Here is a 288,358-nt window from a genome sequence, read left to right as displayed (position 1 = left end):
ATTAAAATTAGAAAGCGTAAATCTCACAACCATTATACTTATAGATCCTTCGATTAAATAAATAGTAAGTAATTTTTTCGCGATTTAAGGATACCTGGATACTAAAGATAGAATTATTGCAGAGGGAAAGTAGAAAAGCTTAATTTTTAGTAATTTCTTGATCTTCCTTAAACTTTACTTTCACCACGACATATCAAAAATGACAGCCCGCATCAGCACTGGAATGTCATTGTGACAACGCGTGTCATGCGCGCGCAGCACTTATCTGCCAACGTGAGTGTTTTATTGACGCCTCTGCCGTTTGAATAATTATAGCCTATAATAGTGTAACGAATGGTATTGTTTTGGTAAATAATAGTTATGGTATGGGGGGTACCCAAGTATAAGGCTTGGAAGTGGAAATATGCCTATTGTATGGTAAGTGGTGTGGGTTTTTTATGATGAGGTAACTCTTATATGGCTATCATTTTGATAAATTAATTATGTTTTAAAACACTTTTCCGTTCTCAATTCATAGTTACATAGGTATATTAGTTGCATAGGTAAGTTTCACCCTAAAAATTATCCTTTATAACTAACAAAAGGTTCTTATTTCAAAGTCCACCACATAATCCTAAATTAACCACACAATTAATTTAAAGCATCACTCTTCATCAAACAAGACAATAAACCCACACTCCCATAAATTAAGTACACCAAATCCCCTAAACTGAGTCAACATCGGCGTACGCGCAGGCGTGTGTTGTCCACACTTCACGCACACATGCAAACAATATACCGCCGTAGAGCAATAAGGGCGTATGTAGTCAGTATCATATGTGTAGTTACGTCTTTTTAATTCTGGAGGGTCTCATAAATACCATTATACCCCTACAGTTGATACGCACAGAATACAAAGTTCCATTTTGTAACCCTACCCCAAGGGAGAAGGGGCAAAAAGTGAACACTTTTTTCTAAAAGCAATCGTTGCACGTGGTCGGGTTGTGGTCGAGAGATTTTTTTTCCTTTTAACGAAAGTATTACGTTGTGAAATTCTTCAGTTGAGTATCGGTTACCTTTTAGGCTTTGTGAGGTGGACTGTCTCTAGTTTGAGTATCGAATGTTTTATGTCAAGTTCGACGAAGCTTTATTTATGTCGCGTAGGGGTAATACATACAGGAGTTTTGACTAGAGCTTTTCTTTTGCTAAAAAAATTTACCTCAGTAAATGATTTTTTGATTTTGTTTAGGTGATGTAGGTATTAAATTTAGTTCTGTGTAAGGTTATATGTAGAATTAGTTCCTGGTAATTGTTCCCAATATGAAAATGGAAAAAAATCGCATTGGAAAAATAAGTGTCTTATTAGGAATAACATTCGAACTCTCTTTCAATGTGCATATGTATTTTTTTATAAAGTTCATTAGAAATAGCGATTGGCCAATTTGTACAGTAAGATGAGTCGTTAATTTTAAATTAACGATTATAAAATTGCTATAACAATAAATTGCAAGTACCACAAAAATTTGATGACTTAGCTCATTAGGCCTTACAGACTTAGAGGACGTCTTAATTAGGAAAATGAAGTATAAAAATAATTACATGTTTATGGCCCTATAAAAGCGTGATCTTCAAATACTTATCGACACTATAAATTTTGTTATTTACAATGTAACAAACTTATTCTTATCAGTCATTTAGTATTATTGCAGTCATTAAAGACAATTGGATTTTTACAGATTTTGTCTAATGAAAATTAGAATACTTCCGTTTACTTTCAAAAATAAAATTGAATCCACTCCGTATCCATTACAACAAATCCTCTTTCTTGACTCGTTTTCAAACCAGAGAAGGTAAATAAAATAGAGTTGGACTATTTATTAGGCAACTTTAAGAAAAACAACATTTAAGTTACACATAAATACGAAAGCGAATTAAAATCTATATCTCATCTCATGTTTATCAGTTAAAAATAAACGTTATCAGAACTTAATAAACTTTAACATTTTAGTGTCTATTAAATAACCTGTTTTTTATAAACTTCTACAATAAACACTTTGATATTCTTCTAAATGTTAATATCAAAATATCAATAAATATATTTAGTACTTTATATTAAATGTATATTATTTTATTTTTTAATATTAAGTGTTCGATTAAGTGCAAAACGTTGCACTTTTCTGAGTGTTAATTAAAGAAGTCAATGACAATAAAATGCGATAGTGTTTATTACTTATTTATTGTTTGTTTACTGTTAAGTTAGTAATTATATAAATGGAAATATCCTTTACGGCATAAATGATATGCTAGGTCTGGTTAAGATAAAAAGCGTGAACTCATTATTATATTTCTCAGAACTTTAAATCGATATTAAGAAGTAAAAAATATATTTGTTCTGATTAGAACGTGCTCATAGTCAGTCTAATTGGACAGACATATATTCGTACCAGATAATCAATAGAAAAGAAAATTTGTTACATAAGAGGAAAATTCGATCTACAATCAGTTGACCTTATATATTTTTTATATGTATTGTAAATATCTATGTCAATATCTTTGTAAATAAAGCTTTTGTTGTTTAAAAATACATGTTTTATCTAAATACACACACACTTGTTGTGGATATATGTTTACAACACAAATATAAAATAAGTTTATGCAATACCACTAAAAAAATAAGTAAATCCATCCGCCGAGCCTTTTCCCAAACTATGTTGGGGTCGGCTTCCAGTCTAACCGGATTCAGCTGAGTACCAGTGCTTTACAAGAAGCGACTGCCTATCTGACCTCCTCAACCCAGTTACCCGGGCAACCCGATAGCCCTTGGTTAGACTGGTGTCAGACTTACTGGCTTCTGACTACCCGTAACGACTGCCAAGGATGATCAATGACAGCCGGGACCTACAGTTTAACGTGCCATCCGAAACACAGTCATTGGTGTCTAAGATATACTTAGAAAGTACATACAAACTTAGAAAAGTTGCATTGGTACTTGCCTGACCTAGAATCGAACCCGCGCCCTCATACTCGAGAGGTTGGTTCTTTGCCCACTAGGCCACCACGACTTTTAAATAAAAAAAACTAAAAGTAAAAATAAGTAAATAATGAAAATAAAAGAAAATACCGAACAACGGAATCCGTCAAAAAATTTCAAACTCTCGGAAAATATCGTGTTTACAAAAACGTATCTTATTACAAGTATGTTAAGTGTGGTAATTGAATTGCCATATTTTTTGCATTACATCCGGGAAATTGGTCTCATGATAATATCATATTAATTAATAAAATTACTAATGCTTATTAACTACCATCTTTTATGTGAAAATACTATTTAAATAGATGATTATCTTGTCAAAAATATTTTCGGTATCTTGTGAAGAAATTGCTTGTAATTTAATAGTGAGACTATGGGTATATAATTTTGTCATAATCATGTAAAACTAATGCAGTGTTTAACAACGGTATTTATTTTACTTCTTATATTTCTTTGAGTTTTGCCGAATATCGCCGAACATCATAAAACTTTGAGCCGTACCTAAATATAATTATAATTTAGTAAGAAGTTACTTGAAATACAATTTAAAATAAACAAAGGAATAAATGGCACGGCACTAAATAACAATGATTTCTTACATTTCAAACTAAAACTGACGGTTAGATAACATTCATTTCAAACTAAAACACTATTATCATTTCGGTAGGCCTACACAAAATTCGTGCTACGAAAGTGCTACGCCTCGTAGCGCGTAGTCTAATGAGTTTTTATGAAGCTTCTAAATCATTGATGATTTATTCATCTGAGGTCCGTATAATTATTTTTACGGCCCATATTTATGTTACTTTTTATGTTACTTGCATATAAAATTCATATTTCCTTGTCAACATTTAACTATTAAGTACATTATATTTATATAATATAGCGCATTGCCAAAGTAAAAGTTTTGTATCGCCAAAAATCCCACTTTTTAAAACTTCCAAGTATCTGCTTGCTTCTTCGCCGTAACAATATCGAACGTGCCCATTTAACCGTCACACACAATAAACGCTACCTTTAACGGTCGTTCCATTCACACGGCACAAACTTGGTTCAACTGCAAACTTGACATGCGTCCATAGAAACATTGTGAATTGTACCGAGAATTACCTACATATAAGTATGTACCTACATAACAAAAAAACATAAAACGTATAATACTTCAAAGTTCTCCAAAACAAATGAACATCGACATCTCCAGCAAAAGTATGAAAAACTATTGAAAATCCATTGTTCGAATTTCATGTCCTGTACCTACTTACTCTTTCTTTTGTTTTAACCAAAATTGCTCAGGCAGGTCGAAGGTATGCAATTACCTTATATCCTGTATCCGGACTCGGAAGTCCAATGACAGTTGGTAGCAAAATACCAATGTGTTAAGGCATGACAAGTTGAGTTTTAGTGTAATGTTTGAGAAAGATGAGAGCCAAATATATTTCTGAAAACGAGTAACCGATTCGTGCAAAAAACAGAACGACTCTGATCAATTTGAAATCTGTAGGTATGTACTTGAAAATTTGCAGTGCTACTGTTCCATCTAGGGCCGGATCAATTTAGTCAGATAGGTACACAAAAATATTATAATAAATCTAACATTATTATAATTTAGCCGTCGCTCGCTCAACTGACCGGAGGAAATGATTTATCAGTGCTGTGTACGTGATTTGCGACGGCGGCCGCATGCGATTTAATCACAGGAAGCAACACCGGCGTGCCGTGATAAATCTGCGCAGGAACTTATCTATCCGATGGCCAGCTGCAGCCAGTGATTCATAATGCAGCGATACCGCTGTTTATTTTGCTAGGAACCGCCTTAGGTGACGCCAGCCTAGATCAGAACCTACGCGAGACATCGGCCCCTTTGTACCTCGCATTTTATTGTTTCTAAAGCTACAAAACTAATGTCAAATTAATTCAATGACCATTTTAATTTCTGTCGCGCTGACACCGTATCTCTTAACTTCCTTATATGGATCAATTTACACAGCCATAACTTATGGAAATGGCCCGACAGTCACAGCCAAGATGAGCAGAATACTGATTTATTCAAAGCGTTATCAGACACGGAATCTAAAATAACTACAAGTCATTATTAGTAGAGAAAAACAAAATATATGAAACTCATCTCCAAGGGCCCCATATGAGCAAGTTAGTCATCAATAAAGCTTTACGAGCACAATCTTGTGGTACTCTGTAACTATTCCAAGTCGCGGCACGTCAAAGCCTCTATTCGTAGAAGTTGTTCGTAAAAACCAGTCTGTAGGCGCGCGCTACCGCTCGCGTGCTGCGCGCGCGTCGCCCCGCTCCCGGCACACGCTCACGCGCGCGCGCTCGGCACGGCCCTACTATATAAACCCCGCGCCCTTCCTGATTCAATCATTCCCTGCTGACGCATCGTGCGCGCATGACGCTCTGTATCTTATCGCAGTAGCCCCTGTACATACGTAGTCGTAACTTGTTTAGTATAAGTTCGTAGTATAACAGTAGTAAATAACTAGTTAAAATGTGTTTGGCTAAGGATGACACGCAATCCCCGCAGAAGGAGGTGCCCTCACCTCGCTCGCCTTGGGCGAAGCTTTTGAGTCGTCAGGTAAGTTTCCAGATTCATCCATTTCAGACTTGTTTCTTCAGCACAACTATTCCCTCCCTCAAATCACAACTTGTAGTCCAGTGACATGTGTACTTATTATGTTTTGTTGTTTGTTTACAGAGCTCAAAGCCTCGGCTTCCCCGCAAGGTGACAACTTCGACGCGGGTTAATCTTAATAAGTGCTGGTCCAAGCTAGGAGAGTTGATTTCCAACGCGGGCCCGCGTACTGACCTACCATCGCAAAAGACTGCTTACCCCGAGGAACCTGTTCTCATACCTTTCTCGGACTTCTTCTACCCGGTGGACCCGGTGAAACCGGTGCCCGTCGAGGAGAACGACAACGCTGAAAACCAGAATATCGCCAACAACCGCTTCGAACTCATCAACGAGGACTCGGAGATCAGCGACAACATGGCCAACGAAGTGCGAGAGATCTGCTACTCGGCCTCTAAAACTTGCTTCGTATGTAAGATTTGTTATTAGTTTACTTTACAAACCTTCGCTTCAGTTCTTCCTTCGGTACTAAAATGCAGTGAAAACAAAATCGCGTCTTCCATCATTAGTTGTAAACGTGCTCGGTAGCACAGATCCATGTCTTCCATTAGACTTAGTGTTGTGTCGGTGCGGCGCCTCCCTGTGATGTAGCCTAGTTGTGATCTCCAGTAGATGTACTGAGGCGCTGTCCACATATAAATTAGTGTAACAGTAAATTGTCGCAAGTTTTGGTAGACAGCTTTAATGAACTGCACTGTAATTATCATTGCACCATCTCCGGCTATCGACTGAACTTCTAATGCGTAACGATTCTGCTTTGTTTCTCTTTCCGAATCCAACGTCTTCCACTAGTGTTAAGTTTTGTCTGTGATACCAGAGTTTATATAACGATCGAAAGCTTTAACTAGACCTAAGTAAAGTGTATTAGTTCGTAAGCAGAGTATATTAGTGTTTAAGTTTGAGATATGTTCGCTAAGTGTTTTTGAGCGTCACTTAATTTTGTGTTAGTAACTTAAGTTTATCTTTCATGTGATATTTGCAACACTAAGTGAACTTTATTAGATTGTAGACACCTCGATATGAATTTAACATATCAGTAAACGAAGCTTTAATAGTTTGTAAGGTTCTTAGTTTAAGTGAAATCATTGAACTTCCATTCTTTATTATCATTGTGTAACGTTTAGATCATTGTGTTGCTAAATTCTGTTTCATTTGTAAGTTTTGCAGAAGTGGGCCGAACGTGCCAATCTTAATTAATGTAGTTTTAGCTATAACTAAGTACAATTAACGTGTTAAGTTTTAGTTAAGTTACTTTTCTGTATTTTTGATGAATTCTTCCATTTGTGTCAATTGTTTAAGGTGACTTGTTTTTCTCTTACGATTACTTTTTAATGTAACTCTTACTTATGTTGTTAAGTTAGCACCTAAGTTAGATAAGCACTCGTATCTTAGACTGATAATGTTAAGAATTCAAGACTTTCGTTTGATCTCCGATTCTTAATAAACATTAATGTATAATTTAAACATTTATTTTATTTGATTACCCGACAACCGTTAAAACGCACACAGACAAACTGGCATCGTAAAAACATGTTTTACAACCAAACATTTATACACAATTATACACATTAATGAGTGCGAAACACGTGCTTAAGAAAGCCATTCATACTGTAATGGTAGTTATAAATAAAAGCAGAACAGAATAATAAAACAATTTGAACAACACTTCGAGAGTTCTCTGAATTTTAAAGGCACTTCAAAATAAACTAAAGGCAACAACAACTGTTCTTAGCTTTTTCAACAACTAGTTAGGGTCGGTTCATATCTGACGGAAAATGCGTCGAGCGTATCGTAAATGTATGATTGACGTACTAACGCATCATCGGTTAGGTGTGAATGATTGAATGTTTTATCGTATATTTGTCTGTTTTGGCGTTACGCGACCGAAAATACGCGACGTATGTTCCGTCAGATATGAACCTACCCTTATCATCTACCGTTGATGCGTTTGCGCGGGAAACTTACTTACGAGGCAATTCCCGCTATTTGTTACAAACAATAGCAAAAGCGAAATCGCAGTATGCAGATTATGAGCACACTTAGAATCAGAAGAATTGCCTGGAAATAGGTAATGTATACTTGTGCACATTTATTGACCTCTTCAAATCAAATTATGTTGTTTTTTTTCCATTTACTTTTATGTAAATTCATACATTTGTTTTCTTTTGCTAGGTTTAGGCTATCTTTCCTTTCTCTGCAGGTTTGTAAAAATCCTTATTTAGTTAGACATCTCCTAGAAAGTAAGCAGCTGAGTTTGATTAATAGTTTTTGTAATTGTTTCTGTTTTTGCACTCTCCACGTGAAAACTTAGAAGCTTTTTTTTCAGTCCATAATTTGATACATGAACTTAAATAATAAGGATCAGACTAAAATCAAGTCTTCAGATTTCAAATCTACCATACCATAACAGTTCTAAACTTAACTCAACATCAAACAAAATCGTACTCAATAAAAAACTCATAGGTATCATTTCATTACACACAACCTTATCATTATTAATACTTGTACAATCCAGAGCCTTTATTCGATACACGTAGGGACTCGGTCGGACATGTCGCGACAAGTTCTGAAGCATACACGACATAATACCTGCCAGTGAGGCTGAAAAAAGAAACATAAAGACGCCTGACACACACAGTGTACAATATACCTTTTTATAAAGCCAATTACGACTATGAAACTAGTTTTTAGAGATGTCGTAGAAGGAAAAGATAGCGAAGGGAGTAAGATTGATATATGTGGTGAAACAAATGACTGCGAAAAATTGAAGTACATAGCTACATTGATTCTGACATGTTAGCAACTTCTTAAAATTACAATTATTTCAGTGTATATTCAGTGTCTCCGAGTAACGTCAACTTATTTTGGGCGATACTTCAATAAATAATGAAGACTACAGCTTTATGAAGATTTTGAGAGAAATAAGGTGTATTGTGAGGTTCTACGTTACTTGAATAAAACACACTAGATATTAACTCAGAAAATACTGATGTGACTTGAAAAATCATTCAGTGGCATTGAGCTCAAGCCATTTATTCAGTTACGCGAAGTGCGAATTAGGTAGGTAATTCCTCAGGAAATTAGAGAAACTTCTAAAAATAACCAGACAACAATAATTAATACGAACTACGAGCGCTTTTACAGAAACAGTAGCTTTATCATTTACATCCGCAATTTGAAACAGTATTCTATTCAGTATTAAACAAGGAGAAACTGGGTAATGTTAATATTATTCACTACAACTTCTATACCGATGTAGACTAGGCTCACTTAACTAGACAGAGGTAACTTAGGTACAGGTAATGTAAACGCCATTGTAGGTCTCGTTTATATTCCTTGGTTTACAAACATAGTTTAGCAATTTCATTCCTAGGCATTATTAACAAACCTCTTTTGTACTCGTGTTTAGATAAAAGACAATGAATAAATAGGTAAGTTCTGTAGACGTAAGACAAAAAGAAACACCATTTAATTTTTTTTTTTTTTTGTTGAGATAAAACGGTATCAAAAGCCCAAAATCTATTTTAAAACAATAACAATGAACAAAACTATCTAAGTAAACACATTTGTATAGAAATCACGCTGAAGACGAAAACTTTTATCTTCACGCACACCTATAGGTATACGTTCAATAATCATAAAAAACAATGGCGGTCATCAAGTTTTACAACCAAATAATTATGTTATTTAATGCCCATTTGCTTATCTTTTACAAGAAAATTTCATTTTATAGGTACTCGTTAATTTTAATAAAGATGAAATAAGCCAATCTCGAAATATTCTGGAGCAGAGATTTTGTAGAAAAACGTTCTAAATTGTCGCATAATTTTACATAAAAACCTAATAAATGTAATAATTATTACACCAGATTTTCTTAATTAATATAATATCGCGATCATTTCAAAGCGAGAGCTAGCCATTTTGATTCGGATTTCATCCATATTACACTCTCAATAGATTCTCAAAAAATAATTCCCTTATGTCTTGGTACGAGTATATGCCCATGATCGTTAATTTAAACACAGGATAATTTGATTACCAAAAGGACGTTTGACCAATATTACACCCGTTCCCACAATCCAAAAATAAACATTAAAATCAAACTTTTTAACATAAATCGGTTCTCACCAACATCGGGAAAAACAGGCTGAACCACCCCAACCTGTTAAAAGATTTGTAATTGTACTAATGTGATTCTGAACTAAACAAGGGGAGAACGATTGTAGTACAACAGCTGTGGTGTTCATTCATTCACTCATTCACTCAGTGGGAAAGTTCGTGACCTTTCGACTCGTGGCACATGCGTGGCAAAGGGTTAGAAACTTAATAATGCATTGTTGTATTGTTAGCTATTGTAAATAGAAGTTATTAGTTTAATGGAGTCATGAATATAAAATCTTTACACATTATTTCAAAGAGTACGTTTAATTGAGAACTGAAAATAATTACACTGGTATTTATAGACATCGATCAAATAAATTACATACATAGGTTTCATTTGAAAATGAAATTACAATTTTCCGAAATAAGTTTGTAAATTGTGTGATTCAGACTTCTATAGGTAATAATTATATTCTCAACCGTCTATAAAAACAAAATAACTTCATCTCTTCTCGAAGTAGGCAGTTATAATTACCACGAAATCAAACCTACCACTTTAACAATATTGTCAATCAGTCATAACATCTGTTGTTGTCCCGATATGGATACCATCGATGATTATGCACGATTAACGAAACTTTCGAGTACAATAATTGCAAAAAAAGAATAATTAATAAGGTACCTCAACTTGTACAAACAAGCATTTAATCAACGTGACATCACCATCGAAATTCGATATCCATACTTATCAGTTATCTTAATTAGGCATATATTTTTAAAACAACGACTTTTTCTTTGTTATCTCGCATCAAGTATTTATCAATTAATAAGCACTACTTTTAAAAAACAATAATTATAAAAATAATGAATGTTTCGTAATAAAATAAAATGCGTTTTCTGGTACACAATACCGTTATACATTATTTAAAATATTAAACAATAATAATGATCAAAAGGTTTTCATCATAAAGTTTTGGAGTTGCATGTAAATGGTGTATTTCAGAAATAAATTGGTTTTGCTCGCTAATTTGTTTGTTAATTATTTGGCTTTACGAGTGCTTATTAACTCTCTTATAATGGTCGATGGAGTTTACTCTCTGCTTATCCCCATTAATATTTAAGACGATTTCATTTGTGTATTTTAAATGATAACCAGCTCGTGGCTATAGTATTGTAGGAAAACCAATTATTACTTGCAATCATGCAGAAAGAACAACATGTTGTCATTTAAAGTAATACGTAAATTCTGTTAATCATTTATTCAGTAGGTTACTACGTAACTTTTCATTTTATTTATTAAAAATGTATGAAAATGGATGTAGAAAGATTAACTTAAAGCACAACTGAAGCACATAGATAGACTGTCTAATCTACAGTATAATTTTCTAACATTATTTACTAGACCTATACAAATCACGGGGGTCACACAATCACCACTCTTTATTTATCACGTATTGAATAAAAAAATAACCTACGTGTCAAGAAAAACAGGGATATAGGTACGTGACATTTACTAGGGACGAGGGATGTCCATTCGATTGACAAAGACGACCAGCACATCGGTTAAGAATGATAAATCGCTCGCTTTTCTATTCGCGATTCGTTCCGATTCGTTTCGATTCGTCGGTGCTCACAAAAGTGCGACACCTTAGTTTGGGCAGGGGTTGTAAACCTGTTGTGTGGGTGGTGTATTGTAGAGGTATATTGTTGAGGGTACCTTTGCCTGGTAAGTCTTTGAAATGTTATGTAGTAAATATGTTAGGGAGTCGGGTGGGTACAAAGTATGGGCACTTGTTTTACTACCTATCTTTAAAATATGAATTTATTTAGGTAACGGGTTTTAATAGTGCAAATTTATTTACCTTACAGACTACAAATATAATTAATGTACTTAGGATTCATACCCTGGAACAAAATTTACAGAATAGCGCTTAACTTTTGTAATGAAACTGTTATTTTCATTTTGCGGATATTACCTTAACTTTAGAAGAACTATCTAAGAACCGAAATATGAAGCAACGAAAAATGTTGACGTTCCCTACCACAACTCGAAGGTTTTATAGAACGCAGGATACAGTAATAGGGCACCGTGAAATCGCTCGCGGAACGAATCGCTGAAAAATTTCGGTTTTTCGGTTATTTCTTAGAGATTTGTACGGGCTTTCTTCGTCGATTCGTCATAGCACGGGTGTCAGTATTACAAACACATGGCTTTTGATTCAGCGTTCGTAAGCCATTGAAAGATGTGTCATGGCTTTTAGATTTTCGCGCGATTTCACGGATCGAATTCCGTTACATTGATGTTGACTTACCTTCGGTCACAGCTGCTAGTTATGAATCTCTGTGATGGCAGGTTTACAGAATTCTGTAAGTAATCCCCACAATAGGGAACTGTCATTATTCTTTGTGTTAACTATGTGCATGTGTCCCATAAAATGTTAATGGTAACTAAGCTTATGTGGCTTATCATCTCCAGTCCATTATAGTCTTCTTCCTAGATATATACAAAACCTCCAAGGTATCGCCGCCATAATTATTGGATGTACAGAATTTTGACAAAATTGACCGATAGTAAATGCACGATATGCAGATTTTAGGGAAATATTGCCATCAATTTACTAATTTACTTAATTTTGAATTAAATACGTATAAGTAAATAGTATCAGTTAAAAGAAACTGCGGTTCTTAAAATTATTAGATGCCTAAGTATCTTATCTCCTGTTTCCTATCTGCCTCTCCGATGTCCATTTTAGAAAATGAGCTTATCTATATCTTGGAACTTTAATATTATTCATAATAAACTCTGCCCGTCTGTCGCACTTTCATAAAAAAATAATGAATTGGAATCTATAGAATCTACTTTTATCCGGATGCGAGAAGTGGTTCTCTCCGTATATAGGTGGAACTGCGGGTAACAGCTAGTTAAAAATATTACATGGAATCCTCATGCAAATCCTTATTAAGAACGATCTGCGATAGATAGGCTGAATAAGGATTTATTTTAAATACTAGCTTCTGCCCGCGACTTCGTACGCGGATCCTGTCCCTTATGCCAGCGACTACGGGGTCAGCAAAATCAAAGATCTGAATTGTCTGATATTGAATTTTAAGGGCCCGTGGACTTGAAAACAACGGAATACGCATAACCATTAGAAACGTTCCATATATTTAATTTTTGTACTTTAACGACAAAAGCACAGCAGACTAAACAAAACGCTGAGAACTGAACCGCAATAGACGTGACCATAGGGATAAAAGTAGTGATTCTAATTAGTCCGCATTTAAGTTGTGTGTGGCAAAAATATTACACGTATTATTACGTAAAAAAACATTAAATAGATGACAAAGTCGTGGTGACTTAATGGAAGTCGTGGTGGTTTAGTGGGTAGAGAACCAATCTCTCAAATATGAGCGTGCGTCTTTGATTCCAGGTCTGGCAAGTGCCTGCCAATGTAACTTTTCTAAGTTCGTATGTACTTTCTACGTATATTTTGGATACCAATGACCGTTATTTGGAGGGGATGTTAAACTGTAGGTTCCGGCTGTCATTAAACATTCTTGGCAGTCGTTATGGATAGTCAGAAGCCAGTAAGTCTTACCAAGGGGTGTTGGGATGAGCGGGTAACCGGGTTGTGGAGGTCAGATAGGCAGTCGCTCCTTGTAAAACACTGGTACTCAGCTGCATCGTGACTGGAAGTCGACCCTAACTTAATTGGGACAAAGGCTCTTGAGATAATAACGACAATAATAATGAGATATACCCAACAAACAAACTACTCTTATAAAATTATATGTTTAAGGTCTAATTTCTTATAGTTGCTTTAAAATCGCTTTCATTATGTCAATATTCCTTATTATGGCACAATATAAGAAGATTTGGCTAATATTACCTTTACTCTTATAATTTGGTTGGGTTAACCATAACAAGTCCAAATTACATGATTATAATAAGGATTGAAAATGTGTTATTCTCATAAGCGCATTTACAATGCTTTTAAGCCTTATAATATTCAAAACCTTATAAAAGCTTTTCATTTGGCTAACTGTTCTTATAATAGTAATGCATAAGCTAACTATGATACTTTTAAACTCATAGGAGAATTTCATAAGATGTCTACCCAACAAACAATATTCTGCATTTTATATGGTCTTTACAAGAATGAACGCAATCCATAATCTCTTACATAGTCATTAAAAAGGTCTTATTCTCTAGATGGTCATATTAAAATATTCTTATACCACTTCTACTGCTTCGAGAATAATACTACAAAATGACAACCCGATGCCAACAAATCACTTGAGGGTTCCGTCAATGATTATATGGAAGATGACAATGAAGTACAGGAAACCAATCAAGAAGAATATAACGGTAGTGGTAGTGAAGAAGACATACATTTTCAACTAAATTTGAGTTGAATACGATGGATATCGGTGGTGATGTCAAAAACTGGGCAGTAAAAAATAATATTTCACAATGGCTTTGAGTGATCTATTAAAAATATTACAATCTATTTATTAATCTATTTATTAAAATATCTATTTATTTACATTTACCTAGTAATAATTATTTTCCATTGCTTGGTATTGAAATTTTTTATTACTACTGAGAAATGTGTAATAAAATTATGGATTACAATTTTCACATTCATCTTCAATAAAGATCATAAATCAAATACTCTTTACAATTTTGACAAAACAAGAAGGTGAATAGTAGCAAAACTTCTATTTTTTCACGACCAATCACAAAGTTTAGTGTGAAGGTATGTTTGACAAAGTCTGATATTTGCAATGAAAACATTTTCTTCGTACGATAAAATGTGTCAAATTCCATGGCCATCTCTTGTTTTGAACAGTGAAATCTCCGTAAATACGACCATTGTGAACAATTTGTGATAATACCTAAAATGTAATATAGCTAATATTAATACAGCTACGGAATGATGAAAGGAACCCTAACGGTAGATAAAATGGCGATAGCAGATGGAATAAATGTTGCCATTACAGAGCTTATAACCTTATAGACTTCTAATAGACGTTGTGAGAATGATATTACCCTTGTAAAAGCGTTATAAAAAACATGCCGTAATAATTATTCCCATTTTTACGTCAAAACTACTCAAATTCAAGGGCGCGTTGATATAATTACACTTTTTGTACCACATTTTATCATACGTTTGAATTCCCACAAAGTTTTCTCAATAAACAAGCACAATATACTCTCGGATTCAGGTACACTAAGAAAAATAAATGAAATTAATCATGGTTCTTGTTTTCTTTAAAATATTCGTTGACGCTGCCAAACTGTGAAAAATCACTCAACAAAACACTTGTTGCAGAATCCAAACACTGATTTTAAGGCGAATAGCTTTAAAATAGAATTTGTCTTGCTGCTATAAGTTTTACCCCCTTGTTGCTCGCCATTATAAAACATGTATAAGGTTGGTTGGCTTTTTAAGAGCAAATCCTTTAGCTTTTATTAGTTTGACTCCCTTATCGCTTGCTATAATAAAGTATATATAAGAAAAATAAGCTGACAATAAAGCAAATATAAGGGGGGTTTGAGGTTATTGTTCTTGTAATTTGTGCCCAAACGCACCCTTATTAGCGTTAATACGGCTCTTATAAGAAATTTATTTTTGGCATTTTTAGCCACTATGAGAGGATTTTTTGTTTGTTGGGTAGGCACCGCAGGACATCTGAGGCTGATGACGGGGAATAGCGACCCCGCGGGGCTATATATACTGAGTTCTCCAGGGAGAGTATACTGCCCCCATCTCCGGCCGGTCGGAGTGAACCATGACGGGGGTAGGTCTCACGCCTCTGGCTTGGCTTGGCCGTCCAGAGTGGAGTCGCTAGAACACTATTAGTAGCCCTGCTCGGAGGGTGGGTGCCTCATGGTAAGCACAGGGAGCGCGTAATCTGCGTTTAAAGTCCGCCGAGGTATCCTCATCCTTCAGCCGCTCATGTCCCTGTTGCCCTCTTGTTGCTATTCAGTGACTGGTTCCCGGGGGCCCAGTAAGTGAGGTGGCGAGTCTCCACCTGCCATTTTTACATGTACCTAATACATTGTCATCCACTAAAATCCCATCACAATAGCCCAAGTAGTTTCCTCCATAGTTAGCAATAGTTTAGCACAGAACCGGGGATTGTCTTTTTTTTAACGACGTCCACCGGGGATTGTCCTTGGGTTCATTTCTATAGTGTATAAAGGGATAATCGTCGGTTTTGTGTCACCATTTCATTAAAGTTGTCTCAAAAGGGCTTCAGCGTGTTGGCTTCGGCCCCACATTTGCCTCCCAAAAATTCGGAACTCTGTAGTCCCGAGGTATGGAAGAGACATACAAAATAATAATGAGATATAACGCAACAAAGTCGGAGAGTGGGGGCTCGTGACGCCACGTCTAGATATGTAAAATTTGTACTAAGCAGTGACTTAACACAAAATTCAAGCGTTGTTGCATCTTCGTTATTAATTGTTTGTGAGAGAGAGAAAAGAAAAATACGTGTCCATTATTTTAGGGTTATCTAAAAACGGACTAATTACTTTTTTTGATTCACCATACCTATTTCATAACATTCATTTCTATACATTTCAAGTGAGGTATTGCTCTTGAAGATCCACATCAGGTGTTCCAGATCTTCGATGTTTATACGTCAATAGAGAGTGCTTATCAAATTGAACCACTTTTGCTAAAACTTCATGTCTTCATATGCTATAGTCTAGCTGGGCTCCTGGAGTTCCACATCAGGTGTTTTAGAGAGTGCTTATCAGATTGAATAACTTTTGCTAAAACGTCATAGTTCTATATGCTATAGTCGAGCTGGGCCCCTGGAGTTCCACATCAGGTATTTTAGATCTTCAATTTGTATAAGTCAATAGAAAGTGCTTATCAAATTGAACAACTTTTGCTAAAACGTCATACCTGTATATGGTACAGAGAAGCTGGGCTCTTGGGGTTCCACATCAGGTGTTCCAGATCTTAAAATTTATTATCTCAGCTGAAAATGCTCATCACATGAAACAATTTTTGCCATGGCATCATTTTTGTATCTCTTATAGTTTTGTTGGTCTGTTGGTGTCCTGCATCAGGTCTTCAAGTTTCGAAGATACATTATAGCCTATATGTTGACCATGCTTAATACTGATACAACAAAGAAAAAATCATTGAAATCCGTCCAGTAGTTCCGAAGATTAGCGTGTACAAACAAACAGACATACAGACATACAGACATACAGACAGAATTTTTTTTTTGGATTTGTGCTCCATTACTGTTTCTAAACCCCACCCAATTATTATTTTTTTAATATATTCAATGTACAGACACAGTTTTTTTACAGATTTATTATATGTATAGATAATGTTTAACCATTAACCTTATATGCTTACTTATCGCATCTTTGGCGGACTAAATATAAATAAATAATAATATAATGTCTTATTTTCTCTTAGACACAGAGATTAGCATAGATAAAGAACATGTTTATAACATTTAACTGAATATAATTATGGAATAAACCGTAGTCTAAGTAGTTTTATTTAAATATCTAATATTCGCGTAAGTGTCAGAAATCATCTGAAACCTTTCTATCCTCTCTTAGTATATTAAAAGTGTGAAAGTAAGTGTGTTTGTTACGCCTGCACAAAAACTGCCACTGAATCCGGTGGTACTATGGAGACTCAGGTAAGCTAGTTTTAGTCACTATATTGAAAAGAAAGTAAGAATAATTCTAGCCTAAATTTATTGCAGATGGACGAATTCGCTTGCAAAATCTATTTCACAAATAAAAAGGTAAAAACAACACACCCTACAAAGGTTCAATGTCACAAGGATTTGTCAAAGTTAAATCATTTTATTTCATTTGGGTCTTTACAAGCACTTACGAACATTAAAACTAAATGAGTTTGATTCTAGACGCCCATTCTAAAAGTAGCTTCCTATGAAGAAGAACGAGCAAGAAACTTTATGTCATACATGTAAAGCAAATCCTAACATACCTCATATAGAAACCACTATTACATAAGTAAGTCTCAGATAAGCCGCGTAAGGATCAAACGTCCATGTGTGGTAAGTATTTGTGAACACTGTGTGAGATCGCCTATTACAGAAAGTTACCATAATTCTGGCCAAAAGTACCTATCTCATATAGACGAATTTGCAAACAAAATCTAGATTACATATGAAAAAATAATAAACAAGACCATACAAGGTATAAATATATCAAAGATTATAATACATACGAAGCAAGACCTAACATGTCTCATATAGAAACCACTATTACATAAGCCTTAGACACAGAATAAAGATGTACAGTTATGAAGGTACCTACTAATGTTCATAAAAATGTCACTCACACACATATGTACATCGATGAGCTTTTATCGGTGCTATCAGTGCTGTCAGTACTGAGTGTCATACATCGAACACATGCGTGTGTGAGTGACGTTGTTACGAATATTAGTACGTAGCTTCACAACTGTTAACAAGAGAACATATTTAAACTGTGTCTCAGATAAGCCGCGTAAGGATCAAACGTCCATGTGTGGCAAGTATTTGTGACCACTGTGTGAGATCGCCGACGCCTTTGTCGGTGCGTTTATGTCGTCCGACTGATAGCCGGCTATTTGGAGCGGCTCCATTGTAGGGTGCGACAAAAAATTGCTTGTGATTGTTATGTAATATTGTTGTTGGTGCTAAGAAATATTGTGGAAATATGGTTGTGATTTTCTCGTAAGAAAATATGGAAAAGTTATGAACTAAATATATTTTGGAGGCACTTGCAATTTTCAATTTTCATTATACTTTCTGTACCTAAGTTAGTTTTAATAAATACCCCCGATACATGCATCAATTATTATATAATAAAACAAACATTAAATAGATTTGCTACTAGCTGAACTAGGAATCTACACTGCTATTTCAGTAGTCGATTCAAACAAAAAATGCATAAGTGTGTACTTTTAATGATACTTCGTAAATACCTCAATGAATATGATCTATCTATGTAATTTTAATACGACTTATTAAGTACTAGTACAATATCTTGCTACCACTACCATACAAGGACGCAACTAATTCAGATCCAAACAGCATCAAAATGAGCCGGAATACTTGTTCGGAATCACAAACCTGTGAAGGTTGCTATCGACACTTGGCTTGTTAAAATTCACGGCCCAACAATACCTTTGGAAATAGCCTCATAGCGTCTAAAACAAATAAGTCTTGCGTGAAATCCTGATAGTGATGTTGGTAACATTTTTGAAATACCAACTTAGGATTTGCGGTCGGTTAACTTGGTAACATTCGAATTTGTTACTTATACCATTGAGATAAGGGCGAGGTGTTGATTCTTGTGGTTTTTGAAGGTGTATGTTACAAGTTTGTGATAGCTGTTCACGCTTGAATATGCCAACAAGGGAAGCCAGCCGAAGTGCTGCATTTAACAACTCCTCAACTTTGAGGGTGCGAATGATAAGTTCACGGGGCTTTAGTTTCTTAAGAAATAACGCAAATATTGATTCATGGTCAAGGCGTGAAGTTTTCCAAAGGAAACCGGTGGTTATCGGAATAATTCCGTCAATACAGCTTTTACTTTGTTTGAGGACAAAAGAGATTAGATAAAGCTGAATAAAGATATGCTATTAATATATTAAGGTGTTTCAGATAGTGTGGATTAGTTCCCTTTGTGCTGTTAATCAAACTTGCCTACAATATCTGGACACAATTGAGTTACATGTGCATAATCTTAACATGAATTATTACAATAGTAAATAACATCATCTGGACATGGCTTTACTGCTTTAATTTATAATATTCTTTGAAATAATAAATAACTCATAACGCTATATCATTTTAAGAGTAGGAAACACGTGGGCCTTCCCTTTAAGGACTCAAATAAAATGAAAATGATAACTAAAAAAAAGGATTGATGAATTCAATTTTCTAGGGTCACTATTCACAAATCCCAATATTACTTGAACTAACATCCTTCAGTGCCTTGACTTGAGTTAACCTCTTGAATGTCTTATGTTACACAGTGCGACATAAGAAAAAAATGCTCCAAATGTCTTAAGTCGGACAGTTACACTTAAGGGCTTGGTCAGGATTGGTCGCTAAATATCTGTAGTTGTGTTGCAAGTAGCAATATGTTCTGTATTTATACGAAAGAAATGGTTCATTCACTCTTAATTTTTATAGTTTTCAATAGCAGCAACATAATTTTGAACGAACTAAAAAATAAATAAATTCATCTGACATTCCAGTCACGGCCGACGTCAAAGAGTGTCAATTTGTGCGAATCAAACAGCGAAATAAACAATGAATAGAGGCAGTAGACGCTAAGTTTTCTTATAAAAATCTATATAGAATTACTGAAAATTAAGTGTAGATTACGTATTTAGTAATTGTTTTTCAAAAAGTGATGATTATATAGGCGAAAAAAGTAACGAAAGTTTAGACTTAACATTTTTTTTCCATAATGGCCGTCGTGTTATGACATGTTTTGCTACAAATTCCCGTAAATAGTTTGAAATACATTTAAGTAGTTAGCATATTTACCTATAAAAAAAATAAAAGCAATATATACTTAAACCATCACGTATTGACATCATAATTGTGTGTCAAAGAGAAAAAGTCGTAAAAACGTTAACGTTACTCGCCAGGCGTATGGCCGCCGGCGCACGCCGCGTTCGCAGAATTTTTATCGGTTGACAGAATAAGTTGTTGTGTCGTGCAAATAGTGTATTTAGTAGTGATATTTAGTATGTTATGAATGTGTTAACATATGTGCCATCGTATTATAGTGTAATTTTAGTGTGTAATATTTGTGGATTCGACGTATTGTGATAAAGTGCGAAGGTTATGTGAATAAATATTATTAAAATGAAAACATATCACGTCACAGGAATGTCAGGTCAGTTTTATTTCACTACGTTTACGTTTTGTTAGATAGAAAAACTAATGAGGATTCCGGGAAGGTATCATTTATAATTTCTTATTATCGATTTAATGGTATAATCTTCCTTTTTCTGAAGGCCTACCTAACGTTATTGCCCTACTCATAAAAGCGTTGACATTTCTGGTAACAGCACATTACGGAGGTCGACAACTAAAGGGTTAAAAACTTACACTGAACATTATTTTAAAATAACATCAGAAAACTATCAAATCTTGCACTTTACACTAAAAAAAAACAGGCCACAAAAATCAAGTGTGAAAAGCTCTCAAAATTCACTTAAACCATTAGCACTCGACATAATTGTATGAAACAAAAACGCGTCGAATCCATCACTTATACTACTCATATACTTCTCTTTACAAGTGGTTCCCACTACCTCTATATAGACAATGGTTACCATGGTAGGTGACATGGAACTCGCATTAGCGAAGGTTTCGCAAAGTACAGGAAACTGTTACTGAACGCACATAATTAGGTGCCTTTGGTAACACTTAGGTGCTTCCGATTTTAGTAGCGTGACCATGGGGTTATAAAAATATGAAGATGCTTTTCAATTTTAAAATTGTTTCGTTATCTTCAATCAAAAATCAAAACATAAGAATAAAAACTATAATACTTTTTAGTAGCTATATAATAGTAAGATGTAGGCTATATGGTAGTAGATCTTTACATACCTAATAGAATTTTTTTTTTTGTATTTTTGCAGTAGGTATACGTATGTATCATACTCTATTTATTAATTTCAATATTAACAAAATGTCTTCATCATCCTCCGAGCCTTTTCCCAATCATGTTGGGGTCGGCTTCCAGTCTAACCGGATTCAGCTGAGTACCAGTGCTTTACAAGAAGCGACTGCCTATCTGACCTCCTTAACCCATTTACCCGGGCAACCCGATACCCCTTGGTTAGACTGGTGTCAGACTTAGTGGCTTCTGACTACCCGTAACGACTGCCAAGGATGTTCAATGACAGCTGGGACCTACAGTTTAACGTGTCATCCGAAACACAGTCATTGGTGTCTAAGATATACTTAGAAAGTACATACAAACTTAGAAAAGTAGCATTGGTACTTGCCTGACCTGGGATCGAACCCGCGCCCTCATACTTGAGAGGTTGGTCCTTTACCCACTAGGCCACCACGACTTTTATTAACAAAATGTCTTCATGAAAAATAATAAATTATCTAAAATTCCTAATCCAACCAAACTTCTGGTCATACTATAAAGCAACACTTGAGACGCCTAAGCCGCAATATTTGACGCAATCAACGAGAGGAAATGTGGCGACAACACGCACCCATTAGCCGAATACACAAATAGCTCACAAATCAGAAACACGTGACACAAAACAAGAAAAAAACAAAAAACTACCAATTCCTGATCATTTCCTTTTTGTAACTTTCGCAGTATTTTTTGTTACTGAAGTCACTAAAAGATTTTTTAAACTAGCAAACGTAACAAGTGGCATTTTTATCTGCACGTGTGTGTAACGGCGGCAATTTCGTGCGGTTTCAAATTACTTGGCATTCCATTTTTTTACCGGAAACCGCGGATTTTTGGGCGTTCGAAAAAGTGGCGAAATTTTTAACGTGCACTGTTATTGCATGTAATATAAGTATTGAGAAATAAGATGTAACCTAATTTGGTTACCGCTATTCATATTATTGTGATTGCGGATTGCCTTTTTTAATATTTTGGTACAGTTATAAGTAAATGGTTCCCATCAATTTTAATATTACTGAAAAGGATTTTTTTTATTTTGTATTAAAAACGAATGGTCCATTTCTCTGTATTTATTACATTTTATGAGGTTGTCATTCCATAAAGTAGAGGTGACTTCTTATTCTGTCTTGCTAGAACTTAGGATTAACCATGGTTAATTTCATTTTCAGTTTTATGTGCAAGCTATCATATCTCTATTCTATCATCAAATGTTGCTGAAGTAATTTGTGGACTATAGCTATGTGTCGTGCTTTTTTCTATGTAAAAAAAATAGTATATAAAGGGCAGCTGCAAACGTTACCTATAACTGAGACGTCCAATAAAAACCGTGGCTACTTATCTCTCACAAAACGTGGCCATTCGAAAAGATAAAATTTTTACAAAAAAATCGCCAAAGAAACCCCAAAAACTCACGTACACTGCAAACGGTTTTTTCTCAAAAAACCTATTTTATCTAAGATTCGGTAACTTAATACTTACCGACTGACCGAAAAAACGAAAAAAACTCGAAAAAAGTTTAATTGTTCTCGCAAAAATTTGGTCGAAATCCTGGCCTCGGGCACAGGAAATGACGGGGCGGCAAAAAGCTCAATAGAAGCCTTCGAAATGTCTTCGATTTGATGGATCGCCGTAACACAATCATTTTACGAGAGAATTTAGAAGAGCCTTAAAGTGCCCCTTAAAAATCAAGAGATATTCTTCACTTCAACAGACATACAAAATCCGTATGTAGCTGCTCTAAACACAACCTAAAATAAACTTCAACTGCCTTTACTTAAAGTTCACATTCCACTGCATTCTCACTGTTACTTACATCACTTCTCCACAACACCTGTTACCAAGTACACCAATTGTACTCAAGGCAATATGTGCTCTATAACCACCACACCAAGGTTGAATATCCTTTGAAGGTAAAAACGATATTGTGTCACTTCAGTACAGTAACAAAGCATTTTGAACACGTGTTAGATGGCCACTAGAACCCACTGGAGATGTTTTGGTGTATCGAAGAGATAATGGCAGTCGTTATCGCGAAGAACGGATGCTACTGACAATGAAAGTGACCTATGGATAAATTGTTTATTGTTATAGTAGGATTTTTCGATTTAAATGTGTGGAACTGTTGCGTTTAATTGTTGTGCTTTCTCTGAAACTGTTATTAGAAAGATACTGAAAAAAAATTACAAACATGTTCAAAAGAGTGAAATAAACAGTCAATGACTATTTTACCTAAGTAGGTTATATCATATCTGAGACTATTATTTCAGGACCTAAAAGTTATGTTTGGAAATTAGCTAGCTTTCAGGTAACTTTGTATTTGGTAATTTTGGATTTCTAAGTAGGCTTTTCTGCTAAAGTGTAAGGTATTTAATATAAAAATAATGTAATACATATAGACTTCTACATTACCTGCATGACAATGATATATAACACGAGCATACCTTTCATATCATCAAAACCTTAGCACACGATACTGCCACAAAAACGGTAACCATAAACTTATTCTATAATCTTTAAAAACTTTTGAAGACTGCACAAAAAGGATCTAAAAAGTGGGCGTAACTTTTACTGTCATTTCTTCGCTAGCATAATAGGCGAAGGCCTTAGCTCGCGCCGGCCTATTATCTCCGAACAAAAAATATACCCCGCCTTATACAATCGAAAAATTCAAAATGAAGCGTAGCCTTCGCGAATCTGGGCAATAAATTCCTATTGATTGAATTTCGGACCCATGCTGAGTATAGGGGCTCATTATAGTCCCAATAATTTTCGTAATTTTTTATTGGGTTATTTTTTATTTCGTTTAATTTTATTGCCAACGACCACGTCTTGGTCATCCTACTTAGAGCGCGTTGAAGTCTTTTGTATTAGTGATTTTGGTTTGCAACTGTTTGGAAATATTTACAAGATTTTCGTTGCTTTGTTTGTAGAAAGTTCACTCCTTTCAAGTATTTAAACCAATATCCTTTGTTTGTTTAAGCGTCTGTTTGAAATTGTTGATAATTTCAGTCAGCTTGTACCGACTTCTATGTTTGTTTTTCTTTAGGCTGATAATTTACTGATAGGTATCGAGGGAGCAATATTTGTAGACTATGTGGACATTCCCATATGATAAAGATAATAATGCGAGTGTAAATATAACTCTCACTGTTATTTAACACATCGACCGTTAAGGTAAACCTCTTTTAACCGCATTCAAGCGCGGCTATTCATGTTTTCATTTCGCTAAATAATTTTCAATTTGCCTAAGGTGATATTAACTTTCTTGTAAAAAGTAAACGCATTATACACATGTAAGCCACAGTTCTGTTGTTTCAAGATTTTTTTTATAACCTACTTGCTGCTTATTTGCAAATACGATTGGATAATTCTGTTCCCTAACCTTCTTTCAGGAAAACTGTAGTTTAACTTATACTTAGTTGAAATAAGATGATTAGCCCAACTTATGTTTATTTTAAAGCTATATTTCTAGTCACGAAATATCTTAACCAGGAGGCCGACCTGTACAGTGTCGTCGCAAGAGTACCTGTCTCATATTTTACTCGACTTTAAAATTACCCATAGTCACATTAACAGAAAGACTTCTACAATAAGAGACAGTACTTAGAAGACTTCACTCATTCAAATTACAACAATACAACTTACACCCCCCCTCCGCCCCCCTCCATTACGTAACACCATTTAAACGACTCGTTCATTCAATCTTAAGGATCTTAGCATCGTCATGAATGGTCGGCGCGCGCGCAATCGATTTCACAACGGTCACTCTAGTGAATGGCGGATACAGCCTTAAAAAGGCTTCTCTCGTGTGAACCATGTGAAATCGCTTCTTCATCATTCCATGTATTTTAAGCGTGTAATCGGCATTTCCTTATTATGTGTCCAGTTTGGAGCAATATAAGTAAGTAAGCTTGAAGTGCTTTGTGATAGTTGTGAATGAACTAAAGTTAAAGTATTGATTGGATACGCACGCATTTTATTGCGTTGTATTGTATTTTGATTTTGGTGCACTTTGTTGTTAGGGTTTACCCGCCAAAAACATCCCTTACTCGAAACTCACTTTCTAAACTGTACAGTTTCTAACTATATGAAGATAAAATTTCAGGATTGGCTGAGATTATTCGCGTGTAGTAAATATATTTCGTTCCACTTAACCATCAAAGAATGATAAGCCAATCCACTTTTGAGAATTTTAAAACCTATGTTTTAAATTTTTTACTTTGAAAGAAGACTTTTTTTCTACATGGAAAAAAAAATATCAAGTAAACTTGTAGCAACAGAGTTTGTATAAAAATATAAGTCAATCTCAGCATACCTTTTAGTTATTTAAGTAACCAGGAATATCCACACTACTCCTTACTTCAACCTACCTAGGTTCACAGATTTAAAAATATACCAACTTAAGTAAATCTGTCGCATCACCATATAAGGTTAAAGAAATGTGTAACCGATACATTCCGACCACTCTTGTAGCAGGATGTTCAAATACATGACATACCATCATCATCATCATCCTCCGAGCCTTTTTCCCTAACTATGTTGGGGTCGGCTTCCAGTCTAACCGGATTCAGCTGAGTACCAGTGCTTTACAAGAAGCGACTGCCTATCTGACCTCCTCAACCCAGTTACCCGGGCAACCCGATACCCCTTGGTTAGACTGGTGTCTGACTTACTGGCTTCTGACTACCCGTAACGACTGCCAAGGATGTTCAATGACAGCCGGGACCTACAGTTTAACGTGCCATCCGAAACACAGTCATTGGTATCTAAGATATACTTAGAAAGTACATACAAACTTTTAGAAAAGTTGCATTGGTACTTGCCTGACCTGGAATCGAACCCGCGCCCTCACACTCGAGAGGTTGGTTCTTTGCCCACTAGGCCACCACGACTTCATACATGACATACCAATGTGTTAAATATGTGGCAGCCCACATAGCTAGTAATTTATATAAAATAGCCTCACATTACTAAACGTTCATTTCTAGGGATCTGCCTAATTTAGGATTGGTGTTTTTCTCTTTAATGTCGTTCCCTCTTGATCGTGGTCATCGCTGAATGTTCTGTATTGTTCAGTGTGATAGTGTGTCGTCACCGTTTCAGTCTATCGCTTGTTTTCACAGTTGAGTAGTACTTAGTAGAAACTGAGTTCCTGGTCTGAGGTGTCCATCAGGTTGAACGGCGATGACTGCTTACCACTATTGCTGTTATATTTTATTTATTTAGTTTAAGCTTGTTGAGTTCCACTGTAAAGCGAAAGCACCCCTTGTTCTGCTTTTACAGAACTCAACTCTCCTGATGCCAGTCTGTTAGATGGCACACCTTCTTCACGCTATCCTTTTGATCTTGCCACAATTTAGAACTACTTGGAATTTGAATGATGCCTTCCAAAAAAGGTGACTTCGAGCTGTCAAATCAAAAATATTATCTCTACAAGCCTTATTTACACAACAAATGCATACCATTTGCACAAACATCTATCACTGAACTTCTCTAACCCCGACCAAAAAAATCTAAAGCACTCCTACTACAAAAATAACTTCGAAACTTTTCCCATAACCTACGCAAACATTTGGTAACCCTACTGCCGCCATTTTGGTCGACCGAGCCCCCGCACTTATTTGCAAAGATAACACAAGTCAATCCTGAGACCAAAACAAATATATGCCTAGCTCTCACGTGCGACCGTGTTTGGACTTGTATGACCAGTGTAAGATGACCTATGAGATTCATGCTTGATGTAGGGAAAAGGAGATATTTGTGGGTCTTGTAATAATGGTCGTGCCCGTGTTCAGACTGATAGGAGCCAGTCTAAGTTGACTTATGAGCTTAATACTTTCTGTATCGTAAATGTTGAAGTTAGTGGGTCTTGTAATAATGGTGATATCTGTGCCTAGACACATCCAGTATAGGTGGACCTTTGAGTTTCGTACTTCTTGTAGAGTAAATGTAGAAGTTGGTGGGTCTTATAATAATGGTCTAGCTGGTGTTTAGACTTGTAAGAACCAGAATAACTTGACCTACCAGTTCAGTACTTTGAGTATAATAAAGGTGGATGTTTGTTTATAAATCTTGATACATTGATCTTTGTGAGATATGTTTATAATTATGAAGCTAGATATGTAGTGAAGGTTTGTTAACGCGAATTTTAGTTTAAGTGGTGCGTGGGTGTCCTTAGTATTGTTATGCGTTTGCAGGTTTATTCTAAAATTCTAAGCTGCTCATGAGACTTGTTTATTCTCAATCGCATAAGGTTTTCCTCTTGAAAGTAGGATTTCTTTTCGAGTCGGAGGGTGGACCAGATTGAAATTTCAGTTGATACCATTAAAATTGCATATATTATATTCTTACAAATTAAGCTCTAAGTGCACCCCAAAATGTCCTTACATTGTAATGTCTACTTAAATCACACACATTACAAAACCAAATCACAGACATACGCAAACCCAAACTAATCAAGTTCCCAGCCCGTATACAGCACTATTTCCCCACAACACAACCGCATTCAAACACAACACTAATTACAAAATCGGATCACTATCGCCCTCATAAGTCCGCGCCCTATAATTCAATTAGGGCTCCAAACATAAATAGGCTTGTCAAATCTAAGATACCTTCTAAGGGCCCATTGAATGCGCACGTGTGCCCACAATGGCGGGTTAACCCGACAAACGCTGCGGGTCGCCAAGACCGAAGTGAGAAATTTCACAATAGTGTCAAAGTATTGAAGTTCGGCGTGACGGTTGTAGCATAATGGCCCAGTGTGGGCCTATTGGTCTCGTCTTGATTTGTGCTCTGATTGCTAAACGCTTTGTACGCGGTGAATCTATTTGTGCACAATAGGGTTTGTGAGGAATTTGGCTTGTTTGAGTTTTGATACTTCTTGAAAACGATCTTTCCTTGGAGAGTTCAATTTTTTTTTAAGTGGCTATAATCAATTTCTTACATGTCATTCCCTTCCAAACTTGAACATATAGTGGTTTAAAAGACCCCTATTATCATATCAATCCAATATCTATACTTTACCGCGAGCATCTTAAAAATAATTTCCCTCTTAAAATCCCTCCCTATCTAAAGTATCAAACAGTTTCTCACTGTTAGTCGTTACATAATCAACCATTCATTCACTTAACGCAATCAGGTACTTTAAATATCGGTCCCTTAACACCAATATTGGGCGACAACTCTTCAGTAACGGGTTAAGACTTATCTGACCACCGGCTTTGACTTTCAACCTTATGTAGAACGGAATAGAGTTGTAAATTGATTGTTGGATATACAAATTAAGATGGAATTCCTAACCTAAGTCAAGTATTGTTAAAGTAAACCGACGGTATCTACACAGGATGCAAGGCTGTTAACAGGTTTTATCACTTCCTTCTAAGTATTCAAATGTAGTGTTCGTTCTTATTATAAACAATTATGTGCATATGTGATAGGGTCGTGTTATGTACCTGCGAGGTAGTCACGATGTCTGTATGTGTTTTGTCATGTTTTAGATAAGTTTGTACTGTTGTTAGTATGTATTGTTTAGTCTGAGGTATTCGAAGATTGCTGATATTGTATGCAGCATCAAAATAATACAAGTTGTTGATTTGCATCCGTGCCATATTCAAGGACGTAATTATGCTAATGATTCTCAACCCAAATCAATAAAAAAATTGGTACGTATTTTTTTTTTTTTCGGAATTCCGTCAATGTCTTCTAGCCGAATTTAAACTTGGGGCATGTGTCACTGGCCTTAAAACCGTGCTGCGCCCTCACACAAACGCAAACACAAAGCATAAGCAACGATTATTCATAAATTTAATTCATAAAATTGGATCACTTCTGAGGTACCACGACATTACAATGACAAAAAAAGGAGTGCATATTAGCTATTTCCCGTCTACTGTAATTCCAATCGATTATTTACGTATTTTATGTCCTCCTGAAGTATGGCACAAATGCGAATCAACAGCTTGTATAAAAAAGACCATATTTTCAGCAATCATTAGGTATTATCGTGTGTATCCGGAATAAGTATTACGCCACAATATAATGGAATTGTCAGGGATATTAATTTAATTCATAATTTTCAAATCATCGTGATAACATTTTTTCATTAAGTGATACAATGAACAACCGAAACGACAGAAGATTTTAATCTGCAGTCACAAGAAAAAATACACTCATTCGCAGAAATAAATGGCCCACTTTACTCCGAAATTGGCCATTTAACCCACCAGACTGCAAGTCAATTGCCACGAACTATAAATAAAACATGTTACAAGAACTTCTATTAAAATGCATCCACGTCTCGAAACAATTAATTCTAATTCACGTGCGATTGAAAAAACTAACAAAAGACGACTTAAGAACTTAAGAAAATAAAATGCTCGACATTTTGGTGCAAATCACGCTCGTGCTGTATTGCAACGACTTTGTTAAGAGCATTTAAAAGTAAGATGGGTAAATAGAGGCACAATAAATACTCGGTGGTCGAACCTCCCGCGGCGAGCGTCGCGGACGTGCAAACATAGTCGCCAAAATTTCTGTTAAGGTACGGTTTCGATGCTGCGGATTTTAGTGTACGGATTGAGGTTGGATACATTTTGGTCGTTGTATAGGTGAATTTGTAGTAAAAGAGTTTTAGGACATAAATAAATATTATATGTGGTACTAAAGTGTATACACAGATACTGAAAAATTATACAGATAATTATGTCATATTCACCGTTTAATTAATTTTTAAATCTTGAAATATTTTTCAAAAATATTCTCAATATAAAAAAGGAAAACGATTCTGAGACAAAATTTTATTTTACATGAATTTTATTTTTCGACCACGACAACCATCATGTCAATTATACATTTAACGATAGTTGCCTCAGTCGCAGCAGTGAAACCACACCTTAACATTGTCCCGTGACTCACAAGAAAACGCTAACTGTCCCACCGGAGGCATTGTTTCTTTCATTCCTAAGGCAAATATTGGTCGAGGCTTATTCAGTCCGTTTGCAAACATTGCCCTACTGGGTGGCGACTAACAAAGAACTTCTTAGAAACTGCGTGACAACACTTCAAATATAGTGATTATACACTAATTGTGAACTAACACCTGGACTTTTATATAGTTTTTAGCGTGAACGACATATTTTGTGTAGTTAAATGGAGCTGTCGTTTCTAATTGATGGCTAGTTATTGTCGATGTAGTACAAGTCGCGAACACCGGGAAATTCGTGTTGTTGTAAGAAAACATCTGCGGGTAAGGAGTTAGGAGTGAGTTATGATGGAACTCTATGGATTCAAAGAGTGAAGTGTCAAAATATTTCTATACTATCTTCCGCTCGCGGTATCACCTGTCATCGAGGAACTACTCCAAACACCCGGATAGATAGTCGCCCGTATATTTTCGCAGGGTTTAAACCTGTTCCTTTATTCATAATTTCATTCAAATCACTTAACGCAATCAGAAAAACAGACAGTGCTCCTTCCATATTTATAATATTAGTAAAAATAAAATTGGGAACAAGGTAGGAAGAAGAAGAAGTGAGGAGAAGCAGAAAGAAGGCTAAAAGAAAAGTACCTACTTCTTCCTTTTGTAAATTCGTTCAATCAACTCTAATAGGTCATTTAGGAATAAATAATCAATCGAAAAGTATCTTTAACTCAAGCGATGTAGTATTTATAGCTGTGATCTAGACATTAAGGCAAAGTATAGAACACATAACACTCATATTAATTTTCTCTTATAAATGAGAAGATTATCGAGTTGGCTGCAGGTTTAATCACCTAGCGAGCTCTAGTGTCAGAGTTTTCTCAAATCTGCCTAACGGCCTCTGACAATAAAACGATAAACCACCAGTGAAGGTGCCCAAATACCGGTCATATGTCAAGTATTTCAATAATCACGAATGAACAAAATCCTTCCGCCTACTACATAAATATACAGAGATTAAAAAACCTACAGTAGTCATAAACTGAAAATTAGTAATATGGGGCATTCATTGCCGCATACCGAATTCATTTTAATTAAATCAATATAATAATGGTCTTTCTTAATTAAATAAATGACATAACATTCTCCATTCCTCGTAATTATCGTCAAAATCATTTCTTTAGAAGGATCAAAAAGTTCCCCGCAATTATCGTCAAAATAATTTATATTGAAGTATGAAAAAAAAACACTTGTCATTTTTCCTCGCGACTTCTAAATAAGACAAGTGTTTATTTACTGACAACAGCAAAATAGGTAGGTATGCTAAACTAGCTTATTTATTTATCTAAAACTACCCAATAACATAAACAGCATACAGACGTACATACATAATATTTGTTACATTACCAACAATGAATACAAACCTTTTGTGATACACTTTTCATATTTCTACAAAGTCTTGACAATGACAACGGACGATCCTTTTTCGGCCAATGTTTGGTTAGCTGCATCTACATTGTCGACTCCGAAATCAATTTACGATAATTGTCATTTATTATGAAATAAATATGATGCTTTATCCTCTAAGCTATTGTACTCAAAAATTTGGGCTATTGAGCATTTTATTTTGCGAAGAAATTCATTGAGGCGCAAGAATATGCGCCCGCGCCATGCATTTGACAATAATTATATTAAAGGAGACCATAACTTGGAAGATATTAGGCGGAACGCGAAAGGTTTTGACGGGAGCCATGTCAAAGGATGTTTTCTCAGCTTATAAGCAGATGTTGAGAATATTTGTATTGATATTAAATGAAGTGAGGTCTTGTAATGTTTGTGAATCCAATTGAATTAATTTACGTCGATTAGCTTGTAAACATGATTAAGAGCTTGCTATAGAATGCCAAACGGTGGGATTGTTCTCTGAAGCACATATTATTTTGCTTGTGTCCCTTGCTCATATATATGTACTTAGATCAATATTTTTTTCTTTATTTATATACTAGCCGTTTTCCCGCGGGTTTACCCGCGTCCCGTGGTAACTACTGCCCGTACCGGGATAAAATATAGCCTATGTTACTCGTGGATAATGTAGCTTTCGAACGGTGAAAGAATTTTTAAAAGCTGTCCAGTAGTTTTTGAGCCTATTCATTACAACCAAACAAACAAAGTTTTCCTCTTTATAATATTAGTATAGATAAGACCAGTGACAGGCTACAGGTTAAGACTTAAGACAATCAACACATTTAAGTTATCATACATAAATCTGAAGTCCAATTATTCCTGTACACAAAATTCAAAGATCAATATATGCTTCGGTAATATCAAGAATGTTATCATAGTTTAATATTTTGTAATTATCAAAATTACGAGTTCGTTTCATGGAATTCATAAAGCATGTCAAGGGGTAATTTTCATACCAAACATAATTTATTAACCACGCAAATGATTCGTAAATCGTTATTTATTATGAATCGAACACCCACAATGTAACAGTAAAATATTACACTCCTATAGGTAATATAGTTTCTTCAAATCATCATCATCATCATCATCATCATCAGCCTATCGCAGTCCACTGCTGGACATAGGCCTCTCCAAGTGCACGCCACTGAGATCGATTTTCGGCTTCTCGCATCCAGCTCCTGCCAACTTTCTTCAAATAAAATTCATAAATTAATGCCATATTATTAAATCGATTTCTATAAACAGCTGATAAATAATCAAAAAAAAAACAATTTTACAAATAAATAAAAACATTAATAACCATCACACAATAAAATCTAAACGAACGTCAAAATATATCAACATTTATGTTCATTATTACCAATTAATTTTCATCTTTAATAGCGCGGCGACTATCTTTTATAAAAAGATATATTTGATTGTGACAAAGAATGTTTTCTTTTTGGAATCGCGTGATATTTATCACTATTCGGGACACGATAGAATTGGCTTTTAAAGTAAATTTGTCTCGTCTTTAACTACTAAGAGGTCCATTAAATAGCCTTTTGTTGACTATTGATTTGTTGTTCAATGGTGGACAAACCGTGAAATAGATATAGGATGCTTCATTTTGGAGTCGACTTACAGAAAGTTGTAATCATAGGTAAGGTACATAAAATAACATAGAACGATAGTATTATATATGCCAAATTTGGCTACAAAACTATTTATAAGGAATATTTTTGCATTGGACCCTAAGCACCTAAAACCTAACCTCAGTTATTTGCCAAGATAAAGAACCACAACGTGCAGACACAGCCCACCGCTTCTAAATGCCCAAATCAACACCAAGTGTATAATAAAATACGAAACTCATTCAAATCTAAATCTACAGCTTTCATTTAAACAGTGGCGGATTTACCAATAGGCCAAGTAGGCCAGTGCCTAGGGCGGCAGATTTAGAGGGGCGGCAAATTTAGCATTTTTTTACAGATTTTTTAAATATAATATGAGTACACAATAAATAAACGATTAATAAACGCACTGTAACATATACCTAGGCTTATGTGATCATGAATTTTAAAATATTCCAATAGCGTTTCAATAAAAATAAATTAAAAAAATCCGCTCGCTTCGCTCGCGGTTTTTTCATTATTACTGGTTTATTCTGCGCACTTTGAGTCCTCAATCTAACAAAAAGTTAAAGCACCGAAGTAGCAAACTCTACGCTGACGATTTCTAAGCTGTTTAGGAGGTGGAGGACTTTCGTGTACTAAAACTCAAAAATTTTCGCGCTCGCTGCGCTCGCAGCTATTTCACTTTACACTGGTTTTTTTCAAACTTGTTTGAGTATTTTTGAGTTCCAAGACTCAAAAATTTCGCGCTCGCTACGCTCGCTTGACAGTGACTTTTTTCTAATTTCTTTAAGTATCATTGCGTCCCAAAAATCACAAATTTCGCGCTGGCTACGCTCGCGGCTTCTTGTCTTTGCAGTGGTTTTTTTTCACATTTGTTTGGGTACTTTTGTTTCCCAAAACTAAAAAATTTCGCGCTCGCTACGCTCGCGACTTTTTTACTTTACGGCGATTTTTTTAAACTTGTTTTGGTACTTTACTGTTCCAAAACTCAACAATAACGCGCTCGCGCTCGCGGCTTTTTCACTTGATACTGGTTCTTATAAAAATAGCTAGAGCTTTATAAGTTTGCAGTGATCTGTCTCCGGTTTGTTTATGTTAAACCCAGCGAAAACCACCATTAATGATTTCTACACGTTTTTTAAGTAAGTACTTCAATTACAATTTTAGTCCGTGATTATATTTTGTCGTTTTTTTTCGGGTGCCACCTGATGTTACGCCGTCACTGATCATAGCACCCGAACGAATGAACCGATTTCAATTTAGTTTTTTTTATTACAGGTTTTTTACGGGCGAATGTTCTTGGACATATTTGATGAAAATCGATTGAGCCGTTTAAAAGTTACAGAAGTTTTCCGCTTTAAAGTCGCTGTCAAATAAACTTGTTAGGTCAACATTAAACTCTTTGGTACATAGCGGGTTGCAAAAATAATCTAGTAAGAGTAACTGACAGAAATATCATTAAGTTCACAATCATTAGGGGCGGCAAAAATTGAATGGCCTACTAGCGGCAAATTTCTAAATCCGCCACTGCATTTAAATGTAAACTTTTAACATCAACCTGTATATCCAAAATCGTTTAGCAAAAACACGAATCATGGAAACGACAAAAGAACTAATAACATCAATAACTGACTCGTATAACGACTTCAATTCTCTCGCCTGGTCGAATCCTTTGACTTCAAGGCTTTCAGCGACTTCCAATGAGTATTAATAAATTCTAAAACACCTTTAAACGGTTCACAATGATGAAGAAATTTGACGACAATGAAGACGAATGTCTTGATTTCCAGTTCATTTGAGTGAAGAATCGAAGTCATTCACGAAGTGTGTCAGTGTATGCATATAAGTAAATTATTATGAATGTAAGTATTGTTAGAAGTTATGTTATTCAGTCTCTTGTACATGGAAGTTTATTTTCTTGGAATGAATATTAAGACACGTGTTCGACGAACGACGAATCTGTTACTTATACTTCAGCAAAATATTATAGTACAAGTATACCTTTATTAGACTACTAGATTTAACAGATTGAGGTAGGAACACAAATAGGTATTGAGCGCAATATAAGTACATATAAGGAAATGAAAGCATCATCATACTAGTCCAGCATTTTCCCAACTATGTTTTATGGGCATCGGCTTATCAGTCTTACTGAATTCTTTCAAGTTAACCATAAGTGAGCATTCATGCATTTTTAACCAGTTAAAGGTTTACTAAAATTGACGTTAAATACATACAAGAACACTACAATAGTTTACTTAAATCTTAAATCAACGCTGCATCCGTCATATTATAATCAACCATTCCATCAAAACAAACACTTTTCAACTTCGAAAACCACATCCTAAAAATGAGAACAAAACGGTCCCAATACATCACTGTCTCAAAAACAATACTTATTTTATAATACACATGATAACAATAAAAAAAACATGATCATAAAGCCCAATTTGTCCCCGGCCACGTGTCGCGTTGATTCGACCTATTGTTTGGGTCCGAACTCGGATTAAGCCCGAAACGCCGATAACATCTCGGTCCTTTCATACGAAAGACGTAGATGCTGAGATAAGAACACTGAGCACTTATTGTTTGGGACAAAGAATGGATGCACTGAAAAAATGAGCCACTGATGGTTTTGTCGTCTTTTTTGCTTAACTGTACTTTGGAGATGTCAGGGATTTTTCCTGAGTTTCGGTGAAATTATGGCGCCTTGGTGTAGGCTGAAAAAAGTGCGTGGTCATCTAATACGTGACGTTGACAAGCAATTTTTGCTACTGTTTTTATGGAACCATGATTTGTAGTTCTTATTAACTTTTCTGTCCTCAATTTTTACGAATAAGAGGTACAAACTTTCTTGAGCTCATAATTTCTCTTGTTATTTATACTCATATATAATATAAGCTTATTTAGCAGATGATAACATGTCCACTTAGGACCAAGTTCTGTAAGGAGTTCATGTAGGTACACATAACAATATTGCGTGGTTTATAAAGACGTTCAGGACAGGAGTCACAAAGATCCTATCAAGTGTCCACGTTAAGTAAGGCCAGTTTTCAATTAAACCGACTGACAATAAAGGACCGTTCGAAAGCGGCGACATTACACTTCAGACACAAAGCGTACGCGCATAGAAACATTTAACAATAGATGCAATCTTGACCAAACAATTTACATGTCAACTTGTAAGTGAAGAACCGCCTTAAAATACTTAGAAAGGTGTGTATACCCAGCCTTGTTGAACAACCTCTAGTGTTGGGTGAAGCTCGAAGGTTCGCGCTCTAGGCGTGATAGGGCGGGGCAGTCAATCCTAGGGCGGGGCACTCGATCCTAGGGCGGGGTACTACTAATATATTTGAACACGAAACTACTTCTTAGAATTTCGCCAATTTGTGAAATTAATTTCTTAGCAAACGCGCCGACGCAAGCTGCAATCTTAGGATTGTGCTGAGTCATCCAAGAAATAAATATTTTAGATTTATAATCGGCAATGGTAAAATATGACAGCATGCAATTTGTAATTTAGTTGAAGATGGGATATCTCTTAGTATAGTTTTGGGCTTCGATTTTTTTTATTGCGATACAAATAAAAACAGTGTTGAGACAAATTGGCGTTATTTTTCAGAAATTCAAGAATTGTGTTTGGTATAAAATATTGGAGACTTCAAGAATAACGAACAGTTATCAATAACAATCGAGAGCTTTAAATTTTTCTTGTTGATAATCCTGCCTATTTTAGGTGTATAGTAGTAAACTCGAAGTACAATATTTTGCTTAATAGTATATGCTCTGAAATAAATATAGAAAGAAAATATAAAATAACAGCAACCTCAGCAACCATTATCAAAAAAAACTATACACAATTTAACATAATAGGTTGAAATTAATATCGTCTCTAACAAACAGGCCAGCCTATTTCGCGGGAAACTTGTTATATCAGGCTAGTGGGCGTTCTGGGCGGAGAGCCGTCCTAGGGCGGGCACTTATCACTGACCCACTTATTGCCCCTTATTGCCCCTTAGTGCCTTTAGAGCGTGCGCATACTGGGCCGACTGGCGGCATGTTGGTAGCAAAAATTTTAAAAATATATTAAAAACATAGTTCAACATGAACGAATACAAATAGCTCAGTTATAGCAGTAAATAAATGTTAAAAATAATAATCATAGGAGTTCACTTAATCTAGACTAATATATAATATATACGAGAAATACGGTCTAAAACTAATATATATGGACCACCCGAACTAGGTTTATTTTAGACCTGTGTTTCGGGTTGTCATATAAGTGTGTACTTCAATTCATCTTCGTACTGATTTGTGAGCAAAAATCAACTATCGGCCGACTAAAAGTTTGCAGTATGCGCGCGTTCTTCACGCGTTTCTTCACTCATTCAAACACGCAGATGATACAAGCTATTCTTATAATTAATTTCAGTAGGCGTGGTTACGAAGCAGCTGAACATTTTTAATCAGGATTGTTTAACTAGGTTCGCTTAAAGAGGTTTGCTTAGTAAGCAATATAGTCTTTTATATAGTTTCCAAATTGATATTGGATTTGATACGGATCGAATATTTTAATCGAGTTTTATTTTTAATCGGGGTTATTGTAAAAAGCGGTTGAAGAAATAAATTGATGTTGCATAGCACTTAAAATTAATCTACAATTTTTTTTTTCTTCCTTAATTTTATTTTGATGATGATGTAGAAGAATCAAAGTGCTATTGAGCTATTGTGCTATTTTATGCTAGTTGAGAAAGGAATCTTGTATCCTGTCATGATTCTTCTAATGTCCCACGCATACAGGAATTCGTATAAAATCCAAGCAAACCTAACCAAACTATACACAATCAATATAAATATTTGCAATCACTTCCAGATTAGCCAATAAGTCCCAGAAAGGTCTCCATCGACCCAATTAAAGTTCCGCAAATATTGAAATCACTAAACCTTTAATACCTATTACAAAAATTATCCAAGCATCCTCGAGACATCGTCTAAATATTGAAATAGTATTAAAAGCATTATTTTCATACAATATGATCTGAACAAAATAGAAATCTCCACACAATGCAACCGTATTTACCGTAACTCATATTATAAATGTGTAAAACCATTTAAATAGCAAAGTATCAATAGATGAATGTTTCTTTGTATGGTGAACCAACTTGGTCGTGATATACACGCACATTTTATTTGAAGATTGTATTGAAATTTTCTTAGAAAACCTTCACCATAAAATTGAACTTTAACTCAAGTATTTAAAGCTGAAATCGGCTCAAACACTACTAGGATGCAAATCAGGAAAAGCCAGTCAAAATTGAACTTTAACATAAAAACCATACGACAGAAATTCGAAAAGCAACCCAACATCAAATTTACTTTTATTGGAAGGCTTTCTGAGGCAGCTAAAGGTATACGTATTGTCGATAATCACTGAAGCAAACACTTGTTATTTTAAGAGATCATCCACCCTTAAAGCTTTTCCTTTGAGTTTGTTAACAAAGAGGTGTATAATGTATTATTTATAGGACACAGTCGGTAGGCACACTCGGCCCATGAATGTGTATTGAGAGAGCCTCGACATTGCTAAATTGTACGTCCAATGTATCATCAATCAGGGGGTTTTATTTCTTGACAATTGATCTACAATATTGTTGGGGATGTTATAAGTTAGGTTTAGTCATTCTTGAGTAGAATAGAGTGCGATTTGTGATGGTTTTCTTTCATGATTTTGCAGTATCAGATCATGTTAGTACCTACAGTAACTTCTTTGAGAACAAGTACGTGTTAAACTTTGAGGACCGTAAACTAAGCAATCTTGTAGGCCAATTTAGTCAGAATTTGTGTTAAAGGGTCCTTTGTTATAAATATTAAGCGCTTTAAAATTGTCTATTATTATACTGCATTTCTGATTCCTCACAGATGACACTTCAAAATCAAACGGCCTTTAAATGCCAAAACCGTTTTTCTACCCAACATCAATATCGGTGAACGACAAAAAACCCCGTCGCCATTATAAAAATATTAATATACAGAAACTTTTTGGACCTTCTATTTGTTATTTATTAATGTCGCTTTCACGACTCGTATAAAAAAGTTTGGACCAAAAAATGAGTCACAATGCAGGCACTAATCTGTTGGAATCACGAACGGAGCATGTCAAACCGAAAAGGGTCCAATTCTAAAACTTAGTAACCATTAAATAAATTCAGTTTACATAAAAAGTCGAGAGAAAAAATTGTCCGTAGGCAAACCACTTTTAAATATTTGTGCGCATATGGCTTCCGGTTATTTGGAGTGGGTTATGCTAAAAAATGCATTAGACCCCCTGGTTTTGTAACCCAAGTTGAATTGAAAATGTCCTATGATATATTGGCCTTTTGAATTGACCACGCGAGTGGGATGGCCATTAGGCTCGGTTCAAAATTCTGAATAGTCCTGTAATCCAGATATATGACTGGACTCCAAATTACAAAGTTTTTTATTTTGTAAAAAGAAGTTTGAAAATGTGTGACAAATGGCTTACGCGTTGAATACAATTTCACGTTTTACTTTTAAGGGCCAGCTTAAGCTATAAAGTTATTTTAGGATTACCTGTGTCGTGGCTATCTAAAGAGGAGCTACTAAAATATTTTTAGTGCGGATAAAAAGTTCGGGGCATTTTTGGTGGCAATGTTTAAAAAACGAAAAGGGTGACAAAATAAAAAACCTGCAAAATTATTTATCTACCTGAACAAAAAGGCCAACTCAAGGAAACCGCTTGACACAGAATATACTCTAAAACATAATATTATTTGCATAAACTTATCAGCATTAGAGGTAGCTTTGCCAGTGCAGTGTGAAATACCGTGCGCCCACTCTAATAGACCACTGCGGTTCGTAACACGGTGAAAATTGTTACGTAGTACTGCCAAAATACGTAGTAGCGCTGTATATAACATTGATATGATATATTGTATGTACAGAATGCTACTTTTATGTGAAACATTTGGCCCCCTATACTGTGTCGATCGATTTTTTGATTGATTTTTTCTCCTTTATGTTGTTATGTTCTGATTTTCAACCTCAAGTGATTATCATATTATTATCATCTTGATTCTATTACTTATTTCAATAGCAATTATTCCATCTTGATATCTAAATAAAGTTTCAATTATGCAAACGACCTCTCCTACTAAAGAAGCTAAAACCAAAAGAAAAGATTAAATCATTACAGCTTTCTTCGTAAATATTCATAAAGGCGCTTCTAACGAGTATTCTCTTGACCTATGGTGTTGAACCATCGTCGCACGCGCATATTACACGAGATAATCATCGTAACAGCTACCTGCTACGTGACGCATATTTAGATGCTATCTCGCATCTGATAAAGTTCTACAGAATGCGTTATAAATGTATGAGGAAAAAGTAAATTGCCTATAAGTTGATTCTGCTTAAAATTATGAGAAAACTGCAGAGGAAGGAAATTGTTTGCTTGTAAGTTTATCCTCATTTACTTATTAATTAATTGAGATAAGGTTAGGAATTGCTGGTTAGTTAAAGAGAGTGTTTAATATTAATTTATTTTTCCCCTAGCATCTTCTTTACATGGATATGCCTATAAATTATGTTCTTTCTTTTTACAAAATTACTTGTTCCGAAGAGCTACATTGTGCAGTGTACATGATACATAATTAATTCTACTCTACCATCGGCATGATCCTTGGCTGCCAATTCTCAATGGACGTTAAACGAATGCCGAGTTACAAGGAACTACAGATACTTAAATTTAAAAAAAAACACAGCTCTAATACTCAAGGAGCCAACAAAGAGGTTGGCAGCGGAACTTGAAAGCGCTTTCAGTCTATTGAATACTCAAGGCATGAAACAGAAACAAGCCCATTCACCATCACGTAGGAACGCGTCAAAGGATACGAGGACCATAGAGGCCCATTCAACAACCGTAAAATGGGTGCTTCTATCCCACATAACACCGTACCATGTTATAATATAATTCCGCAAACCGACAAAGGGGTTTGAAGCTGTAAAAACAATCTCTGAATCCCCCGAACTTAATCCTTCTCAAAGTGTACCGACTATTTCCAAAACAGTAGAAAATCCCTTTCGGTACTAATTTGCCGCTTGAGCTACTCCGTTCTTATTTTAAAAACATTCCCTTTTTGAACAGTTTTTTTCTCATTTCCTTTTCGTATTGTTGGCGAAAAATATGGCGGTAAATCGTTTAGCGTTGTTTTTTATCTATTTGTGCTGTAATGCCTTTGATAAGGTAAATATTGTACAATGAGGATCACAATATTATTGACACGGTATGTACTAGTAAACTAAGAATAAAAAGGAAGACTAGTTTTACATATTTGGTTTTGGATTTTATTAATGTCATACGCTATTGCTAGATTTGCCGACTAGAGATGGAATTTTACCCAAGATTTATATGTCCTGCTCTGTTCTGTTACAGCCTTTTTATCGTCCCACTGCTGGGCACAGGCCTCCTCTCACACGGAGAAGGATTGAGCATTAATCACCACGCTTGCTCAATGCGGGTTGGTGATTTCAGACTTTATAGTCCAGGTTTTCCTCAAGATGTTTTCCGTCGCCTTTTTATCAGACATTGGTGTCTAAGATTACTTAAAAAGTACATATAAACTTAGAAAAGTTGCATTGGTACTTGCCTGTCCTGGAATTGAACCCACACCCTCATACTCGAGAGGTTGGTTCTTTACCCACTGGGCCACCACGATTTATAAGAATAATATTGAAATCCAATCTTCAGTAAAAAACACAGTAGTCACCGATAACGAAGTAAGGAAAGACGAGTCATTTAATTCTACATAGTACCGAAGATTCCGCCATTTTTTCAGCCAGTATCCTCATATTTCCTACTTAAGTTCCTAAAGGAGCACAGTTATCCGCCCCCAAAGTTTTTACCGACGCAATATTTATTGCGGAACCGTTCAGAAATTCCGAAAACATTGTTCCGAAGAGCCGTAACGTTAGATAGGACCTGAGTACAATCGGCCACGCCCACAAGTGCACTATTATTGTAGTATTATTGTACATTGTGCTTGTGTACGAAGGTATTTCGCATCTGTTCGCACAATGGTCTTCCTGTTCGGATTACTAGATCGGTATCTTAGCCTTAGGCCACGGTGCCTTTATACAATTTACTTTATCGGACCGTCAGTTCGCAAGTGCGATTTGATTGATGATGTTCCGCTACTGACGTTATTGTATTGAAGTACAATTGTCATATTGAAATTATTACTGAGTATGTTTTGAAGATACATACAAAAACTTTTTCAGTGACAAGCATAGTTGTCACTATCCGCATTTGTAGAAAGTTCTCATCAATACGAATAATATAAGCCCAAACACGAGGTAGTTTACATATTCAGTTGTCGAGTTCCCTCGACCTTCTCCGGTCTCCATCATCAGGTCAGCTCCAAACCTTCACAGTTGCAAAGGTCTCTTCAATACAAATAATATAAGCCCAAACACGAGGTAGTTTACATATTTAGTTGTCGAGTTCCCTCGACCTTCTCTCGTTGCCATCATCAGGTCAGCTCCAAACCTTCACTGTTGCATAGTGTTATCAGACGTACACCTTATTGTCAAGTTTTTAATCTATGCACGCCTACAATTTTCGAAAGTTACCCTCGATTTCTCAGGGTTTCCATCATCAGATCCTGACCTGGTGATTATGGGACCACCTGGAAGGTATACCCTATCAAACAAAAAAAAATTGCAAATCGGTCCAGGCGTCTTCGAGTAATCGGTGAACAGACATAAAAAAAAAGATCCCGACGAATTGAGAACCTCCTCCTTTTTGGGAAGTCGGTTAATAAGTAAATAACTACATACTTAGATGTCTATTTTGCCGTTGATATGCTGGAATAAGAGCAACCAGCGTTATTAAATTAATTGATAAAGATTGAACCTTTAAATACGCATGTTTGTCATCTCTCCGTTGAATTCGTTAAAGCTGGCTGCAGACAAAATATAACGAATTAATTTCAATTCTTATCCAACATCAAGCAATTTTAACCAATTTGACAGCTACACAATCCTCAAAAAAAAATATTCATAATAACACCTTAGTCCATCAAAATTCCAATTTCAAAACAAAATTACTAATTAATTATCGAAAAATTAAAAGCGCAAAAGGTATTCTGTCCGAATTTTGGCAGTTCCTCCAAAAGACCGACCACCCCGATTCGTTCCGCACTCGAAATAGATCCTGCCAAGAACTTCACAGCCTAATTAAGAAAAATAAGACATAGTTTACAATTCTCGAGCCTTTAGTTAACACGTGCTCTCAATTTTTTTCACACGAAATTCCTTTAAAAATTAATTTCGGACGAAATAGTCGCGCAAAAAATACTAATTGCTTTTTGTATCGGCGTAGGTTTTTGTGTCTGTCTGTCTGTATGTCTCGCAAATGTGGGCTTTGTCAGTGGAAAGTGTCAAATTACGTGGCACGAGATGGAAGATACATGGTAGGGCTGGCGCGTAAATTTGATTATTCTGTTTTACGATAATTCTTCTTTAATTAGGAAAAGTAGGTAGGTATATGAAAAAGTTGTTACAAAAGAAAATCATCTCTTTAGCACTAAAATATTTTTACCCACGCTCATTCCTTGAAGCTATTCCTATGGTCCCGTCAAAAATCGAATTCAGTCTCAAAATATGAAAAACATACGCAACCAATACCAAAGCAACTTTAAAAAAAAAAAACAAAACGGAAAACAATAAATTCACCCATATAATATTTTAACAAACTAAACCCATTAATTTATTAATATTAACGATATAATTAAATTAAATTTATTTCACAACCCTGCATCCCTAAACTGGCATCGCGCTTTTTGCGCGCATCCATTTTAGTTTTTCGTGAAGATTTTGCTGCAGATAATAATTTCTTGTCGCTTCTTAAACGTCTTAACTACCAGCTAACTTCCAAACGAAATTGCACCATATGCATAACTACTTAAAGTTGAAATTAGAATGTAGTGATGTGACAGTTATGTGGTGTTGTTTTTAAAAGGTAGTCACGATGCAATAGTCAGCTAAACGGAAAGGAGCGGTAGATAAAACGGCGACAAGTTGGAGAAATATTTTGGAAATATTTGTAAGTGAATCCGGGGGACCGCCCGGGGGCGGGTAGACGCACCACGTACCGGAATTCATCCGCTGAATATGAACTTGAAACCGCTTTTTTGGGAGCAGGAAAAAATGTTGTGCTATTTTAAATTGGTGGAATGAGTAACTCATAATTTAATTGATTACGGGTGTGTTACTGATTGGGTAGTTTTGCTTGAATAACGTAATTTTGAAAAATTATTACTTTGTACAATCAGTACCAACAAAATTGATCCTACAAACCTTTGTGAAATTACATGAGGCTATGTTTTTCGCATTGAAATATTTTTCAAAAGTAACCGCAGAAAACCTTGAAACTATGCCAAATACCAGATGTATGTCTAAATAAAAAAACTCATAACTACGACGATATGAACGAGAGAAAACTAACCAACCATCGCATGACATCTTAAACTTATAAGCAAATAATTACTACCACGCACATAGCAACAAAAAAGTTCACAAAATACAAAAAAAAGATATAAAACATTTTACAACAAACCTTTTTGATTATTACATCTAAAAACCTGGCAGCTTATAAAAGACATGTTATTCTTATTTCAAATTAATTCAGGCGTGAATTTTGCATTGGTCGTACAAAATAGGTTGGTATTCTTAAGGTTTACATTGAATTGGCAGTAGGCAGAATGTCTCATTGTAACGTGACACCGAATAAAGATGGTGTCCGCGAGATAAGGAAGGATTTAGGACTGTACCGGCTGCGGCAGATTTACACCGCGTTTCTATAAACTATTATTTGCAAGATTTTAATGGTGGTGTTACATATTCTGGTAAATGGATGGACTATGTATTGGGAGCTGGGACTTGAACATTTAGGAACGTGTCAAAAATTAAAACTGGGGTGGATTTTCTTAAATTTTCACAAAAATATAGCCAGCAACAGAATTTTAATTCAATCAAAACTTTTATAAATCATCTTGCTATAACATAAGTATAGCAGATAGCTAATATTATTTCATGTGGAAATTACTCACGAAAAACAGCTAATCTTTAATAATTCTGATTTGATGACAGGCGTCATGTTGTAGCCTTCGTTGTTCTTATACCTTCGATTTCCAAGATCACCTCCTTATTTTTCAAAAAAAATTAATGTACTCTACGTATATACGCGTATCCAGAATATAATACATAGCGGTACAAACCTAGACGCACAAACCTTCGCCCACACCACACACACATTACCTCCACATATTTGCACAATACAATAATCTCGTCACGCTACACTTGACACCAATAACGTCTCCATTCAGCCAGGATTACCACCTAGATGTTTATCAATATTTCTCTAACAAATATTTAGAGATACCTCTGTAAACCCATGTGTCGAACATCTGACGACAATGACATAATATTTGTATACCGACCTTAATCTGCAGCATTGTGTAACGAAATTTTATTACAAAAGAAAATTTTGCATGACGTTCCATTTTTGAAGTACAAAAAAATGAGATACAAATATTAAGATTTTCATATCTGTTGCATCTTGAATTTCGAAGAAAAATTATTGGTATTCATATTTTTTTGTATTGAGAAATGTTGATATGCGAGTACATTTAATGGTACATTTAAAACTACTTCGATGAGTTTACATTTAATGGAATAAAACTCTACGGGGTGCCTGATATGAATATATTTATTATGAGTAAGCACTAAAATGTTTCATCTCATAACTATTATTATTTTAGTAATTGCTCAAAAAGAGAACAATCATTGAGATGGCATTACACAGTAGTATCGTTTATTGCAGCAACATTGTACAATTTGCCGACATTTAATATTTCTGCGGAATTTACAACAGTAAATAAACCATTAAACAACAAGTAAACGTAAAATGAAATGGTTGTCAATCTCATAAAATCAACTATAATTACATGCAGTATAAACTCAATCAATATTTTTTATTCACCGACCCCATAAACGGAGCAAAACAGCCGAAACAACAAATACAATTAAACAGCATCAAATAAAAACTGGTCCTGTCATTATACCGTCTTCAGACCAGTTTTAATGTAATCAAACCGAATCCGGGGCTCAGTGAGCTCGTTGGAGCAGAAATCGGTCCGTCCACGGATATCTGATAAGCCGTCTTTACCGATAAGTTGTCGACATATAGACTTGTGATCAGATAACGTAACATCATCAAAGATCTCCTTATTGCCTCGCCTTCTCCGCGTAACCAACACCACAGATCCAAAGATCTGAGATAATTGAAAAAAGTTTACCAAGGAGGTCTCATTTGTTTGAGTTTTTGTGGCATTTGAAGCTATTTTTGGATGGTTTCGAGTAGGATAAGTGGCTGAAATAATTTTGGCTATTTAACCAAAACGTGACGATAAACATTGGCTATTAGTGGTGTTGTGAAAATGTATCATTTAAAGACTACTAATATCCTTGCAGCATTCAACTTTGACAATATTTTATAAGCCTTAAAAATATACACATCTCATCAGAAAACGTGTTAAAAAATTTAGATGACTTTTCTAGCCAGTCAATTAAAAACTACTCCTCCTCAATAAATTCAAACTAAACAAAAGCAACACGCAATTATATATTATTAATAGTTCACAAAAACAAAAGACATCTACAAAAACAAAGCGTGTTCTCTCAGGGGAACGCAGAAGTAATCAAATTAGAATTAAGTAAGTTGGGCCTATCTGTCATCGTCGTGCTCTCGAGCCCCCGCGTCGGTGATATATCATGAGTAATGACGGGAAGCAAAGGTTATAACGTCGAAATATGGTGTCAAAGATACACTGACATATGGCAGAGATGTACGTAAGTTGTCACTTGTTTGGAACTAATTTAGAATCAATATTGTGTTTAGTTCGTGGAAGTGAGGCAACTTTGAAGCTTGGCCGCAGTAGGTTTATTCATATGGCGTATAAGATACGCCGCCGTCGCGTCGTACGTATTGTCTCCACTAAAACTACAATTTTCGATACAAGGAAATTGGTTTAACTTTTCAAACTGAAGGTTTTTTCAAGGTAACTGTATTTGACCACTTACTCAACCAATCAAGTCAAACTAAGTAGCTTTCAGTGCTAAATAGCTCACATGTAGTTATTCCCGAATTGGAATAGAGATATCAGATCTAACGCGAGCTTTGCATACACTAGGTAATGTCCTAATGATATCACAATCCGATATCCATACTCAAAAGGTCAATTAAGTAACCCATAAGTGTAAGCCCTTATCATAAAGGGCCACACCTCGCCACGTGCAAGTACAAACGGTAACGTACGCCAATGAGATTGCTATCAATTAACTAAGTGAGTGGGACAATTGTGTGGTCGGTGTCGTTCTAGGAATTAATGCTTGTACAACCTACATTTCAATTGTTTTAAAAGGTACCTTTTAAAGTCAATTGTATTTATTCAGAAGCTAGAGTTAGTAGTAGTTCAATAGTATTTTTATTTTGGCTGTGTGTTATCAGTCAGAGTGCATAAGCTTACAAGCTGACGAGCTCATTGAAAAATACTTCCACAAAAGAAGTGTAAACTTAAAACATCAGACCATTTATGAAATATAGACAAAATTCATCCTCTTAAATATCACTTTGGGCTATCTTTGGCATATAATCGTACCTTTATCCTTTAACAGCGATGATGGCATATACCATAAGGTTAATTTACCCACCACTCACGAACCTGCCAAAAATTTAAATACTTGTAAATTATCAAGAAAACAGCTTTAATTTCTTGATAATAGGATCACGAAGTCGTAAGTACATGTGTATCTATTTGTCACAAGCCACGACTTGTGTCTGTGACATGACAATAGTCACGACTGAGTCGAGGCCATTTGAGGTCGCGAGCTTATTACTAAATTGCGTTAATTTTCTGTGTATTAGAATAGATAGGTACTACAGTGTTATTTTCGTATATCTAATATTCTATGTACGAAAGAGTAGATGCTCTACGATTGGGTATTATGACAACAGATTTATATTTAATGGGGCTACTTACGTGTTATCATAATGCCCTTGTGTTTTTCAACCAGAAAAATCAGTAGTAGGTTTTCTTACGACATATGTACCGACATAAATATGAGCCTTCTTAGGAGATGTAAATATGGCGGTTCCCTAAATTGAAAAAAAAAACAAGCACTGAAAATCTTTGAGCTAAGCCTTAGGTGGGCACACAGTCAGTTTGACGTAGGGGTATTGGGAGATTGGCCTTCCTTACATAGCACCCCAAAAGGAATATGCTTACGGTACACTAGTACGGAAGGGCATGTTACGCAACAATAAATAACATAAAACAATCGGCCACAAACAACCCTATTGTCTAAGAAATCTTTACCATTATCTCAACAAAAAATCACGTAGGAATTCATAAGCAAAAACAAATTACTGCTCGCCACGTGCCGATCGTGGTGAGATAACATTGTCCCGTGGCGTTGCTCGCATCACCATAAGACCTTTTTACTGAACGCTATAATCACTCGAGTGATATGAATTTCAGAACAATGGAGTTTTTAACGCGCTTATTATATTTTTGTGCCTCCAAACGACGATGAATGGAGGCTCAAATTGTACGTGTTTACGAGTCATTGTGGCATTAATTAAATGTTTTTTTTTTTAATTAACATTCATTTGCACTACTGTTGAAAAAAGTTAAGTGATGAACTGAAAACTCTTGAAAACATACAATCGGAAAGTAGGCACATTCGAACTATCAACGTATCTTTAAAAGGCCTTATCTACTTTTATATGTATGCCTAAATAGATTCGATAATCTCAAGACAAAGATAACATGTATTATCTTCTAAAACCGTTGAAACATAATCACGCATTTCCTTAACGACGCGCTCTTGAAATCAAAGTATTCTAACACACAACATCTAAAAGCATTATCGACGCAAGTCTTAAAAAATCTGGTAAAAAAAGGGTGCTGAAGAACCCTGGACCCGGCTATTATCTCTGAACACCGAAGTCATTTTAGCTATAATAAGATAACATTAAGGGAAGACGAGGGCAGAGGCTCTCAAACTTTTGTAGCACATTTTAAAATGTTCGTCAAAAATTCAGATTTGTGATCTGAAAAGCGATTTTATGTCCTTTAACAATTAACCTAAACAGCAGTAAACTATTAGATTCGTTTCCAAAAACTTTAGACATGATAATAATTATTTATTATCATGTATAAAGTTTTTACTCTTATGAGTACATATTAGCAATCTAGAATATTAAATAGGTATACCCATTCAATCACAACTTTACAATTTCCACCTTTAAAGAACCCAACTCTACCTCTTTACAATCATTTACTTAAGGCTCCACGTATTAATTCACTAACCAACAAGTGGCCAAACTTTGAGAGCTAACCCTCAAAAGATCGTGTCAGCGGACCTGTCGCTCTCAACTCCGGAGAAACAGGTATTAGTTTTTTCTTTTACGTTTTTGCCAGCGCGCACGTGTGCGCGCAGCCCCTTAATTACCGACGCATACCATAAACAGATCTTTACGCTCCCTTAAATAAATCTTCGGGAATTTTTTTCTTGTTTTCTTAGGCCCGTAATTTCGGAGCACAGTTTTCGGTTTACCAAACGAATTGGACAACGCTAACGCGATGCGGAGTGGTTCTAGAAAATGATCGATGATGACTCTTTGTTTTTACAGGTTAATCGGTAAATCGATTTTGGTGTTTATAGAGCTTTGCCAGTTGACGGATGTTTGGATGAGATTACGAGTTGATTTTGTAGGGTCATGAATTTGAAATTTGACGATGTAGGGTTGCAGATAGATATTGGAGGCAGGCCTATTTCTTTAAGGTTTATGTTACGCATTTAAAGCAGTTGAGAAAAAAACTTCGTAAGAAGAAAATAAATAAATGTCGCGTCTCACGGATGGAACATTTAATATGTTAGCAGATTACAGACACGACCTTAGAACCCTCGATAAGGGTATATTTTGTGGCCTCCCTCGATCCGAGATAACTCGGCCCTTTCCCTTTCTGGTTTTATTGTAGTGTTAAACGATATTTTATTATCAGCACGATAAAATTCCTCCACGGGGACACGACGTATTTATCTTTAGAAATCTTTTTTTATTCGGCACTTTATCACTATTATTTAGGGGCGTGATAAAATGCTAAAATACTTCCAAGGTTTATATTTTATTACGGTGATGTAAAAGGATTAGGATATTAAAATGACTAAGCTTAATTATGGAGGAACTTAATCTGATTAACATAAATTAGGGAAATTAAGTAAGGGTTCATAATTTTACTTTATAAGCTTAGATGTGCAGTAGTTAACTTCATACTGTGACGAAGTGATTCGTTTCACCTGACTAAAAAACCCAGTACACTGAAACCCACAATCTTGTCAATATGTACTTCATTCGAAGTAATATCTATGTATTTACCATAAAGTTCAGCACAAGAACTATGTCATGTGACAACCAGACGAAAGCGCCAAAACGAAATTTATAATGTTTTACATATTAAAAAACCCTTAACTGCACATTTCTTGAAGAATATCTAAATTAGATCTTTTGCCAACGATTTCCATTTAGAACGACTAAGAGCTTAAAATGCTTGCTTTGCCGCATAACCATCTCCAATTACGGTAGGGACATACTCATAAAATTCAATAAATAGTGCCTTAACCTAATGATCGGCAATACGTTACATTCCCCGTGAATGTTTGAGGCACAATTTTCGAGCTGGGCGCACGGGCGGCTCACATTTTACTGCTGTAATTTACCATCATTAAGACAAATCAAGCCGAACGACGCCAATCATCGTAAATTAGCTGTTCCGGGCTTGCATTAGCGCAAAAAGGTGTTATACTCGAGGCTTTTAAACTCGTTTGTATATTAAAAACTCATATCAGAGTCGAAGGGTTAAGTGTATCATTAACACTAAAAATATCGTTTAAGGACACGTAATTGCAGTCCTTGGTAACAAGAACTGTTCGGGAGAAATTCGGAGTGAGTGCAAATCGTGGTTCGGACACATTTTGTAAGGCAATTACATATTTACTGGTAACGATCTGCCAATGCGTGTAATCTTTTATGTGTCATTATCACACGGGAGCAGATGTCTCAAACGCAAGGTTGATAATGAGGTAATTTACGAATAAAGTGTCTTAAAAGCTGGCAAAATGAGCGCAAATGATAAAATTAGTGGTATTGGTCATCCGTTAAAATTGCTTAGGTCTCATCTCACTTTCCAGATCGACAATTTTAACGGATGCTTAATTTTTACGACTACTGTGAAATCCAGAAGAGAGTCAATAATTGTATGCAATCAACGTAGGACGAAATACCTACTTCCAACTGTCTAATGGATTGACGTTGGATCCATGTTTTCACTTTAAACACCTACCAAATGATATTTTCTTATTTTCAACTTACAAGTACATGAATCAGTATTCTATTCATAGACCTAAGGAGGACGTATAAGAAATAGGCAGTCAGTTTGTATGTCGATTTTTATCTAAGTAGTAAATTAATTATTAAAATAGTTTCCATCATTAAGTTACTCTCAAAGTCGACTCCAATATTTAAGGCAAGCAAACCTCGTAATTAACTTAACTGCACCATTTTACCTCCATAACCTGACAAATTGTTTCTTAATTTCAGTAATCGTTAACTTTAACCGATTGATTGCACGTTAACTGGATCGTGAGCGCGCGTAGGGTTAAATTGCCGTCCCTTCACAACAAAGGGGTTAATTTGTTACAAATCAGGAACAACCCTTCATTGACGTGTTAATATCGTAATAAATAACAATATTAAGGTGAGGGTTTGATCTCCCCCATCATTTTAATGAACCATTGAAAAGAATTATGCTTGAAAGCCTTTTAAACTGGAGAAGGCTCTGAATTCTTAAGAATCAAAGACTATTTGGAAATAGAATCGTTAGCATACATTTTTAAAATGTAGGAGTAATTTTGTAATCTTCTTCCTCCTGCCCTGTTCCCAATTTTATTTAGAGTCGGCGCAATATGTCATTCTCTTCCATTTTCCACTGTCACACATGGATATTCCACGGTTCCACTCGCTGGATGCCTCTGTTTAATGAAAAACATCGAAGAAATTGTAGGTAATGTTATTAAATCAGTGACAGAAAAAAGATTACTATCACGCAATGTCTGATGAAGACGGCCAAGACAAAGCAGTGCCCACTACGTACGTACGTATCATACACCTAGACATGATAAACTTTTTATGACAATCTGAGCAATGTGATAAAAAATGTAATCGATACTACTTTGTTTTATCTGGCGTTAATTTATTACTGGCTACATAAGAAAACACTGTTTTTCTATAAACTTCTCGATAGACCACCAAAGTGGTAAGATAAATCTATCATAATAAGACCTCCAATAATAATTTAAAAAGCTACACTTCTTCGCAGTCGGGTAAAAAGCCGATGCTAATTTAATCAATTTTATAAAGAAACTTGAGGTAATCGCTTTAGATTCTCTCAGTCGCTAACGATAGTAATTACTTCTAATTTTATTGAACGTCAGCCTTTGATAAAAAGAAGGCGCCTTCTACTCTTTATCCTGTTAACAGCGATCATTTTTTTGTGAGAATATCGCTTAGTTGCATATACATTGACAGTTTAATTCGATAGACTAGATTTCAACCTCAAACCCAGCGTTCAATGAACTGCAAAATACAAATGTGATTGTTTTGTTCAACCTGTGTTTTTCTTTAATGCATTGCAATAACAAGTTAATGAACGTACGTTTAGATTGGTATAATATACGATTATTTGTTGCTTTGCTTTGCTTTGTGATGTAAGTGCGAACATTAAGTCTTCACGATTTGTCTTCACCGGTGGACAAGAATTTTCTGTTCTTGATTGCCAATTTCGCTAAGTATTGTACTGTGCTCGGAAAATTGAATGGCAGCAACTAAATTCCCAGATTAAGAATATTTTTCTATTTAGAAAACGTTTTGTAGTTCTAAGAGTGACGTGTGATCTTCAGAAGTAAAATAACTTGACAAGTCGAATTCCAACAGATACCGCTAAAAGAAATGGGTGACTTAACCTAATCTACCGAAAAGCTTTAATTAAAAACGAAAAATAAAATGCTTGAATGGCCATTCATACATTACAAGATACTGCCAAACTTAGGTGGATCACACACTGCCATGCTACCGAACTAGTGTATTTTGCATTTACCTACCTTGTTGGTGATGTTTTAAAACACATTTATCGTTGACCTAACTTCAAATTAGCACGATTATGACCAGCATTTGAAAGTCATGAGCACCCAGTTTCATGGGATATTATTCATATAAAGTCTTGCGTCATGGAATATATTAAAAGACATATATGCATTGTTTCAGGTACGAAGTATGCAGTATTGCCTCCATACGCTCCCTGCACCGGAGTTTTGCACCTAGCAGTGTGTGATCCGCCTACAAGACTTAGGTAACTCGATTAGATTAATATGGTAAGGTGCATATTTATGTACCTACCTGATATCATTGTGCAACTTAACCCTTTTTGGTGATAAAGGAATTTGAATTGTCGAGTTCGGTCAACCATTAGTTTTAGGTGCAATCGTTAATTAAACGTAATGTTTGCTTTATTTTGTTGTTGAAACCTAATCTGGTGATTTGGTTGTTTATTGTGTTGTGTTTGTAAATAATTAATTTATTGTTGTTACAAAATGGGCAGCCTAAATTCCATTGTTTTGGAGTCAATAGTCTTGAACGCAATCTAGCACAGAATAAATTAGTTACGATATTGTTTTGTATATTTACCCTTACTTTTTATAAAAAAAATGTATAATCTCTGAAGTCTCTCAGGATCTTGAGATTATAACTAATACTAAGAACAAGTAACCACAGATCTCATTAATATCGCATCAACGACTCAAAGAAATCAATTCCAATTAAATAATTTCACCGACGCGACGCCTTATAGGTAAGTTTTTTATAATTTCTCCCAACGTAGTAGGATTGTTCCTTTTATGAGCACCCTGTACGTCATTAGTCAGTTTTTTTATGGAAACTAGTAAGTAGTGAACTAATAATGCGTTGCCTTCAATCTGTCTACCAGGATTTGCTTTTTTTTTACTTTTTAACGAGCTCCGTAGGTAATGATGAAATTGATTGATACTGCTACAAGGAATGGTACTTGTAGGTATAATGTATTGGTAGTAAGAAGTATCTAATACTGAATAAACTGTGTAGTGATACATTTTTCAGTGTCACTATAAATAATTGGCGCTCAATTTAAAATAAGGTCATTACTAGGTACTAAACTCAGAACCTCATTAATTATTACATAAATAACATAGAAGTCGATATTCGATTAATTCATATAAGTAAAGGTGTAAACTACAAGGTTTTACTGTATCCATCCTAAGATTTGCAGGAATGTACCTAAGAATTTGATTTTGAAATTTCGCTATATTATTTTGTGCTACATCTATGTTCAGTACCTGCCACTGCAAAAAAACGTGCACTTTAATTCACACTACACGTAATTATACCACGAACTAAATAAAAAAGTTCGCAATTGCCACACATTCGTCCTACGAAGACCATTAAAGGCGCAGTTTTTCCAACCAAAGAAAATTGCGAACAAGAAATCAAAGAGTCACCGGCAGTTTTTCCATTTATTAATCTGATTCAATCAGCGAGATTGGCGATGTTTCCTGCTATTTTATGATGTAAGATAAACCGCATACTGGAGACTAAACAATCGGCCGACAGTGCCTCGACGGTAGGCATTTTTTTTTAAGAAAATCTTACTTCTAATCAGTTTTCAGTCAGTCTGATACCGGCTAAATACCTGATCTTCGTAATGTGCGTACTTGTATTATACTACATCCCCTAAATCAGTATAAATACTGATTTAGGAGACCAAACTTTTCTATTGGATACGGCATCTAGCAGTTCAGCCTAGGAAGTCATGTACTGCTTTACCGGACTCCTCCTTGCGTTATCCTAGAATTTAGGCCTCCAGCCAGGGGCTGAGTCCAAACAAACTATTGGCCGACTAAAAGTCTGCAGCTTGTAGGTACTATAAGTGCGCAGGCGACTCCAATCCGCGGAGGTCGGTCTAATGGCGCGGCTCGCGACATCTATTACAGACAATTACCTAGTACGTGCGAGGTGCGGCGCAGGGTATAAGCGCAAGCGATTTTCCCAATAATTCCAAAAACATGCTTTTAGCGAATTAAAGTTGGAGTTTTCAATTTTTTTTTAATTGTTACATGATAAAATAATATGTAGAATGCTTTCGACAAAACGTATAAATTCTCTAGTTACCCAGGACAAAAATAAACTATTGACGCACAAGTAGGTATTTATTTTATTGTTAAAGTGTAGGTTACCTTATAGATAAATTCCCCACTTATTTGTCTTAGGACTGAATAGGTAGTTCTTAATGTAGCTACCATACTTCATCTGAAAAGAAAACGCAAGTATGTATCTTAGTATACGTTCAAAGACATAAATACTAGACTAATCACAGTGTCCCGGTCCAATAGCCCAGGTTGCGACAATTTATAAAACACATTTATCTGCTACGTGTGGTCGTGGGAGGAATTTATATCCAGCCACCGACATTAGCGATTATATTTTATGGCTAAATAAATTCAGACAGACTGAACCACTGGAAAAATATATCTAAGTAGTAAGTGCCAATTTAAATGGATATTAACGAAAGATCTTCACAGCTTGTTATATAGTTTGTCTCTTAATGACGTCAAATCAATTAAAGGCAAAAAACAAATAGATATGTAAATTATTCTTTACTTTTTCTAATAAAGACATGTAAATAAGACAGATGATGTTTGAAAATAGAACTTGTGTTGTATTTTTTAATTATTTATAAGCTACTGCGCAAATATATTATCACTACACAGTATTAGACACAGTCGCTTTCTCGGTCGGTCCTATAATATGGATGCTTAAATCTTTAAAACGACGCAACGGATTTCGATGCAGTTTTTTTAGTAGATAGAGTGATTGAAGAGGAAGGTTTTTATGTATAATAACAACCATTAAATAGTATTGCACCTTTGCGAAGCCGGGGTGGGTCGCTAGTTTTAAAATAATTAAAATAATCCTCTTCGCCTTACATAAGTAGAGAGCGGTCATCGGCGCTTATCCCAGTCGGGCGGTGTAATGGCCGGTCTGCGACAACTATTAGCCACAATTACAGGCCCCTGCGTGTGCGCAGAGTAAGTAAGTCATAAGCAATCAGCGATTAAGTTTATAATGTAATCAATTGCGAAAGAAAAGTTTTTAGCTTATACCATACCACATCCTATACTTATAGAACTTTATTTGAAATGTCATGTTGATGTTTTTTTCTGGCTTCCAGTTGACCCACTTTAAACTAATATTTTGTATACTGAAAATAAACTCTCAATTAAAAACTTGCTTTTAACTGACAAAATAATAATGTATTATTGAATTTGACTTAGTGCTAACTTACCAGCAATACTAATGGCGATTTTATCGTAGCTTTTATTTGGCCCAACGATCAATCTTCGCCATTTAATGTGGCAATATTGTCAGCCTATCGGGATTTTTAACGCCCTTGGTTAGTTTTGTGTTCTCTGTAGGCATAGAAAATTGCGACCATCGAAATCGCACTTCGCTAACTCCTTGCACCGTATTATTTGTACCAACAACAAATTGCTAGAATTAACCGTCCGTTGCACTTAACTAGTTATTTATAGCCGGTTCCATTGCTACTTGTAGCCGCTGGTTAATGGTAGCAAATGATTTGACTCGAACAATCGGGGCCGGCCTTACACCCAATTCTGGATAATGGAGCAATTTACAATGTTCATGAGAGGTAATTAGAACTGTTGTGGTGATTAGTGACGCTTATGGATTGATGATGCACAAGACATAAGGTATTATGTAACATCAGGGCCCGATTCTCTTTAGTCTACAGCAGCGGTTCCCGAATTCTTTTGGCTTCGGAACCCTTTTCGTTTCACCATTTTTCGGCGGAACCTTAGCAGTAAACTAAAGACGTACGGCTCGTAGCGTATGGCTCGTAGCGTATGGTAGCGCACCAAATGGTTATATGGTTAGAGGCATACTCAGTATACTCAGGCGTAGCATGGCTATCTGCCACACCGGCCAGAAACTTTGTGTATTATGTGAATAGTTTTCAGTTTGAAGACAGACAAACTAAACGCAAAAAGAAATAGATTGGGTTTGTACAGGTGCGAGGCGAGCGAGCGAGATTTTTTTTTAGTAAAAGAAGAAGTTCCAAGCACCCGCTAGCATTGAAAGACATTTAGTGGTAGCCGGTACCGCGAGCGAAGCGAGCGCGATTTTTTTTTTAAGTTTAATTACCTACACAAAATAAACACTGTAAATTAATAAGGTCTCAAAAAGTACAATATCCACACAAAAAAGCAAATGCAAATGAATAAGAAGCAAGCTAGCGAAGAAAGCGCTATTGCTTTTTTTGAATCAGAGGGATAAAAAATAAACATCAAAGGAAACCTCGACGGAAGAGCGCGAAATTTTTTCGGTGTTGGATACCTGAGCAATTAAACGAAGATAAAACCATCACTTGTACCATGGAGTCGCGAGCGAAGCGAGCGCGAAATTTTCGGATTCGCGGAGGTGCAAAAATTAGAAATAATGTCACACTTTGATTCATGGTAAAAATAGACACTGCAAATCCTCGTATGCCGTGTCATTTCACGTCCTAACAAATGTATGAAAACGTATAATCCTGGCGATGAAATAAGACCAAAAAAATTTGGTGATTTTTGGCCGACTCGCTACCTACTTTACCGATTGCCAAAGACCTGGAGGTATTAAGTTAATCTACAATTTGTAAAAAACTGAATCAAATTATCTGCTGCCGTGGCCTTCCCCCGCCACTTGTCGCGAACTTACACTCCCGAGTGGTACCCACCTACATGGTGCCTAAATGGAATTTTGGAATGAAATATTTAAACAATTTAATTGAAAATGAATAATAATTTAATATTGTCAAAAGTGAAACGATTTACCATTTGGAAATCTTGAATTTTCCACGGAACCCCTGAGGGCCTGTCACGGAACCTCAGGGTTCCGCGGAACCCCATTTGGGAACCGCTGGTCTACAGTATAGTCTAGGCAGGCCAACGTGTATAAAACAAAAACTTTTTTTTTAAAGTAAGCTGTCAACCTCTTTGATCACAGAAAAGTTTGTTTATTCTCGTTATGAATATTCAAACGACAAACAAACGATTTCGCACATCAACCATTGACTTGTAATTGTATGTAGAACGTGAGTGGGATCGGCTGGCTGCCATTCTACCTAAAACCTATTAAAAAATAACGCTCTTAATATCTTCTATTGCTATTAACTTGCTAATATAAAATTTGGTAATGATCAACCATAACAATTTTATAAGGTGTATTTCCCAAAATAAAGGCCACGTAAATGAAACCTTTTAATTTTCAATAAGTGACAGGTGAAAATATTACACTTAACGAACATAGATTTTACGTCTGGAGAAATGTAATGAACCATTTTATGACACCAATATAAGTTAATTGCCTCTAACAATAAAAAAATCGTGTAATATACGTATATATCTTCATAATACTTGGCAGTCATTTCTAGAATAAAATAGAAAAAGGCGCGTACAATTTTGATTTTTATTGTGCCGTCAAAACGGAGCGCGTCCAATCTGTAATTAATACTTTAAAGTAATAACGATCCTTTTTTACCGAATATCGTTATTAAACATAATATCAGAGTACAACTCCCAAGCTATTAAATAGTACTCCCGAACTCATCTTCTAAAGTATTCAAAATAAAATACGAATGTAAGGCTGTGTCTCACTGTAAGCGATCTTACTGTGAGTACCTACTGCTTGTAGCCATGGCTGCGGGATTGTACTTAAGGGGCTTAAGAAGGAACATGGTGGACTTTAGTGCATAAGAATCTGACACTCCCTCATGCTGCACCCACTACGGGAGGAGTAATTTGAATATAATGATATTCCATAAAAAAGGACTCGTAAGTGAGGTTTGCGAAGTTATATAAAACTGCCCAATATCAAAGTTTGAGCAAGCCATGTAATAATACTCTTAAAGTCTAAGTATGTATTCGTGATATATGACTACGAATTTCTTTATTATTTTTATGACACTTAAATATTCAAGATTAACAATTATGTTCTCACATAATTTCGTCAATGTCAACTGGTATTTTTTCTCTTTAATGTATTCTTTTACGCAGTATATTAGCCTAAAGACATTTAAATCGGTATTTAATAAAGCTCGTGTTGGTATTTAAGAACTTCTACGAGTTTAGCTTCATACTTAGCTAATGTGTATACCACGCCTTGTATACATTGGTAAGTTAGGTGCTTATATGAAAATAGTCCCTGTAAAAATCACTGTCAACACAGATTATACAAAGGTAACAATTCTTAGATAATTTCGACCTACTTTTGCACTATCATCAATAACATAAAAAATTGTAACGACGTACTTTGATAAGCTTAACACAAACCGCTCACAGTCATACCGTAGCCCTAACGAGAATATCCAAAATCGGAGCCTTATTATCACTTCCCACCTCCTTTCGCTCCTTTAATGATGGCCTCCTCCTCATTAGACAGAGATTCTGACGTTTACAATAAAAACATAACTTGTAAAGGAGTTTACCTTTTTTCTTTTTCGTTATCTGTTACTATGAAGGCAGTAACAATCAACTAGGATAAATCTTAAAATGTTGTGTTGTATTTTTATTTTAGCCCTTCTAATTTAACGAAAACGAAAGTACGTGGCTGTCTAATTGGTTTTTTAGTTTTATTAAATAAAACCGCTCATTAGTTACTAATAATTTAAATTGAAATTCATAGATTAGTAGAACCGTGAGAAATACCTAGAGTTTTATAGAAATATCATCAAGCTCTTAAAATAGCAACGTCTGTAAAAAAGTAGAAAAAAAGCTTTCGAACAAAACTGAATAATCAATTATGCAAAATTAATAAATATCTCCTTAATTCAAGGTAATAAAGGAAAACATAAACTTCGAATACAACATTTATTGATAAAACATATAACACATTTACATTTGATTAATTCGACAACCTATAATATTAATAAATACGTTATCCATTATTCATAAAGGTTTGGGTTCACGCAAATCTTTATAATTTTTTCATCCAATTTAAAATAAGTTTACCTGCGATTCACTTTATTGTTCAGCAACCCCTAAAATTTACCGCCCCCATATACACCGTTGAGAAACCAATTTTTACATGCAGTTTATTTCAAATGGTCAGTCAACGTCGAACTCTATTACAACCCAATAAGAGTGGTTTTCTTGAGGATCATTTTCAGGGCTGGTAAATTAAAGTTGGTAAAAAACCTCATACAGTATGATGCAACAAGTGCAAAGCTAACAAAAGAAGCGATTAGGGGTGATTTATACATTCTTTTATTTTCCACCCCCTCGTTCAGTTCAAGTGATACCGTAACTGAAATTCCCACGCAAGCAATACTAGGGGACGACGTGATTTTTTTTGCTCTTTTTGACAGTTGGTAAAAGTTTTTTTTAGGTATAGAACAATCCAGTTTTTGTGTCACATAAATTAGAATTCGAGTGATGTCACTTACATAAGATAAAGAAATAATTGATTAATAACATCTATCAAATAAATAAATATTAAAACCAAATAAACACGTAATTTCAAATCTCCAAATTAATTTTAATTGAACTTACAACACATTTGCAGAAAAAATATGTTAACAAAGAATATAATTTATAATTATAAAAACTTAAGCCCAATATTTATAATATTTCGCAAAAAGTAAACTTCAACAACATTATAATTCAAAATAACATAAGTTAGAGAGCTATTTGTTAAATCATAAGAAGCAAAAAATTATGAACACTGTCTTAACTTGAAAAACACATAAATAATTATAACTACGCAATAATATCACAGATTCTTATTAGATAATAATCCATTAACATTTTAACTACTCATTAAAAAGGCACTTTAGAAATTATAATTTTAATCCGAAGTTTAAAGCTATTTAAATCTAACTAGACTGATACAGCAACTTTAAAAAAAATATACAAAAAAAATGTTGTCTCCAAAAATAAACATGAATTAATAACATGTAAATCACTACTACTGAAGCACTTTAATAATAATCAGATAATAATAATTTCATTAAAGTTGTCTCAAAAGGGCTTCAGCGTGTTGGCTTCGGCCCCACGTTCGCCTCCCAAAAATCCGGGACTCTATAGTCCCGAGGTCTGGAAGAGACATACATATAATAGTTTCAGATACAAATAATCAGGTAATTTTGCACTTTTTTCAAGTTTATTCACCTTGAAATGAGTTTAAACTGCAAATACGATTTAATTTCAGTCTTATATTTACATTAATTATAAACTCTTTAATAAATTACAAATATATTAGTTACCATCTTATTTTACAGTCTTCTTGATGCCTGTATTTTTTACTCCGCTTTCGCAATTTACTAAAATAATTTTGATTTTGTAACACCTAACATACATCATAGATACAATGAAAAGCTTTTCAGTTTATAAATATTCAACATAAGTAATTTTATAGAATTATCAACGCGATAGATATTGAATAAACTACTAAAAATACAAATAAATAGACCTATTTACATTAAAGCTTTTCTTACAACTATTGAATATCTTCTATCTTCCATACTACCAGGCTCCGGCCATATCATACCATTACCCAATCACCCAAAAAAAATCAAATACAATTTGACCTTCCCCTAAACGCAACAAGTGGAATCACAAACAACTGACAATAGAAGGGAACGTCATTATGCACCCCACGACCCCAGGACCGTGACGTCACACACACTTGTCACGCCGCAGGGCACAAAGCATCGCCTTTTTACTATCAAATGACGCAAACTATCTTCCCTCTATCTATTCTTTCTTTTGTCGAGGTTTTTGCATCTTCAGAACGTGGGAAACTGGACTCGCAAGGCCTGAAAAAAGTGACAAATAACCAGGTAAGCATGGGAATGTGTTTTATTTCATGCTAGATTCGTCATGTGTATCTAGCACGGTTGAGTAAGTATTTACGCAAAAGGTGAGTAAGTGAGGTCTTATTAATGCTGGTCTACAAGTCTTCGTTTCAAAGATATGTAATTAGTGAGCCAAATAAAACTATTCAAACCATTAATAAGATTCCAACTCATCCCAATTTGCATCATAAATCTCCCACCGATATCATTTAAAGACGATCTTTTGATCGCCATCATTATAATGATAATTTCAACCCCTAACAATATCTCCTAATAATCTCAAAATGCTCCTAATAGACATTTAATTATAGAGTCGGTCGAGTTCCACTGACCCCTTTTACACTTGTTTACATCTTCATCCCCTCAAACCCCGCAAACGCGCTGAGCCATCAAAATGGTATGTTTAATTCCAATACCCCATACGATTTATTATAAGTATAACAAAGCTGAACGGGAACGATCGACCGCTTGCCATCTGTCGTCGTTCCGAATCTCGAATCACCGAAAAAAACTCAATGTGCGAGCAACCCTGGGAACCTAGGAACGAGGAGCATTCCCACGAACAACCCCTCAATTTTCAATAACCAAATTAGCCTTTGCGTTACCCTATTTCGGATATGAGGGAGTCGTGAATCTATTCATATCGATAAAAAATATCACGCGTCTCGCTCGCTTTCCCCGTGAATGCATATATTCATCCTGTTCGAATGCACGTGTTCAGCGATCGTATATTTAAACTGCGAGAGTATGTGTGCGAGAGCCTTCGGATCGTAGCACCTGCCGGCGCGCGCGCACCCCATTGGCTGAGCAACCACTATCACCGCTACACTGATTTCTTTTAAACTTAATTTTTTTGTAATACTCTCTTCGGACATGTTAAGAAAAAATCCTACATGTTTGGACCGGTACGAGCCGAATATTTTGTGTGTAGGTGGCATCCTACTTTAATCATTCTTTTTGTAAACAAAATGCTAATGAACTTTGACTTGGATGATTCAAATTCCCCATCTAAGATAGGGATACGTGTAAGAATTACAAATGGAAACACTTGAATTTATTGCACCCTATTTTTGTATGGCATGATATTATCATGATGGACTCAGAACTTAATGATAGGATAGACAAGAATGCATCAATTAATAACTGAGGTTACCCTAAATCTGAGGTTTATTAGGGTCTCGTGACGTGCGCGTGAGTAGCGCGTGAGCTGGCCGGTCGGCAGCGAGGGGTCGTCCCCCTGACTTGGTGACCCCGGTAAAGGGATAACAATCGCATTGTCGCGGCCAGGGGGGCAATCAACATGTGTTGTGTTTGCCCATACTGGGGCGTGTGGACGGCACGTGACCGAATTTCCCATGAAACCCTTCCCGCACTTGTTTGATATGATAATAAGAATCAAATAGACACATGTGAAAATTGCCGACAAGTGCTTCATTATAAATTCATAGATAAATGTTAACAATATGTAGATACCCCAATAGGCTCAAGAGTGTCATTGGTATGAAGAGATCCTACAAATACTTAATATTTTCTAGTAAACTTACGTTCCAATAGCATTATAATATGAATTTTATCCAGACATTGCAAATTACTCTTCTCAGGTTTTAAACAAGACGGCACTAATTTACTCATCCCCAAAAATATGATGTCCAAAAAACTTGTCTTAACTCTACCAAAATTATGAAGACCTGTCACGAAATACGAAATGCATATCGGGGTATCGAATAAACCACTTGACTCACCCACACATACAAAGGGCGCTTTTCATGTACGTGGGGCCTTTTATGCCGGGGGCGGCGCGCACGGTATAAAAGGCCGACCGGCCCAACCAGCCCCACATTCCCGCCTGTGATCTCACTAGCGACACACGCTCTCTACTATTACTTTTCTATCAAATCTTTAAACATGTCTTACTACGCCAACAACGAATACATCATCGCGACAAACAACTCAATCAACGAGAACAAATACAACAGTGAAAAGATGAAGAACAGCGGCATCAAGGCGCTGCTCAGACCTTTGATGAAGATGATCAAAAAGTCGACCAAGCGCGCTCCCGCCAAAACCTGCGACACGTGCTACGAGGAGGAGCAGAACTCGGCTAACGAGATGCTGGAGCGCAAGATCTGCGAGGAGGTGCAGGCGTGCCAGTCCGGCGCCGCCTTCCTCGTGTACAACGACAACGAGACGTGCGACCTTGTGCCAGTGACCCCCGACAACTTCTACGTACCCGTGCACTTCGCGCGCACCGACGCCGGCACCTTCTTCTGGACCACCGTCTCCAAGGCCGAAGCTGACTTCGCAGCGGCGCACTGCTACACCGAGTGCCAGACCGCCGAGCAGCAGTACCCAGTGCTGCAGGACCGCTGGGTGCAAGCCTAAGCTGCAACAACTCGACAACTATCAGTGTCTTCCGTGAAACCAGTGCCTGCTCCGTTGGTTTCTGCAACCGTCTGTGATGTTAGCTTTAGTTTAGTTCAAGGTGCCATATAGGGATAAGTTAGGTTAGGCCTGCTCAATACTCGTGATAACTCCTCGAAAGCTTTAATTGTAATTTCGATAGTGTTGTGATATTTTTTGAAAATATTTTGTATTGTATAAATTAATGTTAGGGACTTAGTGAGCTTAGAATTGTGATCTTCCTTATCGAGCTTTAATTGTTTTAGGGATTATTTATTAACCTTTACCTGTGTTATAATTTGGTATGAAAATACAAGAATTGAAATGAATTTGCTATCTTTTACTACAAATATTACCCTAACCCTTACACACACATAGCAATTAAGAAAAACACAGAAACATAATGAATACAGTAGCGAAATAAACCGCAAGGTTCGGTACTAATAAGACGAGACAGAATCGATAAAATGTTCTTACTTGGAGCTTATTCTTGGTTTGTATGGAACCAAAAAGTGGTCAGACGAGGTCGGCGCGGGCGACGGCGCGAGCCACCACTCCCGCCTCGCCATACTCGGAGAGCAACATTTTGTGCGCGCGCGCACGTGCACGCCTCGAGGCAAAGCTACCGGACTTTTAATGGTCTCTTTTTAAAGTCGCCGCTTAACTCTCTTGTTGTGGACTGTTATTTATTTTATACAATTAGGCACGTACTGTGAATGTTACGTAGGTAAATGACGGTCATAAGATTTAATGCGCTAATCCGGCTCAGATTTACGTTGTTTATAATTAATATTGTTAATAGATGTTAGACAAATGATTCGATCGCGATATTTATGCTTTTATGATTTAGAAGATTAGCATTCTTAATTAAATTAAATTATACTAAACAACATATGTTTTCCGATAATGATGAGGCATGAATTAACATCAATAAAAGTTCGATTAATAAATAGAAAAAACGAAACAAGTTTTCAAAAAACTAATTTAATTATAAATACCCGTAGTAAAATTGGAAATTCTCTCTCCTACATTCGCGATCATTAGCTACGAAGCCAAAACAAGTCTCGGCACTGCGTCCATAATAAACACCCACACCATACATGCACAATGTATGCACATCGTACACTTTCATTATTCATATAAAACCTTCAATTTAATGCCAGCAGCCTTCCCTACATACTTTGTAAGACGATAATAACAGTGTCAAGATTCTGCTATAAGCTTCTCTGAAAAAAAACACGTTAAAAAGCTAAAGTTAAAATATCCAACCACCCTGGTCATGTTTCAACCTGTTGCAGAAATCGAACCTCCGACAAGTTCGAAAACGTCCAAAAACGCACTATTTAAAACTCAGATGCATTGTGCAATCAAAAAATAGGAGACAGAACAATCCTAAAATCACAATGAGAAGAAATTTATTTATTCATAAAGCACGTGCAATTTTGTATGGAAATACTATAGACAGCATTCATTTATTGTTAGTTAACTTTAGTATTGTTAGTAGTGATAAAAGAAAACTGTGATACAAGCTACTGTTATACGCTTTTATTGTTATCAGATTAAAAGAAGCACAATCGACTAAAACTTATGCAATGGGACAAACCAGACAATATAAGCATACAAAAGAAAATTAATCATGCTGTTAAAATGAAAAATGTTAGTGGAAATCATGGAAAACATGATCTTCCTTTAGTGAGGAAAAACTGTACATGCAATATCTCCTACATGCTTCATTGATCAGATCATGCAAAACAGTAAAGGTATCATCATACAAAAGCTTTTAAGTCATGAATAGGACTTAAAGCTTTTTAAACAAACATATTTAAATTGGACCAAACAATAACAACCTTGTTCTAGATTAGTTTGTTAGTAGAAAACAATGTTAGTATATTAGGTCATGCACCAATTTAGTAAAACTACATAACTTATGTCTTAATCATATGATACATCCACAAATCTAATTCTACACCAATGTTAGTGTTATTAAGAAATGTTAATTTTCATGCTGTTAGTGTGAATATAAAATATGCTCATAAGAACCACACATGAGTTAGTGTCAATCCTTCAACGAAGTCATTATTTTCGTCTAATCCATCCAAAAGAAAAAAACATCAATCATAGTACATTCCAGTGACCAATCAATACTCAAAAGACAGACTACTCCAATTAAAATACATACCATTTTAACAGATCCGGGATCTCTATAAGTAAACAGGAATTTCCAAAACTTCCATAAACAGGTCCAGCCGGGGCTTTTATGACGTAAGTAGGAAATACTGATAGGACGTTACACGACTGTGGAACCCGGCGCCACTGGTATTGAAAACCCGCTCATTTACCGGGATAACCCTAAATGGATGTCAGGAAATACTACTTTCGATAACATGCAAAATCAACATGAATATGTAAGTTACGGCAAAAAGATATTCAAATCTCTCGGGCAATAAAAAAATCAGCGTCTAAAAGACATAAAAATTATAGAAAAAAAAAATACTAAAACAAAATCGTTATATCCTCATGGCTATAAAGATCCAACTCGCAATTTCGCAATTAAAATATATTTTCATCTCTTAAGCCCATTCAATATCAATAACAACCCAACTGTAATAATTTGCATCCCAAGCTTTGCATAATTCCGTTCAGGCTCGCTAAATGCCTCAAACCAGATATGCTAATTGCTACTATTGATTAAAAAGTACCAGCGTGAGGTACCGCTAGGCCAGTCGTCATAATTACCAGAACACACATCTACAAGATCTATAATACGCGGGTACGGACCGTAGAGATAGCGAAGTGGTCCGGTATAATAATACCATACGAAGCGCTCGAGCGACGGATCCGTGAGAAATTTCGGCAGATGTACAATTCCTTGACGCGGTACGACGAGTGAGCGCTTATCTTTTTTTTTCCAGTTTAATAATACGGCGTTCTGTATCGACGTTTCGAGGCTCGTTCGTGAGTCATCGACGCATTGTTACCTCATGCACGTGTTCAATGCGTCGGACGCTCGGGTTAGAAAGGATTTTTTGCAACCCTTATTTCGAATTCCGCAACTCTTGCAAAATTTGGGTTAACAATTTTTTTTCGAGTTCTAATTTCGAATGCGGAATTTTTGTACACGTGCAATGGCATTGTTACGTTGAAAAGAAATTGGCGATTTCTTATGTACACACGTGCAGAGATTTGGGATTGAAGAAAAGGGTCAGTTGGTAATTGGATGGCGTGTTATAAAGTCTGTAATCATTATGATCTATAGCTAATTGAAGATTGTGCTCGGCGGCTGAGTTAATGAGTTTTCAATTACAATTAAATTGCTAGTAGGGTGCTGCCGATGATATAAATGCGATAAAAGTAATTAGAGGCTATACGACTATTTCACGGAGCTTATCATTTGTGATATTAGAGGAGATATTTCTGGTTCTTTTATGGATATCTCAAGGAAGATTATTCTAGGTTATACGTTTCTCACGTTATTTTTTATCTTCATGCTGCAAGATATTTAAACTCTTAATTGCGTGCTATGAAAAAACATACAATAGTTAGCCAACAAGAAAATGCAGAACGCAAAACAAATGCATGCAGATGCGATATATGTATTTAGAACACCTCAAAATTTGGCAAAGGCAAGATCACACAGCCAACTACTACTCAAGAAGTCACATGCTCAACCGTGGAACATGAACGTGGAACTCCAGACACCTGTGTAACTTCAGTGGGTCTAACTGTCGATGATATCATCCAGTTGGCTGTTTGTTCAGATGATGGCGCGTGTCAACAACTGCTTGCGTCAACGATGAGCTGGCTCGCGCTTCGTTAAGGCGATGCTTTTGAAGGTTGTATACTGTGCCAGTATTAAATCATGATCATCTTACTCGCATTGATAAATTAAAAACAGAACATGCAATTTAAAATTGCGGGGGGGGCGACACCACCAATGAAAAGTTACTTAAGTTACTTCTAACATAAAGCTATTTTTGAAGCTACTACCTGATCAATGTCTCTACTTCTTTTCATAATGATGAAAATCAAAAACATGAATTCACTTTTGAGAATGGAGTTACATACCGTCAATCAATTGACATATTTTTTGTGAGCTGTTGAAATCCTTTTCCAGCGTTCGCGTTACTTGGTACGTTGAAGGCAATTTTGCACAAAAATAATGATATTACAGTTTTGCAGACAGGGTCATTTTTAAACATGATGAATAAGACATAGCTTTTAGTGGCAATATGATTTTTTAAAAACAAATGAACACCGTAATTGTTAGTTCCATTTTCAAATGTGTTCTAAGGGCTAAGCTTCTATTAACTCCAAGACAAAGTTAACACGCAATAGGGCTTGCTGTCGTTCTTAATTAAAGGGAATCGTTGGCAAAGCCCTCTAGTTAAAACTCATTGCGTTGATGATGACAAATATCGACTTTTGACCTTTTGAGGAAAGTTCTCGGTACTAGTGATGTACTAGTTTTGTTTACATCTTTAATAGGTTCGTGACCGATATTTTATGCATAGGTACGAATATTTTTTGGATGAACATGATTTGTACTATAAAAATGTAAGCTGCAAGCAGAGTATAATATGTCCTTCATTTGCTGATTATTTAATCGTTTTTACAACAGAGAGTGATTCAGCTTATATGGCTCATATTGATGTTTTTCTTGTCATCATATACCTAAAACTTAAAAAAAAAAAAAAACTGCCTCGTTGGTCTAGCTGTCGCAAGTGCGGCTGCTAAGCACGAGGTCTCGGGTTCGATTCCCGAGTCGGGCCGAAATCGCCTTGTGGGTTTTAGAAGACTTTCACAAAGCAGCCCGGAGCCTGGAAGCTGGTGATTGATACACCCGTGCATCGGAGAGCACGTAAATGTCGGTCCTGCGCCTGATCTCTCTCCGGTCGTGTCGGATTACCGTCCCATCGGGCTATGAGAGTTAAGGAATAGTGAGTGCACCTGTGTCTGCGCAAATGCTCGTGCACTATAATATGTCCTGCGTAGTTGGCTAATCTCCTTACATGAGAACAGCCGCCGCAGCCGATAATCGGCTAGGAGGACATCATCATCATCATCAAAACTTAAAAGTAAGCGATGTCCATGTCCTGAAACTTATCTTATGTTAAACTTTAAAACCATGTGACTAGCTGATAAGATTACTATTGCCTGAAAGGAGCTAGAAAATCGATTACAGGGCATGGAATCACATTTGCTTCACAATCGTTAATTACTTTTAAAAAATGATTACTATACTTTTGTTTATAAACAATACTGATACCCCTTAACAGTAGCAAACACGATGAGTCATAAACCGTACTTACACTACGAGTCCATTCATTGCACAACTGATACTATTCATTATAAACTGCTTGAACTTAAATAATTTGTCAATGCGTTGTAAACATATGCATAACTATGAATATGACTCATGAAACAATGTATCTTCTTTTAGATTGCCTAATTTGTTAGCCCTAAAAATATTCGTAGACTTCAGCCATTTTTTCCCAATCTTCAAATAAATAGCGGAACTTATATGATATACATTTTTGCATATAAAAGACATTTATGGTACACCATTATCTTAGTGTCATAAGGTACCCGAATGAAAAACAAAACACTATCACTTTTCAACTTTAGCACATCACTGAAACCACTACAACATTTCACTCACTAAAACCACACTACACTTTTGCCAACACTAGGACTTATTTTTTTATCTAAAACCACTAAAATCACAGCACTCAAATTAGATCACCGGTACCGTTACTTCCTGGTCGATGACACTCAAATAACTGAAGATAAAATTGTAACGTGTACTATATATACAGGAATCACCCTCCAATATTGCAATATTTCCCACGGAATGAATGCACTTTGACCTGAAGACATTGTCTGCGAATCTATTGTCTTGCAAATACTTCCGAATTCCGACACCCCTGTCTGTTTGAAAGGGAATCTGGCCTTAGTGCAGCGATGGCAAGATAGATGGCTCTGAGGTGCAAGCTTTAAATCTCTACAGCAAAACTGGCTTCAATCTTTTTAATTTACAAAAATAAAATAAAAATTATTGGAGATTAATCTGTAAAAAAAATGAAAATAATTTTACATAATATTCATAAAAACTTTACCTAGTTGTACATAAAAATCTTATTTCAAAAATGAATTGAAAAACAAAAATACCTGACTACATATTCACAAAATAAAACCAAAAACAATACAAAGTCACACTAGGAAAACACAAACAGCTCAATAAAATTATGATATCATGATCAAAGTATGTGTAAGTACAATAACAAGCGAGACCCGTGCGGCGCACGCGCTGACATTTACTTAACAATTAGACTAACAATGCCCTAATAGTGTATTGTTTCGTTGTTGCTACACAACCGCATCTAGACTGCTGGCAATCAAATTGTACTTTGTTTTTTGAGTGTTGCTATCGTAGGACAATGGAGGTTAGATTTTGGTGGTAAACCTCCTTGGCGTTTTGATTTACAAAATTTATATTCGCAAATTAAATGATAGTTTTCTATTTAATAATTTGTTCTTATTTAAGGAGACCTGTTGCTAAAATAATATTTTTAAAGTACATTAGATTTGAAGATTTGTGTAGGTACAAGATTATCCGCAATGCCATTTCATACGTGCCAGACAATTATGTCAACCAAAACACCCAAATTAGTGTCAATTAAACCGGTCACGCTCTAAAAATCATCATGCGATACAACAACTAGAACATTCGCGATATGTAATTCAATAATTTTGTTAATTGGCAATCATGACACGCTCTCACATGGCAAAGTAGACGCCCGGTGTTCGGGCTCCGAACCGTGGGAACAACGACAGTTGCGCGCGCAACCACCTGCCCCCCGCCTTAAAAAACATACTATTCCGAAATTCAAATTCGGAATCGCTCGACCTTGGTGTTTTGAACTTTTTTTTCTTATTATTTTATTTTGATGGAATGTGTTTTGTAATTTGATTTTAGAACTGGGATCGGGTTGATTGTGTTTTTTTAAATGACAAGACGCATGCGAAAAATCAATCAAATGTAATAAATTCTTTATTTTAAAGAAAAACATTGTCCAGAATAAATTGTGTTGTAGGTAAAACACAGTTTACCTGACCTGGACCAGAAATTAAATGCCTAAATAATTCCTAAATACATATACGAATAAACATTAATCTATCTCGAAAGTGACATGTCAAAAAATAGATTGCTATAAAGCAGAAAATTCAATAAGTGCAGTTATTCGCCAATGTGTCAAATCACCAGTCTAGCAACCTAACAATCGCATCATCAAAAGCAACAAACAGCGTTATCACCAAAAAAAAAGCTAGTAAGTAAACGACGTCGCATTATACCGGTTTCTTATCTCTATTTACGGGAGAGCATCATCCTATAGATCCGCTAAGTCCGAGTGAGTTTTTTGTGCACGCGTCACCGTTGATCACGCGTAAGTGCAGCCAGCGCGCGCCATATGTCGTGTGGATCGTGGGAACGGATCCTCGCGTAAAACGCAATGTGTGCTAGAGACTCAACTGTCGTCACCCGGCCCCGACCCACGCGTTCCAAACACGAATTTGAAAACAGGGCCATAGAGCTCCATTTTCGAATTTGTTTGGACCCCTTTCTTCAACGCTACTGCAATCAAAAATAAACTTTAAAAGAAGGTTGCTTGAATACAATTTTGATTGCACTTCTGTAATCTGATGTAAGAAACTTTTTATGCACATGCCCCTTATTGATTGAATGTGTATTATGATTACACACAGGCCAACTACGCGTGAAAACATTATTTGGATAATAAAGTGTTTACTTTTAATTACGTTACGTTCTCATAGAACAAAAATAAGCCTCTCGAGTTTTCATGAAATCTTGAAAAGTGAGGCTGCCAACTTTTAAAAAAGCAAGTGCCTGTACGTTTTTTCGAGCTCTTTGCCCGTGGAAAAACCATATATAAAATTCGCATATCTATATTTTATACGAGTTATTCTTGTCTCATAATAAAAAGAAGACAACAGAAAAAAACATATAATACCGTTCCTATTCGCTTGTCACACAAAATATCGCCATAATAATAGAGAAAAAAAAAGATCAGGGGAAGACGCGAGCAACTGGCGCGAGCGATCGTGGGAACGCGACCAGTTTTCAAATATAGAACGCCTTAGAAAAGGTGCAATTCCTTTTTTGTTTGCGTTTTTATATCTGCCTATAATAGTGGCCATGCAACGCGAATGGATTTTGAAATTAGAACCCGTATGTTTAGAAGTATAAAATTGGGACTACATTTGAAAAAAAAATAAGCATGTTAAGATTGATTAGGTGCTACTTTTGCGTGATGTCAACGGTGTAAGTGAATTTTGCTGTTTTACATTGTTTGTACAATTACACTTTTTATTACAAGACATTTTTACATTATTAGATTAAATCAAAATATTTCAAAAATGTTCTTTATTTTCAATTTCCTTAAGATTTGCAAAAAAAAATTTCACTATCTGTCTGTGTATGTCTTAGAATGCTTCTAAGACATCGCTTACATTTATCTTAAAACCTTGCACGCTTAATAAACCAACATGCGCGTGTCCATGTCCAAAACAAAAAAGTATCCAATAAGATTCCCAAGCCGTATGACGTCAATCAATTCACTTTTCAAACGAGTCCACACTTAACCCTAGAAATGGCGCGCATCTGCCGTCACAATAGCGTACCCCCACATTATGGCGGCACGTATTTTTTCTTGACCTCGATCGGCCTTTATGCCCAAGGGGCGAACCGTGGGAACGATCTTGCACAATCCCTTTCCTTGGCCATATGCGACAGAAAAAAGTGCAATTATTTATTCCCCCTCGAAGAAAAGGGGAGTTGTGAGAACGTGACCTAACAATGCGCTTCCTGGCTTACGATACATTCTGTTCATGAAAAGGACATGTAATTCTAGTTCTTAATGCGTATCAGAAACGGGCCAAGTTGCGATAACACACGTACACATTTTGATGTTTTACAAATAGTCTCAAATAGTTACTTTGGATACATTTTTTGACGGAATATCTACTCTATATCGTGAAGGATTCAGATTGATTTTCGCTGTACAAAATGTGTTGTTACGTTGTTTTCTCTGTAATTTATGGATGGTTTCTTCAGTATAGAGTAATGTAAGCTGTGTGTACACTGAATAGCATTACGCGTGACCTTTAGATAGTCGATTGTATGAAAATGATAATCGATCTCGCTCCGTTAGTTGTTCGATTCTTTTGTGATTTTCTCGCGCACACGCGTAGGAAGCGTATTGTTGTGTTATTTTCTCATCGGCTGAATGTGTTTTTTTTTTCAATTATTTTATGTTAAATTATAGAAGCGATGTTAAATCATGGAGAAGCGAGTTCGTGCGTTAATTAAAGTGTGATTGTGGTACAGATAGCCGCGTGCACACGTAGATAAGGTACCGTATTGTGAGTGCGGTGTAAGGTGACGCTATCGTACTCGCTATTAGTACAGTATAGTAAGAGTACTACCAGCTACTTATAAGGTAGGACGCGAACCGTTGGCTAATCTTAACAAATGGGATGTCTCCTATTACGTTCTAGAATTTATCTGATAATCTCTAAAGGGTTAGTACTGAGAATAAATAGTTATATAGCGATAATACACACTTGCTAGCACATAATGGTGCAAAAAGGCAAGTGCAGATATTTACTACTACATAGCAGGAACTAAATACTTCAGCAGTTAAGTCTTATACCAATTAATGTAAGCAACAAACCAAAAGACACATTAGACATGAAGACACGAAGACATTCATGACGCATACAAAAACTTAAAAAAAAAACATTCAAGAGAACAATGAAGCATTAAATTAACGTACTTTGCATTGCTTCCGCTGATAGCGGCGCCTGCGACGCACGCTACACGAGGTCGTTAAAGTTACAAAAGACGTATATTTACATACATACCGAAAATATGGAATTAATTTAAGGAAATAAGTTCTTCAATGAGAAGGGAATATTAAGAAAGCATACTTCCACCCTTCTTGACAGCTTATAAGAAATATGGTGCTGGAAAATCTAGCAACATTTTGCCCAACGTCGAGTATGTTATCGAGGATCTTATGTTAGCAAAAATATACTGACGCAGTTATTCTATTCGCCATAGAGGAATCTTACTTAATTCATTCAAATCTTTGCATATTTAGGAGGACCTCATAAATTTGCCGTTCCACGAAAAACGCTTCTACAATTTACATGCAAATATGTTAAAACATCTTACATAAATGTCTAGAATGCACTTTAATACATCCGTGTGTGAATTATCTTAATGATATTCCATGAAATAGCTGGCAAGTGTTGCAGTATTCATGACGTATGCGCCGGAGTCGCGTTGAGGTCAAACAGCACGAGCGCGCTATGTATGCGCAGAACTTTAAGATTCCTATCTCTTTTACATAATCATGACTATTTACTGCAATATTTATATCGATATTGAATCGATTACTGTTTTAATTTGATCGGAATACTATATTTATGAGTTGGTCCTGTGGTTACAAAGTCGCTGCGTATTAAGGTCTAGATTCGATTTTGTCTCAGACAGTGCTGATCTGCTTCACTTGACTTTCATACTAGTAATATTCACATACTCGTGCATGACAGCTATAGTCTCCGTCTTTAATGTCTACACGAGTCTTAACTATCAGTTCTCCAAGGTCCGAAGAATTGTACAAGGCCGTTTCGCCTAACAATCAACACCACAGGCACACCCTAAAAACTAAAACATAGGGATTAATACCCTGAACTTAACCCAACTCTGTCATGTAAAATCCATAACCTCTGCCATCACCAATCCATAACAGCTATGACAGCTAGAAGGCAAGGTTCGCTGTTTACGGCGACTGTGTCATGCGCGGCGCCCGCGTACGACACGCGCGGTCGCGGGTCGCGGGTCGCGCGCGAACAATGTCACGAGTATAGCGATCACGCGACCACGCGCACTGCAAGGGTTAACTTTTAGAAACCCATTATGGAGCTTGGTATTGTGGCTGAAGAGCTATGACAGCTTGAAGGCAAGTTTCGCTGTTTACGGCGACATAGTGTCATGCGCGGCGCCCGCGTACGACACGCGCGGTCGCGGGGTCGCGGGTCGCACGCGAACAATGTCACGAGTATAGCGATCACGCGACCACGCGCACTGCAAGGGTTAACTTTTAGAAATGTATTATGGAGCTTGGTATTGTGGTTGAAGAGCTATGACAGCTTGAAGGCAAGTTTCGCTGTTTACGGCGACATAGTGTCATGCGCGGCGCCCGCGTTCGACACACGCGGTCGCGGGTCGCGGGTCGCACGCGAACAATGTCACGAGTATGACGATCACGCGACCACGAGCATTGCAAGGGTTAACTTTTAGAAATGTATTATGGAGTTCGGTATTGTGGTGAAAATTCGAGTTGATCTTGTTGACATTTCGAGGATAAATTGAAAAATCAAATCGAAGAGACAACTGAATGATGATAGGCTTTAAAAATGCGGTATTTTTATCTTTTGGTACTAAATTGACATATTAAAATTCATTAGGCTTTTATATTCTTTTTTTTTCTTAATAATACTTTATCAACGGTTGTGATTGTACAGGTTTTGTTACAGCCTTTTTATCGTCCCACTGCTGGGCACAGGCCTCCTCTCACATGGAGAAGGATTGAGCATTAATCACCACGCTTGCTCAATGCGGGTTGGTGATTTCAGACTTTTTTTTTTTATAGTCCAGGTTTCCTCAAGATGTTTTCCTTCACCTTTTTATCAGCCATTGGTGTCTAAGTATACTTAGAAAGTACATACAAACTTAGAAAAGTTGCATTGGTACTTGCCTGACCCTGGAATCGAACCCACACCCTCATACTCGAAAGGTTGGTTCTTTACCCACTAGGCCACCACGACTCTCTGTACAGGTTTTATGAATTTAAAATGTTTCTAACGTTTTTCCTATATTTTTTATTACGTGTTATGTTATTTTAACAGTCGTATTATTATTCATGTAACAGTCTACAATTTGGAAACAAACTGGTTTCCGCGTAACAATAGAAATAGTTTAGAGGAAGTTATAAATCGCCCGTATATTCTGGTTACATAAATCACCAAATAGAGATAACTAAATTGAATCTAATCTCGGAGCAATCTATCGGTCCGTTTGCATTTGTATCAAGGACTGAGGAGAACTGTACTATAGAATATTCTAGAAACAACAATGCAAAAACTATGAGGAAAGATTCAACATTTCCTTTGTACAAAAGACACCAAGGATACAAAAACAGCCGTCAGTTAAAAGCTACCAGTGTCTCTGGTAATGGCCTTCCGCGTTTAAAAGCGGGTCTTGTTAAACCTGCCAATTTGTTTAAGGAAGCCGCGGTCAGTTGGAACTAACAGCACTAGAAATGTTCCCATAAATGGAGAAACTGGTGCTCTCAGATAAGCTCGGCAACAAAACACGAGAAAGTTGGGAACAACGACATTCTAACACTGGACTACATAAGTTAACAACGATTGCCTGACTGCGTATACTGGCTGCTAGGATTTCTCCTCCGCCCACACTTGACAAGCCTCTAAAGCACAATCACGTCGATTAATTATTGTTTGAAATGTTGACAGGTAGCGATAATCTAGACTAGGACACGGCTCCCGGTTGCGCAACCTGATCACCTCTCTGTGCGTTCTCTTGATTGCATATGCTTTGCGTTCTCATGTCCTTTCACTTGCATGCGTGTCTGATAAGCTGTCCAATCAACCGCTTCAAGAATTGATCATATTATTTCATTTCGGCTTCATTAATATAATATACCTACACTCTAGTATACTGCAAGACTGCTGTAACTTTTTCGCTTAAAAGTCAGTCTAGCCCAATGAACCTTTAGTGAAAGACCTGGCATTTTCTCCACTTTCATTGCTTTAAAATCTTCAAATAGCATTTTGCAATTGGAACGTGCTGTGCGGGCACTTTATTTCATTGGCACGAGTGTCCGGAGTCGAATCACGCGCAGCGGGCGGGAGGCGCGCGGGGGGCGCGTCTGGCTCGAGCCCGACCGTGGGAACGATCTGCCTTTAACGTGTCGCACGTGCTCGAGACGCTACTACCGCTCCGCGAGATGGAGCGAGACGCACAGCGCCAAACCACCTAACGAGACAAGGACGCCGCAAGATTCTACATTCAAATGAAAGCAAAAAAAAATAATACGACAATAAAATAACGAGAACCAACAATAATTTGTGAGCGTTCGAAATTCAAAGCGTGAAAGGGACAGAGGCGAGTATTATTTATTCGAAAGTAAGAACAAAATTGTAATGGAGACGTTGATTTATCTGCGAGGTGTTGCCGGCGAGACTCGTCGCTACTGTATTTAAGAGCCGTTTGTTATTTTGCAATTGCGGCCGACTCGAGAGCCATGATTACAATGAAATAAATTGGTGGCGAGTCGTTTATTAGCTGTCTGTTAGTGTGATAACTTGCGGCTATTTTAAAGCGGCCGTTACAAAGAATTATTGAATAATGACAGCTTTTTTGCTTGATTTAACATGACGTAAACAAGGAAGGCCATAAAAAATACCTCCTTGGTCGACCTTTGGCACGCCATATGTTTAAGCATGTGGCGTGAATCTCGGCGCAAGGTATCGGCTAGCCGAGGTCGGGTTACAGGCCAAACGGCCACATTTGGCGGCCACACTGACTGAGGTTCGCCAAATGCTGCAAAAACCCAGCCATTGAGGTCCGACGCTCATTGAGCCGTGAAGCCGCTCCTGGAAATCCTGACCTTTCAAGATTTATGCATAGTTAAAGAAAACATAGTTGACAGAAAGATTTAATGCCGGATACCCATCCACGTCTACACCGCCACTATACATGGCAAATCATTGCATATATATTTAACTAACTAGCTATATTTTACTAGCTGTTTATCTACATTATACAACCGCAAAAGCCTACACAAACTCAAGTTCTAACAAAGTAACTTAGAACAGAACCACCCTCGAAGCAAACAAAGTATAGAGTGACGTAACATAAGAAGATGTTTTTGTTAAAATCAGTGAAACACGAGCACCTCATCCGGTCCACCGCGATTTAATAGACTGACCTACCCGGTTGACAATCTCGTGCCATACAAAAACTGACCACAACCTCCCACACACAACAATAAACCTTATACTCTAAAGATATAGGGTTGAATTTAGATTAGCAGGTTGTTAGTGGAGGATTTTACCCAAAGAAGGATGAGCAATTTTTATTGTTAATTCAACTATAGCATTCAATGGCTTGAACGTAACCAAATTGCGAACATCCGGGGTACCTATTGATGCACTGGCTATTCCACAATATATTATCATCTACTAGATGAGCATAACAAGAAAATTACATCGTCTTTTGTCAAGGAAGTGCGGAGTAGAGAAGTAATATGATATTTTTGTATTGTTATGATTCTTCTTGTTGAATTTTATAATGCTGTCTTGTCTGTTGTAGGAAAAACAAGTACCTACTTGCAAAAAATACCGCGTTATGAGTACAAGAAGTTCCTATATGCTTACAAAAAGGTGATGTAGGAGCCATAAAATAAGTGTATGTTTTCCAACAATGTTTTGTAAATGACAGTTGTACCAAAACATTTTTTGCACGACTCTTTTTTTTAACCAGAAAGTAATGAACATACTAATAGGAAGATTAAGCCGTGAAAGCAAAAAATGAATAAATACGCAATTAGTATCGTTAAATAATGGCTGTTTAGAAACGGTTAGCTATTTAAATATATTTTAAAATAAACATAGTTAAACCAGTTTACAATGTTAACGTTTATATTTAACAGATTCATTTATATTAATTTTGTCAGAATCGGTCTTTTTCATAAAATAAACCTAAAATTACTAACCTATATATATAACTTTATCAGTGCATACGAAAATATTATGTGGAGCACCCAACAGTTTTGATAATAACCACTCAGCGGGAAGCCAGTATAGCTACATAAACAAGACTTCTTTTAAAAATCCACTTTACTAAAGAACTGCCATAAAATACCAAAAATGGTGGTTACATTTTTTCTTCTCAAAGTATAATATCGTTCCATATAGCAATCACTTCGTAATTATGTTGTAATGCAACCCCGGTGCATTACCGTTCCCTCCAAATTAAGTGATCATAATACTTAATCGTAAGAGGCTTTACTGCCTCAGGCCTAAAGGTTAATGTTATTAAAAAGTCGTTACTCCATCATTAAAATTTAAAATCTTAACGAACTTTGATACAGGTATTAAGGTATTTTTATCTACGCCTAAAAAAACTTTGTCTTTATTCTAAACGGGTTTGACAAGTACTTTTAGATAGTGACGGGAAAATAACGAATTTTCTCAACGGCCGTTGAACATAACATCCGTGTTAGCTAAAAAAAATATTCAACATATTAATAAATAGATTAGCATAATAAAATAACAAATCAAAGTACTTAATTTACATATCAAAACATCACCGTGTCTGTATCTAAATGTACGCTAATTGCGTCGAAGTTATTATGTAGCGTAACCCTACAATCGATTAGCACGAAAATGAGCCTTCAACATTAGTTGCGCTCTGATATTGCGCTTTTTTTCACTGCTACGGTGCTACGCGCGCTACGCTACTACGAAATCTATCCCTCGTGCCATCACTCTCTTGCGCACAGTCGTAGGCGCAGTGACGCACGTGCAGTGCACGCGAGTCGTCGGTCTCGCTCACACCCGCACACTTCCTGCGCGCGCCTCCAGCCCGAGCTCGACTGTGGGAAAAGACGGCAGGTGTTATGCGGGATCGTGAACAACCACGCATTACCATTCACATTATTCAACAATAAATAATAATAATAAGAAGCCGTGGAACGAGTGGCGAGCACGCGCAACGTCCTCGCCGCGCCTTACATACTAATGGGTGACGTGTGCGCATGTGTGCGTGGCGTCTTGGTGTGCGTGTCTTATGAGATGTTAGTTGGTACTTGGTAGTGGACGTATGTTTTTTATACGGACGCTTGATGTGGGCGGGCGCACGTCACGGATTTAACTTTGGATTAACTTTCGTTAATTGTTTTGGGATACGTTTTTTATGTTCCGACTAATTGATTTTTATGTGGACAACCATGTCTCTTTGTATAGTCCGACTCGTTGTTATGTAGATGTGCAATAAACGATAATAGTCCTACATGGGAGAGTAACATATTGATGTTTATTAAATAACATATTTGCGGAGTAATCACCAATAACCTTAATTTACCCGCAATACGTTAATTTACCTAGACACAATCAATAACTATAAGTCTTGTACCTAATCTACATAAGTAGGTACCTAACCATATGTACCCATGTAGTTTAAGGAAAAGCACCAATATATTCCTCCCAAACATAATTCGAAATACAAACCAATGAACAGAATAGCAACTCATTCACACACGAATGATCTACATCTACATAATTGCGTCCGAGCGTCGATCTGCGCCCGCGCATGTCCGCGTGAACACTCCACTGCGCATGCGTTAATAGTGCCGTCCATTCATGCGCACGCTCACCTATTCGGTAACATCTTGATACGTAAATTGCTCAATTAATGTACTTATAAGGTTTTGAACGAATTATAAATCGATCGAAGCTTTTAATCAATTCGAAGACTCTACCTCTAGTTACTTTGTATTGGAGTTTTCAGTTTTATTCTTGTTGGTTGTAGTTTTAATGGTATGGTTGTTGAATATTAATTTTGTTGAGCAATCAATCAATTTCGCAAGACTCTTTCGTTTTTCTAGGTATTTTTAATAATAACACTTTCGATAATTAAGATACCATGAATTCCGATGGTATTGAAAAGAAAACTCTCTATGAAAAACCTTTCTTAGTTTAAGTTAATTTATTGATGAATTTTCTTCCACAACATATGACTTAGTTTCTTCTGTTTTTGTGAAGGAAAAGTCCATGGTCGATTTTAACGGAAACTATTTCTTTGGTTTTGTTTTGTTTTATTAGATGAAAATTAATAAATATGTCACAGACAGGTTAATATAGGCTAATATAGGTAGGTTAATATGCTAAGACTGATGATATCACCGAGACATTGATAAAAATAATCAGACCAATTTTAGAAATTTATTAAAATTTAAGACAGAATTAAAAGACTAGTTCGTAAAAGCCTCTATAGATTTTATTAATAAAAGTCCAAGACTGGGTAATTGCTGTCATTTATTATAAATCCCTCTTAATTTCCTACAGGTCATAAGCAAAGCACATTTAAGTACAAGTATTCAATTAAAACATTAATCAATGTCTCCCCTAATTGATTTTTACCAGTTTTGTGACATTTAAAGTAATGAAATATTCAATTTTCATACAATCTGCTCTCATAAGTAATTAACGACAACGCGGAATAATTATTGACTTTCAATATTTGGTTTGCAAAACCAACTTAACTTTATCACTCCAGGATTATATCCACATCTTTATAACAAGGGTGTAAGGTTTATTATTCAATGAGCCGGTGGTAAAAGTAGTAATCAAAATTATTATGAGAAAATTAAATTCCTGTTGATGAATTCCGTCCGATGTCGGCGCAGGCGCAGATCGTGACGAGAAATAAGGCTGTGATCACACGATCCGTCATGCGTCGACAGTTTCACATAATTGAATATATAATTCGCTTGTATGAGACTGGACATATTTAATAGCACGTTCCTCTAACTGTAAACTACGTTATTGAATTGTTAAACAAAATATTTATTACTTAGCAACGAGAATTGAAAATTATGTTTCTAAGAGGAAAACCTAATTCCGAGAACTTCGTGTTTTCCTGCAAAAGATGCTTGACAAGAAATAATGCCTGACTTGAAATATGTATTATTATTTGATTGACCCATGATTGAAATAATATACAAAATGAAATAGTTATTATTATTATTAAAAAAAAACTGTTTTCTTCAAGATACTGAAAACAACTACCTACTTACTTCAGTACCCACAAAAATCATCAAATTCATCAAGTTCTGCGAACTGCAAAGGATTGTATAAGTATATTATGGTGGTGTTTATTAGGATGTTTGAAGTACAAGTAACCTAATTCCTACAATTAGACATGTCTTTAGGATGTCCGGCTTCAATAACAGGGCGCTGTTAGTACAATTGCAACCATGTTATTCATAGTAGGAAATGATTCATACATACGCCATGTTGGTGTCGCAAACGGATTGTGTGAATTAAAATGTAAGTGGTACTTAAAACTCTAAACTTTATGACTAACTGTTTTGTAAGAAAATGAAACAACAAACTGATTTACTTAGCGGAAATAGTCTTTATGAATGGGGTTATTTTTCCATGAGACTGTTAGTGTAGGAAACTTCAAACGATAACGCGATTTGCATAATTTGTGATTGTCACATGATAGCTATTTGATTGTTTATATTTTAGAACATAGACGTTTCGCTGTAACTGGTCTTTGCTTTTTAAGAACTTGACAGTCAACTTTGACAAAAGCCAACGTAAATATGTATAATATTACAAGAAGCAAAGTCTTTCACAACACAGTGAAACCACACCTTAAGTGACATTAAAAAAAAAAGTATCGCAATAAGCTTGGAGACGGGACGTGTTGATGAAAATCAACCTTAATATATGTAATATTAAAAAGAGCTACCTTTCACAACACATTAAAACCACACCTTAAGTGACTTATAAAAAAAAGTATCGCAATAAGCTTGGCGACGCGAAGTGTTGATGAATGACGGCCGTCAGATATCATCTGTTGATTACATCGCAATTAACGAGAAACGGTGAAAATAACGTTTCAATTTACTTACGATTGCCTTAACGATTTGAGCGCATTTATCATGTTGTTTGGTCAGCTACAGAAGGTGTGAAAGGCAATCACGAAAATGTACCTAGGTGACATGAATAGGAAGGGAGTGAGTGTCAGTATGTCGAATGACGGAGGAAAATGGAAGAGGATGATATATTGCGCCGACCCCAAATAAAATTGGGAACAGAGCAGGAGGAAGAAGAATATACTACATCAATATGTCTTGAGACTATATTCACTTTTAAAACCAGCGGTATAGAAAGGTTTGTGTATGTAGAGGATTTACATCGCTGCCAATAAGAATACTAAAAAAATAAAGCCTAGTGCTACATGGTATTCCAAGCCCATAAAACACTGGACATATAAATTAGTTAAGTCATAAAAAAATCCAGCAATAAAACATGAATATTTATAAAAATATCATCGAACGAACATAAAAGTCTTAACAAAATGAATGTACGCAAAGAAAATTACAGGACATAAACTATTGCATATTGTAATAAAATGTCCCGTTAGATCGCTTAGAATCTTGTCTTTATAACCGGCTATCGAGGGAATTATAAAATGTTATTAGCTGTACACTGAAATCATTTATATTCCTGTTATTAGCTTAGAACTTGATAATTGCATTCATTTTATCTGTATGTACGGCCAAAGGCGTAATCGAGAACAAACCAATGTATGTTGATCTACACGTTTCTATAAGGTGTATGCGAGACGGGCTCAGCTTAAATTGGTTGTTAACATCATTATGCGCTTGATCATATGTTGTTAGGATGTTATTAATTTTCTGGTAAAGTTTTAATTTAAAGTGAATTATCGACTACATCAAAACTCATGTTTTGTTGATTACAAATGTTACTTGCTCTACCTACAATTATGGTGGTTTGAATGGTCTTTTTAAAGTCGGTAAAACTGACTGTTGTCAACTTTTGTTTCCACAAGACCTAACCTAATACCTCAAAGATTTACTTTGAGTGAAAACCTCAGCAGCATTAACCAACAAACAATCTTCAAACTGACCTTAAAATTTAATCCACTCTCACAAAAAGCGCACTGTAATTTAATAGAACATGGTATAAAGGTGATATCCCATTAAATTAATAAAGTGCTACAAAAAACCTTCGGTGCGAGGCTTTAAATTACTTGAACAAAATAAATAACGTCATTAAATAGCTCATTAACTTACCCGTTTCGTGTAACTATTAATTTTTCTATCCGCGAGAGGAAATGAGCGAAGCTGAGCAAGCAATCAAAGCGAATTGATTGTACGGTAATTATAGTTTCGCAAATATTATACTCGTTATTGAGTTTTTAGTATTGCCTATTATTTATATAGCTCAATATAAAAGGTTGTTTTTTTTATCTTACACGTGTAGGACTAATAGTTTAATGATTAGGACTAATTACAGAGAAGTGTGTTGGTGTAACTAATTCCTGGATACTGATGATTTTCATGTAGATTTTTTCTTCAATTTACAGAATTTTCCAAAGTAGTCTCATATCGGATTCTTAATGAACATTTTCTTGTGAAAAATCTACTTACCACTTTTATTTACAAATAACTTTTTACATAACTTCATTTAAATTAAATTACTTTGCTAACATCCCTTTGAATCGCGGCGCGTGAAAGAAAATATCGCGCGACATTTAAATGTCTCCTCTCGTCTGTAATGACTGTAATCTGGAGATTGTCACTTGTGTCAACTGTCTGCATACTACAAGGACTGGACTGACAACCACTTCAGTACAGGGTTCGGAACGAAATAGTTTAAATTACATTATAAATATTGCATATTTTGCAAGCGGCATGAGCTCTGCTTAAATATATTTACCGATTAAATATGTACTCATCTCCTTTGTTACGGATTAATTTTCAAGTATTTTTTTTAGTTAGAGACTGGTTGTCTCATATTCATTGAAACAGCAAAGCCATTCTCTAATGAAGCTACCTATCAACTAATTTTGCAGACAATATAGACTATTTCACGGGAATTATTATTTTTGGAAAATTCAGTGGCAATACGCTCAGCTCTCGTATACATTAGCCTAGCTACGGGCTATTAATATGCGATAAACGAATGTCAGACAGAACAGTTTTCATGAAAAACAACTTGTTAGTCAGTCTGTCTCCGATTATTACAATCTCAAGATAAACAAACTATCGTCAAAATATTTACTGTTATCGCCTATTAAAGGAACAAATTTTTGTAAATTTAAAAAAATATGCATTATATAATATGGTAGGCAGTAAATGACTTAAAATGATAACAACATGTCTAGACGTCTGATGATATGTTAAGCGGTTTTTCTTTGTTCTAAACATGAAGTTACCCACAGAAGTATGTACATGTAAGTATCCCGCTTAGCGGCGGTCGTAACGGCACCTATATAGGCAAGACGTCTGGCGCCACTCGATACCCATTACAGCTATGCCTTCCAGCCAGTAATGTCGCACTATCTTCCTTGTATGAACATTTTCATATCCTTATCCTTAAAAATGTAGAGGCCCTTTTTACTGGATTCATTTCATATGGAGGGATTACGATTATCAAGATGACTATAAATATACCTCCCTATCAGGTACCTAATATTTAACATACTTAGGTTTTTTTTCAGGAATCAAGAATAAAAGTCATAAAAAAAACAATAAGTAGACTACATGATATCATGTACCTCTGAATCTCTCGAGAAAGTTATTTAGGCAAAATACTTATTCAAATAATGAAACAGCACAAAACTAGTGTAATAACAAAAGTGAAAAGAGTAGTAAAGATCAAAATGAGTCACTGACATTTAAACACAAATGTCACTAGCAACTCTTTTTTTAACTTTTTGAATTTAAAAAAGAACACTGTCATCGTGGAAAAGTTTCAAATCGTTCTAGAACTAAGTTCAAATGCACTGTACATGCATCAGCACAATATGACGTCAGAATTAATAGCGACCGCAACACGAGGCGGAAAACCAGACAACAAACAAATACCTACTGCAAAGGTTACAAGTAAGTTATCCGAGAATGCCAACATTCGTTAGAAAAACCGCAAACTTCAAGATTATCGCGCGTCGGATCTTGGAAGGAGTTTGGTGAGAAAAAATCTTGATGCAACGTTGTGTGAACTTTGAGCGCCAGATTAACGGGTAAAAGACGTTTAAATGTAGGTCTGTGCTAGATGCTTTAGTAGAACTGCTTTTGGGGATATTTTGACCTACCATAAGTTTCTATTTTAGCATATTCTATAGTATGATAAAAGCTCCATAATACTGAGCAGATTTAAATATTCAAGAATTTATTATACAACATATCCAAGCGGCATCTAACAGTGTCTAAAACGATCGCATCCTTACATAAATGCCAGAGTCTAAAAGCTGCATAATTAAAATCCCTTCATAATTAAGATCTACCATAAAAACAAATACCAAACCCAAATAATTCCAAAACAATAATCCCATAAGATCACCACAAAAAAAATCCCCAGTACCGATAACCAAACTATGACCGGTAGTCATTAAAACCGATAGGTGTTTGGCCAAGCCAAAGCGAGCGGTAGCGGACGGCTCGATTGTACCGAATTAATACCGCATCGTAAATACGTCATCTGATACCGGTACAGATATTCATCGGAGATACGGAACGTCCTATTGTTTCCGTACGGTGGGAAATAGGATTTATTCGTATGTAATTGTTTTACGAAGGTGTGTGTTGTGTATTGACCGCAATATATTGGATGCAAATTGGAGTGTTCTTGTAAAGGGCATACTTATTGTTGAAAATAAGTGAATAGACTTAAAGGGACTTAGTAATAAATAGAAGATCGACTAGTCGTAGGTATACACATAATTGTATAGTATTAATAGTATTTATTTATTTGATGAGCTTCTGTTAGGTTTTGAGGCAGGAAACCTGTATTTTGGTGGCATTATCCTTATTTGGTATATTTATTGCTACCTATATAATAAGTCATTTTGTAGCAACAATAGTTTTTTCGTTAAGAACTTCTAAAGCAAATGAACTGGATCTAATTCACAAGACAATAGGCATGATGACAGTAATCAAAAATCATTAAAATAATATATTTATTAAATTAAACTTGAAGCTTGGAATATAAAACGCGCATTGTTTCCTTTATTAATAATGTGATTAATATGTATTTTTATAAAATAAAATCACGAAATAAGGCAATCCGCCATGATATCTTGAACACCAATCAGAGCTCGTGACGTCATCTCTCAAAACAACTCGCGCGAAAGCGCGCGAACGTCACATTTCGTTATTGTGAACTTCCACTGCGATCTTTGTTTTTAATTAATTAATTGTTTATAACACGAGTTATGGAGCCCGGATTTATCAAGGCAAACAGCGCTAATTTGCCTAGAATTGATATCATAATGCTGGGAGAGTTTTTGGCATCAAATAAAGATTTTTGTTCAGCTGAATTTAGAAATGTTAAAACTTCCATGTAAGTATACTAGTTAAATTAAAAAAACTTCCATGTAAGTGTATTAGTTTAATTAAAAAAACTTCTATGTTAGAATCTAGAGAACAATGTAATAACTTACATCAAAGTGATCTTCACAAAAATAAAGTTGTACCCTGGGCAATATTGCTTTTGAATCTCGCCTTGCAAGTTTAAGCCACTTGTTTCGTATTTTTTTTATTGTGAGGAACGTACACAAATAACTTATCAGGAGTTGTTTTGGATGTGTTCTTACACTGGGGGACCCCACAACACCTATGCACTTTCGAATTCATATTTAATAACACAAAAAACTTAATTATTGCACGAGCGTTGTTTACTTGCGTCTTGTAATTTCAGTCGTGACGTCACAAGTGACGACATGACACTGACAAGCGTTTTCGCGCCGGATTCAAAGTGGACAGAGAAAAATGCAATTATTTGATAAAAAAACTTCGCATTTTCTTAAAAGTAATAATTTTTCATATAAAATAAACGTATACCTACATCATACAAAGGAATTTAAAAATTTGTCATCATGCCTATTGCAAGGAAAACCAGAAAATAATTACAAGAGTATTGTAATAAGTTACAATGAGCAATGTTACAAGATACAAACGCAATGCTGGTTAATTAATTCCACTTTCAGTGCAATAGTACCGAAAACAAAGGCTGGATCTAGATAAGCCTTACGTTCAAGTGTTACACGTAAGTAGTCTAATACTCATTGTTGAGTAAAAAAACTTTGACACTAACTTTACGTCATCGTCGACCTATTTTATGTAATCCTAAAAACTATAACTCTTGTTTCTGTCAAAAAATATACATAATATTATAGACTGATCAGATGAATAAACTCTTTTATTAATAACTAGCTTCTGCCAGCGGTTTCACCCGCATCCCGTGGGAACTACTTCCCGTACCGGGATAAAAGTAGCCTATAGCCTTCCTCGATAAATGGGCTATCTAACACTGAAAGAAATTTTCAAATCGGACCAGTAGTTCCTGAGATTAGCGCGTTCAAACAAACAAACAAACAAACAAACTCTTCAGCTTTATAATATTAGTATAGATTTCACAAATGAGGAAACAGGATGTAAAAATTCATAATCCATTTATCCAATTTTAAGATCGGTAGATAACATTCCAAAGCTGTGCAACATCACTAGCTATGTCAGATTTGAATAATCAGGTGTCTCATGATTGTGACACCACTCACGATGCACTCACGCGCAGTCCAACACGTACATTTGCACACTCATCAAATACCTACTGTTAAATTCAATTCCACAGACTAGAAATGTTACAGAGGATCCTACAAAAAAATTATGTCCACGACAAAGCTCCATAAATCACCCATTTTAATGTTCGATTGTATTAAAAGACCCGCTAAAAGCATCTAATATAAGGCACATTAACAACGTATCTGACTATTATGATTTAACTATAAGAACCATAAAATTGCGGTGACACCACAAAGTGGTCGATTGTGAAGCCCGAAAGAGTTTTAAACTAAAATCGGCCGTAAAATTTAAACTAGACACTACAATAAAATATGACTTTTAAAAATCGTAAACATCATTTTCTTTTGTACTGGCCTTAGCGGCCTCTAGAGTCTCTCGAGCGGCTTCGTAAAATCTTTTCAAGTATTTTATTATTTCTAGCGCGTCCTTCATAATAATGAGCATTAGTATCCTAAACTAGGGTTGTTTGTCGGCACCCGCGCGTGGGCCGTTTCGCGCACTTAACCCGAAAAGGGTTTTATATATTTCCAAGAATTCGAGTAACGCCTCGTCACACCGAAAACATAAAAGCGCCTTTTCATTGATATATTCACGTAACTCTGCCCAGAACTATTATTTTACGTAGAATCGTACTAAGTCCTTTGAACAAATCTTCGCAGAACAACAAATCCTTCTGTACGGAGTAACCCCGCAATTGAAAACTCGGAAATTATGCGCTCCTATGAACTGCAATGCCAGCAATTATTGCTTTCCAATAAATCCGGTAGTCTGTTTCCATTCAAACCTATAGAATAAAAGTTAAGTTAATTTTACGCCAAAAATCAGTATGTTATTACTTTTGTATGATACACAATAAATATAAAGAAATTAGAGAAAGGAAAATACATCTTGCATTGTAAGAACGGTTCTGCAAATGCACCATTTCACATAGATCATACGCCCACTGGTTATCTGGACGCGTCACGTCGAGGGTCTCAAGAGGCGTTCCTATATTCGGCTTGTTATTAGCGGTCGCATTCAAGTGTCCTGTCTTCTAACACTTGACAGTTTTAATACAAAAGCCAGACATTTCACGTCGTTTGTTCCGACACTTCTTAAACTAATCTAGAGGGTGGTGAAAAAAAGTTGGCGCCGCTTTGTGTTATCTCGGCCCCCTGTGTGCAGTTACTGTCTCAAGTGTCCGTTCTTTTGTTTATTTCCAAAACGCACTTGCCTCTGTACCTGTTCGCCGAACCATTGTCGGGTTTTGTTTACTTCAGAGGAAATTAGCCACGAACACGTGTTAGTTAGTCTATTGTCTCGGACGAGAGGTTTAAGAGCGCCGACAAGGATAATGCTACGACAAACGTTTGAGGAAAGAAACTGCATTTTATTGCCTACTACAATTTTATGGTTCGAGTACGGTTACCTACATTGAGGATTCTGTATTGTTTCTAACATTTTATAGGGGCATTCTGAATTTACAGTTATGTATAAATGTGTTTTGAACCTTCCGCTTTTTATGGAGGCAATATTGAATAAGTACAAAAGGTTTACCCCAAATTCAGTTTTAACTTCGCCTAGTTTTACCAATATGGGTCAATAAAAAATATTAATTTGTCTATTTTCTTACAATCGTTTCCGTTATTCTAAACAGTTCCGTATTCGAATAGGTGTACATATTTGTCTAATGAAGTGAAAACGAACGACCAAATATTTTAGGTCCTGTCAGTAAGAACATTTTATTTACAGACATTTTTGCTCGGCGGCTCCTGAGCGTTAATACCACACATCAACGTCCACATCTGCAGCAATCATTACGAACACTAAGCTTTTAAGCTGGCTGAGTGGCGTCTGAAAAAATCACGACTTATCGCTCTTGAAATGCAAAAAATGGCGTGCACATGTAACTCATTAGTTAAGGCCCCCGTGTCGGCTCAAATATTTAGCGATGGTTGCAAATCCCGGCGCCATATCGACCGACAGAAGCATTCCTTTACGAACGCCGCCACCGTTTTCAAAGAACGGCAGCTAAAACAATATTTGTGGAGACGCCGCATGAACACAAATGACCGTTGGATTAGGTATCGAGATGGTGTTCATGCGCACAACACTGCCGAGACGAATGTTTACCTTAAAACCGATTCTTTGGTTATTTTTTTATGTCAAGGCGCCTTAAGATTTGGTTGTCTAATGTCTATTCAAAGTAAACAGTGAGAAAATAAAAGAAAATACAAATAAGAACTTTTCTCAGTGCATACTCGTGCAAAAATATCTTTATGATATGAATCCATGAAAGATCATAATCGTAACTTGAAAGATATGCTACAGTAAGGGTTATCTTGCATTTGGCACGTTACTAACGACTGCGCGTATTGCACAACTTTGGTAAAATTCGCTAATCTGAAACGATCGGAAAACAAACGATTAATCGATAAACAGATTACCTATCGATATTAATCAGTCGCTGTTGTTACGTACAAACGTACGGGGTCTTCGCGCGTATCTACCGGATTGTAGATTTAGATAGATTCCTTTTATCTTCTATAATTTCTGCTTTATTGATTTGACGTCAACCTTTGCTAATGTAGTGTTACAACATAGCTGCTCAGGTAGGAATTTTACAGAATCATCAAGTTTTTCTCATAACTGGTCTAAACAAGTTCCTATAGGTAACAAAATACCCAACTGTACAACGTACATAAGTAGGTACCTGGCTTAAACAAGGCATTAAAATTAAATGCAATTTGTAATTAATTTTCCTCAACACATGTAAGCGACATACTCCAAACCTTATCATAAGAACTTCCGATACTTGAAATATGTAATTTACCTTTCCTAAACAATATATACTCGTGTATTCGAGTACACTCTTACATAAACAGGGAATTCCCTAATTAAACTAAAGCACTTCAATTACACCACGTCATATTCTGTCATGTAAGAAACAAAATTGCGCCAAAACTTACGTCATTATTATGACGATATGACTTACTAATCCCACGTATATTCGTCGTCATCATTAGAGTGAATGGCCCAGCCACGAAAGTAATTCTAGTGAATCGGTAGTCATAAAGAAACGGAGGCTTCGTCATAGGCTTTACGCAGAGGCTGCAGTGATTAAGTCGCGTCATTCGATCACGAGCGATCTCGTCACCTCGAGAACCGGTTCTCGATTCTCGCTACAAACATCAGATCGTTGAGACCAACACGTCAGGCTTTGGGTATCAGTGCTAAACCTGATTAGAATTTCGCAAACGGCGGTGACGTAGTGAGATACTCACATCTTATTCCGATGACGAATACAATTTTTTTTTATCGGATCCGTATCGATTAGAAAATACGGAAGGAATGTCCGATGTCCGTGTTTCATGGAATTGTGTAGATTATTTTGTTTAAAATGACTCATGACTCATGTTGGATTCTAGATGTTGGGAAAATTATCTCAATCTTGTTATTTTATTATCGTCATTCGTACTAATCTTAACTATCTCGTCTCTGGAAAAAGTTTACAATATGCTTTCAGAGAATCAAAGTAAATAAACAAACTGGGTATTTTTACTATTCTACAGCACGTGTGTTAGGTAATACATTTTGACATAGGTAATCAGTTCTAGCTCATACTTTTTCCGTCGTAACTATAAGAAGAAATTAATTTTATTAGTTGGGGAAAAACATGAACGTGAATTTTATGAGTGTCAATATGATAACAATAACTTAGTGTTCTATTGTTAAAGCTCTATTTAGTTAACTACGAAATCAGAAAATCCCAATTCACACAGTATCATCGTCCACCTCGTGACTGGAAAGTCCTCGCACCAAATCGTTGTGACGAATTAGAAAACTAGCCATTTAAATAATTAAAACGTTAACATGCTGATGCACAATAGACATAATTTCGCATCTAACTTATGTATGAGTTTGTTTAAGAAGCTAACAATATCATTAGTCATGAAGTTAATTTATTCTCATTTCCTTTTTTAATAAAACAAATGAATCACGATGACCATGCGCCACAGAAAAAGCATACGCAAAACCTAAATACAAACGCGTTGACTCACAGAGTACTTGGCTACAATTAAATAACGCAAAACAAGTAAAAAAATGTGTGTAAGTAGGTGTTTCCTAGTGCGACGTTCTACGCGACACGTGCGACGAACCGTGTCATAAGTCATGCGCGTGCGTCACTGGTAGGGTTGACACTTGTCAGGTAATGTTGAGTCATTACAAGTGCGCAGACGCCGCTTGTTATGTCTAGTCATGTTTTGAGAGTAATTGCAGTTCACATGAGTGTGATGACAGTTATATCTAAACTATTCATTATGTTATGAGGCGTTGAGAATGTTTTGGATTTTACAATAGGCTTTGTAGTTATGTAAGTAATTATTGAAACATGAGTTTCAATATTCTTTAATGAATGTGATGATAATTGCATGGAAACAAACGGGTCACTGGAAAGACGTCCTTAATTACATTTAAGAGTTAATAGAATTTTGGAACCTATTTAAAATAAAGTCTACAGACCGGCCAACACAATCACTTTATCGATCAACAAAAGCTTTTCAATTTCTGGAATGCTTTTCCTATTTATCTACTTATAAAAATAAAATTTACAAAACCAGTATTTTTGGACCAACAGTCGCCAACCCTATTGCCAGCATAGTGCAGGGCGCGTGGCATACAACGCTTACTGCGGCACGTACACTATGACAACCGCATAACCACGCAACAATTTGTTTACAGGATAAACCAAAACAAAACTATACGAGCGCCTACGTGACTATTTTCGCGTGCCCACGACCTAAATAATACCTAAGTACATACAATTATACATTTCAATGCTAAACTCGGTATATAGTGCGCATTTCACAAATAAACCTACAAAATGTAATATGTAAATAAGTTACGGGTATTTGTCGGTTTAACAGAGAAAATCAATTCCGATGCGGTGTTGCTTTCGCTCGCTATCTTTGCTAAATTCCCTATAGAATGTAATTTAAGTCAGTTTACTTTATCCTCAAAACATATTGATATTGGGAGGAAAATTCGTTTTTCTTCTTTTACCCCAATCTTGGAGAATCACTATCAATTTCATTTGAATATCATTACAACTTATTGATATACAAATCCACAGCTCTAGAATCAATGATACGTTATACCAAAGTGTAAAATTTAGTAATGTTATTTAAAATAAAAACTACTGGATCAGTATTTTTTTTTTTCAAATCTAACGGACTAATTAATCATTGAGTAGTTTATATTAGAAAAATTAACCCTCACAATATTTTACTTAGGTATGCTACCGTAACTCATCCATCTAATTAACTAGTCCAATCAAACATTAAAAACAAACTTTCCACACATTAGAGGCACGTGTTCAACAGCGTGTGATTCCGATCAATCATGCGCGTGCTCCGACAATGTGTACAACTTACAATGCAGCCTTATCAGTGCCGTTGCAGTACTGTGCTGAGGTCATTCATATTCTCGATTTAACGTGGTTTACCGGCACGCGATCCGATGACCTTGGGTAACGATTGTTATCGATTACAACAATTAATCGATTGTACCTATACATATATTTTTTTGTACATGCACCATCCGTTGGGAGGATGAAGCAATGTTTTGTTAGAAGGTTAGGTTAAAGAGGAAAATTGTTGTATGATCATTTCTTACAATGAAGTTTTACTCAGAATTCATGAAGATATCAAAAACGTAACCAATGTTTTTTTTTTTTTTGAAAGTTGTGTTTAAAGAATTATTGAGTGGGTACATGAAACCACACATTACACTATCAAAATGTATTGCCGGGCTACCCCAGTAGTTGCCGTGAGTCAGAAGTATAAAACGACTATAAATATTGCTCGTAAGACAAGGCGCGGGCTCCAACCGCGGAAAACCCTGTACATGTAGGCATGACATTTAAGTACGTTCGATGTGATGCAATCTATTAAATGAACTCGTCATGTAAGGTTAATTAAATTACATATACACTTTTTTATGAGAAGTCAACATTTGATATCTAAAGTAAAGTGTAGATTAGATAGTTCTATGTAGAATGAACTAGACAGAAATATACAAAACTAACAACTAAAATACACTATAAAATATGTCAATAACAAACCGCGTGTCTCTAAATAACCACAGCATTATGCACACTGCTTATCACATAGCTATATTTAAATAACCATAATTATCTCGAAGCAATTACACGCGCGTGCTTCCTAACAAACAATAAACAAAGAATTGTGGTATAAATAGGAAAATTCCTATTATTATAATCAAGTGCAAGATAATTGTGATACGAACATGACTCCAGCCATTAACCTGAATACATTATCTGTATGACAACATTGCAAATAGATATTTAACGACTTTGCCCATCAACGGTTATTAAGAAAAAGGAAAATTTAGCAAAAACGCTTTTTGGTCGTTAATTGTAAATATTCCTTTGACCTAAGTGTGGTAACAGGAAAAGAATAAATGCTTAACCGTGTGTTTAAAAACGTGCCGTGATTTTAAGAATAAAGTTGATTCATATACATACATAGAATGATTTAAGAAGAAATACTCATCACTAAGGATTTCAAAGGACTCCCTGAGGGGAAGAGATAAATATTCGTCATATTTCAGAAAGATTTGATAACGATGTTTTTAGGTAAAAACGCAAGTAAGCATGACTTTAGTAAAAAGAAAATTAGTCGGAAATGCCAACATGATGATTCACTTTAATTCAAATAACTACTAAAATATAAACCGTAGCAAATGAGACATACGGTTAACAGTGTAGTACAGTTTAAAAAACCTCAGATTCATAATAAACAAACCTATTAAAATATAAAAAAGGACCTCCAATATGGCCTAAAGCCTTTCACCTTATTCGACCTGCATAAACTGAATGCTGCTGTCTAAAAATCTATGCTTGAGTATCACTCATACAAACCTAAGTCTTAGTGACTTCACGGTGTATACATTTACAAAGCCGCAAGGGTTAGGTAATGTAAACCGCTGCCAAAACCACACCGTTATCATCACACGATATTGTATTATATGTTTATTTTCATACCTTTATATAAAGTTTTATGTAATGTCCGACGGGTGTGTAAAACGTTAGTTTTGAGGAATTGCGTATATTACTTAAGCATATAAGTAAAATCCCAAAGACGCGAAAGCTTTAATAATGTGGTTGAACACTTTATATTTTCAGGAATCAAAAATAGACCGAAACAAAAATAGAAATCAAACAACTGTAATTTCTGAAATGTATAGGTATATATTATAAAGAGTTTATGTAATACAAGATCTAACGCTAGCAAACTCACCATTCATAAAATTATTACCTATTTCATTTGAAATGAGATATGATATAAGCAGAGTGCGTCATCACATACCTAGTGCAGGTTAATAAGTTTTATTACATAATACTTAATTAATAAATACATGACACATTCCGGTTATTTACAAACATTATTACTTAAATTAATTTCCGGAGGTTTTCAAAGTGATCTAAGCGTAACGTTGACTCAGTCATTGACTACTTAAGTTGTACTCACTAGAGGCATCTTTCCCGTGATTGTAACGACCTTGTGAAGAATTTTATGTATCATTGGATTAACATATTAAATAGTACGTGAATCACTCTTTATGACTGTTGTGTAAAATTGTAGGTAAGTACGTTGTTTGAATTATTATCAGGAAAACGCAAAAATAAATTGTGAAATAGGCTTAGTTGTAGAATTTTCTGTTCGTCGTCTCTCGTCAATAATTGAAGTATTTTATTAGATACTGTTACTCATGATAATATAATTATGCTATCTATAAAATGTGTCATTGTATAAGTAAACGCTCTTTTTTAATATTTCATATCCAAATGAAATAGGAATTTCCCCAATCACTCAAGGAATTTACAATGACATCGTAAACAGCAAATTTAGATATTCTATCGCCATTTAAGGAGCTGGGAACATTTAGGGCCATCAAATGTTCCGTAATTCATATTTCTATAGCTTTTTTATTTCCCAATTTAATGCATAATGCGATATCAAAGTGTCGTTGCAATAAACGACATGCGATTACCTGCATCCGCCGCCTACGCTTGTTCCTTAAGTTATTGAGTATAGCAACCGATTTTGATGAAATTAAAGTGGATGTTACCTAATTGAAGTCAGGTTTTTTTTGTCAGAATTTTGCGAAACGGAACGAGGAAATCTCTGCAAATAGGTATAACAATAACCATAAGCTTATTGTGTCTTAATGATATTTATGTATGTATGGGTATTAAAAAAACTCATCGGTAATATTTTTCATTTTCTAACAATAACTTTAGGTACCTTACTTTTTTCAAGCAAGCTAGGTAGGTAAGTAGTTAACTTGCTTGCTAATAATTTTCGGCACTTCTAAAACAAAACCTAATCCTAATGGCGCAAAAAATCAGCGAGCTCCCCTCTGTACCTTTCAAATGCAGTTATCGGTTTTTTTTCTTTCGTCGGCACCCTTGCACCCACCGTTAGTCTGGGCGACAGGTAGCCGTTTCGATTTGTATGCAACAATATTGTGCATAATCCTGAACAGGTTGATAACTAGATGTTACTCATTATAATAACGAGTTCGTGTCATTATAGCTTGTTAAAGATATTTAGTTGATTGCGAATTAGTTTTTTACCTAATAGAAAGATTGTTGTGGTAAAATACTTAGGTAAGTGTAATTTTTCGGCGTATGTTTTGCAACTGTTAGTAGTTTGTTCGAACTTTGATCTCATGAATTTGTTTTCAAATTGATAATAACTTTTTGATATTAAAACAATCCCAAATACGTAATTTGTGTGTGTACACATTAATTATCCAAACTTTCCACGCTATAACGTAACTAATAGTCATTAATATGTACAATAATGGTCTTACTTATCATATCTGTCGGTGAAGCGTGCCCCGACACAGTTCCTCATCGATTAGTACAAATTAACATTTTTCCGTCCGCCTAACATTAACTAGTGGAATATTTCGATATTGACCATTAATGTCAAATGCAATGCTTTCTTAATATCTTTTGTCATACAACATTTGTCCACTAATGGCCATCACTTGATCCACTACTTAGGAATAGTTCTGGGAAAAACATAAGTTGATTGTTTGGACTAGTTGTCAAAAAAAATCTTCAAAGGTTTCGCGACTTTATCTGATAGATAACAACAAAAAACCCGACCTATAATAGAAATAGTCGGCGTCAAATAATTATTTAAATGCTATGTTCGTAGACATGATGTAGTTTACAAAATATGCAAATGTCATAAGCTATATGTGAGTGTAATAAACATTTGGAGTGTTGCAGTGGGTGTAGTTCGGAGAAAGCACGCAGTCACGCAGCGCGATCGGCGATAATGAACGCGTGTCGATACCGGACGGTGGACAATATCTCATCGGCGTCAGGCGTAGGCCGCCGCCCACTCACCTGCGCGCGCGCCGCTCTGACTAATGCCCACCTACGTCCCGCGGAGCCGCTACCGACCACCGCGCCCGCGCATGCGCCATGGTGCGCCATGGCGCCACAACACCGCACTCATACCAACACTCATTACGCCTCAACACCCGTCACCCGTTTCAAAAGCTTCTTAATCTCCGACTCGCCATGTCATTACCCGAGATACTCTCATTTAGGGCGATGCAGCGTATCGCGACTGTAATTCTGTCTGTCAATAATTATTATGGCGCATAATCCATGATTGATGAACGCCAACAGTAGCCGAGAGCCGATCAGAATATAACTGACGCCGCCATTGTATGCCTCCGGCGGCCGCCGCCTGATTGATCGCTTTACACCGGCATTACGTTGCGACACTACGTGCATAAATCTGATCTTAATTAGACCCAGCTTTAATTAAATGTGTGCTGATGAAATGTAAGCTCTGTTTATGCAGCAATAACCGTATGATTAATTGCTGATGCAACTCTGTAGCTAGAGGTGACAAAATACTGTGCTACGCACTACTTGTAGCCGTAGTAGCTACGCGCTACGAAGATCTCAGAACTATTTATGAGTTCAGAAATATGCAAAAATCTCTTTTGGTAATTTTTAGTGCAGTATGTTTACAAAATCTTTAATAATCATGCTTGTGTTGAATACATTTCAGTACGGATGATATAGGTATCTTTAATACCTTCCACGGTGGTAAATGGTGCCTATAGCTTATCCTGAACAATGTCCTAGCTTAGCCGGTAGCTGCTAGCATAGAATCCGTCCGCAACACCGGCAATTACCGGGGCCAGGCGTCGCGGCGTGCGCCCGCGCTGACGATTGTTTACGGCGCGCACGCGCGGCGCGGCGCGTGTCCCCCCGCGCCCCCCGCCCCGGCGGCAGCTGCTCCGCACAGGTGGCGCGTGTGGGAACTCGACGGCTCCGTGTGTTCCCACGATCGCGCGCCCTCCGCTCCCTATATAAGCCCCCGCCCGGCCGACGTACCGCATTCCGCGTTCAACGCTCAGCGCTAACGCACACTTCCACTCGCTACACACAAATGTCCAACATGTCTTACGAGATCGCGTATTCGCTCGCAGACGACGGCCCGCAGCCAGTCTCGCGTACTTATCAATATCGCAAAGTGATGAAACCGATGCTTGAGCGCAAAAGGCGCGCTCGCATCAACCGCTGCCTCGACGAACTCAAGGAGTTGATGGTCAGCGCTCTTCAGTCAGAAGGAGAAAATGTTGCAAAATTGGAGAAAGCCGATATTTTGGAATTGACCGTTCGCCACCTTCACAAGCTCCGCCGTCAGCGCCGCCTGTCACTGAACCCAACTGTGGATGCTGACCGCTTCCGTGCTGGATTTACTCATGCTGCCAATGAAGTGTCTCGCTGCTTGGCCTCCATTCCTGGTGTGGACGTGAGGCTAGGCACCCAGCTGATGACCCACCTGGGACACAGACTCAACGACATGCAGCGCGCTGCGGCGTCCGCCGACACTCCTCCGGCCAGCCCGCCCAGCCCTGCGCTGTCCACCGCCTCGTCCACCTCGGGCTACGTGAGCCCCTCGCCGCCTGCGTCTCCCGTGCACATGCACACGACTCCACTGGACTGCACCACCAGCTCGTTCGCCAAGAGCCCGGCCGTGTGGCGACCATGGTAAACAGAGTGCCCGGAGCTGCGGACCCGGCTCCGCGGTCACATCTGTTCCAGCACCGTCGGAGTCGCACGCGCCCCTTGTGTCCGCTGACGTCCATAAGTTTAGTGAATCGTGTGGAGGATATATCAAGATAATTTAGATCTCACAATCAGTTAGAATAAGTTTAAATCGTAGATCGTAAGTCCAAACTTGAAAGCTTTAATAAAAATTAGGTTGTAAGTGTATTTGTGATATTAAAGAGTAAATATTATTGTATAAGAAATGTTGTGTCGAACATGATCCAGTTCGTATTGTTATATTTTTTATCGTTGCAAAGAATTCACAGAATTGTGAAAAAATACAAAAGAGTAAGTTAATAAAAAAATATTATCTACCTTATTTTTGAATTTTATTACACATTACCCTGAAAACCCTGACTACTGTTCAAATGTAATGAATAATTACATGTTGATTAAGTGTTTATAAATAGATTCGAATGGAATCAGCCAAATTATAAATGTAACAACAAATCAGACAGTGTTAAATATAAAGAGGTTAAGGGCACGACTCGGACCTCTGGCCCGGGCCGGCGCGCGTGCTCGGTAACTTTCCTGTTTACACGCGGGGGTTCAATCGGCACATCGCTGATACCCGCTATCAGTGCAGTGCGCGCTAGTCGCCTCACGCCACACATGGCCGCACACTTGTAAACAACCTGTCTGTTAGGACCTCCGCTACATAATTAAGATGGATGTTCTACAGCCGTAATTGAGAGGGAAAACCTACACGGATACATAATATCTTTCTTCTGCATCGTCGTTTAAGTACAGAGAAAACTGCGTCTGGTATCACACATCCAAGGCGAGGCTCATTATCCCGTGTTTTTATTCCTCATTCAATGCAGATATCGACGAATAAATTAAAACCCGGCTGCCGATCAAGGCGAAGTAGAAAATTCATTAAAAACAATTTACATTGACGCGTCACTGCCTGTCAACATTGTTGCTAATTAACGGAAAAATCGTAAATATTGTTGAATATACGATGGTAAGTAGTAAAGTTATCAAGTTGTTTACGAAAGTCATAACTGACCGTTGAATGCTATAAGGCTCATTATAATCATCTCATTACTATCATGACGCAAATTGATTGACTCGAGGTCCGAGCTAAACACAGCCCATAACAAAATTGTCAGTAACGGCTACTGCAGTAGCAATCGTCAAAACGAGACTTGCAGCGCCATCTCTTAGTGATCTACGGAAAGTTTGGTTTTGATACACTAGCGCCATCTGGCGTTAAGCTCCCGAAATAGATAAGCATAAAGCTTTCGAACACGGAAACTTGAAGGGATAAGGACAATCCAGGTAGCTTTGTAAATATATAGCTAGCTAGCGAATAAGCGATCTCGACTCGGCCCGGGTTTCGAACTTGAAACGGTCTCAAGTTCGTAGCTGTAGCTGTTTACATCCTAGACAAGATGGCACTCATTCTTTGATATTACTTTGTTTGAACGATCTGCAGTGGTCCAATTTATGTTTCCAGAAGAAAGCTAACTTTTTGTTCTTTTTATTTTATACGTAAAAAGGTTGTTTATTAAAAAAACATGATTTGTTGGAAAATTCACATACCTACACGAAATTCAGGTAGATGAAGGTGTACCTACACAGTAAGTATATAAGGAAGTATTTAAGGGAACATACATAAGGTATTACGTGCAAAGGGAAGTAGGTATATATTAGTATAAATAAAAATATAGCGGAAGTCCACAAGAGAGAACATAGTGGTGGTATATATATAAGGAGGTGTATGTATAAAGCGAGAAAAGAAGAAATAAGTATGACGGCACAAGTTAATTACAGTATAGTTGATCAGCCACCGACAAAATTCAGATCCACGCGAGACACAACTGACTACTTATGTACCTATTATATACCACAGCCTAGAATTAGTTGATGAGCATCACCGTTGAAAGAGTTTAGTCTTTTATAAGGGCAACGTCAACCAGTATTCTATCTAACAAACTGATTGATTAAGATCCTTTTTATCATTTCTCCTAAACACAGTCATCAGCACAGGTAATTTCCCAATGGTCTGTTATCATTTTATAAGTACATACGTGTAGCTAGATTACTCAACTCCTTCAACCACTTCGCCGGTCATACGGTCCCGTGCAGTGATAACCGATAATCTTATTTGTTCACTTAGTCTTCCTATTGCATCACTACCACTTGATACCGATATCGACACACGAGCCAAAGATTAATTATGTACCGTACCGTATACCAAAGTACCTAATAATAAAAAATAGAAGACGAACCGAGCGAAGTGTGAATTGGGTTCGAGCACTAAGGGTTTCGCTATTGTTATTGGAGAAAAAGACAGCAAAAACAATCTTGTTTGATGTATGAGTGCCCCTTTAAATATTTTTTTTTTAGTTTCTGTTGTTGTAGAGGCTTTTTCACTGTCGATATTCTGGTGGCAATCGGACATAGGCGGCCATTACAATTTTAGTAGGTACCCAACTAATATCATCCCGCTTTTACAATTTGGGTATTGAACCCTAAACAGTGATATCAACATTTGTTCCGGAAGTTCTTAACATTCCAATCATGATTTCCAGGTTGATTTTATTTTTATTGGAATTGCTTTTGTGCATTGCGGTGTTGTAGGTATAATACCATCGTCATGCTTAAGCTATTTTTTATAGGCAGGTGCGTATATTGTTATCATTTGCATACTACATATAATTTATCTATTATCTAACGGCCAGTTTCTTCATCAAAAAAGTAAAAGTAACGGTCAAATTCGTTTTTTCAAGGCTAAAGTGACAGCAAAACTGAACTTGATGAAGAAACTGGCTGTAAATGTGCAAAATATTTGGGTAAAACTAATTAACTGTAATCAACCTTTCAGTTGTAGGTAATATAATTTAGTAGAGGCTCTTAAAACCAGACGTCGTTTGGCTCCAGACAACTTTGAACATTTTTATCATCGATACACATAAGGTATTGATTACCAAACAGTCATTATCTAGACTTCAGAAAATACGTACTTTAAACTAAGCATTCAGACTAGTTTCCAGACAAATATTGTGGGAAAGAAACAAACAATACGCATATAAACATCTTCCTTATCAATTCTAGTAAAAGGTACGTGAGTGAGAGCCCTAAAGGGCATCAGTTAATTGCCCTGCGTGAGTTGTGTTGAGAGAGTGACCTAAGAAATGGGTTATCTTTGCTCGTAGGAATTTACCTAGCAACCTAATCAATCATTCCTTACGTAAAACCGTGATTGGAGTGCACAAACACTGAAGTACTATGTCTTGTTTACTGACTAAACTAATAGAAGTTTGAATATCTTCAACTTTGTACTTACGAATTACTTCCAATTTTCACTTGTATTCTTATAACCCGCTATTAATCCTTAAAATGGAGCCTGAAATAATGATGAATAGTTATATCTCCGGTGACCTATAACAAAGTTTCCTATAGCGCCCTCACCCCGCTATTTCTTCGTTTGAATCTAAAAATAGTGCCAGATATACGATACTTATCTATCTAAACCTTTAAATATGGACGTGTTTTTTTTTAACACTTCTGCGGACGTGGAGTCTCACAGGCTCCTGTATGCACACACTCTTTTTTTGAGAATTTGATATAAGGTTGCTTTAAAACTGATTGGATATTGAAGTTAAGGGATTTAGCAATAAAATAACGTGCTTCTGTAATCAACTTTTATTTTAAAAAAATATAGAAATGTGAAAAATCAAAAATTATGGCACTTTTAAGTCTAAATTTACTTAGGCTACATTTTTAGATATTTAAAACAGCCAAACTTATTACTATAACAAAATGAGTCTTTTTTTCATAAAATATAATACATAAGGAATCAAAAACATAAAACAACTACTTCAGGTAACTAATACAAAAAATATTGACAACAGTCTAATAACGCAAATTTATTGGCAGTCAGTGCACAAACGTCTAGAACATTGGAGACACACAGATTTCTTGCATCCAACATAAACATAGGTATATCGATGTTGGTCCTGATCTTCATCACTGGCACTCTCATGATTTTGTATTAGTTCAGACTCCACTATAAACAAACCTTCAATATTCTCTTCATTGTCAGACTGATCCGTAGCTAACAACTCACTCACTTCTTGTTTGAAAGTTGGATCTGCGACACGAAATTTTTTTCGCGCAGGGCTTTGAATAGAACCCGTAGACGGTCCTTTTGATTTAGAATTACCTGCATTATTTATTTTTGACATTTTGTACTACAAAATCTGAAATAAACATAATCGCCCTTATAAAATATATTATATGACAACAATGGACGTGTAGCCTGACAGGCTCCAGCCAATTTTTATATGGTTATTACTCACGTGACATTCACCGGACGACACAACCTCCACCGTCGTTGGTAGTTTGGCAACTAAAACAAAAGCTACTGAGCCGCTCAATCGCGGGGAGCAGGGGGAAATAGGCGAAACTATGAAAACGTGAACATTAAGTTGCCTGTGAGACTCCACGTCCATACTTAAAGGTAAATCAAAGTAACTGTTATTGATTACGCTGTCTTTATCAGATTTTTCATAACTTAAGTTGCAAAAAAATTTACAGGGCCCGCGCTCTTTCTTTAATCTGGCACTTAAGTATATCATATACCTACCTACATAATTCAGTCTACCCCACTGGGTGAAACACGTGTGCTAATATGGTCTGATAGATTAGATAACAATATGGGCATTATTTTTCGGACAAGCAGAACTGTGATAACCGGAATGTGCTGATACGATTGCAATGAATAAGATATCGGCCTTAATTGATAACGATGCAGGGCAATACGTCTTGAAACGGATGGAATTTTAGATGGTATCTGTCTGGAAGCACCGTCATATCCGTAACGCGTCGTGTTTACAGATGCCCTGGAAGTCATTTAATGATCTGCTGTCCTGGGAGTAAAAAAAAGGGGTACCGTTTGTTGATCTGAAGCCATCTGCCATTCAGCATTACATGGTTCCATACACTGAACATTCAAAATCTACACAGGCTAAAGCAGGTACATTGTTACGATTAAACAAGGCTACCGAGTATCTCGAGTCATGCTGCAAAACAGAATGCGTTTTTTTTGTAGAATTCACTTACATGGAAACTGTCTTTGATTTCCGAATAGCTCTTAAAGGTTAAGTGTTAACATTCTGATACAAGATTCTTAAGTCTCATGCTACATCACGTGAAATCTTACACAGACAGTTATCATCCCAGTAACACGGAGACAAATTGATGTTCGATAGATTATAATTAGCATTAACGATTCGTTTGATAACTCGTTATCAAACGAAACATCGTTGGTCAATAATCACCAGTTGGTTGGAACTTTAGGTACTTCTAAATTGATGCTATTGCTTTGTAGGATTGCAGATTTTCCTCCTGATTTTTCGTGCGGTAACGATTAGTTTATACAGACAGTGTCGCGCAGATACGAATGAAAGCAAACAATTGACAACCATTTTTCTGACTGCGTTGTGCTCTATCATCATCAACCTTACCGCAAGGTTCAATCAAACTGATTGAGCGCACCTTCCTTATTAAATAAACTATATGATACTAGTATAACATAATACTATTGTTTTACATAGGTACCTCGGACGCAATATCCAATTACGGTAACACTGATTATCAGTGTTTCGAATCTATCTCTATCGACAGTCAAAGGTCCAGGAAGGACTAAGAATATAAAATGTACGAGCATCAAAAACATTTAACCTTCATTAAGTTTATCATAAAATATTTAATTCTCTTAATCATATCTTTAGAGGATTATAAGTAAGACAACATGAAGTCTGTCGTCGGCTGAAAAAAAATACCAACAACACGAATTACTGATAACAGAGCAGTCTATAATTAGATGCACGTCATACAATAAAACAAGAGCCCACGTAATGAGCAAATGGAAAGTTTATTCCTAAGATAACAGCGCGTAAATAAGGATATTAATCATATAGAGCAGACCGCACGCACAACACATGATTTTATCAAAACACTTCGATACCAATCAACATTAGCAGCTCAGTAGACAACACAGATAAGAAACGGATTGGGAAATAGTACTTTTATCATCCATCATAGGTAGAATAGAAGAGTTGATTATAGGTAATATTAGGTAATTTCTTAATTGGTGTTGTCTTTGTGTTCCAAAACACAATATAATTTCTTTGCATAAGTACTCTCTATAGCTTTTTCAACAAATGGGTACAAAGAAGCATATTTCCTTTCTTTTAGGCTCTTATCTGGGTACCAAATTGACTCGGTTGTTTAGCGTAAATAGACCCGAAAGACAGATTGATAGAGCTAATTTCCCGTTTAATTTGATTAATTAGTAAGGGAGGATTTGCACGTAGATACAGACTTATCAAAACATCTTTGACTTCCAACTATCGTGAGTTTGCTAACAGTTAAGAACTGCTTGTACCTATCTCATTATCGCGACACAGCCGGCGCGAAACCTCAACATAATGCCAGTACTTATATTTAACATAGAAATAAACTTCATAATCAATCTATCAATTGTATAGATAAGGTGCATTAATCCTCTTTATCTACAACTGAAGTATCTTTACTAATAAAATATTTTCTAATATTATAAAGAGGTAAAGTTTGTGGAGTTATCTTTGGATCTACTGAAATGATTTTGAAAAAATATTTTTCAAATAAGCCTCGTTCTTTGTGAGTACTAATGCAAATTAAGTTATAAATTATGCAGCAGTTATGACCAAAGCAGAGTCTACGTGTTCGAAGTCTCGTACAACATTGTTTATAAACCCATATTCCATAATTCTAACCACTAACTTCATAACTTACCCGTTTTGTAACTGCAACGTAGTTTCATATCATTTAGTACGTCAGCTGTCTACAATAAATGGAATTTCATACAAATAAAACATTATTTACCTGTGTTGTTGGCTTGGCGATGTATTTAGATGACGGCTACATTTTTCCTAAACGTAAGAGGAAACGAAAACTATAATTACGTTAAATTAATAAAGATTTGCGTCACAATTACATATACTTACTTAATTATACGAATGTACCTACAGTTATAGACTACAACCGAGCAAAACTTCTTTTTGTCATTTATAAAGTAAGATATTTGTACTAATTTAAACTTAATGACATTGTGACGTTTGCAAATTAGAATCTAGAACAAAGACAGAGTGCATGAAACATGAAATGAGGATAAAAAAAAATCAATAACATACTAACACACATAGATCTGTTCTAGAACTATAAGTAATAATCAACCAATCATTTACTTGCCTACTTCAATTTATTTTTCTAGAATCCGTCCTACCTCATCCATCCAAGTGTGATCTTAGTTCGCGATTAAGGCCAATCTTACTTGATAAAAAGCTCATACAAAAATAGATTATCGACCATGTTTGCTCATTACAAAGCCTATAATTTGCTGTTACTATACACTATATCTAGCTGTGATAATAATAGGCACTCGCTGTCTGACTGATCGACGTTCAAAATAAGGCCGATAAAGCTAGGTATGATACAGCTGTTTAGGAAAAAGATCAGGAACTATAAAAGGCCGTGCTGCCTTTCACGTGGTCTATAGATTTATCAAAGATTATATATGGCGTGATATGCCTACAACTGATAGCTGCTCTCACGCCTCTGTCACGCCCAAAAATATTGCGGCCTTTTTATCAAAACGTATGGAGGCTTGTCTACTTTTACGAGTGTTTGAAACACCTGATAAATTGATTAGCTCTTAATGGTAATTATAGGTAGGTACAATGATTTCCAGTATTTGTATTAACTGACTCTAGGCAATACTTCTACATAGCCATATATTACCTCGAATTTTTCATAGCATATTTAGATAGAATTCCTACAGATGAAATTATTATGCAATCAATTACTAACCTACCAGATTTATTCTGTCGAAAAATCTTTGTATTGCTTTTATAAATGATTCATTTATAATGTGACTAAGCACGTGGCTAGGCAACTGAGGTCAAACAGACAGCTAACTATCATTCCCGATAGCGACACACGAATTGTATTATAATTATTTTTTCTTTTATTCCTCGATAATATGGTCAAAACGTGCGTCAAACGTTCGGAGATAATGAATTCAGATGCAAATTGCAGTGATTTCTTAAGCAGCCATTGTCCCCATGTAACTACTGGTTAATTATAGTACCTATTTGTGGAGCAGGTACTTAAGTTAATTTGTTATATGCAAATTAAATATACGTTTTTACCCACAAACTGCGTACCTATCTAAGTTATAAATATGTTCGGTGTTTCGACAAACGCAAATATACTTTTTGATTTCTAATCGTGGCACTGCTACGGGCCCGTAGCACTTCTCGTAGCAACTCAGTATTCTTCTGATATACCTACCTAATGTTTTGTCAGATTGCTGGGTGCCATAAGTAGGTAACTTAACTACACATTTTTTTGTATAAAGAGCACATTGTTATTAAGTACCTAGTCTTAAAATAGCAACAAAAACAATATTCCTAAAACACTTCATTATTTTGTTCCGCATTTTGTGAACCTGTCTGCACTTAGATTAGATTAAGTTATTTCTAGAATTAATACTTTGTCCTACTAAATGGACATTAAAGTTTATCAAAAGCAATTACAAAGAACAAATAAGAGGAATATTTCTTATAATTGTGTAATTATATAAACGGGTTATTGCCACGCAGTAAATAATGAAACGTCAAGGAATAATTAATGTTTTCGCAATTTTGTTACAACATACGTACCTACTGCTTACCTACGTAGGCACCAGGAAGTTTCTAGCATTTGCAAACACACAGAACTTGATATCCAGGTAAGCTAAGCACAGGTCCTATACAACTTCGAAAAGATTATTCTACCATCAGGAATTACACCTACTTACTTTATTAACTAAGTGTTATTATAATTGGGTATCAATCATCAAAAAAAGTAATAATAAAGTTGACGCACATTGATTACAGCTTACGTCCTCACGTTTGTTTTTACAACGCACACTTTACAGTAACAGCCAATTATTATTTACTTATCATTATATAACCAGCTAGCAACTAAATTCGCGCAAAAACCAGAAAAATCTGATGAACTCACGATACCTACCGTTAATTCACCCATTGGAGATCAATAGGTGGCCTAGCGACATTGATAAAACTAACAAATGTTCACTTATCATTGTTTATTTTAATTAAATTAAAAACCTGACCTTGGTATCTCATACCCTAACGTTATTGTTTGTGGGAGTAATGTCTTATCTTTTACATGGTGGTGACTTATAGGGTGTAAGGATATTAGAATTAGCTTGTCTATTAAACTTTCCACAGTGATTTCTATGTAATAAGGTCGAAGATCGCTTGTAGATGTTGAGATAATATGCTGTCGTCAGTTGTTTGCTGTGGAATCTTCCCGCGGCGTTGATAACCCGCGCTATCGCATAGGCGGCGCCCGCGCGCGAGACCGCGCCTGTTCTTGCAGTTATTTATACTTTATAATCAAGAGGATGACACAATTGTGGTAAACACTGGTCCATTGGCGCGCCACGTGCTGCGCGGTGCATGGGTAACGAACGAGCCACGGCTGATGCTGATATCACCGAATATACCAGTCATTGTTTTCGTGTGAGATGTCAGGTAAAGATTATTTTGCATTCCGTTGATAAGAATCGAACCGTAACTAGGTAAAATCCGTCCCCAAGTTCTAATCAAGATTTCGAGACTTATCATAACTGGGTAGGATATAGCATTAAACTCGACTTGAAAACAGTAGCAATTACTAGGTATTATAGGTACCATATCCTGTATCAAAAATAGTTTTGCGATTTATGTGTGATTGTTAATACAAAGAAGAATGTTTTATAAATACCTTTCACGCCCTTGTACATTTGCCTTTGTTTGCAAAAATGAATGATAGCCCCAAAAGAGTATGGGATATTAGGATTCCCTTTTACACTTGCCACAAGGTTTCTCAATAAAAGTCTTGATTACACAGCTAATACATGTATTTATGAATAATTACCAACAATGTATGATACAAAAAATATTATAAACATTAAATTAAGCAGTAACTTACTAAAACTACCAAGAAAAGTTTTTATATTCCGACTAGCGACCCGCCCCGGCTTCGCACAGGTTTAACATTATTTCCCCACTACCTATTTAAATGGATGTCATTATACATATAAACCTTCCTCTTTAAACACTCTATCTGATAAAAAAAACCGCATGAAAATCGGTTGCGTAGTTTTGAAGATTTAAGCGTACAAAGGGACATAGGGACAGAAGAGGCGACTTTGTTTAATACTATGTAGTGATAGCCGAGTATTAGTAGCCGTAACAATTGACTATCTTTCGCTTGGTACGGCAACGGGGCAGGAGGTCCAAACCGATGGCTTTATTAACGTCGACAACAATGAACGTCCAGGTGAACTGACGACGAAGACGAAAATTAAACGTCAGCATTATTTTGCCGCAAGTCTGTAGGTATCTCGCTGCCCTCGGCGGCACAAACATCGTAGTCGGTATGCATCGTTGGCCAACGATGGGAGTAGCAGCAAAGATTCGTTTTCCGTCTGCCAGTTACATGGTGAGGTGCATTTCAGTGGCCCTGGAACTGAATTTTCGACAGTACCCGTTTTGGGCCTCGGTCCAGAATATTGCTATGCGAGGACTATGACCGATTCGTACTCAGAGCGGCGACTTGTCTGTTCAACTCCTCTAATCGTTCTACCCGACTGTTGAAAGTAGGAGCTCTTGTTGCAGGAAAATCGATAACACGGGTTGTATCTCCTTCCATTTTTTGTCTACCATGTCTTCTACCTTATCCAGAGTTAAATCGGTTTTGATGGCTCAGATGCTTTGTGCATGTTAAGGCAAAAAGCGGGGCCAGAGTTTGCACAAGATGCTGTCATCAGACAGTTTCACCAGCAATGGACCTGAGAGTTATCACTTAACAGCCGTCGCAGTAATTATTCCTCAGGTATTGAAAATCTTATTAATCAAAGCTTCTTTGAGTGTTTCATACTTGCCTACTGCTGGTGGGTTGATACATATGTTTGATTTCAACTATCTTTGTTTCAATTTGCCTGAGAATGTAACAATATTTGGTGACATCAGGTGTTATTCCAGCCAATAGGAACTAGGCTTCAGCATATTCAAACCCAATAGTTTCCCTGTAAGACCAAACAGGTGGTAGCTTGACTGCAACCCTACATGTGGAGGCGGCTATCTCTGGAATAGACAGAGTACTAGCTTGTTCATGCCTAGTGCACAGGGCTTTGTTTCTAGTTTCAAGCAAATTTAATGTGCTGGTTGTTCCTCAGTCATAGTGAAAAAGTGTAAAAACAAATTATTTAATGAAGCATGCACCAAAATAATAAGTGATTATTCTAACAGGCAGCTGACAGTGAAAAATATATGCAAAAATTAAATAACAAATGTGAGACCGGAGACAGCAACATAAACATATGTCACAAACACAAGGAATTTAAAGCAACAAATGCAAAAACAGATTTTAAATGAATGCTAATAAAATTAAATGAAAGAAAAAAGACACAAAAAAAAACTTTCATCATAGACACAGGCAGAAATGCAAATAAAGGATCATATCTTAGAATAAAATATACATTTTTTAGCGCAGCTTTCTATTTGTATTTAATTTGGACTTTAAAGTTAGTACAAAAGTTTGAATGTATTAATATTAATACTTTATTAATAAAGTATTAATTATTAAAATAGTTTGTAATATTTAAAGTACCGATTGTAATTAACAGTTGTGGTTCTTGTGTATTATACGACACAACTTGTTATTATTATTCAACATGTAATATTTCTTAATTGAATAATTGTTAGCTAATTATGTTATGGGGCATAGCATTGCTATTTCATTAAATAAATCAAATAATAATTTGTTGTTAGAAAAATATAACACGTAGGTACTTGGACATTTGATAATAGCTTTATTATAGGTACTTATTGATTATAGGTATCCTTACATAAAAAAAAAATCATGATGCACATGCATTAGGTACTTACTTTGATGCTTCTCGGTGAAAAAACTCAGGACACGCTTCAGGGACCGACCCCAAGATGACTATGTACGAGAAGGATGAATGGAGTCTCGAAGTGCGCTGGGCATCTCGTTTTTCGCCGCCATGTCCTTAGTATGGAGACGCCTCTAAAACGACCCACTGACCGAGCTTCGGTTTGCGAGATGCGAAACAACAATCATGTCGTGGTCACTATTATCTCACAGGATTCCATTTTGCACTTGCCACAAGGTTTCGCAATAAAAGTCTTGATGAATCAGCTATATTAGGTAAGTAATTATGAATAAGCACCAAATGTGTAGAATACAGGAAATTTTATTAACATTAAAATGAAGCAACAAGTTAGGGACCGAGAACTTTATTTATTTCGTAGTTGTAACGGCCGTAAAAATTGTCTGTGGGTCTATATTTTTTTTAATGTTGCCAGCGCAGTGGCGTTCGGAAACGCCACATGAACACATCCAAACAAAAACTGTTAACAAAGTTGTGTCAATGTGTCAATAAATTGGTTTACAATAAAAGCTCAACAATAATTCTAAGTTTAAAAGTAGCTAAATACTCAATTAATAATAGTAGGTATGTAACATAAGTTGGTTATTATTTAGGGTCGCACTGTTATTCAACAATTTTGAAGGATGTGTGTATGATGATCAACTTGGGGTTGAAACACGTAGCTACCTACATACGTACAGATGCCTACAATAAGCGCACAAACCCGGAAAAAAATATTTGTCACGGTTAAAACATGTGGCAATTACTCAGCAAAAAATAACGCCAGTCATACTGTCATCAATCAATCAATTTAGGATTAGGCTAACACTTTAAATCTCGGGTTTTGTTAGGCATTGTCGTCATAACCCTTCATTACAGAGCCTTATATCTGTGAAGTCTCAAGACTGAATTCAAGTGGAGCGGTTCTTTATTGATGTCTACCTCGTGTATTGGGCATCGCTACACGTTTGATATCTAACAATCTCTTCCGTGTAGAATCATCAAAAAGTGCAGTGTAATGTTTGGACAGCACAATCTAAAAGAAATGTACACTCAAGCCCAAGGTGATAAATCTGCTATTTTTTGCTGGATTTTTTCGTCTGAAAATTAACCCACATAGGGTTAGACATTACCATAGACTAATTTACTAATTAGTATATGTATCTATATTAATAATTTCGTCAAAGGGTACGGTAGACTCGATCGAAACCTTATATGAATAACAAAACATAAAAAAATATTAATTTTGAGTCGACAACATATATCCGCAAAATTCGGATTATGGAGAATTTCGTTAAATTTCAATTGCACTGACAAGCAAACCACAGTCGCCATCTTGGGTGGTTAATAAACGTTGCTTAGATACGCACATAGATATAATATTACTAAACAAGATTGCGCACGCTCAAAATATATACAAGCTGTTGATTTGCATTTGTGCCATAGTTCAGGAGGAGGACATACAATACGTAAATAATCGATTGGAATTACAGTTGATGGGAAATAACTAATATGCACTGCTTTTTTTGTCATTGTAATGTCGTGGTATTTCCGAAGTAATCCAATTTTATGAATGAAATTTATGAGTGATCGTTGCGTATGCTTTGTGTTTGCGTTAGTTTGAGGGCGCAGCACGGTTTTAAGGCCAGTAACATACGCGCCAAGTTTAAATAAGGCTAGATGACATTTACGGAATTCCGAAAAAAAAATTACGTACCAATTTTTTTATTGATTGGGGTCGAGAATCATTAGCATAATTACCTCCTTGAATATGGCACGGATGCAAATCAACAGCTTGTATTTACGAAAATGAACTCTATTCTAACGCAATAAGGTACTAAATTGGTTGCATAATACACAGAGGCAAATCCGAGCCGAGAGGGATAGTTCGAACGGAGGCTGTTTGTCTCTTTCTAACACCTTGCCAGCATAAAAAAATATTGTGATCAAAAGTTTTGTCTTCCCAAAAAACAATTGAATCACTTATATTTTTATCTTATTTTAACAATTGTAAGTCAACAAATTAATAACAATCGCATTAATTTATTCGTATTTATTATTAAAACATAAACAACATAAATTTTTATTTTGCTTTTTTTTATTTTCTAGCGGTAACCCTGAACATTCTTGGCGCGTAATCAGCGTTTAAAATTTTGTTTATATTTTTTTGTATTAAATCAATTTAAACTATTGAAATGGTGAAAAAGTGTTGCTTTTACACTTGTGAAAGTGAATCCTATGGTGGTTGCAATATATCGTTCCACAGGTTAGCTAATAATAACATTTTCGTAAATCAAACAACTAGGGTGCCCATGAATTTTTGTAACGAGTCAAAATATGGGTGATGGATTTTAAAACTGTTGTACCATTGTTATAGCTTCCCAAAAAATGAAGAAAGGCGACATAAACGGCTCATCAGTCAGGCAGTCTATATGTGAAGCAAAAATAAAAAAAAAACAGTCTTCACTTCGAATCTCCCTGCTTTTATACTGCTGTATCCCGCTAATTATTAAAAGCCTATATTAGTATTTTAAGGTCACAAACTGCGTAAGTTAATATTTCAATACCAATCTGTGTTTAATAATCTTAGCAAATTCGGATTTGTCTCACATAGTTTAATCTCATAGTCACCCTATTAGAAAGGGACAGACGGCCTCGGTACTAACTGTTTCACTCGGCTCGTTTTTTGGGTAAAGGTGCGCAGTCCTGTTTACTAATATTATGTCTATGGATACGCATCGCCAACGTTTAGTGAATCTTATCAAAAAATACTTTTCGTCAGTCGTTGACGTTTCGCGAAAATATTGTTTTTGACACTTTTTTATGATATACTTTTTGTTATGTGTTTTTTCTTTAAACCTAATGGTACGTTCACACGCGCGCGCTCAAATCGACATTCAACGGGCACAGTCACGTTCACGAGTGTGTAAACGGTACGCCCGAGCCCGTGAACGCGCCCGTGCCCGTGAACGCCGCGAATCGGTCGAGTGTCGGTTTTTTGGCAAAGTTCAAAGTATTCCAACATCATTCGATTGGTTTGCGATTGGTCTGTTGTTTCGGTGATTTTGGTCTATACGGTAGTTTGCTCTACAATCATATTGCAATCGGAAATCATTTGCAGACAAAATGGTTCATTATTGAATGACAGAAAAGGATAAAAACGTTTATTTCAAAGAAAAAAATGCGGAATGCCACATACGCTTCAATCGTAATCGAGTCGTGATAGGATCGCAGTCGAATGTGAATCGTATTTTGCTTTAGTAAAATTAGGAGAATCGGGCCTCAGACCAGATTTTGTCACCAATTATCGAAATCGATTCAGCCATTTGATATCGAACAAACAAACAAATCCATTCGCATTAAAAATAATAATTATAATAACGATTAACGTTCCGCCGTTACCTACTTATCAAAATACCTACTTAATCCATAACGACATTATCATATTCTGGCACGTTCTGGTAAATCACTACGCCGAATATTATCTTATCCGATAGACTGCTGTTTCTAACGGCAATTAACTGCCGATTGCTTATCGCTCGCCTAGACCCAGACATTGAAATAGTTCAAATGTTATATTTGTTTTGAATTGACCATCATTTTTAATGATAACGAAAACGTGCAAATGTGTATGCCTACTTTAGTATTGCAGATCATGCGAATTTCAGATCTAAGCTGTCTTATCAAGACTGTAACCCAACTTTTATAGGCCAATGTTTTAATTACAAAGATAGTACTTTGCAGACCGTAATGAAACTATCTCGTGATTATTACGCCACGAGCCAAGGGTCATGTAGGAAATAAAACAACGTTAACATAATTACGCCAGTTATATTCCGTTCATTTATAACACTTTGTACCTAGCCTTGTTAATCATATGATGAGCTGACGTCTGTAGTTTGAGGAGCTCTTCCTTGATGAGGCGAGTTATTTCCGACTTCGCTTTGGCTACGGCGAGTTCTTGAGAACTTTCTATAGCTAGGTATAGCTTGCGCTCGCCTTCGGGAGGCGTCTTGCCAGGTGGGACGTACGTACCACGAACGGTGATGCCAGCTTCAGAATATTCGCTGATCAAAGCTAACGCCTCCTGTAATAAAAGAAAAGTATTTCATGAGTTAATAAAACTAGAACCAAGTTCGTGCGATTTTAGATAAAACAAAAAATGATGAAATAATTTATCTGGTGTGAAAAAAAACGAGTCTACTAAGAATTCGTTAATAAACTACGCAGTTGAAATAGAAAGGTCAAATAGTCGTAGCCCTCAGAGCTCGCTAGAAAAACATTTAAGTAACTTTAAACAGCGAAATGGCAAGTATTAAAGTATAGAATTAAAGTGATTACCTTAAAAAATACTAACTAATGACAGAAAGAACATTTATAGTAGGCCCTTTGTCGTCTGAGCAGTTTAACACACATAAATATGAAAGCACCAATAATGGCTAATTTGAGCAACATATTGACAACTAATCACTGCGGTAAGAGAAAATGCACTGAAGAAAACACATACTGCATCTACCTACAAATGCTGGGTTATCGACTTAAGGTCAGACCGACCCCTAAGTAAATAAACAAAGTATTTAATACGAGGTTATTTACTCGCAATAAAAATCGATCCAAGGAGGTTATGGGTCATATTGTTTTATCTGAAAAAAAAAAACCTAGTATTTGTTTGAATAATAAATAAATTAATCAGTTGTTTTAATTTCAACGTGTAGTAGACCGTGAGATGACGCAATCTGAGACGCGTGATTGGTCGCTGATCCGAACATAATTGAACCACCTTGTTGTTGAATGCAAGAGATTATTAATTAATTAAAAGTAAATCTTATGAACTATGTAAACACATATTTTCGATTTTTATCGGCTTATGGACAAAAAAATAATTTTTTGTTGATAAAAAAATGCCTTGATTTACATAATAGCGCATTCCGTTAAATAAACGGGGTGAAGTAAATTGGTGTCATTACGCGTCGCGTTTGTACCAGAATGACGTAAGCAACAAATTAAAATTCTATAGTTCGGCCATTCAGAGAATGCGTTCCTGACACGTCGCGATTGAACTGACGACGTAACTTTGCAATGGCGTTGCAGTTACGATAAAAATATTTTTGCTGGTTGTTTACCGTTTTAACAATTGAGGAGCATTAAAACAACATTATTATATCAATAATCAATGAATGTTATTACGTCGTCAGTTCAATCGCGACGTGTCAGGAACGCATTCTCTGAATGGCCGAACTATAACGGTTAATTATCACAACATAATTAGGTGTAATAGTTCCATGTTCTGACGTTATCTTAAGAAATTGACATCAAATGTTACATCATTATTTAAACAGAGGTGTCTCAATAAACTATGACATTGCATTTGGATAATTTATATTATTTATCATTAAGCAATATTTAGAGAGGCTATAGTACTGGGCCATATTTCGGAACAATGTATCACGACGTTTTTTGTTATTGTTTCATAACTATTTCTACTATGAAAAATATTAAAGGCCTCACGGTAGAATTTATTAGATTCTACTTTTACTTAAGACCATATTTTTGTACGGACGCCAGCAGGTCAACCTAGCCGATCTGTCAAATTTTACCAATGGAACATTAACCTTCCTCTATTGTGATAAGGTTGAAAATCTATTGAAGGAAATTCTGTGCCTACATTCATAGACCATAAATTTTCATTTAATTTTCCATACCTTGCTAGTGACTCGCCAACGAGCCTGCTGCGGGAAGTCGTTGATCTCGAGCTCGGTCTCGTACTTGCGGAACACCTCCTCCGCCGGCTCCGACGCGCTCTCGTCGCGCGGCTGGTAGTTGAGGCGCGTGTTCAGCTTGGCTGCTAGCTGTTCTGCTACCGTTTTAGCCTGGTGAACATGAAACACATGTTGACAAAAATACACTAATTAATTTTGAAGGCTTTATTTATTATGTTGTTTTGAACTGTACTTGTTTAGCAATAGATATTAAATTTCACTTGGCAAACAAACAGTCTATAATGGTAGCTATGCTATTTTATTAGTATGAATATTGGGTAGAGCATTAATTCTTTGTAAGAATGATGTCAGCGACAATCTATACTTACTTTAGTTTCTTAACTTATTTACATACTTCGAAATTGCAATTCAATACGATATGAGCTTATGCAAATATGTTTGTATTTGTCCATGTCTGCAGAATCAATGCTTATGTACTTCTCGCCCAGCTCACGCCGATCTTAATGGCGGCTAAATTTCGAGCCCGTCATAAAGTTGGGCAGTAACTAAAAACATTCAGTAACATCCTCATCACACATCTTCACTCACCGTAATAAGCGTATGCGCAGAAGGTGCTCCCTTGAGTATAGCTTCGGCGGCCTGCTGCGTGGCGCCCTTGTGCTCGGCGCCCAAACCCTTGGCGATGTTGATGCGGGACGCCAGGCGCCGAGCCAGCTCCAGCTTGCCGTCAGCCCCAGCACCGGCCGCGCCCGCCCCGGCTGGCATGCCGGCCGCTATACCCGGCTGGACGAGTCAATATAGCAGGATATTTAGTACTGATGTTACTTTCAAAACGTTTATTCGAAGTGTAGAGGCTCAAAGTATATGGTATGGTATGTAGATGATGTCATTGTAAAAATCCAAAAGGAAATGTTCTTCTGTTGAATGTCGTATACTTTTTAATCTTTTGTTGTAATTGTAAGGTTATGTATTAAGAATACACAGGTTTGAATTGAAAAATCTAGAAGAATATAAAGAAATTGATCGACACAGAAGTGAATAATAATATCGTAAGGAATTGAATGGCGTTATGATTATATTTTTTAGTCTAACTGATTATGGATGATCCACATTATTATCAGGTATGTATTTACTTTGTTTACCTACAATAAACATCGGATTATCTAATTAATCCTCAAAATGATTGACACATTTCAAGCTGATAAAAAGCTAATGACCTAAATAAAATTAAACAAATGACGTCAATATTTGAGTGTATAAACTTTTTACATACCTAGTTAATCCCTTTACTGATTTGTGAAAACATTCTGTGACTTTACTCGATATTACAAACAGTGTATAGCAGTTACATATCTTACCTTGATCTCTTTAACAATCTTCTTGGCGGCAAGCATGACCTCAATCTGTTGGTCTAGGTCGCCCTCAACGTCTTCATCATCAGAGTCTTGAAGACCGAGAGCCGCCTTCTGGTATTTCTTCTTCTCAGTCGCCGCTTGGGCTTCCGATTCGTCAAACTTGAAACCTGGAGATAGTTATTTATTTATTTTATTTATTCCTTTAATTCAGGCAACAAAGGCCCATAGCTTACATAATACATAAATAATAGTTAACATTACAATACATACAAAAATAAAAAACAATTAAAATCTAAGTGTTGACACGAGTAGTCGGTGTCGAGTTGCACTGCTTGGTGTCGCGTAACCTCCCGCGGAATCGCCGGAAAACGACACCTTTCGGCCAAAACTGTTCTTGGAACATGTCGAGATGCTGAGTCGGCACACGTACCACAAAAGATTTAAAATTCGTGTTGTGTCTCGGCTCTAACTTCTCAACTCTCAATGTCCAGTTGGTCTTCACTCGTATGAACTCCACGATCTCCTCGACCTTCGTTATGCGATTATTAAACAATTTTAAGACATACATTATCTGGGGCTGAGTGTGCGAATTAGTTTATTTTTATTCGATGAATTTCTATTTTTTGAGCACATAAATCTCCTTTTCCAGCTTCCTAACGAGAGGCGTTGGCAATTAGACCGTACCATTACGAAAATCATCACGATGATAGCCCAATCAACATTTCAAATAGCGACAACCTCAACCGCTTAATTACGAGATACTTTATTTGTTTCTCTTTCACAAAGCTGTTTCAAAAAAAGAACACCCAAACTGACCTTTCCCGCTAAATCCTCCGCCGGTATGCACCTTCTTGCCGTCCTTCTCCTGCGCGTCCTTGTAGCGGTCCCACAGCGCCCGCAGCTCCGGCGGCGGCGCGGCGCCCGCGAGCTCGAAGGCGCGCAGCACGTCGCCCGCGTAGCGCCCCTGCTCCGGCGTCAGGAACGTCCACGCGTAACCCTTGTTGCCGGCTCGGCCTGTGCGACCGCATCTTTGGGGGGATATTGGATTTAGTATGTCAAATGGATATGATAAAGCTAAGGTATAACGAAGTACATAGAGAAGTATATAAGTAAAAAGGGAAAGTACATAGAGAGTAAGTATATAAGGGTATTTGGACACCATCTAAAATTACTTGTGGGAGACGAAACCAGATACCAGAGTGCTTAGTGCGAGTTTTCGTGAATTTTTTTACGGACTCACATGAGAGCGCGTATACTAAGATTTGTATGCAGTGTTGCCAACTTAGTGGATTTTCCACTAATACTGGTGGTTTAAGTCCCCTATTTAGTGGCGAAATGTTGAAAGTACTGCGGGTCAAGTAGCGAAATGTAAGTTTTGTGGTACAACTTTAAGGAGTTACTATGGAGATTTGAAGTCTCACGGAATGTCAAAAAAGCATCTACAAAACAAAAAGGTGAACGACTACTATATAATTATATTAAGTACTCATTCATTGGTCAAATGCGTAACTAAACAATTTGTGAAACTACTACGCCGATTATAATTTGTGAAGGATTCGGATCGGGTCGGATGAATTGCTAAACAGATGTAATGCTTTGTCTGTTTTAATTTTCTATCGTTGCCGAGTTACATCTTTGGATGATTAAATTGTTTTAGGTTACAATAAAATATAAACAATATTTTTTTAGTGGTGAATTTGGTGATTTTAAGTGTGGGATAAATTTTTGTTAGTGGTTTTCTGGTGGTTTTAAAAGTTGACTCTGGTGGTAAGCTTCTACAACTGTTGGCAACACTGTTTGTATGGAACAAAAACAGGTTCCAATTTTTGACACTAGGTGGAGCTGTTTTTGTTCCATACAAATCTTAGTATACGCGCTCTCATGTGAGTCCGTAAAAAAATTCACGAAAACTCGCACTAAGCACTCAGATACCAACGAAATTCTAGATCAACGAGATCCGCGAACTGCCGATAACAATGGGCTGGGTTTTTAAAGGGGGGGAGGGGGGGGGGAGATTCTAAACCAATAAATGGTCGGTGTCTTTTGTTATGGAAGTCACATTCGCAGTAAATCCATATAAAACGAATTTGCACAACGCACATTAATGCAACCTTTAATTCTCTCTCCCCTTGTCAAAAAATCAATGTATTTCTAATTTGTTTCCTTTACAATGACGAAATGAAACAAAACTTGTAAGTTAACTTAAAATTTAGTTATCAAACCCACCTATGAACATAATCCTCATAATGATTGGGGCAATCGTAATTAACGACGAGCACGAGTTGCTTCACATCCAGTCCCCTGGCAGCCACGCTGGTAGCCACCAACAGTTTCACCTTGCCCGACTTGAAGTCCACGATTGTCGAGTCCCTGTCGAATTGATCAATCCCTGTAACAGGCCACCATTAATATATTCGTCACTCGACAACTAGGTATTCGTGCCGAAAATTATAAACGTACTGCTTTGTTTAAAAAAAAATGTAGTCAACAACAAGTTTAAATTATTGTATTTATTTTTAAAATTGTATGTTTTAGTCCCGAATCATTCGACGCTTTTGCTTTTGCTTATTAATCATGAAGAAAACTAGCCCTATAATTAAAGTTTAACGGAGATTCTGAACCTTATTCAGTAGATGAAATGAAAAATGTTTTTTGGGCATTTTCAAATTTAAAAAAAAAAATTGTGTTAAAAGAAATGTGCAGTACGCTTATAATTGACGACATAGTACATTCATAATTCAATAATCGAGGCCTCCCCACATCCGCTTTGGTCGCTGAAATGAAAATAGACCGTTAGTAGATTTTTTTCAAATAAAGTACCTATTCTATCGTATTTCACTTTGGAAAAGTGTACATGTCTTGAATAGCCAAAAGATGTTATTTAAATAACTATAATTTTAATTTGGAGAAATCAGGACATAATTTGAATATATTGTAGTGTTCCTTTTCTCATGTTGATAAATTAAATAAATACAATCACGTAGACAGAGGCAACCTGCAAAAGAAAATTTAAAAGCCTGTAGAGTTCTTAGATCGAGTATTTGTTAATTTCTAATGTCTTAATAATTTTAATATTGTTTTTTGAAAACCAAGATGTTATATTATTTTCAATTAAAACTGTTATGTATAGAATTTATGTTGCTTTACTTTATCGGCTCGGAGAAATAGTAGAATTCGCGCTAAGTAACTTGACAACACTTTTGCAGCACCGTCACGCCATTTGACTGGTCAAACTATGCAACCCCTAAGCTTTTAATAAAATATTTCATTTATTTTCAGCCAGTTAAGAATCATTACTATTGTTTTAAAGTAAACCTATCAATGTGTAAAAGGCCATATACCACCCCCCTACTACATTTCATTTTTTATTCGATATCTCACCTCCATGCAAGCTCATGCACGAATACGACGCCTTCATGAGGTCTTTAAGGAGGCTGTCAGCATTCTCTTGCTTGTCCACGAAGACTATGATGCTGCCCAGCTGGCTGTATAGACCAAGGAGTTCTAACAGCTTGAAGAACTTGGCGTCTTCTTCGAGAATGGCCACGTGCTGCTCCACGTCTTTGCAGACCACGCTGCGGCCGCCGACCTAGGAAATATAATGGATGATTAAGTACGAATCTCAAATTTTAAGTGGCCCATCATGGTGAAAATATTATACCCTGAATCTTTGACATTTATGTTTTGTCAAGTGTTGGTTTGACTGATTGTTAATTGTTACTTAACTATAGCGTCATTTATACTTTATACCTGAACTTCAATAGGTTTCTGCAATATCCTCCTGGCGAGTGCTTCCATTTGTCGCGGGAAAGTAGCACTGAACATCACAGTCTGTCTGTCTGGACGCACGTTGTCTATTATCTTCATAACCTGAGAAATAAAGCATGAAAACGTGATTAGTATTGCAATACTTGGAGGTCCAGAGCAGGTTCACTAACCAAAAGAGGTATATGAAAGATATCAAAGTCGATGCATGATAATAAAAGCATGTCGTGTTAGTTACACTATTTTTCAAGAATGGGTAACAAGATTTGGCGGCAAATTAGTGGCAAATTAGAGGCAACTTAGTATCGGGACACGGACATAGGATAGAGAAGCTAGTGCACAAGTAAAATAAAGTCTACATTGATACATTCATACAACTAATGGACAAATTCAGTCATTTAATAAACTGTTGTGAGTACCTCTGTGTAAGTAATATACGCTGTACATAAGAAAGTTCATAAGGTAAGTTCAGAACAGGTGTACATAAGCAAGTACATAAAGGGAGTACATAAGGGTAGTACATAAGGGGATTACACATGGAAGTATATAAGGAAGTACATAAGGGGAGTACATAAAGGGAGTACATAAGGGAAGTACATAAGGTGATTACATAAGGAAGTACATAAGGGGAGTTCATCAAGAAGTTCATAAGGGGTGTACATAATGGGTGTATATAAGGGGAGTACATAAAGGGAGTACATAACCTGAGTACATAATAAATTATATAAAGAATCAAGTATAACTGATTACTAGAGAAGCGATTCACTAACTTAAAAACTATTGATAGCTTCATTTTAAATAAGCTCTGGTTTGTAAAGTACTGACAATTCATCATTCGTCGTAATACGAAATGTTGTACTACTTTATGTGTACCCTTCAAAAAACCTTATAAATAATATCTGATTCAATATTATTAGGGGGGTATATTGTCTTGAAAGCTCATATCGATAGAAACCTTTGACATGCTCTAACATCCAAAGTACTTAAAATTGGTGAGTAATATTTTAGTAAGAAATGTCATCCAAACTCCTTTTCCTTCTCCTTTATTCTTACCTGTGGCTCAAAGCCCATATCGAACATTCTGTCAGCCTCGTCCAACACTATGTAGGTAACTCTTCTTAAGTTGGTGACACGGCCCGAGTTGGCAGCCAACATGTCTATCATACGACCCGGCGTGCAAACTATCATTTCTGCACCACGTTTCAATTCCGCAATCTATGAACAAGTAGAACAATATTGATGGCATATCAGCCAAAATTGCATATCATCTAAAAATTATGCATATTTACGCTATTTTATTACGGTCAAATACCCTGTTGAAAAATGTAACAACATTTCGGACTCAGCATTTAAAAACCAAAATGTTGTCCAGTCACACTATCAATTTTCAAGTGCAAAAATATTAAGAGATATATTCAAAATATCTGTATTGTATGATGTACTACTTATTATATATTGCGTTATGTATTTTACATACACACATATTTTTTTTTTTTAATTTTTTATTGCAGTATGAATCATGTATGCTACATACCTGTTCAGAAATCCCAGTGCCACCGTAAACACAGACGACCCTCAATCCCAGAGATTTGGCGAACTTCTTGATATCTTTGCCGATCTGCATGCAAAGTTCCCTAGTGGGTGTCATAATGAGTGCTATGGGTCCGTCCGTGTCTTCTAGAGGCGGTTGATCCAAAACGTGACGGAACATTGGCAGAATAAATGCTAGGGTCTTGCCTGAACCCGTTTTTGCTATGCCGATTAGGTCCCTGAAAAGAATAATTGAATAAATAGTAATGAATGTGGTGATTAGAAAACTAAAATGAATTGATTTGATTGCCTACTGTACTTCTTAACAAACACTTCTCACTGGTTTATTTTACTGGTTCAATTTAATCTTCTTTTAGGGTTAGATACCTTGTTTATAGAGGAAAGCTATATGCTACTATTGCTATAACGGACAAAACCGCAGAAAGATGATATACCACCCGTTTTTGTCCATTTTCTTTGTCTTTTTGAGATCCAATTTATAAAATCCAATACATCTAGCTACTGTCAACAAATTTTGTCAGACTTTTTGTAAGAATAAATATAAAAGGAGACTTTTTATACAAACCTTCCCGACATAATAGCAGGGATAGCCTGAGCTTGAATAGGCGTTGGCTTTTCAAAGTTGAGCTTCCTTAGTATGTCCATCTCTTTCTTACTAATACCACAGTGGGCCCAGGACTTGATGGGCTTAGGACAACCTTTCCCTTTCACTCTTATGCCTTCTAGCTCCGTCCTGTAGGCTTCTACTTCTTCAGGCGTCATTCTCGCTAATTCACTAACCTGAGAAAAATAACGCAAACATTTTAGTGCAAATCCATTTTTGTTACTATTTTGAAAAAATAAGAAGAGGTAATAAAACATGAAAAATTAGATAAATGTAACCATAATGGTTGATGAAGAATATAAATTAATCATTATAAAATTTATAACAATTGCAATGTTCATGTTCCCCAAGACCCCAGAATTGAGAACTTCCTTTTTTTTGGGACATCAGTTAAAATCAATTTTGGCTTATTGACCTTGAATAGGTATATTAAAAAATCCATTAGAATTTTAAACCTCTCTGTAAAAATGGTGGGCATATGAGGCACCATGTTGTCTAACACACAAACTAAGAAAAATAAACCATACCTCAGTATAAAAAGCCTTCCTATAAGGCATATAGTCCAAGCTAGCATGGTCTACTTTAGCTAAATCCTTCCTTTGCTTCGAAGCGAGGTTCGCAGCAGCGTCCTTAATGTCTTCCGTCTCTTCTTCTGACGAATATTCTAGACCATCCTGATTCTGTTCTATCAGTTCACCTGGTAATAAAGACAAGAAATAGGTTTTATATAGTAAATAGGAAGATTGACTTGACAATTTAGAGTTGAGAGCAAAATTGGGTAATGTTCAAATGGGTTACATATATCTAGATTATACATAATTGGATATTGTATAGGAAAACCTATTCAGTAGGAAAAGAATGTATATGTAGATAATGTAGGTGCGGGAGGTATATAATCGGCGTGTTAAAAATGAGTCACGTGCGCGTAATTATGCTCGGAATTTAGTTGTTGACTACCATTGAGTATTGTGAACCTTACCTTTGTTCTTCTGTTCAGTGACTTTTTTCTTGGCTGTTCCAGTGAGCACTACAACAGTGCCACCGGTTGTTGTGGGCACATTGATGATACCTCTAGCTTGGTCCATCTGGTTCACTTTACGTACTTCCTGCAAACAAAAATTCATTTAATTTATTGAAATTACAGCAATTAGATTACTTTCATAGCAGAATTACAATTATGCAACATCGCTCCTGTCTTTGGCTGTAAGATTATATAGGATCAACAGTGACTTACGATTTTTTTTTTATAAACAAACAATCAATCGTTTTCGTGACAGATAGTGAATTTTATATAACCCTTTCAACAAAAACCTATTACTGAGTATTTCTAAACATCTATTATTAAGAAAAGTGAGATCTCCTTTCAATATGTTGACTAAATAAACATTTTATTTACTTTTACATGGGAATGTTGACTAACCTGTTGTACTTCTTGCATGTAAGCGTCAAGTGGATCTATTTCATCTTCTTCTTGTTCCACCTTCTTCTCTTCTACTACGGGCTTCTCTTTGGGTTCACTATTAGCACTACCACCACCTCCACCCTCTTCGCCTGAACAAATATACAAGAAGTTCAATCATATTATTTTGTGTTACATATTCTGTTGTATACAATCTGACACCAGTCTAACCAAGGGGTATTGGGTTGCCCGGGTCACTGGGTTGAGGGGGTCAGGTAGGGCAGTCGCTCCTTGTAAAGCACTGGTACTCAGCTACATCTGGTTAGATTGGAAGCCAACCCCAACATAGTTGGGAAAAAGGCTCAGAGGATATATTCTGCTGTATACAAAGAATTTTTTATTTAACAAAACTCAATTTATTATTTTAACTGCTATAATAAAACATCACAAGAGTTGCTTGGTTCTAAGAAGTGAGTTTGAAAGAGAAAAGCAGACACAAAATGAGACTTTCTTTTAAATGCAGCTGGTATGTTTATTTTTGTTTTGCCAAAATATCAGATAAGTAGATCCTCAAAATTGCAAATGACTCATTTTAAGCTATTCAAGTACCTATTATTCAGCAGATCAGAATATATAAAACAAATGCTACCTTCATCGCCCGAGTCATCTTCAAGGGACCACTTCTTGCTGGCTGGCACCTGTATATTGTTAACAATACTGCCTTTCTGCACTTCCTTCTTAGCAGACTCCAGCTCTTTGCGCTTACGTTCCGCGCGCCAACGCTCGATGCGATCTCTACGCTTCTGCATTTCTGCTTCCAAACGACTTTGTTCTTCTTCCTAAGAGTTGCAAAAATGTGTTAGAAGTATGACTTGTTGACAAAATATGTAGATGTAAAGAAATGTTTGAACCTGCTAGTATTGAACTAACTAGGTGTGGCCACCTACACACTGTGGGAACTACTCCACTCAAACACATAAACATATGAGTTCTAGTATAAATGGGCTATCACTTATGCTAGCACACAAGTAATTTTACAAATTGGAACAGTAGTTTCTGAGATTAATGTGTTCAAGCAAATCAACTCTTCAGCTTTATAACAATAGCATAGATGAGATTAACCACACACAATTTGTAGACACAAATCGTGATGGCCTATTGGGTAAAGAACCAACCTCTCGAGTATGAGGGTGTGGGTTCGATTCCAGGTCAGGCAAGTACCAATGCAACTTTTCTAAGTTTGTATATACTTTCTAAGTATATCTTGGACACCAATGGCTGATAAAAAGGTGAAGGAAAACATGTCAAGGAAACCTGGACTATATTGTCTGAAATTACCAACCCGCATTGAGCAAGGGTGGTCATTAATGCTCAATCCTTCTCCGTGTGAGAGGACGCCTGTGCCCAGCAGTGGGACGATAAAAAAAGGCTGTTACAATTTGTAGATTGAAGGATTTTTCAGTCCATTCTAAGCTGCGTCAAATTAAATTACAGTTTTACATGTAATTATGGACATTCAATGCCATATTATGTGGGTAGCATACTATGTGGGTAGCTACAACTTAGTGGGAAGCCTTAAACCAGTCAAGGATTATGTTGAACTACTACATAACTAATATGGAAAATATTACACACAAGGTTTTCAATTATAAAATAAATTAAAGACAATTTCCTATTAAAAACAGGTAAATGCTTATGGATTAGTACTCTGGAAGAGTAGAATATTACTGAAATGGACAACTACAAACCTTATCAACAGTTCCCGGATCATATTCTGAATCAGACTTGATAGTCTTCTCTTTAGACTTAGATCTTTCTTTCTCCTTGTCTGGACTTTTCTTCCTGGATGACTTACCAGAGCCATTCCTCTTGTCATCTCTCTTATCACTGGAAAAAGTAAGAAGAGTCAGGGTTTAATGTTTAATTATTAAGAGTATGGGTCAGAGTTTTGTAGGATCTATATAGTGGTAAGTTAATAGGCAAATGGGTTTGCGGTTTGGGGTTTTGGTTTGGGGCAATGGGTTAAAGGTTTTCACTGTTTACACAGCATAATAAGCTTTATGGTAAAGAATAAATAAATTGCATGCTTTAGTGGGTGCTATGATTAAGCAATGATACTCTTTTGTTTATTTACCTCTTTCTATCCCTATCCCTGTCTCGATCCCTATCTCTCTCACGTTCCCTATCTCGATCTCGTTCCCTGCTTCGATCTCTGCTGCGTTCTCTCTTCGATTCCCTCTCCCTGCTGCGACTACGCTTCCTCTTCGTCGACTTTGATGCCCTGTCTCTAGACCTGGACCTGGATCTCCTTCTTTTACGATCAGGTGTCGCCGATCGACTGTGGGACCGCCTACGATCGCGGTCTCTATCGCGATCACGCCTGTAAACAGTTGTATCAAATTAGCACACAACACAACCATTAACATTTTGATACAACAATTTACGAAACACAACACTCACCCGCTCCGAACCATTGTTATTTCACTAATATCATTAAACACTACTAATTAAGCTCACTTCGTATTGTCATAAACGCAAAATAAATCTATTTTTTCGCATAAAATCCGTGGCACGCGTTAACGCTTGACGCGAAATTTTGACAACTAAAGAGATGCCCATATCTACGGATATTATAATAGGTTGTTATTTTTTCCGTGTTCGATACCCAGGAATAAAAAAGACGAATAAGATTGATGATCTTACATTAACATAATAATATGTTATGATTTGGAACGATAAAAAAGAGGCAAAGTATTTAAAATAGATACCATACCGAATGAAAATATAAAAATGAATACCGGTTGAGCCCAACTCTATTCAGGAGAATATGGACAACACTGTTAGCCACAGATAAATAAAACTGTCATTCTAAACAAACTGTCAAACAAAATAACCTAGCTTTTGATGAAATACCGCTTCAAAAGATTGATTGTTTATAAGTTTAGAATAATTTATCCGTTAATTCAATCACTTATCAAATCCAAGTAGTCTACTATTTCTCTCACCTAATCGTAAACTTAACGTAGTCATGGCTGATGATGGTGAAAATGTAAGTAAATTCAATGTAAATTCGCTCATCGTACTGTGACCAAAATATGCGATGGTCCTACGATTGTATGAAAAACAGACAATGTTATTACTGGAGTCGCTGTGCTCTAAGAACACTTATTAAATGTTTGTTCATGTATTTCTTATTACGGTACCACAATGTAGCTAGGATAAAGATATGCCTACATGGAGTCCACATTTTTATTCTTCTATACAATGTTTTCAGATCTCTGTGATGACCGTGAAGGAGCCTCTAGATCTTATACGACTCAGTTTAGATGAAAGGATATACGTAAAAATGCGCAATGAGCGCGAACTGAGGGGAAAGTTACATGTAAGTTTTAGCATATTTTTTTGCTACAAATATAAACGTTATACAGTAATAACTCGCTTTATGCATCCCCTTATAACCGGATTTGCTATAACATCGTTTTAAAATATTCTCAAATTGATATTTGGTATATGAAGTCCCTAGAACAAAATCAAGGTAAGGAGTCTCAACTTATCAATCAACATAGTCTGTTTACTGATATTTTCCCTGGACAACCCAAAAAAATATTGACAGTCATAAATTACATTTTATTTATTTCTAGGCCTATGACCAACATTTGAATATGGTACTTGGTGATGCAGAAGAAACTATAACCACAGTAGAAATTGATGAAGAAACATATGAAGAAGTCTACAGAACAACTAAAAGGAACATTCCCATGTTATTTGTAAGGGGTGATGGTGTCATACTTGTGTCTCCTCCAGTGAGAGTTGGTGTCTAATATAAGAATAAATATAAGTTAAATAAAAGCTACATTTACATACATCCATTTATTTCTTTCCTAAAAGTCTAATTACAGCTTCGTTCTTGAAAGACTTATTCTTAGGCACCAATAATTCCTCCTCATCCATAGGCTCAATGATCTTGCCAGCCTTTGTAATTACACTTGGACGAATCAACTTCTTGTGAGCCTTCTCAGGAATAAAAGTATTACCAAGAGGTGCTCTAATAGATGCTTCATAATCTTTTACACTCTCAAAAGGGAACGGCACATCTTTAACTTTGTGTACTGCCAGTTTTGGATCCTTATACTCTTTTATTATTATATCCCCCTTGTTTTCATCACGGCGGGGCATTTTGGGCGGGGCTTTCAGGATAAACCTGTTCCTTTTACGTTTTTGAGGCTTCACACCCTTGCCACCCCATGCACCCCATCCTGGTAAAGTTAGATTAATGTCCTCAGGTTTGTCTTTATTGATCTCATCTTCTTTCTCTTGCCTGAAACTTGCAACCACATCATCTTCTTCAAAAACTTCTTCTATGTTTACTCTTGGTACCACCTGATCATCATCCAATTGGTCATACTCATTTTCACCTTGTGAAATGGCACTATTTAAATATTTTGGCTTCACTTCAATAAATCTGTTTGGATCAATATTAGAATCTGCTGATTCTTTTACAGGTGCTTGGGCAGCATTAAGTATTTTAGATATAGGTTGATCTTTGTCATCATTAGTCTGTTCTTCTGCTATTTTTGATGAAGTTTCTATCAACTCCTCATCAATCACAGCTTTGACTTTCTTGCTTTTGAGCTTAAGGTATTCTAAATTATCTGTCTCATTTTCATTTGAAGGTTGTTTACTCCCTTTCTTACTAACTCTTGAAGCATTTTCCAATCTCTCAATATTTCTTCTCATTTCTTTCAATTTCTTTTCTACTTTCTGTGCTACACTGGTTTCATGATTGTCAAAAGCTGATAATATATCTTCTGAAGGTTTACTTTCAGTTTCATGAACAGTTTCTACTTCCCAATTAGAAGTTGCAACTGGTTTAGTAGTTTTTGATTTGGGTTGTGCTCTTTTTTGCTTTTTAGGTAATGTTTTACCTGTGTTTGAGTTTATTTCCTTGCTTATTTGTTTTGGTTCTACCTTTATCTTTGTTTTGTTTACTTCACTTACCATTTCAGGTTTTGTAGCTGCTTGTACCTCTTCAACATTGTCATCGCTGCTTTCTTCATCTAGATGTCCTTGAGATAAGTTACTGATTCTTTCTTTTAATACACCAAGTTCATTACTACTATCATTATCATCCATATTATCGTTATTAGAATCAGAATCACTATCATCTTTTTGTTTATTCATTTTATTTTGTACAAATTTCTTGTAGCCAAAGTCAAATTCTGCATTAACATTAGATTTGTCAGATCTCTGCATCATCCAAGGGTTCATAGGATCTTGTGCTAGAGAGATGTTGGGTGTTGCTTCATCATCAGCCTCATCATCTGTGCTCTGAATGTCTTGAACTTTCTTAGTGATTCCTCTGCCGATAGCCAGTTGGTCAGCCAATTGTTGTCTTACCTGAAACATAGTGTATGAATAAACAATAGGACAAAACTTAAATATAATTTTATTAACAAACCTTAATATTTATGTCCTGTGAGGAAAGATAGCTTACCTCTTTATCATATTTGGCTCTAATTAATTTGTTCTTAGCCCATTTTCCAGTGCTCTTATGCCTCAGAGTATGTCTCTCCAAAGCTCTTGCCTTTTCTATTGCTTCAAGCTTCTTAAGAGCTTCCTCCGGGTCTTTCTTTTGTAATTCTTCAAATTCTTTTAGCTCTTGTTTCAATTTTTCTTTTTTGAGGACCCTGAAATTGAATATTTTAAATTAACCAAGTTTTTTGAAAAAAATATTGAATTATGAAGTTGTTGAAAATTCAAGGATTATTTAAATTATCATTTATTTATACATACAATTTCTTGACATTATTAAATGCTTTGAAATAACACTTACCGATGATACTTCTTACTCTTTATCTTGCTTTGTCTTTTAGCTTTTGCAGCTTTATAGGACTGTTGTGCCCTCATTTTTGCTAAGTGTTGTCTGTGTTCAACCATTTCTTCATAACTCATTGGGAAAACTGGTTCTTCTTCCTCCTCCTCTTCAACCATTGGTGTAGGGTCTACTTCTTCTAACTCTTTCTCTAAATCAGACTTCAACTTAAACTTCGTCAAGAAATCTCCAGTAGGTTCGAGCTTAGTAGTTACATGTTTAATTGGAAAAGTCACAAAGTCAACAGTCCTACTTCGTGCGACTACTGGATCCCATCTTCCAACCTTCTTTTTAGTTGCTTCGTAACCTGTTGCTCTTTTAATCCGCTCAGCCTGTGGCTTTTCTAATGGTTTACTCAAAACCTTTGATTCGCTTTGAGTTTTCTTAAGTTTCTTACTTATCTGTACATGGTGCGCGGTGTCTTCTAATATTTTAGCTACATTATTGAGGTTTAGCTTGTTCGTCCTTTTTATAAGGTTGAATTCTGAGCTTTGGTTGGTTGGTTCATTTCTTGTGGGCTCTGTAATGTGTTGCGTTTTATCCAACTTCGATATAGCACTCACTAAGCGATCGTGTTCCGAAGCAACGTAATCGGCATCTTCAATGTCCTCCATTGCTTAAATAAACGCAATATGAACGTTTTATTTAATTAAAATAAAATATTTATTGGCAGCACAGAAACTAACGTGACATAACCTACAAAACACCATCTAACAAACGTCAAACAAAAACTGTTGTCAAATTTTGACGTTAGAGTTGAGGATGCAACTATTTCAGCACTTAATCGACTAAACCCTTTTCGAGATGTAAATTCCTCAAGAGGATTCTCTCATGTCGCGTGATTTACCTACAAAGATTCACACGCTTAATTCTTTTTTTATTTGTTTTGATGATCTCGATATTAAATCTTAATGAATATTATTTCTCATGAAATAAGCTGCGCCCATGTTATATTTTTCTTCTTTTCTGCATTCTGCGTGTTCATCTGTATACTTTACCTATTAAATAAATAAACAAACTGAATATCTTATACATTTCTCTAGCTAGGATCTGTGCCTATATTTCATTCATGAATCGTGAACTGCCAATTCAAGATAAAGAGTAAACTTTTTTTGTTGGTTGTTTGTTTGTAGCCTAAAATCTCCGAAATGTTGAACCGATTTGACAAAAATGCGAGTGAGACCGCGGTAAAACCGCTAGTATTTTATATTCAACGGCTGAACTAAGAAAAAGATTGTCGAGGGAAATAAAGCACATGTTTATAAAACGTTAAAATGGTTCTTTATTTTCGTCAAATACAAAAGGGTAACAGTAATTTAAATAATATTCAGATATTGAAAAACATACAATTTGTTTTAAAAAGTTGCGTTAAGTTAATAAGTTATTGCTTTTGCCGGAAAGAGAGTTGCCTATTTATATAGAGGTATTCTTCTGGGTTTTGGGGGTAAATACTAATTGGTAATAGTTACTGGCACTCAATTGCAAGTATCATGCACTGTTTGTTTATCGTATTTTGAGGTTTTCGTATTTCTGGCAAAAGCCATAAACTATTAACTTCTCAAGAATATTATTATATTCTGAATGAGACGAACATTTGCAGAATTACTTAATTCAAATCAATTTATGGCGTTTAATTTATAACGGCATGAGATTCATCCGACGAGGGTGCTGAAGGTGGAATGTTTTCATTGTTAATTTGCTGCAGCGGCATGTGCACTTTCTTGTATTGTTGCCGATTACGATATAGTTTTGCTTCGTCTGTGCACTTTATTGTTATGCTGTTTCTGTGGAAATTAAATAAAAATTTAATTTAACCCTAAAATGGGAATAATATTACCTAACAATTTTTGCCATTTTACCCAAAAAAAATTAAAGCTATATTGGTGGTAATAAAAAAATAGACAATCTTGGATATCATCTCAATCTAACGACACGTAGTTAATCATAGTAATTAAATTCGAATAAAATAATTACCTCACCAAATTCTTAGGAACGCCACATTTCATTGAAACAGTTTTTATAATGTCTTCAACTAGTTGAGGGTCTAAAATTTTCTTTGGGGGTCTATTCAAGAAGGCTGGAGACTGCTTCCCTGTCAGCGAGTGTGTCGCCAATACTCTGGAAGGAACAAACAAGTTTGTAGGATTGTCATCTCAGGAACAAGTGCACTTATTCTGCTAGTTTTTACTATTTACCTTCGCGGGAAGATCGCTTGCAATAATTGTCTCGTTGCGGAAGTATATGAATTCCAATCAATGTCATTCAGGACTCTCGAAGGGACCTTAGCGTTTCCATTGCCGATCGGTACCTGAAAAGTTACGTAAAGTAAAGGTACGACAAAAGTTTGATATTGAATCTATTTGTACCCATAAATACTTCTATTAAAATGGAATAAAGAAAAAAATACCAAATCAGCATCTGTGGAAGTTTCAATGTTATTTGTCGTTTGTGCTGACATTCTGCGCACCCGAAAGGTATTAGGATTAACTTTCTCTTCAGATTTTACATTCAAACTGTTTGCTGTTTGATTCCCAGGGTTATCTTCTATTACTTCCTCTGCACCTACGTCATCAACAATATTAGCGGATATCAAATTGTCTTGCTGAACATACTCTGTATTGTTTTGATCCACCCAAGAGTCTCCATTCTGCTCGATGTAAGCAACCTCATCGTTATGCTCAGATTCTGACATCGATATTGAACCATTGGATATCACATTTGCTTGGGATATAAGCGACTGAAATCTTGTATTAAATTCTTGACCGTTATTTGAAGCTTACTAGTTTGGAGATAGGCACCTACGTGTTTTCCGCTTTTATCTCTGTCCTTTTCTACCCCATATCTTGCATCTCTCTCGCACACCGACCAGTTTCACTCCCCACCAGGCAGGAGGCGACGAGTGTTCTCGGCGGCCACAGTTCGTCATTGGCGTCTTGTTTTCCGCCCGAGAAGGTTGGTCTAACCAACCGCTGTAGTATTTCGTTGAAAAATAAACTCAGTGCTCTCGCAGAACACAGGTGAGTTTATAATATTTTATACAATTTGTTAACGGTTTTACCGTTCGATATTCGATTTTGCGAAATCAAGTGTTAATATTTTGTACATCTACCCCTTTTTTTGTCACGAGTTTCTTCCGTGTACTTTTTTTTTCAGTAATTTGTTTTCAGAATGAGTGACTTATAAAGCAAATACGGATGCGGTAAATAATAAAGCTACCACAGCCCGTGCACGTGACTATGGAAAAGAAAGCAAGCCCGAAGTTCCTAAGGCACCTGTGGCCCTAGTTCAATCCTGCAAGGCGTTCAACTTTTGGACAAAAAAGAATGGTGTGAGGTGCGGTCCAACCAGCATCTCCTTAGTTCGGACTGGTCACTACCGCACTTGAAGAGGGCTGGTGGTGTCAAGAAAGCTTTTCGGCCTTGAAAGACTTGGTACGCTCCCCTCGGACTGCCAGTAAGCCTGTTAGCCACCCCCCATGGGGGTCGGCTCATTATCACGGCGTGTGATGGTTTTCGGCCTTGAAAGACTTGGTACGCTCCCCTCGGACTGCCAGTAAGTCTGTTAGCCACCCCCCGTAGGGGTCGGCTCATTATCACGGCGTGTGATGGTTTTCGGCCTTGAAAGACTTGGTACGCTCCGCCTAGGACTGCCAGTAAGTATACTAGCCACCCCCCGCAGGGGTCGGTTCATTATCACGGACCCGCGCAGGGTACCAATCTTGCATTTTGCGAGTCGCAGCATCATTACAAAGCAGGGACCAGTAAGTATACTAGCCACCCCCCGCAGGGGTCGGTTCATTATCACGGACCCGCGCAGGGTACCAATCTTGCATGTTGCGAGTAGCAGCATCATTACAAAGCAGGGACCAGTAAGTATACTAGCCATCCCCCGCAGGGGTCGGCTCATTATCACGGACCCTCGCAGGGTACCAATCATGCATGTTGCGGGTCGTACCATCATTGCAATCTACCCTCGCAGGGTGGCTTTTTGGATCGACTTTCGAAGAGTCGCCATTATAACCTTCCCTCGAAGGGAAATGGTAATCACACTCACGCTGAATGGCGTGTGACGCAAAACTCTAAAAGCTCCCTTGGGATATCACGAGTAAATTACAATAGGAACCATGTCCAACAGAGGAAACAGAAAGCGTCCAGGACCGCAGGCGGACTTTGATGCGTCCAACAAGGCACGTAAGTTATGACTTTCCAGGCGGGTTGCCTAACATTATATCAGGACCAATGGAAAGAAATGGGAGCTCCGCCTTTCTTGTTAAAAATAATAACTGGGTATCGCATACCATTGGCCAAAAGCCACCTTTGATAGATAATGCCAGATTTGACCAGAGAGTCCAAAGAGATGGATGTCGTCATATCCCAAATGATAAAACAAAAAGTTCTATTGATAGCTGCAAATTCTGCCAGCTTTCTTTCCAATATGTTTCTTGTGCCCAAAAGGCGATGGAAAGAACCGTCCAATACTCAATCTCAAGGTTCTCAACAAGTTCATAATTACGGAACCCTTCAGTTTAATAAATGTTTTTCGGGTGCTAGAGTTTCTTCAGAAAGACGAATGGCTGTGCAAGTGGATCTCGCCCAGGCTTACTTCTACCTTCCGGTAGCCGAAGGTCACAGATATGTTCTTCGACTAGTATACAGAAGAAGACTGCTTCAGATTACGTGCCTACCATTTGGCTTAAGCACGGCACCCAAGACCTTCGCCACAGTGACCAATTTGGGTGGCTCAAACTTTGAAAACTCAAGGGTTACTTATAATTGTGTATCTCGATTTTCTGGTGGCTCACCAAGATATATTTGCCTACTTTGGGATCATTTGCACCATGTTTTGGATGGCAAGTGAATAAATCGCAAGCATTATCAACAAGATAATGACAAAACGCACTACGTGACAAACAGCACGACAAACTTAGAAGACCTGCATAGCTTGATAGGACTTTTAAACTTCGCAAGTTTTCGTTGTTCCATACGGCAGACTGCATTACCGGGCTCTCCTCACTTTCCTCAATGCAGTGTTGAACAGCAATCTATACCTACCCTATTCATGGAACCGTGAGCCAAACGGTGAACAAACCATAAAAAGGGTTCTTATAAGTCACGATTGAAGTAATGATCATATTTTATAAAAATAACTACGAAAGTAATATACTGACAACATTAGAAATGATATTTTAGAACGATGTCTGTGGAACTTATGCAATCTTTTCAAACTTAATTGAAATCAAATATGTATAATAAATGCCGTAAATTATTTTCTTAATTTTAATGAAATATGTAGTAAATCGTTTACATTTAAAATGAACCTAGAAGTCTTGACTGTCATACATAGAACCATACTTAATTGAAGACCACAGATACTAAGAACATTTTACATAAAAATGTGACGTTTTTGTCATCGGTCGGGTTATACCCACCATTTTGAAAAAGTGTCATTCTTTGGTTACATTGTGGGCTCACGGCTCGGTGAATGGAGTATAGCAATGTTGAACCTACCAGCAGATACCTTAGCAGATCTAAAGTGGTGGCTGGTCAGCTGCCACCAAACCTTGGATATTCATTCGCCACTTCCCTGTCACCTTATAACCACGGACGCCTCCGATGTAGGATGGGGGCACAACTGAACGGAACTCCCGTAATGGGTTCATGGAACGAGAGAGAAAAAGGCTTTCACTGCGATCTGAAAGAGATGCTTGCAGTATTAACTGGAAAATCACGGCAAGTTGCTAAAGAGATCAACAGCCATTTTTCAATGCAGAAATGGGACTGTGGTGTCATATCTAAGAAATCAAGGTGGCACCCGATCAAGGAGCCTACCGAACTTGACGTACAGAGTATTCAGTTATCTTGAGCTGTATCAAATCTATCACGTCGTGAATCATATACCAGCCCTATTCAACAGTCAGGCAGACCATCTCTCCCGACACAAACCTCCACCGGAGTGGCATCTTGTATCAGCAGTGGACCTATTTGCCTCGAAGCGAGCCCAGGGACACATAGTTGTGTACTACGTGCCCCTAGATCTGAAGGACCCGAAAGCGGGGTTCCACGATGCATTTTTCTCAAGTTTTGACTTACCCGCTAGCATGGGTATTACCGCCACCTTACCTTATACCGTAGGTCCTCAGTCATCTCAATTCAGGAACGGGAGTTAATCTCATAGTAGTTCCTTCGGTGGCACCAGGTATTTTGGCGAGCAGATTTGAAGTCCCGATCATTAGCAGTACCCTACACACTGATGAACCTCGAGCAGAAACCGATAGACACAGCAACGGGGATACCCCCTGCCAAGGTCAAGGAAATGGGGGGGGGGGAGGGACAAGGAGTCTCTCCGACTGAAGTCTTCTTCAATCCACACGCAACACTTATCAATCAGCTTGGAGTCGATGGTTAAATTGGGGCGAAAAGTATGAAATTGGATCCTATGAATCCTTGAATCCCTATTTGGACCTATACTTACCCAATTTTTAGCGGACTTACACATAGTAAATAAACTAGCATACAATACTATTTTATTACACAAGTCAGTTATAGCTACACTATGCAATGCAGAAACCACTCTAGAGCTAGGTTCACACGTTCTAGTCGGACACATTTTAAAATCAATAGCGCTGAGCAAACCTATTCCCCGGGAAGCCGTCCATCTGGAATATTGACCAATTGGTAACCTACTTAAGTGCAGTAAACGTAGACGAGAATAATCCATTTGCAACTTCCAGGCACACTGCTGCTCTTTCTTTTGCTAGCTTGTTTCGGAAAGGCGAGTCCATGATCTTTCCTTGCTTGCAATAGACCCAGAACATTTCAAAAACAACAAAGATAATTTAATCTTATGGCCAGTCTTTGGCTCTAAGACCGACAGTTCTAGTCATAGGCAGTCGGGTTGTTGTTTGATGGATAATCAGGAAAATATAAATCTAAGTCCAGTGTATTGGGTCAGAAAAACTAAAGCCTTGTTAGAAGATAGACGGACATCGGCTAATTCCTTAAATTTATTTATATCCGTTAGAGGCCAACCAAAGGCAGGCACCCGAACGATGATGCGGGTGGATTAAGACATTGTTAAAAGAGGCAGGAATAACTACAACCCCAGGAAGCTTCCACTCGGCGGTAGCGTCAAAATCTGTGTTGACAATATACCTTTGGACGATATATTAGCAAAGGGTAATTGGCGATCAGGCAATACATTTGCCCATTTTTACAGAAGGGAAAGATACCCACTAAATAGAAGTAGCAAGTTATCTCGATTATTTAATTAATCCAGCTGATTAATGTCTATATTTTTGTTACTATTGTTATTAAGAAGTATCGCAATGTTTTTGTTAATTACTATTAGAAAATGAAATCAATTTTTGCTTTTGTTCTTGCATCTCTCTTTTAATTTTTATTACTCATCCTTCGAGCCCCTTTCCCAACTATGTTGGGGTCGGCTTCCAGTCTAACAGGATGTAGCTGAGTACCAGTACCAGTTAACTTTGATTACATTAGTATTCCAGGACGCAATACACATACTTACATGTGATTACTCGTGTACCTAAGTACCTATTTACATACACAATTTCATTGTGCTTTTGCTCACATTGGCGTCCACTTCCACCAGGCGATAACAAACACGTCTCAAACTAGTAAGCTTCAAATAACGGTCAAGAATTTAATAGCAGCGTTTTACCTGAAATAAAACGCATATTAAATACTTACCTTATTTGAAGCTTACATTTTAATTTCTGCCTGGTGTTTTCGACTCAATGACGAACTGTGGCCGCCGAGAACACTCGTCGCCTCCTGCCTGGTGGGGAGTGAAACTGGTCGGTGTGCGAGAGAGATGCAAGATATGGGGTAGAAAAGGACAGAGATAAAAGCGGAAAACACGTAGGTGCCTATCTCCAAACTAGTAAGCTTCAAATAAGGTAAGTATTTAATATGCGTTTTATTTCAGGTAAAACGCTGCTATAAAGATTCTTGAGTACTGTTTCCATTTCTTCGATTTTTGATGCTGGTGGATTCAAAAATACTTCCTCTGTTTGTGTGCCCTGGTCGTAACATAGTCTAACGTTGTTCTGTGCGCTGTTACAAGGAAGTGGCGTGCTGCTCACAATAGACCGCCGTCTAACAGTATTTGCATTCATTGAACTGCGCATATGTTTTCCAGTACTTGCATTATTACGATTATACTGGGGAGTGCATTTTGGTGTTGACTTATTGAAGTTGCGAGTTCGGCTTCGGTTAACTTTAACAGTAGTATCCTGTAAACAAATTATTGTTGTATTAAAAACAACAAAAACATACAGTGACTAGGTTACCTAAGCACAATAATGCAGACTTAAACTTACCTCCGAATCACTGTCACTGTCGCTATCGTCATTTTGCGCGACCACCACATGTGGTAAAGGGCTACGGCTACCGGTTTGCTGCTGTGCGTTAAACTGAAATTACATCATAATTAATTAAATAAGGTGTCACGAATAGATACTTAACTGTTTCACGATGTTTGACTTGTCTATTTTTCCAGAATTAAAGTTTCTTTATACCACGACTATACATATATCGTACCTATAATTATATGTAAAAGCATAAAATAGGCAACAAATATTTTTAAATAAATATATTCTTTTAGTTCAACAAAATAGAGTTACAGAAATGAATGTCACAACTTGCATTGTTCTGCAACTGCGGTTTTCTTTGGAAAACACCACGTTAAAACCATAAAACAGTTTTGACCGAGAAAAAACAAATGGTTTAACTCTGCGTTACGTCTTTGTTTTACTTTTTTCAATATTGAGAAATGCTTTGTCACTTCATCACCGACAAGAAATTCCACTCTTTGTCTTTTTGGTTTTTTTTTTGGTTGCCCTCGTTACCCAATCTAAGTATGTGAGACATAATTTGATTCCACACTCGTACCGTTAAAAATTGGAATTTGCGAAGGGTTAAGTCGTCAGTTAAGAAAAAAAAATACCAACTTACCGAATTATCTGATTTCATTTCTTTGATCGTCCGCATACATAGTTGCAGAACATTCTTAACTTGCTGATCTTGACGTTCCAGGATCTCTTTTTGTTCTTTGACATAACGTTTGCTTTCTGTAATTTTAAATTAATTTGAATAAGCACCTATACACTCTACAGTACAGGGCATATCAATCAGGACACATTTGAACTTATGGTCGTACCATCCGAAAGGCAGAAAAGAGCTGAGACATCTACATCATGCATTAGAACGAAATTGGAATGTCATGATAAAATGTACCGTTACTATTATTATGAATGAAAATTCATGGGTGAAAACTTGGAGCTTGATTATTCACGTAGCAGTTACAGAAGGGGTATATACGAATAAAATAAATTATGCTCAGTTACCTGATATCCGCAAAATCTTTGCGCGTCGAGGATTTTCATGTTTCACTCGCATGAAAATTGTATTTCCAGGATGCAGGTCCGTTTCATCGTAAGCCAAGGTATCCACGTTCACCACACCATATGAAGGAAACACATTGCTTTCGTCCACCCACTCTACCAAGAGCCAAACCCTCGACGCCATGGCACATAGATTCACCTTTCTTAACGATGTTCAAAATGAAACTGAGCCTTGCCGGTTGTATTGCACATTTCTCAGGTAAGGAATCACGACAATACAAAGCGTAGTTTTGCCCTAACGTTCGAAGACCCTACCCGATGTGCAAGCAAAAAAATGCTAATAGAAATCATAGAGAACTGCATTAGACAAGCGACATAGGGAATCTTGTTCATTCTTGAGAACCGTTATTTTGAAGTTAATTTGTTGCACCCTCAACATGTTTGTTTTATTCGAACTGTGTAATTCAAGAACTAAATTGACACTTGAATGATGTCAGTATCTAAATATAGAAATACCTTCATATGAAATAATAACTATATCATCAACTAATATAGTTACACAGGTGTTGTACCTATATAAAATCCTGAAAGTGAAGTAAATTATGAAGAACTGTAGACTTAGGTATGCAAAAATAAATGAGTAATAAAAAAAACTTTAAAAGTTTTCTACGTATAGAGATTATACTGTAATCTCTGGGATGGCGAACCAATGGCACGCGTGCCCGTGGTGGAACGCAGCTAAATAATTTGGGCACACCATTATTTTGCAAGTTTTCAATTGAAATTATGTACCATAACCACGTACTCGTGCATTCAATCAGATCACATGAGAACTATTTCCCATATCCCGAACAGAGCCTATTTATTAAGATATCTGAGCGCTAATGTTATAATTTTTTAAGAAAATTTTCGAATCAAAGACAAGTATATTCTTCATAATCTTTTACCTTTTCATGTTAACTTTTTGTCATAAAGGAACGCCTCTATAATTGTAGTTATGTTTTTTATTTGATTTGGCAAGTCAATAAAGGTTCGCCATCCCTGGATTATAGTATCGAGTGTGACAGGATTATTATTCTTATCAGTAAGCAGGTACGCTTTCTGAAAACAAGAACAATATGCATAGGAATTAGCGAGAAGAAAAGCTATACATTTCTAAGAAAAACCATAACGATAACCATTGCCGAAATGGTTGAAAAATATGATTTTGGGATTGTAAAATCACATTGTACTTATTAGGTTTCCAACAAAATCCAGTACTACTTTAACCCGTTGCACGCGAGACACAATTGATGTTTTTTTTTTATAATTAGCAAGAGGCACTCAAGCCAATTAAATAATTTAAATTAACATCTATAGGACTTATCGGGATGTCTAAGGTAAACATATGAGTGGTATAGGGACAGCTACGAATTTGTGAATGAAAGTATACAATTCAGAACCTTAATGTCAAACTTTATTACCACGTAAATTAAGCTTCACCTATCTCTAATTTTTGTTTCTTTCTTTCAAACAATTTAAGCAAATCAAAAAGATAGGCATTAGAACGGTGTAGTAATAATTTTCAATATTTGATAAAAATAACTCACAAGTGTTAATTAATGTATTTCCAATTGATTCAAGCATTACTTCTTTTAGCTTAGGCATGCGTGGTTCAAAAACTTTATGATATATTTTTATTACCGTAATGAATTCCTATTGCCAATAAGCAACGAATAGGGTATTCAAATTCCTATTACATCCCAGATAATCCTATTAACATTGTTTCTCCCGAAGGTCGGTAATATAACGTGGAACTTAAAATGTTGTAATTACCCTCATTGTTATCCACATTTTACAAGTTAAAACGTCATGTTTTGGACAATAGCCGACTTAGACAGGTACCAAAACTTTGGATAATGTTGTAGACAATACGTAATAAGTTCGGGTGAAAATTAAAGAGATTTACTTTTACTTGGTACCTGATTGTTGGAGGGGTTAAGCCAGGCTGCGTGGTCTTTTATTTTATGACCCATTGAACTAGGATCGTACATAAACAGGATGATTTGTCAGATTTTGTCAGTTCACTCTGGATTTGTGTACTGAGTGGTTGCTGTTCCCATTCCTGGCTAATCAGGTGATCTAAATTTCTAGAGTGCGTGCACGGCTATGAAATAAAATATTGGATTTAAGTGTCTATAGTTGAATGAAACTTGTTCTGAAATGGTGATTGAAGTATAAACCAAAACACAGACTTTGAATACATTTAGTTGTATATTACTTGAGTAGCATTCTAATAAAGTGTTTAAAATAGTGTTCGTTACAATAACAGTTCAAAAAGTTCTAACGATGTCGACTGTTGGTATGAGTGTTGCTAACACGGAGTTCGATGCTGCCCAAGCACTGTTGGACCTGCAAAGCAATATTCGAGAAACCAGACATGAGAATTGTAAGTTCAACCACTTATTAAAATGCTTCAATTAGCTAAAGTCTAAAGTTTAAGATTTGATTTTCTTATTTGCAGATGATACTAAAGAATCTGTGGAAACTGCTAAGTTGTTCTTGAGCTGTTTCATAGCGTCTAATGTCGGCAATGCGGCGGTAAGATATAAAAATGTACTGGGTATAACTGGTATTATAAAAATTCTTAAATTCGGAATAGCTACTAACGAAATAAGTACTTTTTTATTTTAGAAACCATCACATAAAGCTGTATCGTCACCTAAGGTTGGGACTGTTACTCCCATGTATGCAGTATCAAAAGGCACAACTACAACGTCTGATGTTGCTGTGTCTCCAGTAAGTCTAAATTAAATAAAAAAAAGCTCAAGTAAAAATCTTGAAATATAGAATTACTGTAGGTATACTCATCATAAATTATTATTTCAGAAAATTCCTAAACGAAAATCTCCTGATCAAGAATTAACACGAGCTTCAAATGCTCATAACTATGACATCGCTGAATCAAGTAACAAAAGATCTAAAATATTCAAAAGGAAACCTATAAAACATTTCACGGTTACTTCAGGTCCTATTCCCAAGATTCTAGCTAACAGGGCCGCTAACTCAGCTAAAAATGATAGCAGGAGCACGATTACTGAATATAAAGTAAAAACTCGTGATGTAGGAACGCAAACTGATGAAGAAATTCAACCTCCAATAATAGAAACGATGGAATTCACGATATCGAAACTTTGTGAGAAAATCAAATCACTAGAGGCGCAAATACAATCAAATTCGAAGCTAAGCAACGCAATCGAAAAGGAAATTTCTGATAACGATGTTGATTATGATGACGATGACGATGATGACGAATCTTATAAAGTGAACTCTAATGAAAATGTAATTCGATTTTTTTGTAATAACGTACTTTTTTGAAATAGTTATGAATTAGAACATATTGTTAATACATATATTATTTTCAGACATTCGACGACAGTGATTTATCAGATTCAGATGAAACATACTCGGAACGCGAGACTCCTGAAAAACAAAAATGTAAACCAAAGGCAAAACAATGCGGTTACACCAGTACACCGAAAGTATTAACTAACAGAAACTCAATTGCTAATGCGGATGACATGGTTTGTAAATGCTGCACTTTTGTTTTTTTTTTCGACAGGAAATCAAAATATTTCATATTTTGCGTCACATTCTTACAGGTGCCAATTGGAGAGGGGAATGCTCTTATTCCATCAAGAATTTTCAGACATGTCAATTGGAATTCATACACAAGTGCTACACGAAAGTTGTTAACCGCAGTTTTTACACGCAGGTACCTATTTAAAATTAAAAATCGGTTTATTTAATTCTTTCGTAATATTCTCCTAACGCCGATATTATTTATTTTTAGAGTTTTAGCGACTCACTCCCTTACTGGCAAGCCATCTCCCGCATTTCCTAACAAGCCTGCTAAGAAAAAATTGGATCCAGCTTTGGTAAATGATATAGTACAGACGGTAGTTGAGCGCTGTTGCGTGCCTGAAAATGTCGTCAGGTAATTAAGATTTTATTAATATTTTTTTACTTGTTTTAAGAGTTTTAGTTATTAAAAACTTATGTTTCTTTTTCAGAACCAGTATTACCACAAAATGTGCTGATGAGAGTAAAATGTTTCGCACACGGGAAAATAATAAAAAGAAGCGGACACATAAAGTAAACAGGGAGAATATCCCACCTGAGTCTGACTCAGACCATTTTTAAGAAATTGTTATACTTATAGAAAACACTAATTAACTGAATATCCAATTAAAATGAAGTAAGTTTCTCACATAATTCAATAAAATAGTAGTTGTTAGCAATTGTTTTATCGGTTTTAACAGTGATATTTATTTGTCTTTTCAGATATTGTAACTACTTTTAGTAGTTGAAGTAGATGCCACTAACTCCGCCACCGCACACGCAAAAGGCGCGGTCGGTGCCAGTCTCAAGCCTGGAAAAAGGAGGAGAGTGTGTTGGCTTTATATTAGCATTGTCATCCTTAAAAGTTAATAAATGTTTGTCACTTAATATGTGTTTCCTTGTATTATTTGTTTACCCTATCTTAACAAGCCCCGGCAATTTAAGGGTTAATTCAAATCTTTATGGGCGAATAATGCTAATTGATTACACACACTTAGACAAAAAAGTTTAAAAATAGTATTGCACACACACTTTCTTTGAATATTAATAAATATTTATTAAATCACAAAAACACATTGTGCATGTGTATCGACTAAAAACTTGAGACATTAGTCGAATATTTGTCATCTGTTGCAACACCTGTCAACACAACTCTATCAATGAAAGAAAAAGAAAATTTGTGTTCAGTGTTGCGTGTTGGAATGGAAGGTTGTCGTAGTTGTTTTGATACGAATTATGCAATAAAATTGCGATAGTCGTATGTGATTATTGTTGCGACATTCAACAAACAATGTCTCTCGATACGGACCTCATAATATCGGTGCCGCGTTCTCGTATTAATGAATTTTATTGCAAGTATCATAATTTAGTAGAAACATTTTACTGTGTCACACTGTCTGAGAATAAATCGTGTTTCGCGAATGAAAAACCTGATTATGTGTATTTCAACGTCACGTTCAACTTGAATCCAGCAGATGGAAGTTTCAATCCGAAGGAACTTGTTGGAAGAATACAGGTAAATACCATCAAGATTTTCTGTAAAATGTCAACTATTATTGTCTGTATAGTAATGCGTATGTAACAAAGGATCTATTGAATAATTAAGGCGCACCGTCATCATCATTTTTAGCAGATAAAAACATCCTATTGGGATCTAGTTTACATAAAGATTGTTATTCTCATTGTGACTTGTATGCATCAAAAAGAATGGATCAAATGTATTTTTTATGTGTGAGTGTGTAACTGGTTGATGTCTTCATTAATATTTATTTAAATATTAAGGAACATTTACATAAACACTAATTTCAATGAATGACCTCATTTCCTGGAAATACCTAATTTGTACACATCTGGTTTAGAGTGAGGTTTCAAAAAGGTTTATATAGTCTGTGATAATAGTATTGAATAATAATGGATGTAAAATTACAAATGGCCAGTAACAGTGTTATTATCTCTTGCTGTTGATGTACTGAAATGATAACATTAGTAATATGAATCATTGTTGCTAATTAGTAATGTCATTATCTTATATGATACACAGTGGTTTTGTAGCTCTGTGTAACTGGAATACTTGGAATCTTATCTTTTCTATTCACTTTACAAGAATGTAACACAAGATAACATTTCCGTTTCCAGTTCACTGGTACATAGAAAAGTATAATGTACCAACATAATTAAATTGGATTTAAAAATATATATTTTCCAAAGTATAAATAATCATACAAGATGTTATCAATTCAGTATCAATTTGCGTTGGGAATTAATAATTCTCTTGATTTGGAATTGATTGGACTTGCACACCTTGAATTTAACCAAGATGAGCCAGCACTCATTTATTTGTAGACAGACACCTAAAAATAATAACGTGAATAATTTATATAAAACTGTTTTAAAAAGAGACTAAAGTCACCGATGTATATTATTATCCTCAAGATGGCATCCAATATCCAAAGTTCTGTTTTGAATTTCATATTTTTTGTCACCCAAGATTTTTTTTCATCATGTTTGTACCCAGAAAAAAAAGTCGTGGTAGCCTAGTGGGTAAAGGACCAACCTCTCAAGTATGAGGGCGCGGGTTCGATCCCAGGTCAGGCAAGTACCAATGCAACTTTTCTAAGTTTGTATGTACTTTCTAAGTATATCTTAGACACCATTGACTGTGTTTCGGATGGCACGTTAAACTGTAGGTCCCGGCTGTCATTGAACATCCTTGGCAGTCGTTACGGGTAGTCAGAAGCCAGTAAGTCTGACACCAGTCTAACCAAGGGGTATCGGGTTGCCCGGGTAACTGGGTTGAGGAGGTCAGATAGGCAGTCGCTTCTTGTAAAGCACTGGTACTCAGCTGAATCCGGTTAGACTGGAAGCCGACCCCAACAGGATTGGGAAAAGGCTCGGAGGACATGTTTGTACCCAGTACTAGGATAAGACCTCTTCTGCTTACAAAGTTTTTTGTAAGACACACTCACAATAGATAAACTTTTTTAAGGTTCATTCTTTTTTTTCAATTTTATCTAAAATCGGGCAGTCTTATCCGTGATCTTCCTGTAAAAACTGATTAAGTTTTGAAGCTGCTTAAGCTGGCCAGGGAAATAGGTGCTTTACGAAAAAAAAAAAACAAAGTATAATCATTTAAAATACAATCTTCCTTAAAAAGTAAAAGTTATCATTTTTTTATATATCTAACTTTTTATACCTAGTCTCAGTTTTTTATCAATACACTAGCTTCTTTCACAGAATCGGCTACATTTATTCCTTTGACTTTAGGTACAAGGTTAGTTAGACAATGCTCTTCCTAGCCGTTTTTAAACGCCAAATATATAATTAGCTAAAGACCAATCACTGACAAAATCCTCCTATTTGCACACATTTTATAGAAGATCATTTTCAGGAAAGGTCTATACTTGGTTGTGCCTCGTAATAGCTCTGATTAGGTTTATTATGTTCATTGCTGAATGCTAGTGTTTGCAAACCCTGAAAAACTGTGTCAATAATAAATTAAAGAATATAATGCCACAATAACAAAATAAAACTTCATTCATGATTCAACAGCCCCTGTTTACAAAATCATCTGGGTATGCTAGAGCAAAAAAACAACAAAATCGTTAAGAGGCACTTTGAAAGACTCAGACTGAACTTTGAACAACCTAAAACATGAATTATGTTACCTATTTCAGAGTAAGTTGATTTTCAACCTACTGCTTAGTCCCTGGGAGTAATCTCAAAACTAACAACACCTTTGGATGGTATAATATTTTTATGCCAAATGAGGTGATGAAAGTTTAGTTCATATTATTTCCGGACACAATTAATTATAGCGTTGAGTGCCGTGCTCGGATGCGACACATCCAAAATGATATCGGTTGGTAGTGGCAGAGGTCAACGGTGCGCGGTTTGTTTGGGGGCCGCCCGCCGGGTGCAGTGGGCGCACAACCCGGATCTCGCGGTGCCCCGCTTCCCCTTCACTCAGCGGACTCGTGCGTGGAGGTGTGCATGCGCTTGCGCCACATGATACGCTAGTCAATAGTCTTGCCGCGAAGCACGCCGCGCTCGCACACGCGCGTGATGCCATGCGACGCGCGCACACATTAATACAATATTATGTACGCGATCGACAACTCCCAGGTGAGCGCGACTCTCATATCCTCCGTTAGGACACCTGTTGCACCGGCTAGCGCATCAGGTCTGTCCTGTGTTTACGATGCTGTTCCTTCGCGAGTTTCATAGTGAGCCGCGATATTGCTAACATCGCGTTGTAATGATGTTCATTCACGATCGGCCGATATAACGATCCCGGAAGTAGAGCCGGTTCGTTAACGTCATGTAGGTATGCTAATTATTGTATACAGTGCTCAAACAGAGGAAATGCTTAGGAATAATTTTTGAAATGTTTTGTTGTGGGTGAGTGTGTATTAATTGTGGACTTGAATGACAGTGTTCTTTACGAAAATTAAAATATTTTGCTGATGATGCACATTAAGAGACAATCGATCACAGTGGACGTAAGTGCGACTAGAACGCCAACACGTAAATTATTGTGGATGTGACTGTAGTCATCGTCATTAGGTGCTTTGCTCCGTCACGTTGCAATGTTGTTGTTTTTGTAACAGTTTGTGAAAGCAATGTTTAATTAATGTGCATGTCTTCATCTGTCGTCTGTGCGAAGTGTCGCAGGTCCGGCACTGCTCGGGTATCATGGCAAACTTTCACTTCGGCTCCGAGAGCACTGCACTGCTGATTTATACTCTTTCCTTATCTACGATATCTGATCACGGATTTAGATATAATAAATGTGAGGATGAGGACGATTCTGGGAAGCTAACGTGCTTGACCCAACGCCATTCTGATTTTTTACTACAGTTTTTGTTCTAATCGGATGTTCCAAACGTTTGTTAGTTGCTGATTCCAGCTAGAGCATCGACATTTTCAGGATGTCTTCAAACTGTTTTCTTACTTGTCAGCTTTCCATAGAAATCTTGTACACGCGAGAATACCAACGCTAAACGCTCACGGATGTTTCGCAAGTAAACAAACTGAATACAAAAGATGTCACTTTCATTTTACTTCAATATTGTGTCCATGATTTTAATACAATGTTATGTAGCGTTTGCTGCTGAGAGTTAAAAAAACCGTGACACGCGAGACACTGGGAAACCCTTGAGAAATCTCCTTTAGAAGATTATAAGTAATTTAATTAGCATCTATTGAGTTATCAGTAGACCGTGCGAATCAAAATCCCCCGTAATGACAAATAGACCAAAGATATTATTGATGACTTAAAAAAGCCTCTCTGCCAAATAAAAAAAAAACATTGGTTGATAATGAAAAGAGTGGCGTGGCACTGGTAACCTTCTAATGTTTCTTGAAACGTACCAGTATCCGGTATATGATTATGCTCTGATGTAATGAATGTCAATAGGCAGGCAGACTGAGCAATAGAGCGATACGCTATGGCACTGCGGTTTTAAGCGTAAAAAGTTCTTTGGCTGGCATTTATAAATCCATGTGACGTATCGTTATATTCCTTTCTGAACTTCAACATAAATCAGATTGGCTAGCTGACGTTGCAAACCGCGATAGCGAAAATGAGGTGGACCAAGTCTACACTTAAAAACTAATCACGTATATTGTATCATGGTCTATGTGTGCAGATTTCTATATTGCTTCACTCTCACTATTAACACGCTATTTGTTGTTAACGTTCTTGTTGGTAACGTTGTTCGTGATTCTTCTTAACGCCGTGATGGCTTCCAGTATTTCGGCAAAAAAATCCGCAACGGTAAATATCCAATGCCGAAAATATAGAAGGAATGCTCTGCTTTCTACGAAGTTCTCTCTCGAACTGTTTTACACAAAATATTTCACGGACAGTTGATCCTTTCCACGATTATGTCACGATCGCTCCATTTTTTTGTTATTGTCCCTATGGACTATCTTAGGTTTATTGTAATTAAACGTCTCTTCGCTATCTAGGGTCCTTTCCGAGAGTATGTTTCACTCCTCAGATTCAATGTTTGCCACATTGCCAATATGTATGCATACATGTATGTTCCTGCAGAATGAGAACCAACACAGTTTTGTATTTCACTAGGCACCATTTTTGGTGATAGTTACAGGATTATGTTTTTTTTTTTGGATATAATTATTATGTAGGTTTCAAAAAATATATTTAATTAATCCAAAAATATGGTTTGCTTTTTTCCAACATATAAACGAATCCACGTCATCTCTAAGCATCGAAAATGAATTTGAAATCAACTTAGTGAATGAATCGCTGCGTAGAGTGGACAAACAACAAAAAAAAAAATACTGCGAAACATCGTTATTTTTTTATAAATGGTTCCAAGTCGATACTATCAAATTCATAATTCATTGAATTATATGCATCATTCAGTAATGGACAAGATTGTGGCTTTTGTATGCGTGTTTTCTATTTTTCTACTTGTTGTTGATGATAAGTTTGAGACTGGATGTCGCCAACTCCTGCCTACGATCGTCAAATTGACTATAGCCGCATTACTCCCTAAGTACCTATTCTATGTGTAAACAACCTGACTACATTTTATTTAGATTAGTGGACCCCTAGAATGCTGTTATGGCCGGAGTTTAAAAGGCTGAAAATTATATTAAGCGAGAACATGATAGCCATTGCCTTAAATACAAAATGCTTGAATTTGCGGGGGCGGTGTTATAATTTTATGTCAATTTAATCAACAGCCTAGCCTTTACCTTCCGCAATATATATTTTGATACTCCTTCAGGATAGTATGCTTTCCTTTCTCTTTTAAAAACTAAGTAGTAAAATATCCTTTGGTCAATGTGAGTACCCCAGCGGTCTAGTGCTCGCAAGTCGGACTAATAACGGTAAGGCGTTTGATCCTCGGGTCCAGTCGAAATCGCGATGTGGATTTATGGTAACTTGCAAAAAGAAGTCCTTAAGTTGATGAATCTGTTGCACCCCATGGCGGCACGAGAAGACGTTGTCCCAGATTAGCGACTGTTATTATAATTCCTTGTCAGAGACCGTCAGGCTTGTCACGTTATAAAAGTGCTGCCCTCACAGTATGAAAATCAATCCAAAATATTGTATAAGTAGTTTTGCCTGCAAATGTATGTAAACGTATTTGTCCCCAGTTGAATTAATTTATAGTAACTCTGTCTTTAGCCGTGATAAAATCTACTGACGTCATATTCCGTTTTCATCTAATCTTGTCATTATTATTGTGAGCACAAGTCACAACATCTAACTACGTCACGAATTAATTGCAAGTTCGTGAATATCAATTAAGAACTTGAATAAAAACAACTGGCTACTTATGATCAATTGTTGTGTAGAATGGTTTATCAGTATCACAATTTAATCAATATTGGATATTGACTTTTGTACCTCACGTACGTATGAAAATGTACACAATCATAATCTGCACAGAACATAGACAATACTTTTATTATGGCAACCGAATGTTTGAGCGGAGTGCAGTTTGTATTGTGCGCGTACGTGTGTATGTGTTGTATAAAGTATGTCGCGTGCCCGCATCCTGTTCGTCGCTGACGCCACATCGCACGAGGTAGCGTGCGCCGACGTCGCCCGAATGCTCCCACCCTATTGGTTGCTGTTATCTCTTCAACAAACCAACGATAGAATTTCTCCTCTACAAACGGAACTAATTATAGGTACTCACTCACCCAGACATGACTTATCTGCAGATAGATACAGACTTGCCTTAATGTAATTGTAATAGGAAAAGCCATTACTGCCACCAATGAGCTAATACATGTTTCTTGGGAACACGAGCCATCAAATTAATCGTTTCGATGTAAGTGGGTATTGTTTTGAGTTTTCGGAATATAGAGATTCGTAATAGCGGACTGTTGTCACTGTCCCTGCATGGTGAGGTGGCTATCTTATTTCTAGCACAGCACATGCTGCGAGGTAAATCTATTTATTGATAAGTTAATCAGTAGGGAGATAGCTGTCTCTTCAGATTTTGTAAACAAAATAAATAATATCTGAATTTATATGATTGCGCAGTACGATAACCTCTGCAAATATGATATGAAGGCCTTGGTCCTACGTAATTAGAAGTTCTTTGGTTTACGTCTAAATGAGATAAAACGGTCTGTATTGACGTCAATTGTAGCAATGGATTCCACTCTTGGGACGTCAATGTAAGGGGAGAATTAAGTTTTGTGAGCAAAGTTCCTTCCTTCTATGAGCAATGTGACTAAGTTTAAAAAAATTCTGGCCCATGCCACTGAAGATCAGTAAAGAAAACAAAAGAAGCGAGCGAGGACACAGACAGACATACAAATGATGTAACATATCGAAAACAAACTTGTAAGAAAATGTAGCAGGTATGCAAAATTGAAAAAAGTCATAATCGCGAGCGAACTGGTTACGTCATTGCTTTGGAGTTTATTACTTCATATTTGAACGTGGACCTCATGGACTAGTGCAAAGCGGAAGCTTATTCGACGTTTAAGTTTGCACTGATCTGATGCAATAAAGCCTTCTAAACCAATTACATAGTTATCATCAGATCTAAAAACATTACTGAATTGAATGATTTGGTTGATTTGCACGACCTCTATGGCTAAGTGGGTCGCGAAGATTGTTTTATTCTTGCGGTCAGTCCCTGATTTTGTTGATTATTTGATAGACTAGTGAGTTGTTTTGCGAGACGTCTAGCGTGTTTCCTTCCAGATTCAAAAAGATGAAGCTGAAAAAACGTAAACAAATAGATTGCCCAACGTAAACGAGCGTGGCTAACGCAGCGGGATAATCCGATGGGGTTTTTTTGTTCTGTCTAAAATAGCGATTGCTAGTATCGAAGAAATAAGAACTGTTTTATATCAACATTGTTAACTTTTTTTGCTTCAGTTACCTAAACCTGATCTTGTTGTCAATTTAAGTTTTCACAAGTCTTGAATGTACTTAAATTGTCGGGTGCTGGGAAGATTTAGATAAACTTTTATTAATAACATGTTTGTTTGTTAAAAGTGATATACAGTAATCATTATGACCCCAAAGACGTACATCGTATGATCCGTTGACGTAACACGCACTATCGCAGGAAGCATTTAGGACGCATTTATTATATCACAGGCGTAATTAACTTGTTCATTGTTAATTACGAACAAGTTAATAAATTAACTTGTTCATTGGAGTCGTGGTGGCCTAGTGGGTAAAGGACCAGCCTCTCAAGTATGAGGGCGCGGGTTCGATCCCAGGTCAGGCAAGTACCAATGCAACTTTTCTAAGTTTGTATGTACTTTCTAAGTATATCTTAGACACCATTGGCTGTGTTTCGGATGGCACGTTAAACTGTAGGTCCCGGCTGTCATTGAACATCCTTGGCAGTCGTTACGGGTAGTCAGAAGCCAGTAAGTCTGACACCAGTCTAACCAAGGGGTATCGGGTTGCCCGGGTAACTGGGTTGAGGAGGTCAAATAGGCAGTCGCTTCTTGTAAAGCATTGGTACTCAGCTGAATCCGGTTAGACTGGAAGCCGACCCCAACATGATTGGGAAAAGGCTCGGAGGATGATGGATGAATTAACTTGTTCATTGACTAATTACAAGTAGGCTAGCATGTTATGTGTAGGTATATCATAAGTTCTGTTTCTATTAATGGTTTGTTACTTCTTAACCGCTGTTGGATTTTAATTAAGCAAGCAGATCAGGGCCTCAAATAATTTATACATAGTAGTAAAAGATGATTAAATAATAGAAGACTATACTTAACGAACCACTACAGCAAAAACCAATTAGAAATCAAATTGAAGACGCGCTCACATTTTCAAACATTTCGTTTCAACGTCAACAATATCGTTCTCTAACCGGCAACTGTAAGTTGGCTCGATTTTTTTTAGAAAGTCGCATCCGGCTCCGCGCTGTAGGCGGGGCGCTTCCGTGGCCCTGCCCGGATGTAGGCTCCCGAGACCTACTAAACTTTACCGTCTTACACGACTATACGTTTAGCCACCGATTTTCTAACAGGAACTCGCCGTGCACTAGAAAATTGACAGCCGCGTTTTATACTTGGTGTTTCGAGTTCTAATAGAGGCGTTTTGCGAGTATTGGGAAATCGTCAGCAGTGTTTGATCTTATCACTTTGTTATGCACTGTCATCAACAATAGGCATGATGACAGTAATCAAAAATCATTAAAATAATATATTTATTAAATTAAACTTGAAGCTTGGAATATAAAACGCGCATTGTTTTCTTTATTAATAATGTGATTAATATGTATTTTTATAAAATAAAATTACGAAATAAGGCAATCCGCCATGATATCTTGAACACCAATCAGAGCTCGTGACGTCATCTCTGAAAACAAATCGCGCGAAAGCGCGCGAACGTCACATTTCGTTATTGTGAACTTCCACTGCGATCTTTGTTTTTAATTAATTGTTTATAACACGAGTTATGGAGCCCGGATTTATCAAGGCAAACAGCGCTAATTTGCCTAGAATGGATATCATAATGCTGGGAGAGTTTTTGGCATCAAATAAAGATTTTTGTTCAGCTGAATTTAGAAATGTTAAAACTTCCATGTAAGTATACTAGTTTAATTAAAAAAACTTCCATTTAAGTGTATTAGTTTAATTAAAAAAACTTCTATGTTAGAATATTAGTTTAATTAAAAACAATTTTAGTTATAAATAATTCCTTAAATAAACACATACATATAAATACATGATATGAATAAAATGCGTAATATAACAGCAATGAGAGATGAAACCTAACCTCGAAATAGTTATTTACATTATAAACTATGCTAGAATCTAGAGAACTATGTAATAACTTACATCAAAGTGATCTTCACAAAAATAAAGTTGTACCCTGGGCAATATTGCTTTTGAATCTCGCCTTGCAAGTTTAAGCCACTTGTTTCGTATTTTTTTATTGTGAGGAACGTACACAAATAACTTATCAGGAGTTGTTTTGAGATGTGTTCTTACACTGGGGGACCCCACAACACCCATGCACTTTCGAATTCATATTTAATAACACAAAAAACTTAATTATTGCACGAGCGTTGTTTACTTGCGTCTTGTAATTTCAGTCGTGACGTCACAAGTGACGACATGACACTGACAAGCGTTTTCGCGCCGGATTCAAAGTGGACAGAGAAAAATGCAATTATTTGATAAAAAAACTTCGCATTTTCTTAAAATTAATAATTTTTCATATAAAATAGACGTATACCTACATCATACAAAGGAATTTAAAAATTTGTCATCATGCCTATTACTAAGTTGATATGAATTTATTTTCCAAGTGTCAGTGGTGATTACAGATCACAGTTTTCTGTTATTTTATTATTTACACGATTACTCCCTAATCTTTCATTCTCAATCTGATATTTTATCCACCTACCTACATGTCTTAATCGAAACCAAAATCTAGATTTGTATTTTAGTTTCTCAGCCAACTAGGTCTCGACGCGGATCTTGCGAGTATGACTAACCGCTATTTTGTCCGTACATTATTAAGTAAATTTTCTAACTGTAATGGACCTGCCATTTGCGAAATGATCTAGGTTTATTTTTTAAATTTTTATTGAGAAATACTTTTGTTAATTTAAGAATAATGTATTGGAACCGGTACGACCGACAGTTGCGCACACGCTAAAGGTCAATGATCATCTGTAGATCCGCTTCGGCGCCCTCGTGACCCTGTGGTGAGCCCGTGTCGGTCGCGGTAATATCAAATTTGCTTATTGATCGATAATCATCACTCACAAGCTCACTTAACATTTTCGGATTCCCTTGAACGTCGCCTCGATGTCGTGCAAAATAATTAAAATTGCAAATATTTATGTCATTCAAGCTATTTTGTGACTTTATAGTCAAAAGTTTAGAGATCACAATAACTTCGAAGATCCGTTAAAGCGACTGCTCACCTTGCAAAGCCAATCTTAGAAAATGCTCAACTGCATTCTCGTCACATCCGGCATAAAAGCAAGTCACAGTCATAATTATGATGTGAAAGGATAGATTAGATTTGCTATTAGCCCTACTTATTTATACGAGTTTGCTCGTGTAATAATGGACTTTATGTTCTGTAATATCAGTTATTATGAAAGGGTTTAAAGTTCAATTTCAAATCAATAAGACCAGTCATTTTGAAATTCATAATTCGTTTCAATTCCCGTTATCTTATCACAAAAGGAATTAAATCAAGCATTTTGACAGTGCGGCATTGTTTTTTTTTTCTTATTACATATCAGATGTGGCCGTTCATGTTTTGTAGTACCAAAAACAGACACTTCATGCTAAATACGGTGGTATTGTTCCAGAAATATGTGGAGTCATCTCTTGGATGGGGTGGCGAGCGCGGCGAAGACTCCAGCTATGACTCGGAGTGTGAGGACGAGAGCGCTCACCGTGCGGCCTCCCGGACTCCCTCCGACACCCTCGCGGCGGAGTTCGCTGAATACGTCACCCTGACACCGCCGCAACCTAGCCAGGTAACATTCGCAGCATATGTGACTATGATTTTCAACCTTAGCGACAGTCAAATAAACAGCCTTGATTGGGGCTTTGGGAGTTGATAGGACTCACCATGACCGCAAAAATAACAAGAGTTGCCACATGTTCCATTTGTCAGTTGTGTCCATTGCCTGTCCCCAAAACAATGGTTTCAAAATACATAAAAAGTATGTCTCCTATTGACGAAACAGTTTATGTAACGACGGACTTTTAATAAGAGATGCGTAGCAGTGTCAATAGTGTGACGTATACGTTACCGATCTACATGTTCAACAAACTCGTAGTGGGTTTTCCCCCATTACAAAACTTGGTTAATGCTTTTGGGCTCTTCCGGTAATACCGACCGTTGTTAACTCATATGTTTCGTGTTTACCATGTGATTGATTGATCTATTTTTTTTTTTGAAAGCTAGTGGAATATTCTATAAAGCTTTTGTTTGTTTAGGCAAAGATCGAGTTCGCAGTGAAGTTGGGTTACTCGGAGCGGTTGGCGCGGACGGCGCTGCAGAGACTGGGCCCGGACCCGCCGTGCAACGAGCTGCTGGCGGAGCTGATCAAGCTCGCGGCCAAGCAGCCCCCCCGCGCGCCGTCGCCCGCGCCCCTCCCCGACCCCGAGCTGCCGCCCGAGCGCGCGCCGCTCCGACACATCGTCATAGACGGCAGCAATGTCGCTATGAGGTATGCTTCCTAACTACATCATTGACTACGATACTCGACATTTGGCTGTTGTATACATATTTAAGATTTAGGCATTAGCACTTTTTCAAGTTGGATTACTGCGCTTCCATGATAGTCAAATTATTTTAATGGTATAAAAATATTTGCCAAATACTAAAATAATTAAAAAGTAAGGGTTACTTTAGTATTGAAAAGACTTTGTTTATTGTAAATAATCTTAATAAGTACATATTAGATAAACAATTCACGCGCGTTCAACGGTATACGTGTCTATCAATCATCCCCAAGTTCCGGTTGATAAGTAGTATTGTGTATATCTTATCATAACGATAGTGTATTATTATAGTTCGGCCGTTCAGAGAATGCGTTCCTGACACCTATCAGTTAGTCAGGACTAGTGATGGGCACAACATAACACTGAGTTCGTTACCGTTCCCCCAAAATAAACCGCCGCATTATTTTAAGATTATTTTCGTTTTAAATTGGCGGAATCATTTAAAATTTATATTTTAGTTATTTAAGTGGAAACCAAAAAAAGGTAATATTCATATAATAAAATCGTTTTATTTATTCTTTGTTACAAAGTTACAATCTGTATTTCTATGCAATAAAGTAAGTACATTGAATTGAATGTGCGTACAGAATGTTAATCAGACTCCGATTCGCTTGAGGAGGTGGTGTCTTCATCATCATCTTCGCCTACGTGTATATTAGGTATTATCAATAACAGAATCAATCCTGATATCTCGGTCAAAATCTTCCAAAATCAGGTTTTTAGAGCTCTACCTCACTGGGACGCCATGGCGACGTCGCCAGCGGCACAGGTCTGGCTACTTCTGGCATCCAAATGTCGCCAAGTCGAGTGGCCATGGCGTCTCGACAGTCAATTGTTTACGTTGTCGCTCAAGAAATTGCAAGCTGACTGGCGACCACATTGGCGACTGTGTGAGGGAGGTGCGCTTTACCGTGTACATTATAGTGGCTACTGTGGCCACGTCGCCAAGTTGCCACGGTAGCCAGAAGCCACATAGGGAACTGTAGCTCGTTGCCACGCCTCCAATTTGGCGACGTTACCAAACCGTCGCCAAGTGAGTTAGGTTCCATACATTTCAATACTAACTGCTTGGATACGTAGCCGGCGACGTCGCCATTGGCGTCCTAATGAGGCAGGGCACTTAGTCTTAGCGCACGAAACGACAACAAATGACTATTTAGCGTCACAAAATGACGGCCCATGATGCCATTTGGGGTTACCATTTTCAACCTAAATATAAAAATGCTACTTTCTTTCGCGCGTTCAGTTTGATCATAGTTTTATTTTTATATTTCATAAAAGTTATCCTATAGTCCATTATTTTCAAATTCTTAAAAAGAAAAACAAAACGTATTATTTTATATTATAAGTACCTATAACTGTATAAGAACCATCAACCAGAACAGATTACGATACTTGCCTGTTATTTTTAGCACAGCACTACAAATATAAAGCGCTGACATAACCTTGTAATAGCGCAGTATAGATTTAGAAAAATATTGTTTACCAAGTTATTTGACACTCAATTTGGCACAAAATTACAACATTCATTGATTATTATTGATATAATAATGTTGTTTTAATGCTCAACAATTGTTAAAACGATAAACAACCAGCAAAAATATTTTTATCGTACTGCAACGCCATTACAAAGTTACGTCGTCAGTTCAATCGCGATGTGTCAGAAACGCATTCTCTGAGCGGCCGAACATAATAGTGTTTCATTCTAACCTAATTATATAAGTTGTGGCGTACTTTATATTTTATACTGGACCTCCTTATCTCCAGCCATGGCAACAAGGAGGTGTTCTCGTGCCGCGGTATCGAGATCTGCGTGGAGTGGTTCCGCGCGCGCGGACACCGCGAGATCACCGCCTTCGTGCCCAAGTGGCGCAAGGAGTCCTCGCGCCCCAACAACCCCATCGCCGAGCGAGACGCGCTCGAGCGCCTCGAGCGAGACCGCGTGCTCGTCTACACGCCCAGCCGCCTGCTCGGCGGCAAGCGCCTCGTCTGCTACGACGACCGCTACATCCTGCGCCTGGCAGCCGAGACCGACGGCATCGTCGTCTCCAACGACAACTACCGCGACCTTGCCGCCGAGAACCCTGACTTCCGAAAGGTAGTCGAGGAGCGACTGCTTATGTACTCGTTCGTCAACGACCGGTTTATGCCACCCGACGACCCGCTCGGTCGGTCCGGTCCCACGCTCGACGCGTTCCTGCGAGCACCGGCGACGCGCGCCGACCCGCCGCCCGCGTGTCCGTACGGCCGCAAGTGCACGTACGGTAATAAGTGTAAGTTCCACCACCCGGAGCGAGCCGGGCGGCCGCAGAAGTCCGTCGCGGAGAAACTGTCGGAGCGCGCCGCCAGGACGCTCCGCGAGCGCGACCTGCACACCATGAGCCTGCCGCCCGGCGGCCGCCCCGCCGATGTCAAGAAGCAGTTGGCTCGCGCGCAGTCCGCCGCGCCGCGACTCGCCGACGCCACGCTCGCCACGCACTTCGACCGCGCGCAGCTGCAGGTAGCCGGGCCGTCGCAGCCGCTGGCGTCGGCCGGGCCGCCGCCCGACGTCAACCCGCACCGCAAGCTGGCGCGCCAGCTCACTCTGAACCCGGCGTGCGACCCGCGCCTGCAGCAGCACGCGCTGGCGGCGCGCGTGGCCAGCGCGCCGGGCGGGGCGGTGGGCGCGGCGGGCGGGCTGGCTGCAGCCGGCGGGCTGGGTGCGGCGGGAGCACTAGCGCCGCTGGGAGCTCCGTGCGTGTCGGACGGCGCGCTGCAGCACTGGGACGCGCGGCGCCGCATGCACTACCACCTGGCGGGCATCTTCCCGGAGGCGCAGGTGGCGCAGGCGATGGCGGCGTACCCCGAGGAGACGGACGCGCAGACCATGTGCGCCATCATCCTGGCGCGCTACCGCCCCAGCGAGGCGCGCGTGCCGCACTGAACGCACGCACGAACGGAACTCCTCAACTTTCACTGCCAGTTTTTTGTAAAAACCGGAACAGTGGAGATCTCTGATCCTGACCGATCGAGCTGAGACGGATTCCAGATAAAACGCGACGGCCCAGAAGAAATGACAATGAACACCGGAAAGCGGGCCGTCGCCGAACGAGACGAGCGTGGCGCTCACATGTCACTGTCACTGAAAAATAGGCATTTATTTTTGTACATATTCTATGATTTCTGACATACGCTTCTGAGAAGTGTATGCTGATATTTAATAATAATTATTAAATAGTTTCTAGAGATGTACAAATACATACTTTATGTACAGTTGAATAATTTCTGTTTGACTAGAATGGTATTTTTTCCTTTTTATTTTCATTCCTGTAATCTTCCAGTGAATAATTTCACAATTTATTATATAGTCTATTAAAAATGTTATATGTTGTTAAGGTAAGTTAAGACGACTTACTACATAATTTAATACTATGGATTTAAATAGCTAAAAATGTGATCATATTTAAATCATTATTTGGTACCATGTACCAATTATTATTTTGATACTTATATAGTTTATGACATTGTGCATAAATATACATAATATTCTTTACAAAGTTTATTTAGATAAAGTTATGATGATTTTGTATTAAAATGCATGTTATCACAATTTGTTGTCATATGAATGTACTTAGATTAAATTGCACCATGGTTATGGCTACATTCAAGTACTTGAGGGCACATCTAGAACCTCTTGACATTATTGTTTACTATCTTGTTTAGGTTAAGTTTAGGTATAAGCAATGGCCAGCTATAATTGACTAATTTAGTCATTATTGTAGGTTTGACATTGAACAAATCTGTTGTTTGATTTTTATTAAATTGAACTGTTAAAAACTTAAATGCAATGCATAAATTGAAAATGTAAGATACATATATCTACTCTCCATGCAATACTTCATAGAATGATAGTTGTTAGATTTGTATAGATTCATTTTATGGAGTATGGCATGATATTATAATTAGTTAATCAAATTTCACCTGAAACCTTTGACTACAAAGGCTCATAAGTACATTTTGATTACAAGTTATGAAACAAACTAAATGTGTGACTAGGTTGTTGTTAGGAAAAGGTTTAAGGTAAAATTTGATAGTAATGAGAAGTGTTAAGGGATTGCTTCAATTTATTTGCATAACATTAAAGGTCATCCCAAACATTTCTGATTGCTGTAATACATTCCTTGTGGAATGTTTAACATTATGTGTCTATTGTGACATTATAGTTATTAATATTAAAATTATAAAATAAATCATCTCTTTTATTATTAGAATTATTTATTTCTTTTTCACCCTATCAGGATTATTTGATATCCTCTTCAATATCATTTTCATGTACGCTTTACTGTCCTTTTGTTTTGGTTTTTCAGAGAATTCTATAAAGTCTTGTCCTATGAACTTAGTTGGTTGCTTAACATTTTCTGAAGCATTTGGCACAAATACTCGATTTTTCTTACTAGTTCTATACAAGAATTGAAAGGTAGTCACTTCACTGGCTTTCGAAACTTCTATGTCCATTTTCTCTGCTATTGCCTTATTTTCTACTTCAATCTTATTGGCTTTCTTAAGATCATTGCTCAGTTTAGGTTTTGGATGATTTTTAGCTAATTCAACTATTACTTTAGTAACATCTGATAGGCTGTTGCATTTTATACCTAAGCAACTTGTTGGTACACCAAAATATATTCTTGTGACATTCCTCAAGTCATTGAGACATAGAACAGGTATATCTTTTGTTCTGCACATTTCTAATATAGGTTGTACTATCATTCTTGGGTTTATTTTAGCTTCTATGATGATAGCCGCACATTGTTTGTTTTGTACAGCTTCAGTACATTCTCTTATGCCAAGTAGGAGACCATCAACTTTTCTGAAAATAAACTTTATATGAGCATATAAATAAATCTAAATATTGATAGAATGAGATTATTTAAAACGAAAGTCTGTGTTACTATGAAATTATGTTAAAAAAATATTATTTAATATACATCATATTTATTGCTTTTTAAATAAAATAAAAGAATGCTTTATTACTTAAGCTGTGGTGGTTTTGGACGTTTCTCCTTGGGGATTTGTTTTAAAGTCTTCCAATGAGGTTTTTTGAACTCTGGTATGTCTATTTTATGTTTTTTCAACGTAGATTCAAGTCTCTTTCCCTCGTCTTCGGTTATCTCCGGCCTAAAACTCATTTATTTATAGTATTCATATAAAAACACTATAAAATAGCCAACGGGTGCAGCACAACTTACCAAAACACTGGATCGGGTCTACATAACACGTTCTTTATACTTTTCTTTAGTTTTCCTTTACTGATAGTGTTTTTCTTTTTTGGAAGAGTAGCAGCTTCCATGTTATTTGCTTAAACTATGTTATTTATGAGTGATAATCAGATATTTTGTGTCTTATTATTACAAAAAGACAACATAACCTCAAAAATCGAAACTGTCGTCAAGTCAACGCGATGTTTATGACACTTATTTCAAATTGTCAGGATTGTCAGTGTCAAAGGTAATAATACCACAATGATACCACAGATCATCAGGCGGGGCCAGCAGGGCCAAGGTCTGCCGGGGCTGCAGGATTTTTTGAACCTACGACGAGCCTACGACGGAACACGACGGTTTTTAGTCAGTAAGAGTCTGACACTCCCTCACCGCTGCTAACCCATAGCGGGAGGGGTCATTTGATGATTTTTGATGTTGTTAAAAAAAAAACGGTTGTCTGTAAATTCGGTTTACTGACGATAGTCAAACGTGACAACGTCATAAGAAATTGATCGTCAGATGTCGAACGCTGCCGAAAGCGGAGGCCGATCGTGCCTCCTTGTCTCTCGTTGCGTGCTCTCGCTTGCACTTCAAGCCGTAAACGGAACGCCTCAGAGCGAGGTAACGCCGCATGAGTCATGTTTTTTCGTGCGTGCAGCCGGCCCCATCGATTTGTAAGACGTTGTCACGTCAAAAAGACCACAGATCATCACAGCTTATTGCGTGAATCCTTATCGTGATTGACGGCATTCTGAAAACCTGAAATCCAAAGGGCTCAAGAAGGAAGAATCTAAGGTCAACCTACCTACTCTCTTGGAAAAAAGTAACACGAAAGACACGGTAATCTGAAGTCTGAAGAGGAAAATGAACCACGAATGGTAGCCAAATGTGCGGTTTCAATTCCAGGCCAGAGAAATGAAATTTTTCGTTTATATTCATCAGTTACCCATATTTTAGTTATTCAGACATAAATGTCAAGGAAAACATTGTGATGAAACCTGTATCTTCGTACAAACCACCTGGGGCCCGATTCTCCTAATTTTACTTAAGCGGCATACGATTCACATTCGACTGCAATCCAATCGCGACTCGATTACCTACGATTGAAGCGTATGTGGCTTTCCGCTATTTTTTCTTTGAAATAAACGTTTTTATCCTTTTCTGTCATTCAATAATGAATCATTTTGTCTGCAACTGATTTGCGATTGCAATATGATTGTAGAACAAACTACCGTTTAGACCAAAATCACCAAAATAGCAGACCAATCGCAAACCAATCGAATGTCGTTGGATTGCGATTGGTCTTATATTGGTAGCAGAATGCCCGATATGGTTAAAACTGCTATTGCGATCATATTGCGATTCGATTTCTATTCAATTTTGACATTATTAACTTAGGAGAATCGGGCCCCTGAACTCGTAGACCCGAATTGAGCAAGCGCATTGTTTTTATTCCTTCTCTATAAGGGAAGGTTGTGCCCAACAATTAATAAGGCTGATGATGATTACATAGCCTGCAAATATTGTTTTGATAATAGTGAAATAGAAGCAAAACTAAATTTTGGCCGATATTCCACCTACTGGTAAAGGTCTTTATTTCATCATTTTTTTTCCCTTCTGAAAATTTTCGGTTGGGATACAACATAGGCAATAGGGCCGTCAGGTATTTACCTAAGTACCTACATCGACCAACCTACCCCTGACAACGAACCACGAGGTTTGGGCTAGTATGAAAAATTACGATCTACATAAAACATTTATTAGGTTTCTCTGTCCATGGAACATTATTAGATAGGTACCGTTATCTATTCGCACTTTTAGCGAGTACAAATATATCAATTTGGTCTACCTAGTAACCTATTTAGGTACTTACTCTAATAAGAAATAATATTTGATAAGTAATTTATACCTATACAAAAATATTTCCGTTTATAGTTCTACTTACCGCATTCCGTCAAATATTTCAAACGAGAAAAGAAAGAATAGTTAATTGTTTTACAAGCTTTTATGACTTTATGTGAGACAAGAGACTTGAATACAAAAGAATATAAATCTCCGCTTAGAAACTTACTAGGAAGCACGTTGCAAAAAAGGATGCGTTTTTTGTTACCCCCGGGGCCGTTGGCGAAAACCATTGTTCAGTTCGGAGGGCGGGGGAAGTAATAACTGCAGTAAGGGTGCGTTGTAATGAAACTTTTACCTGAGGGACCGATGCAATGCGGTCTTCATCTAGTCATATAGCACAGCTCGAGTTGTTCGCATGTTTGTGAGAGTTCAGTGATGTCTTCCTCAAGGCAGAATGATAGCTGTAACTGGTTGCTCGTGGAGTGGAAGAGTGGTGGTCGTGATGTGGTGTACATTCGGTCTGTAGTGAGTCCCTTGAATAAGGAGCTAAGGGCGGGAGATCAGTTGACGGTGAACCGGCGCGGAGAGCCGGAAGCGGCTACATTGCATGCGCGCGCGCGTAAGTAGATAATTGAATTTTTGCTACCCTTGCTGCCCTTGCGCAGGTAACTCATTTCTAACGGTCTTTGAAATGCTCAAGTTAGGTATCTGTGTTATCTAAAACTACTTCATTTTGGAAGAAGATACTAACAAGATTTAGGTAGGTAAATAATTTAAAAATAATGTTAAATTCTTGATCAGTTTTTCAATTGGGCTATTTCTTCCTATCAGACGCTGTGTACAAATAAATTGGTAAAGATAATAATTTTTCGTAGTCATAACATAACAACCAGATAGCCTGCACGTGTTATTAAAGTGTCGTGTAAAATTAGGTGCCAACCTTCCCAAATTACTGCTACAATATGCAGCAATTATTTTACTTGGTCCTAAAATGATATCACTTCGTCGGTATTTTAGCTGAAATCATATTCACTTGCGAATGTAGGAAACTTAACTTACTTAGGGCCTCTATACAATTTAGAACTTCATGCTGACAGATAATAATTTGACAAAAATACAGGCGAGCGTGACGTGCTGGATACGATGCTGAAAGAGACCGGGAGGAAGGAAGAAGCAGGTCCTAGCGTCAAACATGAAGACGAACCGGAGGACTACTCCTCAAGCGCCTCGTCCTGGGTGCCCAGTGACGATGGCGCACAATCTGGAGATTCTGCTGGGGTAAGTTTGAAATTTAAATTAGTCATTACAACTAGATACCAACAAATTGACTCTGAAGGTTTCGTCTTAAATCTGTCTTTGTAAACGCGCTTTGCATTGTCTGTACCAACACAACTGTGTAATTCTGCTCCATAAATATGGACTGCAAAACTATTAGTCCGAGAGTTCATTTTGTATTGACCAACTTGAGGTGACTTGAAAATGTTTTTGATTTTGAGGGTACTTAGTAAAATTTTATATTATATAATCTGTCAATTGCAGGAAAAAAACAAGAAAATCAAATTGGAACATTGCAAACGTCAGTATTCCAATAGAAGATCAAGTAAAAAGATTATGACTCCTTCGCACAGAGCCAACCCAGTTATTCCGAAGATTATGCAGCAAGCCAACATGGTGAACCGAAAGAGGACATACGATTGCCTTAAAAATGGATCTATCAATAAATCAACACCAGATTCCACTAGGAGGAACAATCAAAATGTCAAAGGTCATCAAAATGTGACTATCGATGTTCGTGAACTCATGAATATCAAGAACAGTTTTCAAGTATTGTTTAACATGCTTGAGGACTTAAAGCGGCCAGTATCTTCAGCCGTGAACCAAAGTTCTAACGACCATACGGCTCCTTTCAAACCAGAAGACAGCCATGTAACGTATAATCAGTCAATGGACGAATTGAAGGAGGATGATGAAAATAGTGAAAATGACGAGTTCAATCGTTCGGATGACAATGTACTGATAAGCAATAAGTACACCAATGTTGCTGTAAAGACAGATCAGAACAAAGAGTCAGGAAAAGATGAATGGGTATGTCATTGTTTTTTTTTTAACATTTGTTCGTTTACTTTGAAATTGTAGACGCTTTTACCGTTAGGTTTCAACAAAAGACGTATTTGAATGTTGAATGACAACTGAGCTGTCGGCATTTTAAACTTATATAAATTGCTTTATGACCGGAATTATGGTACCTGTGTACCATTTTTCTAACACTTTGTTTACTTCGTGTAATAAAGCTTAAAAAAAGGACATGTTCTCGGCTAAATTACTAGCACATGTCTGTATACAACATCGTATTAGAAATAGGTCATCATTCTGATGCTGTTTTCAGATACCCATTGGAAGTGGAAAGACTTTAATACACAGGGACCAATTCAAGAGAGTCAATTGGAAGTCATATACCATTGCTACGAGGACCCTACTTCTAGCAGTGTTTCCAAGAAGGTATGAGACGAATTTATTACATTTTCTAATACACTTGACGACAACATGTATAACAAGTGAAATATTTGTTTATGACCTGTTCCTTGACCTTTTAAATATCATTAACCAGTGCCTACTACCTAGTAGGATTTTTTGTAGAATCTATAATTAAATTGCTAATCTCATGAACCAATTGGCTACCATCAAAAGCCGTGTACGAACTCGATATTAATTTTAGAACTGTTGACTTATCATCCCACGTAACCGGCGCACCTGTTAAACCAAACATATGACGTCACAATTCATGCTAACGAACGAATTAATCTTGCAGGATACTGGCAACACACTCGTTAACTGGCAAGAGATCGCCAGCTTTTCAAGACAAGCCCGCCAAAATGTGTTTGGATCCAAAGATTATATCTGACGTCATTATGGAAATTATGGATAGATTCAACGTCAGGGAGAACCTAGTCAGGTAAGATGAAAGAAATGCTGGTATTTCAAGATTTGTGTGGGACATTGGACGATTAACTGACTGATATTAAATTTTGCATGATCTTTCGAATGTAAATATCTGGTACAATGATTGACAAATCAAAATAATAATAAGCTTTGCAAAATTGGAACTGTGATTGAAAAAAACAACTTCGTTGAACTATGCAATCTTAAACAAATATTTTTTGGTAGCTGGAAACGTGCCAATTAATGAATTTTGTATGGAATGTAATATCGCTTTCGCTTAGGTAAACAGTATTCAAACAATAAAACTTTGGAAAATGTTGATGACATTTTTCAATAATCGCAATCACTCTCTTTTCTTATGATCGGGGCCATAATTTAGACATGTACCATGATTAATACTTATAACTGTCAATTGATTCAATTGAAGGAGAATAATGAATTCCTTATATTTTTTACAGGAGTATTATCACAACCAAGTGTGCCGATGAGTGCAAAATGTGGAAAACTCGAGTCAGTAAGAACAATAAGAAAAAATCAAAGAACCACGAAAACATACCGCCGTCGAATAATAACTTAGAAGATCAAAAAGTTATGTAGGCTCTGATGTTCTATGAAACATGCATTATAGGCTGTGAATTGTCTTTATTTATAATGAGAAACGCCATATCCCAGTCCAATTAGTAATACCTATCAATTATTTACTACGTCTATATACTTTTGTGTATTAACATACATTATCTGGGAGTATTAATGGATTAACCCAAGCACCTACTATTTATCAAATGTAATCAATACCCATAGAATTTGAAACAATGTATTTCAATCTTTAGTGTTTTGGTAAAAACATTAACACTCGTAAATATTAAATTAACTTTCGAATACATTGAACACCTTATGTATTGATTTGGACTAGGATATTTACCTTTATATTGTTAATTTTAATTAATAAACAAATTAAAACGTAATAAAAATATTTATTTGCGTTAATTCCACATTTCTCTGATGACTAATAAATTACATTTGTATAAGTATTACAGCTCTTGACTAGATAATTATAAATAACAATTTATTAATCGACTGTTACAATACAAATTCGTACATCCATTTATAGAATTACAAGATTTAATCGGAGACCCTACAATAAATTACACTTAACCAAAAATGCTTTGTACTATCATAAATAAGGATAGCCAAAAATACCATTAGCTTCAAAATAAATAATTCATTTATTTCCCCATTTATTCGAAACTTCACTATCCCACCAGCTTATAAAAAAAAACAAATGCACAAAACCATACCGACCTCTTTAGAGTTAACGTCCCTGTTGGAATATACCCAGAGGTGACAACACTATATCTGTGTTGGTACTTGCTGTGATAGCTCTCATTAACATCATGTCGTCTGGCGTAAACTGCCAGCCACTCAACTGACCCAGGCTCGTCAGCTTGGGACAGCATTCGATCAGTAAGTCCACGGTTTGACTTGTCAAACGAGGAGCGTTGGGGAACCAAATGCCTTCTAGGTTGTCGAATTTGTACCGGCGAAGCATGCTGAAATTAGAGAATAGCTCGTTAAAGAATGAGAGACCTTTTTTGTGATTAACATTAAGAGGGATAGGGAGTATAAAGGTAGAATTCCATGGATCGCGGCTGCGACAGCCGCGCGCGGCCTACGACAGTCGTCGGCCGCGCGCGACAATAGTCAACCTATCAAAATGTATGGCACCGTTGCCGAGGCCCGCGACAGTCGCTCGCGGCCGACGAATTTCGTAAGCCGCGCGCGGCATTGTCTTGAAATTAGTAGATTTTGTGCGTCCGTTCCCTTTAGTCGAAGTGCTAATTGATATCCTTGAAGAAGAGGAGGATGACGTGCTGCTGTGGCTGTATTATGAAAATAGATTACCAATCGACCCTATCTTTAAAAGTAGAAATGAAGAAGGATATTACCAAATACTGATTCAAAAGCACTTGTATTGTAATGAAAACAAAAGGAAGTTTTGCCGACTAAATAAAAAACAATTCAATTCTGGTTTTACTAAGATTCTATAGATGTTATTAAGCGCTAGACCATGTTGAGATGCGTACGGCCGCGAGCGGCTCAAGAAATTCGTCGGCCGCGCGCGACTGTCGCGGACCTCGGCAGCGGTGCCATACATTTTCATAGGTTGACTATTGTCGCGCGCGGCGGCGTCAGCCGCGACCCACGGAATTCTACCTTTAGGGAGGGATCACGTTAAGAGGAATATCAATTAAACATTTGGGGATTTAAAGGATTATCGATATTGAATATTTAACGTCGATGTCGCATCAAGAGATTATGTATTAAAGTATTATACTTACAATGTTTACGGTAAAATCTGGTACAGCGAAAACCAGGGTACATTTTGCAATAGGTACATCCAATCGATAATTTTAAGTGAGCTAATGTAGGTTTAAATAAAGGTTAGGACTTACCGAGACATATCATTGTCATCCAACTTAATCTCATCGCCGATGATCAATTTCTTTAGCTTAGGAGTACCAGTCATCAAATACTTGAGACAGGACGTCGACAAGTTACCGTGAATTATTTCTATATGTTCCAAACTATTGAACGGTATTTCTTCTTCATGTGTTGCTGTCTGTATCTGGTAGAACTCTAAACTCTCCAGGTTCCTACAAGTTTCCGCTACCCTCGTGAAGTTGAATGACCCCGTCGACGCCGAAAGCATCAATGCTTCTATTTTATGTCCAATCTTATCTAACAGCTGGTGCAGCTCGTGGCATTGGAATTTGTTCAACTTAATCTTGTTAACACTGTTTAATTCTTTGATTTGTTGCAAAACTCCTTGGTCTGGCTCTTCGAGGTAAATCGTCTCTATCATTGGACACAGGGCAATAATCGCCTTCATCGTTCGCATATTTGTCTGAACATCATGCATATATTGCAGTTTTGTTTTGAAATCTGGATCTGTGTTGTAAATAGAGTAAACAGCTTTACCAACAAACGAATAACTGCCAAGATTAGTGAGGTTTGGCAGCCGCCGTATTAATAAAGCGACGTCAGTGTGATCAATGTTCTCCTCTCCGTACATGCCTATGTTTACTACGGTCAGACTTTGTGTTAACTGCGGGTTTCCTCTTAACATCGCGTCTATACCAATCTCTGTGATATCCGTTTCACCAGAAATGTCCAAAAGTTTCAGCACTTTATTATATTTACCAATATATTTGAGCACTTCATCATTAGCAATATAGGGAATATTCAAGGCGGTTAAATTGGGCAGATTTTTTAGTAACTGATACATTATTGGTAAATGATCCTCCTTGACCCACACTCCTTTCAGATTGAGAGCAGTCAAGTGGTGGCCTTGCTCCATAATGAGCTCAAGGACTTTCCTATAATAGGGAAGGGGAAATATCCCCGTCGCTAAACTCTTGACGTTTTCTTTGAGCAGAAGTTTCATTGTGTAGAATCTAACAGACGGTTCCAAGTATTCGGAGCTAAGTATTAGGTTAACGAGATCCTGGAATATGTCGGTGGTTGCACCCATGCTCTCGTAATACGAGGAGACCATCGCGAACTCCAGCGCGGCATCCTCGTCGGATGAAACGCGAGACAGGGCGTGGATCAGCTGTCTCGCGACCAGCGACAGTGTAATCTCCTGTAGAGGCGGCACGGGTAACTTGGGCGACATGTTTGCACAAAACTACGAGTCTACTGTTCAACTAATATAAAATATCACTTTCACTATAACACCACTAATTGAGCATAGCAGTAACACTGTTGCGACTTTCAGTTTTGGGAAGAGAAAGAAGTGAAAAATGGTGGAGCTATTTAGCTCACGCATGCGCACCGCGCGGCTGGCACGGCGCCAGCGCACGTTTATAATTCAAACTCACACAACTCCCGCCGTATTTTTAGAACTTTTATAAAAGGTGTTTACGGCTAGTGGCGTATGCAATTGTTATTATAAACTGGATTCGGACATAAAAATCGAGATCTATGGAACGCTATACCGCGCGGAATTATTGATAGATTTTGTTTCATTTTAGTTGTGATGTTAATCGTCGCTTGTTATGCGATTGTGTATCTATTTTTGAATGTGAATAGGGACGTGGAAGCAGTTTAGATATTGTTTATAATTTATTACAGTGTGTCAGTGGCGCAGTTTTTGCGTTAGGCATGCGACATATCGTTAATTATTTTTATGCACTATTTTGCTACAATAGCTTGTGTTAGAATAAATGCATTATTATTTTGCATCATAGTTAGCAGCTGAGAAATATCTGATGCTATATAAATTATAGCAATAATTTCTGCAATATATTCTTAAAAAATGTAACTTATTTGTTATGAGTGAGGAATACCAAAAATAGTAACGCAATTCGAATTAAATAAATTTATTTCATCTCAGAATTACAACTTATAACAGTTTGATAATGAGCCTGAAAGGAATTTACGTCTTATTTCACATAATTATAATTCTAACAAATCACAAATGCTAGGACTACGACCTTATTATTTACTACGCACAGACAAATATATAAAAAAATCGCTTACATTTATGGTCTGGGTTTCCTTGAAATGATAAATTGAGAAGTTTATGATAAAGGAACGCGATTTAAGGACAGTAGACATTTTCCAAACCATACCTTAGTTAACATAACAGCTAGACTTTATATAACATACTCAAATTATAAAGTTCACATTACTTATCTGGTACACCAGGTACTCGGTTTTAGTCTAAGCTACAGCATTGACAAATTGTAAGAATTACATTACATTTCACAAAAGATAAAATCTTATTATATACGCCAATGTTGCCCAGTATCAACATGACATAAAACTTTTTGTTACCAGTCCTATAATCCACAGAATTTACACAAAACTCAACCTTACTACATCGACATAAATTACAATATCGAGCAACACGACGTACCCACTCTATTTGAATAAGTAGTTAACTAAAGACAAACAATCTTGATAGGACTTTTTACCTTAATTTTAAAATAAAATTCTTCTATTATAATAAATATTACAAATGTAAAGGTTTGTGAGAATGTATGGATATGTGTTTGTTATTCTTTCACGCAAAAACGATTTGGTTGAAATTTTATATGTACCTAGGTAGGTGATTAACACATAGGCTTGACCCTGGATAAACACATAGGCTACTTTTTATCAACGCATCATGCGGGCGAAGCCGCGGGAGGAAGCTTCTATAAATCAAAGAAATTACATTTTCTTAATAACAAATAATTCAATAACAATAAGTAATTAATCCAAAATTATTGAAGCATTATTTTAGACAGTACTTAGTTTATTTGTTTAACATGTATTTGTGTAAAAAAAAGTATCAAGATTGTTTACCTTCACACAAGTGCCAACACAAATGGAGTTTACTTCCTACATACTACTCTTTTCTACAACATACCTCTTCACGTAGGTACAGGCAAGTTCTTAGCCACGAGTAAAAGAATCTGTTCGGTACTAAAGCACCAATTGGCGATGTCTTTGGAAACCTTGCACCAAGCTTCACCGTGGTGAGGCTCGGCGGTCTTACATCGAGTCTTTACGTCTTCTTGTTGTTGCTCGTTGCCATGGAGAAGTTCGAATTTGTAGAAGTAAGCCCATGCGTCTCCTAGGTCGGGGTCGATTTTTACCTGTAATTTGGTTCTTGTTAGGGTATTTGATGCTAGGGGCGGACCTGACTTTAAAAAAAGGTGGAAAATTCACATCAATAAAATTCGTGTACTTTAGGGGGTACATAGGGGTGTATATAAGGAAGTATTGGTATAAGCATATAAAAGAATACATAGGGTTATAGGCATATCTGTAAGGACCATAGGGAGAGTACGAAGGGGTAGTACTTGCACATTAGTTTTTAGGGGAATTATATGAGAGTTAACTACATACTCAAAGTCAAAAGTCATTTATTCAACGTAGGTACTACACTTTTTGAACGTCAAATTTACAAAAGACTGCCCCCACCCTTCACCACTTCCTGTGTGTTTTTGCTGGGAAGAAGAAGTGGTGGAATAAACTCCCCAGACTATCCCATGAGGAGTAAAAAAGGGAATACATAAGGGTATTACTCGTACATACTCGGACGGAGGTATATAGAGGCGTATCTAGGTCCTACTACCTACAGTGACGGATAATAAGTAATGCTCATCGCTTACCGTTCGGTTGAACCACTCTCTGCACTTGTTCAGTTTCCTCTCAGTCCAGAAGAGTTGCGACACCGCCAACAGTACGAACGCGTCATGCTCGCATTTCTTTAGCGCGTCAACCTGCATAACAACGGTATTATTTTAAATGTAACATACGTGACTCGAATACAATACTATAGCTGTAGTGACCGATTAAAGGCAGTTAAGTCTATTATAATTTACGTACTTAAAGTGAAATGACGACATCCAATGTAATCTTCTTTATTCTGAACCGCAAATACCAGAAGATGATAACTTAGTCTAAGTTTTACATAATCAATCAATTGCACGAGATTTTAATTTTTTACACAAATATTTCTTCGAGTCGCTGCACGCAAAGAAGTAACAAATTGGTTGTGAAAATTTCGAAAATGTCCGCGATATTGCAGCAATTTTGTGCGCAAACTATACGACGGAATCTCGACATTACACACATACACCTAAAAAAATTACCTAACATAAACATGATTAATAAAATATCTCACGCTCTTAGTCTTCCTCTGCGGTCTTGACTCCATGAATATTGCCTCTGCCCACAAGCGGCCGGCGTTGGGGCACTCCTGTAACGCTTTAGCCATCACAGCGTTCGCTATCTCTGCGCTGCCGTTTCGCCTTTCTAGACGAACGCTTTCTAACCTGAGGGAAGGAAAAAATTATGTGATATTAGCTGTGTCTCGTTTCACCCGCGTTCATAGGAAATTCTTCTTGAAACGGGATGAAATAGAGTTTAATTGTGCGAGAAGTACAGACGTGTGCACAGGAATCTGCACATGGTGTTCATTGACCTTGAGAAAGCGTATGATAGGGTGCCTCGGGAAGTGTTATGGTGGGCCATGAAAGAGAAAGGTGTGCCTGGGAAGTATGTGGAGTTAGTTCGTGCGATGTACAGGCAGTCCTGTACGTATGTCCGATCGTCGGCCGGCAATACTGACCAGTTCAGTGTGGCTGTGGGCCTGCACCAAGGGTCTGCTTTAAGTCCTTACCTCTTCCTGCTTATTATGGACGCCTTGACGGCGGACATACAGGAGGAGGCACCCTGGTGCATGCTGTTTGCCGACGACATCGTCCTGGTTAGTGAAGACGGACCTGAGATCCAGAGCAGATTGGGGAGTTGGCAACAGAGACTGGAGAATGTTGGCTTAAAAATCAGCAGAACCAAGACCGAATATATGTTCTGTGATTTCGGCGGTCTCTCCAGTCCTGAAGCCATAGCGCTGGATAACGCACTTCTTCCAGTCTGCTCCGATTTCCGGTATCTCGGTTCGCTTATTCAGGGCGATGGCGAAATAGATCGGACAGTTACGCACAGAATTAACGCAGGATGGATGAAATGGCGGCAGGTAACGGGAACAACTTGTGACCCTCGTATTCCCCTTAAAGTTAAGGGGAAAATTTACAAGAGTATGGTCAGGCCTGCTGTCTTGTATGGATCAGAGTGCTGGCCCACAAAAGCGACGAATGAAAGACAATTGCATGCGGCAGAGATGAGAATGTTAAGAGGTATGTGTGGAGTTACGCGAATGGATAGAGTGAGGAATGAGTATATAAGAGGAAGTTTGAAAGTAGCGCCGGTATCAGAAAAACTGCGTGGAAACCGGCTGTCGTGGTATGGGCATGTGATGCGGAGGGATGAGAGTCATGTTGTGAGGAAGGTGATGAGTATGAACGTGGACGGATATAGTGGAAGAGGAAGACCAAAGAAACGATGGATGGATTGTGTGAAAGTAGATATGGTAAGAAAGAATGTTACTTGTGAGATGACGGCAGATAGAAGAGTATGGAAGAAGAAAACATGCTGCGCCGACCCCAAATAAAATTGGGATAAGGGCAGGAGGATGAGGATGCAGGGATAGTGAAACAGTTGGGCACAAAATGTTCCACTTTATGATATTAGTTTAGACCAGTGGTTCTTAACCTTTTTGACATGAGGGACCACTTTAACTAAAGTTTGTCTTGCCGGGGACCACCTCATCGGTTTACCTAAATTAGCACTCATTTCTTTATTATTTATCAAAAAAAAATCTGAATTTTTGGGTCGGTTCTACTCAAAGCTAAACGCATGTCGGCAGTTGTGTAGGTAAGCAAATGCAAATAAAGAAAAACTTGCCTACGTAGTTTTCAAATGCGCGAGCGAAGCGAGCGCGAAATTTTTATCGGTCTTAAACCAAATATTACGTAAAATGTAGCCCAAACGTACTTAACTTTTTGTTTGTTGACAAATGCCAAAATAAGGGCATATAGTTTCTGAATACGCGAGCGAAGCGAGCGCGAAATTTTTATCGGACTTCAACCAAATATTACGTAAAATGTAGCCCTGTATGTGTAAAATTAAGTTAGATAACGTATAGCAACGTCGCGAAGCTAAGCTTCGCGGACCACTTGGAATGCTTCCAGGGACCACCAGTGGTCCGCGGACCACCGGTTAAGAACCACTGGTTTAGACAATATTTTTGTCAATGGTGGTTTGTAACATCAGACCAAAATTTCTAAGAAGTAGAAAAGCAAATGTAAATTTAACTTTGTTTATTTGCAATATTCGAGTAACTGGCCACACAAAGGACAATGGGCACAAATATATGGGACCTGGTATACCCGACCAATAGGAATGTCATATATATCATTGGATAGGCCTTTTTATGTAGGACAAGATTTACTATGACAGCTTTGCTGAAATGTTTGTCCGTTCTGAGATATAGATCAAAAACTGTGCTAAAGTTAGAACTAAGTAATCTATTGATACCTCAAGTTTTTAAAGGAAAATCTAAGTACTAATAACTTTAAGTCTTGTAAGTACTACTGTGCCCGTTAGGATCCATAATTGTTACTATTATGTAGCATTTCAACCTTTTATTGTACCAACTGGATGTTGGGCGTAGTGAGAAACCGCACCAATAAGAAAGTCATACATATCATTGGATAGGTCTTTTTAACTGGAACAACATTTACTATGACAGCTTTGTTCTGTTGTTTGTCCGTTCTGAGATATAGATAACAAACAATCTTAAAACTGATGCTAATCAATACTGTAATCTGATTTTCTTTCATATACAAGACTTACACTTAGTAGTTCTTAGATTTTCCTTTAAAAACTTGAGTTATCAATAGATTACTTAGTTCTAACTTTTGCACAGTTTTTGATCTATATCTCAGAACGGACAAACATTTCAGCAAAGCTGTCATAGTAAATATTGTTCTACATAAAAAGGCCTATCCAATGATATATATGACATTGCTATTGGTGGGGTATACCAATCTGCCCATTGTCCTTTTCTCAACTGAATTAAAAAAAAAACTGAAAAGATATTCAATTTACAATTTATGAAATATCTATATTTTTTGTTGGCAATACGGATGCTGAATTCTTACCACAACTCCGCAGTCTTAGGATTCCTTAGCCTGGCCTTTTCCAGCACTGATCTCGCTTTGGTAACATTCTTGAGCTTCTCTTCCAGTCTCGCTAATAATATCCACATTGGTACACTTGTTGCACATTTCTTCAGCTAAAAATAACGTCAGGAGTAAGTTAAAAACTGTGACAGAAAATATCCTTAATTTATGAAGATACCTATTTATAAAAATATTTATTTAATACCAATCCCTACTAATATTATAAAAGCGAAAGTAACTCTGTCTGTCTGTCTGTTACGCTTTCACGTCTAAACCACTGAACTGATTTTAATAAAATTTGGTACAGAGATAAAGTTGACCTTGAGAAAGAACATAGGATAGTTGTTATCCCGGACTTTTGGAGAATTCTCTTGGAAACGCGATGTAACCGAACTCTACGCGGGCGAAGCCGCGGGCGGAAACTAGTAACAATATAAAAGAAATATTGTATCACAATTAGGGCTAAATATTTCTTTATTATCTGCTTATAATAAAATTAATACATGATATTTGCATTATTATGTTTCTTACCCCTTGTGAATAAGTATTGCGTGCTTCCTCATCCTTTTCCATTTGTTCTTCAATCTGTCCCTTCATCATGTGCAACTTGGCGTAGTCGGCGAACACCTTGATCGCTTCCTCTAGCAATTTCAACGCTACGTCCAGGTTGTTTAGAGCCCATTCTAGCTTGGCGGATTTTATCATCACCTAAGGAAATATCAAATAGATTAATAAAAATAAAATATATAAAAAAATCGTATTTCATTTGTTTTTTTTTATAATGTACTACTGATTTTATGATCTGCTCATGGCATTTTCTTAAATACTGAGTTTAGTTTACAGTCTCCAACCCGATGTAGGTATTTCATTCAAATTAAACATGCAGATATTGCTTGAACTTTTTTTAACTCAGTTACATAAGGAAACATTGGACCTATTTCTTACACAGGTTTATAGGCAGATTTACCAAACATGTTTTTAAATAAATAAAAGAAAATATACCATTACCCTCAACGAGATAATTCTACAGCATTTTTGAACGACCAACAACAGTTCACCTAACAAAACATGTACAGTACTTTACATTGTATTTATTTGTAAATAACTTAACTAACTCTGACTAACAAACAAATTAATATGAAAAATAATATAATCTTACCCTAGGTGTAGGTGCCGAAGCCCTAGCCTTGGAAAGCAGTCGCCTCGCTCTGTCGTACTCCTTGTTCTCGCTCTCCAGTTTGACGGCCGCCAGCCAAATCTCCTCAGAGTTCGGGTTCGCTTGGAAAGCTAGCGAGAGGATACCTCGCGCTGCCGGTACGTCACCTTTGGAGAAATATTAAGACTACTTTAAAACTATAATTTAATCATTTTTATGGCTAGTTTCACCGGTTATTGATAAACTCTCCGATAGCTTATCAGGAACTTATCTGACATATTAACACATGGTTTCACAGGTCTCGGATAGCCATATCTAGCAGAATTTATAAGAAGCCTTTATCTGGCACATAGCATTAACTATTAGGTAACTAACTGACAGTTTATCGATGCCATGTAAAACCGGGACTAAACATAAATGTTTTCTAAATTCCCCACACACAACAACCTGCAATTTAAAACACAAGTTGCCACTTACCAGCCAACCACTTAGACTTAGCCCCCATGAGCCACAAGACCTCCGATTTAGGACAATGAGCCACGGCTCTCTGCAGCAAGGCCTCCAGGCTGGCGCGAGTGCCGTGCTGCTTCTCCAGGTAGGCGGCTCGCAGCCATATGGACTTCTTGGACGGGAACACTGACAGCGCGTAGCCGTACACTGCGCGGGCGCATTCGTAGGCACCTTCGTTTGCGCACTGAGAGAAAGGGGTTTAGAAATAAATACGATTCAATAAATAAAACAAACTGAAATAAATGGTGTGGTTATTTTGAACTCATATATATGTATTTTATCATCTATTTATAAATTACGCAGCCAAATGTAACTTGCATAATTAATCTTAGATTATATTTTACAATTAAAGTGATAGCGATACTTTGAAAGAATCTATAATAGCAAAAGTTTTACTTACAGCTTCAGCATCTTCCATCCAAGTATGTTTTTGATCCTCAGGTTCTATTCCATGTCCAATTACTGCTCGGATGATAGCCTGAAAAATTACAAATCAAAATATTACTCCTATATTCCAATTTTTTTGTTACCAAGGAGAATTAGCTTGCCCAGGTAGCTCGGTTGAAGAGGTCAGATAAACGGTTGCCAAGTAAAACACTGATACTCAGCTTCATCTGATATAAATGGAAGCCAACCTCCACATAGTTGGGAAAATACTATGCATATAACGATTCAGAGATTTTCCTTAGTATTAACTTACTTGACAAGTATGAACAGCGCCAGATTTCTCGGCCTCCATAGCTTCTTTGAACCAGTGCTCGCGATTGATTTCTACGCCGTTAGCACTTAAAGATGTGATCGCACGGTCTATGATCTTTTCTACCATGTGAGTGTTGCCTGAGGAGAAAATTAAAATAGTTATATGGGAGAAAACCACTTCGGTGAATGAACAAAACTATATCTCAAGCAACAAGGAAAAAAAGATTGTGGGCTCATCCATCTTATACTGCTGAAAATTCATATGCATTCACATTGTGGGAGAGGAAGTAAATAAGGGAATCCTGTATGAGTGGCACGTAGGCAGAAAAGATACATAAGAAAGTCACTAAGGGGAGTACATAGGGGGAATACATAGGAGAAGTATATAAAACCGTCCGTCCGTCCGTTCAAATATTACGTAAGCAGATTTATTACAATTATTTACCAAACCATCCCCCTTGTCAGCAAAAGTAAGCAAAGCTTTTACCCCCTCCCCCCATGCTTACGTAAACATTTTTCAATTAAAAAACTATTTTTTTTTATATTATAATTATAATGTCCGAAAAAAACAATACACTGACAGAAGAAATTTAGACAAGTGAACAGCGCGCAGTAATTACCCGAATCGATTCTAAAGCGAGTGCTTATGCGTGTATATTTGCGGGAATCCCCGAAAATGCGTTTCGTTTTCAAGCATAGACAATGTGAGGGTTGCCATTCGTGTAAAAAAGTAAATAACTATCGATGACGTAATCATCATCTGGACTCCCCAACCCCCCATGTCATCCAAAATAAGCAAAACAAAGACCCCCCCCCCCACCCTCCTATAGTGCTTTCGTAATATTTAACGGCCCCTAAGGAGGAGAAATATAGGCATAGAAGTATATAAGGAAGAAGTATATAAAGAAGAGCATACGTCTCATTCTGGCTAATAATGCAAAATTTTATTAATTTATCCCAAAATATACGTACCATGTGCTTCTTCAAGTTTAGCAGCCGTCACCCAAATCTGTCGATCAGTAGGTATATTCTCGCGGGCCTTATTCAGTACTTTTCGGGCATTCTCATAAGTTTCCAATCTTGCTAACGCGAGCCACAGTTCTACACTAGTGGGACAACATTCTACGGCTCTTGACAGTAAGATTCTCGCATCTTCTGGATTTTCAAGTTCAACTGCTGCTTTCCATAGACGGACAGAGTTGGGTATGTGTTCTAGAGCTTTGCGGTAGACTCGGCGTTTTGCCTGGGAAATGAGACGCGGATATTTAAACTTTTTTTCCTATGTATAGTGAAGTTGGAGAAAATAACACGCTTTTTTACGTCAGTTGATGTTAATCTTAGAATGTCTGACCAATCAGTAATTTAATAAATAAGTATCCTGTCAGTTTGGGCCGTAAAATTGTAGTTTTAATTTTGATGTAAATATTTTCAGTTACGTATTTTTTATCGTCCACACAGAACATGCCTGACAGAATACATTACTCCAAACACAATTGTGGCTGCAGACGCCCACTCTTCCTATTTGTTTTCGCTGGGAAGAAGTGGCAAACAAACTTGGGGACTTTGTGGCGAGCAGCTAGCAATCCTAGATTCTCTTACCTTAGTCTCCTGCTCCAAATCAGCAGCCTTCACCCATATCCTGACACTATGCGGCAGGTTCCTAGCAGCATGAGCTATGACGGCACGGGCGGTATCTCTCGGTTGTAGCCGAGCCGCTTCTAACCAGAGCTCCTCACTGCTCGGGTTTACTTCACAGCCTTTCATTATTAGGTTACGGGCTGATTGGACTTTGCCTGTAAATGTGGGTAAATTTTATATATATCTTTTTCAAGAACGGAGTTACGTTAATGAAATGGCAATAACAGGGAGCGCTCTGCCGAGCGCATACGCTCGGTTTAGCTACGTGCGACACATTCGGAGCAGAAAAAATCTGCCCCGCGGATCCAGGCGTCATCTTTCGAAATCTAATATAAACTTCAACTATGGAATACATAAGTGTACATACTGTACTTTGGTTTATTTATATGGATTTTCTTAATAGGGAGGATAAATATCTCTTACCTGTCACTTCTTCCAACCTAGCACTAGCAATCCAAGCTGGTGGATGGTTAGGATTCGTCTCTCTAACAGACTTGAGCAATAATCTCGCCTTCTTAATATCATTGATATCACCACCATACGTGGGTATCATGGACTGCAAGTCAGTCAGGTAACCCTTAGGGTCTACTACAGTCTGGCCTGTTACAGAGTCTGAGACTTGGGATAGTTTCACTGTCATTAGAGTGTTTCTGGCTTGACCGATCTTTCTTAAATCCAAATCACCTGTAAATGAAAGATAGTAATTAATTCCTATAGTATATGATCAGTACTAGAGAGTGTAATAGTTTAAATAAATTTTAAAATAGTTTAATACAGAAGCAGGCTTGTGAATTTGGATGATTGTGCCTTGATTTGCTTGTAGGAAATAAGAGAGTTGGAATATAAGGCCTTTATCATTGTTTGCATGATTATAGTGCTGTAAATAATAGAAAAACAGCTTTACCAGATGGTGTCAGCATTCCTGGAGTCATAACGCCAGGCATCATAGAAGCCAGTCCAGATCCAGGGTCAATGGAAGATGAAGATTCTCCACCCAAGTTCCTGGAGAGCACACTGTCAGGCAATGGAGTGAACTTCTCAGCTCGAGGGTTACGCTGCTTCCTGTTACGTGCATCACCGACTTCGGGTATGGCTGACCATTCATCCTCGGATACTGATTTCAATTCACGTTTTAAGTCTGAGAATTGCTGCTGAATTTTTGGCCTGAAAACGTCAGTGTTAACCAAAATTAAAGACTATATTTAGTATATCCTAGAACCTAATCATAAATTATCAAAAGTTGATAAATTACCAAAAGTGTATTTGTAAATAATAATTTTACCTTTCTTGACGGTATCTTTCCAAGTCTTCTTTGAGACGTTTCTCCCTATATTCTTTTCTCTTCTCATCCATCCTCTTGTCAATTGATTCATAAATGGCATCTGCTTCTGCATCATCTTTATCATAAGGGTCCTGGAAATATACACTACATGAAACTCAGTGTATTGTCAAACTCTGTTTCTCGAATAAGGACCATTAAGATTAAGATTAGAAGTAGGTTGTGGCTATTGTAATATAGTTAGAGACAATAAATGAAATTGTAGTCAGCAAAGAAATACTCATCAAAATTCATGCTCTACATGGTAGGCATAGGTAAATCTAATAGCTAGCTTATCCGATAGTGAATATATTTTGACAGGAGTTTGTGTAACAAAGTAGCCTAAAACGCTTGGTGAAATTCTCACCTAACCTTTTAAAGGAGGCATAGAAAACAAACCTTAGAAAACAATGAACCGCTGTAGCCTGAGAATTCATCATAATTGGAGTCGTTCAAATCCTCATCATCATCTTCTTCCTCAGTTTTCTTGCGTTTAGCCGCGGGTGGCGCATGACGATCATCACTGAAAAGTTAATACATTTTTGTGTAGTTTTAGATCATTATATAAAAGTTACACAGCAGTTTATTATGCTTCTATCACTATTATGTTCTTACTTGTTATGTTAGATTATTTAATTGTATTGCTCAACCTAATGAAATAAACAATTGTATTGTATACTCACGACACATCATTGGCGTCTCTCGCAGGACCGATATCAGATCGTGTGGTGAAACCAGTGGCACTGAAAAGTAAATAAGCGGTCACTAGCACATCCCTATATTGTAGAACTTGATTTCCTATTAAAAACAAGGATTTCTTACCCTCGACCTACACCAGCGACATAACCTAAGGGCGCTGGGATCCCCAGGAAGTGTTTTTTGTTTTTGTTTACAAATGCCTGCGGTGGCACAGACATCTTGGGATAGTTACACTCCACTTATTAATAAGCACGAATAAAATATCAATTCATGAAACTGAACCACTATTGATATTTCGTCTTCTGGTAAATATTTTTTAGGTGTAATTTCTCTTTTCTTTCCTCCGCTTTGGTTCCCTTGGTTGACATTAGTTTGACATTTTGTTATGACATTTCTGTTACAGTGTGACCAGTCATGTATATTGTTTATGCTTGATTTCATTTCAGTGTTACGGTTTTCGGCATTCTAAATAAATAATAGGGTATGCGATAAATTTGTCTTTCTGTTTTTGTTACATAAATACTAGCATTGCTAGCTAGTTAGAATATCAAATGACGTTCAATCCAATTTATTAAAATATAACCAGTTCTTTCCAATAAATGGTGCTATATATAGCTCACCTCTAATTTTCCATCGTCTATGGTTAAGTTGTTGCCTAGCAACGGAAATTGTATTTGAAAGGAAAAATAATCGAAGAATTTTGCACATAATTTATTAAAACTTCAATTCCATTGGACGCTTTTATTTGTTACATAGTTTTCTGATTTGGAAACGCCATGGCACAGAGTTTAGTCACTCTAACTCAAGATACAGGATCGAACGATAACAGCATGTCGACCAAAGAATTTTTGCATTTCGAAAAGACTTGTGAAGCCTACAAGGATAGTGATGAAGAAATTAAAATGATATTCAATGAAATTAAGAAATTGTCTGCCGCTGATAAGTCAGAAAAAGTGTTGAGTGAAGATATTGATGATGTTGGACTTATTCTCAAAAGGGCAGAAGAAATGGCGCAGGAGACTGAGAATTTGTTAAAAAGTAGCCCTGTAGCGGCGGCACTGAATGCTGGCAGTCCTAACAAAAGTGAATCTGGTGCTATTCCTCAAATTAAAGTAACAAAACCTCATGAGACTGACGAGGATAAGGACCATAAGGATAATAATACTAAGGTAAGGTGTTCTGCTTTACTTTTGTAGTCAACTAGTTTTGTTAACATACATTGTTGGTTTTCTTATGATAGGCCACCAACCATGAAGTATCTGGAGCTCCTATGGCAACCTATGTTTAAATAATATAGTTCTCAGAAGCATGGCTCCATTCGAGGGTAGGGGCAAAGCCTGCAGGAATTAGTGGCAGCAATAAATATTTAGTAATTTTAATGTATCTTGTATCTATCATATTTAAGTGTTCTATGGATAAAGTTGGCTGTAGTACAATCCATCCTATATGGAATGGTCAGGTTCATATAGTCAAAAACTTTCAAACAGTCAAAGATTTCATAGACATTTATTTAATTAAATATTACTGCTGAACAGTCTTATATTCATCTTTTTTTAGTACATTTTCAAAGGTCCCATCTTTTAAAAGGACAACTTAAGTATCATTTGTACATTCATGTCATGATTAGGAATGCTAACTTAAAATAAATAATATATTCTTACTTTGTCTAATTAATGTTACTCTTTGTTCACTTGGCTTGCTAGAACTCTTAAGCCAGCTAAGTTCTCCCTAGCAACAGGCTCAATGTATGACGCTGGCAACACAAAGCCATAACGGCCAGTGTCGCTCAATTCAATTGTGTAAGTGTACTTGATGTTTAATGATTTGGCCCAGTCATCGGAGCCACCAGCAGCTGGGTAGAGAAGCCCTCTTGATGATCCTACTTTGTATTCTGATCCTCCAGTCTTTTGTATAGCCTGGAAGAAAAAGTTCATTTGAAGTTGTTCTAGTTTATTATTAAAAAGAAGTCAAATGGTTGCTTATAAGAAGAAGAAGAAAGATTCATTTACTTTAATTAATCCATAAAATACAAATTGAAAAGTTTTGAGTTGGATAAGACCTTACATAGCAATTGTCTTACCTGAGCCATCATCTTGCCCACAGTTTCAAGGTTCTTATGGTCTGGCGGCAATGCATTGTCATAGCCCCATGGGTAGAGCAAGTACTGTCCATAACTATGGTATGTCAGGTATGCGGAGAAGTCTGCTCCAGTACTTTTGAAGAATTGCTGTGGAAAAAATTGTCATGCCATTAGCAATATTACTTATGTGAAGTGGGTGTGACTGTCTGGAGTCTGTTGGGAGTGAAATTGCATTGTCATTAACCTTAATTGCATTCAATTTCATTACCTGGTTATAACTATTTAGTTTATGCAATGTTAGAGCTGAAAGGTTTTAATTTTTCGAGCCTTCCTTTGGATTATTAGAAGAAAAAATAAATCCACCACTTACAGCAATTGCTTTAGATTCTGGTTCAGAGAACGGCCCGCTGCCGCGGTAGATTTCACTGCATGGATATCTTGACGCTCCTTTGCCCCCCCATTGATATCTGAGAACAGAAATATTTTCAGTTATCAAACTACTTCTGCCACTTACCTTTAATTTTTTCAGCCCAGCCTAGGCCGAAATCCTAATATACGACAAATTGTGGTTCAACCCCGTGCCAAGCTTGCTGAACGGCAAGGTTTATAGACCGCACCTATAAAATTACCGCTATACATAAATAAAAAGTTAATCTAATTTAGGTGTCTATTACCTACCGCACACCATTTCCGTGACATAACAAAATTATCACAAAGCAAAACTTTTGTCATTATTTAACGTAAGCACGTCGTTTAGTTTGCTGAGGTTTATAGTTTATACTTAGCCTTGGCTCGGCACGTAACTGGGTCGGCTAGAACACTATTTACCCAAAGTTTCTGTTGAGATCTGCGCCGGCACAACCACCAAATCCTCTCCTGTTCTTACGCCAGAGACGGTCCGTTTTGTGCGTATATTCGTAACCGTCAGGATTCACTACTGGCAAGAAATACCTAGAAAATATAATCGACATAAAAAATGTGCAAGACAACTTCCGTTTTATTTCTTCTATTATGTTGTTGTTATTCTTCTTACCAGTCAATGTTTCTAATGTCGTCAGATTCGACATCAAAGTTTTCCGCAAATTGGTTAATGAAGTATGTAACGACAGCAGGACTGATCCACTCACGCGCATGGATGCCGCCGTCAATAAACACTGCTTTGTTAGTCTTTTTGCCGTCTGAAATGCGTAATACCTGGAACAACAATTAGGTGTGAGAGTGACTAATCCTTGAATTAGGCTTAGGAAGAGCGCTTCTGCGTGCGTATTTTCTATATCCTACCTATCTTTGACTTTTCGTAGAAAAATAATTTATTTACTAAAAATCGTAGATAGGTTAATAGAAGTCAAGTTCACAAGACAAGTAGAAGTCATTCGTTCAAAGAGAGAAGTAGAAGTTGGAAGTAAAAAAAATTTGGTGCCACGCCAGTAAATAGTGCTCGTTCGTCAATCAACACGCCAGGTTATTTATCTCCAAAATGTTTTATTAAACTCGAATCGTCTTGAAATAAGCGTATTGTCGTGATTCTTAGGTAGTTCATTACATTTTCGCACATCGGCTTATTAACACTGCGTTCGCATAGCGTGGAAAAAGTAGTGCAAACTCTTAGTTATTTTGTCAATCAAATTCGTTCCTTTATTGATATGGTTGCATGTCATAAACTCATAAGGCATCACAATAATGGCTAATATCGCAAATTGAGGTGATTGATGTTCCGTCATGCCAACAATAATGTGTGAAAAGCGAAGTAATGTTCATACAAACTTTCCTGTTTTACGATACAGTCATAATTTAAATCCATTTAAGGGAAAATAAGTTATACGAAACTATAATTCAAATAAAAGTTATGTGACGAAGCATTTGTTTCAAGGCAATAACTATTTTCAACTACATTTACCTTGAGGTCGCGGCCTTCGTGAGATTTTCCTATGCTATTAACGCTAACGATTGAAGGATACGTTTTTGCCAAGTAGTCCAAAAAACCGTGAATATCTTCCAGTCTATGATACTGCTTCCATGTCATGCGATGACCTGAAATGAGATACTAAATTAATATAATCGTTAAAAACTATTTCTTCTCAACCTCTACCATCATTCTTAATTCTGTTTAATCACACGATGCTCCCAATTTCAGAGTTCTCTTGCTTCCGGATTAGTGACAAAGTAACGTTTCGAAAAAAAATATATCGGTCTTTGAATTGTTAGCAACTTTTTACTTAATAAAAATGTTAATTGACACAATCCAGATCCAAAAGTTAGATAAAGACACGTGTGAATATATTAAAACAAAGACAGTGCATAACAACAGATTCGGTGCCGAACAACAACAACGAACCCCAATTTGCATTTGGCCAATACTCCATGGGAAGGTTGAGAGAATTGTACCCCATGTAGGCACTAATGAAACCTAGTCGGCGATGAGATTCCCTGTAACGCCAAAAATTGTAAGCTCTTGCTGGAACAAAATTACATCGACCCTTGGAATATTGTTAATCGATCTTCAAAAGCTTGAAGGGAATTTTCCATTAATAATACGAACCTCGTCTGTCTTGCAACTCCAGTTCATTTTCATCTAAGGGTGGATTTTCCTCGTCGATTCTTTGTTGTAGATCTTCAATCATGATGTAATATGCAATGTCCTTATTTTTTAGGGTTGCAGTTACGTTTTCTACGGCTTTCGGTTTCACAAGAATGTCTATTGATGTGTGGTTGCCTCCCCATGATGCTATGACTAAAACAAAGATTGAATATTGATTCACGGGAATGTAAAACAGGTTTTCAATGGTCGTGGATAAAGAATTTAGCTTACGTTTCTCGGACGCGAGTTGATTAATAACACGGTGTGCGTTTGATTTCTTTGTTGATACTTTCCAAACTTGGGCTCCGCTGTAGTCTATTCTCTCTACGTCATCTTCTTTTGCCTTAGGTTTGTTATTTTCAGGCGCTTTTTCTTCATTAGCTGCGACTTCAGTAGCAACTGTGTCTGATATTGTCCCATTTTCAATCTCATCGAATTGATGATACGGTTGTTTAACTGAGCTGCGAGTAGGCCATTCTATAACAAGTTGTTTGTGAGTAGGTCATTCATATCAGCGATAATTACGATTATGTCTGCATTATTGCGTCTAATTGATTTGGAATCGTGACTTATTATGTATCATCAGTGTCTCTTATGTTTCATTTATACCTAACGACCAGTAAAATTGCACTAATGTATGTTTTTTTGCTTTGTATGCACGCTTTTTAGATTGTTAGGTAACGTATCCTTTTGTTTTTTCATGGCCTTATTTTATATGTGACTGGGTTCTGATGAGCATTGTTTTAAAACAATATTATGATTAGCATTTTTATTTTCCATGGGAATGAATGGTAAAAACGCTAGCATTAGAAACAAGGTCAATTCGAGCTTCGCTTTAAGATATTTTAAAAGCAACACAGAACCTAATAGGTTTGCAGGCAATCGATGGCAACAAAAACTAAACATGATCGATTTTGATGAATCACAAAGAAAATATTATTTATTCGGTTTTCCTGTTAGAATGCAGAATTTATTTAAATACATTGTGTACAAACATATATAACTTGAGAAAATCGAGGAATCCAAGCCCATTACAGAGCTGCAACTGTTTTATTAAAATTAAAATTTCTAATCTTGATATATTAAAATAAAAAGAACTACTTTTACTTCAAGCGAGCATAAGGAGTTAATGAAGTGATTTCTTTATTGATTTATAGCGGATACGAACGTTCACACACTGTGTTAAGTTTTGAAATATCGATAGCGACACAGAGCGAATTGATAATAGAATATATTAAAATGCAAGGCTCGTGTCTCCCGTGACATGTTTAATGACTTTCTCTGGCCACGGCTTGTTTTCCATTCGCGACTGGTCCGATCTTGCCCGGTCTAACGGTTCTGTATGTGATGTCGAACTTGAACCGAACCTGACCAAGGGTTTCCGCGACTTTCGATATTTTATTTCGATCACGCATCTCGAAGGCGACATCGCGCACTGAATTGAGATGAACTATGTGGAATAATGAACGTTGAATTTGTGTTTATTTTGTATTCATTGGTTTTCTATGTTTTTGAACTTTGTAGATACTAGAGCAAAATGAGCAGTAAAATAAATGATTTAGATTAATGAAAAAAATATAATAATAGGTACTCAAATAAAAATAATGCAACTAATGAACTAGGTTTAGTTGCGAATAAAAAAGAAAGCAACATTTTTGAATGCACCGTTAAGTAGAACCGAAAGAACTTGATCAATATCAATTTGGTAACGGATCTTGTGCTCATTAATTTGAATTGAACCAATTAAGATCAATACATTATTTCCATACCTTGTCCTGGCTGTAGCTTATTGATGAATGGCGTACATAACACCGAGGATATGACGCACAGGAGCACGACCGTCTTCATCAAGGACCCCATTGCTACTGACGGTGCGGGCGCTCTGCCGCAGGTGATCACACTGATGCGTTTGCGCACATCGATTGCCTCTTTTAAGCTCCGATAAACAAGCTGCCAGTATTGATAGCTTGCTATACGAAATTAACTTGATGATTCCATAACATTGAAGAGTTAATGGTGTGCTAGTGACTTAGGTAGTTTTCTGTGAATTGTGATCTCGAAAAGTTGTTGCAGATTAGTAGATTATAGTTCGGCCATTCAGAGAATGCGTTCCTGACACGTCGCGATTGAACTGACGACGTAATAACATTCATTGATTATTGATATAATAATGTTGTTTTAATGCTCCTCAATTGTTAAAACGGTAAACAACCAGCAAAAATATTTTTATCGTAACTGCAACGCCATTGCAAAGTTACGTCGTCAGTTCAATCGCGACGTGTCAGGAACGCATTCTCTGAATGGCCGAACTACACAACAAAGAAAGAATTAGCCAAATTGGTCCAGGCGTTGTTGAGTTATGCGCTTACCAACACATTTTGCGATTCATTTTTATATTATAGATTAAGAGTAGTCATGAAAAATGTCGTTGCTCCCAAAGTTTCGTTTGATTTTAGTTTTATGAACTCTGGTGAAGACTCTTAAAATAAAAAGATTACCTACTCTTTAAATACTAGCATTTTATTGCATTAGATTAATTTAAAGATCTTAAAATTACATCAGTGTAGATTTAATAATTATGTATCTAAATATTTGTGTCTAGCACAGCAGCTTGAATTCCAACTTCATACCCAGGTTGGGACCATCAATATCGGTATAACTTGTAGCCGTTACTTAATTCTTCGATCAAGTTCAATAAAGCGGAATTTTCTCAACTTAATTGCATAATAAAGTACCTTCTACCAGTGTGATTTCACATAAAATATCAAAATGCATATTTCCGATATTTTCAATTTAATGTTCAAAAGCTTTTACATTTTTGGATCGCAATGTTAAAAATAACCATACTGGCGTGTTTACAAAAAATGCGTCACGTCGCTTATAAGTACAGTATTTGTTTGGAACCAGACTGACAACTTTTCTCGTAGGTGCGCGGGCGCCATGCCCGGTCATTGCCTCCAAGTTGCAGTTATTTAACTCTGATGACAAACTTTGTTTACTGTAAACACTTTGTTAACCGATTTAGTCACCTAACGCTCTTTTCGCGGCCTTTACTGCTTCGTTGAGCTTAGTTCATCTTTACCAGCGTGAGGCTTAGTCTCAAATATAGATAGGCACTTTAACACGAAATATGAAAGCTATACAAGTTTTGCCTTCGAAAACCTGAGGTTATAGATCTTAGTAGCATTCGCCTATCCAATTAATAAAGATAAGAAAGCTGGGAAACTATGTACTTGTATTTGTAGTAATCTCAAAACATGTTTGTAGGTTAACCAGTATGCTAAACAGAATGCTAAGGAAAACACTGAAATACGACGTAAGCCAAAGTTGAGGCCTTTCTCCGCGGGTGTCATCGATTCCAAGAAACGGGAACCATATAAAGTTGTGAAATCTGTTACGAATTCACCTAAAAAAACATTAAATTGTAGACACGATAACGTGCTTGAGGAATTGAAAGATACAGCAGAAAGAGCAAAAAGCTTAGAGATTACGAATGTAAAACTAAATGATGATAATAAAGCTTTAAGGAAGAAGTTAGAGCAAGTCACTGAAGAGAAACACATGGTTGACTTAAAGTTAGCGGAATGCGAAAAATTTTTAGGTAGACTAAGCAAAGAATACGATCTCAGAACTACGGAATTAAAATCTATTAAGGAAAATGAGAACAAAATACTGGTAGAATTACAAAAGGAACGGAATGACAGGAAAAATTTGAATATACTGCACGAAAAGGACGTTGTGCTCATACATGATCTACAAAGACAAGTCAAAGAAATGGAGATGATATTGAAACGAAAGCATCCAGATTCTGTATCTGCTTTAATAGGCGAGTATTCACTTAAAATCAATGCAAACTTTTATTATTTTAGTTCATCGATTAATAATTTCACACAATGTTGCAGTGGCTGCAAAATCTTCAACAGTCGAGGATAATAAGAAAAAACTATTAGAAGAACGTATTGCTAGATTAGAACAAGAGCTAAAAGATAAAGAGGATCACTTTCAAGGAATTTTACTGACGTTACAAGAAAAGTTTACTGACATGAAGCAGAAATACGAGTGTCACATAATAGACGTTGAGAGGCAACTTATGGATGATCGGAAAGTTAACACTGAATTGAAAAGCAAATTGAATAAATCACAGCTAACCGATGCGGCTACTCAAACATCTGCTAAGAATAAAGTTTCAACAGCTACGCAAACATTTATAAAACCAGACAGGGCATCGTCGGCGGTTAGTAGACTGTCACAGAATTCAGCTCTAATCTTGAATAGATTGAAGGAGGACAGCTACTTAGTAGCTACAATAAAAGGTTTGCAAACTGAATTGACTGGCAAGCAACGTACTATCGCTAAGATCAACAGGGAAACTGAGGAGCTTAAGAAGAATTTGCGTAATCTACAAAAGGAAAAAGAAGGTACGTGAGCTCATAAATTCGAGTCACAATATAAACTTGATGGATCTAACACAGCTTAAAGTTTCCTTTTTTGTTGACAAACAAGAGACATACAAATACCATTTCACTTTTGCATTTCGTGGAACCACTTTGGTTTAATTTACATACAATAAATTACCGACACTTCAACTGTGTTGCTTACGTGTGATTTTCGCGTGACATCATTGGCATATAAAACATTAGCTGTGGGTACCGAAATTAGTAGAAAACGTTCATCTACTTGAACATTCAGTTCTAGTAGAGTCATAAATTAGATGTTGACAATAAATTATTGTTATTTGTTCAGGATTATTTTATTTTTCGAAACATAATCATAGCAGGTTTTGATTCCTTACGGATCCTTCCGAACATTTTGGTCGAATCAAATGACATTCCAACATGTGATGCATTTTCATTATTTTATAGCCAAATTAAATATTTATTCCAGTGTTGCTGCATCTAAATCCTCACAAGAAAACGGTGAACAAAACAAAATCGACGGAGAATATATTGGCAAGGATGAACACGGAAATGGAAGCCGAACTAACGGAAATAAAGAAGCAAAAGGAAGTGTTGATGCAGGAACGTAACTCGCTGCTAGACTCACTCAAGCGCACGAATGAGGAATTCATATTGCTGAAGAAAAAGAGGATTCAGGATGTAAGTTAGTTTTGACTTTTTGATAAAATAAATTTGTTTTAAATTGTTCTGCAGCATTTTTGCGAAGCATTTAATCAGGCAGTGTGGACCACAGTTAAAGGCTAGGCTATTAAATTATGAGTAGAGACTTGCTAGAAGGTTTGAAATGATCACGCTAAAGCCTCAACTTGAAAGGTAAGCTGTTATTCCTTATGCGTTACTGAATGACTCACCAGGTTACATGATTCGTATCAATATATTCACCATGATTTCTCGGAATCGGAGAACCGATGCACACCTCAAACATTAACTTCACTTCTTAAAGGGGCACACCATGTAGACTGCCGGTTAACTTAAAAAAGAAGCACTTGTAGTATATATGTACTTTAAATGATTTGATATATAATGAATTAAAACGAGTATCAATTTCACAACACATTTGTAAGTAGATCCTATTATTATAAAGTTACAAAGCATAAAAGTCACAATATGAAAACCGGACGTTATGTTATAAATTATTTGTACTCTCATAGATAGTGTAGCTATGTAGTACATAGTTTCCACAGTAAAATACTATATTAATATAATACAATGATGCTGTGAGTGTTGGAAATAAAATTTTCACCGCAAACTTTCTGCACGGTTGGTCAATGCGTAACCAAATTGAATAGGTAATATTGTAATGATACGTAGATAAAATAATAAAAATAGGCACTGATGTTGATTCTGACTTCACTTTAATATTCAGTTACAGCCTTTTTTTTTTATCGTCCCACTGCTGGGCACAGGCCTCCTCTCACACGGAGAAGGATTGAGCATTAATCACCACGCTTGCTCAATGCGGGTTGGTGATTTCAGACTATATAGTCCAGGTTTCCTCAAGATGTTTTCCTTCACCTTTTTATCAGCCATTGGTGTCCAAGATATACTTAGAAAGTACATACAAACTTAGAAAAGTTGCATTGGTACTTGCCTGAATCGAACCCACGCCCTCATACTCGAGAGGTTGGTTCTTTGCCCACTAGGCACTTTAATATACATCATCCTCCGAGCCTTTTTCCCAATCATGTTGGGGTCGGCTTCCAGTCTAACCGGATTCAGCTGAGTACCAGTGCTTTACAAGAAGCGACTGCCTATCTGACCTCCTCAACCCAGTTACCCGGGCAACCCGATACCCCTTGGTTAGACTGGTGTCAGACTTACTGGCTTCTGACTACCCGTAACGACTGCCAAGGATGTTCAATGACAGCCGGGACCTACAGTTTAACGTGCCATCCGAAACACAGCCAATGGTGTCTAAGATATACTTAGAAAGTACATACAGACTTAGAAAAGTTGCATTGGTACTTGCCTGACCTGGGATCGAACCCGCGCCCTCATACTTGAGAGATTGGTCCTTTACCCACTAGGCCACCACGACGTTAGGCACTTTAATATACATAAGGTTTTAATTTAAAAACTAGCCATGTGACTCCTTTACTTTGTATTCGTATTTACGGAGTTTAGATAAGAGCGAAAACATGGGCAATAACATACCTTTTTTTTTTTTTTCCGACGTCAAAAATCATCAAATGACCCCTCCCGCTGTGGGTTAGCAGCGGTGAGGGAGTGTCAGACTCTTACTGACTAAAAACCGTCGTGTTCCGTCATAGGCCTTTTATGTACCAGGGCCGCGGTATCTCTTTCGAACAACCCGCAGCGGCAATAACATACCTAAGTACTTATTATTACATTTTTACATAATTGGAAATTACAGCTGATTTACAAATAATCTGCTTTAAAACTAATTTATTAAATAATTAATTAAACGAATTTATTGGTAAAAGTAATACATTTAATAGGCAAGAACTCGGAAAGTCGGACGACCAATCTTACCAGTGTCTCCCGGGAAACTGTATTGAGGGGTTCAGTTCAGATTCAGATAGGCAGTCGCTTCATGTAACTGATACCTACTCAGCTACTTAGGATTAGACTGGAAGCCGACTCCAACATTTTAGTTAAGAAAAGCCCAGACAGTTGATGATATGATGACTTTGGGTTTGAAGGCGTGATAATTGATTTAGGTAGTTATCATATGATGTGACTCGTCAAGATAGGGTCAGGCAATAAGGTTGTCCGGTTTCAAAATTGGGCGTTCAATCACCTCGTTACTAAAGTAAATGTTTGGTAGGTGAATGTCAATTCATTTAGGCCCAAGTTCACTGACAACACGCGTCATTCAATTAGCATCTTTACCTTTGCATCAAAGAGGTCTAAAGGAGCTAATCTTTTTTGGTTTGTCTTTCCTTTGATTAGACGACTTTAACACGTGCTTCTTATAATAGGGAATTTATAATATTATTCTATCACGCTCGTCACTTTCACGGTTGATTCAAATTTTATGCTCTCCTTTACCCCAGTCCAAGAAACTAGCCAAAAAATATGGTTCCTTCCTAATGTTATCTCTAATTTATATTTTCGTCCATAACTATAGGTTACCAAATATTTCTTCACAGCTCCATACTCTACAAGTGGCTCACGAAAAGGAGTTGATGCAGATGAACATGCAAGTATACCCACTTCAAGAGGAGATCAAACTCCTTAACAGGACGGTGGAAATCCTTCAGGAGCGCCTGCGAACGGCAGACGACAAGCTTGTGAAGTACCAGGCTGGCATGAAAGATGATGTGTTGGCTGGAGGTGACAATAATAGTTCTAAGAGTAGAAGGGATCGTTAAGGTTAGTCTGATTTGTTTCTTTTTCGTTTCGAATTACGAAGAATGGTTTTTGTTGATTTGGTGCATCGGTAGCATCTACATTCAGATGTTTTAAAGGTTTGGAGGAGATATGCTATTTATTACTCCTAATTTCTGCTTTAGCGTCTATGACACAAGAGTTAGTGTTGTGATTTTGGAGCAGATTTTTTCTTATGTGATATAATATTAAACATTCCATTGTCGAACAAAAAAAACTAAAAATTTACAGTAGAAAATCTACAGTATTTAGCAATCTACCTGCACAGTAAGGTATGTTGGTAGTTCCAAAGAATATACAATTTCGAAGCTAACTGAATAAATGAAATATGCAATAGAACATTGTGATACAAAGCGCACTTTTTACAATTTAAGTTTTTGTTACATAAGCATTTCTTTGATTAGTTTACGCTATGCACAAACCGTCAATTGACACAAATTAGGATAATTTTACACTGTTACGATTAAGAGAGTTAATTAGAAGTTAGAGTGAGACAACAATTGACTACGGTAAATTAAGGTGATTTAACAAGCTTGGCAGATCGGTCAATCGCCTTATTGTTGTTCGTTTACATCGAAATTAGTCATGCAGATTTTGGTACCTCCTATTTAACTTGGGTTATGGTGATTGGTGCCATTCTTTTCTACTATTGTCTATCTCTTACCTATATGTGACTTCGAAATGTTTTCTTAATCTATCAAATTTCTACTACTTATCTATGTCAGAAGAGTTTGTTTATACAACAGAAGAAGAAGGTACAAACCTGCGCACGAATCTCAGAAAATTCTTTAATTGTTTGATATTCCATTTGTCGATTAAGGGCCTTCTTCGATAAATGGGGAAGCCAAGCAATTGCCGTCCTTGAAGGGTATTGGTTCCTTGAAAATGTATCCCTGGTGCACGGAGTAACGCTGGCTGAAACTTGTATAAATACTATACATTCGCACCATGGAAACGCAGCTTTAGGTTTGAATAACAATGTGAAGACACTGTGGTTAGCAGCCAGGGCAAAAGTCGACAGTCGAAATAGAAGTTTGGGCAAATTAATGAAGACATAAAATTATGTAAAGTAAAAGGCGATTGGAAACAAAACGATCACCGACGCGGTCTAATTCGTGTCCACTGCCACAAGAAATATAAATTAGTAATATTGTCACTAGGTTAATGTAAACTATTTATTGTGGATTTCAATAACCTGTCGCATCTGTTAATTGCCTTACTAACGATAGGATATAGATAGATATCTAGGCTATTGAAATCTTCAATTAGTCTAGTGTAAAGGAATGATCATATTTTCGAGACTTCGAGGGAGAGAAATTTTAATGTTGGGATAAGAAGCGGGTAAGGTATTTTTATAAGTATTGAAATATTGTCGTTGCTTTTACAGTATGTTGTTAGTATTTAAATAAAGTGTTGGAAAAAGTGCTCATGTGCCTTGTGTCTTATAAAATATAACACCAAAAAGTAACATTAATAATTACGTGTAGTTCCTACTTATTTAACTAAATCGTGATAAGAATTGTCGTAGTTATTAGTAAACTGAAACGATGGACACAAAAGAATAGAGTGCTAAATGTGTAGGTAATATTTATTTATTTATTTCTAAACTATAAACTATGTTTATTTATTTTAAAAATTGTGTATACGAGATGAGAAGGCCAGCGATGTTTTTAGTTACTTTTCCCTGCGAGTAGGTTAACTGCAAGATATTTTATATACTCTTTACCATACCTACCTACATATACCTAAAAAAGAAAACAGAAAAACTTTTCATATTTTGCTTGCGATAAGTATGTATGAAAAAATAAATAAAATTGGAGACTTAGAGTGTCTGTAATATTGCAAAATCTCTGTTTTCAAAGTGCAAGTAGATGGTGGTACCTACCGAAAAGATCAGAACATATTTTTTACATCTTTTGTATCCGCTTGTCTGTTCAGAGATAATCTGAGAAGGCTGGACTGAATTTCCGACGTCAAGTGTGAACTTACCTACTTGCAGAATGGAAACGTATCTTTAAAGATTAAATAAGCGAACAAATAATTCAATTGTCATAAAAACTTGATGAATAAATAATTTCAGATGCACGTTGATGAGTGTATGATGAATTGTATGAAACAATGTCAAGGTATTGCGATCATACCTACTTACTAGTAGTTACTAGTACTAGTTTATTTACTGGGACCACGTTATTAGTTTTAAGGAAGCTTAGAGTGCCTACAGAAGTGTCTATAAAATACTTAAGATTATTGTGATTGTTGGTTGTTAATATATAATTAGATAACGCACACTATAGTTCGGCCATTCAGAGAATGCGTTCCTGACACGTCGCGATTGAACTGACGACGTAACTTTGCAATGGCGTTGCAGTTACGATAAAAATATTTTTGCTGGTTGTTTACCGTTTTAACAATTGAGGAGCATTAAAACAACATTATTATATCAATAATCAATGAATGTTATAATTTTGTGCCAAACTGAGTGTCAAATAACTTGGTAAACAATATTTTTCTAAATCTATACTGCGCTATTACAAGGTTATGTCAGCGGTTTATATTTTGTAGTGCTGTGCTAAAAATAACAGGCAAGTATCGTAATCTGTTCTTATACAGTTATAATATAAAATAATACGTTTTGATTTTCTTTTTAAGAATTGGAAAATAATGGACTATAAGACTTAATTATAACTTTTATGAAATATAAAAATAAAACTATGACCAAACCGCATTTTTATACTTAGATTAAAAATGGTAACCCCAAATGGCGTTATGGGCCGCCATTTTGTGACGCTAAAACAGTCGTCCGTTGTCGTTTCGTGCGCATAGACCACGTTTTTCAAGTGTTTTCGATCTGTTTTTATTTGATTACCCGGCTTTTGTTAGACCGAGATATCAGGATTGATTCTGTTATTGATAATAATATAATTATACATGTAGGCGAAGATGATGATGAAGACACCACCTCCTCAAGCAAATCGGAGTCTGATTAATATTCTGTTCGCACATTAAATTCAATGTACTTGTAACAAAGAATAAATAAAACAATTTTATTATATGAATATTACCTTTTTTTGGTTTCCACTTAAATAACTAAAATATAAAACAAATGATTCCGCCAATTTAAAACGAAAATAATCTTAAAATAATGCGGCGGTTCATTTTGAAGGAACGGTAACGAACTCAGTGTTATGTTGTGCCCATCACTAGTCGTGACTAACTGATAGGTGTCAGGAACGCATTCTCTGAACGGCCGAACTATAGTATAATATAGTTACTTAGATTTAGTGTACCTACTACTTATTTATGTATAAGACAGAAACTAGGTTTCCGTGTAATGAAAAATTCTAGTCATATTTTTGTGAGTGTTTTTAAAAGCTTTTCGTTTTAACCCACCGAAACGGCCAGTCAGAATTGTGGTGCCTTCGTTATTGTGAAATTAATAAATAAGTATATTTGTGTAAAGAAGTTGTTTTATTTAATAGCAGCGTTTTACCTGAAATAAAACGCATATTAAATACTTACCTTATTTGAAGCTTACTAGTTTGAGATAGGCACCTACGTGTTTTCCGCTTTTATCTCCGTCCTTTTCTACCCCATATCTTGCATCTCTCTCGCACACCGACCAGTTTCACTCCCCACCAGGCAGGAGGCGACGAGTGTTCTCGGCGGCCACAGTTCGTCATTGAGTCGAAAACACCAGGCAGAAATTAAAATGTAAGCTTCAAATAAGGTAAGTATTTAATATGCGTTTTATTTCAGGTAAAACGCTGCTATTAAATTCTTGACCGTTATTTGAAGCTTACTAGTTTGAGACGTGTTTGTTATCGCCTGGTGGAAGTGGACGCCAATGTGAGCAAAAGCACAATGAAATTGTGTATGTAAATAGGTACTTAGGTACACGAGTAATCACATGTAAGTATGTGTATTGCGTCCTGGAATACTAATGTAATCAAAGTTAACTGGTACTGGTACTCAGCTACATCCTGTTAGACTGGAAGCCGACCCCAACATAGTTGGGAAATGGGCTCGAAGGATGAGTAATAAAAATTAAAAGAGAGATGCAAGAACAAAAGCAAAATTGATTTCATTTTCTAATAGTAATTAACAAAAACATTGCGATACTTCTTAATAACAATAGTAACAAAAATATAGACATTAATCAGCTGGATTAATTAAATAATCGAGATAACTTGCTACTTCTATTTAGTGGGTATCTTTCCCTTCTGTAAAAATGGGCAAATGTATTGCCTGATCGCCAATTACCCTTTGCTAATATATCGTCCAAAAGTATATTGTCAACACAGATTTTGACGCTACCGCCGAGTGGAAGCTTCCTGGGGTTGTAGTTATTCCTGCCTCTTTTAACAATGTCTTAATCCACCCGCATCATCGTTCGGGTGCCTGCCTTTGGTTGGCCTCTAACGGATATAAATAAATTTAAGGAATTAGCCGATGTCCGTCTATCTTCTAACAAGGCTTTAGTCTTTCTGACCCAATACACTGGACTTAGATTTATATTTTCCTGATTATCCATCAAACAACAACCCGACTGCCTATGACTAGAACTGTCGGTCTTAGAGCCAAAGACTGGCCATAAGATTAAATTATCTTTGTTGTTTTTGAAATGTTCTGGGTCTATTGCAAGCAAGGAAAGATCATGGACTCGCCTTTCCGAAACAAGCTAGCAAAAGAAAGAGCAGCAGTGTGCCTGGAAGTTGCAAATGGATTATTCTCGTCTACGTTTACTGCACTTAAGTAGGTTACCAATTGGTCATTATTCCAGATGGACGGCTTCCCGGGGAACAGGTTTGCTCAGCGCTATTGATTTTAAATTGTGTCCGACTAGAACGTGTGAACCTAGCTCTCCAGTGGTTTCTGCATTGCATAGTGTAGCTATAACTGACTTGTGTAATAAAATAGTATTGTATGTTAGTTTATTTACTATGTGTAAGTCTGCTAAAAATTGGGTAAGTATAGGTCCAAATAGGGATTCAAGGATTCATAGGATCCAATTTCATACTTTTCGCCCCAATTTAACCATCGACTCCAAGCTGATTGATAAGTGTTGCGTGTGGATTGAAGAAGACTTCAGTCGGAGAGACTCCTTGTCCCTCCCCCCCCCCATTTCCCTGACCTTGGCAGGGGGTATCCCCGTTGCTGTGTCTATCGGTTTCTGCTCGAGGTTCATCAGTGTGTAGGGTACTGCTAATGATCGGGACTTCAAATCTGCTCGCCAAAATACCTGGTGCCACCGAAGGAACTACTATGAGATTAACTCCCGTTCCTGAATTGAGATGACTGAGGACCTACGGTATAAGGTAAGGTGGCGGTAATACCCATGCTAGCGGGTAAGTCAAAACTTGAGAAAAAGGCATCGTGGAACCCCGCTTTCGGGTCCTTCAGATCTAGGGGCACGTAGTACACAACTATGTGTCCCTGGGCTCGCTTCGAGGCAAGTAGGTCCACTGCTGATACAAGATGCCACTCCGGTGGAGGTTTGTGTCGGGAGAGATGGTCTGCCTGACTGTTGAATAGGGCTGGTATATGATTCACGACGTGATAGATTTGATACAGCTCAAGATAACTGAATACTCTGTACGTCAAGTTCGGTAGGCTCCTTGATCGGGTGCCACCTTGATTTCTTAGATATGACACCACAGTCCCATTTTTGCATTGAAAAATGGCTGTTGATCTCTTTAGCAACTTGCCGTGATTTTCCAGTTAATACTGCGAGCATCTCTTTCAGATCGCAGTGAAAGCCTTTTTCTCACTCGTTCCATGAACCCATTACGGGAGTTCCGTTCAGTTGTGCCCCCATCCTACATCGGAGGCGTCCGTGGTTATAAGGTGACAGGGAAGTGGCGAATGAATATCCAAGGTTTGGTGGCAGCTGACCAGCCACCACTTTAGATCTGCTAAGGCATCTGCTGGTAGGTTCAACATTGCTATACTCCATTCACCGAGCCGTGAGCCCACAATGTAACCAAAGAATGACACTTTTTCAAAATGGTGGGTATAACCCGACCGATGACAAAAACGTCACATTTTTATGTAAATATAGTATCGTGGTCTTCAATTAAGTAGGGTTCTATGTATGACAGTCAAGACTTCTAGGTTCATTTTACATGTAAACGATTTACTACATATTTCATTAAAATTAAGAAAATAATTTACGGCCTTTATTATACATATTTGATTTCAAATAAGTTTGAAAAGATTGCATAAGTTCCACAGACATCGTTCTAAAATATCATTTCTAATGTTGTCAGTATATTACTTTCGTAGTTATTTTTATAAAATATGATCATTACTTCAATCGTGACTTATAAGAACCCTTTTTATGGTTTGTTCACCGTTTGGCTCACGGTTCCATGAATAGGGTAGGTATAGATTGCTGTTCAACACTGCATTGAGGAAAGTGAGGAGAGCCCGGTAATGCAGTCTGCCGTATGGAACAACGAAAACTTGCGAAGTTTAAAAGTCCTATCAAGCTATGCAGGTCTTCTAAGTTTGTCGTGCTGTTTGTCACGTAGTGCGTTTTGTCATTATCTTGTTGATAATGCTTGCGATTTATTCACTTGCCATCCAAAACGTGGTGCAAATGATCCCAAAGTAGGCAAATATATCTTGGTGAGCCACCAGAAAATCGAGATACACAATTATAAGTAACCCTTGAGTTTTCAAAGTTTGAGCCACCCAAATTGGTCACTGTGGCGAAGGTCTTGGGTGCCGTGCTTAAGCCAAATGGTAGGCACGTAATCTGAAGCAGTCTTCTTCTGTATACTAGTCGAAGAACATGTCTGTGACCTCCGGCTACCGGAAGGTAGAAGTAAGCCTGGGCGAGATCCACTTGCACAGCCATTCGTCTTTCTGAAGAAACTCTAGCACCCGAAAAACATTTATTAAACTGAAGGGTTCCGTAATTATGAACTTGTTGAGAACCTTGAGATTGAGTATTGGACGGTTCTTTCCGTCGCCTTTTGGGCACAAGAAACATATTGGAAAGAAAGCTGGCAGAATTTGCAGCTATCAATAGAACTTTTTGTTTTATCATTTGGGATATGACGACATCCATCTCTTTGGACTCTCTGGTCAAATCTGGCATTATCTATCAAAGGTGGCTCTTGGCCAATGGTATGCGATACCCAGTTATTATTTTTGACAAGAAAGGCGGAGCTCCCATTTCTTTCCATTGGTCTTGATATAATGTTAGGCAACCCGCCTGGAAAGTCATAACTTACGTGCCTTGTTGGACGCATCAAAGTCCGCCTGCGGTCCTGGACGCTTTCTGTTTCCTCTGTTGGACATGGTTCCTATTGTAATTTACTCGTGATATCCCAAGGGAGCTTTTAGAGTTTTGCGTCACACGCCATTCAGCGTGAGTGTGATTACCATTTCCCTTCGAGGGAAGGTTATAATGGCGACTCTTCGAAAGTCGATCCAAAAAGCCACCCTGCGAGGGTAGATTGCAATGATGGTACGACCCGCAACATGCATGATTGGTACCCTGCGAGGGTCCGTGATAATGAGCCGACCCCTGCGGGGGGTGGCTAGTATACTTACTGGTCCCTGCTTTGTAATGATGCTGCGACTCGCAAAATGCAAGATTGGTACCCTGCGCGGGTCCGTGATAATGAAACGACCCCTGTGGGGGGTGGCTAGTATACTTACTGGTCCCCACTTTGTAATGATGCTGCGTCTCGCAACATGCAAGATTGGTACCCTGCGCGGGTCCGTGAAAATGAGCCAACCCCTGTGGGGGGTGGCTAACATACTTACTGGCAGTCTTAGGCGGAGCGTACCAAGTCTTTCAAGGCCGAAAAGCATCACACGCCGAGATAATGAGCCGACCCCTACGGGGGGTGGCTAACAGACTTACTGGCAGTCCGAGGGGAGCGTACCAAGTCTTTCAAGGCCGAAAAGCATCACACGCCGAGATAATGAGCCGACCCCTACGGGGGGTGGCTAACAGACTTACTGGCAGTCCGAGGGGAGCGTACCAAGTCTTTCAAGGCCGAAAACCATCACACGCCGTGATAATGAGCCGACCCCCATGGGAGGTGGCTAACAGACTTACTGGTAGTCCGAGGGGAGCGTACCAAGTCTTTCAAGGCCGAAAAGCTTTCTTGACACCATCAGCCCTCTTCAAGTGCGGTAGTGATCAGTCCGAACTAAGGAGATGCTGGTTGGACCGCACCTCACACCATTCTTTTTTGTCAAACCGTTGAACGCCTTGCAGGATTGAACTAGGGCCACAGGTGCCTTAGGAACTTCGGGCTTGCTTTCTTTTCCATAGTCACGTGCACGGGCTGTGGTAGCTTTATTATTTACCGCATCTGTATTTGCTTTATAAGTCACTCATTCTGAAAACAAATTACTGAAAAAAAAAAGTACACGGAAGAAACTCGTGACAAAAAAGGGGTAGATGTACAAAATATTAACACTTGATTTCGCAAAATCGAATATCGAACGGTAAAACCGTTAACAAATTGTATAAAATATTATAAACTCACCTGTGTTCTGCGAGAGCACTGAGTTTATTTTTCAACGAAATACTACAGCGGTTGGTTAGACAACCTTCTCGGGCGGAAAACAAGACGCCAATGACGAACTGTGGCCGCCGAGAACACTCGTCGCCTCCTGCCTGGTGGGGAGTGAAACTGGTCGGTGTGCGAGAGAGATGCAAGATATGGGGTAGAAAAGGACGGAGATAAAAGCGGAAAACACGTAGGTGCCTATCTCAAACTAGTAAGCTTCAAATAACGGTCAAGAATTTAATACTTACTTACCTTTTTTTCTGCCAAACGAAACAGGTTTTCGATGCTGGCAACAATACTCATTCACTCTCGGATGTCCACACATAGGAACCTACATGATATTGTTTTGTAGAGATAACATAAAATGTAAACTGGAAAAGTGCATCAGGCATTATTTTGTCCTTCTAAATATTGATAAGTATTTTACTTATATTACATTACATGTTCTTAGCTTTCACGAAAATATGAAACTATTAAGGCCATGCACAGACATGTTTCCATTTAAAATATGCCGTCGATAAAGAAAGTGTTAAATGTGCCTTAGCATGCAACAGCCACATTTCACTGCTTTGCATCTTAACTGCAGTTTCTCTCGAGGCATAATTAGATTAGCAGCTAGACGCAGGTTTCCAACGGTAAGATAAGCTAGCCTACTGAAAAATCTTTGGTCCTCTATGAAAGACGTACTTATCACCACCATTTTATTTCCATAGAAACTACATTGGATTGTAACGCTTGAGTTTAGCTAAGGGTTTTCTGAATTCTACCAATTTTAAAAATCTAGTAAGTACCTTTACGTTTAAATATCGACTTACCTAAGTAGGTACACCTATCTTCATAATGAAGATAAAAATTATAATAAAATTAAACTGTCCAAATCAATTAAAAGTAATTTTTATTATTAGTCAAATGTTGTTAATTCATAAACAAAGAAGTAAATAGCAACAACCTACGTTGCTCTAAGAATTATAATAGTTTAAAAAATATTTAGTAAACCATATTTGTAAAACCTAAAAATAACTGAAGATTGCTAATTATAGCATATGAGATATATCCTATTGGAGATTAATCTATTATGTCGTCAGAACCAAGTTTCATTGTCACTTTTATTCTGACTTGCCTCGTCTTGACATTTGATAGTTTTAGCCAAGGCCCGCACAGCAGCATACAGTTCCTTCCCCGTATCTTCAATTTCCTCAGGTGGTAACAAAAACCCTAGTTCGCCTTTGTCTCTGCTTTCGATGACGTAGGTGTGGGCCACCCCCGTTGAATAAGCCCAGTCTAGGAATGTCCCTGTGGCTGGATACACTGTATGGTATGTTGCTCCGAGTGTGTAGTTCTGTTTCGTTGATTTATACATTGACTGAAATAAGACAAAATCTTATATAAGGTTAAGAGCTCCACATTTATTGCCGTTTCGCGGTCACAAACCCTGCAAAAATCGATCAAGAACGATGGAACTTCTTGGATCACTACATTCAACAGTATTTTGGTACCTATGTCATTGCAACCACAATGTGAGATGTATAATAAGTACCTTCCTACATATTGCCTTAAATTGCACTCATAATAACGAATGCTCAGGTAGGATGGTAGGTACTCTTTAGATCAGCCTTAGCTTCTGACCATAGCTATTCGCAAGCAACTGGGTTAAATCTAAAGAAAATAATAAAAGTATAGGTGTAATTACATTGGTCATTAAGTCAGCTGTTTGCCGGTGCAACTGGAGGTCCGGCGTGGCCTGAGGTCTTGCGCTCCAAGGGAACAAAATCAGTTTGCCATATGAATGAAAATCCACTATGGCAATGGGTTTCGGAACCAACGACTTTATCAGGTCCTGCAACAAATCTATACATATAATAAATCTGTAAAAAAACTGTGTCTGTACATTGAATATATTAAAAAAATAATAATTGGGTGGGGTTTAGAAACAGTAATGGAGCACAAATCCAAAAAAAAAATTCTGTCTGTATGTCTGTTTGTTTGTACACGCTAATCTTCCGAACTACTGAACGGATTTCAATGATTTTTTCTTTGTTGTATTAGTACTAAGCCTGGTCAACATATAGGCTATAATTTATCTTCGAAACTTGAAGACCTGATGCAGAACTCCAACAGACCAATAAAACTATAAGAGATACAAATATGGTGCCGTGGCAAAAATTGTTTCATTTGATGAGCATTTTCAGCTGAGACAATAAATTTTAAGATCTGGAACACCTGATGTGTAACCCCAAGAGCCCAGCTTCTCTGTACCATATACAGGTATGACGTTTTAGCAAAAGTTGTTCAATTTGATAAGCACTTTCTATTGACTTATACAAATTGAAGATCTAAAACATCTGATGTGGAACTCCAGGGGCCCAGCTAGACTATAGCATATAGAGGTATGACGTTTTAGCAAAAGTTGTTCAATCTGATAAGCACTCTCTGTTGACTTATAAAAAATTAAGATGTAAAACACCTGATGTGGAACTCCAGGAGCCCTGCTAGACTATATGAAGCATATGAAGATATGACGTTTTAGCAAAAGTGGTTCAATCTGATAAGCACTCTCTATTGACGCATTTTTCTTTTCTCTCTCACACAAACAAATAATAACGAAGATACAACAACGCTTGATTTTCGGGTTAAGTCACTGCTTAGTACAAATTTTATATACCTAGACGTGGCGTCACGAGCCCCCACTCTCTAACTTTGTTGCATTATATCTCATTATTATTTTGTATGTCTCTTCCAGACCTCGGGACTACAGAGTTCCGAATTTTTGGGAGGCAAACGTGGGGCCGAAGCCAACACGCTGAAGTCCTTTTGAGACAACTTTAATGAAATGGTGACACAATACCGACGATTATCCCTTTATACACTATAGAAATGAATCCAAGGACAATCCCCGGTGGACGTCGTTAAAAAAAAGACAATCCCCGGTTCTGTGCTAAACTATTGCTAACTATGGAGGAAAACTACTTGGGCTATTGTGATGGGATGTTAGTGGATGACAATGTATTAGGTACATGTAAAAACGGCAGGTGGAGACCACCTCACTTACTGGGCCCCCGGGAACCAGTCACTGAATAGCAACAAGAGGGCAACAGGGACATGAGCGGCTGAAGGATGAGAATACCTCGGCGGACTTTAAACGCAGATTACGCGCTCCCTGTGCTTACCATGAGGCACCTATCCTCCGAGCAGGGCTACTAATCCTGCTTTAGCGACTCCACTCTGGACGGCCAAGCCAAGCCAGAGGCGTGAGACCTACCCCCGTCATGGTTCACTCCGACCGGCCGGAGATGGGGGACAGTATACACTCCCTGGAGAACTCAGTATATATAGCCCCGCGGGGTCGCTACTCCCCGTCATCAGCCTCAGATGTCCTGCGGTGCCTATATCTCATTATTATTGTCGTTATTATCTCAAGAGCCTTTGTCCCAATTATGTTAGGGTCGACTTCCAGTCACGATGCAACTGAGTACCAGTGTTTTACAAGGAGCGACTGCCTATCTGACCTCCACAACCCGGTTACCCGCTCAACCCAATACCCCTTGGTAAGACTTACTGGCTTCTGACTACCCATAACGACTGCCAAGAATGGAATGTTCAATGACAGTCGGAACCTACAGTTTAACATCCCCTCCAAATAACGGTCGTTGGTATCCATAATATACGTAGAAAGTACATACGAACTTAGAAAAGTTGCATTGGCAGGCACTTGCCAGACCTGGAATTAAAGACGCACGCTCATACTTAAGAGATTGGTTCTCTACCCACTAAACCACCACGAATTCCACTAAGTCACCACGACTTTGTCATCTATTTAATGTTTTTTTACGTAATATTTTTGCCACACACAACTTAAATGCGGACTAATTAGAATCACTACTTTTATCCCTATGTTCACGTCTATTGCGACTATTCAGATCTTTGATTTTGCTGACCCCGTAGTCGCTGGCATAAGGGACAGGATCCGCGTACGAAGTCGCGGGCAGAAGCTAGTTGTTAATATGTACGCGTTATTGTAAATAAGTGTAAAAACTCTCTATTTAATCTTTTTTTTTACATAACTTACACGTAAAGCCACACTTTCTGCTTCAGAAAAAGGATAAGGTCCGGAATAAGTTGTCTTACACTCGTTATTTTCAGTAATGCCAGCGATACCCCAGTCAGTACTGAAATAAAAATCAGTGATTAAAACCTCAATTTGATGAAAGATTTCTCATATAAATCTGGTATTCCTTACTCAAAGTTCCTGTTGACATCGACTCCTACACAGTACATGAATTTCCGCCGATTCTTTCGCCAAAGCCTGTCCACTGTGTGAGAGTATACATAGCCATCGGGGTTCACCACTGGAATGATTAACCTGGAGGCAGAAGAGCATTATAGCACAAAAAAGTATATTTAATTAATGAATTACTTAATTTAAATTGAAACCCCTCTTCTTATGCCATGTTTGCTGGTTTTTTTTTCATTTTTAGTTTTCCTTTCTAGAGACTTCTTTCTTGAATCCAGGCTAGTAAAGTAGTGTATCCTGTCCTTCGTTGCGTTTTCTACACTTTCCCTGGCTACATAAGATCATGATCAAATAATTCTTACCAGTTTTTGTTTCTCACATAACTCTTTTGCTTATCAAACTTGGTGATGATATTATGCAGTACATATAGCGCTGATGTGACGGAGGCCCATTCACGAGCATGTTGCCCTCCAGTTATTAATATTATTTGGTTGTTAGGGTTACCATTTGTTATGTTGATCATCTAGAAAAGGGAAAATCAATCAATCGTATCACCTTCTTCCTTCATTACGCCATAGATGGTTTTAGAAAGGACACTTCGTGATGGATCTACAGGTCCTTGGAACACTGGTGAGACAGGTAAAGGTGGTATACATATTACATAGCCTGCATAAGTACACATGGTTCCATGACATAATGAAGACCTTTCTTCGTAATAAATTAAACCTTGACTTAGATAGATCTATGAAATGAAGGGAAAGCCCGCATTAAGATGAATGTAGGTACCTAGATAAAATGTATTACTGTTGACTTTCCTCCTTTTATGAAATGATAAAACTACATTCACAACTTCCATAACATAGTTATATAACTAACGGGCTAGCCTTTTTCTAACTGTGTTGGGATCATCCATCAGCCATCTGATCCGAACCTTAATTAAGCAACTGTTCAAAAGATAACTTCTTGAAAATTTTATTAATTCAATAGGTACAGGGTTGGAAGCCTACAGCTTAAGCCACATCTTCCAGCGTAATTAAGTTTGGTAAGTCCATAGTATAAAGTACCTACATGTCTGCCTATACCCTGAGTGGAAACGCCTTCATATATTTTCCTTTAGATGAGTTTTTACATATTTACATAATTGCTACATGACTGAAACTGCTGCTCACCTTTATTGTTCTGTTCTCGGCAGTGGTTCCAATAGATTGCACTCTACATATCGAAGAATAGTCTTCCGCTAAGAAATTGTAATACTCCTCAATTATATTCAAAGTCGGGTATTTCTTCCAGGAGAGGCGGTGACCTATGATTAAAGATGGGATTTAGTGTTAGTAATACTGTTCTTGACCTCTTTTTGACCTACATGGAGAATGAACCTCAGATTGGCAGTCTACAAGGTAGGTATTGGCATTGCATAGTTAGGTACATACCTTGGTACCACGCCGATTACATTATGTAATTCTTGCATGAACGTTTGCCGTCATACACAAAGGAATGCAATGTGCATGTTATTTGGATTTTTCTTTCAGATAAGTAGGATCCAATACTTGTTTACCTACCTATAGTGAAAGAAATGCTGGTTGACGTTGTATGAATTCAGTATCTACCATATGGAAGTTTCATCAAACCCAGTTAGGTATGAAGGGTAGGCACGTACAGTGTCCCTACCTAGCTATCTTAGTGACATTCGAACATCCACTCTCCACAAACTTGTTATCAATAAGTAGACCGATTGGTCCTCATACATATTCACGAATCTGCTTTCAACAGCAAACGGACTTACTCGCCCACCCTTAGCTATTGATTCTACTTTCTTGAGTTTGAACTTTAAAACAACTGGGGCCCGATTCTCCTAATTTTACTTAAGCGACATACGATTCACGTTCGACTCGATTCGACTGATATCCGATCCCGACTCGATTACGATTGAAGCGTATGTGGCATTCCGCTATTTTTTCTTTGAAATAAACGTTTTTATCCTTTTCTGTCATTCAATAATGAATCATTTTGTCTGCAAATGATTGTACAGCAAACTACCGTATAGACCAAAATTACCAAAATAGCAGACCAATCGCACACCAATCAAATGTCAATCGAATACGATTGGTCTTTTATTAGTAGCAGAATGCCCGATATGGTTAAAACTGCTCATCATCCTCCGAGCCTTTTCCCAAACTATGTTGGGGTCGGCTTCCAGTCTAACCGGATTCAGCTGAGTACCAGTGCTTTACAAGAAGCGACTGCCTATCTGACCTCCTCAACCCAGTTACCCGGGCAACCTGATACCCCTTGATTAGACTGGTGTCAGACTTACTGGCTTCTGACTACCCGTAACGACTGCCAAGGATGTTCAATGACAGCCGGGACCTACAGTTTAACGTGCCATCCGAAACACAGTCATTGGTGTCTAAGGTATATTTAGAAAGTACATACAAACTTAGAAAAGTTGCATTGGTACTTGCCTGACCTGGAATCGAACCCGCGCCCTCTTAAAACTGCTATTGCGATCATATTGCTATTCGATTTCTATTCGATTTTGACATTATTAACTTAGGAGAATCGGGCCCCTGGATGGATTTTGATGAAACCTGGCAGTCTTTCAACTTACACATACATACGTACACACAACACAAAAGCGACTTTTTATCCGGACACGAAAGTAGGTAGGTACCTAAGTTCCTTCGAGTTGTGGGTGAAACTGAGAGGAGCAGATAATCATATTTGTTACCGATTCTCAGTGTATTTTCTGTCCATAGCGCATTCGCGACCGGCTGTGTGTCAATCCTTCGTTGTACGTCCATGATGAGCACAGTATGGCTCAGGTTACGGGCAGTCATCTGTCGGTATACCTTCACCTTATGCTGAGCGCGCACTAGGAAGTCCGCCCTCGTTGGACGCAGGTTCCAGATTGATATATCTGGTGTCATATTAAATCTTGGTTAAGTTCTCTACCGCAGCGAAGTTGGCTCTACTTCCAGATTGCCAAAATGTGAGAACAAAGCGCCAGTGCGCATGCACAAGGCTAATAGCCGACTTCAAAGGGGAAAGTTTGTTTGACCGGTAGCTACTGCACTTAAAGCTAGGGGCTCCAGATACCATATTTATGTATATTGTTGTATCTTTTTAGCTCATTTTCTTATATACAATAGGCATACCATGAATACTTTGTAACTTTTGTGGCTGCATGATTATGGTAGCATAATCATGTAGGTAACATAAGTAATTCGTCGTGGTAATGCTGTCTACATCGAATATAAAATTTGTGCGTAAATGTTTGTTTCTTTGAACGCGCTAATCTTAGAAACCGAATTGAAAAATTATTTCAGTGTTAGATTGCCCATTTATCCAGGAACGCTACTTTTTATCAGAGTTCGTGCATAGGTTCCTACGGGATGTCGGTGAAACCGCTGGCAGAAGCTAGTACCCAATAAAACTATTTTAAGTCTAAATTCCAACTTCGGGCTTCCTATATTTCTGCGTCAACGGATGTGGTGACGTCCTTGACGACTATGCTTATATGATAAAGAGAAGACAAATGGTTCAAACCTTGGTTATCAACGAGTCTCTTGATGAGAAGCACATCCTCGGCGCCCCGCAGCGTCGTCTGCCATACTTGAGCACCTTCATACGTCACTTTGTCCACTTGCGAGAACGTCACAGTTACCGCTTGTAATTATAAACACTAATATCAATATCACAAAGCATTATTCCTAATAATTTTTCAACGTTTTCACTTACCTATGGAGAAGAAAAACCAATATGCATTTACAAAAGGCATTTGATATCGATTTATTACATCTGAATAAATGCTATTGTTTATTTTACTACTCTGATAAAAAGTTATATTGATTGTGTCGTTTCTAACAGTTTGCCATCGTGAAAATGTTTTATAATATAAGTACATTTTATTTAACATAAATAATACGCCAAAGATGATGCAAGTTATATATGTTTATTAACATTACTATATACAATCATTGTAATTTGAAAATAGAAACATTTCATATTGAAACTCACATAAATTTATTAAAAATGTGTCAATTATTAAAACATTAGGCTTGGTGTTATACATTATTGCTACCAACAGGCTCGATATCATTTCATACTCTGGCATATAAATAAAATAAATGCCACCAAACATTAAATCCTCGCAACACAAGTCATTGCATTACTCCAATTTATCATTGGGTCTCTAATAAGTATCACAATAAATTCACTTATCATAAATAAATTATAAAATTGTCAACTCAGCATCTATTCTCAATATTTCAGTGTAAAACAATGTCAAAAACGATTCACTATTATATCTGATCACGTGGTCCATTGCTGTGCATAAAAACGCAAACTATGCTTTTACCAAATGTTTCCTTAGTCTCATTATCACGATAGACACAATCATCACCAATTAATCGTCAATGGAAATGACACATATTAGTCTATTTATTATGTCTTCTAATGAAAGTACATAGATTTCAAAGAATACACTTTATATGCTAATAATCAAGCATCTCACATGTTTTGAAATGAGTGATTGGACACCGAACCAGCGTTTCACCTTATTGGACATCAATCATTCACTCACAATAATTCATCAATAACAATTTCGAGTCAACGAAATGGCCGTAAGGCTAAATAGATACGACAGCACGAGTTCACTAGTTCATATGAAAGTAGCGTGTTCTGTATTTGAACCGCGCGGTCCTGCGCTAGTCGGCGTCGCCGTTGGTGACGGTGAGCGGCTCCTCGTCCTCGTTGTACTCGAGCGACAGCACGGAGGCGCGCCTCCTCTTGCCGACGGGCGGCTCGCTGCAGTCGCTGCCCGAGTACGCGCGCTTCTCCGGCGACGCCGCGCGCGTGCCGTTCACCGTCGCGTGCGTCGCGCGCAGCTCCTGCTGCAGGAACAGCACCGTGCTCTGCATGCCCTCCACATCCTCGTCTAGCTCTTGCAAGAACTCGTCCAGTTCTGAAATTACAACACCCAGTGTCATTCTCTCGTCCCACAACAATAAATCAACAATAGAGTAAATTATTTCATACACACCTGATTGTGACTTTTTAACTTCTTCACTAAAACTCTTCTGTAACGCTAGATCGCCTTCTAATTTAGCTATTCGACCACTCGAAGTCATTCGGCCGAGGTCCTCGTTCTCTTGGTGTAGCAGCCTGCATTTCGCCATAAGTTTCTTGCCGGTATTTGAGTCTGGTGTGAACTTCCACGCTGAAAGTTCGTTTTGTGTTTCTTCTAATCTCGCTTTAGTTGATGTGAGTTCTTGTTTTAACCTTAATATTAGTACATTTACTGCTGGGTCGAGTAGCGTCGGTCGTCCGTTGAGACTGGCGTGGGAAGACTTTAATTCCGTTATTTGACTCTGAAAACGAAAAACGTATTCTAAGAAACAATAAGGAACATTTCATATTTTTGGTTTACTTTGTCAACAGTTCAAATTACTGAACAACATAGTACTGAAAACTTTGGGAAATTATCCAAATGGAGACTCTCTGCCAAGGTAACTAGAACGGCCCAAGACAGATTTGTGTACATGGTGGCTTTTATAATAAATATTCTTAAAACTAGACAGTTGCAGTGAGCATCTTTGGATACACATTTATTTTTCTACATTTCTACAAGCATAATAAATTGAGTACTCACTACATAATCTTGTATTTCTTGTTCCTTGGCTGCGAGCCTTCTAACTAACACCTTCTCTCTATGTTGGGACTCAGCATACTGCTGTTTTATCCTATCTTCTATCTCTTTCGCCTTTTCCAGGCTTCCTGTACACATCAATTATTTCAATTAATAACTAGTCTTTAAATAAATACAAGTAATAATAGTTAACATTAGTTTTTAGGACTTTGGTATCATACAGTATTGTTTTGACATCATTTAACTGTCACCTACTTATGGTACCTATCGCCTGTAACCCATTTGTAAATGCATAACATTTTGTCTAGCACATTATATTTTTATTTATAAAACTGATAAGATAAAAGGTTATCTCAAAGTGACTCTGGAACAAAATGTTATGCACTTGATGTGGTTTGTTCATATAAAATAAATACAATATTTGAATCGACAACACCTTAACTAAATTATAATATAAAACAATATTTTTAACATCCTATCTTTTAGATATGCAATTTCTAACAAAAAAATTAAAAAAAATCTAGCTATAGAAAAAAGTCTATCATTTATTTTTATTGTGTAGAATGAAGTATTGGAAAAATGAACTGATAATTGAACAATGCTTCCTGTTATTTATTTTATTTTGGATATGAAAGCAACAAATGTTAAACAGACTACATAAGCATTACAAACAATACCATTATTTGTCAATAAACATATAAATATTTGTAATGTTAGCTTCAAGTAACAATGAGCACCATTTACCCTGATGAAAAGGGTGAGTTACACCATTTATAAAGATAACCAAACCATAACCATACCATATAAGCCATATATTTGCTGCTTATAGATCAAATAAGAAGTTTGACAACAGAAAAGGGTTCGGTTATTGTTATAGAATAGGCAACTCACTGTAATTATTGTCTATAATGTGTTCCAAATATGATAATGTTTCTATAAAATGCACAGACAAGACTTATCACGGAGAAACATGGAAGGATGATGTGTAAGACTGATGGGTCTGAAATCCCTATGCTGCATTACGTATCTAGGTTTCATAGGAGGTTTAGTGCCAACCAGATACACTGAAAATTTTAAATGCAATATGAGCAACTGACACAATATGACTTTAAGGATTCTGTGCTGTTATACATTTTCATGACTTAAACAATCATTATTATAAATGTTCATAATAAATAAACATAATCCGCCTAGCCTTTTCCCAACTATGTTGGGGTTGGCTTCCAGTCTAACCGGATGCAGTGGCATATCAGTATTTTACAAGGAGCGAATGCCTATCTTAACTATTTTAGTAATTTTTCATGTTAATTTTTTTTTTATTATGAACATTTCTTGTAAGCATTAAACTTTTGGTCAGTGGGTTGTCTTAAGGACTTTTTTAAAATAATGTACTCATTTTCTTCAAAATGATAAAAGATGACTTGTGGGAAAAAAAAATATTTAGGCATTATTTAAATGTTTTAGACATCTTGCCACTAACTTCAAGCAACTAATAAATTGAAGATCAATGAATCAATTCATTGAGGTAATGTTGACTTTGTCAGCTTTGTTTTGAAATATCAAAATTTTTAGTTCTTAATTATAAATTTTCTGATCCATCATCCTCTGAGCCTTTTCCCAACTATGTTGGGGTCGGCTTCCAGTCTAACCGGATTCAGCTGAGTACAAGTGCATTACAAGAAAGGACTGCCCATCTGATCTCCTCAACCCAGTTCAATTAATTTTCTGATCCAAACTTATTAAAAGGATAATACATAATATACTATCATTCATACTGAATTTTAGTAAATTACATTGTAACTAAATATTTTTACATAAAATCTGAACAGTTAGTTTCTAATAAGATTATTATGTTTATTTCAAACATTTTGGAGATAAAAGTTTCGAAACAGAAAATGAGACATGTTAGTCATATTTGCTGAAAAGCTACGGACATGATTCAGTTAAGTTACATGCAATGACTCAAAGCTGAGTAGCAATGTAGAGCATTAGTATAAAGCTAGCAAGAAAAATAAAATATATAGGTATATTGTTTTTTTGCAACAAACATAACATTAGGCAGGTATAGACATACTATAAGCTTAAAATTTAACAAATCAATTTGTAACACTTTTCTATTTGCCACTCTTTTAGAGACTACCTATTGTAACTAATATTTGATATGTCTTCTGCTAATAAGCCCGTAATGAAGGACAGCAAAAGAATGATCAAATAGGTAGTTAATCAACAGTTCTATATTGATAGAAGAAACATATATTACAGATCATCATGTTGTTAATAATGTTAACAATGTTTTGTAATAACAATTAACAATCATTGAAGACAGGAGATAAATAAAGCAAGTACAAAATAAAATCTTAACTATACAGCAAAAGAAGTGTGAAAACATATTTACTTTTTTATGTGAGCAAAGACCGGACAACTGGGCAACATAGTCTGTTACCGAGGATAGCGCAACACCACTGAACATGGACACCGCTCCAGCATCATCTGGAGACATCACACGGCCTTGTGCCGATAATTGCACTTCCACTAAACACTCCACTGGCACCTCTCTTACACAGCAAAACACCATTTCTTCGTCTTCACCTTTTACAACTTAAAACACCTAAATACACCCCGTACCACATTCTGTTTTATAACTAAACAATTTTCATGATCACAGTAACATTTCAATGCGTCATAACAGTATCACTAGTTAATTTTAGTTAAAGTATTGTCGATATAGAGATAACATAACAACTCGCGGGTCGTGCGTCGTAACGTCGCCGACCTGGCGCTACCAAGCCGATGTAACTTTCTTAAATACCTTCCAACTGTTTGTTCAAAGTTTCGAGATGGTCAATGTACAAGTCCTGGTTTCTCCACGCGGCGCGGAGCGAGTCGGCCGAGGCGGCGTCGAGCTGGTGCGGGGTCAATAACACGCGGGCTAGGCTCGAGCCTCCGCCACCTGCGCCGCCTTCACACGTCGCCTCGCCATGCCGCTCTGTCTCCTCGGACATTTCCCTCTTACTAACACTTTAAGAGCCTCTTTTCAACTGCAACCAAATAATCACAGTTAATCCTACAAAGACATTTATTTCTATTCCTTCGCCGTTATCAAAAACCTGTATTAGGACAACTGTGGTTATCAACAAGTGGCCGGGCTACTTACAGTTGATTAGTGTTATGATAGAGGCTTAAATCAAATTGGAAATTACTATTATTTACAATTACTATCACACACTAAGAACTATCTCTAATATTTTACGAGGTCATCAAACGAAACACGACAGACGCCATCTTATCACATACCGAGACAGTGTAACCAGCCTTAAATAAATGAACGGTCACATAAATTTATTTACAGAGAGAACTTGGTAATGTGTATATTTAACTGAAAAGAATACCATCTAAACTAAGAAATACTAAATAGGTCATTAATAACTTCGTTTCATTATGTTAGTTTTTTTTTGTGTTATATTTACTTGGCAACATTAATAGAGCTGGAAACAAATCTCACACTATTTCGGTTAGTTACGGTTTTTCACAAAAATGATTTGATTGATTTATTAAGGGTGAATCTTTGGAGAACAAAACAAAAATTAAAGAAACTAATTCATTTTTTTCAATAAAATAGTTTTTTTTTTACACTACTAACAAAAGCATAGTATACGAACAACAGTAAATTATTTTTGTAGTGTTATGGTGGGTAATTCAAATTGCCATTCATAAATCTCAATTATCTTATTTCTGTATCACTCCTTCTGACTTTCTTATTGCTTGTGTGTGTATATATAACTGTGCCGTGTGACTGTGAAAAGAAAAGATTATTCAAATCTTTCCTGTTTCTACCTTGTACACGACACGACACTCTACACACCTACCTACAGCCTTTATCATAAACTTTACGTGTAGTATATCGTGTACCTAGCTGCATATTATTGTGATTGAAGTAAGTATAACTTAATTTCGGATTAAGATTCAGCAATTTAGCGTTGAGATACGTACCTACATAACAGATTTAGTTAATATATAACACAGCGCAAGGTTCATCCTTAGGCATATAATACCATTTTCTTTAGGTACCTACCTAAAGACCTACTAGACAGTTTAATTGACTGAATAATAATACGGAACTATAAATTATTGAAATTAAAATATTATGAATCATGAAAATTCATATATGTAAACCTACTCTACCACTTAGGTACTTTACTTATGTATTGATTTGAACGACACGATAACTTAATGTTACCTAGGCAAATGTTGCAATGTTTGGAAAACTTAAATTAAAAAATGTTTCGCTATTTGAGCGTGAATGAAACAAAACTGATTAAAAATGGCCTCAACAGAGCGAAAGATCAGTATAAAAAGAGTCTTTATCAGATTAGACGGTTAACCATATATAAATGCGAAAGGTGCACTCGTAAGTGAGAATACGTAGATAAACTAAGCTCTTAAAAATAAAATGATAGTTAAGTGGGTACAGAAAAAACAGATATGCCTACCCAGCGTTTTCGTGGTTAATTGGTTTCAATAACATTAATAGAGCCTTGTTTAGTTCTTCTAACTGAAGGCTTATCATGTTTGAGGACATACTTTTTTTGACACTTCCTATTAATTTTAGTACAGTGCCACATACAGACAAACATAGGGGTCAACATTTATAAAACTACTCTTTTTGCCCACATAGGGAACTCAATAAAACAAGACCAATATTATTTTTAATTTAATAGTTTATTGCTTAATCAATTAATTTAACAATTAACATCTAATTAATGTTTAACATTAATTTAGTTGGAATTTCTTAAACACTATCAAGAATCATAGAACAGATCATTTTTATATCACAATATGTACAATGGAATGTTTTTGTTGGAAATTATATAGTAGCGAAATGTCAATATGGTCTCCAAACTTCTTGGTTGGCTGCACCATAGAGGCCGTGTTTCACTTCATCATTAGGCTCGCAGCTTTGCACCATGCCACTGGCTTCCCCGGTCCCCTGAAGCTCTGTTGTAATAGAGATGCCGCCGTCTATATCGCTAATTTTGATTTCACTCGGGAAACATTGTTCTAGGTTGTGTTTGTCCCCCGAGCTGTGTAGATGAACGTGTATTTGGTTTTGGTTGACTGTGGAGTAGAGGTTCGGGAGGATCATCTGAGGGTTGGGGTTGATGTATGGCGCGTGAGACTGTATGCAGGTTGGGTTGTTGTTGATGTTGTTATATTGATAGTTGTTATAGTTGTAAGTGTTGCTGGGCCACGAGTTGTAGTAGTTGGGGTCGTATCGCTGCGCCGGCATGGCGGGGGGCGAGTTTAGCTCGGTGAGCGCGGACCCAGTGCCGCTGGGACTGCCCTTCACGTAGCCAGGAGTGCTTGGCTGGAAACCGCTGTAGTCCGAGTGGCCCAACGGGATTTCAGGTAGCACTGTGGAAGAAAGAACGGATATCATTAATGAAGAGTTTAAAATCCTTTTTCAGTCTTCTTTAAGTCAAGTCAACGCATTCCTCTCAATAATATAATAAAAGTTGCTTCAAGCATTCCATGTAAGTTGGTATGGAAGAGGAAGACCACTAGGAAATATTACGAGATGATGTCAAAAAGGGAATTTAGTTAGCAATAAACGTGAGAATAACCGCTGGCAATTATACGCTGCGCTCTCGTTTTGATCAAATCATTTGTGCTGAGGGCTCTAGTTCATAAAATAATTGAATAATACAAGGATTATAGGTATGTGGCAGTTCGGTCCCTATCATGTGGTCAACCGCTCCATTACGGCGGGTAACCACGGCTTCAATGGAGGAAGTCCGTTTATCAGTACATATTTAACAATGTGTGACGCAAATTCATATCGTATTAGAAAAAAACAATTAAGTATACCTAATAGGAAGTTCAGGAGCAGCGTTAATTTATTTCATCGGTTGCTGTGATAAAGTTTTCGAGCTTGTTACGATGCTCTGGATTTGGGTACCTACTAACTCGATTTTGAAAATTCTTTTAGCAATAGAAAGCCATAGTTACGAGTAATAAGCCGAACGCAGTTTACCCAGATACTTTATGTAGTTCCCCCGCAGGATGCAGGTAAAACCGTGGACTACAGCCAGGAATTATACCAGAGTCTAGTATTTCAGCATGGTTTCATTTAAGCTTGATAAAATATTTAGTTTTGTATTTTCCGTAATGACTTGCAATAATACGAATTATATCAAATATGGAATGATTCATTTTCATGAGAATTAATTTCAAAGAGAACACACACCTACATTGCTGTTGCACAACTCTTTGTGTATACAGAAAATACCAAGTCCGTTAAAAATGATAGAAGGAACAACTAAAATTGACAAAAAGGAATAGAAGTGATCTATTGTCATCAATCGGTCACAAATGAAAGATATAGAGTGCTGCCTTTTTGATCGTTGCAATTCTTACGGAAAACTTAGGGAAAGCTCAAAAAGCGACACTGCTGAAAAATCGTACCCAAGACTTTATATAACATCTATGTAACCAGTAGGTACACAGATTTATTCATATATAAGTACCTAATGCCTTTGTTTCTAAGCAGTTATATAAAGTCACGTCATTCTACACTAGATCATTATAGTTCATATCTATTCTAATTTGAAATATCTACATTATTGCTCTCGGATTAATCTTTTTGAATAGTTAATACTGTATTAATTAGCAATTATTTACTGCCGTGATATTGCAGCATAGATAAATTATTATATGTAGTCCGAGGAGTGTGGAATCGATGTATTGATCCTTTAAGATATGATCATCTGCTAGCTTAATACAGCTCATTGGCGACACTGAAACTGCATGGCTGCATAGTAGATGTTTTGTAAAAAAAAACCGCGAATTTCGGACTCGCCAAGTTAGGTTGAAACGTTTGAACTACTGCGAATTAGCTACATACCTCATTATGAGATCTCTTATGAAGAAATGTTGACAAAGAAACATGTCAACATCTGTATATTCTAACTCTCCTACTATGGGTCTGCTGGAAGAGATTTCAGTAGAAATAAGCAATAACTTTGTATTGTTTTATGTTACTTCTACTTCTGTCACGTGTTTACTGAGTACATAATTGGTTAAATCATCCTCCGAGCCTTTTTCCCTAACTATGTTGGGGTCGGCTTCCAGTCTAACCGGATTCAGCTGAGTACCAGTGCTTTACAAGAAGCGACTGCCTATCGGACTCCTCAACCCAGTTACCCGGGCAACCCAATACCCCTTGGTTAGACTGGTGTCAGACTTACTGGCTTCTGACTACCCGTAACGACTGCCAAGGATGTTCAATGACAGCTGGAACCTACAGTTTAACGTGCCATCCGAAACACAGTCATTGGTGTCTAAGATATACTTAGTTAAATCTATACATATAATAAATCTGTAGAAAAGTAATTTTTGTACATTGAAGAAATTGACAAAAAAAATAGCCAGCATGTTAAAGGATAACTAACAGAACCCATTTCCATCATTTTTGTAATTTTTGTCTGTTTGTCTGTTTATCTGTTTGTTTGTTCGGGATTCACGTAAAATCTACGAATTAAATGCAGACAATGCTTATATACAAAAATTCTACGTAACTTGGGGTATTACTTAGTTTTTGTTTCATCGAAATCGATTCACTCTATCAAAAGATATGATTAATTTTGTGAATTCAAGATGTAAAATATTACGACACGCAATCTATTTGTCAAAACTGTACATTTGAATGTTGTACTTATATTAGTTGATCGGCCTATTATTAATCTTTACACAGAAAATCACACCTTTATAAGTAACTTCGGAAGAAAAAAAAAATGAAAATTTTGTTTAGCCAAGGTTAAAGTAGCTCCATCTGTGGTAAATAAAATACATCATCAATTTGTCAAATGCCATTTTTTAGTTGTATATATGTATAAATAAGGCCTTTTTTTACGTCATGTAAATATGTACATAAACTGAACCCAACAATAAAATAACCCACTTTTTTTGTTGCTCCATTAAAAAAAAAAAAAAAAAAAAATTTGTCAAAGGAGCGAGGTGGTAAATGACAATATTACCATACATTCTTTATAGAGGATAATTATTTCAACAGATGGAGTTGTGTATTTTCCGTAATTCACCATATTTTAACACGAAGTGTAATTTTTCGATAGACATTTCAATTGTGTTTGTCAGTTTGCCGTGCCACATCAAAATCCAACTATAATTATTACCTTGATAAAAGGAAAATTAATAGTTCTCGGCCAAATTTAAAACGGTGCCATCTAAATTATTTTTGAACATTATGTCAAAAATGATGACTTTAGTGGAACAATTACTTATCATTTAAAGTTACAGATGGAGTTCATATCAGGATTTTTTCATAAACATAGTTTAGCTTATCTTCCACTAATGTGGTGGCCTTAAAACAAATTACTTTGAGTGAGTAGTATTAAGTAGACCTTAATTATTTTTTCTGATGCAAAATATGTAAAATTAATCCTAGAAGAAATGAGGATCTATCTCTCGCAGGCGCTGCTAAGCGTGAGGTAGGTAATGTAGGATTCTGTAGCTTTAAAAACAAGCCCAGATACAAAGTGCAGATAAGAAATGGGAGCTTTCTCGATTTAATACCATACACACGTAAAATGCTTTATGCGTCTGAAAACGTACAAATTACGCGCCGCATACCAGAGACAAGTTTACTTTCAACTTCTGATCGCAAATACACTGTTCACGATTACGAACAGTCTCAGTAAGACCTGAGCCAAGTCTAAAAAAACACCTTTTATATAAAACTACGTTTGATGTCATTTAATCACAATGACAGAATTGTTCTCTGTTGCAAATCCTATCCACCTATATCCTATCCTAATCCAGAATGCATTGCAGGTGTGCATTGCACAAAAACCAATGGTATCCTATTCGAGAAGTCAAAAGACTTGACCTGCTAACGTCAGCTTCTGCGCTAAGCAAGTGTTCTTAATAGTACCATCAGAATTACATTCATCGTTGAATGAGGTGATTAAATTTTCAGAAACCACAATAACAGTAGGAGCCAAAGCGTATGATCGCTTCATAGAGCTCTGATTGGCCCCAGGTGACCAAGTCAGGTCTGATTTGTTTGTTCATCAGATCTTTGACAGTGTTTCGGTGGATACTTACTGTCGTCCTGTTTACGTGTGACACAAAATATGGTATATAAACGTCTTCCGCAATAGCGAAATTTTCCCGGTGTGCGGTAGTGACGCACAGTATACAACACTTATGTTTCTTTTGATTTGCTGGCTCCACCAAGAAATGGCAAATTGCGAGCGTACATTTTGAAAATCTTGGCAAAACTGCAGGTTTCAAGTACGAACACATGAAGTGGACTCGCACAGATACGTACATTTTGCCTATTCGTGAACTAATGTAAACATTTCGGTGGAGTCCCGGCTTAAGCCACCACATTAGGCGTGCGCGATCCTCGGGCGTGTGAGTAGCGCGGGCGCCGCGCGTGCGTCGCGAGCGCGTTGCGTGACCGTCGTGTTTTGCTGCCCTGCGGCATTTGCAGCGCGCTCGCGGCTTGCACGCGCCGCTCTCCTTGACGTCTAACTGCTAAGGCGTTTAGCGGGCGGCGGGGATAGCGGGCGAAGGGGTAAGAACGCAACTCGAGCGCCGCGTGCTCGCCGCGAGCGCGTCGCTTGCACTCTTCACACAGGCCGCAGGGCAGCAAAACGCGACGTTCACGCAGCGCGCTCGCGACGCCCGCGCTACTCACACGCCCGAGGATCACGCACGCCTAATGTGGGGTCAGCCTTATCATAGTGAGTAAGTGCACAGAAAATCCCCGTCATACAAGTGTTTCTCCCCAGTAGTGAAACTATCCTACCCTATGCGCCTGCTGATGATGATGACTCATTTTATCATCCATCCAGCTATTCCCCAACTATGTTGGTGTTGGCTTCCAGTCACCGAATCTGTTTGAGTACCAATATTTTGCTTGGAGCGACTACCTATCTACCTATCTTCAATCCAGTCAACTACACAAGACGATATCCATGGTAAGACTGACAGACTTTCTGGCTTCTGATTAGTCGCAGCAGCTGCAGAAAATGTACAAATGACAGCTTTGTCAGACTCAAAGCATATAGACATAGATTATAGCTGTTTCCTGTGAAAATTACTTACGCACCATACGTAATAATTTTCCAAATTGGCTGACTAGATCCAGAGATATTCACAACGTCACAAACTTTACTTCTTTTGTTTAGATAAATGGTCACATCCACAACACAACCTTGATCAATGAATCTATGCGACTGCTAAGTGCTAATCCTAATTATACTGTCACGTGAAAGAATGCACCTACGGGATAAGTAGTATTTTGACTATTCTATATTGCCCATGCAGACGAAGTTGCGGGCAACAGCTAGTAAATACATAAATTAAAAAGAATCATAGTTACCTGTAGGTATATGTATAGTGGGGTCAGGCTTGTAGTAGGGCGGTTGCAGCGGCGCGTACGCAGGGTACATGGAAGCAGTCGACGGGTAACCCGTGTTCCACTCGCTTGCCCCTAAGATGTTCCCACTTGTTTCTGGAATTAGAAACAGATTGCTGTAAGATTTTATTTTAGACAACAAAGATTTCTTAGGTATAGTAGGTATTTAACGTAGTTATTTATAAAAAAAATTGCACAGTAACCTCTAAATTAATAAAAAAAGAGCATTGCTATCACGTCAGCTGAAAACAGATTAATAGTCTAACTGAAGGGAAAATTAATAGATGTAATGTAGGTACCACTGACAAAGGTGCTCAAACTTAGACCCTAAGAAATGTTCTGAATAAAAATCCCTACTCTTAGTTAAGTCTGATATAATTTCCTACAATTCTAGTTGTTACGGCTACCTACTTATTATCCTTCAATAATTTGAATTCAGACTATCCCATATGCCATTTTTGTTAGATAACAATTTCCAAATAAAGGACAGATATTATGTTAAGAGGAAAAGTATTAAGGTTAACGAATGTTATATTAGCAGGATAACTTTACATAATTTACAAAATTTTGTAATATTTAATGTAATAATTAAACAATATTTGTTTCTCTGAAATATCCACACTGATAGCCTTATTTAGTGGAAGTTACAAGTGTGTAAATAATGTAGATTATGTTAGTGGAAAGGAAACAAATAAATTGCTGTTTGAATTCTCAAAAAACCCATTTAGCCGGAACGAGGAATCGCTAGTTTCTACGTAGTAGGTGCAAACTCAAAATCATTAACGTGTATTTAGATTAGGCTGATAATGAGATACTCTCTTTTCGAAAGTCAACACAAAAGACAGCTCCCAAAACGTCCACCCTTCACCACTTCCTATGTGTTTTTGCGTGGAAGAAGTGGCGCAACAAACTCCCCAGCAACACATGTCTTGAAAACTTGACACTTATTTCTCAATATTTTGTATGTACAAAAAGGACTCCTCCACAGCTTTATTATATGCTTCGCCTAGTCGCCTTCGAAGAGGAAGATGTCCAGGATAGAGCGAAGTGGAAGAAGAAGATACGGACGTCTTGTGACGAAGCGGACCCCGTCACAAGACGGGATAAACGCTAAGAAGAAGCGTCGTCACTTTATCTGAGGTTGTCAGATATATTACACATACGTACCTAAAACAATACTATGATAAACAATCCAATATCAAAGCAGATTACGCACTTATTTACATTTGATGTATTTCCCAATAAATGTTAATACGGTGTTTCTATTCAAGTCAGCTATTTATCTGCGTAAAACAAATTCACGGTTAATTTCCAATGACTAGACAGATGTCAACATGTGTTTTGCGAACAAATATCGTTTATGTACATTTTAGTTCTCAACCTGAAAAATATGTAAGCTTTAGAACGACGTTCACGTAGTAATAAAATCGGACAGTGTCACACTTGTCTATCTGAACATTACGAACGAAAAATAATTGTTTGTCACCTCTACCTCTACCTAACATTTTAAGAAAAACTAACGCAATGATTATACTTAACACATATTCATTGCATCATTGCACTTGACACGTCTATGCCGGAACCTGCTTTTATTACAGAAAGGCAATTCTAGAGATATGCAACATTTCCAGCACATTAGTCATATTGAAAGCGAAACACAATTAGTATTCCGCGCTCAGGGTTTCGTGATTTCTTTAATCGTAGTATGGCTTTAATAAACACACCTCTCTTAACCTCTAATAAAGAGGATTTTTTTTGTTTGTTTGTAGGTGTACCCTGAATGCTCCGAAACCAATTTGAAAATTTCTTTCACTGTCGGAAAGTTACACTCTTCCCGAGTACCATAGACTATATTTAATCCCAGTACGGACAGGTTCTCACGGGATGCGGGTGGAACCGCGGGAAAATAGCTACTATCAATTTTATTGTGGACTCTACAATGTAGAGGTTATAATATTTGTGATATATTACGTTTATCACGTGTACGGAACTAGTGGTAATGGCTTGGGATTGCCGGCTGATTCATCACTAGATGTACTTGATGAAAGTGAGGCCGGGCGCCCAAACAATGCGAATTGCCGCACTCAAGGTTGGCGACACCTGTTTTATAAGTAGGCTGAGGATTAGGTTTAGATTATGGCGAGGCGACTGGGTTGATCGACTTTTTTGGGTCTATGCTCAATACCTTAGCATTTTATTCAGTGTTAGGTATTCTGAGTTTAGGAGCACGGCTATAAGAATAGGAAAGTTTGGAAGGCACCAAGCCAGTTCGGGTTCGAAACCTTGACTTTTCAAGTTAGTGTCGTTTTTCCAACTGGGATGAACAAACTATCGGAGGTCAAACAAAAATTAATGGAATGCAAAGTCACGGTTACTCAACATATTTTTTCTAGTAAACTCATTTCGGTTTTATCTCATGTAATAAATTATGTCGAATTTCCCAACAATTTCTCGGATTTTTTTCTGACACATGCATTATGAGTAAGTAAATTGAAATCCTGGTGAAAGTGCATTATTTGTAAATCAATGCGACCTTGGCGTGCTGCCAAATACTTTGAGCGTTTCGAACTGTTATGAGTTATAGTGACCTGTGGGTACCTAAGTTTATTCGTTTTAGGTACACCAGGAGGTTAGCTAAATAAACACGTTTTATAAATATTTCCTAACCATCACATTTTATTCGGTTCCGAGAGGCTTACTTACGGTACGGATTAACTTTACTGAAGATTCTTTTTGGCATTGAGAATCAAGAGATGTATGGTGTGTGGTGCCAAAATGGGGACCTAAAGTGAAGATTAAAAACATTGGAGGGAGTTTGAAATTGAAAAACCATTGTACTGTAGGCTACGCACACATTGTACTTTGTACCTATAAGATTATGTTGTGTATGTGTAACTGTGCAACGATGCGGCTGCGTCCGCAGTTCTGTAGTTGTATTTTCAGCCAGTTTCTTCATCAAAAGTTAAAGCCAAAGTAAAAGTCAAAGTAATGTCTAAAGTAAAAGTAGCGGTCAAATTCAATTTTTCTATTAGTTTTGCTATCACTTTAGCCTTGAAAAAACGTATTTGACCGTTACTTTTACTTTAGACATTACTTTAACTTTAACTTTTGATGAAGAAACTGGCCCTTAGTCGCCAATATACCGTGATTGCTTTCGGATGTTTTATTTCTGATCTGATACTACGTAGTTCGATATAGCTTGTGAACAGACTCTATTCATAATAGCTAAACTACCATGCATGAGATGGCTTCTGAAAGACCCTAAATGAAATTTTAAACAAGGGAAAATTCAGCAATCAATGTATCCCTAATTGTCTTTCAATGTTTGCAAATTCATAAAACACACTAGGTACCTAAGTTGGTATATTTGTCTTTCTTTTCTCTTCACCACAAACCTACGACTAATCATAAAACGCACACAAACACACGATCCCGCACACTAAAGACACATTTACACACCGACGATGATGCACAACTTAGAGGGTGTTTCCAAAACGTGCGTCGCTTACGTTATTATTCTGCGGACGAACTTCGATGCGTACTGACTCAGTACAACTCCGAGTACTAGGTATTGATAAAACAAATCATTATTATGTTAATTCGTAAGTTAGCTTTGTTTCTATATGCGTTTGTACAAGACTTGCGGCACGTACACACTTTATTCAAATTTACGCCTACAATTTTGGCGCTTTCGTAGTAATCACAATGCATTCATCGCCATTAAATTATACGGATTTTATCTTTAGCTCGGTTTTGTAGCGTCTGCTTTTTGTTTAGCCAGACGTTGATTGTTTTATGTTTGATTGATTAATGATTTATGGTAGTTTATGTCTATTGTTTGGAATTTTAATAATTACGAGGAAAGAAAGCTTACACACCCATGTATACAATGTGACATGATCATTTAGTCACCAGAATGTTTGAGTTGGCTCTAAGACCTGTGATGTGGCACAAATATATTAAAAAGTTAATGACGCTTGACTTCGTAAAAAATAACATGAAACATGATTTAAGGGTCTTGACAAATTCTTATCGCTTGCACTGGCATCAAACGGCAAGAACTAAGTACCTACACTCTTTTATTTAGAATCTGAGAGATTATTTTTGGAAGTATTCCAAGTATTCTGGGAATTACGTGCCTTTGGTCACGTTTTTAGTAAGTATCTAATGAACAGGAAAAATTTGAATTCCCTTCTATGACGAAAAATGTATAAGACTATCTTCGTTTAACATAATTATATATTCCTAGTAGTTTAGTCACAGCCATTGGACAGTTACATTAAAGGAGGCTTAGCTATCAGAAACAGAGCTATAACAGGCTATACCAATATAATAAGGAGGAAACATTTTTTGTTAGTTTTTTTGTTTGTACCCTGGGTAAAAAACTACTGAACCGATCTGATAAATTCTTTCACTGCTGGAAAGCTTTCTTCCCGAGTAACATAGGCTATTTTTTAGGTATCCCGGTATGGACAGTAATTCTCACGAGACGCGGGTGAAAAGGCGGGAAGCCGGCTAGTATCTATCTAATTGTAGTAAGTGCCTGTTACATAGTTAATTTATGCAAAAACACTACATGTTCATAATAAGGATTTTTTTAAATAATAAATAAGGATTTACCTATTTACAATCAATTGTTGTGGTATTTCAACAGTTTCCGTGAAATATGTTATTATAATCACACATTGTAGACAGCACCTAACCAAGTAAATTAATTAACAATAATTCAACTCTTTGTTAGCGCCACAAACCACAAGTGCTTAACACATAGTAATTACATAACCTATGGTATTACGTTAGTACATAGTTTATTAAATAATATTTCGATGTGATTAGTGTGTTTAGGTAAGTATATGATGATCTGCGACGAACCTATTTAATATTTTTTCCAAAAGTTCAACTTTAATTAAGTTCAAAAAGTAAAGCTTAAAATAAGGTTTTTATGACTTGCTCGCTTAGTTAACTGAACCACATTACTTAAATGCCTAAACCCAGGTTTAATTATTTCAATATAAAAAAAATACTCATAAACAACAAAATGACTAATAAACGCCCAGTTTCTGCAAAAGTCTAACAGATTATTTCCAGCAATTATGTATATAAAACTGTCGTAACTAGAACTTCAATGTACAGTGCACTGTATTGACGTAAACTGACCCTGGTAATACCCAGCGATCATAAATCTTCCTTTCTATTCTATTATTACAATAACAACACTTTATGTTAGAAAATCAGAGTATTTATAGGAACTTTATCTTGTTATGGTAATATGTGCAGTATGCAGTATGGTAATATGTACAATAATATGCAAAAATATGATACAGAATTTTTCAGTCTCTGGTACTAAGTATATTAGTTAGCTTCAGATTTTAATTTATAAAACTATTTGCTTAGAAAGTCGTTTACATCACTTTTGTTTACAAAGATTAGCTCCAAATGGAAGTACACAGTAGTGGAACAATGAAAGAATACCATTGTTATTATTTTTAACTTAATTTTATTTATCAAAAAACGGGCCTACTTTACGAAGGACATGATATTAATTTATTGAGTTACCTTCGCGAATAATAATATAAGAAACAAAAGAGTGTGTCCCTACTAAAGGCTGCCCAAGGTTTCATAATTCGATGACTCTATTTTGGATCAGTGTGAACGCTATGATTCACCAGTGGGGTCACTGATTCATCCATTCATTAATTCAGATCAGTTTTATATTTTACAACTTGCTTGGCACGTACTTTATTTAACCACTTTGGTTGTATTTTTGAGTTATTTGCTATATAATAATTAACATACTTAGGTACCTCTTAAAGAAAAAATGTCGAGTCAAAAAAAGTTATTTAATAAAAGAAACAGCCTGTAGTAGCACACAATTCTTCTTTACTGGTTTCTGTGTATCTGTATCTACTAATATTGAAATTATATCTGTGGCAGTGTTACAAACCTAGGAGTTCATATTTCCCAGAAGTTTGTTTTTCCCAGAAGGAGTATAAATGAGTGTAGGATCGGAATGTTCTAGGGCCTAGAACTATTAAATTTTTATTTATTTGAAATTATTTATTAATTTTAACTTATTTTTTTGCCAACTTATTTCTCATTAATAACAATAATAACAATTGATATAATATATAGATATAATTGATATAATGATAGATATAATTGATAACAATATTCCCGACTTTTTAGCCGCTGGAAATTATAGAGATTTCTAAGCTGGATGGGTCAATAATTTTGGGAGATTTTAACACTGATCTGTAGCACAAGTGCTAATCAGTACAACGTTTAAAATTAACAGACAAAAAATACTCAGCTTACATTAAATAGCACATACGTAACACAGTTAAGGAAAAAAAGGTGTACTACTAATCAGCCTAATTAACATAACATAACTGAACGTCATAGATCATCATACATAACAGTATATAAATCAATGATCCACTGCTGCAACATTATCGCTTGACATAAGTGATTTACGTCAATGGCGTGACATCTGCGCCTGAGTCACTCGTTAGCGTTCACGGCAAACCTCTTTGGTAATTAATTCACAGAAAATTGTGTTGAGCCAATGACCTATATTTTTATTTTGTAGAAATTTCAAGTGTATTTTTGGTAGTTAATATTCAATAGAGAATACTATATTTAGATATAGCTGGGCAAGCTTCTTCTTAGATAAAATAGACTCGTACATAAGTATCACAGTAGGCCACCATGCTCGAGAAAGACTATAAAAATTGTAAACCTATGAATTTACCAGGCATCTTAAGTTTTGCATGTTAATTAATAAGAGGAGAAAGGGGAAAAGTTTATCTTGAACTCCATTAAATTGATCAAGTACATAGTTACAAGTAGGTAAGTAATAAGAAAATAAACTTATGAAACTCAGCACTCGGCTTGGATTGCGTACCTTACAAGAAGTTAGGCTGTGTATATTTTATTAAACCCGCGAATGGCATCAGATGCAGTAAATAAAATTGGTTTTCCCCAGAACTTCGAGGTAGTTGATAACCTTGACGATGCATCTATAGGTACTACTGAGATAAATAATCTACTGTGTAACCATTAGAATTTAGACAGGTAGGTGTAGGTACTACTCGAACTTGGGTTGCTGTCCTCTTCTACTTATTAAGTAAATCATGGAAGTGCATGAAAGTTGTACCTAGGTATATTTATTGCTTATGGAATTATGTTAAGCTCCTTATAAAGAGAAAACCAATAAGTATCGCGATTAAATCTGAATTTATTGTGGTCTATTTTTATTTATGGCAAAATCTAATTCATTCACATCTTGTATTTAATAGCTAGAAGTGTAATGGTAATGTTACAAACTCTCCCCTCACAAATTATCCTTAGGGCAGTATTTAACGCACTTCATCAAGTCCACTATTGCACAGGAATTAGAGCGGTTTTAGATGATGAACCCACCCACTCAGACGCTCATAACTGGCTTAAAACAACCAGTACATATGCAATTACAACCAGCAGTTTATTAATCAAAAGTGTATTGGATAATGATTTTCCCTAGTCGATACCACTCGCACGCACCGGCGGCCGCACTGTGCGATTCCACTTCATTTTGTGGTGCAAACGAGGACCAAGTCCTACTTTTGCGCGCTCGAACATGAAATTAAAATCGGTTTAATGTATAAATGTGATATGCACTTAATTAATATTTAATTAGGTGTCTAAATAAAAGCGCTCTGTGTTGCCCGCTGCGGTAACGATTGTGTTGCCATGTAAAATTATGTACTGGTAAAAAACGTTTGTCATGTCGGATTTGAGGTTTGGTTTGGAATTGTTTTATTTTGGAGTTGAATTGTGGATTTTTAGGTACTCAATAGATACATTCCGGTTATTTCCATGGAATATGAAGGAAATAGAGCAAATATGAGACCTTAGAAAACTTAAGAAGTTATGCTGACAAAAAGCTTGATAGACAAAGCTTCTGTATCATTTCTTACACCTTCTTCAGCCAGTATAAGATCATAAACTTACTAAAACAACATTCTTAAAACACGAACATTACCCAGTATAACACGGTAGTTATGAAAGCTAGCTGTTAACATAGGCACGGACAGGGAGCCTAGGCCTGCCGTTGACGTGGGATAATTACCGGCCGTCCCCCGCGTTCCCCTCCCCGGCCACCTACACCCCCCCTCGCCCCTGCGACACCCACGGTAATGTCACATTAACACTGCTACCTCCGGGCGTCCGCGTGGAAACTGTCAAAACATCGCGTCCTGTTTAACGAATATGAAATAAATGAAAATAGCGATTAAAATTGGCCATTCGCTGTGGAACTTGCCGTGTTGTTTTATGGGAGGTGGGGTAATTGCGATTTTGTGTTGGGGTATTTAGAACCAGCGATACTGAAAGAATTTTGATCCAATACATATATTCTAGAGGTGGCACTCAATCTCATCAAATGTCATGGTTCACAACAACAATTTCACAATTATTTTGTCATAGGTTTAGATAGGTAAGTTAAGGTAAATATGTCATTAGGTAAGTTAAGATTAAATCTGGATCTTAGTCGACTTTACTTCTGCTTTCTTGCTTACTACGGACGCAGCCTTTAAGAAACCATTTTTACGCTTCTTTTTTCAGGGATGTTTTCGTGTCTCATAAAAATAAGTTCTTACGAAACCATATCAACTCTTGACGGCAAAAAATCCTGCTTGAAGGCATATACCAAAAATATATAAGTATCCTAATTAAGACCATAGTCCTACATATAGGTTAACTGCCGTCACGTCACCGTTGTCGCGCACAAACACGTCTGAGCCAATCAAGGGCGTTGATTAGGGGCGGGGGTGTAATTAGGCTCCTTTGATCGCGACGCCCGTTCTTGTTTAACATGTGATTAGACGTATAATCGATGTAGGATGCGGTGACGGAAACTATGGAAGCTGTTCCGGTTTCCGACTATGTACTTCAAGGAATTGTTCGTGGTCTAATTATGTTAGTTTAGTTCGTTGATCAATGTATTCAGAAGTCGGAAGATCATTTCATTGATAACAATTCCAAAGCCCTTACTCGTCGAGGTGTCAGACTCTACTAATTTTTTGTTCTTTTTCCGAATAGTCACCCGAGATCAAAAGTTAGGTACGCTACCCCCGCACATTTTTTAAAGAGTTTCTTAATATAAAGTACCACAGTATCCGTACCCCAAAAGTCCTTAAATCTTTTATTAAATTAAATTCAATAACCAATCTCATCGTCAAGAAAACCCCTACAAGTATCAAAACAGAGTAAAACAACACACATAGTTGGCTGAAGCTTTATAAATCTCATTATACTCCCATAAGAATATTCTCACCCCTCGGGCGAGAGTTTTTGTTTTTATTGGTGATCACTTACATCGTAAGTTGGCGTAATTCGATACATCCTGTGCTTGCCGGCCCGCGGTGGATACTGCGAAGAGAAAGGGCCTAACTGCCGTGTTCCCAACGAAAAAATCATGAACATGCTCATTGTGATGGAGAACACAATAAGAATTACTAACTCCGAAGTTACTGGGAAATACTGGGATTTGTAATGGGAAAAGAAATTCTTCTCATGCCGTTTTAAAGTAGCAGGAACTGTCAAAAACATTGTCACGCACAAATTTGTAACATTAAAATAAGTTAAAGGTTCTATTGACAAATAAAACAGTATACGTAAATTCGCTTGCCAAAGTCTGAAGGATTTACAGCCAAAATCCGGCTGCTTTCAATAAGCATGGAGAAGGTCGAGAACATCTAGAATTTCTTCTCTGTTTCAGAAGTGGCCTTGTTAAGAGAGGTACAGTGGGAGAGTAAAAGGGCTGATTATGATAAAGCCTACTTTAAATGAGGGTAGGAGGTATAAATATCGAGCTTATTTACAAAGGAATTTGGAAAGTACCTAGTAGGTACTATTGTTTTGTCGTATCCGGCATCCTGATCATTAAGTTAATGTAAACATATTTTCGAGTGGTAGTGGTGAACCTTTTACGGCTATCATTTCCTGCAAAAGCTTGTAAACAAACTTTCTTTCCTCTTTAGGTTAGGTCAAGGGTATAAATTGTTTTGTAAGGTATACGTACCTATTTCGGTACCTAGGTCATTTTTAATGGTATGTAAATTATTATGAATTATTTACTTTGTTATCGAATGGATTTTCCAGTTATTGTTTTTACTGTTCGAGTAAAAGTTGCATATTTACATACCATACTTTCAGATTAAACACACCTATACTACAAAAGGTTGTTTTCAGGTTCTGCAATATTATTAAAATTAACTTTTAACATGTCGTTTTGGCAGTTAATCTTGGTTTTAATATTTCACGAATATATAATACAAAATAAACAAATATTTGTTAAGTACGCCTTCAGTTCACATTACAATCTTTACCTAACACAGATTCATGTTCATAATAAAAAAAAAAAACCCCGAAAAGTCATTGTTATGCTTTCAGGCATAATATTTTCAGTGTCCCTGGACGTCATAGAGAACACTGAACGAAATGGCAACGGCATTGACAATAATTACTGGCCGGATAACGGAAATCCGGTCTAAACTTACGTCCCATAGCCGGGCAACGGATGTCCGGCTTCATTTATTCATCTTACACAAACAGCATTTCTTGTATAGTGGTTGAAAATGGTCATTTTAGCCGAATTTTCCGGAAAATGTCATCCTCAATCATATGCAATGACGATACAGCGAAATACCTAACATAGATAAAAAAAATGAATTATACGATTCGGATCATCATATATAATTTATGTTCACGTAAGTAAACTAAAAATATCTGCTGAAAACAATATCGTCAAAACTAGCAATACCAACGTAGAAAAAATGGAAAATATTTACAGTAGTAAGTTACAGTCATAAACAATTACCTACATACACAAATGTCTACAATTGCCGAAAATATCACCACAAAAAATTTGCGTACATAAGAAAGCCGCAAAATTACGTCTGCACTTACTGTGATATTATGTAAAATAATATAAAAACTAATATAATGGTAAGAACTCGTGTAAATAAGTACAAACGGTAACATTGTCCGGTTCAGTGCGTTCGATTCTTAAGACACGTCCACTGTAGGTAATGTAAGTTGCCAAGATTAGGTGCGTGGCCACTAAACATGAGAGTTTCAAGGTATAGGGAATTTTATGAAAACGAAATACATGCCAGTGTGGCAATTTTATGTTTTATGGTTTTGCTCAAACCACTTCTGTCAAGAAATACTTAATTTTGACCAATTACTGTCAATTTTGTTTGCAATGCATCCTTCTAACGAGGTGAAGATTTTGCTTACAACTTTAAAATTAAACAAATCAGATGTTTATGTCTATAGACTGAGGAGAAAAGCTACGAGACAAAAACGTTATAATAAGTATAGCTATCCCAACTTCCTATCCACACATAAGCCTATCTCTGTGTGTGGTTCATTTGTATAGCGTGTTCCCTGTTGCCCTTTGCCGATGTAAGCCCGCTGTTCTAGTGGCTCCACCGAAGGTATTGTTACACGGAATGGATCCGGCCGATTGACGATCGTTGATACAGCCGGCCGGGCGCGTAACATTATCCGCCGTACACGCGATACGCAGGCTAGCGTTACCTATCTCGCGCACATACTTGTCTACCTACCTATCTACCTCCCGGCGACGCGGCGCGAGCGCACACTCCGACCGAACCCAGCCACACTTATCGATATCTTTATTGACATATTAACGGCCGTTTGTTACCATTTGTGAAACTGCTCGATATACCTAAGCTCCATCATAAAAGTAATGCCCAATCATCCCGCAAATTACGTACGTGAAATACTTTCCACCAACTTCACTTGAACTGAACGTATCTAACCAAGCTCGCATACAAAAGGAAAATTACACTAAAATTAGCAGTTAGTAGTTCGGCTAGTAGATACACTAGTGTGCTGTAAGCTTTGTGCATTGCCCGTGCTCTTTCAGCGAGATAATCAGATCATTACCGCCTCACAACACAACGGGCACTTATTTAGACCTGATCCTAAATAAAATAAAGTGTCCTTCTATCCGTTTACTGAGCTCGTTCGATGCCAAATTATATGGCTGAGTTTCAAATTGTAGTCGAAACTTGGAACATCATGTCGTAAGACGAAACGCAAATTGCTGACACGACTTACACAATATTTTTTAGTAACAAACTCAAACAGATTACCGACGCAGCCGGGCAGCACGTAGAACAATAATTGATTGTATTGAGCCTGGCCGACACCTCAAAAATGTATCGGTAAGTATGAGGAGCGAATATTAATTTTGCGTCTCGCTTATCCCTATAAAGTTTGACGTGAAGAAAAGAGAAAGGATTATGGACGGTGCTATCCGATATGCGTTTTCCTCTGAAGGATACAAGTACGTGATTCGGTGTGTTTTTTTCGTGGGTGGAATTATTTGTAAGGCTTCGTTATGTGTTGCTCATTACTGTACAAGCGCGTATCCTGCCGGGCGACCGCAAATGCGAGACATTACGGCTCGGAGGAGCCACCTGAGCTCGAGAGAGCGCGGTGCTCCTGCGCTTAATGCTTCATACGTGGTACGTGCACCGACGCTAGCCAGCTCGCGTTTTGTAAAACAAAAGGTTTATCGACTACAGGTGCTAAAACAATTCAGCACTTTAAAGAAAATTGCTACTGAAATTACAGAATCATCTCAAATAAGTGTTCAGATAGTCTACAACTGAAAGCTATGTTCTTTTCCCTTATAAAAAATGTGTAGAGTTTAAAGTTTTTCAAAACCCCAAAGGCTCAATTCCTTAGTAATGGCAAGCATGGATTTTTATTTTTAATCCTTCAAGAATTAACTCTATCATTCTCCCTTTCATTGATAAGATAGACAAACATAAAAATTGAATGCCGATCTTGGCGAGTGAACTTATTGAATCGGTGGTTCGGTGGCTGCGGTGGAGTTTGGGGCGGCCGCTCGCCCGGGAGACCGCAGACCGAACTGTAAATACTTATCCGAAACTACTAGACGAATGTATTCATCAATGAATTAGGCAATAGTAAGTGTAATATTTACATTTTACATAAATCCAAACAAATCCAAGAATAATTTTATATTAATTTTGGTACCCTTTGTATGTGGTTAAAGCAGAGAAAATCATCAAAGACAAATTTTGAAAATATAACTTTTTTTTTATCTACTTGGCTACCTAAATGACAATATTTTTAGCGGAACCTTTTTAGGATTCAGTCTGCATTTTAAGCCAGTGATCCGCCACGGAACATGTTTTAGGGTTAATTTTAAAGCATCTAAAATATCAGGTGAATCTTTGTGGTTAGAGCTTTTACAGTGCACTGTAGTGTACATTTAAAATGCGCGAATATTGCCACATCGGAAAATAGTCTGTAATGAGTTGGGGGACACGCGGAGTTAGATGAATAATACAAACGTTTGTCGGCGAACCATCGATAAAATCATTCAGAACTTTACTGTTTAGAAGTTTTGCGTGCTTTTTGTTGCGGGCGCGGCAAGGGTTGGGCTGTCAAACGGACGGCTGATATCGATAATATATACTTTGGGTTGTATTTCAATATCAAAACGGTGGTACTAGAATTACATTATTACGTGAAGATGTACAATTACATTATACCTAATCGTTAATCAGTTTACTGTACTTCCCGAAATGTTTAACGGACAAATTGGTATATCAAAAGCGTTTTATCGCCTTCAATCTGTAAAAACCGTCGGAGCCACACAAAGTAATTTTGATTGGTAATATTGATGAAAAAAAAAAATCAATACCCGCTACCGTTAATCATATCAATACATTGAAATGGAGAAGCATGTAAGAAATTACATGGTTTTAAATAGGCAATTATAAAATTGACGTACCGATAATACTCAGCACGTAGCGGGTTAACTGTCCAGTCGGTCCAGGAGCTGTGGTTTTGCGGCCAGGCTTAATTCTACCCGCACCGCTCCGCCCACCATACATTTTAATAGTTTTAATGCCCCAAGAAGCTATCTTCGGTAGCCGATTACGAATAGCAATCCATAGGCAAGCTCCAATAAGTTTTTTGTAACGGCTAGTTATGAAATACTAGAAATGAAGACGTTACCGCGAACGTGATTCATTTCTTTGGGTCGGAAATCGTGTGAGGTCAACAGGACGTTCCCAAATTATTTCGTTGGTTTCGTAGGGTAAGTTGCGGGAGGTTCTACTTTTGCTTTTATTACTCAATTTCGTAGATCTGATGTTTTGAATTAGAATGTGTTGTATCCGGTGTGAATTGCAGCTGGATTTTCCATTCGGCGACATTTAGAGAATACGCCGTTTTTATGTTTTAAAATAAAACCTTACTCAACCATGATTTACCTAATGAATCATAGGCGCCTCTTATTAGATACAAAATAATGTATTTTTTCTCAACTTAATCCCAGAAATCAGTAATAGGTACTTTTTGCGATTCCAACTAACCATTCTACTTATTTCTTGTTCAATTCAAGGGAAATTGTGTTGTTTTGGCTCAACATTGTATCCTTCAGAATGGCAGTTGGCTATCGTAATATTGGTACAAATTGGCCAGGTGCGAGGTGGCAATACAGTGATAGAGCGCATACGGTGCGTAGGAGGCTAATCCGTTGCCGCTTATTACATCCCACAGTAGCACACCGATTGAAACCGCAGGCTGCGGCCCCTGATTTCTGCAGCCCCATCGATCTATAGTTTCGTTATCAAATTTTCACACGGACCCTCGGCCGGCACCAAGATTGACTTTATTTGAGTAAGTGTAACCGCAGCGGTACGCGCCAACCCGGCTAACGCGCGATAACCGACGCTCTTGACTCCGCTTTACGATACATAGCCGAGTCGATACCATTTTTCAATTGTTTCTCTAGTGAATTAAAGGTATTGGAGTGTGAAACAGTGAAAAGTATCGTTACAATGCGATAGGTTGTCGGTCGGTAGCCAATCACGGCGCCCGAGATATTGATCATCGAAATTGATCAATCAAATCGAAAATCTACCGGAAATAAGGCGCGATGTAATATTACGTTGTTCTTAGAATTGAATGTTTTCAAAAATAGATTTTGTATTTCATAGCAATTTTACTAAAAGTGTGAAAAGTGTTATTATGTTAAATTTTTGTGGTTGTATTTGCGTTGAATTGGAAGTCCGTACAATTCTAAACATTGTATCGGCCGTGCAGTAATTATTGGGCAGCGTTGAGAGCCGTTGAAATTGATAGTATTTGACGTAGAAGTGATTACATGTGTGCCATCGGCATTAGCAGCCGTCAGTGAATGGACCGCCACTCTGATTACTTTGGATTCAAATAGTGATAGACAAGCGCGGACACTCTAGCTCTACATAATCCATAGACAGGAATATTTTCAAAAACTATGAATAATATCTTTAGTTGGTTTGAAAATGTCCTAGTAGGTTTGCAAGGCTTGTTTGTGATAATTCTCTATTAAAATCGGGAATTAAATAAGATACCCACAAAATTTGGTATTCCTAAGAACTTTATGATAAATGTTATCTCAAAGACGTTATACATACGAGTAAAGAGTGGAGTAAAGAGAGACCATGTTCTGAAATCTGTTGGCTACTGTATTACATTATTTTTTGCCCTAATTATTTATTTACTTGAAGTTTCAATCAACATGACAAGAACGAACCTCAAAAAGTTTGGTCAACAGTAACTGGCATAAAACTTTTACCGCCATTAACACAATTCCAAATTCAAACAGTTCTACAAGTTCGCTAGTCTATGGCGCACGATGTTAGCCGACGTAATGACATTGTGGCAACGCGCGTTTTTTCTCCCCATCGCGTTGATGTTATTGTTATTATTTTTCTCTCGACTCCATCTAGGGGTCGATGACATTTGTCTTAGCTTCTGGAAGCCGTGTAATGTTCTAAGTAGCTGGTGAAAATTGTAGTCAGTACCTATGCAGATTTTTGATACAACATACTATGGTCAGTGTGGTCGCAAGTTCGCTCATCAATTTTGATATACTAAAAATAAATAAATGTATTGGTCATTGTATTTTACATTGAAGTAAAATACTGTTTAGTATGGGTATTGAAAAATATATAGATACAGATTGATGAAGTAGGTATATTGAGAATCTTGTATGTGAACATTGTGATCGGTGTTAGATAAGTTAAAACTCGGCCGTTCGAAATATAAAGGGCTGTTTTTGAAAGATAGTTAAGTACCTGCATTTATTCAGTAAGAAATTAATTATTTGACCATTTCTGACATAGAGTTTTCCTGTAAATTGCTCGTAGCTTACGCTAACGCTATGCTCTTGAAGAATTTTTATGACTAGAAGACTGGTTATTTCAGGATAGTGTGAATGATCATTTCCGCTTGTAAGTTGGGATTTTTTACTTACATCGATAAAATACGAAGTAAAATAGTAACAGGGTATTTCCCTTGACCTTTGCTGTAGATGGATTGTTTCAACACACACATTTAACAATAATTATTCACAATAGCCCAAATCCATATCAACAAACCATATTCGGAAGCATATTTACGTCACTGGACTCGTAATTATTACATAAGGAAAAATGTTTCTTGTTGCTTGGTTAGAAACATTATTATGCGGAAACATTAGATTTGAAACGTCTAGTTTCAGAACATATTGACCGACTAACCGATTAGTATTTAGGTAACTCAAGAATTCTACTTAATTCGAATCTACGACATTGTTATGTTTCCAACCACTAAGCTTACAACAAAGACTATAATTACTTTATGGCTTACAAGAAGAAAATGATGAGATGCACTTAAACTCTACTTGATTGTAAATTGTTCAATATCATGGAAATAACTATCCGGGAAATTATGATCCCGCGATGCAGCGTTTTTTCAAATGATTTGATTCGAATTAAAAAAAAAAACCTGCATAAAAATATGAACCCATTAACAAAAACCCTATTTAAATTAAGAATTCTAATTCGGAACTCGAATATCCGAAACGCAATTCAAAATGCGTTCCAATTGACGTTTGTAACGTTTGAACACGCGTAGGGCAGCAAGCTTGCAAGGTGTTCGATCAGGGCACGTAATTGGCCGGTTCCGATTGTTCCGGAGCGCATCCCCTCATGAACGGCTGTCTACGTCATCATCCGATGACCGCATTGTTTGCCCGTCTGTGTACAACTGTTTTTAATATGAACTTGCTGAATAGTGGATTTTAATGAATGCTAGGTTGAGTACTTTTAGTGTAATTCAATGGCTCCCATTTCTTCCGCAAAGTGTTGACTGTCAATTGACTTGATGCTAGGGTGTAAAATATAGGCGCGAATGTGAAAGCTTTTTTTAAAACTGCAATGGACAACAAGAGAAACTAGCCAACTTAAAATTAACATCACTAAGAAGCTTGTGCTCAAACCACGTAGATGTCATTAAATAACAGCCGTGAATCACAACGCAATCGAAGTGGACCATTACGAAGATATTTCTTAGGCAGGAAACAAACCATTACCGATGCAATATCGATCGTTTTATTTAAGTATAATTTTGTTCCATTCAACAACTTGTAATTTATAAGATATAATACCTAAGCAATTTCACAGGTCAAGATGACGGGAACGTATCATCGCAGCCGGTGAAGGATGAAAAGAAGATGGCAAGCTCATTATTTATTATTTTACCCAAAAATAAGACCAGTTATATATTTTCCAAGTAAACAACAAACTGCCAGCATTAAGCAGTTAGATGACAAAACCGTCCTAACAATCTCAGCTTCAAAGGACCAGAAAGTGAAGGCTCCCAGCTACTTCCAAAATAATTAACTCTAATACAGACGCACGAAGTATTGCAAACCAAGCCAACAGTTAGCAACGAGCATTAGAGTTGACATGGGCTGTCGGCGGCGGCTAATAACGTGCGTAATGGCGGATCGTCATTAGCGGCGCGCGCGCAGATTGCTGAGAGCACTGATGAAACCCGCCGGGATTGCCTTGTAAACGCCTCGAGTAGGATCGTGCATTAAGAACGGATAGATTGGGCATATTCTCGTCCTTTGCGTTAGATTTTTGGTTGTGTTCATGTATGAATCACTAGAAAAAGGTCAGGTCAGGTTGATTATTTTCATAGAAAATGGCTTGGCAATTGACAACTATTTCCAATAACCAGTTAGGAATTTGAATACCTTGAAATAAAAAAATAAATGACTCCTTCTTGTAGACACGAATTCGCAAAATTTTCCTTTGGTTAATTGTGATTTCTTAGAAAATTCTATTTTAATGGCAGAAGCATGCGAAAATTGCTGTTTGATCAAAAAATTATTGCATGAATAAAATGAGCCTGCCTGATTGAGCTTTGTTATTAATTTCACGGAGACTGTCAGAAGCAATTTGTGGTAGCTTTTAATTGATTTAAATTGTCCTTTGGAATCGAAAATGTGAGAATTTTATTAAATACTTTGATCGTTTACTTTTTGCGATTCTTCAAATCAACGGTCTCATTTTACGGTATCAGAAGTAAGTTGTAAAATAGCACTAAGAGGTGACATAGAGGTAGTATTTTAGTCAGTCGCCTTTTCATCTTTTCTTTAGCATTTAAGAAGAGTGACCCAAAAATATGAACTTAACCCATTGTATGCTTTAGCGCAGATTCGAGGCACAATTGATTTTCTATTGTTTTCTTTAGACGAGAAATTAATGGAAAAAAAACTTTTTTCTACGGTACCCATTCTAGTAGGTACATAAGGCTGTTGCCAACAGGTCGTCGGTAAATAAGGCGGCAGTCAGTTAGAGGCTGAGATTGTGCCGCGAGTAATGAGCGCGGATATTAATAAACTTAACGCAGGCTCCGGGACACTTTACGGTTATTTAGGCCATAATTACGTCGGGAAAATTACCTATCTGTCTGTTTTTATATGATTTAGAAGATTATTTTTTGGATGCTAATGTTTATATTATGGTGTTTGAAAAAGTTAGAAGTGTGATCATAAATCTTGCATATTGCAGTAATTTTATTGGAGTATAAATCTTTACGGCGATAACTCTATTGCAATAACTTATTGATCAGTAAATCAGTGATAAAATCAGTAATTTTACATTAAGATGAAGATACAACTTTAAAATATTTTATTTTTATTTAATTGCTATATCTGTCTACTAGCACGTGCCAGCTGTTTCACCCGCATCCCGTGGAAACCTCTGCACGAACCCGGATAAAAAGTAGAGTAGTATAGCCTTCCTCGATAAATGGGCTATCTAATACTGAAAGAATTTTTCAAATCGGACCAGTAGTTCCTGAGATTAGCGCGTTCAAACAAACAAACCAACAAACTCTTCAGCTTTATAATATTAGTATAGATTAAAATTTTGTATCATATTGAAACGAAACTGGCAAAATGAAGAAGGACGTTTTGTTTGGGCCTTCGTATCTCAATATTGTTTTATGAAATCTATAACGTTTGAGAATAATTCCATGTCGAAGTATCCCAATGCATGGTGCAGCTAATGATTGATGAATAAATAACTCTTTAACGCTAATCAAATAAATTAATACGCAACCACTGGAGTGTTGGTCAACAGGAAGTATCTAAATACTTACCTACATACTGGTTTTTGTAGCACATTTTGAGGAAAAATTGGTTCCATTTAAAGAGTTATATTATGCGGTTACACTGAGTATTGAGGTTAACCCAATAAAACTGCTTCAAACATATCTATTTGCATTGTTTAACGCAAAACAATCATAGAAGTAATTATAAAATTCATTGTTAAATTCAATAAAGTACAAACCAAAATATAGTGTGAGTAGTTATTTAAAATGTTGCATTTATTTGCGTTTTTGTATTGTTGGTTAACCTGTTATAATCAGTGGCTTCTGTTATTTGTGACTTTAGTCTTTCAATTAATTTATAAAAAAGTAAGTGCGTGTACCTTTGCGCAAAGAGCTTTTATTAAAAAGTTTTAAAACATCTTGATTTAATTCTGGGTTAAATATTATCAACATATTTAGAAAGCGGTAGAACCACTGGTTCCTTAAAGGCAAGTTAAGTTAGGCTTCAGGATTCTTCACATACATACTTACCCTATTCAGAATAACGAATGTCTTCTTCCTATACCTTCGTACACTTCACCTTCCTTTATTAAGACCTACAGGGTCTTAATATATTTATGTATTTCAAATATATAAAAAAGCTTGACTAACCGTCAGAGTACATACCTCCGGCAGGCAGGTTGGCGTTAGTCTTGTACTCTCGTTCCTCGTGAGAGAGGGACCGGAGACTCCTCACGGAGGAGCTCTTGTAGTCCATCTCTCGCAGGGCTAGGGACGCGCTGTCACACGCGATCAGGGACCGTTGGAGGCCGAACGACGATCGGATTTGGTGTGGCGATGCGTTTGTACCTGTGGAATGGATTTTTTTTGTAGTTTGGAGAAACGGTTGCATTTGTTTTAAAGTATGCTATGTGGAAGTTGTATCAGGTTTTTCGCATTCTGTCATTGCGTTTTAGAGTCTTTTAATTTTGACAAGACGTTATTTGTCTCTTACTTTTTGCACCTCCGACGGACTTCAAATTGTACTCGGAACGTATCAGACGATAAGTATAACATGGAGTAAAGGATTTCAATTTGTTGATTCATTAGAACAGAATAGAATAGAATAGGTCTTTATTTGCTTAGAATGTAGGTACAAACAAAATGAGATGGTAAATATCATTTATTTATTTATTCTCAAAAAAATACCTTGAATTTGACTTTGAATTTCAAAGCTTGTTTGAAAAACACAATTACTTCACTACTATGGTCAAATGATCTTTACCCCAAACACGCTGCACGCGTGTTTAATGCGCTAAAACTAATTCAATTTTCTAAACCGGCCAAAAAACTACGAGTTTCCGGCGCCTCTTCAATTAAACGTCAAAGTGTCAATCACCTTATTACAGAATTGGTGGTCCCTTTTTTCAATCGTGCCCATTTTTGCGGCCTCCTGTCGGCTTCACCTACCTTTATTTAAAAAGACACCGCCCCAATTATTTTCGCCTCGTTGTATTAGAAAAAATTCATAGATAATTAGTTTATGAGTTTACACAATGTAAGATGAACGAACACCGCAATTATGCAGTGGATCGACGCAAACAAATGCAGTCAGTTAATTATTATTTGTTGTTGTACTATAATAGGATAGTGATGTGACGATGTCCTTCGGTGTTAGATATCGATGTGTGTTTAGAATTATATTTCTTGTATTATGTATTGCTCTTATATGTAGGTATGTTTATTTGTCAAGTTTATTAAACAATTTGGTTGTATTGCTGTGACTCTACAAACATTTAATATCGACGGTAATTAATTTATGGGTGATAAAATAAGAACCTAAACAGGATTTTGCGTTTTAATAGGTATTGTATACTTTGGACTTGAAAACCTTTTTATTTTCAGAAATTTTGTCTCTTGCACAAACAATAGTTATAGAGTGGAAAACGTAATGGTAACTTCAAATTGAAACCTCCCATACGCAATGCAATTATGTTTGCACTACACTATTTAAGCATCATTCGCAGGTTCGACCGCTACAAATAAATTGCATTTTATCGATAGTCGATAGTCCGTGTAATGTGGGAGTACAGCGCAATTAGCGGAGGTCACTGCGAAGCGGCTTACGTCCCACCTACAAATTAAGTCTATTAACTCAAACTTTTAAGTCCCCCAGCATACGATATCTTCCTTTCTTGTGCCCCAGAGTTTTGGGGCTTATTCGCTAAGTACTAGCCTTTTGTGTCCTTTCTCCTTTGTTTGATATTGTGTAAGGATTTTTGGTGTTCGTCGCTTTTGATAAAGATCTGATGTTAATGAATGTTAGCGACAACGTGTGCTTTGATTGTATGCGAGACTTTATTAAATTTAATTAAGAGGACCACTCGGGTCTTAGTTTGACCAAAGGAAGGTTCATTAGAATTAAGAACATTGTTCTGTAAATGAAAAATTACTGAGACATGATTAAGATTATAGAGGAAACTTACGATTATAGAATAGGGCCAGACAGATTACAGGACATTTCTAAAGATTTAAGTGCAGTTATATATTGAAGTATAAGAAATGTCCCTGAGTGCTCCGGCGTCATGCCGGCAGCAGGCACAAAGGTCCCAGCAGTTGTGCAGTGCGTGAGTGCAACTTATTACTGATATAATTTCACTATTGTTTGCCGCCGGCTCCGAAGCTCCATATGGCGTAACGTGTTTTTTTTTTCATATTTTTCCTCCAATTTCGTCGATAGTTCGAACTCCTTTTGAGCAACTCCTTAGTTTCGCGTGACTGACAGGCGGAAGACGATGTTTTATGATATTAATTAGGTAGGTTTAATGTGGGGTGGAATTGGATGAGAAATTCGTATTTAATAGTATTGTTCTTTAAGTAAAGGTTAAGCTGGTGGTAAAAAATTCCTTTGAGAAAAGTGTATAGGTAAGTGAGAGTGTTTTGATATGATGAAATACATATATTGTGTTATTCAAAGTGTGACAAAACTGTGGTAAACGGCAGGATATTTATGATAAAAACCGGCCAAGTGCGAGTCGGACTCGTGCACGAAGGGTTCCGTAAATTACAGTTAAATCAACCTATCTCAAAAACTATAAGAGATACTTTGATCAAACCAAAAATCGTTGAAAGAGTTAATTAGCATGCATCACCTCTATTTTTTTTAGAATTTTATACCCCGTAGTTATAAAAATAGAGGGGGGGGGACATACTTTTTACGACTTTGAGAGCTGATATCTCAAAAACCGTTCACTTTAAGAAAAATGTTTTTTAGAAAACTTTATATCATTTTAAAAGACCTTTCCATTGATACCCCACACGGGTATGTACATCGAAAAAAAAAATTTCATCCCTCAGTTACATGTATGGGGGGCCCCACCCCCAATTCTTTTTTTTACTATTTAGTGTCATATTTTTGTAGCGGTTCATACAACACATATTCCCATCAAATTTCATCACTGTAGTACTTATAGTTTCCGAGTAAATCGGCTGTGACAGACGGACAGACGGACAGACGGACAGACGGACATGACGAAACTATAAGGGTTCCGTTTTTGCCATTTTGGCTACGGAACCCTAAAAATGACATTATAACCAAAACGTTCAAAAGAAGTGCTTTGATATAAAAACCCCAATGCTGTACCTACTGACATACATTATACGACCTTCATAACAAAAAATGTTGTGTTGTTGTTGAGTGTGTTCAATAAAGTAGGTAAAAAACACATGACAATCGGCATATCAGCACCAGCTCCCGTGGGAAGAAAAGTTTATCTACTAATTGCGATATCGCGGTCACGCCGCCGCCACTATCATATATATGAAAACTACACGATAATAATAGAAACGGTTCACAATATTATACATTATTTCAATTGTTTATGGTCGCGGTTTCCATAGCGCGACGTCGAATAATAACAAATTGGGCTCAGGACACGCGCGATCGAATTATGTTTTCATATTAGTTTTTTAATTAATTGGTAACTTGTAATTTTGTATTTTGTAAATGTATTTATTATTGTTTGTTTGCGATGTAACCACATTGTTTATAATTGGAAATGTGTTGATTACCAGGAAGTATTAACAGTTATTAACAGTGTGTCGTGGTGGCCTAGTGGGTAAAGGACCAACCTCTCAAGTATGAGGGCGCGGGTTCGATCCCAGGTCAGGCACCAATGCAACTTTTCTAAGTTTGTATGTACTTTCTAAGTATATCGTAGACACCATTGACTGTGTTTCGGATGGCACGTTAAACTGTAGGTCCCGGCTGTCATTGAACATCCTTGGCAGTCGTTACGGGTAGTCAGAAGCCAGTAAGTCTGACACCAGTCTAACCAAGGGGTATCGGGTTGCCCGAGTAACTGGGTTGAGGAGGTCAGATAGGCAGTCCCTTCTTGTAAAGCACTGGTACTCAGCTGAATCCGGTTAGACTGGAAGCCGACCCCAACATGATTGGAAAAAAGGCTCGGAGGATGATGATTAACAGTTATTATGAAATTTTACATCGCAAATGTGACTAACTATTTATTTGCATACCATTCTATTCGCGGAGACAGCTTAATTTAAAACTTTTCCAATAGTCAAACTATACAGTAGCCCGAAGAAGATACTCAAACAAATTAAATATCCGTCTAAATGAATTTTATAAACCGTTTCAGGAACTCTCAGTTAAGTGATGTTGAAGTAAACATTTCATATTAATTATCCACTAAGATTATTAAAAGTAAGGACATTTAAACTTCATTTCATCTACCAACATCTTAAAGAAATGTGGTTACACCCTGAGGTTGTGGTGGACAGTCTACGTGTAACCACGAATTTCCGAAGAAAAGAAGTTCCCTTACAGTCGAAGCAGTCAATGAGAATACTACAGCCCTTCACTTACGGCCAAGGTAAAGATCAGAGCAACAGGTTGGGAAACGGAAGGTTGTACGACATCCATTGATTTCTTGCACTTAAGCCATGTTTCAATAGCTATTATATTACATCATGCACTACTCATATTAAAATTAATGTGTACACATTTATTTATTTGTAATTTTCTTCAAGTCTTGATACAATTTATACTGGGTGCAAAATGGAAAGCATATCAAAGCCAAAAGAACCTTAACTCTCCATTACTACCTATGTACCTTTGTATGCCTATAGCCGAGCCAATGTAATAAAATTTAAGTCAAAAGTTTTCATTTATAATAGGTCTTTGCAGGCTCTTATAAAACGGCACACTAGTTGCACGGTTTTCAAAAAAACGTGTTGAAATGTGTCGCAAGATATATTTTTTAATCTTGAGATTTTAGAATGCTTGCAGTTGTCCCAAATTTCTTGCAAGACAATGTACTTACTAGTTTTAGAGCGGGGCTCCCGGGGGCCGTCAACGGTGACTTTGATGGCTTTTTGGTACGTGGCTACTTGAGGCGGGTTCGTTGATATCGTGATGGTCAGCGAGAAGCTCTTTCCTGGAACAACATTAACATATAATGTAAACAATATGTGCGCATTATGTAGATAGGTACCGACATGTTTTTATTTCTTAGTAAATGTCATCACCTTGTGAATAATGTGATGATTAGATACAAACTTGTATGTATTTGTTTTTTGTTTCAATAGGGATCATTGACTTTTCTCTGGCGCATATTTGTTTCAATTAGTGAGACATTAGCACACCCTATTGATCACAGTCGGAACACAAGTCACAAAATGACCCAGGAATCGAATCCAGACCAAAGAATCTGTTATATGATAATGCATTCAATTTTAGCTTTCTTCGCATCTGAAGTTTGTAGTTACTGTCGACAATACCTGGGTGTAATGTATGTAGTGTGTATAAGTATGTATAACAAAATTAAGCTGCACAATTGGCCTAAATTATGTGTTATGATAATCATAACAGCCATTTAACCGACCACTAATTTACACATTGAACTACAATCATCGTATGCAGTGCTTAAACTAGGCTCAGTCAAATTAATCAACTAGTCAGTCTGTGTATTCAGTATAGTTCGTGCATTATCACGCAACCCACACAATTGTGGCCGTTAAATATAGGTATTTAATGCTATATTTCTATATATAAACAGCCAATCATAAAATTAGGATAAAAATACAGAATTTAAATAAGAGCTTATGTTTACGGAACAAACTTTTAACATTGCTGAAAAAAGTCTGTAATGCAGTGTACGATTACGATTGGCGAAATATATTGAATGTTAGTGCTTCCAAAGGCTTCGCCTGAAGCACTAGCATGGGGGGATCTCAATATTATTTCTTTCCACTTTACTGGTTGAACGGACTAGTCCAACGTCATCTAATATTTGCTCAAAATTATATTGGAGTACCTAATACTTTTAGTGTAAAGGCGATTCGGATTCTAAAAATAAATGCAAGAGTATATTTCTCTTAAGAAGTTGTCTTTCTTTCTTTAAAAATGATCCCTTTCGAAACGTCCAAGATTCTCAAGCAATGCGTTATTTAAATAGATACTTTCAATGAAAAATTCAGTAAGACTAATCCGTCTGTTCTTAAAGCTCTACTTAAAGATCTGCTTAAAGATCTGCTTAAATTATATTTTCATCCCACCATCTCGGAAAGGGTATTTTTACTCTTTGATATCTGAGCGCAAAAGCCCATTTTATCCTCTAGAGCGGCAAAGTGATTTGAATTTAGAACGTCATGTGGACTGAGTTTGTGAATTCGGCTGTGTTCCGAAATTAAACTCAGTATACTGCCTAGTGTTAATGACCTCACGAATCAATGCCTTATTGTACGGAGTGCTACGGTGATACAAGTTGACGTAATGTCCTGAGCACTAGCTTCGGAACACAGCCCGTCATCAACATTTTTGAATTCAGAAAACCTTGGTACTTTTTTTCTTAATTTGCGTTGCGCGCGCTAATTTCTTTTTACGTCATATTGTTTAAAAGTGAAAACATATTCAAATATTAAAATGAGTGATTTTAGTGACGACGACGACATATATTTGACGCCGACAGAATTGATCGAAACTGTAAATAATGTACAGATGACCTTTCTCCCTCAACAATCACGCGAGAAGTATTTGAAACAATATGAAATGTTCAATACATGGCGAATAGCTAAAGGTGCCAAAACATTTTCAGAAAACGTTTTGCTTGCATATTTTGTTGAATTATATAAGACGAGGAAATCTAGCACACTATGGAGTACTTACTCAATGCTAAAAGCAACGATTAAGATGAAAAAAGATATTAATATCGAAACATATACTAAGTTACTGGCATTTTTAAAAAGAGCCTCATCTGGTCATCAACCAAAAAAATCGAAAGTTTTCACAGCATCCGAAATAGAAAAGTTTGTTAACAATGCACCAGATTCCATGTATTTGGCGGCAAAAGTAAGTGTACATTCAGTAGGTATTATTATTAATGTAGTTGGCATAAGCATGCATGCATATTAATGTAATTAATTTTCATTATCTACTACTTAAATACTCTATTCTTTACAGGTTGTTCTTATTATTGGCATAAACGGAGCATGTAGAACAAATGAACTAACACTGCTTAATGTCACAAATATTGAGAAACATTCGGATGAATTGTTATTGATACACTTAACGAATACAAAGACCAAAAGAGACCGCAACTTCGTCATTCGCAAGGAGTGCGCAGCGATTGTAGAGAAATACAAAGCTTTACGCCCTCTTAACACTCCAACCAATCGATTTTTTCTACAATATCGCAACGGAAAGTGTGTTCGACAGCCTATGGGTTCTAATAAAATTGGCAGTATCCCACGAGAAATAGCGACATTTCTCGAACTCCCAGAACCTCAACTGTACAGGGGTCATTGTTTCCGACGAACTTCAGCCACACTTTTGGCCGATTCAGGAGCTGATCTTCTGTCTCTTAAGCGTCATGGAGGCTGGAAGTCTAATGCGGTAGTAGAAGGATATATAGAGGATTCTATCGAAAATAAGTCTAAAATATGTAAAGGCATCGTGGGAGCCATTACACTGAACAAGCCTTTGTCAGATCCTTGGACTGGCCCTTCCACATCAACAATGAGCCGGTACGAAACATCTAGCCTTCGCCCTCTCTCGCCAACATTTACGCCAAAGGAATCTAATGAATCTGTAGAAATATTAAGTGATACAGATAACTTACCAAAAAACAATAATAATAATACACAAGTCTCTACCACCAACATTACAGTACCGAACAAAAACAAAAGTATTACACTCCACATAACTAACTGTAACAACGTTACATTCAATTTTTCTTAATTTCTAATCATCATTTGTTAAGATTAATAAATTAGCCTGTAGTATAATGTAGTAGTTAATACCCAAACTAAAATTAAATTATATTGATTGCAAACGTATTTTTATTCCTTCTTCTTCTCGTAGTTTTCACTGCTGGAGGTGAGCCGTCTACTCATTATATATTTTTTTGCATTTAGTCATTTCCTCGATGAGGTGGGATGAAAAGTTACGTGTTGCACTCGAGTGCAAAGATTTTTCACCTTGTGCTCATTTGATTCCCTCGCTATCGCTCAGGATTCTAATTTTTGAAACACTCGCTACGCTCGTGTTTCAAATTTAGAATCCTTCGCTTGCTCGGTCATCAAAATTGAGCCCGCGGTTAAAAAGCAACTTTGCACTCTTGTATAACAAATAACTATTTCTCGTAGAGTCAGACTATTCTATTACTTGTGGAATAGTTAGGTGCCCTACAGGGTGTGCACTCGCGAACACGTGCAGTAGTGTGGGGATGTAGGTACTAATGTGGATAGCGTATGGTGGAAAATGGCGAGCTTTTTGGGCGCCCGATTTGCGGTCGCCAGTAATGAATGCACCGATAAATACCGAATAAAATTACAGTTAAAATGAGTGGATTAACATGTCTAATGCAGATAATTCGTGTGTAGAGCACTCGATTCGGAATAAATGACTGATTCCAACGTGCTCCGCTTGCGAGATTAGGCGCGTTTTCATTTTGAGTTTAGTTTGTTTTCGATGTATATTAATATGCGGTGGGAGTCTTTTTATCTACTGTTAGGTTGATAATTGTATAACAATCTGTCGTCATGTATCCAGATTGGTGTTAAGATCGAAACGAAAATATGTAAAATAAGTTATAGAAAATATGTAAGATAAGTATTTATCATGAAAAATCCAGGTGTACGAGATTACTTTCTATAAGTAATTTGGTAACTTTACTTACATACACACGCCATGCCGATCCCAATTAAATTGAGATGAGGACCGAAGGATGATGACTTATCTAAAGTTTGGAACTATTTCGCAGTTAGTTATAATGACATTGGTAATATGATAATTTATGAGTACATGTTAGGTTAAAAATTGGTTCCCAGCGATACACACATCTTTATGATAACAGAATTAGTTTGCTGCTTCCTGTTTCAGTAACAAGTTAAGACACGTTTGTATGAAGCAATTTTTAATAATATTCCGTTATGAACGAAACATGCCATTGATTCAGATTGAGATCTGTTGTTACAATGTCCCTGATAATTCAATCAAGTTTTACGAACAAACTCTGCAGAAGCGAACTGTGTAAAACAGAATAACTTTGGCAAAGCCCCGCGAACTCCTCAATACGGAAACAAATCATCATAAAACATTGGTCGCTAAACATTAAAGGCGTGTTTCGAACGATGTGAAATATTGCTTCTAAAGTCGCCATTAAACTTAATGCATTCCGCATGATCACTCATCAACAGTTTAGGACCTAACACAATACGAGCGAAGCCATAAAACATAACATTGTATTGCAACGACCATCTCCGGGAGGTGTTGAGAGAGGCGCGTGAAATATTCAATTATTGTGCCCAGGCGCAGGTGGGCGGGGGTGCGGGGACAGGCCGCCATCTTGATTTACGATCGAGCGTAAATCCTGAGTGACATTTGTGAGTGAAGACGACTCGCAAACCGTCGCCTCTTATGTACACGACTATGACACGATTTTCAGGAAAATCTTTTGCGGTCGCTTTCTATTGCTGATTCCAATACACCATTGTCCGATGGGCCGGGTTCAAAGCGGCAATGGAAAGTGGGTAATAGCACTGTGTCGTTTCAGCTTAAATCTGATCATGAGTTCTCAATATTGTGTGGAACGCCCAGGGGGCATAAATATTAAACGTTATGTGCTCTTTGAGACATGTGAACGATTCTTGTCAAAGCTCGCAGCTATACAGGTTCAGGCCGTTCAGGGTACAAAAAGTTCAAATATTTGAATAAAATATGATTGGAGAAGGCCGAGAGATAAGCAATTTTAATATGGGAGGCAAGGTTTGCCATGTCAACTTGTCAAGTTACGCAAAAACACAATTTTCTCAGTTAATTTCTTTCATAACTAGCGTCCTTTCTAAGGTATCAAGCAACATGAATAAAAATCATACCCTGATATTATAAAACAACTTAGGCCGGTTACAAACTCAGCGTACTCACTACACCGGCAGCTATTAATACGATGTAACTGGACACCGTCGTGTGTGAACTACCATTAGTTGTGACGGGCTCATCACAACAGACCATCGATAATATGATGAGATTGAAGTGGACAGGCGCGGACTGGTCCACCGTCAATCGGAAATTAACATTCTTTTTGTTTGGGTATCATAATAAGATGAACTTGGGTATTGTTCATTTGAGAGAACAAAAGGAGCCTTATAAGTGAAGGGGTTACATCCTATTGGGTGTTATTTCTCGGTTACATAGATACATACAGTAAATATATGTATTGCTACAGTTTGTAATGCCGAGATGCTTTTCTGTCGAGAAGTGTTCTCGAAAGGTTTTTACCAAACAACGTCTAAAAACAGCTCAATTAACCTATAACATCATACACAAGCTAATAACTTAACTTACAAAATCATCAAATAATGACACCACATTTTTTAAATTTCGAAATCGGTAATTTGATCGTAATGTGCTATGTCGTAAGAGTACCTTCGTATTTGACAAATTGAACGGATAATTAGGGACGGGACGTAAACGCCATGACCAGAATGTGACCAAATCATTTTGTGTCGTGGTCATCACTGTGTTACGGTTCTACCTCGAGACATCAAGACTTTTTTCTTCTTCATTTGTTTTTTGGATTCGAATATCGAACATCTGAATAAGGTTTGAATGATGAAGAATAAAAGTGTTCTGATTTCAACTAAGATTTTGTTTTTAAATGTTACATGAGGTATAGGTACTATCGCATCGCTTAGTTTATCAAAAAAGTGGTGGATATTTATTTATCGGACAAAGCTCGCACTTCTTTCAGCGTCAGGCAGATCGAATAAAAATGAATTACAAGTGATACCGAACTTAGATTCGCGAGCGCAGTAAAGACCTCGATTTAACTAGGCGATCAAGGCAGCCCAAATACTACATTTATATCAGTCAGTAAAGGAATGTATCTCATTCATATTAATTAGAATCTGCATGTTATTCAGAAAATAATTCAAATAAAACATTATTAACTTGAATTTTAGGAAATAAATCAATTTTGAAAAGGTTGCGAGATTCTAAGAAAATATTGATTTAAAGCTAAAGGAAACGTCCGTATATTATTATATCGACGCCTGCAGGTCAATACTGAGAAACTAAATTCTATTATAGTATTACATAAATAATTTATTACTTTGTAATTGAGAGGAAAATGCTGATATATAAAATGTTGCTAAGGTCTTAGGTCAGCTTAATATTCTTTTAGATCTGGTTTTGCCTAAACCTTTACCGATGTTGCACGGGCCGGTTACAATTTCGCTTAGTCTTTCGGCTGAAGTGATGACGACGGCAAGATTTATTCGTGTCCTAACTTCCCAAGTCAGTATCATTTTGACTATGAAAGCATCCCTCTAACTTATTCATATAGAACTATATAACCAGTACCTATTACATATATAGAAATACCTTTGCAGGTATACAGCTCATGCGCAGTACATAATAGCTAGCAACACCGACCAGTCACATCTCTGATGGCGTGTTAAAATGATCTCCGTGATTTTACTGCCCTTCCATATTGTTGGTGCATGTGGGCTGTAATGGCCGCCGCATGCGTCTGCGCACAACACAATGGAACACTAAAGTGCCAACGTCGTTTACTGCTGCCTGTGGTTTGGAAATTAAAATCCAACTTGCTGATCCGACTTTGTCGTGCCATCAAAGTGTTTTGGTTTTCGGGAAATTGTTGGGCATCTATTGAGAATGCGTTATTGTTTTGTATTTATATGCTGTCTGCAATGCGATGTTGTAAGCGTACCGCTGAATTTTGGTTTTGTCATCTTATATTTTACTTTAAGTGTGTCAGGTTGAAGGGTTTAAATACGTATTTCATAGTTGTTAGTTACTTATTAGCTCTGATAACCTGAATATAAACCTGCCTTTTAAGATAGCTACACTTCACGGATCTCTTAATTAACTGATCCCTGCAGTTTCACCTTCGTCCAGAGACTACTACTACCCGGATAAAATACATAAGTAGCCTATGTCCTTTTTCAAGCTCGTCAAGCAGCGACAGATAGACAAATAAACATACGGAGTTCCTAGTGTAACATTCATAATATTAGTATGGAATTATTAAATTACGAGTAGATTTATTATATTAAGCTTTACATATACGTGCAATATTTCCACAAACAGTGTATTTACCCGTACATTTTCGCAGAAAAAAATATTTGCATAGATGACGCTCGTTTCGGTGACTGGCGTCGATTCGGGAAACCTGTCTGTCAGCTTTACACCGTCATAGTAATATGGTAATGTAATATTATAGAGGAATAAAGTCGCTTTGGTCTTGTGGTTGTATCAGGAATTGGTTTATGTTTAATATGTAGAAAAGCTTCTTTTCACCTTCGGTTCACCTTAAACCGACGACCCAGGGAGGTGTGAGTACGGAACTTATAGACAGATCTTTGACATTGACATTCAATCACATGATTTTTCTTCTTATAATCTTCTGTCAAGTAAAGATAGGTGTTTGTTCTAGCTGATCGCTTGTGTATGTGGCCTTGTCTCTGATGACCTTCCAATTTTGTACGATACGATGTTATAATCATTAGATCTTACTAACCTCCTTGAATTTATGATTTTCCTGACCAACAAAAGTATATTTTCTTTCAACTGAAATTACTTTTTCTTAAAAACAAAATTCTGACATTTAAAACCAAAAACTTTAAATAAAAAAAAAGCTGTGCCTCTTCCAAGAAGTTTGTTTACAATCGGTGTAAATAGGTAAAGTCTAGTATATAGTCAGTATATTCATTCGGTCTTTTTTTCTGTCGTGTTATTTTTATTTTGGGTGATCTGAATAGAAACAAATGAGATTTCCTAAGAAATACACAACTCGTTTATTTAAGAAAAAGGTCAGCTGATTAAAAAAAGTGCTACTACGTTACCTATATATTAAATCTGGTATTGGTTCTTCCCGTACCTGCCTAGGTTTTTTCACTCATAAAATAACGTTAGTCATAATTATTTGTTATTTTCCATTCCTTTTTCCATACTTTATTGACTGTTTAATTTTATTATGAGGATTATAACGGAATGGAAATATTTTAAGAGAAATAATAAGTGTAGCCACAAAATTATTTATTGGACACATGATTAAACTTCTAATTTATAACTAAGCAACGGGGAAATGACATAGCCTCTAATAAACTAATTCGTCTTTTTTACAACGCCAACTACTAGAAAGCTTCAATCAAAGATCATCAATTATTGTAACTTGTCCTTCTTATTTATACATTGTCATCTAATTTACTAACTCGGCCTCATTTTTCCAAAAACGAGCCAAGAAAAACGAGATCAACGTTTTTCTTGGCTCGTTTTTTTTTTGATGGTAGAATTTAATTTGGATTCATTTTATTTAGCATATTGCCATTTATAACCTTCAATTAAAAAACATTGTACTAAAAATTCAAGTTAGTGACGAAAACGAATCGCTGCAAAACCGACTCCAAGTTGTCTTGTCTGTCCTACCCCTAGAGTGCAATTCAAAACCGCGTAGGCGCGGAGGGGCGAGGCGGCCTGCGAGCTGAGGCGCAGGTGGTTTCAGCGCTCACCGCCGTGGCTGAGGCTGGCCGGCGGAGCCGGCCAGCAATCCGAAGCTGCGGTGGGGAGCGTGAAAACCATCTGCGACGATAAGCTCCAAGGGACCGCCGGAGCCCCGCAGGGCCGGAGCCGTGACAGAAGCCATGCTTGCTGCATGTTGCATGCTTACTACCATGCTGGGTCAATTAATATGGGATGTGTTATATTTTAAACAAAAAACTCAGTAGGTATGAGTTAAAAAATTAGAAGGTAAATAAATATTTTTATGATGTCATTTAATAGTATTTAAGAAGTTTACTGTTAGAATGCATGCTACAAATTTAGATGCAAAAAAATAACCATCATGCTGAGTTGTATTTAGAGTGGAAGATAACTCGTGGCTAAGATAGTATTATTTAGATGCTCGACGCTTATTAATTGTGGCTGACTTAGTAATTTAGAAGGCAGAAAGCAACATACATTTTTGGGGGCGAATAATGATATTAAAAAGAAGTACAAAAAAATCTGCTAAGTTTTCCGATTCCGATATAAACAAAAAACTACGGTATTTACTTTTGTTTTTTTAGAGGGAATCCCTGACGTAGGCACGCATATTACGTGCGATAACTGCTTTAGTCAACAGATTTTCCTTCTTACCGTGTCAAGATGTTTGATTATGACAAACACGTTAATGTACCTACTTACTTACACAATAATATTACATCGTCAATATTTCCCAAATAATCATCAAAAAAGTTTGAAGTTTTCCCCGATTTCTTGTAATTGAATTTTCACGTAGTAAATAAATTGTTATTTTATAGCTACGGTAAGTTAACGGCAAACAGGGGTTTTCACATTCGTGATTTAGAAAATGTTCGTTTCCACCGCAAACGATTATTTTGTTTATGAAGGGGACTGGTGGAACGGGGCCTTAATAGCGTGATCGTTTAGTTTTCTTTTATTCGATTATCTGTGTACAGTTTCACGCAGTATTTTTTGTATTTCTTAGTTGTTGCTATGCGTATGTATGATCGTACTAGATTAGCACCGGTGAGAAAAAAAAACTCATATTATTAAATATATATTTTTGCATATTTTCGCATGCAAATCCTCTAAATCGATTAATACTACGGGTATTAAAAATAACTGATTGCGGGAAAAAGTTTTTTTTTTCATCTTTGATCATGTCTGTTACTTTGTCTTGAAAAAAAGACTAGGAATTCCTAAGCATTAAGCAATGTTTACCGTAAAAGGCTCCATTCATTCGACAGTAGCAAACCAATTACAATTCTTAGGGTTGAACGCGATTACTGCTCAGCAATTATTATATTTACGTTCCATCCTTATTATGTTTAGAATATTAAGTAAACTAAGCTTATTTAAATTATTTTTATGTAAATGAATACAACTTTTTGTTTTCTAATCCAAGATTGGTGGAAAACAACACCACGTTTTCAAGTATGATACTCTTAGGCCTTAATCCGAATCTCCTTTTCAAAGATCTGGTGAAGTGGTGTTTTGGTTGATAGCGTGAAAAGCTGGATGTAACTATTGCCACCCAATGTAGAAATGCAGCCGGAGACAATTATTATATTTTATATTATAGAAAAAAAATCTTTTATATGATCATCGTTACCACGTTATTAAGTAACAGTTATGGGTAAACAGCCGTGGGGTATTTCATAACCTCTTCAATATATTCAATTTATGTATTTTTTATCGGCATCCATAATTAATAAGAAACAGTTTCTCAGTAAAAGTTTTTGCCTAACCACCAATCTGTAGACCTAGGCGTACCACAAGTACCACTAACCTACAAGCTGCAAAAACAGCTACAATGATTCCATTACTGTTTACATAGAATCGCACGTCACTCATGACAGACCACACCACGCAATATAAATTAATGAGAGACCCACCGCGTGATAATTATCTATTCCAATAATAGATGTAAGTCCACAGCCTGACGTGATTTGATAAACACTACAGACGTGCGATGAATGAGAACCGGTCGGCGCGCGCGCTGCTGTCGTCATCGTTATAACGATTCAATGCGTCATTCCTTCTTCAATTTTCCAACTTTTTTAATGACGTCGGGTTATTTTAGTTTCTTTGTGTAATGATTAGTAAAAAATGGGAAATAACATTTGCCCGAGTTTTCAAGCGGTGCTCGTTGTCAAGGACCTTCTTGGGTTCAACAAAGGTCACGCATTCTCGGACGCGAGGATATTTCGTAATGTTGTTTTTTAACTCATTGCACGATTGTAGATCTTCATTTTTTACTAAGTTTGACCCACACAGGTTTAACTTTAACATGTAGAGGTTCTGTATCACGCTTTTATTGTAGATTGATATTGCATAATATTTGTGTGAGTGGGAATTTCATGTCACGCTCAGCTAAGTGCGGCTGCACTGATCGTAGAGATTATAGATTTAAGACTTTTTGATTTAAGAATGTGAGATGTATAACTGCCACATTTGAACTAAATTGCCGTAGTCATAGTGTTACTTTCCAGTTAAAGTAGTACTTTATATATTTTGAATGCAAGTTCAGTTACATCGGATTGCGTTCCCTAAGATAGCAAAAAATCTATGATTTTCCTTATCGTACGGAGAGTTGTGACACATCTCTTTACGCTTGTCAATTAGAGTTGCTGTTAGATAATACAATAATAGATGTTAATGATTCACGCTGTGGTGGGAGTGTGAGACTATGCACATTGTATGGCGAATGAACTATCGTTAAAAAGCTCATGTGAAAACGGTATTTTGTTTTAGGTACTGATAGTTAATTAACTCTTAGGCTTGTTATAAAATTGTTTAGCGGCTAATCATCAAATAAAAAAGGGTTAGAATTACGTAGTATTTAACGAGTCGTGTGCACAATGTAATATGTAATACTTTATCAACAGACATTATATAGGTAATACTTAACGTGTACTTTGAAAAAATAAATATATCATGAGGGAATCCGGAAACAACAAAGATCTGAAATAGCTTGCCCTTTCCCTTTATGATAAGCTTATTAATGACCCAATACCTGATAATGACACATTAACAAATTGATCTCCTAGACGTTGCCGTCGACGGCAAAACCCTTGCATAAATCAGGAGTTTGGTTTCGTTCAAGGGCTCAGATGTGACTCCAACCACTTGCAACCTTTGCCGTGAACACGCGGTTACCAAACAAAATATGAAACATACATAATAATTATAAAGTACCCAGTAAATAATCACCGAATTTTACATGCCATCAAATAGTATTAACCTCAACAATCGCTAGGTTGACGCTGACAATAAAATCAGTAATCCATTTATTAGACGCGCGGTGTACGCAAATCAAAGCGGTCGCCCACGTTCAGCGCCAGATTAACCAATTATTATGCGCCCCTGCTAATAGTTATAGGACAGTGTTACTGGTCAATGATTACGTATGTATATATGGTATGTAATGATTTGTGTGTAAACTGTTTAGATAGGCTTTTGATGGTAGCATTTCATTATCAGTTGCAGGATAAAATTCTTATTTGGTTCTTTTTACTTGGTGTAATGAAACACGTCACTGCTTGACAAAAACAGTTTTAATATACGAACTCATTATAAAATATCTCCCCCCTTAACAAAAAAAAAATATCTAATTTAAAAAATAATTATTTGTCTCAATGTTTTTTTCGTTTCCGTATATACTTAAGTGCATTTAGAAATTCAGCACTAAAGCCGGTACTATATTGGACCACGTTTTGTAATACGACGATCAGTCTGCAACGGTAAATATGCTAATCAAATGATGTAAGTAACTACACCTGCATATTTGATTTACTAAGATCCTATTTGATAAGACCGGTATTTCCTACAGTGCGTTACTGGGTTTTTCTTCACAAATCGTTTTTTTTGCTTAATTCTCGATTGATCCTTTAAATGCGTAAATGGCTAATCAGTTGTACATTACAGCATGTCGATTCTATAAAATATCACAACTCACTTCGACATCACTCTCACTTCGACTTCGATCTAAAGGTAGAATTCCGTGGACGCGACAATAGTCAACCTTTGAAAATGTATGGCACCGTTGTCGAGGCCCGTGACAGTCGCGCGCGGCCGAAGAATTTCGTAAGCTGCTCGCGGCATTGTCAAAAATTTAATTCTGGTTTTACTAAAATTCTATAGATGTTATTAAGCGCTAGACCATGTTGAGAAGCGTACGACCGCGAGCGGCTCACGAAATTCGTCGTCCGCGCGCGACTGTCGCAGCCCTCGGCAGCGGTGCCATACATTTTCATAGGTTGACTTTTGTCGCGCGCGGCTGCGACAATCGCGACCCACGGAATTCTACCTTAAAGTTTCGTGATTGACATTGTCAAACTACACTAGCGCTTCACTATCGAGCGTGTTGACAAGTTGAACTAAATCAAAGTCGAGATTTTGACAGATTTGTCAAAATCTGTCTATCTATAGGGGAGGTAGGGGAGAGATGGGCAGTTGGGAGACATGATCAAATCAGAATAAAAGGGGGGTCCTTTTATTCTGATTTCTGATCATAGTTTTGTTTTTTTTTAATTGGGTAGTTTACGTTACCGACTGGTAACGGTGTTCATCCATAGACTATCTGTCATTTCTGTGAGTTGTCAAGAACAAACACTCGTAAAAGTACTTAAATATTTTGTTGCGGTTTCGGATCGTTATAAAGAGAAAACTAATGAAAGGTATGTGTATTTTCTATTATTAATTATTGATTGTCAAAATCTCCAGTTACAATTATAGTAAGTCGATGCAATCCACACCTATTATACCTTTAGAAGAGAGTACTACAGCAATAGTTAATGGGCCCCACGTTTTTATTTTAGTCTAATATGACCGGGACCACCTACGTAGGTTGACAGGTAAGTAACTATTTTTTATTTTCTAGTTTTCAGTGCACATAAGATAAAACCGTTTAACTTAAAAGTTTTTTTACCGATTTTTTTTTCATAAACTAAGTCAAAAGTGTCCAATGCTCTCTATGGTAGGGAGGCTTTTCTTCGTCAGTGAAAATTTGTGAGGTTATAAATCTGCGCGAAAAATCCTTTATAGAATCTTGTTTCAGGTACCGTTGCCAACTTGATCTAGAGACTATTATATTTAAAATAGTGTTTAAATAAAGTTCTAAGTGTTTTAAAGTGATTAAGTGCCTACATTTAACGATGGCTAGAATGTTTTTGCTTAAATCTTTATTAGAAGAAGCTCATGCTTTAGATAATTTAGAAAAGCGTCAACAATCTGCTAGAATTCGTAGTTTACCTTTATTAACTCGCGATGATGACTATGTGAGCATATATAGATTGTCAAAGGAGCTAATTGACCAACTGGAGTCTGATTTACTGCCCCTGATAAAGCCCACAAAACGTCGAGGCAAAGGACTTACAACTCGTGTAAAAGTAAGTATTGACACAGTTTATAGTTGAAAAATTGTAATCAAGCACACAATAATAAGAAAAACACTTAGTTCTTAATAAGGAGTATTCCCTTTATGTGGTTTCCCCGCCAGCTGATATGTTTTCAAAAGCCTCTGTACTTCAGTTATAATATTGGTATTCTCTTAAGCATGAAAATAACCAAATTGGTCTCAATTTTGTTTTCACTAAATCCAGATAAAGTAGGTATTACATTTTTTTTGCGTTCTCACGAAACCCTTCGCCAGGCCAGGGTTTTGCTCCATAAACTCAACCAGAGTTTCAACCTGAGCCGACGAAGGGTGAGACGACCTGTCATTTGGACTGAAATTATTGTTGGATTAATAAAATAAACACTTCTTTAATTAATATTATTTTTAACTTTATAACAAGAAATATAAAATTACTTCATGATTTTATCACAATTACGGCGAAAACCGGCGAAAACAAACAAGCTTAAACACAATATGAAGACAGAAGATACCCGATATATTACTTTCCTCTATGACAGAAGAGAAGAAAATATTGTCCACAGATTAATAATGGTATTGGCGCTGTCTGTATTTTTTTTCGTAGGGTAAGCATAGATTATATTCACAGCACGAATTTAGAGATTTCCGTTTATTTTATACTTAAAAGCTGCCTCAAATTCCTTACAATAACAAATTATAACTAAAACATCATATTTAGCTAAAATTCTGTGTCAAAACTGATAAAATTAAAAACTGATTAATCTCGGTTGACATTTTGTCGAGTGGGGAAGTCACTAGCACAGCATTGGTCGATGTCGAGCTCACTTCACTTCGCAAGTGATTAGGTGATGTTTACAGAATGCAAAATCAAGGTCGTTCTGAATCGAATGCGAAGTGAGAGTGAATAGCGAAGTGAAATGCGAGTTGTTGTTCGAATTTTATAGAATCGACGTGCAGGCAGGCCTTGGCCCTGTTGCGCCCCGCTGGGGTTGCTGACAGTATTCTACTTGTGTAGCCCTTTCATTTGATACCCATATTGAGGGGGCTGTGCCATTTTGTGCCGGCGGCCATATTGGATTTAATTAAAGGTGTATACAAAATTTCAGACCAATCGGTTGACAGGAAGAGGGTGAAATTTGAATTACTAAATTTGATCCAAGAATAAATAATAAAACAAACGGGGTGAGCTAAATAAAACCGTTTAAATATCTCGTAATGTTGAAACTGATTGTAATTTTTAGGAAAGCTCCTTCATTATATCTAGCCGAATATAAGAAATGGCAATAAAAGTTGATAATGATCTGTAAAATCTGATTTTTTATGCAATAAATTGTGAAAAAGTGCCCATCCCTCCCCTACCTCCCCTAAAGTATGAAATGACATTACGAATCGAAGTGAAATGCGAGTTGTTGATCGAGTTTTATAGAATCCCAGTACAGTTATCAATTGTACATAGAATACGATAGACAAACTTTTCGATTGCCTTGAAAAGTGTGTTAAGTGGGAATATCGGTTATCATGATCAGCAGGGTACTGTAAATCACCTCATTTAGGGAAGACCAAAGAAGAACAACTTCTATGATAATTTGAAATCGGTGAAACGGCATAAGTATTATTCCATCTAAAATTCGATTTAAGAAAAATAGCAACTTACCTCTCCCACTCCTCCCGACGAACCTCAAGTCATTAAACTTGGCAACCCTATTCTTCATGACCGCGGAGTTGTTCCTGAGTTCCGCGGAACAGTTCTCATCGTTGCCAGCCCTGACGGTGACCAGAGTGCCGTCCAGCACCTCTCCTAGAGCCACCACCTTGAAGCCGCCGGGTAAGGTCTTGTTGGACCGCCAGTGCTGTGGCAGCATTGAACACATGTAGTCTGGACTGCCCGTTCTTACTGTCGACAAAGGGGAGCTGATAAGTGGGGTGAGGTTTGACTGATTACATGATAAAGAATAATGTATAGAGATGCACAGCTAAAGAGAATGAAGCCATAGTGGTGACATAGAGTTATTTCGGAGTGATTTTGGGAATTACAGTGGGCTTATATTTTAAAAGTATACAAAATGAACATAGTCCACATTTCAAAGAAATAAACTACTTTTTGCGTAACATAACAAAAGACCTAAGTCGTTTTATACGTATTACAACTACTTACTATGTCTAAAAATTATCATAACGTAGAATCGGTAAGGTCCGTCTGTATACATTTCTGATTGATTTCTATGCGTGTCATCATTATGATATCTTTTCCTTGAACAATTACATGTTATGGTGATCATCATACCGGAGTTATGTCATCGTAGTTTGCAACTATTCTAGACTAGACCTGACGTCACACGGGGTTTCTAGTGCATTTAAATGCGTCATTAATTTATCACATACATCACTTACTATATAAAATGGTAAAACGGTTTGATTTCTTCCTACCCTGGTTCTAATTTGGGGTGACGTTACAATAACCTACTAATTTGACTTATTTCTATTATTTTTTTTTATGTAGATGCTAAAAGTTCCTTTTTAATAGCATAGAATTGAAAGTTCTTTTTGAGCCGTCTTTCTCAGTTATTTTATTGTATATTTTTATTTATTACCATCGTTGGCAGAGCCATTCTATACACTGTACAGAATAGGTTAGGAGTTACGGTCTAATGGTATAATTTAGCCCATTCCTCAATAAAACGTCTGTTAAAAGTGATTCCCTATATTCCCGAAAATAAAGTTGTCCTCTTCCATTTTAATACTCCACTTCTATGAAGTGATAACTACCGGATAAACAAGCAAAATAAATTGACTTATCACATCACACGGCTAGTCGGCTACTAATTGTTACGCTTCACTGTAAAAAATATTAGATTGGACGAGGAAAACCGTTATTTATATAACTCTAACTAAATGTAATGAATACGTCAATACACAACCGATTTTATGTCGTACACAATTTGTAGTACGGTACTGTATGTTCATCTATTGTACGATGTAATGATTTGACATAAACCCATATGTCGACGTTTTTCTATCGATTATATGGGTAATCGATATTAAGACAGACATTATCACGATTGGTTGTCATAATGAATCATCAATTCGATAGTAAACTTATTGCTTTAGGTTGAGAAATCTAGTTGACAAAGTCCAATCGAATACACAATGACTTGGTGAATTCTTTGTCGAAACCCACGTGGGAAAACCTGTCTGATTAGATTAAAATAAAAAGTCTTCATCAATCGTCCAAAGTTCTATATTCTACTTTTGATATCGCTGTAATGGCTGCAATTTGTGTTAAACAGATGATGCAATTGTATCTTATGAAGTGTGCTTGCCTAAAAATTAGCATGTCGTTTGTATTCCGATCTCATGACACTAAAAAAAAAAACAAAGAAATGGTATTTAAAATATTATTAAAATCCTAAAACTGTTAGAAATGGATAGCATTATCATATGCATGGGTAAATTAAATGTATTTTTTTCCGAAATAATGAAAATATATAACCATGTTTTCTCACTCCCGCGCTGCAGCCTAACTGAAAAAATCACAGTGTAACGGCACTTGGAATCATAAAAACGTTAATAGTGTAAATGTGGTTTTACTATTTACGGAAGCGATGGTACATAGGCATCGTGGAGCCGCAAACTGCGGGTTAGGCGCGGTCGAAGAGGAAGGGTTACTCACGGAGTGTGCTTGCTTTTCGATCTTTCGATTATATTTTGTTTGACGGTTTTAACCTTTGAGTTGCGAAGATCATACAGATTGATTGATTATTGAAGTTGAGCCTTAGACTTTCGAGATATTGTTCTCGTGATTTTTTGCAAAATATGTAAAAATGTGAGCTTGATTTTAGAATTTATCAAGAGAACTGTTATGGGGAAATAAATATAACGCAATCGTTTCTCGCCAGCTCTGTGTCTTGAAGTTCGTGAGAATGATATTTTGGGGTTTTCAGGAAGTAGAAACCTCTAAGTTCGGACTTAAAGATTATATGGTCAAAGGTTACTTCAAGAGCGTCTGTAAGCAGTTTGAATAAACTAAACAACTTAATCTAAACTATGTATAGATTCCGTATTTGGGTACAGTCCCAATTCCTTCCTTGTAGACGTACTATTCACCAATAGATACTATGTATATTATACGAACTCTCATAATTAATGCTGTTATAGACGGCGAAACTATTTTTAGCAAAGAGAAACAGCATAAACACCAATACCGGTTTTGTATAAAAATCATATCTTTAAAATCGGTCAAAGAGCTAGTGTAAAAACTGGAATACTACTACATAATCATCACTTCCATATATTATAGGAATTATAGGAATACAATTATAGGAATTTTCTTTGAAGTTTTTGCAAATTGGGTTCTTGAACCAGTTCACAAAATACCCAGTTTGTAATAACTGGCAGCCATTTAAAAGTAATTAAGGAATTAATGCGATATCCGTCAACATAATGTGCGGAAAATATCGTTAATTATTATTATTATTTCGATTTAATATGCAGTTACTAGTTTCCCGTTATAAATGTCAAATTAAATGACAAAATTATTAATAATTTTACGTACCTAACACAATTTGTTTTAACAATAAACGTAAACTAGAAATCATTCATTCAATCTTAATTCCAATGAATGTCAAAAATAATATAACATTATTAGACTAAATTCTTAAAGTAAACTCTCCTGTCATCTACTCTTTGACGAAATAAGAGAAACAAACCATCGGTATTAGTTAAAAATATAATTTCTCGTTTTCTATAAATATTTATACATATATAAAATCGGCCTCGACCTAGCCCATTGACCTTAAAGCGTTTTTCTATAACCTCCAATATCATAAAAGTAAAAAACTTAAGCAGGTGACAAAACATTCAAATCATTGGAATTAACACTTGAAAGTGAATAAGTAAAAAAAGTCACGCATTGCTGACGGGTTATCCAAAACTTAAGGTTACGCATTTAGTGCAAATAACGTGGTTTTAAATGAATCATCCGAAAATCACAAATTGGTCAACTTTTACGGCAGTAAGCTAATTCGATTTATCTAAAAATATGGAATCCTGGTTGACACAATACTTTCATCGTAGCAATATATTATATCATGAGGATCTTGCGAGAAGTTATAGTATAGTATTTCAATAAGCATTAAAATCTTATAAAATCATCTGTTGATCACTAGAAATGAAGGATCAACCCAGCGTCATTTATGATTGAAAGTAAAAATTATCATCTTCCGAGGTCACTCCACAATATGGAAATCCGGCGGCCAGGTGACACATCAATGAAGCTAAGATTATAAAACCCAACAATCAAACAAAACGAGAGGTCAAATAAAACAACATCTGGTAGCTAATTCCGACTGTATGGTAAAGTCCGTGAACCAATATAAATTCCTTTGTAAATAAAGAAAATGCGCGGGAAATACGTCCGACATTGAACCGGTTTGAGAAATTCTTGGTGCCTTATTGTAACTAGGTAAACAAGCTTCTGTGTATTAAAGTGTATCGAAATATCGATCTCTCATATATCTATACGTACCAATATTATAAACCTGAAGATGATTACTGGACCAATTTGTAACTTTAAGTGTTATATAATCAAATCAAATCAAATCAAATCATCTTTATTCTCAGGCATCAAAGGCCCATAGATAAATACCTTAAAACTAGCATACATAATATGATATACAAAATTGTTAGTAAATAAAAACTTAAAACTATGTTAGTAGCACTTCACTTATGCACTTCACATATAGCCCATTTATATTTTTGCACGGGTGCACGGTGCCTATGGAACGCGGTTGAAACTGCTTGCGGAAGCTAGTTTATCATGTTTTCTCACTAACAATATGAAAGCCACTTTTCGGATGCGTGATATATTCTTTCAGGGCGCGAGCTTTCAGTGGCAGAAACGGATTTTCTAATTCTTAGAACGGAGTACACCACTTAATATTGGGAGCATAGAAATCCAATCGAAGCCGCAAATTGAGAAACTTTTTTTCTTTTAAATCGTTGAAAATAGAAACAGACTATATGAAGCCGTCGGTCAGTATTTACGAAAGTTATTTCTAATTATGTGAAATATGTATAAGCTGCCTACTATCAAAGAAGTGGCTGAGGATGATGCCATAAAGTGCCATATGGGTAAAAGAAACTATGGTGTATCTACATACTCCAAATACAGTATTTCCGAATTTTCCCAAAAGCCAAAATGTTGTCTAATGATTAGAGGATCCACTGAAATAAACGAGTATGTTATCTGCAGCACTTGATGGACTCATTAGGCAGAATTGAACAGGTTCGTCACAACGAGTGCGTGCCGATCTTTACATCTAATTGCTCTTTGGTACCGAACACTATTATTGCATTAGTTAATCATGTCGCTGTTATTGTTGATTTGTTTTATGTTACATTGTTAGAATTGTTTCTAGTTGTTTAATGAGGAATTTGTGATTGCAATGCAATTTTTTAAGCGTTTCGTATTTTTATTTGGATATTCGGATGGAACCGCGGGTAACAGCTAAAGTCCTAATATAGGTGATAATTCAATTACCTTGGTTTTACCTAGACTTCCCAAAATCAAAATACAACAGTTTTACAGGCATGCTCAGTATAAAATGTTCTCATTCAAACAAACTCCACTCTCGCTATTTAATTCACGATCATTAGTTCATATTGAGGAATGTGCTTATTACAACGAGCGCGCACCGAATGTGTTCACGCCTTAATGTGGGCCCTCGCCATCTAAAACTTATCATTTCGATGCTTCTATTACTAGTTATGTCAAAATAGTTTCATATTCATAGTATTGAGTTGGATAAAAATACTAATCGAAGCAGAATCAAGAATCAAGAAAGATTACGAACAATGTTTGACAATTCAAAATGTATTTATTTTGACGAACGAGTAGTCGAAAGTTTCAGTAAAATAAAAACGTCAATATATTTATAGAAACAGCGATTCATCATCATCATCATCATCAGTCCACTGCTGGACATAGGCCTCTCCAAGTGCACGCCACTGAGATCGAGATTAGCTCCTAAATATAGCGATCACAAGCGCAAATATTAAAGTAGGTATCATACGTGATGATAATGTCTATCTAGCCGATTCTTCGGCGACGGTGGCTGTTTTCATAGAAGAAGATCAGCCAGCTGTACAGGATATTTCTGTATTATTATTAATTTATAGTTACTGTAGTTTTTCTCTGATAGAGCGAATATAATCAACCAATCTTTAGTTTCATGTTTACAACACCTATGTACGTACATTTTTGAGAAATCTCTGACTTGGGATTCTACATGGTTGTTCCTAAGACTCTAGGATTGTACAAGATCTCAAAAAATAAATTATATAAGTACATAGATGATTGTAATCTTGTAGATCCCACGGCATGTCTGAGTGCCGTCGGTCCTGCGCCTGATCTCTCTCCGCTCGTATCAGATTGCCGTCTCATCGCTATGAGAGTGAGCAAATAGAGAGTGACATTACATCTTATGTAATTGACTGGCTTGATTTTTTAAACAAATAACTTCTTTGGTAGTTAATATGATTACTTGTTGATAGAAGAAATACATAAAATAAAAAAAGTAAAGTATTTGTGATAGTATGTATAAAAAACATTGTGGTACCGTTCTGTTAAGATAACTGTACATAAAAACATTTCGTTCAAGTTAGTGCTAGCATAACATTTAACTGAGTACGTTATGATTTTATAACTTGTAGGTATTATATCGTTTTTGTTTTAATACTTTTGTTTAGAATATCTAGTATTTTATTTGCATAAAACCTAACCCTGCATCTATTTCACGCCGTTATCTCAATACTGGTTCAAAAGCAATATAAATATACTACTTTGTACATAATTGTATACAATTTTAACCTTAATTGATAATTCAACAAAAAATGTCATCACACCATCACTTATAATTAAGAAACACGCAATTAAGACACGCCATTATTTACGATAATTAACATTCCAAACAATTTGCCATAACAATATTAAGTGAAATTCTATAATTATTATTTATTGACTGTATACTGTTCTATCCTCAATAAAAACTTATTGATTTTTTGGATTAATTAAATTAATCTGCGAGTAGCACTTTCTCTTACTTCCGCGTTGATGTCTTTTACTTGAGCACGGTTATCTCTCATAAATCTATGTAAAAAATATTTTTTTACTGTTTGTCAATAGATTATTTGTATATATTTTATTCTATGTCTTTATTCAAGGAGTAAAGTATTTTTTCAAAACTATAAAAAATTACTCAAGCTTAATTTTTAGCCATCTTATTGTCATCAATTCCATCAGTATCGTTTTTGGGTCTAAAAATGTCCAAAAATCTGCATATCGTAATGGTTTCTAAGTAACAAATGTTCAAGATAAACAAGCGTTTGACCTTAGCGACCGGATGGAGCGCAGCTTCTCAATCGACTGAATCACGCCTCGAACTTTATTAATATGTGGGCCGAAGTCAAATCTATAGACTATGGCCGCTCAGCTGATTGATGAAAGTAACACTTACCAATTTAATAACGATTACTGTTTTTACGCTTTTATGGGACCTACCACGATTTAACTCGGTCAAACAGAAGCATACTACTTGAGAAATATTTTAGAACTTGTTTCTAGGAAGTTGGTTAGATGAAATCCTTACAACATGTGTGTAAGTTTAGTTAGGTTCTTTCTATCTTTAGTGTATGATATGTTACCTAGATCGGGGTACTCGGCGAGCGTCTCGTCCACGATGGACTGCAGCCACCAGGGCTCGAGCTCGGCCATCTCGCGGCGCCGCCGGCCTCGGGACTCATACGGCAAGTGCATCCTTCACACCATCACAGTCACTCGCCTCTCGCCTGTCCCGAGTGTCCCACTGACGCACCAAACACAACAAAAATTCTAGTACAGGCAAGTTAGGGCTCAGAACACTCGAATTCCAACACTTCCGCACTCTCCGCGACCTTCGCACGTCTTCGGCTTGGCGACCAGCCAAAGTTTTTTTTTATTATACACTTGTTTATGACAACAATATCTCACCTTCGCAAAGTAAGAAGGTTTCTCGCGCGTGACTCGCCAGTGAGTTCACCGTTAACATAAACGCGATAATTTACTATGATTAGGAAATCTTTGGATTCTAATACTTTGTCAGTCTCTTCGTAATTGTATTATTTATTATTCTAAAATTCCGTATTATAAACAAATGCATCGGTTGTTTCACTCACGAATTGTCCGCGTATGTCGCACTATAGAATATTTATGTTATTTCCTTATTCCAATGACGCTCATTATATACAAGTGAGGGATTTCTTGAATTTAACTTTCGTCATTTTATATGAGTCACAACACTAGTCCGGGGCTGAGCGGGAACTATTTGACACATGAACAGTTCCGGCGAGTGAGAACACCTGTAAGTCAGAGTGGCGCTCGGTGTTATGTCAATATCAGCTGAGAGTTGATATATTTATGATAGTGCTCGGCGGTGCTTGTGTCGGCACGTGAGGCGCGGCGCGTGTGAGTCGGTGCGGCGCGGAGGCTGGCGCGTGTTCGCTGCCCGCGCGACTCTCTACTACTGAACCGCCGCCATTCTGTCACTCGCTGCCTCCATTCTCTGCGGTCAATCTGCGGTTTAGCCACGCTTCATTTGTCGGGAAAATGCGCGTTCTCCTTCTCCCGCTCGCACTTATACCTTGCGTGACCAGTGCGAGAGAGACGCGCGCAAGTTGTACCATTAAACATTTTTGTTTAGTTCCATTGTTGAAAGGGAAATATTATGAGCTTTTTCATTTTAAAGCGTGGTTGCGTATCTCCCTCCTTCGGTCCGCTAGCTGCGGTCACAATGGAGAGACATGTCTATAAGAGTACATCAACAGAATGTCGTTGAAAGTTTTCCAAAGTTTAGATTTTTTGTTTAATTATTATTTGGACATTGGAGTAATCTAGCGTATTGTGAAATTCGATTACATAGCAACAATCACATTAGAAGGTAATGCCGCTCCGAATTAATGGAACTAATGAGGTTTGATGGCTGCCAAATTGTATGTAACGTGACACGTTTGTACTAATAAACTATATACTCATTAACATATTGGCTTAATTTGTTGGTTCGTTGCGTTTCAATAGGTTTAATGTTACACGGGTAGGTGTGTTTTTCAGTGTGTTTTGGTCTTAAGATAGTGCGGTGGGCGTGTGCGCGGCTGGGCGGGGCGGCCACGCCTACTGTCGCGAAGACGGAGCTCGCGCCCGGAAAAATGCTGAAGCGCGCATCGCAGCCACGTCGTGGTCGTGTCGTGGCCGTGTGGTGATCGTGTCGCGGCCGTGACGTGGAGTGGCCGCCGCACTGCGCGTCTGGACATGGCGCACTTGTTGCTCCCAAACTTATCTCGTGTGCGCACGCCTTTTTGTAAGCTTCAGTGAAAACTTGCCATTGAATTGTGATATTTGAGTTTTATTATATCGACATGCTTTATTTTAATCAATGTTGAGTTTGTTTTGGTAAAACAATAAATACCTACTCAAACTATTTTATAACAAAATGGAAAATGTTGCCTTTAATGAAGAAGAGTCAAAATAATAACTTACATATCAGAATTACAAGATACCTAGGTATATAAGTAAGGGACAATCAATATGATATCATGTAACAAAAATAACGACATAATATAATAATTATATTTTATTAGTTTGCTGAAAAATAAACTTATACAGTAAAAACATGTTAGAAGCAAGACCTGAAAATAAGCTGAGAAAAATATGTTTATGATATTTCCGTCTATATTTAGGTCATTCAAAAATATGGTAATAATGGTTAATGATAAATTTAATAGCCTGATTGGTATGTTTACTTATATTTGACCAAACTTACTGAGGTAAGTTTATTTACACGATCATGATCTCGTATACACCCCATACTTACCTACTTATTTTTTTAAACTAAGGCGCCGATTTTAAAGTAGTAGGCTACCTATTAACCCGCTGGATCGACCTCATTAAAGCTACAACAGAAGCGACTGCGGTACAATGTGTTCGCGATGCCGAAAACCGGCAAAAATGGAGGGGCATCGCGCGACGTGCAGCGGCCCTAAAGGCTCCCGACGATAGTGCGCCGCAACCCTGCCCATCAACAGCCACGACCACTCTGTCAAGAGTGCCCGACTGAGAAGAAGAGACCTATTAACCACCCTTAACGTAACCAGGTTAGTTTTAAAAAGTAAGATCGTATGAAGTCTGAATTACCAATTTTGGTAGTATTTATGCTTGAAATGGAGATTAACTCGCAAGAGATGACTCGCACTAAGTATGCTCGTGTACGCTATTGATTTCGTTTACAGATCTGAAAATTTTTGTTCCAATGACAGCTTAAAAGCCGACTCCAATATACTTGGAAAAAGGCTCGTGAGATGATAGAATGATGAGAGATTGAAAGCTAAGTAGTACATTTTCACTAAAATAAACTTTTGAAGTCGCAACGACGTATCAATAGTAGTGGTGGTATAGCTAGGGGATAAACTACTTCTAGTCGCCTATTTATTTTTTGAGTGTGAAGTTTCAAAAGACCGATAAAAATATTCAAAGTTATGTTATGTTATATAATTATTAAGTTTTTCTTGGACGTATTCATTACGACGACTAAACACATCGTGAGAAAGCCTTGATCAAGCCTTGTGTGTAGTGTAAATAATTTCATCGTTTGAGAAAAGAAAATAGTAAAAAGGCTGGTCATAAACTTATTAACAAAAAGACAAAGAACGGATCTGAGCGAAACGTTGGATTTGTTGTTGTTTGTTTAAATTCTGTAGAAAGTTTGATTAAAAAAGAAATTATTAGTGGTTTACCCTGTGCATGAGCTACAGTTTACCATGTTTACTATACCATGTATGGTAAGTGTTCACAGATATCACAGATACCTATTATACGAAATTTCCTCTTACATTTTCCCTCTATACGCCAAAACAATAAACTAATGACTTACTAACAGTGTAATTTCAACAAACAAACATGTTTTCGTTTTTATGTAACTTGCTGTAAATAAACACTAATTCAAATCTCGCGTTTGACCATTTGGAAAGGGGTTTTATTCATTAGATGTCTAACCAGTGTTATTAATTACTAAGCTTAACTAATGCACATTTTGAAGGATCATTTATAAGGAGTAATGATATAACGAAGTAATAGAACAGGCGTTACTATTAGCCAAGACAAATATCCACGTATTTAAGACCATACGATGCCCTAAATTCAACCTAAATAGAACCAATCCAAGAAACCGCTAACGTCTCGTTATTACCAAGAATCGGTAGCACACAGTAATTAACCCGTCTCACACAGACACAAAGGGACCACGTGACGTAATGACATAACGGCCGCGTCATCCCGACCCGATAACCGCAACGTTGTCGATTTTTGCGGCGGCAAGGAAGTGACCGCATCGGCCGCTGGTGAGCCCGCAACGCGAATCAGCCAACACCCTTTTGGTCTTGAACCTCAGAGGTCGAATCTGACAGTCTGCTGTTTGTGATCTTTTTTTCAAATACCTATTTTTGTCGGTGGCAATGAAGCTTGACATCTCTAGCTGCGGTATCCCTTTGGTCTTGATCCTCAGTGTTTGAATCTGATTGTCAGCTGTTTTGTGATCAAAAGGGTGTTCTTTATATAAATTGTTGTTGATTTTTGCGGCGGCAACGAAATGACTTCACTAGCTGCTGGCGAGCCCGCAACGCCAATCAGGCAACACCCTTTTGGTCTTGAACCTCAGTGGTCGAATCTGATAGTTAGCTATTTTGTGATCGAACTTTTAAATATCGTCGTTAGTTTTGAGGATGGCAAGGAAGCTCGACTGCTCTAACTGTGGTGATATCCCCGCAACGCGAGTCAACCAATTGCCGTCTTTGCTTGAGAACTTGGTGGTCGTTAAATGGCCGAATCTGTCAGATACTTAGCTATTTTAAGATGACAATACGTAAATCCGGGCTTTCCTTAGTAACAATGTGTTTGATTTTCGCAGCGATCCCAACGGAGGTCAAGTCAATAAGGTCCAGTCATACTTAGGTGCTATGAAAAAAAATATTCTTATGTGTTACAGATCGGTAACGTGCGTATTTTAAGTGTTGATTGAATTTTATTTTAGTTCTACGTTATTATGACTATATAGGGACACAGCAGTCAAACATTTTTCATTGAATACTATTTGACAGTTGAACCTACAAAACTTGCTGAGTATTGCGGCATTGTGGCGACGAAGAGTGTTCACCACAATCGGTGGGCACCGCGAATCAATTAGTTGTTGGCGTACTTCAGTGGCTTCGGTCGATGTTCAACCGAAACTAATAAAAAATCAACACTCAAATTAAGTAAAGAATTAGCGTATTTTAGAAGACCTACTATGGTGACGTAGGGGAATTTTCGCGCAGATTTTCGGTCTCTATAATGTCTTTCCCAGCTATGCATAATACATAACCTGAAATAGCTATAAGGTTATATGAAAAACATTTCTTTATTTACTTAACGATCTATATACACAGTAAACACATGACAAAAGTAGGAGTAACATAAAATAGTACAAAGGTATTGCTTATTTCCAATGAAATCTCTTTCAGCATACCCGTAGTACCTACGAGAGTTAGAATATAGAGATGTAGACTGACGGACACACAGAAAATTTGTATTTTAATTAATAACTATGTAATATGGTTATTTCTATAGAACTCTACTGCGGTTAATAGAATTTGTTGAATAAACAGAATAAGTATTAGGTATTAACATAGCAGGAAAGTACGTACGCTATGCGGTTAGACAATGCCTTTTCAGGATTGTGATGTTACACTTCATTCATAACTATGACTGGTTTTTCAACTGACTACTCACGTAGTAGTGTCTACTGTTCTTTGGCTGTATTAGTTGGTAAATATAATGTTTTAAAACATTATATATAGTGCAGCGTTTTTAAGCACCAAGCTCTTCTTAGTCAAGTTACATACTATGTAACTAAAAATGTATGTTTAGCGTGGTCATGGGAACTTCATAATACCGATAGTAGCAAATGTAAACAATTACAAGTAAGTGAGGAAAATCCCGGGAAAACCCGAATGCTGACAGTTCTTGTTTTGTATTTACAATTTACATGACTTGACACTGATCTTGAACAATAGACGTGGCTAGACTGCGTTATGTTGATGCGTGAATCATAGACTATAGAGTAACGGACATGATTTTTTGTTGATCACGTGTGTGTAGAATACTTGATTTCTGATTGACGTGATTTAGTTCAGATTAGTTAATAATATCCATCAGGATTGAAGAAATTGTAATTTCAACATCAATGTTTGTATAGTACATATACCTATTTTTTATAAAAGGATTGTGGTGATTCGCATTTCCAAAGTTAGAATAAAAAAGATGTGATTGATATTTCCTTATAGTTAAAAAAATGATAATTATTTGATTACATGTGAATATGGATGTATTCCGAAACACCTGTGCCGTAACCATAACAGGAAAATGTTAGCTTAATTTCACATAAGATTACATTTTTAAATATTGAATGAAAAAAAAAATTAGGCACAAATAAGATAGTCATAAAAAGTCTATTCTTAGGCTGAAAATCAGCATAATCCAAGATACCAGCAAAGGGCTCCACAAAGAGAAACCTCCCGCCCATGCGAGCCGTATCCAGAAGTACCGCTTTCCGCAAACGGTTGCTCCAACCGTCTAGCCAGAGAGAGCCTGCTTAGATGTGAATCGCGGCTCTTGACAAAAGCAAAAAATACCTTACCATCTAGTAAAAATTTAAAAGTGACTGACTCGAGTAAACGTTCTAAAGAACATTACTATAAGTCTAACAGTCTCTTACATCATTTTATACGTCACAAACCCAACTGCTAACGTTCATCTATGACAGCACGAAGGCGGTGAAAGTGTTATTTTTATAATATTTTTCCTCATACGCTCATCAAGTGGCATGGCTAAGGTCGTAACCAGGTCATGTCAATACGGACTGGAGGCGTTGTAGATGCTCTTGTGGTAAAGATTTGACAAGCATATATGTATGCGTCACTATAAAACACTAGTAGTAAAGTGTGGTACAAACAGAGGTTATGCAAGACTGTGTTTCGGATGGCACGTTAAACTGTAGGTCCCGGCTGCCATTGAACATCCTTGGCAGTCGTTTCGGGTAATCAGAAGTCAGTATGTCAGACACCAGTCTAACCAAGGGGTATTGGGTTGCCCGGGTAACTGGGTTGAGGAGGTTAGATAGGAAGTCGCACCTTGTAACACTGGTACTCAGCCGCATCCGTTTAGACTGAAAGCCGACACCAACATAGTTGGGAGAAGGCTTGGGAGGTGGACACAATATTATAAATACATAAAGAAGAAGAACTTATAATACAGGACAACGTCTTCCCGTACTCGAATAAAATATAATCTATGTTAGGTACTTGGGATACGCTAGTTCCCCAACGGTGAAAGACTTCAAATCGGCTCAGTGCTTTCAGAGCATTTATTTACGGTTGCTATATTTCTAGTTCTAGTATCTATATAATAGACTGATACAAATACAATATACAAAGGTTGGTAGCGCAGAATTATACCAAGACGCGAAATAACTCTACTTAGGTACCTATTATGTGTAAAAAAAGGAATCCCTGCATGGCAACCGAATTAAAATCAAAACTAGTATGAACTAGTATGGTCGGAGAAGTGTTGGCAGTAACAGGTAAAGAGCGAAATATTGTTTTGATAATAGTTACGTAACACTATATTTGGATATTGAAACCTGTGTGGAAGTAATCGTAATTAGTAGGTATTCTATAAATAAACCACACGTGTAACACAAAAAAGTGTTCCGATGGAAATTCCGATTTTTTAAGAGTTCAAAGACATGGTTATAGTTAACTGTTATTGTTGAAGATTCTCGTTTTTAGGGGTCCGTCAATCGGTAAAAAATGGGAAACAAATAATAAATCACGCCTCAAAGTGGCATAATAATTTTTGTGTTTTTAATAGACCAAATAATACTGTGTACTTGTACCAGGACTAGACTTTTTTTAATGTTAAATGCTGGTCTGATTTTTTCTTATCAAAGCACTTACTTAACTAGGCTTACACGTGTATAACTTTTTTTGGTTCTTCAAACCTTAATTGAGAACGCAAGAACGATTCTCCAAAATTCAAATAAAAAACAATTGGTAACTTTATGACGAATAGGCTGGCGAAGTCGCAAAAATCGTAATTTGAAAAATAAAGAAAAAACTGACTGATGTCAAAAATTTTTTTTAAAGTAAATAAAGAAAAAAATATTGCCATTTGGACAGCAAAAAATACTCCTTGAGCTTGTAATATTCCCATAATGTAATGAAACTTAGGCCTCATCTACAGTTTTTTTGAGTCAATAGAAACAATGGACAATCTAAGAGATTAAATTGGTTCATCTACTAAGAACTTTCATTTTCCTGATTTCAAACTGGCGCATTTACAAAACAACCAAAAAATAAAATCTGCGGAATCCTAAACATTCTATCTAATCTTAAGAGTCATAGCTAGTTACAGCAGTTCCATTAAGTTACCCACTAGGTCTACACTACACCTTCACCAAAAATAATACAAACTGCGAGCTTGTTAGAATTTCGTTCCTCAAAATAAAAGTAAACAAGACACAGATAAATTACTTCACGAACAGAAGTAAGGGAATTACCTCTTACCAACTAATAATAAAAGTGAAGTATCTAGTAACTGAGGTGTTTCAATAGGTGTAGCACTCTTACCAGAGTTGTATGGTTAACTTTTAATCTATTAATAGCCGGTTTAAGAAGTTTTCGATTTATCCTTAAATTTTTCCTCAAAAATCAATAGATACCTATCTAAACTGCTGATAGAGATACTCGCAACAAACCAGCAAGAAGAGATTTGAATAAAAAGTAATTTCTAAAACTTTGTCAATGCAGATTTCTTTGAGTAAACTCAGTAAATATACGAATCATATACCCGAATCATTGGGTACGTCGAAAATATTGTCAAGTAAATATTACGCAAATTACTTAAACCTATTACAAAGCAACAGATATAATTTGATAGGGAAGTCCCTTCATTTTCCACTAATAGATAGTGAAGGCGACAATTGTGTATGGGCTCTAACTAACCTGATTGTTTGTCAACAAGAGGTGTCCCGTGCCACAACAGGGAGTTCTATCGATTACTTAGCTATCGTATAACTGTTGGCGTAAGCTTAAAAGCTCAATGTGAAGTGTTGCTGGGCATGAAACCTAGGTATTTGTTAATAAGTACCATCTTTATCGTCATAAAAGATTTTTTTTTTCAATTACAATAATTATAAAAATTACATAAAACTGTTTGTTTGTTGTTTCAACTTAAAATGTGGTTTATCTATTAATTTTAAGGAAATATCGGCGGTTAATTTCCCCTTAAATTACTATTGGGTAGATGGTTAACGATTTTAACCTTTAACAATCGGTTTTTTGGTTTAACGATTTGTGTAAAGATATTCTTTTTAGGAGTTTCGTTTTGGAGACCATAATAGGTTTATGTCTTCCACTTCTTATTTTATACATAATACTTACAGTAGGTATTCATTAACACTACTATACCGAACATTGACAATGAATCGACCAGTGTGAATCCTTTGTGAATCACTCGTTTACTCAAAAGGAATAGAATATTATTCCTTTATCATTATTTTGTTGTGACTCATTTCAATATGTTTGTTATTTATGTGCTTTCCTACTAAGTAAGGATATTGGCTACATAATTAAAAACTGAGTATTATATAGGAACCTACATAACTACGTCATGCGGTCTTTGTGGGCCCAAAATGTCTAGCTCGGAAAATATATTAGTTACCTATATAAAGAAAATACTTGTATGTGTATAGGGGGGGATACTTTAATAGGTTGTATAAGAGGTCCACGTATTTTAATTAACGATATTAACTAAAGATAAACATTCATGTACCTAATTCCAAACGTGAAGTAATTTTCTCGAAATAAAACTCTTACTGATAACACAGTATGAAGATTAATTAGGTTCCTAACTAAAGTAATATATATACCTGATCCATATTCACATAGACTTGAAAATGATGTTCTAAAATACATATTTCAGCCACTTACTTGGGTAAATCCTAGTGTAGTACCTATATCTACGTTCTATTCGAATATCTATATAAATACCTATGTAGTAAGTAAGCAAATACGTCAATGAATGAATGATAGTGACCACAGGCAACTGCAGGAAAAAGGAAAACTTGAAAAACTCAGGAAAAGCGCGGGTGAATTATGCATTACTTTAAACATGGATGTTTATTATTTGGGTGTAAGTATATAGTCATAACTAGGAAAAATATCATAAATAATATGTCCAAAAAATCAACAGCAAAAGACTGCAGATCATAATGATAATGTGTTTCTGTATACACAGCCTTCCTATATAAAATTATCTATAAGTACCTACGATTATAAGAGGATTATTTTTTGTTTGTAAAGGCTACGAACCTGCTAGACCGATATCCAAACTAATATCTATTATAAATGCGAAAGTAACTCTGTCTGTCTGTCTGTCTGTCTTTTCTTCACGCCTAAACTACTGAACCGATTTGTGTGAAATTTGGTACAGACATAGTTTGAAACTGGAGAAAGGACATAGGATAGTTTTTATTACAAAAAAAAAATAAAAATAAAATTATTCCGGACATATAGCGCCATCTATTGGTCAAATCAAAAATCTGCTGGTAGTCACTATTCCACGCGAACGAAGTTGCGGGCAAAAGCTAGTGAAAAAATATTTGACTGATGAAAGCTGCACTCTTCCCGAATAACATAAGCTTTATTTTATCACGGTACGGGCAAACGCGGGTGAAACCGTCTAGTAGCTCTATATAAGTATTTAAAAATAGCCGTTTTCCCGCGGTTTCACCCGCGTCCCGTGGTAACTACTGCCCGTACCAGGATAAAATATAGCCTATGTTACTCGTGGATAATGTAGCTTTCAAATGGTGAAAGAATTTTTAAAAACTGTCCAGTAGTTTTTGAGCCTATTCATTACAACCAAACAAACAAACAAAGTTTTCTTCTTTACAATATTAGTACAGATAAGAACCTAAAAATGCTAGAAAACAAGATAAAAAATATGTTCATGCTAGTTTGTATCTGGAAGTACGCAAGCTGTCCCCTTATACAAGGACTCTCAAAAACAAAGAACTCCAAACAACAATTCCCCAAAAACAAAATACAATCGCCCTTCAGTCCTTACGCAAAAATGGCGGGCATTCGTCCCCTGTCATTAGGGAGCCGTCTTGCACCGCCCACTGGCCAGTTAATCGGTTTAAGTTGATAATGAACTCGCCATGGACCGTGGACGGGAGCACTAATCTCATTGACGTAAAAGAATGCAACGTGATGCTGCAATGAACCGATTTATGAAATATTATGTCTGTAATGTGCTTATGTTTAAGTTGACTAGGGGATGTTTTTTGTTAGGGTAGTAGGATTTTTGGTTGTGAATTGTTTTGGGTTGGATCGTTTTGAAGTAATGGGCTAGACGAATGGGATTAAGCGGTATGTGTTATGTAATGTTATCTCTAAAGGCTCTACATACACATACACAACTCACTGTTTCCCCGCGGTTTCACCAGCGGCCCGGGGGAACTTCTGTTGGTACTGCTGTAGCCTGTGTTACTCGGGTATTTTCCAAAGAATTTTTGAAAGCGATTCAGGAATTCAGAAATTTTTAGCGTACAAAAAAGCAAAAAGATATTGATATAGATATCATTTACACTTTTTATAGAACTTCTTTGAACTTTCCGCTCATCTCTTGATTGTTACCTGTACTATGCATATTCTGATATATTAAGCTTCCGAGACCGTCGAATAGCAAATATTTTGCATATAACATAGTTCAAGCAGTTTTGTGAATGGAACAAGAAGGGAACTCGAAAAAAAAGACGTATAGTGCGCCCTCTATTAGCCCTTCAAAGATAAAATTATTTTATTTATTTGTTGAAAGTGCCATCTGTTGGTACACTATAGCAATTCTTAGTAGTCTGACAAGCTAAAAGTGAAACGTACTTCAAAAAGTCCGCAGCGGAGTCGGCAGATGGCAGCACTTAAATGCTTCTAACGTTGACCGACAGGTAGCGCTGCAAACTATAAAGCTGGCTATAAACCGCTTCGAAGGAAAACTTTTGAGCTGCCTACCTCTGGCTTCAAAAATCTTCAAATACTTTCGTTGTGATGCTATTCTTAAATAATGTTAATAATCTTGTTTACTTTTAAAAGAAGTATAGTCAAAGCGGAAAATACTTATATATTAATAATTTTAATATTGTCTATTTCATAACGCGAGTGGTTTTAATTAGTTATGATGGTTTTTTTCTCCTCATCGACTGATATTATTGTTTTTTTTTGAAAATAGGTACTAATTGAAAAGAGAAAACTCGTAAACTTTAACACCACTGTACGCCTGTGTTAGTTTGGAAAAAGTACCTATATCAAAGTTGGTTGTAATAAATACGCAGTAGGTAATCTTAGGTATCTATTAATATTAGTAAATACAATATTAAATACTTTGGAAATGCAGGTAAAAACACTTTTTTATCGATTGGTCTTAGGAAAACTGTGAGGCGGTTTAAAATGACTGGGAAATACAATACTTTATGTCTAGTTCTAGCTGAACACTGAAAAGGGACCTATTTGTAATTATTATTTTTAATCTTAACCATAGCATATAATTAGCTAAATATATTTTTTATGGGCCATAAAACAGATGAAGCCATAAATTATGGCTTCATCTGTTCAATTACTAACTTCGTTTAAAAAAAAAGTAAGTTTGTGTTTATCTTAATTATAGCCTTTAAAAAATCCCAACTGGTCTTAGTACGTGTGAGCTTACAAATCATCACATTGTACAGTAGACCAATACAACATCACACAACATAATCGCAACACATTTTTTACACCATTTATTTCGTTGATCTTTTTTAACGCACACCTGTGCAATGAAAATAAAAATATCAACCCAACCCCGCCTACATTCTACCTTATAACACGGCTTCAAAGAAATAACCATTAATACATAATAGGATTCTGTGTAAGTAAATATTTGGATAGTGAGTCTCATAACATTTGAAAAGACGTGTTTTTCTCGAGGCGGCTCTGTCACGCCCTCTGCCGACACAATACCAAGATCTTTCTTCAGTCTTCTTCACCAAAACTGCAAATCGTTATTTCCAGACGATAAAATTTATAAAAATTTGTTCTCTAATGCTAAAATGAATGAAATGGTTTGTTGTGTGAACTATTAATCTTTGACTGAAAGGCAGATGTTGTAAAACTGTGTTTTTTTGTAGATTTTACGATTTTTATTCGGTGGATTGGGTTTATAATCTCTTTGGTATGTTTTAACCTAAAAGTATACAATACATAGCTATAGAGAGAGCCTAGAGTACCTAGATGACTCTGTTAACATACCTACTGACGCTAAAAGTTGGTGGTTCGTAAGTATGGTAAAGAATTGGATTTAAGATGAAAATCACAGCTATTTTCAACAATGATGAACTTACGTTCATAATAATCTATCTAATGAATGTTTTCAGGTTTCAGAAAAAGTTAACTGTAGTTACGCAATCTACGCATCACCAAAGATGCAAGTATAAAATTCAGGACTTGTCTAATCTAATCTATGAATTTAAGACGATCTATTTATTTCTCCTTTCAAAAATTAAAGTAGGTACCAATGTTTGTAAGTATCTTGCTGTGTTTTTAATTACATGATATTTACTTTTTTTGAAAAAATAAACATTCAGGCGTGCAAGCAAAGATCAGGCCATTCACCAAAATATTTTGAGACAGTTTCTCACCAGGAATCTTGCGTCTAAGATTCGGTTTATCATCACGCAGTCATTGTCCGCCATTCTATCATCACTCGCCATTTATTATCACTACATGAATGGCTTGTCGCATCGCGCCCAAACAAAGCTTTCTGAGGTATCACACCACCATTATAGCAAGACCTTTCGATTTCTATTACAACGAGCTCATTTCCTCAAAAGCGCGAACGCTGGGAAGAGCGAGGGAGCTCAGGGTACATTGGTGAGCGTATTATAATGCGTTTAATGGCCTGTAATGAATGGCATAACATCCATAAAGCGACAATGCAGCCACTCGAACAAGCCCTTTTATAATAATAAGTGATTTATAGCTGATCACCGCGAAAACTGGGATTGTTTTGCACGTGTTTATAGCGATACGCCTTCGGGACGAAAGTAAAGTGACAGCAGATAATAGTGGCTGATATATTTATCTGCTGGATGTTGAATGAAGCGGTACAGTTGCTTTGTATTGGAATGGTAGCAGTCACAATGTGGGCCTTCGATTGAGTTGTACCGATTTTTTTCTGAAATAATATTTTGATGCGTGCGCATGTCTATATAGACATTCTAACCAACCATCAAAATTTTCTATATCTAGTATAATTTCGTAAGTCCAATCGGACGAAGTCACCGGCAAAATCGACCTCTTCCTGGCAATGATATTTCGATGACTTTTGATAAATAAAACTAGCGAATGAACTATTTGTTCCCCACAAATCAAAATAATAACTTCTTCGATAGCACTCGCAGGTTGTGGATTTTCAGGAACAAAAAAGAAAAAGGATTTCCAGTAGCATAGTATATAAAAATACTTTTATTTTGGAACAATAAATAAAATCAATGCTCACAGGAAAAAAATATATCAAGAGTGACTAAGAAAATATTCTTGAACATTGTCTAGGTACACTTTAAATTAATTTTATGTTTATTGTAGTTTAAAACATCGCAAAATTCATCACAAACCATTTTTCCAGATACATATTTTAAATACTGTCCCGCAAATAGTCTACATCTGCGAGTTATTGATACAAAAAGTCACAAGTCTATTAACTGCTTAGAAAAACGTCACCCTATACAAAATTATGTTTTGTCGGATACTTTCCTTCAAATAACTTTAATTCTCTTAGCCCTAGCCTAACATAAGACGATTAGCAGAGCAAAACATTGCACCCTACGACATATGTATCTCAATAAAAAACAGCAATATAAAGCTTTGCTCTTTTTAAAGCTTTCTGATAAAGATCCTGGCCAAACGGCTTCCACAAAGCAAGACAGATGTCCAAATTTTTATCTCACTTCTAAAAAGTTACGGATAAAAAGTTTTTATTCAAACTCCTACGCAGCGTATCCATAGACAATACGGGTTAAATGTGACGTGAAATGTGTTGAAGGTATAATCCACTTATACTAGGTATTATAGGAGGCATGTCGCCTTTTTTGAAAAAAGCTTTTTTGCGTTAGAGCGGTATTGTGATTGATTTGTTAAAAGAGTGACGCCGCAGGGTTTCCGATGTGGGCAAACAAGGATGATGGGTGACGCTCTTGAAGTTGATGA

The 288,358-nt window shown here is 36.8% G+C and overlaps 18 protein-coding genes and 2 long non-coding RNA genes across 24 annotated transcripts; 8 read left to right on the top strand and 12 right to left on the bottom strand.

Annotated features, from left to right (window-relative positions):
- Positions 1–5,374: 5,374 nt before the first annotated feature.
- On the top strand, positions 5,375–7,118 carry LOC124639091. The gene is made up of 2 exons (XM_047176315.1): positions 5,375–5,600; positions 5,721–7,118. The coding sequence occupies exons 1-2, from the start codon at positions 5,514–5,516 to the stop codon at positions 6,081–6,083; spliced, it is 450 nt and encodes a 149-aa protein (XP_047032271.1). The 5' UTR covers positions 5,375–5,513; the 3' UTR covers positions 6,084–7,118.
- A 57,288-nt stretch (positions 7,119–64,406) lies between these two features.
- On the top strand, positions 64,407–65,308 carry LOC124639135 (enhancer of split malpha protein-like). The gene has a single exon (XM_047176370.1). It carries the CDS (start codon positions 64,485–64,487, stop codon positions 64,959–64,961), a length of 477 nt encoding a protein of 158 aa, XP_047032326.1. The 5' UTR covers positions 64,407–64,484; the 3' UTR covers positions 64,962–65,308.
- Positions 65,309–99,915: 34,607 nt separating this feature from the next.
- Positions 99,916–100,968, top strand: LOC124639068 (enhancer of split mbeta protein-like). The gene has a single exon (XM_047176288.1). The coding sequence runs from the start codon at positions 99,985–99,987 to the stop codon at positions 100,591–100,593; it is 609 nt and encodes a 202-aa protein (XP_047032244.1). The 5' UTR covers positions 99,916–99,984; the 3' UTR covers positions 100,594–100,968.
- Positions 100,969–104,288: 3,320 nt separating this feature from the next.
- On the bottom strand, positions 104,289–105,011 carry LOC124638926. The gene is made up of 2 exons (XR_006985418.1): positions 104,960–105,011; positions 104,289–104,860 (listed from the first exon to the last, which is right to left on the bottom strand). It is a non-coding gene; the product is annotated as an uncharacterized LOC124638926 (long non-coding RNA).
- Positions 105,012–116,461: 11,450 nt separating this feature from the next.
- Positions 116,462–129,656, bottom strand: LOC124638831 (probable ATP-dependent RNA helicase DDX46). The gene is made up of 18 exons (XM_047175950.1): positions 129,505–129,656; positions 129,179–129,424; positions 128,793–128,931; positions 127,694–127,883; positions 127,066–127,196; positions 126,625–126,751; positions 126,173–126,342; positions 125,607–125,821; positions 125,025–125,259; positions 124,544–124,705; positions 123,476–123,595; positions 123,107–123,314; positions 121,952–122,114; positions 120,542–120,753; positions 119,729–119,892; positions 118,959–119,153; positions 118,353–118,520; positions 116,462–116,737 (listed from the first exon to the last, which is right to left on the bottom strand). Exons 1-18 carry the CDS (start codon positions 129,516–129,518, stop codon positions 116,495–116,497), a joined length of 3,102 nt encoding a protein of 1,033 aa, XP_047031906.1. The 5' UTR covers positions 129,519–129,656; the 3' UTR covers positions 116,462–116,494.
- Positions 129,657–129,907: 251 nt separating this feature from the next.
- LOC124638837 (U6 snRNA-associated Sm-like protein LSm3) lies at positions 129,908–130,909 on the top strand. Its single transcript, XM_047175960.1, has 3 exons — positions 129,908–130,093; positions 130,319–130,426; positions 130,686–130,909. The coding sequence occupies exons 1-3, from the start codon at positions 130,073–130,075 to the stop codon at positions 130,863–130,865; spliced, it is 309 nt and encodes a 102-aa protein (XP_047031916.1). The 5' UTR covers positions 129,908–130,072; the 3' UTR covers positions 130,866–130,909.
- Positions 130,900–133,644, bottom strand: LOC124638832 (U3 small nucleolar RNA-associated protein 14 homolog A). Its single transcript, XM_047175951.1, has 3 exons — positions 132,878–133,644; positions 132,539–132,731; positions 130,900–132,441 (listed from the first exon to the last, which is right to left on the bottom strand). Exons 1-3 carry the CDS (start codon positions 133,528–133,530, stop codon positions 130,915–130,917), a joined length of 2,373 nt encoding a protein of 790 aa, XP_047031907.1. The 5' UTR covers positions 133,531–133,644; the 3' UTR covers positions 130,900–130,914.
- A 530-nt stretch (positions 133,645–134,174) lies between these two features.
- On the bottom strand, positions 134,175–144,578 carry LOC124638834. Of its 2 annotated transcripts, none has more exons than XM_047175955.1 (8): positions 142,284–144,578; positions 141,892–142,007; positions 141,258–141,350; positions 140,879–141,170; positions 135,324–135,667; positions 135,112–135,224; positions 134,891–135,034; positions 134,175–134,700 (listed from the first exon to the last, which is right to left on the bottom strand). In XM_047175955.1, the coding sequence occupies exons 1-8, from the start codon at positions 142,462–142,464 to the stop codon at positions 134,547–134,549; spliced, it is 1,437 nt and encodes a 478-aa protein (XP_047031911.1). In that variant the 5' UTR covers positions 142,465–144,578; the 3' UTR covers positions 134,175–134,546. The 2 variants fall into 2 exon arrangements, with proteins under 2 accessions (XP_047031911.1, XP_047031912.1); XM_047175956.1 differs by having other exon boundaries at positions 134,896–135,034.
- Positions 144,525–146,640, top strand: LOC124638835 (early boundary activity protein 1-like). The gene is made up of 9 exons (XM_047175958.1): positions 144,525–144,708; positions 144,784–144,860; positions 144,954–145,058; positions 145,149–145,601; positions 145,685–145,843; positions 145,922–146,034; positions 146,113–146,256; positions 146,333–146,517; positions 146,604–146,640. Exons 1-8 carry the CDS (start codon positions 144,609–144,611, stop codon positions 146,460–146,462), a joined length of 1,281 nt encoding a protein of 426 aa, XP_047031914.1. The 5' UTR covers positions 144,525–144,608; the 3' UTR covers positions 146,463–146,517; positions 146,604–146,640.
- A 402-nt stretch (positions 146,641–147,042) lies between these two features.
- On the top strand, positions 147,043–163,357 carry LOC124638833 (probable ribonuclease ZC3H12B). Of its 3 annotated transcripts, none has more exons than XM_047175952.1 (4): positions 147,043–147,396; positions 158,183–158,353; positions 158,820–159,052; positions 160,875–163,357. In XM_047175952.1, the coding sequence occupies exons 1-4, from the start codon at positions 147,172–147,174 to the stop codon at positions 162,028–162,030; spliced, it is 1,785 nt and encodes a 594-aa protein (XP_047031908.1). In that variant the 5' UTR covers positions 147,043–147,171; the 3' UTR covers positions 162,031–163,357. The 3 variants fall into 3 exon arrangements, with proteins under 3 accessions (XP_047031908.1, XP_047031910.1, XP_047031909.1); XM_047175954.1 differs by lacking the exon at positions 147,043–147,396 and adding an exon at positions 149,177–150,002; XM_047175953.1 differs by lacking the exon at positions 147,043–147,396 and adding an exon at positions 150,217–150,379.
- Positions 158,007–158,803, bottom strand: LOC124638838. The gene is made up of 2 exons (XR_006985408.1): positions 158,448–158,803; positions 158,007–158,345 (listed from the first exon to the last, which is right to left on the bottom strand). It is a non-coding gene; the product is annotated as an uncharacterized LOC124638838 (long non-coding RNA).
- On the bottom strand, positions 163,344–164,565 carry LOC124638836. The gene is made up of 3 exons (XM_047175959.1): positions 164,333–164,565; positions 164,118–164,261; positions 163,344–163,953 (listed from the first exon to the last, which is right to left on the bottom strand). The coding sequence occupies exons 1-3, from the start codon at positions 164,431–164,433 to the stop codon at positions 163,362–163,364; spliced, it is 837 nt and encodes a 278-aa protein (XP_047031915.1). The 5' UTR covers positions 164,434–164,565; the 3' UTR covers positions 163,344–163,361.
- Positions 164,566–166,190: 1,625 nt separating this feature from the next.
- On the top strand, positions 166,191–170,097 carry LOC124638786 (early boundary activity protein 2-like). The gene is made up of 5 exons (XM_047175881.1): positions 166,191–167,470; positions 167,732–168,277; positions 168,579–168,691; positions 169,002–169,145; positions 169,591–170,097. The coding sequence occupies exons 1-5, from the start codon at positions 167,336–167,338 to the stop codon at positions 169,727–169,729; spliced, it is 1,077 nt and encodes a 358-aa protein (XP_047031837.1). The 5' UTR covers positions 166,191–167,335; the 3' UTR covers positions 169,730–170,097.
- On the bottom strand, positions 170,087–172,968 carry LOC124638785. The gene is made up of 2 exons (XM_047175880.1): positions 171,586–172,968; positions 170,087–170,682 (listed from the first exon to the last, which is right to left on the bottom strand). The coding sequence occupies exons 1-2, from the start codon at positions 172,806–172,808 to the stop codon at positions 170,445–170,447; spliced, it is 1,461 nt and encodes a 486-aa protein (XP_047031836.1). The 5' UTR covers positions 172,809–172,968; the 3' UTR covers positions 170,087–170,444.
- Positions 172,969–173,498: 530 nt separating this feature from the next.
- On the bottom strand, positions 173,499–185,100 carry LOC124638784 (pre-mRNA-processing factor 6). Its single transcript, XM_047175879.1, has 17 exons — positions 184,857–185,100; positions 184,718–184,777; positions 184,434–184,557; positions 183,999–184,129; positions 183,621–183,880; positions 183,140–183,400; positions 182,678–182,871; positions 182,051–182,321; positions 181,080–181,216; positions 180,780–180,857; positions 180,347–180,563; positions 179,873–180,036; positions 179,245–179,421; positions 178,693–178,826; positions 175,812–175,962; positions 175,297–175,407; positions 173,499–174,777 (listed from the first exon to the last, which is right to left on the bottom strand). The coding sequence occupies exons 1-17, from the start codon at positions 184,949–184,951 to the stop codon at positions 174,553–174,555; spliced, it is 2,790 nt and encodes a 929-aa protein (XP_047031835.1). The 5' UTR covers positions 184,952–185,100; the 3' UTR covers positions 173,499–174,552.
- A 301-nt stretch (positions 185,101–185,401) lies between these two features.
- Positions 185,402–198,943, top strand: LOC124638972 (centrosomal protein of 162 kDa). The gene is made up of 5 exons (XM_047176155.1): positions 185,402–185,902; positions 192,659–193,217; positions 193,294–193,809; positions 194,276–194,487; positions 196,962–198,943. The coding sequence occupies exons 1-5, from the start codon at positions 185,510–185,512 to the stop codon at positions 197,181–197,183; spliced, it is 1,902 nt and encodes a 633-aa protein (XP_047032111.1). The 5' UTR covers positions 185,402–185,509; the 3' UTR covers positions 197,184–198,943.
- LOC124638970 (carboxypeptidase B-like) lies at positions 186,216–191,314 on the bottom strand. Of its 2 annotated transcripts, XM_047176153.1 has the most exons (10): positions 191,161–191,314; positions 189,623–189,868; positions 189,353–189,544; positions 189,149–189,268; positions 188,711–188,844; positions 187,847–188,007; positions 187,642–187,764; positions 187,184–187,280; positions 186,814–186,960; positions 186,216–186,649 (listed from the first exon to the last, which is right to left on the bottom strand). In XM_047176153.1, the coding sequence occupies exons 1-10, from the start codon at positions 191,249–191,251 to the stop codon at positions 186,410–186,412; spliced, it is 1,551 nt and encodes a 516-aa protein (XP_047032109.1). In that variant the 5' UTR covers positions 191,252–191,314; the 3' UTR covers positions 186,216–186,409. The 2 variants fall into 2 exon arrangements, with proteins under 2 accessions (XP_047032109.1, XP_047032110.1); XM_047176154.1 differs by lacking the exon at positions 189,149–189,268.
- A 7,668-nt stretch (positions 198,944–206,611) lies between the features above and the next one.
- LOC124639139 (carboxypeptidase B-like) lies at positions 206,612–214,036 on the bottom strand. Its single transcript, XM_047176375.1, has 9 exons — positions 213,982–214,036; positions 213,511–213,630; positions 212,693–212,881; positions 211,134–211,267; positions 210,327–210,487; positions 209,971–210,093; positions 209,800–209,899; positions 207,424–207,570; positions 206,612–207,096 (listed from the first exon to the last, which is right to left on the bottom strand). Exons 1-9 carry the CDS (start codon positions 214,034–214,036, stop codon positions 206,815–206,817), a joined length of 1,311 nt encoding a protein of 436 aa, XP_047032331.1. The 3' UTR covers positions 206,612–206,814.
- Positions 213,898–218,924, bottom strand: LOC124638918 (pre-mRNA-splicing regulator female-lethal(2)D). Its single transcript, XM_047176072.1, has 5 exons — positions 218,766–218,924; positions 218,421–218,649; positions 215,615–215,739; positions 215,006–215,333; positions 213,898–214,927 (listed from the first exon to the last, which is right to left on the bottom strand). The coding sequence occupies exons 2-5, from the start codon at positions 218,611–218,613 to the stop codon at positions 214,671–214,673; spliced, it is 903 nt and encodes a 300-aa protein (XP_047032028.1). The 5' UTR covers positions 218,614–218,649; positions 218,766–218,924; the 3' UTR covers positions 213,898–214,670.
- Positions 218,925–220,311: 1,387 nt separating this feature from the next.
- On the bottom strand, positions 220,312–274,490 carry LOC124639162 (runt-related transcription factor 3-like). Its single transcript, XM_047176398.1, has 6 exons — positions 273,641–274,490; positions 266,595–266,834; positions 250,862–250,975; positions 246,207–246,389; positions 226,017–226,148; positions 220,312–221,023 (listed from the first exon to the last, which is right to left on the bottom strand). The coding sequence occupies exons 1-6, from the start codon at positions 273,750–273,752 to the stop codon at positions 220,494–220,496; spliced, it is 1,311 nt and encodes a 436-aa protein (XP_047032354.1). The 5' UTR covers positions 273,753–274,490; the 3' UTR covers positions 220,312–220,493.
- Positions 274,491–288,358: the final 13,868 nt, after the last annotated feature.

This window comes from Helicoverpa zea, chromosome 18 (assembly GCF_022581195.2).
Source record: "Helicoverpa zea isolate HzStark_Cry1AcR chromosome 18, ilHelZeax1.1, whole genome shotgun sequence".
Classification (NCBI taxonomy): domain Eukaryota; kingdom Metazoa; phylum Arthropoda; class Insecta; order Lepidoptera; family Noctuidae; genus Helicoverpa; species Helicoverpa zea.
The sequence above is the reverse complement of the archived record's forward strand: the minus strand, read 5'-3'. Positions and strand labels throughout refer to the sequence as shown.

Coding starts and splice junctions, on each gene's coding strand:
- LOC124639091 (XM_047176315.1), top strand. CDS start 5,514: ATGTGTTTGGCTAAGGATGACACGCAATCCCCGCAGAAGGAGGTGCCC. Junction 5,601..5,720: donor CGAAGCTTTTGAGTCGTCAG/GTAAGTTTCCAG, acceptor GTTTGTTTACAG/AGCTCAAAGCCTCGGCTTCC.
- LOC124639135 (XM_047176370.1), top strand. CDS start 64,485: ATGTCTTACTACGCCAACAACGAATACATCATCGCGACAAACAACTCA.
- LOC124639068 (XM_047176288.1), top strand. CDS start 99,985: ATGTCCAACATGTCTTACGAGATCGCGTATTCGCTCGCAGACGACGGC.
- LOC124638831 (XM_047175950.1), bottom strand. Junction 119,154..119,728: donor AGATTGTTAAAGAGATCAAG/GTAAGATATGTA, acceptor TGACTCGTCCAG/CCGGGTATAGCGGCCGGCAT. Junction 118,521..118,958: donor CTGCGCATACGCTTATTACG/GTGAGTGAAGAT, acceptor CATGTTCACCAG/GCTAAAACGGTAGCAGAACA.
- LOC124638837 (XM_047175960.1), top strand. CDS start 130,073: ATGGCTGATGATGGTGAAAAT. Junction 130,094..130,318: donor TGGCTGATGATGGTGAAAAT/GTAAGTAAATTC, acceptor CAATGTTTTCAG/ATCTCTGTGATGACCGTGAA. Junction 130,427..130,685: donor AACTGAGGGGAAAGTTACAT/GTAAGTTTTAGC, acceptor ATTTATTTCTAG/GCCTATGACCAACATTTGAA.
- LOC124638832 (XM_047175951.1), bottom strand. CDS start 133,530: ATGGAGGACATTGAAGATGCCGATTACGTTGCTTCGGAACACGATCGC. Junction 132,732..132,877: donor AAGAGTAAGAAGTATCATCG/GTAAGTGTTATT, acceptor ATTCAATTTCAG/GGTCCTCAAAAAAGAAAAAT. Junction 132,442..132,538: donor GAGCCAAATATGATAAAGAG/GTAAGCTATCTT, acceptor ACTATGTTTCAG/GTAAGACAACAATTGGCTGA.
- LOC124638834 (XM_047175955.1), bottom strand. CDS start 142,464: ATGGCGTCGAGGGTTTGGCTCTTGGTAGAGTGGGTGGACGAAAGCAAT. Junction 135,668..140,878: donor AACAGTACTCAAGAATCTTT/ATAGCAGCGTTT, acceptor GTCAAGAATTTA/ATACAAGATTTCAGTCGCTT. Junction 135,225..135,323: donor CTTCCACAGATGCTGATTTG/GTATTTTTTTCT, acceptor GTAACTTTTCAG/GTACCGATCGGCAATGGAAA.
- LOC124638835 (XM_047175958.1), top strand. CDS start 144,609: ATGTCGACTGTTGGTATGAGTGTTGCTAACACGGAGTTCGATGCTGCC. Junction 144,861..144,953: donor CTAATGTCGGCAATGCGGCG/GTAAGATATAAA, acceptor TTTTTATTTTAG/AAACCATCACATAAAGCTGT. Junction 146,035..146,112: donor ACCGCAGTTTTTACACGCAG/GTACCTATTTAA, acceptor ATTTATTTTTAG/AGTTTTAGCGACTCACTCCC.
- LOC124638833 (XM_047175952.1), top strand. CDS start 147,172: ATGTCTCTCGATACGGACCTCATAATATCGGTGCCGCGTTCTCGTATT. Junction 147,397..158,182: donor AACTTGTTGGAAGAATACAG/GTAAATACCATC, acceptor GTATTGTTCCAG/AAATATGTGGAGTCATCTCT. Junction 158,354..158,819: donor CACCGCCGCAACCTAGCCAG/GTAACATTCGCA, acceptor TTGTTTGTTTAG/GCAAAGATCGAGTTCGCAGT.
- LOC124638836 (XM_047175959.1), bottom strand. CDS start 164,433: ATGGAAGCTGCTACTCTTCCAAAAAAGAAAAACACTATCAGTAAAGGA. Junction 164,262..164,332: donor AGACCCGATCCAGTGTTTTG/GTAAGTTGTGCT, acceptor AATGAGTTTTAG/GCCGGAGATAACCGAAGACG. Junction 163,954..164,117: donor CCAAAACCACCACAGCTTAA/GTAATAAAGCAT, acceptor GTTTATTTTCAG/AAAAGTTGATGGTCTCCTAC.
- LOC124638786 (XM_047175881.1), top strand. CDS start 167,336: ATGCTGAAAGAGACCGGGAGGAAGGAAGAAGCAGGTCCTAGCGTCAAA. Junction 168,692..169,001: donor CTAGCAGTGTTTCCAAGAAG/GTATGAGACGAA, acceptor TTAATCTTGCAG/GATACTGGCAACACACTCGT. Junction 169,146..169,590: donor GTCAGGGAGAACCTAGTCAG/GTAAGATGAAAG, acceptor TATTTTTTACAG/GAGTATTATCACAACCAAGT.
- LOC124638785 (XM_047175880.1), bottom strand. CDS start 172,808: ATGTCGCCCAAGTTACCCGTGCCGCCTCTACAGGAGATTACACTGTCG. Junction 170,683..171,585: donor GATGACAATGATATGTCTCG/GTAAGTCCTAAC, acceptor CTCTAATTTCAG/CATGCTTCGCCGGTACAAAT.
- LOC124638784 (XM_047175879.1), bottom strand. CDS start 184,951: ATGTCTGTGCCACCGCAGGCATTTGTAAACAAAAACAAAAAACACTTC. Junction 180,037..180,346: donor TAAGTCTAAGTGGTTGGCTG/GTAAGTGGCAAC, acceptor ATTTCTCCAAAG/GTGACGTACCGGCAGCGCGA. Junction 178,827..179,244: donor GCAATACTTATTCACAAGGG/GTAAGAAACATA, acceptor CGTTATTTTTAG/CTGAAGAAATGTGCAACAAG.
- LOC124638972 (XM_047176155.1), top strand. CDS start 185,510: ATGGCACAGAGTTTAGTCACTCTAACTCAAGATACAGGATCGAACGAT. Junction 193,810..194,275: donor TCTACAAAAGGAAAAAGAAG/GTACGTGAGCTC, acceptor TATTTATTCCAG/TGTTGCTGCATCTAAATCCT. Junction 194,488..196,961: donor AGAAAAAGAGGATTCAGGAT/GTAAGTTAGTTT, acceptor ATTTCTTCACAG/CTCCATACTCTACAAGTGGC.
- LOC124638970 (XM_047176153.1), bottom strand. CDS start 191,251: ATGGGGTCCTTGATGAAGACGGTCGTGCTCCTGTGCGTCATATCCTCG. Junction 189,269..189,352: donor GGAGTTGCAAGACAGACGAG/GTTCGTATTATT, acceptor ATTTTGTTCCAG/CAAGAGCTTACAATTTTTGG. Junction 186,650..186,813: donor TGGGCAAGATGATGGCTCAG/GTAAGACAATTG, acceptor TTTTTCTTCCAG/GCTATACAAAAGACTGGAGG.
- LOC124639139 (XM_047176375.1), bottom strand. CDS start 214,036: ATGTATAACACCAAGCCTAATGTTTTAATAATTGACACATTTTTAATA. Junction 210,094..210,326: donor TATGTGAGAAACAAAAACTG/GTAAGAATTATT, acceptor TTCTGCCTCCAG/GTTAATCATTCCAGTGGTGA. Junction 207,571..209,799: donor CAGAAAGTGTGGCTTTACGT/GTAAGTTATGTA, acceptor GATTTGTTGCAG/GACCTGATAAAGTCGTTGGT.
- LOC124638918 (XM_047176072.1), bottom strand. CDS start 218,613: ATGTCCGAGGAGACAGAGCGGCATGGCGAGGCGACGTGTGAAGGCGGC. Junction 215,334..215,614: donor AAGAAATACAAGATTATGTA/GTGAGTACTCAA, acceptor TTTCGTTTTCAG/AGTCAAATAACGGAATTAAA. Junction 214,928..215,005: donor AGTTAAAAAGTCACAATCAG/GTGTGTATGAAA, acceptor TTGTAATTTCAG/AACTGGACGAGTTCTTGCAA.
- LOC124639162 (XM_047176398.1), bottom strand. CDS start 273,752: ATGCACTTGCCGTATGAGTCCCGAGGCCGGCGGCGCCGCGAGATGGCC. Junction 266,835..273,640: donor CGCCGAGTACCCCGATCTAG/GTAACATATCAT, acceptor CTTTGTCGACAG/TAAGAACGGGCAGTCCAGAC. Junction 226,149..246,206: donor CGCCAACCTGCCTGCCGGAG/GTATGTACTCTG, acceptor TTCTAATTCCAG/AAACAAGTGGGAACATCTTA.